General features: G+C 40.4%; 2 protein-coding genes across 3 annotated transcripts; one reads left to right on the forward strand and one right to left on the reverse strand.

Annotated features, from left to right (window-relative positions):
* Window positions 1–23,341: 23,341 nt before the first annotated feature.
* On the reverse strand, window positions 23,342–195,997 carry LOC124721152 (5'-AMP-activated protein kinase catalytic subunit alpha-2). Its single transcript, XM_047245972.1, has 13 exons — window positions 195,822–195,997; window positions 174,054–174,195; window positions 173,760–173,853; window positions 151,565–151,709; window positions 127,456–127,662; window positions 123,465–123,570; window positions 109,850–109,955; window positions 103,867–104,095; window positions 103,678–103,773; window positions 100,378–100,448; window positions 66,873–67,068; window positions 50,324–50,504; window positions 23,342–28,491 (listed from the first exon to the last, which is right to left on the reverse strand). The coding sequence occupies exons 1-12, from the start codon at window positions 195,922–195,924 to the stop codon at window positions 50,395–50,397; spliced, it is 1,605 nt and encodes a 534-aa protein (XP_047101928.1). The 5' UTR covers window positions 195,925–195,997; the 3' UTR covers window positions 23,342–28,491; window positions 50,324–50,394.
* Window positions 195,998–196,617: 620 nt separating this feature from the next.
* On the forward strand, window positions 196,618–240,540 carry LOC124721153 (putative hydroxypyruvate isomerase). 2 transcript variants are annotated; one of them, XM_047245973.1, is made up of 5 exons: window positions 196,622–197,147; window positions 216,322–216,433; window positions 226,669–226,841; window positions 236,086–236,205; window positions 240,242–240,540. In XM_047245973.1, exons 1-5 carry the CDS (start codon window positions 196,952–196,954, stop codon window positions 240,427–240,429), a joined length of 789 nt encoding a protein of 262 aa, XP_047101929.1. In that variant the 5' UTR covers window positions 196,622–196,951; the 3' UTR covers window positions 240,430–240,540. The 2 variants fall into 2 exon arrangements, with proteins under 2 accessions (XP_047101930.1, XP_047101929.1); XM_047245974.1 differs by lacking the exon at window positions 236,086–236,205 and having other exon boundaries at window positions 196,618–197,147.
* The last annotated feature ends 47,818 nt before the right edge of the window (window positions 240,541–288,358 follow it).

The following is a 288,358-nucleotide window of genomic DNA, read 5'->3' on the forward strand; positions in this document are numbered from 1 at the left end:
TCCGGACACATGTCCATATAACATATTTTCTTTCATTGTGTGTGAGGAACGTTTCCTGAAAGTTTGGCCGTACCTTTTTGTAACACCCTGCATAATTATTGTATCTGAGAGAAAATTTAAAAAATTATAACCACTTCTGATTATAAAAATTTAGGCATTACTGTTATTACGCTAGCATCGCCAGTCCTCTTCATCAGTACACCACGAAAGGCGCTCATTCACAGTCCGACTGCTCCGCCGACCGTCTCGCCAACCCATCTCCACAGTGTGCCGACTCGAGTGACTGGTTGGCGGAACCTACCGTCCAGCACTGATGGATTAGGGCGGGCACTCGGCTCTTCTACCTGCCGAGAAACTCGCGGAATTGGGACTGGGGTTTTAGTGGGTGCAGATTTCACTGGGTGCAATTTACAGGACACCTGTTACTATGTGGTGGACCGTCGAATGTTTGACGTCGTTCGGTGCACCATGTGGACGAGGAGGAAATTTGTCCAGTATATTTGTCCAGGCATTTTGGCGCAGGCAAGGAGACCGACACTTTGTCCCTTCGTTGCGGAAGTGGACATGGTACCAGCAAAAGCCGCTCGGCTGCTGCTCTGACGTCGTTCGGTGCACCATGTGGACGAGTAGGAAATTTGTCCAGTATATCTGCGTATGGCCAGTGGACTTCTCTGGTTTAACGCTGAAGAAAGCGGCCGGCCGTCGCTGTCCCGCCGCAGTCTTCAAATTTGTTGTCGAATGGATCAGTTGAGCGTCAGCGATGACGACTAATAAAGTGTAGTGGCCGAAGAAATCCGCGTGTAGGAATGGATCGTTGACGTCAGTCACAGTGAACGTCCACGCGAATGTGCGGAGCAGTTTGAGGGCCAAATTTCGCTAATGTGTGCCAACATTGTCTTGCGTGTTCCTACATTTGTCCGGAGTGCAAACTGATCTTCCACGAGGCCGGCTTCTAGATCGGGGGAAAACGGACAAATCGGAACCCGTGTCAGTGAGGTAATTCGTACCGCCAGTCCTTTCCGCTATGAAGAGACGCCTTGATATTGTACTACAGTCGGGTGTGCGTAAGTCAGGCGTTTTGGTGCAGGCAAGGAGGCCGACACTTTGTCCCTTCGTTGCGGAAGTGGACATGGTACCAGCAAAAGCCGCTCGGCTGCTGCTCTGACGTCGGCGGAGTACTAGAGATGGGTGGTTCGCGAACGAACGGGTGCAAAGGAACGGTTCACCAAGATGAACGAAAGGACCGAGCAACGTATTCCAAGGAACGATCGGTTCATAATTCACTTCGGTCGTGGCGGTCTACTTATAGTTCCCAGGAACGAGGAACGATCGGTTCATGGTTCACTTCGGCCGCCGCGGTCTACTTATAGTACCCGGGAACGAGGAACGATCGGTTCATAGTTCACTAGTTGACTTCGGTCGCGGCGGTCACTTCGGCAGTTCTCGTTCCAGCCTCGGTCGTGTGCTCGTTTAACCCTTTCATGGATAAAATTCAATTTTTACAGATTTTTAAAATATTAAATTGATAACAGTTTCTTTTCAGTCCCATTATTATATTTTCACCACCAAAATATTTTTTAAGTTCTCGATTTTTTCACAACAGGAAGTGGGACACACATGTCCCATGAACCAACGAAAGATACCTTTTCTGCTGACTGACTGATTTTGTAATTTTTTTTTTAGCCATAAACAGGCTTTTGCAGAGAATAAAATAACTACAAATTATACCTGCATGTAATCTTTTTATTTGTGTAGAGCCAGTGTAAGAAATATTCATTACATACATGATCAATACTTTCAAAACTTTACATGCCATGAAACTTGGAAAAACATGGTGTGGCACAGAGTGGTACACCACAAGCAGTGCAGACAACTTTTGTTCTCTCCTCTTTAGAGTTTGTGCTGCAGAATCTACATCGCTTCCTAGTGCCACTGTCTTTCGGTACATGTTTGCCTACGTTCACGAACCGGACGTCATCTGGCACACCAGAGAGACTCCTCTCTTTGCTGGGAAGAAAGTGGGCATTGATCCCCTCTTTTTCCTGGATGAATACCCATTAATCAATTGTCTTGCTAATCTTTACAAATAATGTCTGCTGGGACACATGTGTCCCACTAATTTTATTTCGGTTATAAGATAGTACAGTCGCTGAGAAGTACATTCCACACTGTATTTGTACTAAAAAATGATTATTAAGTTAATAATAAGATGAATTACTTACTTCAGACATCGCTGGAAAGTGAGAAATGATGAAAACTGAAGAATGACACAAATAAGTGGCCTTGCAGCGGCCATATATACACGCCAGTCAACAAAAGTAGTCACCGCTTCTCTATTGCCTTTGCAGTGCAGTCCCGATTTTTTTCTTAGGTTCAGTACAGTCGTCCCTAGATGGCAGCACCGTGCAGAGCTGGGTAACATATATCCCGACACTCGAACTGGCGCTCAAAGTTAGTGGGACATATATGACCCATCAACCACGAAAGGGTTAAGTCTCGGTCTCCCTGGGCCACACTCGTCGTTCTTCGCATGACCACCTGTCTCAGTTCCACTGCCGACTGCTCCTAGTTAGTTCAGTATCCAGTTGTTCGTTTCGTTCACTGCGCTCGCCTATTTTACAAGTGTTCCAAACTGTTCTTGCACTTGGTTCTGGCTATTCAGCGTGCAAGACCGGTAATCAAAAAGTATTTTATAGTTACGTAAATTACATAAAAATTACGTTGTATGTAATAGGTACTTCTTTTCAGGTAACAAAAGGGCATATCAGCTCACTTCATTACATCGATGAACAGCAGAAGACATACTTATAACAAGGCAAGTTTTTTTTGTTATTCATATATTTTTTGGTTTCATCGACTTGATTTAGCAGCTAACTTTCAATAATTTGCTTAATTTTTAGTGTAAGAAAATTCATATAAAACGATTTTCGTGTATCTTTCATATAAAAAAACATTACATTTAGGAAGGCTCTAATTATTTTTAAGTTTGGTTGTTTCCAATTTGCATTACCTGCTAGTTTGGTTTCTTTGAAAAAAAAGTGGGTTGTGGGTCATTTTGGTTCAGTAGGAAAAGCTGTGCCTCTCCATTTGAAAAGACATAGATTGCCATGAAATCGTATTTACTTATCACAAAAACATTTCTTCAGAAGGAGCTTTCAAACCAAAAACTTTATTACTGCGAACTTAATTATTATTATTGCTGCATTAACTTTAATAATGCAACATAAAAACCTAATTTTTACTAAGCCTCTAACTCAAGAATGAGAAAACCATATTTTATTTTGTGCTTCCATAAAGTCTCTACTTAGTACTTCGCCTACGAACTCAGAGACGATGTGAAGTATATATAGGGTGTAAACGATTATTGTTTACAACGTAGCATAGCTACGTAGTGGAAGTCGAAACGAAGAATTTTATACAAGACACTTGTGATCTATTAACAGGTTTACAAGACTACATGAGCTATAGCCCATGCGCGTCGCATGAGATTTTCATGTTCTCTTCTCCAGCTCTCTACACATCGTCATCGATTGTTTCGCAATTGTTGCTTGCATTAGCTTGTTATTTCTTCACTGCCTAATTATTACATGTTTGTCTGTTTGTTGTATCTGCTCGTAACAGGCAACACATCTTCCGTAATTGGCGAGCAGTCTGTACTCGGGGCCGGTTTTCTGTGAACCACCCTATATTATTTCCCTGTGATCAGCCACACAAGAGGTTCTGCAGAATCACAGAAATTACTTCTAAAAGTGTGTAAGAATTCTATAATGAATAAAAACTCTATACTCCGGGGAGGAGGTAAGTGCCCCCTCTTGGTGCCCTCCATCCTTCAGTCACCTACACTACTAGTTTTCAGTTTCTCATAAGAACGATATACCAAGCACAAATGAACGCTGAACGAGTAAAAATGAACGGTTTCCAAAAAAGAACGATCAGCAGGGAACTAGTTCCCAAGGATGAACGAGTTTGCCCATCTCTACGGAGTACCGTCAGAAAGGCTGGTACTGCATGGGCGGTTTCGCGAGCCGGATTGTCGGTAGCGGGATCTTCGGTAGCGGGATCTGCTGTCAATGCGGCCGGCGCCCGCTGCCCTCTGTCCGTGAGCGGGCCAACCGGTCGGTCGACCTGCGAGCTGAGTGCTGCCATCTGGGCGGCCGGTGGCTGAGGGAGACACGTGTCGCCGCCGAATCAAATTTGCCGGCGCGTCTTACAGCATTGTAACACTTGCAGTAATAATAAGAAGAAGATTAGATTAGATTTACTTTCATTCCAAATGATCCGTAGTGAGGAGGTCCTCCAGGATGTAGAACATGCCAGAAAAACAAGAATACATGACAAATATTTGCAACGCAAACAAATAAGCTAATGTACCATTCCACAGGTCCCAAGTGGCATGGTCGTCGCTTTTTAATGAACGCTGTATAAAAGAATTATTTTTCAAATGCTAATGCACTGAATTTAAAATAAAAAGTTTTTTTATTTATTTATAAGGTAATAAACGTGTAACACTACTACTAAATACTTATTTACAATGAACACATTACTGCACTGAACTGGTGCAGAAGTTAGATTGTACTTACACACACACACACACACACACACACACACACACACACTTATTTACAATGAACACATTACTGCACTGAAACTGTGCAGAAGTTATATATATACACTCCTGGAAATGGAAAATAGAACACATTGACACCGGTGTGTCAGATCCACCATACTTGCTCCGGACACTGTGAGAGGGCTGTACAAGCAATGATCACACGCACGGCACAGCGGACACACCAGGAACCGCGGTGTTGGCCGTCGAATGGCGCTAGCTGCGCAGCATTTGTGCACCGCCGCCGTCAGTGTCAGCCAGTTTGCCGTGGCATACGCAGCTCCATCGCAGTCTTTAACACTGGTAGCATGCCGCGACAGCGTGGACGTGAACCGTATGTGCAGATGACGGACTTTGAGCGAGGGCGTATAATGGACATGCGGGAGGCCGGGTGGACGTACCGCCGAATTGCTCAACACGTGGGGCGTGAGGTCTCCACAGTACATCGATGTTGTCGCCAGTGGTCGGCGGAAGGTGCACGTGCCCGTCGACCTGGGACCGGACCGCAGCGACGCACGGATGCACGCCAAGACCGTAGGATCCTACGCAGTGCCGTAGGGGACCGCACCGCCACTTCCCAGCAAATTAGGGACACTGTTGCTCCTGGGGTATCGGCGAGGACCATTCGCAACCGTCTCCATGAATCTGGGCTACGGTCCCGCACACCGTTAGTCCGTCTTCCGCTTTCGCCCCAACATCGTGCAGCCCGCCTCCAGTGGTGTCGCGACAGGCGTGAATGGAGGGACGAATGGAGACGTGTCGTCTTCAGCAATGAGAGTCGCTTCTGCCTTGGTGCCAATGATGGTCGTATGCGTGTTTGGCGCCGTGCAGGTGAGCGCCACAATCAGGACTGCATACGACCGAGGCACACAGGGCCAACACCCGGCATCATGGTGTGGGGAGCGATCTCCTACACTGGCCGTACACTTCTGGTGATCGTCGAGGGGACACTGAATAGTGCACGGTACATCCAAACCGTCATCGAACCCATCGTTCTACCATTCCTAGACCGGCAAGGGAACTTGCTGTTCCAACAGGACAATGCACGTCCGCATGTATCCCGTGCCACCCAACGTGCTCTAGAAGGTGTAAGTCAACTACCCTGGCCAGCAAGATCTCCGGATCTGTCCCCTATTGAGCATGTTTGGGACTGGATGAAGCGTCGTCTCACGCGGTCTGCACGTCCAGCACGAACGCTGGTCCAACTGAGGCGTCAGGTGGAAATGGCATGGCAAGCCGTTCCACAGGACTACATCCAGCATCTCTACGATCGTCTCCATGGGAGAATAGCAGCCTGCATTGCTGCGAAAGGTGGATATACACTGTACTAGTGCCGACATTGTGCATGCTCTGTTGCCTGTGTCTATGTGCCTGTGGTTCTGTCAGTGTGATCATGTGATGTATCTGACCCCAGGAATGTGTCAATAAAGTTTCCCCTTCCTGGGACAATGAATTCACGGTGTTCTTATTTCAATTTCCAGGAGTGTATATTGGCTTGATGAATTGCCCCAAAAAATAATCCCATGTGACGTTATGGAATGAAATTAAGCATAGTATGCCAGCTTTTTCATTTTTATATCCCATATGTCTGACACAATTTGCATTGCAAATAGAGATTTGTTAAGACGGTTCAACAGTTCTGCGGTGTGCTCTTCCCAGTTGAATTTATTATCAAGCTGTAATCCCAAGAATTTAACACTGTCCACTTCTTCTATCTGCTTGTCATCGTATGTAAGGCATATACTCGTGGGACGCCCCTTACAAGTCCTGAACTGCATGTAGTGTGTTTTTTCAAAGTTTAGTGATAAAGAATTGGCTAGGGACCAGTGATTAATGTCCACAAATATTTTATTAGCTGACCTTTCTAAGACTAAACTTGATATTGCTATTTATTGCAATGTTTGTATCATCGGCAAACAAAACGAACTTGGCTTCTGGTAATGTTACTGATGAAAGGTCATTGATATACACAAGAAAAAGTAAGGGCCCTAAAATGGAACCTTGTGGGACCCCACATGTAATTCGTTCCCAGTTCTATGATGCCTGATAGCTTGATACATGTCTCTTTCCTAATAACACCCTTTGTTTCCTGCCAGAAATATAAGATTTGAACCATTTTGCAGCATTTCCTGTTACACTATAATATTCTAATTTACTTAAAAGGATATTGTGATTTACACAGTCAAATGCCTTTGACAGATCACAATATATACCAGTTGCCTGCAACTTTTTGTCTAATAAATTAAGCACATTTTCACTGTAAGTGTAGATAGCCTTCTAAATATCAGAACCCTTTAGAAATCCGAACTGTGACTTTGACAGTATGTTATTTGAGATAAGATGGTTATAAAGCCGATTGTACATTACTTTTTCTAAAATTTTTGAGAATGCTGGCAAAAGTGAAATTGGACGGAAATTTGACGCTATTTCTTTATCTCCCTTCTTAAACAGTGGCTTAACTTCAGCATATTTCAACCATTCAGGAAATATTCCACTGATAAATGACTGGTTACACTGAGGGACGGGAAAAACCCACCGTGGTACAACAACAAAGTTAGGAAACTACTGCGAAAGCAAAGAGAGCTTCACTCCAAGTTTAAGTGCAGCGAAAACCTCTCAGACAAACAGAAGCTAAACGATTTCAAAGTTAGCGTAAGGAGGGCTATGCGTGAAGCGTTCAGTGAATTCGAAAGTAAAATTCTATATACCGACTTGACAGAAAAGCCTAGGAAGTTCTGGTCTTACGTTAAATCAGTAAGTGGCTCGAAACAGTATATCCAGACACTCCGGGATGATGATGGCACTGAAACAGAGGATGACACGCGTAAAGCTGAAATACTAAACACCTTTTTCCAAAGCTGTTTCACAGAGGAAGACCGCACTGCAGTTCCTTCTCTAAATCCTCGCACAAACGAAAAAATGGCTGACATAGAAATAAGTGTCCAAGCAATAGAAAAGCAACTGGAATCACTCAACAGAGGAAAGTCCACTGGACCTGACGGGATACCAATTCGATTCTACACAGAGTACGCGAAAGAACTGCCCCCTTCTAACAGCCGTGTACCGCAAGTCTCTAGAGGAACGGAAGGTTCCAAATGATTGGAAAAGAGCACAGGTAGTCCCAGACTTCAAGAAGGGTCGTCGAGCAGATGCACAGAACTATAGACCTATATCTCTGACGTCGATCTGTTGTAGAATTTTAGAACATGTTTTTTGCTCGAGTATCATGTCGTTTTTGGAAACCCAGAATCTACTATGTAGGAATCAACATGGATTCCGGAAACAGCGATCGTGTGAGACCCAACTCGCTTTATTTGTTCATGATACCCAGAAAATATTAGATACAGGCTCCCAGGTAGATGCTATTTTTCTTGACTTCCGGAAGGCGTTCGATACAGTTCCACACTGTCGCCTGATAAACAAAGTAAGAGCCTACGGAATATCAGACCAGCTGTGTGGCTGGATTGAAGAGTTCTTAGCAAACAGAACACAGCCTGTTGTTATCAATGGAGAGACGTCTACAGACGTTAAAGTAACCTCTGGCGTGCCACAGGGGTGTGTTATGGGACCATTGCTTTTCACAATATATATAAATGACCTAGTAGATAGTGTCGGAAGTTCCATGCGGCTTTTCGCGGATGATGCTGTAGTATACAGAGAAGTTGCAGTATTAGAAAATTGTAGCGAAATGCAGGAAGATCTGCAGCGGATAGGCACTTGGTGCAGGGAGTGGCAACTGACCCTTAACATAGACAAATGTAATGTATTGCGATTACATAGAAAGAAGGATCCTTTATTGTATGATTATATGATAGCGGAACAAACACTGGTAGCAGTTACGTCTGTAAAATATCTGGGAGTATGCGTGCGGAACGATTTGAAGTGGAATGATCATATAAAATTAATTGTTGGTAAGGCGGGTACCAGGTTGAGATTCATTGGGAGAATCCTTAGAAAATGTAGTCCATCAACAAAGGAGGTGGCTTACAAAACACTCGTTCGACCTATACTTGAGTATTGCTCATCAATGTGGGATCCGTACCAGATCGGGTTGACGGAGGAGATAGAGAAGATCCAAAGAAGAGCGTCGCGTTTCGTCACAGGGTTATTTGGTAACCGTGATAGCGTTACGGAGATGTTTAACAAACTCAAGTGGCAGACTCTGCAAGAGAGGCGCTCTGCATCGCGGTGTAGCTTGCTGTCCAGGTTTCGAGAGGGTGCGTTTCTGGATGGGGTATCGAATATATTGCTTCCCCCTACTTATACCTCCCGTGGAAATCACGAATATAAAATTAGAGACATTAGAGCGCGCACGGAGGCTTTCAGACAGTCGTTCTTCCCGCGAACCATACGCAACTGGAACAGGAAAGGGAGGTAATGACAGTGGCACGTAAAGTGCCCTCCGCCACACACCGTTGGGTGGCTTGTGGAGTATAAATGTAGATGTAGATGTAGATAGCTTAATATGTTACTTAACTCAGAATCACATTCTTTAATTAACTTTGTTTTTGATTTTAAAGATTTTATGATGGATATTATTTCTGCTGGGGTAGTGAGGGTCAAATTCATATTATGGAAGTTACTTGAAATGTCTGGTCTGAGGTATTCCATAGCAGCATCTTCAGAACCTGACAACCCCATCTTGTTAGTAACAGTTATAAAATGTTTGTTAAAAAGACACCACATTTGTCATTCTTCAGGTTGCCTAATTACCCTGAGAGGTATGAAACATCACATTAGAGCGCTCTTTATTTACGATTTTTTTCTAAACTATATTGAATTACTGAATTTGTTTTTCTTTTTTAGGAGCAAGGAATGGTTAATAAATAGTAGAAGGCAGGACCTGCTGCAAAAACATGTCCTTTATTTGCACAATAACGTGAAGTTTTGTGCGTTACATTTCGAGTCAAACCAGTTCATGAGCACGGAAAAGAAGACATTGGTATCGAATGCAGTTCCTACATTATTTGACGTGCCGAATAAGCCACAGCTAGTGACGATGAAGAGGAAGTTGCCATACAAACGTGAAAGTGTTACTGCAAAAACAATAAAACTGTCTCCTGACACAGAAGAAACAGCTACCACAAGTGTTCCTACACGAGAGACATATATAAAATCACTAACAACGGAATCTGCAACACAGACATCTTTTGAAGATGAAATGCTTAGATTATGTGAAATTATTCGCGTGTTGGAAAATCGTGTGAAATGTAAAAACGTGCAAATCATTAGACTTCGTACGAAATTACTATGTGACAAGGAAAGTGCCCATCGTAAGAATAAACTGCAACCACAACGTCATAGGACACAAGTACAAAAGGACAAGCTCATTTTAAAAAGTATTGGTTCCAAGTACTTGAAAAAAGATGCTCTCGATTCATTGATAAGCCAAATCAGTATACCACTGAATGGAAAACGTGGTGCGAGATGGAAAGATGAAACTAAATTATTTGCACTTAATTTGTTGTATTATAGTACCCAGGCATACAGTTTTTTATCGCACTGTTTTAGCCTTCCATCAGTACGTACCTTACAAAGGTATGTGGAAAATATACAATTAAATTGTGGGATAAATAATATCATATCTCATCTTTTAAAGCAGAAAGTGCAGCAGTTACCAGAAACTGATATAACTGTTAATTTGTCTATGGATGAGCTGTCACTAATGGAAAATTTGATATATGACAGCTCTAGGGATCGTGTCATTGGATTTGAAGACATGGGTTTCATACATACATCTGTGATTGCCAATACTGCATTAGTTATAATGATTAACGGCATATTCTCAAATTTTAAACAGCCATTAGTATATTATTTCTCCAAAGGACCAGTAGGAGCCACACATCTGACGCGCATATTTTTTTAAGTTGTCAAACAACTCACAGAGATTGGTTTGGTTGTAAAAACATGTGTGACTGACCAAGGCTCGAATTTTGTGGAGTGGAGGCACAGACTGGGTATCATACCAGTTAATCCATGCTTAGTACATGAAGGAAGTAAGATCTACATTTTTTATGACACCCCACACTTGATAAAAATCATACGTAATAATTTATTCAGGTATAACATTATCCACACAACAGGTGAAAGATGCATTGGCACTGCTTCATGGAAGGAAATTTGTCAGTTGTACTCAAGTGATTGTGAAAGGACGTACAAGTTGGCCCCCAAGCTCACTAAAAGAGCTGTCCAGCATTTTCAAAAATGAAGGTAAGCACTGCAGTTCGTGTGTTGAGTCATCAGTAGCAACAGGCATTGAGACGCTTGTTACTTGTGGCACCATATCATCATCTGCTACTGCTACTGCAGATTTTTGCCAAAAAGTACACGATATTTTTGATATATTTAATGCATATAGTGTTAAAGGGCCTGTATCCTTAAGGAACTGCATTACAAGTGCCTCAAGACATTGGGAAATATTAAAGACAATGAAGCCATGGATACAGTCATGGAAATTTGTAGATGTTGATGGGAAAGATTTTTCATCTAGGATTAAGTGTGTTAAAGGACTTCTGGGTAACATAAGTGCTTTGAACATGTTTGTTGATGATGTTTTGGATCGAACCAAGTTATATTTATTAGCACGCAAAATTAATCAAGAACCACTGGAAAACGTTTTCTCAGCGATAAGGCATAAAGGTGGTTTTTGTAGCAACCCATCACCACGGCAGTTTTGTGCTGCATTCAATAATTGTGCTTTAAGCAAATTAATGAACACACACAGTGTAGCTACCTCCAATTGTGAGGGGATCAACTGGGGTCAGACAATAGTGGATATGAAAGCAGTGCCCAAATTACTTGTTTCACCACTGTTGGACATCAGTGACACAAGTTCAGTGATCAGACTACCAAATGTGGAAGTCCAAACAGACCTCGGAGAGGTAAACAGCATGGGACACGTGTTTGGTTATGTATTAAAGAAACTACTTACAATTCATGACTGTTATAAATGTAGGGCAGTACTTGTAGGTGGCAGCCAAGACTTATATGCAAATGACAAAGTTTATTGTCATTTTAAAAGTTATGAAGGCAACTTTGGAAGCCTATTTATTTGTACAGAAGATGTTAAAGAATTGTGAGACTAAGATTACTTCTACTTTTGATGAATATGCTCACATAAGTAATTGTGGTGCTTTCTTTGTGAACATGTTGATGGACATCCCCAATTTTCCACTTGGGTGCTGTGCTGAAACCAAGCTGCTGTTAATAAGACTGTTTGTGAAACTGAGGCTCTTTTACATTATTAAATTCGGGAATCAAGACTTAGTCTGTAGGAGCAAGAGAAGAAATAAAAAAGTGATGAAGCCAGCTCATTTGGGTTGCTAAAGTAAGGACTGACTCATTCATTTAATTTTATTTTCGGTAAATGTATCAATGGGATATAATAAAGTTTTAAAACAGTCATGCTTTTTATTGAGAAAACCTGATACCACAAAGAATAAGATGGAAATTGTATTTTTGGAAGCAGGCTTCCTGCAAAACAGAATGTAATGAAAAGTGATATGTCGCTTTATTTCTACACAAGGAAGAGCATATATATATATACTTCATATGTGGGATATACCGTGTGTATTCTCTTACTTCCAGTGGAATAAGTGCGATTGCATGCTACTTCTTAATTATTTCTTCAAGAATATGTTGCAGCTTATGTCACTTCATTCAATAGTTTGTCCTCTGTTTACTTATATTTCACGATCATTTCTGTCTCTCACTGTTCTCCTAACACTTGTGACGCAAAAATATACTAACTATTTTGTAAATACTTACAAAACGAATTAAAAACAAATATTATCTTTTCGTCGCATCTGCCGTCAGAGGAAGGCGAGCTTTCTGGCCGCTAGGGGCGCTAGTGTCACTTGAAATGTCAAATGGTAACAACTTTCACAGCAGTGAATGTGGCAACTGTATATATTAGACAGTGATTGTAGGCTGCTAGCGCGTAATGCACCCGATCAGCGAAGCCCGCGACGGTCCCCAGCAGCATTTCTGTCCGTGTGGCGATGACCGCTTGCACTTGTGCTGGGAGACTGTGCATCCAGGTAGCACGTAACGGCGAGTCCGGGACCACGTCGGACCGTGCGGGTCTCCGCAGATGGCGCGGGAACTGAGATGGCCTCCTGTCTCCGCATTCCTCTTAGCGCTGTTTCTGCGACGACGAAATTCGCCGTATTGACTCCTCTTTTAGACGATTATATGAAGACTGCGTCGGCGGGGCGGTTATTATGTCCCGCGCTTTGACCGTGTAGTCTTGGTCTAGTTGGCTCATGACATGTCCGAGTTTGGTGAAGTTGCAGGTGATGTTGTTGCTCAGAAAAAACAGTCTCCATTGGCTGAACCAGTTGACTGGGTTGTGAGGCCAGAAGAGAGGCAGCCTAACCGACACCCGTCCTCTGCTTTGTCCTGTGTGGGAGGCGACAATGGGGCCGTGCTTTGGGCACAGAAGTTTTCGTCAGCCCTCTCCGGGTGGACGGAGTCGGTGCGTGTGGCGAGTGCCTACATCTCGCTCTCCAGCCTCTGGTTGCGTGATAACAGCTCATCTATTGTCTATTGTCTTTTTGCAGTTCCTCCAAAGTCTTAATCTTGCTTTAGTGTCTGGTTCTCGATGGTTTGCCCACAAACAAATCAGTGTTCGTACGCGAGGACGTAAGTGTTACGCGAGGACGTAAGTGTTAAATCACACGTGGTTCCGCGTCACTCACATCGATGAAACCACGTCGGCACATTTTTAGCCTAGTGATCACGTCGGGGTCATCAGTGAAGCAGGAACGTGTGGCTACTGCCGCTTAAATGTCAGTCGTGCAGTGAGCGGACTTTACTGACGCACGCACGCTCTTTCTTCAGGATGTAGGCTATGGTGACAGTATGGTAACGAGGATTGATCAAGCACGCGTTTGCCGAAAATGTATTTATCCTACACAAAAGAGTAAATGAAGACTTGACAAAATGGATTCTGATTGCAATGTCTATTAGCTGGCGGTCGCGGTAATGGTGTTCCACTGCACTTACGCTGCTCTTCCGATCCCTGAAGGTGTACACTCTTCAGCGACGAGCGTCTTGTCGGATCGCGTGAGCGTGGGAGAACAATGGGTGCGCGTCCGGAATGAAGCGAACTTTCCTCGCGATCCCGGGGCACGGTGTGTTTCACAGATGAGACGAAGTGAAAGCAAAAACAAACTTCTGTATGTGTCTGTGGGCATCTCGCATTAAGCTCGACCCAAGTGGCCCGCGGCTCGCAGACACGGAATTCTGAAAATAAAATATGAGACTGGAATAGAAGGGAGAACCGATAGAGGTACTCAAAGTACCCTCTGCCACACACCGTCAGGTGGCTTGCGGAGTATGGATGTAGATGTACGTTGGCTCAGCTCGCACTGCCACTGCATTTTGCTGACCCGCGCCCGTGTTGGCCGCACGTTCCTAGAATTTTGCCTTTTGGTAAGCACGCACTCCGACGGATACCTGACACAGCTAACTTGGGCCGGCAATGAGCAGCTCTGGTCTGTTCACGCATGTTAACGCCATGGCTACCACAATAGTATTCCTAGCTCACACAGATCAAAGTAACACCCATTGCTATTGGAAAATGTAGTCCACCTTCCACACACACTAACATGTGCATCTTTGAAACGTGTTTGACTATGTTAAATTCTATTTTATTGAGATAAGCACTGCTCTCCATGTTCAGTTTACTCTTTTGTCGCACTAGTAGTCACTGTACTTTTAAGTGACTCAGCGATGCTGAGAGGATTTGGAAGAGCGTAGTAACTGGTATAGTGGCCCTCTGAAAGTCTGCCATGGGGGATATGAATTTTCTTGTGGGGTATCTTCAGGTCACCTGATGATGAGAATTTATTTCCAAGGGTTTCTTTGTTTTTGTGTTCTGTCAGATTACGACCAGTCACAATTTTCTCCTGTGCGACTTGGCTACCATTCCCATGCTGCCTTGCAAAACAGAAAAAGTTTCACTCGTGCTGTGTGGCTGAGCATGTTCTCATATTAGCCATTCTGAGCCACATAAAAGCACTAGTAGTTTACTGTGTTTAGTTTGCTTTCTTCTGCCCCCTTCATCTGCTACAAACCTTGGAGTTCATTGCATAGAATTTGTACCTTCCATTTTCCTCGTTTTCTTACCTTGTGGGATATTTTTACAAATGCTTTCTACGGACATTGTATAACTGTGTAAACCTTGTCAGCAAAAGCCTACCAGTCACATCCTGATTCAGGTGAATGTGTGTTTTTCACTAACTCACAACACTCAGTCAAATAAGATAGATGCAGAAGTTTATTCCTTTCTTGTGCAAATAACTAAGCAACATTAAACAAAAGTGTAAACATTCTCCATTCCTACCTACTGAAGTGCAGAGGTATGCATCACACATCAAGCACACTTTGTAATCAATAAAGCCATTCTTCACCTGCTTTGACCTAGCCAGATTAACTACAGGTCTATGCATATTTACTAGAATGGTCTCTAGGCTCCAACATGACTTTAAACTTTTATAACTAATCTTACATTCGGTGAAGCCACCTGGCTGAACCAATTCTTAACCCAATTTGGTTAACTAACAACCAGAAAAAGTTTGTGTGTCATCATGGGAAACGTTTTGAATAAAGGTCAGAGTACCATGCTACACTGAGATTTGTAGAAATCCAACCCATCCCTTAAAGCTGGTAACAAAGTGAATATACCACCTCCCTCGCAATTCAGAAAAGCTTATGAAAATACTACTAATGCTCGCACCTGTCCCTACAGATACAGTGGACTCACACACCACAGTTAATGTGCACAAAATTACTTTCCAGATTTAAATCCAGAATGAATCATTACTCCTCCAAAAAGTGGTGCCTACATATTAAATCCTCCTGTTTAGTCACTTTAAAAAGTGTCAGAATCTTATGGTTGGAATAATCTGATCTACATTGAAAATAATTAAAGAGCTTCTTGTATTCTAAAATCCAGGTAATGCTGCATATGGGATATCAGTTCCAATATGGGTTGACTCATCATCTGATAATGTGTGTTCAATGTCGACTTAGGCACAGCAAATGTGCAAGTGATTCTACAGTCAGAACTGACTCAGTTATTGAAAATGCAAAGTTACATCTTCTGCTTGTAACAAAATTGGGCATGTATTCATCATCTGTTAAAGCTCTCCATGGCCTTCGTCATGGAACAGCATCACACGGCAACAGTCCAGTGACATAAGCTGATACCAAAATCCCACTCGAACTAACGATCCATCCCGTAATCAACAATGTGGACATGTATTTTCATTACATACTGGAGCTTAAATATTCCTCATTAAAACTGAAACATACACAGTCCAGCGACATTAATGTAACCACCATCTATGTTCGACATTGACGTGTAATAACCATTCACTCATGACAGGTGGCAGCACTAGCAGTGGATGGTCTATAAAGTGTGTCAGGGGGATGCAGAAAACAGTGCAGTCATTGATATAATTGGAAAAGGAGCGATTTATCTGATATCCAAAAGGGCATGACATTGACCTTTGAGCCAAGGATGGAAGCATTCCCAAAATGGCTAAGTTTATAAGCTGTTCGCATATACCATGCATGACAAAATGTCATTATTCAAAACTGTCACCAAGGCTACTGCAGTACACCACACGCCATAGATGACAGAGGTGAATGATGGTAGTGGAGATGTGTATGGGTGAACAGAGGTGCAACCGTTGAGCAAGCAATAGCCTGGATGAATCAAGGGTCTACTAACAGTGGAATTTGCACGCCAATAACTGGATGTCCAATGAGTGGCAGCAGGTGGCCTTTTCTGATGAGTCATGTTTTATGCTCCATTGGACAGATGGTTGTGGGCAAGTGTGGCGTGATATATCTCAAAGAACACCCTGCAACAATCATCAGAAGGGTTCAGGCTGGAGGAGCGAGTGTTATGGTCTGCGGAATGTTTCCATGGCATTCCCTGGGTGATCTCAACAGTCTGGAAGGCACTGTGGATCAACACAAGTATGCATCTGTTCTTAGGGACCAGTCCACCCCTGCGCACTGTTTGATTTTCCTCGACATGATGGCATCTACCAACAGGGTAATGCAACATGTTACAAAGCTCACAGTGTACGTGCTGGTTTGAAGAGCACCAGGATGAGTTTAATGTACTCATCTGGCCACCAAACTTCCCAGATGTAAACCCAGTCAAGAATCCATGGAACCACTTTGATCAGGCTGTACTCGCCACAGATCCTCGACCAAGAAAACCAGCGCAGCTGGCCATGGCACTGAAGTCGACATGGTTCCACATCCCTGTCAGTACCTTCCAGAAGCTCTCTCTCTTTCTACATGTCTCGCAGTGGTCCAAGCTGCAAAAGATGGTTATTCAGGCTTTTTTCAGATGGTCACATTAATGTGGCTCAGTGTACTAGTGTATCAGATCAGTACCTTACGAGGTAACTAAAAACCATGTGGTGACAATAACAATCATCATGTTGCTTTAAAAGACCAAATAATAGTCAATGTTATGTGCAAACATGTATGTAAACTAATAACGTTTTTCATAGTAATTTCACTAATAGCAACTAATATTTTTACTGTGGATGCCTTTGCAACCTAGTAGCCTGTCACTGGCATTCAAATATAAGATCAAGTTAACACAGTTCCTAATAGTATTCTGTTTAGTGATTTGGATGCATTTTATAATGAATATGCTAATTTATTTGAATCAGCCTGTGTTGTGCACAAAACTGTGGAGTGCATATACACTATGTGATCAAAAGTATCTGGACACCCCCAAAAACATACATTTTTCACAATAGGTGTACCATGCTGCCATCTACTGCCAGGTACTCCATATCAGCAACCTTACAGTCATTAGACATCGTGAGAGAGCAGAATGGGGCACTCCGCGGAACTCACGGACTTCAAACATGGTCAGGTGATTGGGTGTCACTTGTGTCAAACGTCTGTATGTGAGATTTCCACATTCCTAAACACCCATAGGCCCACTGATGCTGATGTGATAATGAAGTGCAAACGTGAAGGGACACATACAGCACAAAAGCATACAGGCCGATCTCGTCTGTTGACTGACAGAGACCGCCGACAGTTGAAGAGGGTCGTAATGTGTAATAGGCAGACATCTATACAGACCATCACATAGGAATTCCAAACTGCATCAGGATACACTGCAAGTACTATGAAAGTAAGGTGGGACCTGATAAAACTTGGATTACATGATCGAGTGGCTGCTCATAAGCCACACATCACGCCGATAAATGCCAAACGATGGCTCACTTGGTGTATGGCACATAAACATTGGGTAATTGAATGGTGGAAAAACGTTGTGTGGAGTGGCGAAACATGGTACACAATGTGGCGATCCGATGGCAGGGTGTGGGTATGGCGAATGCCTGGTGAGCATCATCTACCAGTGTTTGTAGTGCCAACAGTAAAATTCGGAGGCGGTGGTGTTATGGTGTGGTCGTGTTTTTCATCGAGGGGGCTTGCACCCCTTGTTGTTTTGCATGGCACCATCAGAACAAAAGCCTACATCGATGTTTTAAGCACCTTCTTGCTTCCCAGTGTTGAAGAGCAATTCGGGGGTGGCAGTTACATTTTTCAACACAATCAAGCACTTGTTCATGATGCATGGCCTGTGCGGGAGTGGTTACTCAACAATAACATCCCCGTAATGGATTAGCCTGCACAGAGTCCTGACCTGAATCCTACAGAACAGTTTTGGGATGTTTTGGAATGTTGACTTTGTGCCAGGCCTCACCGACCAACACCAATACCTCTCCTCAGTGCAGCACTCCGTGAAGAATGGGCTGCCATTCCCCAAGAAACCTTCCAGCACCTGATTGAACATATGCCTGCAAGAGTGTAAGCTGTCATCAATGCTACAGTTGAGACAACATCATTTTGAAATCCAGCGTTACCGATGGAGGGCACCACGAACTTGTAGGTGTAAGTCATTTTCAGCCAGGTGTCCGGATACTTTTGATCACATAGTGTATCATTAAAATACAATACTACTACTCTGTTTCTTCAGTGCTAGCCCATACCTTTCACTATGAAGGAAATAATTAAATTGGAAACTTTATTGTTTTCAGGCTTCCAGCGAATGGGCCAGTGCCCATAGCTGTAATTAAAAGGTTTAGCAGTACAAGTCAGACTTATCGTGATTTCCAATAGTCTAGTAGAGCTCAATCCTGTGTAGATGTTTATCCGATTCTTTATCCAGAAGAGTTACTCACAAACTTAACAGTGGGTCCACTCTATTCTAAGACAGATTCAGCTGCAGTTCTCTTCAGACATAAAATTAGTGTGTTGTATGGGAATCAATATGCTTTTCGGGATGTATCAGTAGAATAGATTACTTTCTGATGTTGCAAATGGCTCCCTCAGTAAAAAAAGTGTGCACAGTAACTTATACAAGGGGAACCACAAGCCAGTGTGCGATTTGCAGGGTGGGATTTCCCCCCCTCTGCATCAGACCATCCCCTCCTCTGGTTTTAGTTTATGCATCCCAACCTGGGATGTTTATTTCCCACGCACTGGAGTAAAACTTTACATATAATTTAAATTTGTGGAGCCGAACACTGAAAGTTTTTAATACAGTCTTAATATTAATACTATTAATGTTTGCTTATTAATTTTGAAAAAGTGTTATGTAGTAGGTAAGCATTTCAAAACATTTAGAACTAAATGACAAGATGATGCATGCCACATTTCCGTAGCATGCCACAATGTTGCAAGACGTCGCCCCAGCGTAAACGAGGCTTTAGAGCCAGGTTTGTATTGTATGGTGAATGTGATGTGTTGCGTACGAAACTAAAACTTGCAATCAGATCAAAACGGCGTGGAAAACTGTGAAGAGGTGTCATCCTGCAGCAAAATAACGCTCGCCCACATTCTGCCAAACGGACAGCCGACGCAATAAAGGATTGGTTACAGATGCAACCGATAAACGTATTTTTCTGATGAAATAAAAAAAACTCGTAAAACGTCGGGAAAACTGCATTGAAGTCTAGGGATGTTGCGTACAAAAATAACGCATGTTTCAGTTTTCTATCATCAGAATAAGTACAGCTTTTCACAAATGTACCTTTGCTATTTGAACTCCCCTCGTATACCTGTATGTAGATGATTTTGTAAATAAGCTTCACCTACAATGTACTTTTAAAGATATAACAAGGAATGGCTTTTCTGATAGTGCATACGTGTGAATAGTGACTTTCGGCATTAACATCTATTTATAAATAACTGTTTAACCATGGGTAATGCCAGGGTCCAAGCTAGTAACACATATAATTATACTAGCCCTCTAGGAATTCACCCCCCCCCCCCCCCCCTGGTAAAAGCACAAATCACAAACTGCCACAAGCTATGAACTATTTATAGGACATTACAGTCACACTTCAATCATTTAAACTGTTGTTTAATACATTTAACAATACTGGGATCAAATTAAATTAAGTATGAGTAATTTCTCCAACTGAGCGTTTAATACCTTACCATATTCTGAGCAAAGATGGTTGCTGGTCTAAATCAAAGCAACTGACAATCTTCCTATGCCAAAAGGTTTTTTAAGCAATTGTAGTTGGTTTTAGGCAAGATAGCTTATTATGGCAAATTTACACCTAATGCTGTGCAGAAATCAACTTCAGAAAAATGGAGTCAATGTTCAGTAGTCTGCTACTTGTCATGAAGTGTTCTTAAATCCAAAAAAGTGTTTGAAGTCTGCTCCCTGACTGGTCACATTTATACCAGAACATTCGGTCCTGGTCCTGGATAAGTGCTGAGCTATCATATAACCTTAACAACAGCATGAATCAACCTGCTGCATATATATTTAAAACACGTGTAGTGACATAGTTGAACTACAGTGAAATATAAAAGGAGGCACTGACTATTAGCTACAGTATAACAAAATTCCAATTTTTCTTATACAGTACAAAATTCCACCTGATCTTGGACGGTAAGTCACTAATTAAGCTTATTGTCCCCCAAGTGAACCTAGCAGATAAAACAACTATTACCACCTATGATGTCATTTTCAAGCAGCTACCATTATAACATACACAACTAACCCACTACCCAACATGCCAATGCCAATGCTCTGTAACTGTCTGCCTACGGGTCTGATCACAAATTTGATAAGTAAGAGGCAGTTTGTTTCCAGCTTGATGACAACATTAGGGACCTGCTGCACACGTTCCCCACAGCAGTTGAGGAGGTCATTAGACTTACAGATCAGGAAGATATGTTCCCCAAATTAGTACTTTATGTGCATCTTAGTTGTACGGAGACTCTGTCCAAAGCTACTGAATCAGTACTTCAAATGTATTTTTCAATGAGCCACAGAGTTAACCATTAACCAAAAAGTCAGAGTACTGGAATGCGATCCTAACTATGCTCTGTCCACATATCTTCAAGTTACTACATGAGGCACACTGAAAGATATTTATAATGAACACATCAACAAAGCATATTTATACTGTCCACACATTGACACTGAGACTGAACACGCAATCCAGACCAGCCAGACATGAGCATTAAATCAGTCAAATCCAGCACAGAACTTCTCCACATGACTCAGTCCTGATCTGCTACGGGACCACATGTACATACATTTTGCAGGCTTTTTCAAGCGGGTTCTGTGGTTACTTGTGGATACACTCTAATTTCCCATACATTGTCTAGATTCTTTCAGGGGCATCGGCATTTACAATCTGGTCACCAGAGATTATCTTTGCCACTGAGGGAATGCCACACGCCATTATAACTGACAATGGCTCACAGTTCACAGTATCCAAGTTCCATTCCTTTTGCTAAACAAATAGCATAACGTATCTGACCACCACTCCTTATCATCCTGTATTGAACTTGGAAGCAGAGTGGTTGGTCAGACCATTCAAGTCCTAAATGAACAAAATATGACAAAAGCAACCTACAAAGAACCTCTGACATACTTCCTTGCTTCATACAGAGCCACTCTTGTAGAAGGCTATAGCCCAGCCAACATGCTGCACAGGTATCTCTTTCAGTCTCCGGTGCTTTACCCAGAGGGCTCAAACACCACAGTTGCACCTATTCTACCATAAAGGCTCTCTAGTCTGGGTTCACACATACAGTCTCACACCAGGGAGGACATCATTGGTCATGTGGGTCACTAAATGTTTAAGTACAATTCAGACAAGAGCATTTTACGCAATACTGAAATCAGCTCCAACCACAACAGCTAAATGATGTTTTACCCCCAATACAAGCACAGCCAAAGTAACCACCAGAGACCATCAACACTGCCCTCTGTACCTCCTAGACAGTCCAGATACAGACTATCATATCACAAACTTACACACTCTAGCAGATGAAGTTCTTTCCCTCAATCCCTACCAACATGTAGGCTCACCATGTTGAGATTATCATGAGCAATAGACTACAGATGTCAAACTGCTGTCTTCAATTGCCCATCCACATTAAAAGACCAACTCCCTAAGGTCTCGCCCACACCACCAACTGCCACGAAGCTGTTGGCAGGGATGCCCACTAACCCTGTATCCTCATGTCATCAGTCCCCATTCCAACTCGTGCACTACTGCTCCTATCAGCCAATTAAAAGAAGGGTGTATCTAATATTCTGCCACTCCAGGGATATTAAGGCACATTCAGACAATGGAGGTGACATTATTTGTAAGGCCTGTAGTTCCAAGTTAGGCAGCCACAAGTTTCAGGTTTCCATCAAACTTTTGCACTCTACTACAAATAAATTCCCCTTCACCAGACAGTTTGAGAAGTTTGTATTTCATTATGGAAGTTTTAGTTATGCCACTTGTCACATACAACTACTGCTTCACTTTCCAGGCTTGGGCTTTAATTTTGAATTCTGTTAGATTGTGTGTCTTGTAAGATGATTCTGACTTTTGCTCATCATTACTGGTTTCGGCTGTCATTCTTTATAGTCTTAAGGCTTGCTCTCTACTTAACTTTTAGCTTTCGACTTAGCATTGATCTTCTTTCACACGTGTTATGTGTTTTGCAGTAGTGACTGGTCTAGTTAGTGTCGGGCTATATGTCATATGTACCATTATTGTGCACGCATTTTATTCTTCACTTTCAATGGATAAGCACTGTGACAAAAGCAACCTACAAAGAACCTCTGACATACTTCCTTGCTTCATACAGAGCCACTCTTGTAGAAGGCTATAGCCCAGCCAACATGCTGCATGTTGTCTTCAATTACATATGACTGCATTTCATCTGTTAAAATGCAGTTTTTATATTTTATTAGATAGCCACAACATGTGTTTCTTTAATCTCTCTCCACACATAAAGGCATTTTATTAAGTAAAGGCTGCTTTAGTGCATCAAGGATGACATTACGTTGCAAGTTTACGGCTAAATTATTTTAAGTAAAAAGTAAGAAGCTTGCGGAAGGAGAACAATTGTCAGATGTTAAACGCAATTGCCAAGAGCTTATGCAAGCAATACTGCAGGTTCCTCCAGTCTTTCTGACAGTCATGAATTACATTATACATTAGATTTAACATAGACTTTACTAACACCCATTCATTCTTCAAACTTCTAGTCTGACCCTCTTAGCATAACAGATACAAGAAACAGAAACAAATACTGCTATTTTATTCTCAACATTGCAATAGACACTCATCTACAAAGACTTACTGACAAGCTATCAGCAGTATATTTCACACGAAGTATTTTCTAGAAAACAATAAAACTGATCTCTCACACCAATGTCTCTTTATCCTTTTATTTCATTTTTTCTGTTACATATGTCAGCCTCTTAATTGCCAATGAATATCAAGCACATCATTTCAGACAGTGTAACATTCATTAATTAGGTATGACAGAATTTATTTACATTTCTCAGTTTTTCATCAATAACTTTAAAAAAATAAATTTGCTAAATATATATATATATATATAAATACATATGAAAACATGCATCATTTTGGAACTTTCAAGTCAGTAGAGATCTAACATACGGATGGGGAATGCAATCAATACTTTGTATGTCTTGATTGTTAAAAAGACTGCAATCAAGAAATTCATTTTCCTCTCCTCTACTACCACAGCTACATTCCTCCAGTTCTACAGTTTAAGATGTAGTACTAATTTTTTCATTTTATTGCTAGTGCAATGAAAAGGATGAATCCTGGTGGATATGATCTAACCATTGCTTTTACTGGAGTATGTAGAATATGTTTCTGACTAGCATTTTAATTCTTAAGCTCACTTAATTATTTCTTTAGGATAAAGCTACATTTTCTAATATTATTCTTCTTTTATTCTGATGTCATTGTCTCTAAATTATCACATTATGTGTATTCAGTGACAACTGAATAGGTGACTTTCTTCCTTTTGTTAAGTTAAATTTAATTTAGGAATGGTACACTTAAAAGAATACCTCTCCCACACTTTTATAACACTTTACCTAATTTTAATGAGTAACATGACAATGAAGTAACGCAATAATGTCGTCTTGCAGAGTTTCTTTCGAATAATTTACAAATGTGACTCACATTATACCTTTCCTATTAGGCACAGGTCAGACAGACAAGACGCCACAAGAGCTAATTAATTCTAGAAAACTTAAGTTTTAGAAATACATTTCTGTGCATTAAAAGGAAATGATGGAAATATCAATATTATATGTGACTTCAATCATTTAGCAGTTCCTCAATGGGAAGAGAACAGTTATTATTTTGAAAATTATTTCACACCTTTTTCCTCCTCTTCTACCCCCCCCCCCCCCCTTTCAGTATTCCTCACCTCAATAACTCCCACACAAACAATTTTCTTCCTTGTTAGCATTCTTTCTGACAAATGGTTATTTCTTCAGTAGTTTTACTAGTATAAACTAACATAGCTGAACATTCCAAGTCCTCTTGAGTAATTAATAACTCATCAAAGGTATAAAATATGTCCATTGTTCATCACACTGTTTCATAATAATTATTTACAGTTTAGTTTCACATCATAAACAGTTCAGAACAAGTTTTCCAGATTCACTGATTAAAAATTTTCTCTCTCTCTCTCTCTCTCTCTCTCTCCCCCTCCCACACACACACACACACACACACACACACACACTTTCTATTGCTTTCTTTTGGTGCACATTATAATACTTTTTGTAGCTGAAGAAAAAAAGGAAATACCTATTATAAGAACTAACTAATTATACAATAAATAATATAACATGTTATCAGTTTAGTTTTATCATTATTACTATGCAGAAAATACAGAACTGAAAGTTTCTGTCACTTTTTAGGCATTTGAAGAGCTGTCACACACATTGTCTTCATAAGACATACAGTGACTGCACAGAAGAAACCTTTTAAAATTATCATCATTGGTAAAAATAATGTTTATCACATGACAAATTATACACTCACATTGCACAGGTGCTATGTACAGATTTGATACGTTTACGGTCTTAGGGACAATTTTATCACATTATATTTGTTGGCAGCTACAGAAAGTAAACTTGACATGTCACACAGTAACACCAGTGATGATTTATCAAGTATGATCTTGCAATGACTAATGTCTGAAGCAAAAAGTTCTGAGGTTTTTAGAAGCAGCACCATTATAAAACTCAGTCAAAATAACATCAGAAGGAAATATACTGGTGAATCATCTTCCTAAGCCAAAGCACATCTGATAAGGACTGTACACATACACACTTCTGGCTTCCACAACATGTACAGAAAGAGGAGGCAGTAAGATTATCAGTGGAAGCAGGCATGTAAGAAGAGACTGGGCAGATTAAAGCAGTGGAACACTTGCAGCATATAGGAACAAAGTGATAATACGTGTACAATAGACAGAAGAAAGATGATTAACACTGTGTCTCATCAATATATGATGTGGTCCCCACATACCAAATAGAGCCGAAAGCAATGATGTCCTATACGGATGGGAAAAAAGAATAGTAGTATGTGACATGACTACTAAATTGAGTGAAAAGTAGAATTTAATCCAAATCATCAAAATGAACAGTTACAGATTTACACAACATGGTGATCAAGCGAGAGCATCATTAAAGGAGAATCACTTATCCTGAATGCATACTGAGGCAAATTAAACAAAGCAGTTGGTACACCAAATGAGAGAAGAACATTTCACATAAAAGCAGTACATCACCAGTACTTACAAAATAATGGAACTGACAAAAATGGAACCCCTACCTCATAAGTTTTGCTTGGAAACTATGAAGGCAGTTTTGTATATGCTTAAGTACAACATGAAATTGAATCTACATTTTTGATACTTAGAGAAGAAAAACGGACACTGCTTTGATGAAGAACCAGACTTTAAATTCTTCAAGATGTTAAACAATTCCAAAAAGTTTCAAAAGAAAACTTAATTTTTTTCTTCTTTAGTATGAATTAAATATGTGGTGGATGAAGGGAACTTTCATTTAGGCTTCCCAAGTTTTTCCACCTTTCTTGTTGTACAGTTTCACCCATTGACTGAAACATTAGAACTGAAAGATTTAAAAACAATTATTGTTAAGGGCTTTCTGACTCCTGACGACCACAACATAAATAATATTGTTCTATAGTCAATATACAGCATGTTTCCATAAGATTCATCCAATTTCACAAGATTATATAGTCTACATGAACGAAGATATAAACTCAAGTAAATTTTAATTTAAGTATCAAATTTATCTTGGCTCCAGCTGTAAGCTGTCAGTTCATGCAGCTGTTGGTAGTGGTCTAGCTGCTGCAGCTAGCTTGTTTGCTTGGTTGGACATTACCCAAGGTGCGTCAAGTCAAAATGGTAATAATGTGGTGACAAAAGGGCATTTTGCATTCTCTTTTTCAACAGGTGCATTTCTATTACACCTGTGCAGCAGCATTTTCATGACTAGTATGACAGTGCATCTACCGCACGGGGTGTACATTGCTCCATTGGTCTCCAGGCTCGCTGAGTATGACTAGTGAGTTTATTTTATTTTTATTTTTTAAACTATGGAACTCTGTCTATGTGCCTCCCCTTCCAACAACTTTTGGTGAACTGTGACAGGACATAGCAACAGTAGTGAATGCTTGTAAAAGTGTTAGATGACTTTGACTATCATCTGGTTGTTTGTCATGTGTCCAGTGGAAGCCACACTGAACATTTGTTGAAGGTAAATGAAACCTTTGATCTTAAGTATAGTTGTAAAAAGTACATCAAGGTTGTATGCATGTAAAAGATATCCCCTTTTAAAATCAGAGGGTTCTTCTGAAAACAAAAACGTCATAATCTAATACACGAGTATAAATTCGTATCTTCATTCACATACAAGACAGTCTTGTGAAATCGAATAAAAAATTTTGAAACACCCTGTATTATTTAATCCTTAATGCCAGGAGATAAGTCAATACTCACTCTACAGGGTAACATAAAGAATGATGGTAACCTGAGCTCTGCTAGCTGTAGAGTGCTACATAAGACCACATTTTTCTGCTATCTGTTGGGAACTAGAGGTACTACTTTCGCACCAAGATGTAAGGAGATATCTATCAACAGCTTACAATGTTAAAAGGGAGGAAAAGGTTTTTAGCTTGCTCTCTGAACATGACACAACATAATATTCATGTGAATCTACATTTGAACAAATTGCTGCAATCTTTCACAATTCTATAAGAAAGGGTTAGACTACATGCTCACTATAACAGCTTAGACAGTGACAATGACATTAAGACAGTCACCTGACCTTCACGCTGAGAATTTTGGCTAGTTCATGGTTACACATTAGACTAGAAGGCTATGAAAAATTGTGCAACCTGGTCAAGCACTTGGCAGTAAAAGGACAACCATTGTGTGTTCTCTTTTGTGGCTCATCAGATTCTGAGGATAGAGCTGGTTTCAGAAGTGTGGGCAAGATGACTCTGTTACTGACAAGGTAACTGACAAGCCAACATTAGTTTCACTTTGTCCATGTTTAATTGATGACAGACATGTTGGAAGGATCCAATCTATCAATTTATGAAAGGTTTCCACCTTCTTCTTACAAGTGCTCCTACACCCTGTAGTGGGATGAAAACATACAACTGATGAAATCAGAATGTGTGGATGAACAGTTAGCTGAAATGGTGTTGCAGAAAGATACAAATGGAAAAATTCTTCTTGTGAATGTTATAGCGAGGATGATACAAGCTTTTGCTTTTATTCATTCCAATGTGCCTTTGTGCCTCTATCCATCCTTCACCATTTACCCTCTCACAAGATTCAATTCAGAGACACTGACAAATGGTGAGGCTGGCCCGGGCAGTACAACTGTCAAAAGATTACCAAAGGTGTTCTAATACCAGCTGTGCAATGACAGAGACTTCACACAGAGCAAACAATCTGTATCAGAGTGCATGGCACCCACGTGAAACATAAGGTGGTAAGTAAGAATAAAATGAACTTTTTATAGCAGAGAATTGTTCGTGAACTCAGATAAACTGGAAGTGCTAATATTACACATTAAGTGATCATATATAACCTTACTAGGGCAAAATGTATTTCTTGTCGCTTCTTAAAAGTTGCATTTAGTTTTCTTCAACAGTTTCTTGTACAAGAGCACATTTGTAAAATGCTGCATTTCTCTACCAGTCAACTGTTTACATTAACACCAGTAGCTTAGGGTATGAGCACAAAAATACTGGCAATACCATACCAGTCTTCCGTTTCTGCACTTAAAATCCTAAACAATAGCCATAAATAAAAACCTTTCAATTACTATAATACTAACAAAAAAGGCTCCTCTATATGTGACTTTGAAGGTAACTTTTAAATTTCTTTGAATGTTTTACACTGAAATCACAACATTACAACTAAACTTGTCGCTTGATCTTTGGACAATTGGTCTCCTCATATACAGCCATAGAAGAACAGTGGCAAACCTAAAACAAAAAAATCAAGCTTAAGTATCTTGTAAAGTAGTAGAAATACATAAAAAATGTTTAAAAGTTATCAGAATAAAGCATTTGACAAAATATGCTTTGTTGAATAGCTGCAATGCAATCAATTCAATGCATTGCCTGATTATAGACAATCATGATTGCTGTATGAATCATGCACTCAATTTGTGACAACATTAGGACACATTTATCACATGCACAGAGATCAAACATAAGTAACAAGCCTTATTAGTTAACTGTATGGAACAGAAATAGTCTGAATATAGATCATGGGTTGAAAATATGTGCACATACACGGTGTCCAGGGGAATGGTTAATATTTGCAGATATGACAAGAATGATCATTTGAGGGAAAAAAGTCTAGTAAACACAGGTTATACAACGCATACCGTAAGAGCTATGAGCACTTCTTCATCTTTGATATTCTGAAACAAATTTCTTCTACTGCAAGCTCTTTGCTTTCTATATTTTCAGAGGTAGTAGTGTGGTCAAAACAGTCCCGTCAACACGGGCCCTAAAGCACATTCCTTAAGAGCTATGAGCACTTGTTCATCTTCGCTACTGTGAAACACATTTCTTCTACTGAACAAGTAGCTCTTAAGGTATGGATTTTAGAGCCCATGTTTAACCAGACAATTTTTTTCTTGTTTTCATCAATACTACCTCCTACCAAAATATGGGAAGAAAATAGCTTGCAGCAGAAGATATGTATAAGAAGGGTAAAAGAACAGACTCATATGATTACAGACCAACATCCTTAACATCAGTTTGCTGCAGATTTCTTGAACATATTCTGATTTTGAACATAATAAATTTCTTTGAGACAGAAAAACTTCTGTCCACAAATCAGCATGGATTTAGGAAGTATCACTCATGGGAAACTCAATTTGCCCTCTCCTCGCACAATGACCTCTTAACTGTGGATGAAACCAACACGCAGATTCCATATCCCTAGATTTCTGGAAAGTGTATCACAAGGTGCCCTGCTGCAGACTGTTAACGAAGGTACAAGCAAGCAGAATTTCTTAAGTAATAGAACCCAGTACATTGTCCTTGATGGCGAGTGTTCATCAGAGGCAAGAGTATCATCAGGTGTGGTCAAGGGAAATGTAATAGGACCACTCTTATTTTCTGTGTACATGAATGATCTGACTGATAGTGTGAGCAGCAGTTTGCAGTTGTTTGCTGATGATGCTGTAGTGTACAGGGAGGTATCATCATGGAGTGATTGTAGGAGGATACAAGATGACAGAGAGAAAATTTGTAGTTGGTGTGATGACTGGCAGCTTGCTCTAAATGTAGAAAACTGTAAATAAATCAAATGAGTAGGAAAAACTATCCCATAATGTTAGAATACAATGTTAGCAGTGTGCTGCTTGACACAGTCACGTTGATTAAATATCTAACCGTAATGTTGCAAAGGGATATGAAATGGAACGAGCATGTAAGGACGGTGGCATGGAAGGTGAATGGTTGAAAGTGTGGCTCATCTACATCTACATCTACATACATACTCCGCAATCCACCATAAGGTGCGTGGCGGAGGGTACCTCGTACCACAACTAACATCATCTCTCCCTGTTCCACTCCCAAACAGAACGAGGGAAAAATGACTGCCTATATGCCTCTGTACGAGCCCTAATCTCTCTTATCTTATCTTTGTGGTCTTTCCGTGAAATGTAAGTTAGCAGCAGTATAATTGTACTGCAGTCAGCCTCAAATGCTTGTTCTCTAAATTTCCTCAGTAGCGATTCACGAAAAGAACGCCTCCTTTCCTCTAGAGACTCCCACCCGAGTTTCTGAAGCATTTCCTTAACACTCGCATGATGATAAAACCTACCAGTAACAAATCTAGCAGCCCGCCTCTGAATTGCTTTTGTGTCCTCCCTCAATCCAACCTGATAGGGATCCCAAACGCTTGAGCAGTACTCAAGAATAGGTCGTATTAGTGTTTTATAAGTGGTCTCCTTCACAGATGAACCACATCGTCCCAAAATTCTACCAATGAACTGAAGACAACTATCCGCCTTCCCCACAACTGCCATTACATGCTTGTCCCACTTCATATCGCTCTGCAGTGTTACGCCCAAATATTTAATCGACGTGACTGTGTCAAGCACTACACTATTAATGGAGTATTCAAACATTACAGGATTCTTTTTCCTATTCATCTGCAATAATTTACATTTATCTATAAAGGAGATCTATAAAGGAGATAGCATATAGAACACAAGTGCAACCCATTCCTGAGTACTGTTTGAGTGCTTGGGATCCCACCAGGTCAGATTTAAGGAAGACATTGAAGCAATTCAAAGGCATTTGTAACTGGTAGGTTCAATCAGCACTCAAGTATTAGAGATGCTTTGTGAACTCAAATGGGAACCCCTGGAGGGAAGATGAAGTTCTTTTCACAAGGACAATTGTGAAAATTTAGAAACCCAGCATTTGAGGCTTACTGCAGGACAATTCTACTGCTGCCAATGTACAGTACATTTCACGTAATGGACCACGCAGATAAGATAAGATAGGAGAAATTACGGCTTGTACACAGGTATGTAGACATTCATTTTTCTGTCAATCCATTTGCGAGCAGAACAGGAAAGCAAAGGCTAATAGTGGTACATCACACGGTGGTTTGGGGAGTATGTATGTAGATGTAGATGAAGAAGAGATTTGTTTCACAGTATCAAAGATGAAATGTTCATGGTTCTTAGGTATTCATTTTAGAGCTCATGTTTACTAGCCTTTTTTGCTTTGAATCATTGTCGTGCTCTAAAATGCCTGAATACTGACCATTCCTCCTGGGACAATATTTATAAGTTTTTAATAGCATATTTAATTACTAGCTGAGAAAATTTGAATGAAGCTGATAAAAATTCAAAGAATAAGTTACAAAATTTGTGTTTTAATTTAATAGGAACTCTTTGTTCAGTGGATACATTACTTATCCAATAAAAAGCATCATGGGAAACGTGAAGACTCTTACAACTGAATGTCTTCAAACAATAAAGTAATATGCAGTAATTTTATAGTTCACAATTAGCCTTTTGGTAACAATTACTTAATCATTCAAACAGGAAGTTGGACATGGAGACATCAAACATACAGGTGAGATTACGTAGTGGGAGATAACAGAAATAGATGTAGAGGTAGAAGTGGTGGTGGTGGTGGTGGTGGTGGTGGTGGTGGGCAAATTTGAGAGAAACATATTAACAAAGGAATTCAGTAGAGTATAAGCATTAAAGTAAAACAGGATAACAAGTAACAATAACAAAGAAAGATATTAATGAACAAAAAATACTAGGGAAAGAAGGTTGAGCCTGTAGGTATGAGTTCTTAAGCTTTTGTCTCACTGCCAGTGGAAATCAAGATGGAGGCAGAGGAGCTGACATGGGTATAATAGCAGAATAGTGCAGAATGCTGCCATAGAAAACATGCGCGAAGTGTGGCATGGGCAGAGCCACTGACCCAGGTATTTTCCTGCCACAGCCAATAGACCTGGACTGGGAGTTCTATTGCTGATTTCGACACCTGTGGTCCTTCCCTTAGCCTTGCATAGTGCTCTGTTCTGTGTGCTCTGTGCTCAGTTGCTCGCACTGGTCGCATGTTGTGTTTTCCTTCGTGCTGCCCCGTAGATTAACTGGCACGTCTAGATTCATACCATCTTCCAGGGTTCAGCTCCCTGCCTTGCAGTGAAGCCACCATCACCTAGCACAGTTACATTCATGCTGTTGTTACAGTTGTGGCCACAGTGATGATTCCACAGGATTATCATACTTGTGCTGATACTAAAGTGGTGACATTCGACATTCACACATGTGTAATGCTCTTCATTGTTTTTCTCCTAGTGTTAAATTGTGGCCACCATGGAACCCGGCATTTTTGCAATGCTGGAAGGAGCAGTAGTGCCTCCAGGAGCAACAACGAAAGCTGCAACAGTAGCAAATGAAGGAACTGTTCAAACATACTGCAGCATTGTTCCTTACTTGTGTCACACTGATAGTCGGCTAGGCATTGGCAGAGAAGCTTTCTTCCCTATTGATGCTGATGTCTGTCGATTTTCATGAGACTACAGAAAGGTGGGAGGATTATCTTGTGCCAATTCTTGCTGCTGAGTGCATGTTTATATGAAATCATTCATTCAGAATTTGAAGCCCTCTACCAATCCTGAAAAACTTACCTGTGATGAACTTCATCAGTTGCTCACGCAGAATTTTGTGTCATCACACCCATCTGGTGGCAACACAGTTACAGTTCAACCAGTACTACAACTTTAATCTTCTTTGATCCATTATGGATCGTGGGACGACGGCTGGTATGAACTTCTTGATGCAATAATTTACCAACAGCCATATGATTTCTAGAAGTTTATTTTATTTTATGAATGCCTATGTGCTACCAGTTTTGGCATTACATTGATGCAATCTTCAGGTCCCACTCATCATAGTCGTAAAATCGCTATACACGGAAGGAGCCATATGCAAACCACCTCAGTCTGTGTCACCTGGCCACCAAGAGCTGTTGCAGGACGATTGATTCACGGATCCAGTTATATGGCTCCTTCCATGTATAACGATTTTACGACTATGACGCGTGGGGCGTGAAGATGGCATCAATGTAATGCCGAAACTGGTAGCACATAGAAGTTCATAAAATAAAATAAACTTCTACAAATCATACAGCTGTTGGTAAATTATTGCATCAAGAAGTACTACAACTGGCCAAGGCAGTCTTACATGGCATGGTTCATCAACCTTTAAGACCTCTTGTGCAAGTGTTGTTTTGAGTGTCCCCAGTGAGCTACATTGTATGCAGATTCAATGATTATGGATGTGATCATCAATGTGCATCCCAGCAGTCTGGCCCAAATGTCATTTAGTAAATGTTGGGTTGGGTTAGGTTGTTTTGGGGAAGGAGACCAGACAGCGAGGTCATCGGTCTCATCGGATTACGGAAGGATGGGGAAGGAAGTCGGCCGTGCCCTTTGAAAGGAACCATCCCAGCATTTGCCTGGAGCGATTTAGGGAAATCACAGAAAACCTAAATCAGGATGGTTGGACGCGGGATTGAACCGTCGTCCTCCCGAATGCGAGTCCAGTGTTTAACCACTGCGCCACCTCGCTCGGTTTAGTACATGTTCAACAGGTTTGCCCACACACAGAGGCCGTGTGTGGAGCCTGCCACAAAATAGGACAGTTGGCAACAGTTTATGACAGTCAACGAGTTGCAGGACAGTCATTGGATAACCCCACTGTTTTCCCTAGCCTAGGTGCTGTCCCTATAATCATTGCCCCAGCGTATTCTGCTCATCACTAGTGGATGTGCAGCATTGGTCAGCCTAATCAACTCAGATACATATTGGCTCTTGAGCTGCCCTGGCTGTAAAGGGCATATTGTCAATTTGTCTTATTATAAACAGTGTATTTGTAAGAATGTGGCATGGCAACTTACACTGAAAGCGGAACATTCAACATTTTTTCTGAAACCCTGTGACTGTCTTCCATTGAAGCACATAAGTTTGAAATTTCGCTCAAATATGCCTACAATATCCCTCTGTAACCGTGCAAAACAGTGGTTAATTGGAATGTCACCTTCAAGCTCAGGTATCCTTGAACAGCAAGGTGTCAACACACATGAAAAAAGACCACAGCTCACAAGTTCATGTGAGGTGCAAGGTGGGTTAATGATAACACACTGACACAAAATTTCACCACAATTCTGCCCAGAGGCATCATGGATGTGTCACATAATGGTAAGGTCATTGCACTCCCTCTTACCCACATTTCACATCATCTTTTGATTCCTATATGATGGAGGCCAGAACCACAACACCCAACCCTGAAATCACCCAGTTCTCTTATGGGTGGCCATGAAAACATTTCTGATACACAGCTACTCAGAACTGACACAAAAAACCCTCAAGAGGAGACATAAAGGGCATCCACAAAACCACTCCTTCCCTGGGGCATTGATTCCCACACATTTTGTGGTTGAAAACAACACTTTGCATTGTGAAGAGCAACATAATCACTTTATTGCCGACTTTTTGACACCACTGACACTCCCTGGATGATTCAATCGTTCTCTACGGACACTGTGGTCTGGCGCCCCAAGTGAACATGATCACACCCCTATGGAGTGCAGCCTGACTGCAATTTTTGCACTAGTGTACAGGGTGGCACCAACAGGGACCATTTAAAACCATTCAATGAAATCTAAACATGATACAAAGCAGTAACGGATGTTTACGCTTTTTCAGCATTCCTGTTTTGTGCTCTCCTGTGGTGGGGGGTTCCAACTCTGACACATGTGTTAATAAAGTGGCAGAAGGCTCCTCTATGATCCGTCAGGTTGGCAACAACTATGTATCTTTGTTGAATGTAACTGATCAGAGGCTTCGACACTCACTCAGCAAAGTGATGAGCCACTGCTGCTTTAGTGCCTGCTTGTTAGGCATATGGAATATAAAGGGTGTACAAGGGGTTGCCTGCCCTCTGACGCTAGAGCAGCAGTGGAATGCCACATAGCTGCATGGATTTCAAAGTCTCTGTACAGATACATTTTTAACGTTCTCAAAAGAAACATGCAGGTTGCAACTAGTGTCTTGCTGAACTGGGGGAGGGAGGGGGGTAGGGTCTTAGAGGGACCTTTTGCCACTTTATCCATGCACTTGCAATGTTGCACACCCTGTGATCATACCAAAGAAAAGCGCAAAACAGGAGGTCTGAAAAAGCATACACAACCTTTCCTGCTTTGGATTATGTTTGAATTTGCTTTGGATTATGTTTGAATTTTGTCAAATAGTTGTAAATGGTCCCTAGTAGTTCTATCCTGTAGACCAGGGCAAAAATTGTGAACTTGTTACACTTCAAATGGGTCAGATTAAGTCTGATGGTGTTTGCAGCCCCACAATGTCTTTACAGAGATTATGATATCAACCACAGAGCTGTCAAAAGAAAGGTGAAATGTGGGTAAGAGGGGGGGGGGGTGGGGGGGGGGGGAGAGATTAGTGTTTAACGTCCTGTCGACAACGAGGTCATTAGAGACGGAGCACAAGCTCGGGTGAGGGAAGGATGGGGAAGGAAATCGGCCGTGCCGTTTCAAAGGAACGATCCCAGCATTTGCCTGAAGCGATTTAGGGAAATCACGGAAAACCTAAATCTGGATGGCCGGAGGCGGGATTGAACCGTCGTCCTCCCGAATGCAAGTCCAGTGTGCTAACCACTGCGCCACCTCGCTCGGTGTAAGAGGGGGGTGTGACGACCTTCCCATCATATGACACATCATGTGAATCTCTGAGCTGTGACCTTTCTTTCCCATGTGTCAACACATTGCTGTCTGAAGTGTCGCTGAGCCCAACAGTGACCTCGCAGGGCTCCATGCCTTCGCACCATTACAGGGTGAGATTTAGGAACATTTGAGCCTAATTTCAAAAATATGTGTCACAATGGGAGACAATTACAGGGTTTTGAAAAAGTGATCCTTAAATTGTGTTTTGCAGTGTACATTTAGTGCCTCAGTTGGCCCCCTTCTGAGATTTGGACTTTTACTATGGTCATATGAGTACCTGTTCAAGAATATCTTGGGTCGGGCCGAAAATTTTGAGGCACACGTTTTTCTTAAGCCATCTGGAATACCTAAATTCTGTCACACCTGTCTCATTCCCACTGCCATCTGCAATAAGGTGAGAAGAGCATCTGTCGAATCTGCAGGCAGTTTTCCAACACCTGCTGGAGATTGACCTTCATTGCAAATTGGGAAAATGTAGTTTTATTTTCCCCAGTGAGACTGACCTTACCCCAGGATGTAACAGTCATTTCCAACTTGCCAGTGCTCAGGAACCTGAAGGTGCTGCAGTCCTTTTTGGACAAGATTTCATATTATGGTAAGTTCATTCTACAGGCCGTGCACATTCTCTCAAGCCCTTAAAAGGCTTCGCCTTAAGGGCATCAAATTTGTCTAGGCTGCAGATTGCCAACAGGCTTTTCAGTCCCTCAAACAGTGTTTGCGGTCCACTCCTTGTTGCGGTCTTGTCACATCAGAGCCCACATGGCACTGAGCACTACATCAAATCTCACATGGCAGCAAGCAACCCACCGCACACGCCTCAATGACGCTTTCCGCAGCAACACGTAATTATTCACAGATGGTAAAGAAAGCACTGGTCATCCTTTTTGGAATTAAAAAAGTTTCATGTTTTTTTGTATCGCATGAAGTTTCTACTGATCACTGACCACAAGTCTTGGTTCTTCATTCAGCCCTCATTCCGAACTGGCAGATATGACCATCAATTGCAAAGATGTGCACTTTTCGTTAGTAATTATTCTTGTGACATTTGGTACTGGTCCACCACCCAGCATGAAAATGCGGATGCACTATTTCCAGTGGCACCAGATCTGGACTTCAGTCAATTCAGCCTACAGGAGGCTCTCACTTTTGCTTTGGATGATGGGATGATGCCTTGCAGCAGGACTTGCTGGATTTACAAGAACAGTGGTAAAAGTCATCCACAAAACTATCATCCAGAATCTTAGCACATATTCAGAGCTCAAAAATAATGTGGTATTTCAAATAGAATGACCTCCTCCATGCCAACCACCATGGATTGCGAACACATCAATCATGCAAAATGGATCTTGCACTTTTCTCACATGATATACCAAAAGCTTTGGATAAAGGCAGTCAGGTAGATGCAGTGTAGCACATCTACACTTATTGTCAAAAGTATGATCATATGGGGCATCAAGCAAAATTTGTGACTGGATTGAGGATTTCTTGGTAGGGAGGACGCAGCATGTTATGGTATCTTGGATGGAGAGTCATTGACAGATGTAGAAGTTGTTCTGAGGTAACCACAAGCGCCAGGACAAAGATGAAGTACACAAGACCAGAAAAGGAGGTGGGGAAACATCATCCAATAGCCCACTGACAAGGACTGCGGTGCACCAGGAGCGACATCTGCAAGAAATGAATATAAGCACCGCTCCTGCCAGCCTCAGCCGCTCAGATCGGTTCAGTGTACGGACATCAGTGGACGATTGTAGACCAGCACTTGCAGAACTGTTAGTAGTGATCCATATCAAGTGCTTATTTGGACGTTGTCTATAATGAAGATTATAATACTGTTTGCATGTCGCCCCTCACTTGTGACATTTGTGGTAAATAAAAAGTTAAGTACTGTCAATTTGATTTCTAGAAATAAAACTACTAATGTTATTTGCTTGGATTGTTGTATGGAATTCTGAGAATGCCCCATCCCTTAGGCACCCTATAAGCGATGAATGGGCAAGATCCTACAACTGGTGACGAGTCTCCAAACGAACTACGTTCCAACAGCCACAAAAATTTGTGTGCTTTTCGCACTGGCACCTTAATTCTCTCTTGTCTTTACTTTGCAGGGGTGAATATTGCCTTTAATAGTTTCTTGTCGTTTTTGCTAATCAGTGTTTTCAGGTGGGTGTTGCAGAAAATTTCTTTGCTTTTGTCATTATATTTGTCTGTTGCACTTGTGTCTTCCAACATGCCCACCAATCCCCTCCCGCCTCCTGCTCAGGCACTGCAGCCGCAAGCATTAGATGCCACACAGCTAATGCAGATGTTTAAGTCCCAGATGCAACAAATCTCCATCCTGCGCACACAACAGAACAAGCACTGCCTACTGCAGCTGCTATACCACCTTTTCGACAGTTTTGTGACCAAGAAGAGGAATGGCTTGAGTGGTTAGCCCAGTTGGAATCACATCTCATTGCTCACAACATCCCAGGTACTGTGAAACTTCCATAGCTATTAGCAACAGTAGGAAGTGCAGTATTCAGACTTATCCAGAAGTTATATCCTAACACCACTCTAAGTGAACTGTCGTACAACCAAGTAGTGCAGTCCCTAACTAACTATTATGACCAACAAGTGAATGTGGTAGCAGCTAGATATCAATTCTTCAATTGCAAAAAACAATCAGAACAAACATATCATGAGTGGGTAGCAGATTTTCAGGATACGACAAGGAAATGCGAATTTAAATGTGCTTACGGTGCTTTATATTCAGATATTATGTTGTGTGATGCGATCGTCTACAATGTACCTGATGTCAAAATCAGAGAACAGATTTTGAAACAGTCCGATCCATCATTTCAGCAGATAGTGCAAATACTAGATCAGTACAATTCCGGTGCCATGTTGGCTCATACATTTAAACAGCCAGCTACTTCACGAGTTGAGTCCCTTAGCTGTGATCGCCCCATTCTGCACCGGTGGTTTGTGCTCACCACGCCGAGTAAACAACACCTGTCCACACCGCATAAGCAGTTCGCTAAACAGGCGGCTCCACAGGCTAACAGAATAAAGTCTTGCCCTCAGTGTTAGACATGGCAGAAACGCCAAGACTGTCCCTCCCGACAGGCTCAGTGTTACGCTTGTGGTAGGAAAGGGCATTTGCTGGTAGGAAAGGACATGTGCAATCTGTATGTTTGAAATGGAACAAACTTAAGAATTCGGGCCACTCACAAAAATCTAGTCACAGGGCCCAGGTCATTAATACAGTATATTCCAAGTCTGCAACTAGCGAATGTGCGGTTTTGTCAGTGATGCGTCAGTCAAACAAACGTTTTGTTCATTTAATTATTTGTGGAAAATGTGTGAAATTTCAGTTGGACATGGGTGCCTCCTTCACACTGCTAAGTTGTCACAATTATGACCTGTTAGGCTCCCCATGCCTATCTAAAACTAGCACGCAACTGACGGCATGCAATGGACAAGACATTCTCATTCTCAAAACATGTACTTTGCCTGCAATGTGTCGCTCACACACGCGAACAGTGACTTTTACAGTACTACAATCACGCGAGTGTCCAAACATATTTGGTCTTGATTCTTTTGATTTGTTTGGCTTTAACATTCAGGACAATGTGTTGTTAGTGTCTGCCATCAATGCAAAAGACAGTGTAGCTATCTTGCTAAAAGAATTCCTGGAACTCTTTTTTTTTTTTTTTTTTGGTGCATATTACGCTGGAAGACAATGCTCAGCCGAAATTTTGCTGGGCCAGAACTGTTTCCATTGCATTACATAACAAAGTCACTGCTGAGCTTAAAGAATTGCCAGATAACGGAGTATTTGCACCCATATAAGCTAGTCAACGGGCAAGTCCACTGGTTTTGCTCCCTAAACCTTCAGGTTGCATTCGCCTCTGTGTTGACTTTAAGTCTACAGTCAACCCACAATCTGTCACTGATATTTATCCATTGCCACGCTCAGATCTCATCGACAAATGAGGCGCTGGATGCTACTTTTCAAAAATCGATTTGCACAATGCATATCTTCAAATACTGCTCGATGAAGAATCTCAAAAAGTGTGTGTAGTAAACACTCATTTGGGCTTGTTTAAATATTTGTGTTTGCCTTTTGGCAGTGCTTCTGCACCCACCATTTTCCAGTGGTATTTGGAACAACTGACTCAATGAGTGCCAAACTGTTCAAACTACTGCATTTGGACGATATTGTCGTAGCAGGTCGTACACCTGAAGAACATATTGCACATTGTTTCACGTGTTATCTGATGCAGGGCTTAAGTGTAGACTGGATAAGTATGATTCTTTTCAAACCTGAATTACACTATCTTGGTCATGTCGTAAACAGTCAAGGTGTACATCATCCTCAGTCACATTTGTTAGCCATATGAGACTTGCCAGATTCTCACAATATCGCAGAATTGCAGTCAGTTTTAGAGAAAAATCAACTATTATATTCAGTTCATAGCAAATGCTGCACAAATTGCAGCTCCATTGCATTGCTTGCATCGCAAGATCATCCCCTTTATTGGACAGATGAGTGCCAAGTAGCTTTTCAAAAACTTAAAGATGCACTGCTCCATGATCGATGCTTAGTTCACTCTGATCGTGACAAACCAGCTGTATTGCAAGTTGACGTTTCCTCTTACGGAATCGTTGCAGTGCTTTTGCACAGAATTGGTGATAAAGACAGACCTATTGCTTTCCCATCAAAAGTGTTGTCCAAAGTTCAGTGTAACTATTCACAAATTGAAAAAGAGGCTTTGGCTACTGTATATGGTGTCACCAAGTTTCACCACTATTTGTATGGCATAAAATTCTACTTAGGAACATATCACAAGCCTTTGCAGTCATTGTTTCATCCTACGAAACCAGTTCTGGTACGAACTACCCAAAAATTGCAATGATGGGCTTTGTTGTTGTCGCAATACCAGTACAAGATTGTGTATCATCTGACAGCTCAACATGATAATGCGGACACACTTTCACGTCTTCTGGTTAGCCCTGATACTTCTGCTGCTTTGATGCTTCTGCTGCATCTTGTCACATCGATGCTCAGGATTCTGAATTGCTTTAGACTTTTCCACTGAACTATAGGAAAATTGCACAGGCCATGGAAGCTGATCCTGATCTGAACATTTTGCTCAACTACATTTGCACATCTTAGCCTTGTTCCTTGCATAGCATAAAGAACTCTGTAATAAGCTGATACTTTGCACATCAGCATAGCCTCACTGTACAGAAAGGTGTGATTCTTTTTCAGAATGACAGTGGACAGTCACACGTGTTGATCCCTAAAGCTTTGCAAAAAGAAGTGTTGAAGTTACTTCACCAAGAACACTGGGGGATTGTTCGTACGAAACAGTTAGCGCATCGACACTGTAGTTGGCAGGGTATGGACGCCCAAATACAACAGATGACATCACAGTGTCATGCATGTGCGGAAAATCAGTCCGTTTCACCACAAAAGTTCTCTGCTTGGCCAAGTCACAATCACCATGGCAATGTGTGCACGTAGACTTCGTGGGACCTCTTTCGAACACTCGTTGTTTGACTGTGGTTGACTCATATAGCAAGTTTCCTTTTGCTGTGCCCATGAACTCGACAATGTCACATAGCACAATTCAGGTGTTGTCATCGATTTTTTGCCTAGAAGGTTTACCTGAAGTAATAGTGTCCGACAATGGACTTCAGTTCACGTCAAATGAATCTGAAACATTCTGTGAATGCAATGGCATTTAGCACCTAACTAGTGCACTGTTTCAGCCATAGTCAAACGGCGAAGCGGAATGTTTTATCAGAACATTCAAGCAGTAGATGGCCAAACTTTGCTCCCCACACACCAGGGATCAAGCACTGCAACTGTTTCTCACCTCACATCTTTCGCACCCATGAGATGGACCTTCACTGGCAGAATTGCTTCACGGCCACCACCATTGGACACTGTTCCATCTGCTCCACCCTCCTGAGCATCCGGCACAGAAGGAAGGCCGCAAGTATCGCTTCGCACCGCATCATATTGTCTTTCACAAGGTTTTTAGCAGCAGGAGACTGTTGTGTCTAGACAAGACAGCCTAGACACAATGAGAGGAAGCCGAAAGGCACGCGCTTAAACTCACGCAGGCTGGCGTGAGGTCTGAAACAGGATACGTAATGAATGCTATAAAGAAAAGTACGTAGCTTCTGGAATACTTAACTTTAATCCACATTTGTAGAACATCGCTCTTGATGATACATTAATAGAATCTCAATATCAATTGAATACGGCGCCTTGCTAGGTCGTAGCAAATGTAGCTGAAGGCTATGCTAACTATCGTCTCGGCAAATGAGAGCGTATTTGTCAGTGAACTGTAGCTAGCTACATCGGCTGTACAACTGGGGCGAGTGCCAGTACGTCTCTCTAGACCTGCCGTGTGGTGGCGCTCGGTCTGCTATCACTGACAGTGGCGACACGCGGGTCTGACGTATACTAATGGACCACGGCCGATTTAAAGGCTACCACCTAGCAAGTGTGGTGTCTGGCGGTGACACCACACAGATGGTGGGCACTAGATGAGATCGTCCGTTGACTTGGCGCTTGCATGTATCTTCTTTCAGGTCCAGATGGTTTGCAGCGCCACTGCCAAAATCAACTTCTATCTGTCATGTCCACGATGATGTTTCAGTCTTTCTTCCCCCAGATTAATGAGTCCAGAGGGCAGCGCGGCCACAGCAGCTGCCAGAGGGTGTCATCACAACACCGTGGGACGGCCCCATGGAGACGGAGCCTTTGCCTCCTCCGCCTCCTCTCATCCTACTGATGGAGCTGGACCCACCCACAATGCAACAGTTGCCACCTTCTTCATCTGGTTCATGGCAGCAGGAGGTGGACATGTGCCCTTCTGGTCATTTTCTGGGGGACGTTTCCGCCAGAGCACAGGCCGGATGGCCGGCTACGGCCTGAAGCTTGAGGTCCCCTATGGCCACAGCTTCCGGCCCAGCATTGCGCCCACACTCCTGCATCCCCTGTCATGGTCGAATTCCCTACACAACGACTGTCCATCACTTTGGCGGGGAGGAATGTTCTGGCATAACCACAAGTGTTGGAACCAAAATGAAGAATGCAAGACCAGAAAAGGAGGTGAGGAAATATCAGCCAATAGCCCGCTGACAAGGACCGCACTGAGCTAGGAATGTCATCTGCAAGAAGTGAATATAAGCACCACTCCTGCTAGTCTCGGCCACTCGGATCGGCTCAGTATACGGACATCAGTGGATGGTTGTAGACCGGCACTCACAGAACTGTTAGTAGTGATCCATAGCAAGTGATTACTTGGACTTTGTCTATAGGGAAGATCATGCTACTGTTTGCATGTCATCCCTCACTTGTGACATTTGCTGTAAATAAAAAGTTAAGAATTGTCAATCTGCTTTCTAGGAATAAAACTACTAATGTTATTTGCTTGAACTGTTGTATATCATTCTGAGGACGCTGCATCCCTTAGGCACCCTATAAGTGATGAGTGGGCGAGATCCAATAGAAGTAACTATGGATGTGCCCCAGGAAAGTGTGTTGGGACCCTTGTTGTTCTTGTTGTATGTTAATGACCTTGCAGACAATATTAATAGTAACCTCAGACCTTTTGCAGGTAATGCAATTATCTATAGTGAAGTACTGTCTGAACGAAGCTTCATAAATATTCATTTAGATCTGGAAAAGATTTCTATGTGGTGTAAATATTGGCAACTTGCTTTAAAAGTTCAGAAATATAAAACTGTGCTCTTCACAAAACAAAGAAACATAGTAGCCTATGACTATAACATACATGAGTCACAGCTGGAATTGGCCAACTCCTACAGGTACCTGGGTGTAACTCTTTGTAGGGATATGAAATGGCCACACATGCTCAGTCGTGGATACAGCAGGTTGTAGACTTCGGTTTACTGGTAGAATACTGGGAAAATCCAATCAGAGTACAAAGGAGACTGCTTACAACTCACTCATGTGACTCATTCTGGAATACTGCTCAAGTGTGTGGGTCCCATACCAAATAGGATTAGCAGGGGATGTTGAATGTATACAGAGAAGGGCAGCACGAATGCTTACAGATTTGTTTGACCTGAGGAAATGTTTCACAGAGAAGCTGAAGAAACTGAACTGGCAGACTCTTGAAGAAATCCTACTTACAAAGTTTCAAGAGACAGCTTTAAATGATGACTAAACAATCATTCTTCCCACGCTCAATATAGGAATGGAACGGCAAGAAACTCTAATAACTAGTATAATGGAACGTACATTCTGCCATGCGCTTCACAGTGGTTTGCAGAGTACAGACGTGGATGTAGATTCCAGCATCTAACTCCTGCCTCTCACCCAGCATCTAACTTGGACGTGGAGCACTTCATGCATACGTTCAAGACCCAAATGAAGAAATATGTGTCTGTCTCGTCCTGCAATGATACCCTATCAAGTTTCCTGGCTACGTACCGGGAGATGTTGGTTAACAGTTGTCTGCTGGAACACTTGCATCAGCACAGACCACTCGATCTTTTGGATTTGTTGCGCCCCAATTCGCATGCCTCAGACCATTACTCCCCACTGTGTTTTTCTCAAGGGGTTGCCGTTTGGGCCCCATTCTTTCGACTGGCAATAGGGCTGGCTGCCGAGTGTAATGGTGAGCCACAATGGCTGGTAATTGTTTGTGATGGATGTTTGTTGGGAGCAACCATTCCATCATTCTAATCATAATCAGTTGCAGCTATGACCTGTTGGACCTTTGACACCACCATCTCCAAGCCAGCCAGACAATGGGGTCAGTCAAGGCATTATTCTGCACCGTCCACTGTCCTGCCTTCGACTGCTGAATAGAGCAGTAGCAGGGCTAGTTTCTTAGTCTCCCACTGCAGAGCCCATCGAGTTAGAATGGGTGCCCCCTTTCGCTGTTAACCTGTGGCAAAGTCCTTGTTCCCACCCATGACATTGGACCAAGTGATACCCCAGCCTCTGCAAGCTGCTGCCTCTCTGGCAGAGCAAGCTGCATCAGTGTTGCCTTCCTTCATTGGTCACTCCACTGCGTGAGAAACTCAAGCCCTCTCCAGTTTTGCAACAGAGGTCACCGCACAAGCTGGGCCATTTTTGGCCCTACATGGTCTTTTCAGGAGGAGAGGATTTAGTATCCACACCTGAAGACATAGGGATGGATGCAGAGAACTGGCATGGGACTACAGTGGAATAGCACAGAAAGCTGCCACGGAGTGCATACATAAAGCATGGCATGGACAGAGGCACTGACCCAAGTATTTAGCGCCCCGCATATTAACTCACATGTCAAGATCTGTTTGCTCTTCTGGGGTTTATCTCCTTGGCTTGCAATCGAGCCACTATTGGTTAGCACAGTTAACAGTCATGCTGACAGTGTGATTCCACAATGTTGTCATGCCAACACTGATATTAAATACAGAAAAGAGACAGGGTTGGGTGGGAAAGTGATATCTTCAGCAGATTATATAAACAGAATCTGCTGAATTAAGTGTCTGAGCACATATCAGATTGTGATGTTTGATGAGTCCTTACATAGACACTGGAATGTAAGGTACAGAGTTTTCATAAAGAAAGAGAAAAGAAGAAAAAAATGTGATATTATTTAAGTCAGAACAAAATGACCATTCTAACATCTTGAGAACAAACATGTTTGGGACTTGAGGATGTTATGTGACACAGTAAAAATATCACATAGCTCCCAGCCTGATGAAAAGCTTTTGATTTGTCTTCACTATAGTGGCTTGCACGTTAATTTCTCCACTCACTTTATCCCTTCCACTAGACAAAAATCTGAGGCTATTATCAGGAAGTCTAACCACCATGTTGGTGGCTAGCAATGCAAAAAAAACTATATCAAGGTGGCAGTCTATGTGACACAGTGTGAAGGGAATATGGAGAAATTATTCAGTAAGCTTAGTGTGCAGAGAATATACAAAGCTGGGAAGGGTTTGATCAAATGGCTCCTTGTAATGGTCCATCAATTGATATTGAGTTGCGAACAGGCATACCTCATAATACAGGGTGATTCAAAAAGTATACCACAACTTTAAAAATGTGTATTTAATGAAAGAAACATAATATAACCTTCTGTTATACATCATTACAAAGAGTATTTAAAAAGGTTTTTTTTCACTAAAAAACAAGTTCAGAGATGTTCAATATGGCCCCCTCCAGACACTCGAGCAATATCAACCCGATACTCCAACTCGTTTCACACTCTCTGTAGCATATCAGGCGTAACAGTTTGAATAGCTGCTGTTATTTCTCGTTTCAAATCATCAATGGTGGCTGGGAGAGGTGGCCGAAACACCATATCCTTAACATACCCCCATAAGAAAAAATCGCAGGGGGTAAGATCAGGTCTTCTTGGAGGCCAGTGATGAAGTGCTCTGTCACGGGCTGCCTGGCGGCCGATCCATCGCCTCGGGTAGTTGACGTTCAGGTAGTTACGGACAGATAAGTGCCAATGTGGTGGCGCTCCATCCTGCTGAAATATGAATTGTTGTGCTTTTTTGAGGGAAGAGCCAATTCTCTAACATCTCCAGATACTGTAGTCCAGTTACAGTAGCACCTTCGAAGAAAAAGGGACCAAAAACTTTATTGGCTGAAATCGCACAGAAAACGTTCACCTTAGGCGAGTCACGTTCATACTGAGTTGTTTCCCGCGGATTCTCAGTGCCCCATATGCAGACATTGTGACGGTTGACTTTCCCGTTAGTGTGGAAAGTTGCTTCATCACTAAACACAATCTTTGAAACGAAAGATTCATCTGTTTCCATTTGAGCAAGGATAAAATCACAGAAATCGATTCTTTTAATCTTATCAGCTGCAGACAGTGCTTGAACCAATTTCAGACGATGAGGTTTCATAACTAACCTTCTTCGTAGGACTCTCCATACAGTTGATTGTGGAATTTGCAGCTCTCTGCTAGCTCTGCGAGTCGATTTTCCTGGGCTGCGAACAAATGCTTGCTGGATGCGTGCTACATTTTCATCACTCGTTCTCGGCCGTCCAGAACCTTTCCCTTTGCACAAACACCCAGTCTCTGTAAACTGTTTATACCAACGTTTAATACACCACCTATCAGGAGGTTTAACACCATACTTCATTCGAAATGCAAGCTGAACAACTGTCGTCGATTCACTTCTGCCGCACTCAATAACACAAAAAGCTTTCTGTTGAGCGGTCGCCATCTTAGCATCAACTGACGCTGACGCCTAGTCAACAGCGCCTCAAGCGAACAAATGTACAACTAAATGAAACTTTATAGCTCCCTTAATTCGCCGACAGATAGTGCTTAGCTCTGCCTTTTGTCGTTGCAGAGTTTTAAATTCCTAAAGTTGTGGTATTCTTTTTGAATCACCCTGTATATTCATTTTCTTCGGTCATCCACATCAGTGGAAAAATGATGGTAAACTGCTACGATGCATCAACAACATTGATGTGCCATCCAAGTATATGCCCAGGGTGAAAAGCAGGATGGGTGGCCATCTACAGTGCACTAATGTACATCTACATCTACATCATCCACATCTACATCTACATCTACATTTATACTCCGCAAGCCACCCAACAGTGTGTGGCGGAGGGCACTTTACGTGCCACTGTCATTACCTCCCTTTCCTGTTCCAGTCGCGTATGGTTCGCAAGAAGAACGACTGCTGGAAAGCCTCCGTGCGCGCTCGAATCTCTCTAATTCTACATTCATGATCTCCTCGGGACGTATAAGTAGGAGGAAGCAATATATTTGGTACCTCATCCAGAAACGCACCCTCTCGAAACCTGAACAGCAAGCTACACCACAATGCAGAGTGCCTCTCTTGCAGAGTCTGCCACTTGAGTTTGCTAAACATCTCCGTAATGCTATCACGCTTACCAAATGACCCTGTGATGAAACGCACTGCTCTTCTTTGGATCTTCTCTATCTCCTCTGTCAACCTGACCTGGTACGGAACCCACATTGATGAGCAATACTCAAGTATAGGTCGAACGAGTGTTTTGTAAGCCGCCACCTTCGTTGCTGGACTACATTTTCTAAGGACTCTCCCAATGAATCTCAACCTGGCACCCGCTTTACCAACAGTTAATTTTATATGGTCATTCCACTTCAAATCATTCCGTACGCATACTCCCAGATGTTTTACAGAAGTAACTGCTACCAGTGCTTCTTCCGCTATCATATAATCATACAATAAAGGACCGCAATACATTACATTTGTCTATGTTAAGGGTCAGTTGCCGCTCCCTGCACCAAGTGCCTGTCCGCTGCACATCTTCCTGCATTTCGCTGCAATCTTCTAATGCTGCAACTTCTCTGTATACTACAGCATCATCCGCGAAAAGCCGCATGGAACTTCCGACACTATCTACTAGGTCATTTATATAGATTGTGAAAAGCAATGGTCCCATAACACTCCCCTGTGGCACGCCAGAGGTTACTTTAACGTCTGTAGACGTCTCTCCATTGAGAACAACATGCTGTGTTCTGTTTGCTAAAAACTCTTCAATCCAGCCACACAGCTGGTCTGATATTCCGTAGGCTCTTACTTTGTTTATCAGTTGACAGTACGGAACTGTATCAAATGCCTTCCAGAAGTCAAGGAAAATGGCATCTACCTGGGAGCCTGTATCTAATGTTTTCTGGGTATCATGAACAAATAAAGCGAGTTGGGTCTCACACGATCGCTGTTTCCGGAATCCATGGTGATTCCTACAGAGTAGATTCTGGGTTTCCAGAAATGACATGATACGTGTGCAAAAAACATATCCTAAAATTCTACAACAGATCGATGTCAGAGATATAGGCCTATAGTTTTGCACATCTGCTAGACAACCCTTTTCAAAAACTGAAACTACCTGTGCTCTTTTCCAATCATTTGGAACCTTCCATTCGTCTAGAGACTTGCAGTACATAGCTGTTAGAAAGGGGCAAGTTCTTTCGTGTACCCTGTGTAGAATCAAATTGGTATCCTGTCAGGTCCAGTGGACTTTCCTCTGTTGAGTGATTTCAGTTGCTTTTCTATTCCTTGGACACTTATTTCAATGTCAGCCATTTTTTTCGTTCATACGAGGATTTAGAGAAGGAACTGCAGTGCGGTCTTCCTCTGTGAAACAGCTTTGGAAAACGTACCTGTCTAAAACGCATTTTACGGTTGCCTTGAACTTTTTCCATAAACACTCAACATTGTCAGTGTCGGAACAGAAATTTTCGTTTTGATCTGTTAGGTAGTCTGAAATCCGCCTCCTATTACTCTTGCTAAACAGATAAACCTTTCTCCCTTTTTTTATATTCCTATGAACTTCCATACTCAGGGATGCTGCAACGGCCTTATGATCACTGATTTCCTGTTCTGCGCTTATGGAGTCAAAAAGTTCGGGTCTGTTTGTTATCAGTAGGTCCAAGATGCTATCTCCACGAGTCGGTTCTCTGTTTAATTGCTCGAGGTAATTTTCGGATAGTGCACTCAGTATAATGTCACTCAATGCTCTGTCCCTACCACCCGTCCTAAACATCTGAGTGTCCCAGTCTATATCTGGTAAATTGAAATCTCCACCTAAGACTATAACATGCTGAGAAAATTTAAGTGAAAGGTATTCCAGATTTTCTCTCAGTTGTTCTGCCACTAATGCTGCTGAGTCGGGAGGTCAGTAAAAGGAGCCAATTATTAACCTAGCTCGGTTGCTGAGTATAACCTCCACCCAAAATAATTCACAGTAACTATCCACTTCTATTTCACTACAGGATAAACTACTACTAACAGCGACAAACATGCCACCACCGGTTGCATGCAATCTATCCTTTCTAAACACCGTCTGTGCCTTTGTAAAAATTTTGGCAGAATTTATCTCTGGCTTCAGCCAGCTTTCCACACCTATAATGATTTCAGCTTCAGTGCTTTCTATCTGCGCTTGAAGCTCCGGTACTTTACCAACACAGCTTCGATAGTTTACAATTACAATACCGACTGCTGCTTGGTCCCCGCATGTCCTGACTTGGCCCCATACGCTCTGAGGCAGTTGCCCTTTCTGTACTTGCCCAAGGCTATCTAACCTAAAAAACCGCCCAGTCCACACCACATAACCCCTGCTACCCGTGTAAAAGTACAGTTCTCAGAAAGGCAGATATAGTTCTCAGCACAATGTTACAAATGGATCTCTGCACCAAACATTCAATACATGTTCTTTCCTAGATGTAAAGGACTCATCCGATGTGATTTTAGAGCATGGGAATCTGGAACCATAAAACAGTGGAAATGAATTGCCTCATTTGATGAATCGCACTTTTCGCTACCCTACAAGTGATTGTGCCAGGATATATTATCATCTACAAGAACACCTGCTCAAAAATGCATTTTAGGATGTACACAGATCAGTATTTTTGTTCATGTTGTATGTACAATACTACAAACATAATTTTTTTAGTAACAACAACAATATCACATCCCACAACAACTGATGAAATGACTCACAAATTCTTTAGAAGATTCAAGTAATACTAAATCTACTAACCACTTTAGTATCATATCTTCTGCAACTGAATATATAGCCACTGTATGGATCAGTGACTATTACGACAGATGTCAGCGAGCAAGCTGAGTGATCAAGGCTGCACACATCTCAAAAAACTCCATTGTATGATGACCAGTTTGCTTCTGCTGCTGTTCACTTGACTCTACAGGTACAGTTATAGCTAAAAATTGAAAGTAAACAAACAATTAGTTATTCATGTCACAGTAATTTGTTACTGCAATGTTCTGCAACAGGTAAACAAATGTATGACACTTACACTCATACAGCTACTGAATAAAACTGACCAATTACAATTGTCTGCATGTAAATGGATTTCTTGATTGACTAAAAACTTTATACTACTTTAAGTTTAAGATAAATATATCATTGGACAAGCTATTTCATATGACACACACAATAATATCAACAAAAAAGTGACACTGCCACTCTTCAGACAGCTTACACATAATGTTTTGTTTTTCAGTAAATGACAACATAAGAAATCTGTTGGTGAGTTAGTTTCATAAATCATATCCACAATAATCATAATGGTGTGGGACATGTCAGTAGAACTTAAGACTGCAGGGACAGTAAAAAATATTTATATGGTTACATCCTGGACATTTTCAGGTTTGTAACTTACTACATATTTCTCTTCAAGGATTTCTGTGTGGTACAGGAGTTGTAAGGGCGAAACACTTAACCTACATTTTAAAACACTTCTGCTCTCTGTCAGACTTTTTATTTCCATGGGCACATTGTTGATGAGTTTTATAGTTGTGTATTTCTCTCTTTTCCTGTACCTGTGCCAAACTTGGATTTAATAGAGGCAAGCGCATATCATTTTTTCTTCTAGTATTGTATTCCTGATGGGAATGTTTGACTTTCTGCCAATGAGTACAGTCCCAACAAAAATCTACAAGACTTGGATCATTATTAAATATAGACCACGTGCTACAGAATTTCACATTTCTCTCACTTGCCATCTCAATAATAGACAAATACACTCAACCTGAAGCAAAGGTGGTGCAATGGTAAGACACTTGATTTACATTAGGGAGAACCAGTTTTCAAGTCCCTCTTTCAGCTATTTTGATTAAAGTTTTCCATTTTCTGTAATTTCAGTTAATTGCTTAAGAAGGAGGCCAGGATGATTCCTTTAAAATGGACTACCAATTTCCTTGCCTTTCCTTCCACAAACGTAGAGTGTACCCCACTGCTAATGGTGTCACCTCTGACATTGTTTTGAACACCACAGTGCTTTACTAGGCATGGTTTCCATTGAAGATGGTATGCTGTTGCCTTCCTCTTGCCTCTGAGTCCAGGCAGTTTAACAGGAATTCCAAACTATCAAGCAACTCAGCATTTTCACAACAAACACTGCCACAGATGAAAGGAGTGATAAGTGACAGATAAAAATCCTAGGATTGACCGGAGATCAAACCCAAGACTTTTGGATTTGTAATCTGGCTCAGTGGTAAAGTGACACTAACTTAAATATTTTTTATGAGACAGAATTGATAGCCATCACATGCTTTCAGGAGGTAAAATATTCAGTAGTACCAAAGACACTACAAAAGTACACACCCTAGTTTAGCATTTGGAACTTTCTGTTGGGGAGGCGAGACACATAGGTTGAGAGGTTAAAAAGGAAGGGCAGGGGACTCAGACTCCAGGATGACAATGATCTCCCTGTCGTGAGAATGTGGGGAGTAAAAGATGAAAGAGGAGGTCTCCCCCTTGTCTTTCACCTCCTGAAGGTATAGTGGGTGGATAAAAATATGGAATGACCAAAAATACAACACACTGATGCATATAATAAGCCATAGAAAACTCACTGGCACTCAAAACAGCTTCTAGCTGTCTTGGGATGGATAAATACTGGTTCTGTGCGGTTACCAAGAGAATCTTATACCATTCCTCCTACACAATAGTGTAAAGTTCAGGCAAAAACAATGAAGGTGGCAATAAATTGTGCATCTTTCTCTCCAAAGTATACCACAAAGGCTCAGTAATATCAATGATGAGTGGTTTTGTAATTCCAGCTTGTCCTGCAATTCCCTGCACACAGAGCTCCTGGGTTTTTCCATCACAATCCTCTTCAATGTCTGTCTGTCACAATCACTAAACACAAACTTTTGTCAGCATTGTGACACGAGATAATGTTTCCTGCTTTCCCTTTATGTGGTATAAATCTCTGATACGATGCCTCTTGAAACACTAAACACTTCACTACCTCAGTTACAGAAGCACTCACCATACGAGCATCAACAATTTGCCCATATTCGAATTCACTCACCTTCAACACAATGTACTCAAAATTATACAGAACATGACTGACAGTTGCAATGCATGGACAACATGTAACAGGTGCTGGTTGTGGTCAGATACAACAGTGCGACCTGCAGACATGGCTAGCACATGTATTTATGTCCAAGCACACGTTTCTCACAGTGTTTCCATATTCTTGTCCAATTCTCATACATATTGACTAGCAAATGTGTCTAATAAAAATTTTATATGAAGAAATACTATATTATTGTATGAAATGCTATTTGTCACATGCTACACCCTGAATCCACATTCGTAAGTTCATATGTACCTTATGCAGTAGAAAGAGAACCAAGATCATGACTGTCATGGCTTGTGCATGACTGATTGCTGGGAAAAATAAAATTACTTCTTCTTCACACATGACCTTACAATATTCTGTAACAACACCATTGCAAATTATCCTAGAGCAGCACATTTTGGTTTAGAAGGTACTATTAGTCCTTGTTTGACAATGTTTACTGGAATATGCTATTTGAAATCCCGATGTTATCATGGATAAAATACAGAGTCAAAAGGCTATCTACAACTTGTATGGGAAGCAGACTGCAGTTCTAAGAGTTGACTTCAAAGGGAGAAGTAACCGGAAAAGCAGGTACTCCATGTTATTCAATCTGTCAGGGAGCAAGAATAGTAGTACATGAAACTGTGGCAAAATTTGAAAAAGGAACTGAAGTTTAGGGAGTAGAAATAAAAGGGCCAGATTTGACTATGACATTGTTATTTTAACAGAAATGGCAAATGACTTAGATCAGTTGAATGGAATGGATAGTGTAGAGCAAAGAGAACATGAGATAAATATCAAAAATTACAACAAGAAACAGATTGCAGTCTAATCAAATGAGGTGATGCTGAGGGAAATGCATATGGAAATTAGACCCTAAAAGTAGTAAATAAATTTTCCTATTTTGGCAGCATGATGGCCAAAGTGAACGGAATATAATATGCAGTAGACTGGTAGTAGCAAGAAAAGTAGAGAAAACTGTTAATATCAAATATGAATTTGTTCTTTCTGAAAGTGTTTGTCTGGAATGTAGCCTTAAACATATGTGAGTGAAATCTGGATGATAAATAGTACACACAAGAGGACAATACAAGCTTTTGACCTGTGGAGCTCCAGAAGAATGCTGAAGATAAGATGGGTAGATCAAGTAAATGATGAAGATGTACTACAGAACTGCAGAGAAAAGAGCTCTATTGTACAATTTGACTAAAATAAAGGATAGATTGATAGGAAACATCCTGAAGCATTAAGGAATAGTTAATATGGTAATAGAAAGATGTGTGAAAAGTGAAAACTGCAGAGGAAGAACGAAGTTTGACTACAGTAAGCATACTGCTGTAAATGAAGAGACTTGCACAGGACAGACAAGCACGCAGAGCTGCATCAAATCAGTTTTTTAACTAAAGACCAAACCAGTGGCATACATACTTATAGAGCTGTGGATTAATATTTTAAAAAAGAGGAATGACGATTAGGATTTAATGCATTGTTAATGATATTTTATTTTAGGCGGAGCATAAGCTCAGACTGAGAAAAATGAGGAGGCAATCAGTCATGTACTTTTCAGAGAAATCATCCCAGCATTTACATTATAGAGATTTAAGGAAATTATAGAAAACATAATGTGTATGGCTGGCTTGGGATTTGAACCTCTCGAACACCGTTCCGAAGCCCACACCACAATAGTGCAAGTTACCAAGCCACTGTTGATGCAGTCGGGTTAATGCAATAGACCCTAGTATTGGCTACCATTTTTCAAGCACAGAGGTCACCTGCAGTTGGTGTGTAATCATATAACTTTTCATGTCTATTGAGGTTTTTTACCACAGCCCTTACATTCTCTATGTGACTTAGGATGGGTATCTTTAGTCAACCAAGTACGTCAGTATTGCGTTATGCAGATACAATCATTGAACTTGCAAGATAAGTTGCAACTGCTGTGTGTAATTGAAGCTACATTTGACAACACTGAGTTCGTGACAAATGCTGACTAGGAATTTGAGCGATGCAGATAGGCTGCAATCAAAATCATGTCCAGTTCACACTAGGTAGTTACAAACAAGTGAAAAAAATAATAAAAAACTGCTAATGAACCAATTCACAATGATCATGAAAAGCCTGAGTCAGTGCAAACCAGTGAATAACAGTATGATAGTAAACAAAGCTGGCCAAGGTGCAATAGCACAGGCCATTATTATTAGTCTATTGTTGAATTATTACCAATGGCTTCCTGCAACTGGAGGAACTGCCTAAGGCTTGCTATGCTGCCAATTTTGTAGAACGTAGCAGGTTACAGGCAATTTTTATCAAAGTAACTTACTAGTACCTGGCATTATGGCCAAGTAACATTTTTACATGCACACAGCTCTGCCTCAGTGGATAATTCCCCCTAGTGCAGGCTGGCACAGTCACAGTAAATACCTAGAACTCATTAAAATATTTCTTTGTGCATTTTAATTATGAACCAAAATTAAACTGAATTAAGATCAAACAGAATGTATTAAAGAAGTGAATGATGTTTTACTTTCACATAATTACAGACCATTTTCCGTGTAAAATAGTTTTAAACATAGTGCTGCACACACAGAATCTTCACAGACAGCATGCTAAAAAGATTTGACTTTTCAAAATTATCTTCTTGTGCATATTCCAGACCTCCTCCTTTGTCTTTTCTTCATTGTGCTTGGAAAAATGTACATACAATGCCTGATTATGGTTTTTCTGAGTCAGCTCTACACCATTTGGTACCACTGCAGCTAGAAATTGCTTATATACACGATTTTGTATTTTTGCTGTAACCTATTAAAACACGTGTCCTTTGGACAACGTCATTCTTTGAATTTTTACTAAAAATGCATTTTCATAGAATGTGACAACCATTATATCATTGCTCTTATTCTTCCATTTCATCAACATCTGCCTGTTTCTGTATGCTGCTACATATTCGCCCTTCTTCAGTTTTTTTCTGTATGCTGCTACATATTCGCCCTTCTTCAGTTTTTTTTCATGAAGTCCAGGAACTCCTCCCTGTACTGCTGCATTGTGTCAATTACGTAAATACTCATATTTGTTAGTCTGTCAATCAAATCTCAACCAGTTAAAAAAAATTGTGCCACACCTGCTACACTTGGAAGGGATAAACTGCTTTCACCCTAGACATCCATTCCCACAGTAACAGAAATTCATCAGTAGTAATGTTCTTTTGCAGCATATAGACTGATTGTAATCTTAATCCCATATGTTCACAATTGAATGTATTGTCTGATTGCAGTAGGTGTTGCTTTTTTGTTATTGTCTTGTGAAGGAGGTGATTTTCTTGTAGGATGGGGGTGTTTCTTGTGATTTACTCTTGTGATTTACTAGTCTGTGCCTCTTCTAGAAATGTTATGATGGTGGTGTTGTAAGTATTCGGTCAAAGTTGAGCCATTTATTCTATACCTACTTGCTCCTTGTATCATCTGGTGTCAAATGTTCTACTCGTTTGTCTGTTAAGAGGATAAATTTGAACAAAAAATTAAACCTTCTTTCATTCATAAGTTTCATAAAGAATGGTGTGTCAAGTGACTCCCTGGGAGGAAAAATTACTGTCTGTATTCTTACCCCTGCAGAATTCCCTGACAAATGAACATTCACAATCAGTGTCCTGACTTCATAAGCTGTTGTGTCTTGCCAGCTGTGGATCCTAAAACTTTCTGCTAAACCGAGATGTTAATCTACACTTACGCACATATCAGTTTGTTTTGCCAGCTATTGTTTTGCCCAAAGAGTTATTAACAAAACACTGATAACAATTCACTGAACTGTACTGTATTACATGCACATTTCTTACAAATAAACCAAAGTGATGGTGAGCTCAACTGGCACACACAAAAGCATACTGAGGCATCTGTTGCAGTGTTGTGCTGTTGTCCCATGATTCTGAATCCATGTCACTTCCATTTCTCTCACTGCTCATGTGTTGTCAACTCTCTGAACTGTCACTAAATTTGTCATCTCATTGTAAAAGCCATCTTTTTATCCCTGAATTTGCAAATAACTCCTTTTTGCCCTTGCAAAAAGTCACTCACTGGTAAACACAAAGAAAGCAGTTTGAAAAATGTGCTATTACACTGTCACTTGACAAGTGAAGCACCACTGAGAAGGAACACACCACGGATGGGTGTAACCATCTTGCCCATTTAAAAGGTCAACTAATGTGGTGGTCTATAGCCATTTGACTTACAATGATAGAAATCACAACTAAATTGACTATATCAATTTTAAATAGATAAACTGAATTGTTTAAGTATATTTAAATTTTGTAATTAATAGTTTAACACCACAGGGAATAAATTTAAAAAAAGAAGAAAGAAAAAAGAAAATGTTTTTACCCACAGGAATCGAACCCGGGTCTGCGAATTACGTCTATGCCATAGACCACTCAACCACAGTGGAGTCATGACAATGGCACTTTTAAATTCTCTCACACTCTAAACTTGCACAATACATTACACATAATTTCAAAGAAAAATACTGAGCTTTTGAATTCAGTAATCTGTGGCAAATGATTGACTTCAGATTAAATATAGTATATGACCTGCACTTCTAAAAATCACCTTGATATTCACCTAAATTACTCTCCAGTCTTGTTTCTACTCTGTTTAGTATAATATTGGAAAATATGTTATGTGCAACTTGTTGCAAGAAAACTCCACTGTTGTTATAACATCTTGTTTATTGCCTTTCTTATGTAGCAGATGTATCAAAGCCACCTTCCGCTCTCCTGGGAGTTTTTCCATCTGCCTTATTTTCTCAAAGATCAATTTTAGCTCTTCTTTTATTTTTGGCCGAGACCATTTCAAAAGTTTTGCCGTGAAAGAGCTTTCTCCACTAGCTTTATAAGGTTTAATAACTTCTTCAATTTCTCTCATAGATAGGGGTAAATCTTCCCTCTAGATATTCACGGGTATTTGAATGTTCATGCTTGTGGATTGGTTCTGGACTATTAAGAACTGCTCAAAACATTTCAAAATCTTTAGTGTTACGTAAGCCAAACTGGTCAGCCTTGTCCCATGCCACTCTGTTGTCAAATTTACAGTTGAAGTACATCTACCTAACTCTTTAAAACTTACTTTCCCCTCCAAAGTTCTACTGGAAACGGGCCTCCACAGAAAACACTTTCATTCTAAATTTCCTTGTATATTCGCTTGTTTCACGACCATCCAGCCTATAGCCTTTTGACTTACAGGTGTAATAATCGTAACTAAAAGAACTACCATATTTACTCGAATCTAAGCCGCACTTTTTTTCCGGTTTTTGTACTCTAAAAAACCGCCTGCAAAGTAAGCGGAAGTTCTGAAAAATGCGGGTAGGTGCCGCCACAACTAACTTCTGCCATCCAATATATGTAGCACTACACAGGCATGCTTTGCAGGCACAAAGATAAATACTGGTGCCAAAACCTCTGCGTCAGTAAATAAACTTAAAAAAAGGTGGAAGATGAGCTTTTCTTCTACACCCCGAGACTGGCTAGACTGTTTGGGATGTTTGTCAATATGGCCAACTCCACGTTCTGAATTTTTTCCTACCTGTGACAAGTGATGGTTGCTAATAGGAATTTTTATGAATTGTGAATCAAACGCAGTATTCTCTTCACCATAAGAATAATACGAATGTAAACATTTTGCCATGTATTCTTTCATGTTTGCTGCTATCTCATTTAAATCCGGTCTGCCGAATAAACTACGAAACCAGAGTGAGACAACAGCAAACGCGAAAGAATATACATGACATGTCATGTTTATATTCGTATTATTCCTATGCCGAATAGTGATACAGTCAGAAATGAAGCATGGCAACTGACTAGATTTTTAAATCTAAGATGACTCTAATTTCTATGCAGAATGTAATGTACTAAAGAGGCATCTGCAAAGATTTTCAAACGGAGAAAAATTTTCGCTAAACTCTCGTTCACATCTTCTATCATACGCCGTCTATTATTTGGTTCTCGTTTATCATTATCAAAGAAAGCAGCAATGTAAGTAACAACAAATAGCAGTCTCTTGCCATTGTTTCGCTAATGAGACAATTCCTCTATTTTTTTTATTGTACGCGGCGGTAGCGTGCACAAAAGCACGCCATGCTGTGAGCGGCGACAGGCCGTAAACACTCATTATCAGAATGCAACAAAAAATGCATAACACAGTACAATAATGCATTTTCAGCTTAGAGTGATGTAAACACCTAAAACAAAGAGAACCGCACTTATAAGATCAAAGAAAAATAAGCAATCAATCCAAACCAGACGAAGCACACAAAAAAGGAAGGGTAGCCATATAAATACGGACTGAGCGCCTGACGCATAGCAATGGCTATCTGGTAAAGCTTAACTGCTAAGCTTACGACTCGAACCAAACTACCGTAGTTGCATCGTCCATTCATTTGACCTAAATTGTGTCTCATATTACAATGGACCGACTTTGTTTCGATTTGGAGGTGCGGTGTAAAGCTTTTCTCTCCCCTTGAATTTCGAGTCTCAAATTTCAGGTGCGGCTTAGATTCGGGAATTTTTTTTTTCCCCCCCTTGATTTCAAAGTCTCATTTTTCAGGTGCGGCTTAGATTCGAGTGCGTCTTAGATTCGAGTAAATACAGTATATTAATTTTGTGTATACAAACTGAAATGCTATTTTTAAATTTTATTATTAATATTTTAACATTGTGAGTTGGTGTTAGCAGGAATCAGAACTGGGTCCACAAATTACCAGTCTGAACTTAATGTCACTTGCTCACTCTGCAGCATGACGACGATACATTAAAAGAGTCCTCATACTACATGCTTGCACAATATGCTACATGTAATTTCAAAGAAACATACCAACCTGGTGCTGTTTGCAACATAGCACTTGCAGTGCCGGAAGGGATGATGCCACAACAGAGCATACACAATAGAAAACAGACAGCTAAGTCAATTCTCCGAGCTGATCATAGCATAGCTGACCGTCATTTCAGCACTCGACACTGGTTTCTAGTTATAGCAGAGAGAGCACCGCAAAACATGTTTCCATCTGTTTTATTCGCATACCGGCACGAATTCGAAGAGAAATGGTGTAATTTTAGTGCAATTTACAGCTCACATTCTAAGTGAAATTGCATAATTTTAGTGTGCTTTAGCACATTAGCACATGATAACTGGCTACCACTGACCTGATGAAAGATATCTTGTGCCATATCCACACAAGGCATTAATCATTCAATCACCCTCATAGATCAGCAGCAAAGGAACAATCCTCTCATTACCAAACAAAACCATGAGCTGGTACAAGTTAATCATTTTCTTTGCTAGGGCTTTGAAACTTATAATTGTGGCTAGAAATAAGGAACAATCTTCTCACTATCATCCCTACCCCCCAAAGGGGTATTCCTACCCCCACCTTGTCTACGAAATATTCTGGATCATTGTTATCCTGTTGTACTTCCCTTGCCGCATGGATCATATCACTGAGCAAGACACAGATGTGAGGTGAGCGTACAACAGGTGGAGTTATGGCATTTAGGTACAAAATTTCTTCAACAGGTTGTGAGGAGTTTTAAGATAAAGAAGGCACCGGCATATGGATCAATATATACAGAGCTAATGAAGTTTGCTCTACCAAAATTGTTGGAGATGCTAAGGAGGCTATTTGAAAGAGTATTAAATGAAGAACATGTTACATAAGACTGATGTAATAAGAAAGGGTCATGCAATGATCCAAGTAATTACAGGGGAAGGACAGTGATCCCTTTCACTGGAGGACTGTACTCTAAGGTACAGAAAGATCTGCTAGACAAAGAAACAAGTCACAAGCAGCAAGAAGAGCAAGCAGGATTCTGAGCAGGAAGGTCAGTAACGAACATCATCTTCACAATGAAATTAATATGTGAAAAATGCTCAAAAGTTGGACTTGAGGTGCATGTTGCATTCACTGACATAGAGACTATGTTCTCACCACTGTAATGAGATAGAGTCTGAGCCAAGATTGTTAAAGGCCGTTATGAAACTGCATGAAAACTAGCAAACCCGGCAATGCTTCGCAATTGCTAAATGTGTATGGAAACTGGATGTATGTCGTAATCTCCCCCCCCCCCCCCCCCCCGTCCATCTCATCCTTCCCATTCTCTATGTTCATTTCCTCCTCCCTCGCTGTCAACCTCCTCTTCCTCTTCCCCCCCCCCCCTTCCCACCTGTCCTATCTGACTTTGAGCCTTGTTTATTGGTGTTGCAAAGGAAACTTTGATTGGGAACTGATATCACTAAAAAGGAATAGGCAAACCGGTTGGTATCATTGGTATTCTCTCCAGCTGCTGGATCTGTGAGGATAGTACCATCAATGACAGTATTTTGCATAATTTTAATCTGTGAACGGTTATGATTACGATGTTTCTGATGATTCAGATTCCATAGTAGTATTCTAACCCTAAATCAATATGCCATAAATACAACTTTCCTGTTTTCTGTTAAAACCAACTGTGAAGAATAAAATGAACCAGCACATTGTTGTGTGTACACATTTTGTTTAAAAGTATGCATAAGGGGAAAGTATATATAAAGGAGAAACTATTTGCCTAACAGTTTTAATCTCTTGGTATCACAGTTAAAACTGACTGCGAGAAAGAAAATTAAACTGTACATTTTCACAGCACAGTGTTTTATTTCTCACAGTCAGTTTTAACAGAAAACCTGTACAATGCTGCTTAAAACAATATGTAGCCCATGTCTGTCTAATGTGTAGTCTATGTCTGTCTGCATATTTGTTTAAAAATTTGAAGTAAATCATTAAAGAACTTCTTGAGATTTTTGGTAGCAACATTGTACAATGCCTTGTCTTTGTACGAGGGTTGTTTTTTAAGTAAGGGCCGTTTTTATTTTTTTAAAAAGATACAAATACTTTTGTAAAAAAAACTTTTATTTTCTGATTCTACACACTTTTACCTATTTTTCTACATAGTTGCCTTGTTTATTTAAGCACTTGTCATACCGTACAACTAAGTTTTTAATTCCCTCTTCAAAGAATTCGGCCGCCTACTCCGACAGCCAATAGTTCACGGCCGCTTTCACTTCATCGTCATCATTGAAGCGCTGCCCACCAAGATGGTGTTTCAGGTACCAGAAAAGGTGAAAATCGCTAGGAGCAAGGTCGGGGCTGTACGGTGCATGGTCCAAAACTTCCCAGCCAAAAGAATCAATCAAATCCAGAGTCTTTTGAGAGGTGTGAGGCCTAGCGTTATCGTGCATGCCGCGCTTTTTGTTTTGAATCGCTCTGTGGAGCTTCTTTAGAGTTGCACAGTAGGCATCTGAGTTGATTGTCATTCCTCGTGGCATAAAGTCCACTAGCAAAACACCGCGCCGGTCCCAGAACACAGTTGCCATAATCTTGCGCTTTGACAGCGTCTGTTTGGCTTTGACCTTGACGGGTGAGGTTGTGTGTCGCCATTCCATCGATTGTCGTTTGCTTTCGGTAGTGATATGGGATACCCATGTTTCATCTCCAGTGACAATTTGACTCAACATGTCATCCCCTTCTTCCTCGTAACGAATCAAAAAGTCCAATGAAGTGGCAAATCTCTTCCCTTTGTGGTCCTCTGTCCACCGAGAACACAGTTTCTTAAAGTTTAGGTTTTCAGACACAATTTTGTACAAAACTGATCTTGAAACTTGTGGAAATTCCAAAGAAAGAGTGGAAATTGTGAATCTTCTGTCCTCACGAATCTTTGTTTTGACTGCAGCCACAAAATCATCAGTGATCACAGAGGGCCGGTCTGAGCATTATTCGTCATGGATGTTTTGACGGCCATTTTTAAACTCTCTAACCCATTGACGCATTTTACCTTCACTCATTGCATTCAAGCCATAAACTTCTGTTAACTGACGATGAATTTCTGCAGCTGATAGGCTTCTCGCGGTCAAAAAACGTATCACTGACTGTATCCACACGCGGCGGGCGATTCAATAATCATAAACATTATAAAGTAGCACAGCGAGGCATACACGTCAGCTACAGAGCTGCAACTTGCATCAGTGTGAACGGGAAGGATGCCGGCAAGTGGCGCAGTGGCTTGTTGTGGCGTCCGCGCGAACTACGGGACTATACGCGCGAACGGCCCTTACTTAAAAAACAACCCTCGTATACTAGTATAGATATATTTACATATACTAAAAAATACATAGGCTATGTCTGTCAAAATGGTTACTACAGTACTGTGTACAAATCTGAAGTAAATCGGTCAAGAACATTTTGAGATTTTTGCTATCAACAGTCATGGGGCAGCAATATGTATTTTCAGATGGTGGTAATATCATGTACACAAGGTATGAAGGGGAAGTGCAGTGGCAACTGTCATTTGTTATCAAGTGATACATATGAAAAGGTTTCCGACATGATTATGGTCACACGACAGGAATTAAAATACTTTGAACACAGACTGGTAGTTGGAGATAGTCACATGGGACATACCATTTCAGAAATTGTTAGGGAATTCAATATTCTGAGATTCACAGTAGAGTGTGCCGAGAATACCAAATTTCAGGTGTCACCTCTCACCATGGACAATGCAGTGGCCGACAGCCTTCACTTAATGACGAAGACCAGCAGTGTTTACATAGAATTGTCAACGCTAACAGACAAGCAACACTGCGTGAAATAACCACAGAAATCAATATGTGACATACGACGAATGTATCTGTTAAGACAATGTGATGAAATGTGACATTAATGGGCTATGGCAGCAGACAACCAATGCAAGTGCCTTTGCTGACAGCACAACATCACCTGCAGTGCATCTCCTGCGCTCGTGATCATATTGGTTGGACCCTAGATGACTCAAAAACTGTGACCTGGTCAGAAGATTCTCAATTTCAGTTGGTAAGAACAGATGGTAACACTTGAGTGTGGTGCAGATCCCGCAAATCCATGGACCCAAGTTGTCAACAACGCAATATGGAAGCTGGTGGTTGCTCCATAATGGTATGGGCTGTGTTCACATGGAATAGACTGGGTATTCTGGTCAAAATGAATCAATCTTCAACTTGAAATGGTTAAGTTCAGCTACTTAGAGACGATTTTCAGCCATTCATGAACTTTTCTGTTCCCAAACAACAACGAAATTTTTATGAATGACAATGCATCATGTCACAGGACCAAAATTGTTCACGATTGGTTCGAAGAACATTCTGGACAATTTGAGCTAATGATCTGGCTACCCGTATCAACTGACATGAATCCCATTGAACATTTGTGGGACAATGTCCTTTGAGTAGGATTGAATCGTCTAGGGTGTGTCGGTAGTGTTGAACATTGTCAAGAACATAGTCCTGTTGCTCATCACACTGCACTGCAAACAGTTGCTTTCAACAGCGAAATGAGTGGGAATCAACGTCCCAAGGGAAAGGGTGGTTTCATTGATGCCTTTTATGCCACCCATGAGGGCTTTTTGTTTCAATTCTGAGCAACAGTGTGTGTGGAATGGCTTCCTCTGTCACCCATAATAAAACAGTGTTATTTAAATGGGGTGTCATGGTTCTGAACTGCATAGCAGAGGCGGCAAAAGAAGGAGTGAAATGTGGGTAAGATGGGGTGTGATGGCCTTCCCATTGTGTGACACATTTACAATGGCATTGGGCAATACTGTGATAACTTCATTAACCCACCTTACACCACATATGAACTTCTAAGCTGCGGTCTATTTTCACATCTGCTGACACCTTGCTGTCTAAAATGTTGCTGAGCCCAAGGGTGATGTCACAGAGTGCAATACTCTTGCATTATTACAGAGGAAGGTTGCAGACACCTTTGAGTCAAATTTCAAACTCACACATCACATTGGGAGACAATAATGAGGTTTTGAAAAGTGATACTTTTATTTTTTTGCGCACTGTAGAACGGGAAGGGGAGATTAAGTTAGTGGTGCATGGTGCACCCTTCAACACACACCAAAGGAGACTTGCAAGTATGAATGTTGATGTAGATTGGATTAATTGCAGAAATTAAATAAAGGTTGTGGCTGTAATCAAGCAATAATGAATGTTTAGACCTGTCTTGCACATTAACTTAAATTTATATTTTATCTTGTCTGTCCATTGAAAATCTCATGAAAATCCTTTCACATTGGGAACATCTGCACTATCATATTTTACAATGAACAGTCTCGTCTCTATCCAAAGATACACCATAAGGTTCTATGAATTAAGAAACTTTTGTACAGGTCTGAATTTTTCATGGGAAAATATATAACTTTCCACTTCAAAGTATGAAACTATTTAAGAAAAATCAACAAATAACCAATTTTGCTGAGGTAACTTTATCAAATAAGCTGTTTTGTGAGGAGGGGGATAGGGGGTTGTTTTTATTAATTGTAGCCCGTATGTATTCTTTTTGTATTGATATAGCATTCATTATAGCTTCACCAATTTTTCAGTAAATAAACTTTGCTCCTCCATTGGCTAGCTCTCACATCAAGTTTTGTTCCCTCTTCCAGGGTTCAGCTTGTGGCTTGTTATCAAGCCACCATCGCCCCATAGTTAACATTTGTGCTGACAGTGACGGTTCATGGTGTGGTCACATCTTGACTCAATACTAAAGTGGTGACATCAAGTGCATGTGCCACTCTTCTTAGTGTTAAGCTGTGGCCACCATGGACATGGCATTTTTGCAACACTCAAAGGGCAATTACACCACCACAAGCAGCAACAAAAGCTGCAGTAGCAGCAGATGCAGGAGCTCCTCAAATGGAATGCTCTGCACTGAGGCCACACTGATAGCAGACAGGTTCTGGCAGGGAAGCTTTCAGGGAAGCTTTCCTCCCCACCACCCTCAACACTTTTTGTCAGTTTCAATGAGGCTACAGAAAGGTGGTAGAATTATTTGCACCAGTTCTTGCTGCACTGTCAGGTAAGGTGTATCATTGATCCAGTTGATAAGGCTGCCTTGTTATTGTGCAGTAGCATGGGTTTATAAGAAATCATTCATAATTTTAAGATCTCTGCTCACCCTGAGAAACATGTCTTTGATGAACTTGATAACTTCCATATGCAGAATTTTGGTCATCAAACCTATGTGGTTGTGGCACAGTTATAGTTTAACCAGCACCACAAGTGGCCCTAGCAGTCTTATACAGCTTGGATTGTTGATCTTCAAGGACACCTGTGCAAGTGTCATTTCGAGTGTCCCCTGTGTGTTACCTCATACGCAGACTCACTGATTATGGATGTGATCACCCCATTAACCCTGCCCCAGAGTAGGGCATTGGCTTTATCCGACACTTCTTTAGCTGAAGTTTCTGAGATTGCTGAATCACATGAACCTACAGCAGTGGCAAGGGATGTTCTTTCCAACAACATGGGGTCAGTTGCAGCACTGATCTGGTGGAAGGCTCTCAACTGCACCTGTATGCATGACCACTGCTGCCCCCTCCACACCTTTCACCATCCTATCTTCAACCATTGACTGGAGCACCACTGGGGATTGCTCCCACGACTGCCAACATGGAGTCCATACTCCCATTTGCCAGTGGCTGAGTCCCTGTCAATAATGGCAGACCAACCATCACCCTAGCCTCTGCCTGCAATCCTCGGCCCTTCCAGAGGAGCTAGCTGCACCAGTGTTGCCCCCTTCTGTGGTTGATACACTGCAGCGAAATCTCTCACCCTTGCCAGTGTTGTGACAGTGGTCGCAGCAGAAGCCAGGCCAATTTCAGCCTTACGTGGCTCTTTCATCGGGGAGGAAGCACAATGATAGAGAACAGTCACAGTTAGCAGTTCCTACGCTGATTTCATGCTCCGTCTTCCGAATGCTAGTGACAATAATTCACATTGATCGAGTTTGCTTTTATCCCTGTGCTTTGTCTCCATGTGGTGTTCTGACACTCTGCTCCCCCAAAGATTGAGTTGCATGTCATGTTTCATTCCCTCTTCTGGGATTCAGTTCCTGGCTTGTTGTCGAGCCACCATCAACTCATACAGTTTACATGGTCGTGCCTTGTATGGATATTAGAATTAAAAGTCACCTTGGCTGGAAGCTTTGCAGGCATGTTTGTATATTTGTGAATCAACCATAATTCACTTTCACAGCTTCAGCAATACATTAGGTAGACCGTTTCAATGGGACCACAGAAATAAATCTCTGACGCTAATAAACGGACCCTAAAAGCAGCAATGAATAAATTTAAGATAAAAACTATCAAAAGTAAAGGCATAAAATTACCTGGTTTTGGTTCTTCTCCTGATGATAAGATCATGCTTTCACTATCTTCACTAGCTTCACTGCTAAGGCTTTTGAAGTCCAAAAGATAACTTTTATAATCAACTTGATATAGTTGCAGTGACATCTTAACATATTTTCCAGTTAGTTCATTCTTGTGTCGAACACGTACGTGGTAAGGATTAATAACTTTCCAATCCTGGAACAATAAATTCAATTCATTTCATTTCAACTCACAGATTGCAGTAAATATTGTAGTTACTGCCAGTAGTAACAGGTTGATGAAGGAATCGTGGTCAATTCCAGACTGCAATAAAAACCAATAACAAAACCAACAGTAAGAGTTCTTATAAAAGTATGGCTATCCTTTCACATAAAACTGGAACAAGACTGTACAGAACTAGAGTAGTATGATCAGCCACACAAAAGAAGAGACATGGAAAGGGAAAGAATAATATGTTCATCTTAATATACTTCTGTGTGTGTGTGTGTGTGTGTGTGTGTGTGTGTGTGTGTGAGAGAGAGAGAGAGAGAGAGAGAGAGAGAGAGAGAGAGAGAGAGAGAGTGTGTGTGTGTGCATGTGTGTGCCTGCCAAGGCAAAAACAAATGGCTGATGCATGAAATAAATGTATAAAATTGGTTTAAACACCACTCTGCTTCACTATGCATAGTCCTATTGGAGGTGATATGCCCTTCCACTTCCTTTGAGATTTGAACTGACTTAGCCACCCAATTATAGGGGGACCAACAGTTTAATGTAGACTCTAAACCATGGAGCAACTCAGCGTTTTTCAGATTAACAAACACTGCCAGAGGTAAAGAAGTGATAATTAACAGATAATAATCACCAGACTGATGAGGGCTGGACCCCAGCCCTTTGGATTCAGAGTCTGACACTTAACCACTGAGTCAAGATATGTTTCCAAAATAACATTTTTTATGCTATAAAATGGGATTGCATAAACCTGCACATAACAGGTCTGTAAGAGCTCAAAATAGCATACCAAACTAAACAGACGTTATGCCAAGTAGTACTGGGGCATGCAAGTATTCTTATGATTGTAGAGTATGCCCTGTACAATTCACAAACAACTTAGAAGCAACAGTGTGGTGCACTGTCTTGCTGTACATGATCCGCCAGTAGGCCTCTAGGGGCCTATTAGGAGCAACGGAGTTAAGTTTTCATACATATACGTAAAACAATAAATCAAAAATTAGCATGAGAACCATTTCATTGCAGAAATCATACTGAAATGCATCTGCAATTATAATAGAAATTTTGTGGCTGGACAACATGTATTACCTGTTTTTCAAAATCATCTTGCTGTTAGCCTATCCAAGCACACACCGTGGCCCAACACAAATACTCAGTATCACATTATGTTCTCTCCTACACACTATACACATGCAAGCAGAGGCTCTCTGGCCATGGAAGTAACTATACTGCAAGGAAATGCAGCCGGAGCATGGTGGCTGGTTTATTCAACCACGATGTATACATGCAACAGACATGAAACATAGAATCAGATTTTTGCAAGTAATATAATTTATTACAAGAACTATGTTGATATGCATTTGAAGTGACAATTTTTCTGTGCCTTTGCAGTGGTGTTATTCTCAAGATGGGAGATTCTCTGTATAAAAGTGTTTAACATGTGTACAACATCAAGTGAAACTGAGACTTGTGTTTGCCCAGCATTCATGCTTTTATACCATAATGGTATGTCATCTGCTTGTGAAAAGTAGAAAATTACCATTTCAAGTCCTGGTTTGGTATCCTGTCTTCATTCATCCCATTATATGGCCAAAACCACATCATCTATTTTTGTTGGATGTCATCACAGATATCTCTAACCATTTTCATCCTTTGTTGCATTTCATCATTTCTTATCTCATCCATCATAGTAATCTTGAGCTTCATGTTAAGTAATCCATCTCAGTGGCAATCACTTTATTCTTATTTATTTTGCTGACATAACCTGCTCGATACAAAACTACACCCTGGACTATAGTCTTATATGTTCTATTCTTCGTTGTTATTCTTATCTTTATGTTCCACAGAACAGAGTTAACTGCCCTTGTTACACCTCATTCTTTATTAAACCTACTCATGATTTCATCATTACATATGCCTTGTTTATTAAATAGTACCCCAAGATATTTTGCCTTTACCACACCTACAATTACTTTTCCATCGGCCTCCAAATTATTTACTTCCTTCATTCCAAAGTCCGTGTACTCACTGTTATAACTTCAAGTTGAACAAATATATTTCAAGGACGATGCAATACATGAAAGCCACAGATCAAGTAAACAGAGTAAGACGTGTGTCACTTTAACAGTCAAATCATAACTGAGTCCGAGTCTAGTGGCCGCTGGCTGGCTGGCCGCTTAGGTGGCTGCTGCTGCTGCATGGCTGGCAGACAGCGCCGCATGTAGAGGACGTGCGTAACTGCGTGGCGGCACTTTGAAAGATCGGCGAGTCACAACACTCACATTTCTTCATATTCATCTTGGGGGGAAGCTTTATTGTATTGCTCTTCAAACTTTCTTATCATATACCTCAGATCATCTTCACATTCAGCTAGTACAATTTTGCCATCTGCAAAATCCAGGCTAAATACCTTGCTGTCCTCTACTGTCACTCCTCTAACCTGACATTTTCTATGACAAGTCTGCAGGATTGCTCCTAGATACAGCTTAAAGAGGTTCAGTGACAGCCCACATCCCTGCTGCAGACTCTTACTAACCTTGAATTCTTCTGTCCAACTACTCCCTATCCTTATTGTTGCTGTGTTATTTTCATACAATTTCATAACAGTCTTGGCAATCCTTGAACCAACTTTTCTCTCTTTCAACTATTCCAACAGTTTATTTGTGGGAACATTATTGCTGTATCCTGCTACTAGAGCATGTGTGTGCGAGTGCGCCGAGCATAGTGTTGCCGTGTATCTGTACTTAAGTCAATCGCAAACTGTATCGGCACGGGCCAGCATGGTCTCTGCTGTGCTGTCTATTGGTAATTTGAGCCAATATATGCATAGAGTGCTGACTAATTCTCTGTATGTTCTTTTAGTTGGCACTGCTCACATCATTTGTCCTGTGCATCACTTATGTTATGTTATGATTCTTTTGTCTTGTTACATGTGGAGTCATGAGAGGTTTATTTCCATTATTGTTCAGAGCCCTATGTATAAAGCCACATTTGTGTTACATGGATCAGTTTCATGTATTACTTGGTTACTACAATTATCGTATGCTTTCTCTAGGTCAATTAATGCAACATGCATCTCCAGTCCATCCTTTGTGCATTTTTCACATATTAGTTTCACTGTGAAGGTGATGTCCATTACCGACCATCCTGCTCAAAATCCTGCTCGCTCTCCTTGCTGCTTGTGGCTACCAAATCTTTCAGTATCTTCCAATACAGTCTTCCAACAAAAGGGATCACTGCCAATCCCCCATAATCATTTCCATGACTTTGTGTCCCTTTCTTATGCATCTGTCTTTTGTAACATGTTTTACATTCCAATGGAACATTGTCTTCATTCAGCACACTTTTAGACAGCCACTTTAACATATCCAACAACTTTTGTGGATCAAACTTTGCCAGCTATGGATATATTGATCCATTCCTAGTGCCTTCTTCATCTTACAGCTCCTCACAGCCTGTTGAAGAAATTTTATATCAAAATGTCATAGCTCCTGCTGCATCTTCACCTCACATTTTCGGTGAAAATTCATGCCACTTTTCCTGGAATAAATCCTTAAAATACATTGTACACTGATCATGACTAATATTATTATGATGTAACTTGTCACTGGTTACCACTGCCATTGACTTGCTTGTTGTCCATGCCTAAGCATTAAGGCAAAATTACCCTCTCTACATATTATCATCTTTTCCTTCACACCTTGTTTTTCATTTTTAACATTGCTCTTTTTACTTCCCTATTTAGTGTCCTATATCTATCTCTACTTTCACTAATATTCACAGTCAGGAAAGTCAAATAAGGTTCTTTTTTTCTTTTCAATCATCTCTGCTATTTCCAAATCCCAACAAACTGGTTTCATCTTCTCTTGATATTCTCCAAGGCCTTCTTTCGTTGTTTCATCTATGGCCTTCTACATACGCTCATATTTCACTTCTACTGTTCTCTCTGCGCTCTCCAATTTTCTCAGTGTGCTATCAAGTTCTACTTTGCCGTCAGACAGACATTTTATATCACTGGGTAAGAGAACAAAAATTTTTGTTGCAGCATTGTGCACCCCTTTTTGTGCTAAAGACAACTTTAATATGGAGTACTGAATATCACTTTTCCATCTGGCATTGTAATTATGTACCTCTTGTTCCTTTTGAACTGTAGTGGATTATTTACAACAAATTTCACAAGGGAATAAATATACTGTGAAGCAGTAGTCAGAATGCCCAACTCCTTAAACAGATGTCTATGAGATGATCGTGGGTAAGCACCACGTATTATTCTTACAGCATGTTTTTACACAGTGAAGATTTTCTTTCTTAAAGATGAGTTACCCCAGAACATTATTCCATATGACATTATTGAATTAAAATAGGCAAAATATGTCAACTTACTGATTTGCCTCTCCCCAAGATTTGCAATGATTCTAAGCACAAATGTGGCTGAAATAAGTTGTTATAGTAGTTCCAAAACGTGTTTTTTTTCCAATTTAAATTCTCACCAATATAGACTCTTAAGAATTTTTAAATTTCCACCCTATTTATTATTTCCTCACAATGTGTTACACTTATCATTGGTATAGTACCTCTAGATGTGCAAAAATTAATATGTTGTCTTTCTAAAGTGAGGGTGAGACCACTTGCAGAAAACCAGTCAATGATACTTTTAAGATCTTTACCGTTTCTCCTGTTTCTGTACATATGCTTGGATTGATTATGATAGTAGTGTCATTTGCAAAAAGAACTAATTCTGCTTGTTGTCCACTAGAAGAAATGTCATTTACATATTCCCAGCCAGAATTATGTCTCCGGACGATATTGCTTGAATTACTCAGTACGGCTTTCTACATTCTTTTGGTTAGATATAACATCATCCATTGGTTGGTTATACCATCAATCCAATAAAATGTCAATTTATGTAGGAGAATACTGTGATTCAAACAGTCAAATGCCTTACTGAGGTCACAGAAAATACCAACTGGTGCTATTTTATTATTTAAGGCTTGTAAAATCTGGTTACTGAATGTGTAACTGGCATTCTCAGTAGAGCAACACTTCTGAAACCCAAACTGTGATTTGCTAAGGATACTATAGTTGCTAAGGTGAGATACTATTCTAGGATACACCATCTTTTCAAAAATTTTGGAGAATGATGTCAGCAGTGAAACAGGTCGGTAGTTATTGACATCTCTCTTATCTTAGAGAGGCGTTTAACGACGACATACTTCAGTCTCTCTGGGAAAATGCCCTGAGTTAGTGATGCATACATATTTCAGATAAGCCTGGGCTTATTACATGGGAACTCTACTGGAAAAACTATCAAAACCAGATGAGCTCTTATTTTTGAGAGAGTGTATAATTTTCTTGGTTTCAGAAGGAGAAGTCGGTCATATATTCATATAACTGAATTTTATGAAGGTTACATTTTCAACACACTGTTGTGATTTTGCTCTTGAACTGTTTATCCCTGTGCTTTCTACTATATTTAAGAAATGATTATCAAATGCATTTCCTACCAGTGACTCATCATTTATAGCCTTTCCATTAAGATCAACAGTGCTTTTGTCTTGTTATGTAGTGGGTTGTCCTGTCTCTCATTTCCCTACATTCCACTTAGCCTTGAGTCTGCTGTCGGAAGTACCAATTTCTGACATTATTTGCAGCTCCCTTGATTTTTTAATAACCTTTCTTCATAGTTTTGAGTAGTTTTTATAGTGTGCAACTACTGCAGGTTCCCTACTTGTTCTTGCCAAAAGATACATTTCCCTTTTCCTTTCACAAGATACTTTAATACCTATAGTGATCCATGGTTTTTTAGTTGGCTGTTTAGTATGCTTTCTGATTAGCTTATGCGGATAGCTATTTTCAAATAATAATATGAATTTATCAAACACACACACTTGCTATGAATGGGCAAACTCAGAAATATGATCCCAGTAACCTTTTATGCTGAATAAAGTTGTTGTTGTTGTTGTTGCTATTAAAACTTACAATATAGCTGCCCAACTGGGAAAGGGAACTAAGGCATAAACTAGCGCCTGGAATGTCATTATTGAGTAAATAGATTAGCCAGCCACCCTGCAGCATACTAAAATTTCCAGCCTAAAAACTTGGGTTGGAGTCCAGACATACACAAAATTGCACCAAATTCAACTTCTTGACAGTTGAAATATAGGACAAACCCTATTTAAATTTATACTATGCTCTCATAAAAATATAAAGCCCACTTCATTAAATGGTAATATGTATACTACAGAAAGTGCAAAGAGTCACATGTAAATGATGATTCGCACTGGACACCAATAGTGCTTCCAATTACATAATGGAAAATGGTGATGTCTACACACCAGATACAATGTGAACATCACATCATGCTTCACAGTCCAGTACTGAATGGAGAAAGTGAAGTGATTAAAAGAAACCAGTATTGCAAAACATTGGAATATAGTGTCAAATCAAGAAACTAGTAATGATTCTAGAGTTAAATGATAGCTAAAGCAAAATTTATATTGGATGTTACTGGTAAAGGTCATGTGGTAAATTCTACACACTGCTGGAAGCTGAATGCTAAAGCAGTTTTAATATGAAAAGCTTGCACCTATTTACATTTTCATTTATGTACAGGGTAGACTTTTTCTTTGCCCATGTATTGCAAAACCTAAAAGTTTTTCACAGTCATATATTGCCTCTTTTTTGGAAAAATACCGAGTCTTAATGCAACCTCTGTAATGTTTCATGACAACAAAGCAAGCAATAAAACAGAAACGAAGAAGACGCAAAAGTCCAGAATCCACTACTATAGCATGGAGGCACTCAGTGCATACCGATTAACTTCAGATGTTAACAGACAAACATCAAAATGGCTAAACTTTCTTCGAGAGAATCCTTGATAAGGTTCAATAAAATTAAATTTTGTCAGCAGTTAGTGTGAATGTTTCCACTTGAAATACACTGTGTTATGTAGTAAAGTGGTGTTCCATGATGTCATGTCCATTGTAAATAGACCTCAAGTGGGCATGTCCTATATAAAGCTGAGTGAGAAAGACCTCATACCATGTTTGTGACAAGGAGGAGGAACCCCATAGTTGGACAGTAGAATTCGAGTTCTGCAATTTGTTGCCCCTTGCATCAAGTCACTTTTCCTTACAATGGCACATGACAGTGAGTTTAGAACCTGCAGGCCAATATCAAATTCTTCAACTCTGTCATCCTTACAGGTCTCACTGGCTGCTATATCAGCTTGCTCATTTCCCTTTAACCACATGTGCTTCAATATCTAGTAGCATACAACCTCCTTCCACTGCTGTTATAGCAGAAAAATGGTGTACTATATATTTGGGATCATTTTCTCTGTGGAAACATTTGTGAAAAGGCCTGGAGAGCACTAACGGCATTGGAGCAGAAGAGAAACTTCTTCCTTAGGTCTCACCTCATCTGCTTTAGTGCTGTAACAATCATGTACAGTCAAGAAAATAAAAGTTTTTGCACTGTGCCTTCGAGGGGAACGACCACATAAAACAAACATAGGAAAAGCAGATGTGACACTCAGATTTATAGAAAGAATCTTTAGCAAATGTAACATGTCCACTAAGGAAGTGGCTTACAAGGTGCTCGTTTGACCATTTCTTGAGTACTGTTCATCAATCTGGGACCATTACCAGGTAGCACCGATAGAAGGGGGAGAGAGAGAAAGAGAGAGAAGATCCAATAAAGAGCAGCACACATGATCATTTATTCAGCGGGAGAGGAATACAGACTTGCTCAACAAACTCCAGTGGAGGACACTACAAGAGAGGCAGTGAGCATCACAGAGAGATTTACTATTGAAATTTCGAGGGACCACTTTCTGGGAAGAGTTGGACATCATATTATTGATTCCTCCCACAAATATCTGACAAAATGACCACAATCTTGAAAGTCTCTTCGGGTTTGCTGCCAGATCCTAAAATCAACTTGAATCAACATTTCGGTGATCTAACTGGTTGCCATCTTCAGGAGAATGCTGCTTCTGCTGATGAGTCCTGCTAAGAACTGATGCCAGGCTGCAAATCGACTTGCGCATTTGATGGCTGTTTTTAAGGAAAGTGGATACTCCGAGAAGCAGATTCATCGGGCTATGGAGTTTGGACCATCTCTGGAGGTGCATGAAGAGGAACATAGATCAGTACATTAAGAGTGTGTTCCGTCCACTTTCTAAGATTGGGGCACTACTCGGCTCTGTTAAAGATGATTTGGGGCTTAGGAAACCCAGTGTATACAAAATTCTGTGTCAGTGTGGGAAGGCTTACATTGGCCATTCGATTCGCACAGTTCATGACAGGTGTGTGGAACATCACCATCATACGAGGCTACAACAGCTGGAAAAATCAGCAGTAGCAGAATACTGCTTAAATGAGGGACACAGTATGAAATTTGATGAAACTGTGATAGTTGCCAACATTTCCAGTTTTTGGAACAGTGTCTATAAAGAGGTGATTGAAATTAGGTTGGCAAATAATTTAATCAACAGAGACAATGGGTTTCCTCTTAGCAAGACGTGGAATCCTATATCTCGCATCAAAACTGAACATTCTTCGGTGCGGCCCTGAGTGCGATATACTGTTGCCAGCAGTGTTCTACTAAGGGCGGCACCACCTCCCTGTCTTGGAGGGCAGCAACCATGATGGGTGGCGCATGCACCGTCTACTGAACGGTGGCCTATATAGGACATTGATATGCAGCCTGGCATCAGTTCTCAGTGGGACTCATCAGCTGAAGCAGCATTCTCCTGAAGATGGCGACCAGTTGGACTGCCAAAACATCGAGTCAAGTTGATTTTAGGATACGGCAGCAAACTCGAAGAGACTTTCAAGACTTATTACACCAGGAAAGCCTACTAGTCACAAAATGACCACAATGACAAAATTCTTGAATGGAAAAGGGAACGGATAATCAGTTAGTGGTACCAAAAGTACCCTCTGCTGCACACTGTCAGGTGGATTGTGCAATACTGATGTAGATGTGAATGGAAATGGCTAAGTCCCACATCAGGCACTCTCAGTGTGTAATCATGTCGCACACTGTTGCAACACTTTCTCCCCATTAATGCCCATGCTGGGCTATAGCTACACCAGCCACACAAGCAACTCTGTACACCAGCATGCCACAGACATTTTATGCGCTGAGTTAAGGCTCATTAGCTGTGCATGTGGGGACCAATGCCAGAGGCTCCCTCCATTGGCCCCCAGTGTGAGTCTGCAACACAGGTTGCAAGTGCCAACTCAAAACTAGTACCACCAATGCCGATGATATCTACGCTTTCCTATATTAGGACAATGCGAACCTTCAGGATCAGGCCATGCTGTGCCTTTAACTGTTAGCTACCTTGCAGCCCTCAAGATTTGGACACATTGTTATGCGATCGACTTTGTATTGCTCCCGGGTGTTGTTGTATGTTGTTATAAGTTGTACCATTCTGTGATGCATCAAATAAACAAATTCAAAAGCCAGTTTTCACTTGTACTGTGTGCAACAATATACTTTTTTTTAAATTATGCACTCAAATGCAAGTGTCAAGCTCAACATACTACTTTTGCCTTTTTATTTGGGAACACCAAAATTCACTACCATTCTCAATTCCAAAAATAATCAAGTCCAAATTAAGTTCTCAAGAGGAGAGCTTCGTCTGTGGATAAAACTATTCACAGAAGTAGCAGAGAGAACAGGAAAGCAGGTGCAGCAGAAAAAAAAAAGTCCTTAAGATGCAATCAGGGTATGAGACAATAAATGCTTAACTCATAAAATTTGGTCCTTAAGTAAACTTACAATTATGCTGGGAAGAATAAGTTCAACGATTTGACGTGATCGGTTTGAATAAGACATTCAAATTACATCAGAAAATGTTTATTATATCAGGTTGGATGTGTATAATGATATGAAAGAGATAAGCAGGTACAAAATTTGCACGACCTTCCAATTCACAGGATAAGCACTGAATACAGTTTCAAAGGAAACAAAACTCAATAATTTTGGTGATCTGTGAGTTTGCAAATAAAATGAGACAGCTAGGTTCTGACTAAAATAAGTGCTCAGTTCTGTTGGGAAGTATCAGAACTTAGTTCTCATAGTACCTGAGGTGTATGGCGGTTACAATAAGACATTATGGGGCTGGAGATTGTTGAACTTCAAGTTTTTTGAGTGTTTGAACTTGTAGGGCTTTAATATGTGAAGCTGAGTAACTATTGAAACAATATTCATATGATTATATTCTTCACAAAGTACCCTTTCATTTGATACAATGAATCGTCCTTCAAACCACGTAGCTTAACTAGCTTCAAACCACACAGCCTAACTATGAGGCTAACATTCTACTGCTTATGCCTAATATACAATACCATGGGTATCCTAATACTCTGCAATATCTCATATTAGCACACGCTATCTCATATTGGGGTAACCTCACCTTGCCACCCTGGGTAGCTGGATTCAGACCCATGTTTTTACCAAGTGGTTTGAAAATTTTGTGAACTTTGTGAAGCCATCTGGTAATGTTCCTGTTGTGCTACTACTTGATGGGCATTATATCACATTTGTATGACAAAGCCAACAGTCTTGCCGCAGTGCTGACAACAGTTCCCATCAGACAACCAAAGTGAAGTGCTGTCGAGCTGGGCTAGCACTTGGATGGGTGACCATCCGGTCTGCCGAGCACTGTTGGTAAGCGGGGTGCACTCAACCCTTGTGAGGCAAACTAACCCTCGTGGGGCAAACTGAGGAGCTACCTGATTGAGAATTAGTGGCTCCAGTCTCAGAAACTGGCATACGGCCAGGAGAGCAGTGTGCTGACCACATGCCCCTCCACATCTGCATCCGCATCCAGTGACGCCTGTGGGCTGAGGATGACATGGCAGCTGGTCGGTACCATTGGGCGTTCATGGCCTGTTTGGGAAGAGTTAAGTTAAGTTAAGTTATGACAGACAAAACAAGAGAAAACCATGTCCACATCATCTGCTTAGAACCACATTCCCAGCATAAAATGCAGCCCCTTGTGTGAAATTTATGGGACCATTTAAAACACCTTATCCCAAGAAATAGAAACCTGATGGGAAAATAATTCATTTCAAGTAGTAGCCTTATATTTTATTACAAGGTTATTTGGAGTGGTCTACTTGAGAGTAGTAACAATGGGAAATGTTATAAACAGACTCTGAAAACTGAGACTCTTCCCATGTAATGGGCATGTACTTAGAGACAATGACTTTGCAATACATCAGAAGTTTGACACACGAGATGTAAACAGAGTATATGTGGGCCCAAATGGTATATGGCCAGCTCTCAAAATCAGCAAGGCACATCAAGAGCCACCTCTGCTCTAGCAGACTCAGCATGTTCTGAATCTGTTAAGTAACTAATGTTGTTCCCATACCGGGAACATTTGAAACAATTCAAAGATAACAAAAGCTGTGGCAGAATCAAAGAGAACAGAAGCTAAAGTTTTTATACTTGAAAGAGAGCAAGAGAAAAAACACAGGAAACATAATCTTCCAATTGTTCTGAGTCATACAAATTTAACTGAGGACAATGCTATCCTTCTGCTCCTGAAGAATGTTAATGTGAAAAAGAACTTTTGTATGCCCTTAATGCACCTATTTACCAAAATAAATGCTAAAAATGTTGGAGGTGTGGTAAGGAAGAGAATACTATTATGTTATAAGTTAAAATGTTCTTGTATTGGTTGATATTATGTAGAAGAAGGTGTAATTAGATGAATGACGAACACTAACTTCACTTAACGAAGGTTTACTCAGCACTTGCACATACAAGAGTGCGGAGTGAACTGCCTCCGGCCAGAACACACATGGTATATATACAGTTACAGAACATTCCAGTACGATGATTCTTAACATTTGTGGATACTTCTAAAATGTACTCGAACGGAATATAGAAATTAAAATTTTACAGTCCAGGGGAGTTTTGAACTCATGACCCTCCATGCAACAGTCTAGTATCATAACCACTACCCCCGATGACTGTACTACTCAGCTTCTTCTGCGACAATATTAAGCGTTTTCTCTGACTGTATCTTATTACGACAACTTTTCAATTCAAACTGACCTTTTTCCCAAATTTAATTGTATTAGTTGTTTAGTAGTACAAATTCAGTAAATAAAATCTTAAGTACAATGATTTCATGTAGATTTCAGATTAACATACAGCTATATCAATTGTTGTAATATAAAGTGGAGTACTGGAAGCAAGCGAACTTTCACATCAGGGATGAGACTAGTATGAGGTCGACCCACCACTGGCATTACCTGTAATACCGGCCTCACCTGAAGAAGTATGGAGGTGGTCAGCCTCTGTAAATACACTGATAGTAAGAAATATCGCAACACCAAAAAATAATTAACATAGAGCAATGAAATTTTAGGAATATATTTGTTTAGATAACATATTTAACTGATTAACATTGTGAGACCACAGATTAATGTAAGCGTGAGATAAGCCATTGCAAATGTGAAATGCTGGTACATTAATAACAGGTGTAATCACCAGAATGTTGAATGCAATAATGCAAATGTGTATGAATTGTGTTGTTTAGGTGTTGGATGTCACTTTGTGGGATGAAGGTCCATGCCTGTTGCACTTGGTTGGTCAATATTGGGATGATTAATGCTGTTCGTGGATGACGTTAGAATTGTCATTCAATGATGTCCCATATATGCTCAATTGGAGACAGATCTGGGGTCGAGCAGGCCAAGTCAACATATCAACACTCCGTAGAGCATGTTGGGTTACAACAGAGGTATATGCATGAGTGTTATCCTATTGGAAAAAAACCACTGGAATGCTGTTCATGAATGGCAGCACAACAGGTTTAATCGGCAGATGGACATACAAATTTGCAATCAGGGCACATGGGATAACCATGAGTGTGCTCCTGCTGTCATACAAAATCGCACCCCACACCATAACTCCAGGTCTATGTCCAGTGTGTTTAGCACGCAGACAGGTTGGTTGCAAGCCCTCAACTGACCTCCTCCTAACCAACACACAGCCATTACTGGCACGGACACAGAACCATCTTTAATCAGGAAACACAACAGACCCCACTCTGCCCCCCCCCCCCCTCCCAAATGAGCTTTCGCTTGACAGCACTGAACTTGCAAATGGTGGTGGTTTGGGTTCAGTGGAACGCATGCTACAAGGCTTCTGGCTTGGAGTTGTCCTTGAAGTAACCAATTTGTAGCAGTTCGTTGTGTCATTGTGGTGCCAACTGCTACAGATGGAGTACAATGCACCAGAGACATACACCAAACACGTTGGTCTTACCTCTTGGTAGTGCCTCATAGCCATCCGGAGCCCCATCTTCTTGCGACCATACATTCTCATGACCACCGCTGCCAGCAATTATGTACAGTGGCTACATTCCTGCCAAGTCTTTTTTAAGTATCACAGATGGAACAAACAGTTTCTCGTAGCCCTATTACATGACTTCATTCAAAGTCAGTGAGGTGTTGATAATGGCGTGTTTGTCGTTCTAAAGGCATTCATGACTAACATAAACTCACCATTTCTAAGCTCAAAGGTAACTCATGCTCATGATCATTACTGCGTGTATTTAAAATAAAACTGATTTGGATCCTCATAATGGCACTATTAGTGCTAGTCTTATGTGACTGGTGTGAAATATGAATAGAGAACACCCTTCACATATAGAAACAAGCCCACCAACTTTCATTTTGTCACACAACTCCTTGTTGGTGTTGCAATTTTTTTTAATTTAATTTAATTTAATTTTTTTTTTTTTAATTTTCCTGTCAATGTGTTCTTATTGTCCATGAGACACTCCCATGTATCCAACACTGGATCCCACAGTTGGTCATGTATGATAGGGGTGAGTGTTGGCTAGTTTAAGTTCATATGACACTTCATTTTGGCCCATAAATTTTCAATGGGATTCAAGTCTGGCACTTAAACAGGATGGTCAATCAGGATGACATCAGCCTTTTGCAAAAACCATTGCTGAATGATCTGATTTGTGTGAACCAGTAAGTGGTCATACTGGAACTGGAATCACTCCACTGAGATAATACATCCTCACACTCGGCACCACAGTATGTTTCATGATGTGCATATACTGATCCGTGGTAAGTTGACCACAGATTCGATCAAGTAACACTGCCTCAGGGAGGGGGGGGGGGGGGGGGGGGAAGAGGAATAAAATGACTAGTAGTGGTACCTGCGGCCGGGCACCACATGTTGGCTTGCAGTGTATGTATGTAGATGCACAAGCAGATATACAAAACTGCTCTTATTGTTTATTCAAGGCAGTAGCATCTTGCCATTTCAAACAGATAAATGTGTTATAATGTATAAATAAAAGAATATGTGGTAATTATGTGCACTCACAGATAATCATAACTGTGATACCTCCACCGGGGACCTCCTTTGCTGACTCACACTGCCAGTGGCCATGGAGAAAGCCAGCCAAACCCCATGCGGTGAGTGCCCAAGAAGTGGACACCAGTGCCATTCTACAAACACACAGGGGGTAGGCAGGTGGATGCCCTCACCTCGGTTAAGAATGGACACACTGCAAAGAGTCTAGCAGACAATGAGAAGCGTGTCGAAAACTAATGGACCCCTGTAGTCATTAGGATAGAACATCAAGTGTTCACACATGAAAGCATGAGTGTTCTTCTGGCTTAGCAGCAGACATTTTATCTGCTATAGAAAGCAAGATTGTGTTAACGATTACAGCACCACACAGGCACTGAAAGAAGTGTACACAAAGCATGAAGAATTTGCACAGAGAGGCTTGTGAAAGATGTCAGCCTTCTTAAAAAGATGTTCTCTGTACAGTAAGGATGTTCCTTCTAACTCACATTGCCAACAGACTCTGAACGAAGCCATGCAGCACGAGTCCGTCCAGGACTCACGCAGAGAAAGAAGTGTTGTACAGATGCTCTCACAATAACTTCAGAATGCAGAAAAACATCACAAGAATGTGCCAACCGTGCTGGTGAAATCGTGAGAAAGAGTCACACACTGGCCCATGCAAGATAAGAAGTTTCCACCCTGCACTGAGAGGAGTGGGCACATAACAGAACAGTCATCGGGCAGCATTGCAAGTTGAGTCTGCCAATGACAACGCTGTGAGAGGAGAAAATTTCAAGGAACCTTTGAGCTGAGAGAGGGATGAGGAGTGAAGAGGAAAGTCAGTGAGGCAGTGCAGAAGCAAGAGGACATGATATCTCTTCCATCCATTGCCAACATCCGCCTTCCAACACTGTGATATCACTGCTTTGGCCATGCAACCCACAACGGCCAGACAAGCTGTGCCTGGGCCTCACCGCAACGCTGCGACTGAGATGAGAGCATTCAACTCAGACTGCACAGCTGTAAGACTACGCATCATACTGACACAGCACCTTCTGCCAACAGCACGACACAACAAATGATCTAAAATAATGGTGAGATGATTCATCTATCCTTCCTTGCTTCCCCTCAATAACTGCGTCGTATCCATGCCCAGTCAAATTGGCCCTGAGATTTGTAATTTTGTTCTGTTCTGTGTAAACGGTGCTGAAAAAAATACCTTTTTTTTCGTGTTCTCATCATCTATGCAATCTGTTCCATTTATCACAACCTCTTAATCTCATAACCTTTTGTGTTTGGTTTCATTTATTTGCTGACATCAATTAATTGTTGGCTCCCAGTGTGGGGAGTTCTCATTTGTAATTTTCATGTTATGTGATATCAGAAGCAATTTCTGGAGTTCACTACAGTATATAAAATCATTACAATAACAAAGGAACAAATACACTGCTAAAAGTGTGTTAATGTAGTGCTGCTGCTATTGCCATTCGGGCAAACTGTACACAATCAAAGGTACCCAAGCTTGAGACATGTAAACAATTTTGTTTTGTTGACTGTACAACTCTGTACACAGTAAAGGTATCTGGCAAGTAGAGCTTGAAAACATGATCAGAAAAAACTACTGAGCAACCTTTGGAGTCTTCCTGTTCTGACATTTCTGTATGCACAATGATGAGACTGTAGTGCTCATCTAAGTTACTACAAAGATCCAAAAATCACATATGGAATGCTTTCTTTTCTAAAATTAGGCAAATTTAAAACAATTCTGGGGTCTTAAGAAGTCAAGGTGTTGATTTAGTCCAACCTTGCTCCAAACATTAATATCTGCCTCAACTGTTTCCAAATAGTGGCTTTTTGGAAGGATCTGAAATGGCCTCATTGCTAATGGACGATTACTGAAGTCCCTCCATGGGTTGTTAGTTATGGTATGGTATGGTATGGTATGGTATGGCACAATACAGTATACACACACGAGCTATGGAATGTATTATGTATTATAAATTGCTTGTTGCAGCATGAGTAGTTGCTGTGTGTTGTGAAATGGCAGTGTAGCAGGCTTGGTGCAGAGGCTGGTAATAAGTCTACTTCTCAACACCCATGTAGCCTAACTAATTCCAACATTGAGTAGCTGCTGCATGGTGTGAAATGGCACTGTGCCTGCCTTGGTACAAAGCCTGGGAATAAGATTACTTCTAAATACCCCTGTAGCCAAACTAATTCCTATATTGTGGACTATATCCAATAGCTTTAAGTATGATAATCTGATGGATCCATACACAGCATGCAATCATAATCAAGCCACGGCCACACAGAAGCTGTACTAAATTGGAGCATACAGGCTTGATCTCCTCCCTCTACTCATTGTGCAACATATTTTTAAGATATTACATGTTCTGATGCATTGAATTCTAAAGTACATCAGATTTTGCAGCCACATAAACTTCTGATCAAAAGTGTTGTTCGAAACCTCACTGATGTTAGCATTGCGCGCGCGCGCATACACACACACACACACACACACACACACACACACACACACAGAGAGAGAGAGAGAGAGAGAGAGAGAGAGAGAGAGAGAGAGAGAGAGAGAGAGAGAGTGGGGGGGGGGGGGGGGGGGGGAGACTGAAGTCCCATGCCCTGTTCAGTAAACATTCCATAGAGAAGGAATATCTTTGAAACAATGATATATAAAAATGTTTCTCGTATGAAAGCTGATATGTAAATAATGTTCTTGAACACTATATAATCAAATTTTGTAATAATTTGAAACTTTGCAAGATATCCCACCTCCATTACTTAACTCTGAAAAATGAAGACTTCTGTTACAACATAGATAAAAGAAGCTTTCCAGCTACATACATCCATGAGCAATAAAGCTACTTTCTGAACTACCATTTTTGGGAAATAAGCAGTACACGATGTGCTGTCAAAGTATTTGCAACATATCTAATTAAAATATCTAACCATTCAATATTGGTCTAATTATTTATTTTATTTATATTAGTTTTGTGTTTTAAGTTGTTATTTTATGTTTTACATTCGTTCTTTTTCAAACTACCATTTCACATATATGTATTTTGTTAATTGAAAATAATAAGTAACTCATTATCATGATACAAAATTATGATAATAATGATAATCCATAAGTAAATACTTAAAACACAATGTTTTCTTACACCATGTACATAAAATAACTGAAATTTCTCCACATAATATACTTGATGGAGAACATGACATAAAACAAAATTCACTAGGATTTCAAACTGTCATGGGCGATTCTTCAAATATTCTGATTTATTTCAGTACAATGGTAAGTCTTGGGAAAAAGAATTGATTATGTATTAGCGACTGCAGCTTAATTATATTGTTTCTCAGGTGGAGACTGACATCAAAATCATTCAACAGAACTAGAACTTCTCATGAAGTTCTTCCAACATCAAAAGCTGTATATATCTCACAACTGTGCACGTGTGCCATTGAGCCCTTTGGGATCACCAGACGAACAAGTTTCTTGTCCTCAGGTATGATGCTCTATACAGTTCTTTCACACTGACAGCCCTAAGAATTTAACAATAATAAGATTTTTTTCTGTCACTGGGAAAGAAAACATCTTTCAAATATCTTTCAAGCTGGTTGGACATTTGTTTATCAGATTTCAATTCTGTCACAGGGACATTTGGGGCTTCAAAAAGAATTCTTGAATTCTTGGTCTGAACTCATCATTAGTGTCTTTTAAAACTATGAGAAGGTGAATTGCCAGAGGGAAAAAATTGTTTTGACTATCATATTTGACGGCAAGAAACTTGTTCATCTGGTGATCTCACAGGACTCAATATTACACGTACAGACGTGGTACGTATACAGCTTTCAATGTTAGAAAAACCTTACGAAAAGTCTTTCAGATCTAATACTGTTGAATGATGGTGGTGGTGGTTAGTGTTTAACGTCCCGTTGACAACGAGGTCATTAGAGACGGAGCGCAAGCTCAGGTTAGGGAAGGAGTGGGAAGGAAATCGGCCGTGCCCTTTCAAAGGAGCCATCCCGGCATTTGCCTGAAACGATTTAGGGAAATCACGGAAAACCTAAATCAGGAAGGCTGGAGACGGGATTGAACCGTCGTCCTCCCGAATGCGACTGTTGAATGATTTTGATGTCAATCTCCATTTGAGAAACAATATAAAGAAGCTGCAGTACTAGTACATAACCACTTCTTTTTGCCTCGGCTTACCAATGTACTGAAATATGCCTCCCACAAATCAGAATATTTAGAAGAGCGTTTATGACAATTTGAAATCCTGGAGAATTTTGGTTTACATTGTGTTCTCCATCCTCTGTATTACGTGAAGAAATTCCATTTGTTTTAAGTGCATAGTGCAGGACAATGTTATGTGCTAAGCATTTATCTATAGATTATCATTACTGTAATTAGTTTGTATCATAATAATGAGTTACTTATTATTTTCAACTTATCATTACTGTAATTATTTTGTATCATAATAATGAGTTACTTATTATTTTCAACTAACACAATACACTTATGTGAAATAGTAATCTGATGAAGAATGAAGGTAAAATAACTATATAAAACATAAAATAAATATAAATAAAATACATGACTAGACTAACAATGAATGTTTAGATACTTTAATTAGGTATGCTGAAAATACTCTAAAAGCACACTGTGTACAGCTTAGTTTCCAAAAATTGTATTTCAGACACAGCTTTATTACACATGGACATATGTAGCTCAAAAGCTTCTTTTATATATGTTGTAAAAAAGTTTTAATTTTTCAAACTTAATTAATGGCGATGGGGTATTCTGCAAAATTTCAAATTATTACAAAATTCGAGTATACAGTTTTCAAGAACATTAATTACATATCAACTTTTATATGAGAAATATTTTATATATATATATATTTTCATTTGAAAGATATTCCCTCCAAATCCAATATGCCAAATTATCTTTCTGGGTGTATTTCACCCCTTAAAAGTGAAATTGGGCAAGAATAAAATAATTAATAATAATAATAAATACATAAAACTAAAGAAATATGTATTGCATTATTTCACCCACCAAGTTTCATCACAATTTGTTGTGACTTGCCAATCTTTCAAAGTGCCGCCGCGCAGTTACGTGCGTCCTCTACATGTGGCGCTGTCTGCCAGCCCTGCAGCAGCCACGCCACCTAAGCGGTCAGCCAGCCAGCGGCCACTAGACTTGGACTCAGTGCTGATTTGGCTGTTACAGTGTACACACGTCTTTCTTTGTTTACTTGATCTGTGACTAACATGTATTGTATTGTCCTTGAAATATAATTGTTAAACTTGACGTTATAACAATTGGCGATGAAGTAGTGAATTTTTCTTTTTCATCGTTGACCCACAGGTTTCCATGGCTACTTTAGAGTAACTATTGCAAGGTCTCATTGAACAGCAAACCCTTCTCACATCTGCAATTCGTGATTTCGTTGTGGCATCCAATGCGGGGCGTCTCTCGTCATTGTCTCTACCTGCTTTTCCTCTTTACGACGAGACAGCGGAAGACTGGTCTGATTACGAAAAACGTCTTCAACAGCACTTCTTGGCATTTCATGTCGCAGATGACCAAACATGTAAGTCTCTGTTCCTTTCATGGATTTCACCTCAAATGTATCGGTTGTTGTTGCAATTGGCTCCTTTGAAAGATCCTGCATCTCTGTCCTTTGCTAAAATGTGCTCACTTCTGTCCGTGTATTTTCAAAAGCATACGCATGTGGTAGCCTCTCGTGTTGCCTTTTATCGTTGTCAAAAACAACCGAATCAATCCTATCGTGCTTGGGCTGCTGAACTTCACGGCTTCAGTCGAAAGTGTAAATTTGTTACTGATGTTCACAAAGAATCCTATGTCAATTCCATGGTACTGGATGCTATTATCCGGTCGGCGCCCGACGAAGAAGTTAGGCAACGTGCCCTTCAGTTGGCAAATCCGACTCTAGATGAAATCCTATCCATCACTCAGGCAGGGGGTGATGTCGGGGAAATAAAACCTCTGTGTGCTGTTGAAGAGTGCGGAGTGTCCCCACCGGCCGACGTGGCTGCAGTACGCTCCCAAGCGCAGCTTCGGCCTACCCATAAACAAACCTCTAAGAAACTGCAGCAAAACCCACGGCAACTTTCTTCATGTCCGCGGTGTTTTACGAAACATTCCCGGGAGGACTGTCCCCAACGTTTGGCCGTGTGTTACAAATGCAAAAAGAAGGGTCATGTGTCATCCGTTTGCAAATCCGACCACAAACCTGACGTTCATGAACGTGATGCTGATTCCGCTTCTGTGTTGTCTGTCAATGGTACTTCTTCACTTTCAGGGAAGTTATTCCTCACTGTCCAAATCCTTGGTCGGGATGTTCGCATGCAGGTGGATACTGGTTCTGCTGCCACTATCATCAATACTCAGACGTATCTTCAGTTGGGTTCTCCAATCCTATCACCTGTCACTAGGCAATTACGGACGTACAACAAACAGAAGATTTCTGTCTTGGGACAATTTAATGTTGAGGTATCTTACAAATCTGTTGTTCGTACTGTTCCCATATTTGTGGTCAACCATAGCAACGCAGAGAATCTTTTTGATTTTGATGCCTTTCGCGTTTTTGGGTTCTCCATAGATGACTCTGTCAATATCGTCTCTGATGCTATTCCTTATGCTCAACTGGATTCCTTGTCGACGACATTTTCGTCCCTTTTTTCTCCTGGGTTAGGCCGTGCAAACGACTTTGAAGCTCATATCACTGTCAAACCCACTGCTTGGCCTAAGATTTTTCAGGCTCAGCCCATTCCTGTGGCCGTCCGTGATGTCACTTCCAGTGAGTGGTCCTCTCCTGTCATTGTCGTTGCTAAGCCCAATGGTGATATTCGTCTCTGTGGCGATTTCAAAGCCACTGTAAATGCTCAATGCAGCATCGACACTTACCTTATGCCCCGACCTGAAGAACTGTTCACTAAACTTGCTGGAGGCCAGTATTTTTCTAAACTTGACCTGTCAGAAGCTAGTCATCAACTTCCTCTCAACGCTGCTTCCTGGCAGTTTCTGGTCCTTAACACACCTTTCGGCCTCTATCAATACCAACGATTGCCATTCAGGGTTGCCAGTGCCCCTGCTCTCTTTCAGCGATTTTTGGAACAATTACTGCTCCCTGTCCTGGGGTGTACAAAATTACATGTACTACATTGTTGTCAATGGCGCCACCACTGAAGAACATCTTCAGAATCTGCGCACACTTTTTTTTTGTCTTACAGACTGCCGGTCTTAAGTGTAATCTTCAGAAATCAAAATTTTTTTCAGGCATCTATCACGTACTTGGGGTTTCAACTCTCTCGGGATGGTATTCGTCCGCATCAGCAAACTGTCGCTGCGATCGATGCCCTTCCTCGCCCTACACCTGTTAAGAAACTGCAGGCCTTCTTGGGGAAAATAGCATACTATCACAGGTTTTTACCATCTGCGGCTTCGGTGGCTCAGCCGTTGCATCACCTGTTGCATAAAAACGTGTCTTTTCACTGGTCCGCATCATGCGATGTGGCTTTCCAGAAATTGAAGACTATGCTGAAACAGGTCCCGTGCCTGGCTACTAATCAACCTGGCCAACATCTTGTTCTTGCCACGGACACCTCTCAATACGGGGTTGATGCAGTCCTTGTGCACCGTTTTTCTGACGGTTCTGAACAACCCATTGCTTATGCCTCCAAAACGCTCACGGGTGCCCAACAAAAGTATTCTCAAATTGAAAAAGAAGCTTTGGCCATTATTTATGCTCTTCATAAGTTTGGTATTTTTCTCTACGGATCCAAATTTCATCTTGTTACGGACCACAAACCACTTGTTTCATTGTTTCATCCATCAATTTCACTTCCCGACAACCGCCTCCAGCATTGGGCTCTTTACTTGTCTCGTCTAAATTATGAGATTCGTTTCCAGCCGACGGCTCAACATGCAAAAGCTGATGCACTGTCTCGCCTTCCCATGGGTCCTGATCTGGCATTCGATAGGGACGAACTTTTGCGTTTCCACCTGGATGTTGCCGAGCAGCGGGTTGTGGACGGGTTCCCCATCACCGGGGACCGGCTGGCGGCTGCTACAGGTTCTGATCCTACCCTCTCCCGGGTTTTACGCTGTATTCAAAAGGGTTGGCCAGATCATCTGTCCACTAAGACTTCTGATCTGTTGCGGAACTACTACGCTTTGCGTTACCGTCTCACGGCTAGGGATGGTGTTATCCTCCTTTCCACTGACAATGGTTCGCCGCGTGTTGTGGTAGCTGCGTCTTTGTGTGCTTCGGTCTTGCACCTCCTTCACCAAGGGCACTGCGGTGTCTCTCGCACAAAATCTCTGGCACACCGTCATGTGTACTGGCCCAGCATCGACTCTGAAATCTCACACACGGTCGCTGCCTGCGGCCCTTGTACATCACAGGCCGCCGCCCCGAAGTCACCTTTGTCACTGTGGCCTTCGCCTGAGAAGCCCTGGGAGCATATTCATGCTGACTTCACGGGACCTTTCTTAGGTACTTATTGGCTTCTCGTTATTGATGCCTACTCTAACTTTCCTTTCATTGTCCGTTGCACGTTGCCTACCACCGCGGCAACCACCAATGCTCTAGCTCGCATTTTCTCTTTGGAAAGCCTTCCCTCTACTCTTGTTACTGATAATGGTCCGCAATTTGCCTCTTCCAATTTCGCAGATTTTTGTGCCCGTCACGGCATCACGCATGTCACGGCCCCTCCGTTCCATCCACAGTCAAACGGTGAGGGTGAACGACTGGTCCGCACATTTAAGGCTCAGATGAGTAAACTCCTGACTTCTTCTGCTGCTCATGATGCGCTTCTCCAATTTCTGGCTTCTTACCGTTTCACCCCCATGGGCGACCACAGCCCGGCTGAGCTCTTACATGGCCGACAGCCCCGCACGCTACTTCATCTTCTACGGCCTTCCACCTCACGGCTGCCGGCGACCTTGTATGGGTACGGAGATATGGCAGGCGGCCAAAATGGTGTCCTGGCCACATCTTACGACACCGTGGCTGACGCCTGTATGAAATCCAGACGGACATGGGTGTTGCAGTGAGTCATTCGGACCAGCTTCGGTCTCGTGTGCCGGCAAGGCCTGTTCTAAATGCTGCTACAGCACCTTCGGCTCTACCTGATGCTCGGGATCTTGGAATCTCTCATTAATCACAACGCAGCCCTCTCACCATCATCTCGGTGCCAGCACAAGAACTAACGGCATCAGGAGACGTGCCCATGCAGGAACCAGATGACCATCATCTGTCGTAGCAACTCTACTCACCTGCTTCTCCTACGGACGCCGACACATCGGCCATGTCTCCTGTTGTAACAACCGGACCTGCCACAATGGGCAGATTGGGGCACGGGGTCCCAGCAGATTCAACCCCCACGTCTCCTGTCCTCTCGACCCACAATCATCGGGGACACTTCCGTCCATACGGGAAGCCTCCTCCTCGACACTTTACAGCCAGTCAAACAACACCTATGGATGTTAGCAATCTACAGGCCACCTCCATCAAGACCAGTGCAAAAAATTCAAAGGGGGAAAAAGTGTTGTGACTCACCAATCTTTCAAAGTGCCGCCGCGCAGTTACGCGCATCCTCTACATGCGGCACTGCCTGCCAGCCATGCAGCAGCCATGCCACCTAAGCGGCCAGCCAGCCAGCGGCCGCTAGACTTGGACTCAGTGCTGATTTGACTGTCACAGTGTACACACGTCTTACTTTGTTTACGTGATCTGTGACTTACATGTATTGTGTCGTCCTTGAAATATATTTGTTAAACTTGGCGTTATAACACAATTGTTTATTGACACTTGGGAATGTTCCCTTGTTAGTAAGGATTCCTGGATGGCCGAGTCCACATAGACCATCATCACAGAAGGTTTGGCATACAGAGCCACTGTCAGCATGCTGACTTATCACACTTGCAGTGAGATGCAAAGTCGGTGCAGGGCTGTCTTACCTTGCAGCAGATCCTTATCTCCTTGCCACCATTTTGTGCTGTCGCCAAGATCGACACAATCCACGGGTGTGGAAATGCTTTCTATTCTAGACAAAGCATAGTTGGTAATGTTGTTTGAACCATTTACTTGCTGACTGACATTGTAAAGTTGGTTGATGATTGGGGTAAAGGACTAAACAGTGAGATCATCAGTTCCTTGGTCAAGAGCTCATTCATTCAGAGGTAGTTATGTCCACCAGCAATGTTCTTGGATGAGGAAATTACTTAGGAGTAGTAAAAGTGAGGCACTGAAGGTAATACTGATGCCAGAGATGAAAGAATGATTTACAGAGATGTAAACGTATATAGTTACATAGGTTAGAGCAGACAAATAGTCTTCCAGCACTCAGCCATGGCGAGGAACCCCCCACCACCACCAACCCAATTTCAGGTGAAAGCAGTGGAGTAATGAGTACTTTTTAGTCAAGAGATCCAGAAAGGAAAAGGTTAAAAATGTATTGGATATCAGTTGGACCACCAGTAATAAAACAAGATGAGAGAAATAAATGGCTGTCCCCCAGGGCTCTGCACATGCAGGGGGCATGCCCTCCCAGCTGTCCTCACCTCTGATCCCTCATAGACAAAGCACTGAAGAGGAAGACAGCACCCACTAATCAACAGAGTGCTATTCCTAAAACTTCAAAACAGGATGCAGCTGAAAAAGAAGCTAACTGCCTAAAAGTAATGAAAACAGAGGAAAGGAGGGATGAGGGGGCAGCAGGCAAAGTGGTCAGGGTCGAGGGTCTCTTTGACCCAGCACGTGGCAGGAGATACCCCAACCCAATCTGTCCCGCTCTCACCCCATAAAATGTTATATCTGGAAAAAAAAAACAGTCACAGAGAAAAGAAAGAACCAGTTCAATTGTCCATGAGTTGTCTGACAACATGAGAGATGAAGAATTCAAAAGACCATGCTCAGCAGGGTCAGCCAGAAGGAGGGGGCATTCCACCAAGATATGAGCAATTGTCAGTAAGGCTATACAACTACAATGCACAACAAAAACTGTGTGTTAGTCAGGTACGACCAATGTAGAGGCATCATACAATGGTGGATTCCTTCTGGGAGGAATGGAAGGAAGAGTACACTGCAGCAGCAGTCTCCCCGACAGTGTGGTGTTAGGTGGCAATAGCCCACCAGATGATGTTCTATGTCTGAGTGAGCAGAGGCCTTCGTTGCACCTTCAAATGCACTCCTGGTGTTCTCAAAGTGAATGGGGGATGAGTAATTAAGTCTCTAGCCAAACAGCTGGCCAGTTTGTTCCCTAGGATACCTACATGTGTGGGACCCAGAAAAAGACAACTGAGCAGGCAGTACGATCAAGTTCAGAGTGAAGGTCATGAATTACAGATATCACAGGGTGACAAGAGTAACAATGTGAAATGGTCTGGAGTTTGCCCATGGGGTCACTACATATTAAAAGGCAGTCAAGCGAGGCCCATTTAATAAAATGGAGGTCTCTGTTAATGTCCCTCAGTTTCATTGAAAAAATGCTAGATATTTCCAGCAACAAATGGTGTTCCTGATTGGAGGGAGATGTAAAAGCATAACCTGCCCCATACATGGTTTTAGAGCTTTCAGTGTAAATTCCACTCTGATATCCTGAATAACTGAAAGGAACAGATGCAAGAAGGTCTTGAGGGTGGCTGTGACTTTTGGTCTTCGAAATATAAACATCATTTCAAAAGTCCTGCACACTGCACTTGCATGACCATTTTGGTGGTGTGATCAAGCTAAAATTCACATCAGCTGTGAGCAAGACTTTAGGCATGATGGTCATATGTCTTTGCTGATTCACATGGCTGTGTCGTGAGTAATTCAGTTTAAAAATGAAGTTGATATGGAGTCAGGTCAGATTACACGTAATGAACAGTGTTCCTACATCACAATCAAATATTTACGTGAAAAGAACCCAACGGAAATTTACAATGCTTTGAGAGAGGTGTGTGGGAGTAGTGTAGTAGATTGTAGCACAGTATCATGGTGGTCTGCTCATTTCCAGGAAGTTTGGGTAAGCACAAGAAGTGCAAAACCGTCAGCTATAGCAGACTACATCTCTCAGGTAATTTTTAACATTTTGAGAGAAGATTGATGAGAAAAATGTGAGAAAATTGCATATGATCCCAGAATGTCTGTCACTTTAATTTACAGAATCATAACTGAAAAGTTAAAGATGAGAAAAGTTGCTGTCAGATTGGTTTCACATGACCTGAGTGAAGAGTAGAAAGCAGATTGCAGAAGAATTGCTTCAGTGTTATCAAACACACAGAGAACAGATTCTGAAAAGCGTTGTTGCTCTTGATGAAACCTGGATACAAGATTTTGAGCCAGAACTAAAGTCTCAGTCTTCGTAATGGAAAAGTTCCAACTCTTCATGTCCAAAAAAATTCCGAAATTCCGCCACCAACAATCAAAGCTGACATTGATGATGATGATCTTTTGGTATGAAATGAATGGAGTCATAGCAGCAATGAACAGAATGCCCCATGGGATGTCTGTAACACGTGCATACGAGGGTGGTTTGAAAAGTTCTCGGAATCACCACGAGAGGTCAACACTAGCGCAATGAGTTATTCACGTGTTATTCATTGGACTGTTGCCTGTAAACATGTGCCACATCAGTGATCTTGGAAGGGAGCTGTGGCAATGATGTGGCTTTGTTGTTGTTCCCGTGTAGTGATTTGCGAAGACTGAAAAAATATCGAGATTTGTGCAGTGATGAAGTACTTCGTAAAGAAAGGTATGAAAGCAAAGGACATTCCTGTCGATTTACAAATACACTGGAGGACTCTGCTCCTTCATATTCTACTGTTGCCAAGTGGACAAATGAATTTAAATTTGGTCGGTAGAGCTTAGATGATGATCTGCGCAGTGGTCGGCCAAGATGTGTCACTACGCCGGAAATCATTGCAAAAGTGCACAAAATGGTCATGGAGGATCGCCGACTGAAAGTGCATGAAATTGCTCACGCTTGCCAGATGTCGTCTGAAAGGGTATATCACATTCTAACTGAAGAATTAGAAATGAAAAAATTATCTGCAAGATGGGTACCACGACTCTTGATGCTGGATCAAAAACACATGAGAATGGAGATATCGGAACAACGTTTGGCCCATTTTAGGAGGAACGAACAAGATTTTTTGTGCCAGTTTGTGACCACAGATGAAAATTGGGTGCACTACTATACCCCAGAGACAAAACAACAGTCAAAGCAGTGTAAACATGCTGATTCTCTGCCACCAAAGAAAGTAAAGACAATTCCTTCGGCGGGAAAGGTCGAGACATCGATGTTCCGGGATGCGAAGGGGATTCTGTTTGTAGATTATCTCCCACTGGATGAACAATTACTGGAGAATACTACACTAACCTCCTGGACAAACTGCAACAAAAGATATACGTACCACAGCCAGGTTTTGCAAGGAAGAAAGTCATCATCCATCAAGACAATGCGTGTCCGCACACATGTGCCGTCACCATGGCAAAATTACTTGAACAAAGGTATGAATTGTTGCCAAGCCCACCTTATTCACCTGATATGGCTCCATCAGACTTCCACCTCTTCCATACACTGAAAATTTTTCTTGCTGGATGAAGATTCACTTCAAACAAAGAATTAATAGCCGGAGTTGACAACTATTCTGCAGGCCTGGAGGAAGCTTGTTTTCGAGATGGGAGCAAGGCACTGGAATATCGCTGGACCTAGTGCATTAATCTGCAAGGAGACTACATTGAAAAATAAAAAAAAGTTTCACCGATGTAAGAACTTTTTTTCTATTCTGTTCTGAGAACTTTTCAAACCACCTTCATACTACGAGCTGTTTCTGCAAAATGTTTTGCACACGAAAATTTGTCAAAGAACGCCTGACATACTTGCATTTGGTGTCATCATTTTGCACAATAACACATGCCTGCATATTGCCCTACCAGTGAAAGAAATGCTAGACAACTACGAATGGGAAATACTTCCCAACCACCATACAGTCCTGATATGAGCTCACCCAACTTTGATTTGTTTCCCAAACTGAAGGAACAACTCCACGGAAAACATTTTGATATAACTGATGAAGCTTCCCATGAGGTGACCTGAGTAATCAGGAAGCTCAACAATAAAGGTGCCCTGCTAGGAATACAGAATCCCACAGTGTGCAGAATCCCACAGTGCGCAGAACCACTGAAATGACCCTTGTAGATTGGTCCTAATTTATTGCCTGGGTACCAAGCAAAGGGGGTTGTGCGAGAAAACACAGGGATTACATTCTAGGGAGGGTAGGCAGAGATGCTGGCAGAGGGCTGCAAGGCACATTCCAACTGGTAATCCTGTGTGAAGATGAGTGTCACTGGGTCAATGTCACTTGTACGCAAAATTAATAGGATATGTTGTATGATTGGGAAATTTTTGAATGCATAGGTGAGCAATAGTTGGTTCCATGGGAATTGAAGTGGAAAGAGCCTCAATTTGGCAAGGAGACTGTCTAAGGGACCAGTCCGGAAGGTGCCTGTAGCCAGTTCAACTCCACAATGATGGATTGGGTCTCACAATTTCAATGCCAAAGGTGCCACCGAGGCGTAAGCCTAGCAACCATAGTCAAAGTGGGATTGGATCCGAGCCTAGCAGACAGGAAGGAGAGTAGTGCTATCCACATCGCAAGAAGTGTTGGCAATGAAGCAGAGAGCATTAACTTTCACATGCGGTTAGTCTTTTGTTGGCAAATATGGGGCAGCCAAGTCAGCTTCTTTCAAAGAGGAGTCCCACAATTCAGGACTGTGCAACAATGTCCAAGTACTGTGTATCCAAGCAGAGTTCTGGATCACGATGGACCATGGTACAGTGACAGAAATGCATGAACCTTGTTTTTGCAGGAGAGAACTGGAAACAATAGGATAGGGTCCAAGCAAACGCCCATTGGACAGTGCCCTGGAGCTAATGTCTAGCCAATACTACAGAGTGGGAGCTGTACCAAGCGCAAGTCATCGACATACAGTGCAGGCCTGACCAGTCCGGACACTTAGTACAGAGGTCTGTGGGACACCGTTCTCTTGGACCCATGGAGAGCTGAGCGAAATACCATCCCTAATCAACGCCAACCGGTGGGCTAAAAACTGACGAGTGAAATATGGTAGGGATCCTCAAAAGCCCCGGTCGTAGAGGACAAGTAAAATGTGATGGCAGCAGGCATTGTCATATACCTTACGTTTGTCAAAAAAGACTGCAATGAAGTGTTGGGGCATTTACAAAAAGCCTATCAGACTGCTGTTTCCAACCTAACCAGATGGTCAGTAGTGGATTTTTCTTCCTGGAAACCACACTGATACAGGGACATAAAGCTTCAAGATTTAAGAAGCCAGCATAATCGCTGGGTAACCATCCTTTCAAGCAGTTTGCAGAGAATGCTGGTGAGGCTAGTCAGCCAGTAACTGTTGATGAATGTTGGCCTTGTATTGGAAAGATGATACGATCTTGACACGGCAAAGGGAAGACACTGTTCAACTAAAAACAGTTGAAGACCCTGAGGGGATGGAAGTGTTGAGTAACAATCGGATGTTGTATCACCTGATTATGAATGGAATTACGGCCCGTGGCCATATCGTGAGGCAAAGTGAATGGTTCATTACATAATTCAGCATGCTGAAGGGCAAAGGGAAGGGGAATGTCTTCCATTTGTCATTTACATATCCAGAAGGCAGGTATGTAAGAAGAGAATGCTGATGCCATTACAAAGATCTGTCGTTAATTGCAAATTAACATTTAGTGGTTGATTTGCACTGGGAAATAGTTATTTTGAGGCTGTGAAAATATGAGTCAGTGGCCGATGGTCTGTATGTACAACGAAAGCATGCCCTTCCATCTGACAAAAGTTCTGTGTAAAATATTGGCCATGATCACTGAGCATCTGTGATATTTTTGGAGAATAAACCCAGAGGCTGCCAATGCCAATTTACATTCTGTAGTGGCGTGGCAAGACAGCCAAGCCACTCGGAGGTAGCCGAAAGGCACGCGTTAAGCTCACACAGATTGGCGTGAGGTCTGGAACAAGGTAAAGTAATTATCCTATAAAGAAAAGAACGTAGTTCTTGGAATACTTAACTTTAATCCACAATTGGAGAACATCGCTCTTGTTTAGACATTATTACACTAAATATAAACTGGTAATGGCGCCTTGCTAGGTCGTAGCAAATGACATAGCTGAAGGCTATGCTAACTATCGTCTCGGCAAATGAGAGCGTATTTGTCAGTGAACCATTGCTATTAACGTCGGCTGTACAACTGGGGTGAGTGCTAGGAAGTCTCTCTAGACCTGCTGTGTGGTGACGCTCGGTCTGAAATCACTGACAGTGGCGACAAGCGGGTCCGACGTACCGGACCGCGGCCGATTTAAAGGCTACCACCTAGCAAGTGTGGTGTCTGGCGGTGACACCACATTTTCTGTTGTAGCACAGCACCAACAGCATGAGAAATGGCATCTGAGAAAATAGCTAGTGGGGTGTCAGTGATCAGATGAGCAAGGAGGGCACCTTGTGTGAGGCTTGTCTGGCAGGCTTCAAATGCTTCCTGTAGTTCATCAGTCCAAATGACAGGCATGGAACCATGCACTTTGGGGCTGGCTGGTACAGCACAGAGTGGTGCTTGGGGTAAAAAATGATGGTAAAAGTTTATCATCTGCAGGTACCGATGCATTTTGTGTGCCGTTTTTGGGGTTGTGGAAGAGATACGTGCAGTGATGTGCTCCATAGGCAGATACATACATGTTGCGATAACCCAAAATCCCAGAAACGTCACTTCGTTAGCACAAATGACACATTAACCAGATTTATGAAGATTCCATAGTCACCAAACCATCATAAAACTAAGCGTATGTGTCTTTCATGTTCTCCTGAGGGTGATGATGCCACATATTTGTGTATGCAAAGCAGAAGTCTATTTCCCACTAAACTTAACCAATAAAGTGCTAGAAAGTCTGTGCTATGTCCCATACGCCATAAGACACATATGCTAATTCAAAGAGTCAAACGGTGTAGGTATTGCAGTTTTCTGAATGTCCTCTGATTCCAGAGGTATTTGGTTATAAGGTTTCACTAGGTATTCAGAGAAAATTAAAATTTAGAACAAAAATGTGAAATGTCTTCTTGTTAAATGAAAAAACATTACTGAATTTTCTTATTTTGAATATTACCTATATTAATAATACTGTCCCATCTCTAGAAATAAAAATGTTGTTTATTTTCTAACTGAAGTTTCACATTTATACACTAAACTTTAATTTTCACCCAATTAGTAATAAAAAATAAAAAATCTGTTAGTTTAGTTGAAAAATTAAGATTCAATATTTTGTTATCCAACATTTCAGTTTGATGATAAATACAGAAGTGAAATAAAAATAACTACTAGCAACAATCAACCTAGCCAATGCCATTACAATACTAGAATGTTACACACTCACCTACACACATGCTCCAAATGTTTTAATTTTATTCTCAACAGTTTTTGGAAACTTCAAAGTCATTTTTTTAGTGTTTCTGTGACATGCATCATACTGCTTTAAGAAAGCAAATTATTTGAGGTATAATAACAAAAAGATTCTTTATTTTTTCCTGGCATGTACAAAGACTTCTCAAGTGAACATCCAGATCTTTGAGATGTTGTTGTTGTGGTCTTCAGTCCTGAGACTGGTTTGATGCAGCTCTCCATGCTACCCTATCCTGTGCAATCTTCTTCATCTCCCAGTACCTACTGCAGCCTACATCCTTCTGAATCTGCTTAGTGTATTCATCTCTTGGTCTCCCTCTACAATTTTTACCCTCCACGCTGCCCTCCAATACTAAATTGGTGATCCCTCGATGTCTCAGAACATGTCCTACCAAGTGATCCCTTCTTCTAGTCAAGTTGTGCCACTATCTATCTTTGAGATAGATAAACACAATATTTTGACAACAGATGGAGTTGTCATTATCATGTACTCTGATGGATGGAGGTTGAAATGTACTCATGGGATATCTGCTCCCATCCTATCTCCCTCAGTGGACAACAATGGTGGATCAAAGACTCTTAACTAGGTTTGCAACATAGCATGGTATTACATATGCTATTACTCTGACCAGCACCCTTAGTATTTCCATGCCCATCTCTTTTTGACATTTGTGCTTTGATTGTTGAATTCTGCGAGTGACTTCTGACTGTGAATTCTGCGAGTGACTTCTGACTGTGATGGCTGCCAATTCTTACTTATTAGGAAGACACTGGAACTGATTCTGCACTAAACAAAACTTATAACTGTTTTTCAGGTACCAAAGATCATTAAGTATACCCAAATTTACCTTTACATTCAAAGACAAATAATCAATGTTAAATTTTCCTTCAGTGTGCTACTAAGTGTTCAGATAACCTACGAAAAAAGCTTCCCTTCACAGTTCAGTATTTTATAAGTACGTTAAGGCACAAATTTTACATTCTGGTAAAGATTCATTTTATACATGCTTTGAAATGGAAATCAAAATGTCCAAACTTTTGCTTGAAATACTCTTAGTATTCTTCATTTATCAGATTTTATGATATCCGGTACACAAACTTACCGCAGCAAGTACAACAAAAAAAAAACACTAAAATACTGATACCAAGCAGAATGGCCATGATTTTATCTGTCATCACACAATATATAAGAAACAATTTTGCACTTAAACACTCTGAACACAATTGATACTTGACAGCTAATTTAAGAATTTAGCTGCAATTTGCTTTATCTGGCATTCATGAAAATGTAATACATCACTGCAAATAGAACAAAAATATGAGGAAAATATTGCACTGGTGTAAAATGTTGAACAAGTAATAAAAAGTATTTGTAAGTTCACCAACCACTGAAACTGCTGAATATTTAAAAAAACTACACAATTCAATACTCACATAGTTTAGCGCTTTCATTGCTCTGTAGACTTCATTCATAATGTCGTTGGGTTTGCTCTGTGATCTAATACCTGTAAGAGGTAATAAATTCAACTTGATAAATTCACACATATATTTTTCTGTAACTTGTGTACAAGTACTGTGTCTTGAGTATGGAACCATCATCATTAATTTGGAAAAAAATGGTTACCTTTGAAATTGTCCATTGCAAGAAGAAAAAACTTAATAAATTCAAGAAATTATTTACATTCTACTAACGACAGCAGTTCAACTCCTCACATCAGTTGCTTCAAAAATGTAGAAATAAAATCATCTGATGCTTGTTGCATAACAACATAGGCCTTCAAATTTTGCTTCAGTGATTCTGATTCTACATTTCAAAAAATGGTTCAAATGGCTCTGAGCACTGTGGGACTTAACATCTGAGGTCATCAGTCCCATAGAACTACTTAAACCTAACTAACCTAAGGACATCACACATATCCATGCCCGAGGCAGGATTCGAACCTGCGACAGTAGTGGTTGCATGGTTCCAGACTGAAGCGCCTAGAACTACTCGGCCACCTCGGCCGGCTCTACATTTCAGTCTTCTTGCTGAGGCCTTCTTCCAGGAACAGGCCTCACACTGTGACATACTAACAGACTTGCAGTATTTCCTGCTTTTATTGCCATAGATGTTGATAGTTAGCTACTGAGTATGTTGCCATAACTCATGGAAGCATGTGATGCTGTACTAGTGGCTGTAGGGTAGAGTATGAGAGAGGTTGGGCATAAAGAATTCTTAAAAGAGCATGAGTGAGCTGCACCTCAAGCAACCCATCAAGTCAGCCATAGATGAACACACTGAAAAATGTGGTCAGGATTTAGACAGTGCATACATTCACATTTTATCAAAACTACTGTATAAATGTAAACAAGAAGTCAGAGAGGCAGTCAGAATTACTAAATGCCTGGACAGTTTCAATTGTCATTGGCACAAACAAGATGCCACTCATGTTCCGCCCTCCAGCCACCGATACACTGGTAAACACTTCCACAAATAATGGCAATATCATTCAATAACTAATTATCAAAATATGTGGCTATAAATGGGGAAATACTATCCTTAAACTAGCACAAGTTTGACTGTGCTCTAAAGTGTGCAGCCAATTCTTGGAACAAGGGTATTACTCAAGAAATTTAATATCAATATAGTTTACAATAATCTCCCAAAAGCTTTATGCACCACTACTTATTCACATTAGATTTATAAGGACACAAAAAAATGGAAAGATAAGTCAATTTTTATCCTCCTCCCTTGCTCACCTCATATATGTGGATAAAGCAATGTTTCCAGTGAAGGTTGGTTGGTTGGTTGGTTGGTTGGGGAAGGAGACCAGACAGCGTGGTCATAGGTCTCATCGGATTAGGGAAGGATGGGGAAGGAAGTTGGCCGTGCCCTTTCAGAGGAACCATCCCGGCATTTGCCCGGAATGATTTAGGGAAATCACGGAAAACCTAAATCAGGATGGCCGGACGCGGGATTGAACCGTCGTCCTCCCGAATGTGAGTCCAGTGTCTAACCACTGTGCCACCTCGCTCGGTGTTTCCAGTGAAGACTGTATGTCATGAGGTTGGGAATATGGGCAGGAATCACCTACACAGCTGGCTTAAACAACAATTTCTGTGTTCCCAGTTTGGATCCACACCAAATATTTTTCGTGAAATGTTGGCATAAAATCATAACACGTGCTTCATATTAATTTGTAATTTAACTGCCTCTTTTAATGCAGTGTCGTAGGAAAGTTCTTGTAAAATGTAAATACTTTTTGATTAAAGAATATCACTCACCAAATAGCAGACGCTTGAGTTGTCAATAGACACACACAAAAGGACAGAAAACTTGCTAGCTTTCAGAGTGTGTAGGGGCATAGTAGGTGGGGGTGGGGGGGGTGGGGGGGTGGGGGAGGTGTTTGCTCACCAAAGGATAACTCCGAAAGCCAGCAAGTTTTCAGAGTAGTAAAATGGTTACAGAATATATAAATCACAAGTTTGGAATGTCACCATCGCTGTATGCTCGATGGGCCAGCTACGTAATCACTTTGAACCATATTTTCTTTTCCTTTCCAAAGCTGCCATAGCTCTCAGATTCGCTCAACATTGGACTTTTTACACTCTACTGGTTTCTTTTTAATGCAAACTTTCCTCTGGCTTGCTTTTTTATAATTCTGGGAACATTTGCAAGTCATATGAGATGAAATCTTTCATTATTTTGTAATTTTCAATTTAATAACAATTTTCATTTATATTTTGGAGAATATTTTTGTTGTCTCACTTTGGGTTCTAGTAGTGCCCTGCAAGCTCTTCACAATGACAGTGTCCCAGCTAAATGCATTTCCATGCTACACCAATTTATAACTTTAGACAAAGATAATTTGTAACAATTATATCCATGCGCCTGCACTGGTACGACGACATCATAGGCAAAACAAATACTGCATGCACACATGTACAGACATGATCTATCCATTGTGGACTCAACCACTGTCTACACATTATTAGTCTCATGGTTATTAGCAATTCAAATCTGATGGTATTCTATCAAACTAGAAAGTGCGACTGATGAGAGAATAGTTGTTTTCATGTCAAAAGTTTTAGGGCAACATATGTTGCCAATTACTGGAAGAGATGGACACAGGTGTTCCCACAGCCTGCACTCCAACATGACTGAGAAACAACTGAGAGGTAACATGCTGTTATTTAAAGCCAAGTTCCACACCTGGGACTAGATATTGTCTCTGATGTGCATTTGTTTTCTGAAGCCCGCGGCCATTCCATGAGATGTAGATTCCTGAAGGATTTTTCTGACAGATGAGATGACCAGTGAGATCTTAATAAAAGGTGTGCCAAGCACAGATTCAGTAGTAGAACCTATACCTATTAATTAATGTTCCAATAAATGATGTATGTTTCATGGAATGTTGAAACAGGAGCCAGAAAATAACTGTGCACCACAGGCATAGAGCATGCTGGGTGTAGGACAGGGAGGATGTCTGCTGCACTGGAATGAGGGCGTAGACAACCGATTAGGCAGTCTTTTTTACATTTATATTTTCACTCATCAATCAACTGTCTGGTGGTATATAGTTTCAATTCCACTGAAATAATTCTATGAAATCAGCCCTTACAATTTCACCACTATGAAAATCCTCATTTCATTGCAGCATGAAATATAAATATAAAAATAAACATAACTTATTTTAAAATTTAACAGGAAACTGAAGTGACTAAAATAAATCTACAATAGAACTTCAGACTTACCTAAATGCCACTTAGCTCTTTTGACTGGAGTTCCTCTAGAGCGTCTGTCAGTTGCCCCACTATTGCTTGTAGCAATAGCTTTGTCACGAATGGCAGCTAATAAACATACAATCACAATGTTAGAAACATTTCATTATTGTAATTATAATGCTATCATGAAATAAAAACAATCAATAACGAGATACTTACGAGCTATTCTTTCAGGATGTGGTCGAATAGGACTAGGATTCAGCTCATTTGGGCTAAATGAAACAGGTGGAGGACTGCTTGCAACATAAAAATCTTTGAGCTCTGCCTTTGCAGCTTCATCGGCAATTCTTTTATTGTCAATTATTAAATGGTATGCAATAGCAAGCTGATCATGAGGATTACCACTCAGCAAGGCATTGTGAACTTCATGTTCCTTCACACCAAATTTCTGTAAGATTAACAAAGCTCATTAGCAGGATAACACACTAGATCAGACCACATAAGAATGAATTTAAAAGCTGGAAGGACAGAAGTGTCTATTGCTTTATACACAATTCCCTGTGGTATTACTGTGAAACAAAACTGAACCTGAAAATGAGTTAATGGTGTGGTAGCAATGTCCTCTTACTGCAATGCTTGTTAGACCGTTTATCATTACCTTTCTTCGAGTACACCACTGCACAGTGTAGATGACTGTGACTAGAGCAACATAAACCTACTCTGGTCAAGTCGCATAAATGTAACTGATGAGTATAATGTTCCTACCCAATATATAAATTGCTATTACTACTTTGCATAAACACTATAAAGAATTAGCTTAAGATTTTGGTATAAAATATGAGGAATAAGAACTTTATGGTGACAAATCAGCTATCCTATATTACAAACACAGCTGTTGAACATTTATTCCAACAGTAACATCTGAGTTGATGAACCTACAGAGAAGCACCACTGTCTCAGTACAATGTAAAATCCTTGTGTGGGGGTGGTGACCACATCAAAATTTCTATACCAGAAAGGATAACATGACGACCTGCTGATTGCCTGCATGTAGCCTGAATACAAATCAGTATTGAATCACTTCACGATGAGGAAGGCTGGACTCTTAAAGTTAAATACAATGTTCTGGAGTGGTTTTTAAAGCTGTTGTGGAGTGATGTGTAATATTCAATTAGCATTTTTGAGCACACATTTTGATGGCTTTCTTTTATTGGTGGATATAAATCAGCCACTTACCACATACAGAGTTTCTGCAACAGAAAGAAAGCCTCATGAATTGCTTATGGTGGTGATTAACTTCATTGCAATACTCAAGGGTGAGTTAGGATTGATACTCGAGAACAATTACTATGAAACTATCATGCTCTCTAGAACTTATGCACCGTAAAATTTATATGAGGGACACATTTAAAACAATTTTTTTCTCAGTTTCTATGAGCCCATGTGGTTAAAGGCTGTTAGTCCAAAGAACATAGAATTCTGATGGAATTAAAAAAAAACTTTAAAACAAAAGATTAATGACAGTATATAACCGGAGTGGCCAAAACATGGCACGAAAGGCTTGCTTATCTTCTATGTGCACAACCTTCCTGTCACCTTTATATGCTGTATACAGTAGATATTTCCATTATCCACAAGTTATGCAGGGAGTTCTAAAAATTATCATCTACATCTGCTCAAATGCCAAGACAGACAGATTTTTCAGTTCTTCTATGATGAATTTGAACAATTGTGATTTTCTTGATGACATGTCTTGGTATTTCTTTGTATAAAGGCTATCAGTAGGCTATGTTCTAGGCAGCCTGTTTCAATTACTGGATAGAATCAAACAAATTCTGCCAAAAATGAAAAATCCCTGAACTTGACAATCAGTAGTAGTTGTTAGATATGGCTTTTAGTTGTTATATATGGCTTTTGCTACAGAGGTTCAGCATTTAAAAACAATACACATATCATTGCATGGCAGTGAAAAACTAATTCCTGTTTTAATAGAAAGGGTGTTCAGTTCTCATAGCATATTATGACTATTTTGGAAAGATCAAGAGGCTAAAACAATTGCTCACTTCAAATGTATGAAGAAAATTAATGAAATCTCTACTGAAGTTCAAGCACAGACAGAAAATTATTTATGTAAAATGTCTGAGCTCACAAAACAAATAAATGTCATACTCTATACAGAATCTTATTGGTATTCTGTCAGGTCCAGTGGCCTTTCCTCTTTTGAGCAGTTTCAGTTGTTTTTCTATCCCATTGTCATTTATTTTGATATCTGTCATTCTGGCATTCATGCAACAATTTAAAAGAGGAACTACAGAACAATCTTCCTCAGCAAAATAGTTTTAGCAAATGATGTTTCGTATTTCAGCCTTCTCTCTGTCATCCTGTGTTTTGATGTCATTATGATCACAGGGTCAACAATGGGTTTGATCCATATACTAGTTTAACATTAGACCAAAACTTCTTAAGATTTGTCTTTCAAGTCTGTACATAGAATTTTACTTTTGACTTTGTTGAACACTTCACGCATGGCTCTCTTTGTGCTAAGTTTGGTTTTGTTCCATTTTTGTTTGTCTGTGAAGCTTTGGCTATTTTTAAATTTGCAGTGTTCTTTTTCATAGCACTTTTCTAATGCAGTTGTCCAGTGTCAAGAGGTCTTTGCCACCACACACAACTTTGTTCGTTACAGACATTAACATGGTACATTATATGATCAATCCTACATGGAGGGTGAACACAGGACCTACACAATAGTAAATGTGTAGCCACTGATATGAGCTTACATAATGCAAATTCTCTTGCTTTTTGCATATGTTCTTTCTCTCCATAGCCTGATTTCGCCTTTTTGTTTCACCCTCTCTGCCAATCAGTAACAACTAGAGTTCTTTTCCTTCTGTTTCCTTCCCTTGGTTCTAATTTCTAGATGTTCCAAATCATATCTACTCCTGATACCTCATTGTTAATTACTATTTTATCTGGATTACCATCATGTCCTGGGCATAGTATCTCAGCCTCTTTGACATCTGTTACTCACATAGTCAAAGGACATGTTTACTTTTAACATCAACAGTTGGCTGTGTGTATTTTTTGCATGTCAGAAATGCATCCTAATTTACTGAAATATGTTAGTGTTATCTGCATACCAACAGTGAGTTTTTTTTGTCAACAGTGCAATAACACAATCATTTACAAGGAATGCCTGCTTACATAAACTTATTTTCTTCTATTGTGTGACACTAGGTAAACTATGACAAAATTTGACATACCAATATGCCTTTTGAGAGATTTCCTTTGTGATTTGTATAGTTTTTGTTACAATTTAATTTATAACATAAGCTGACTGGGCTGGTAGATTTTAGGAGATTATTTTGTGTTGTTTGGATTTTGTGATAAGAAATTCAGATTTTACCTAGCTGACGTGTCTACTGGATTATAGTTTTCTGAAAATTTGATTACTGGCTTCGTAAGTGACGTAAAAGAATTTTGATTAGGATTCAGTTTTCGTATGTATTCAAACAATGTTTTCCAGGAAAAATACATGCCTTTCTAAGTAGATGAAAAATTCCCTTTGTTTGAGGGAGATTCAATCACAGAAATCAGAGGGATACTATTGGACCTGAAACTAGGTAACACCTGCTAATTTAGTATTCTGTGCCTAACGGAGTTCAGGGATCAACTGTGTGTGTGTGTGTGTGTGTGTGTGTGTGTGTGTGTGTGTCAGAGAGAGAGAGAGAGAGAGAGAGAGAGAGAGAGAGAGAGAGAGAGAGAGAGAATTAGCAGTGACAGAAATAGCTTTCCTGCATGCACTCGAAAGCAAAGGAAAACTTTTGTTAATAATGTCAACTTGTTGTAACACAATCATTTTGGCTTAACTAAGAAACCATAGCAAGATAACACTGTAGCACAATCAGCACAATCAGAAATAGTAGCAACATTGTTGCTGGTGGCAGAATATTGTTCTTCATGTTTGATTTCCACTGAAACAGAAAACAGTGTGTATACAGTTGAAAGAGAGTTACGGGTGATTGTTTTCTAATGGCATGGCACTAGGCCAGCACGACTCTCCACTTATTGTTTCCTAACAGCATGGCATAAGGCCAGCATGACTCTCCACTGGTCAAATTAGACACTCAGCAAAAACTTAGAAGACATGAAGCAAAATGATCCACTTACGTGTGGTATTGCAATGCATTTGTTTCATGATTTATGGTGTCATATTGATGTTGCCAGCAGAAGCTCTCCAGCTTACCTTAATGGAGTAGTAGTCCTAGACAAAAGGATACTGAGGAGAAAAGGCGCAGCTGCAACCTATGGAATTGTTTCAGAATGAATTTTTCACTCTACAGTGGTGTGGACATTTTTTTGAAAATTGTTGGTAGAATAAAATTATGTGATGGACTGGGAGTCAAACAAAGAACTTTGCATTTCATGGGCAGTACTCTTACTGACTGAGTTATCCACACACAATTCATGACCCTCCCTCATAACCTTACTGCCTCCAGTACTTGTCTCCTACCTTCCAATCTTTGCAGAATCTATCCAGCACAGAGAGCTGGCCCGAAATTCATTGTACAAGAAATCTCTACAGTTTGCAAATCACTTCATATATACACACATAAAAAAAAGTTTTGCATCACCTCAGTTCCGAGAGTTCCCGAACCTGTACAGAAAATTGTAATAGAGATCAACATAAACATCATTTCCACCCTTTTTATTGCTCATGAAAACCACACATTGCATGTTGTACCACCATACAGTGAGACCTTCAGAGGTGGTGGTCCAGATTGCTGTACACACTGATACCTCTAATACCCAGTAGCATGTCCTCTTGCATTGATGTATGCATGTATTTGTCGTAGCATACTATCCACAAGTTCATCAATGCACTGTTGGTCCAGATTGTCCCACTCCTCAACAGCAATTTGGCATGGAGCCCTCAGAGTGGTTGGTGGGTCACATCACCCATAAACAGCCCTGTTCAGTCTATCCCAGGTCATGTCCGATAGGGTTCATGTCTGGAGAACACGCTGGCTACTCTAGTCTAGTGATGTTGTTATCCTGAAGGAAGTCATTCACAACATGTGCACAATGCAGGCATGAATAGTCGTCCATGAAGATGAATGCCTCGCTAATATGCTGTCAATATGGTTGCACTATCGGTTGGAGGATGGCATTTACGTATTGTACAGCCGTTACAGCGCCTCCCATGACCACCAGCCGTGTACGTTGGCCCCACATAATGCCACCCCAAAACAGAAGGGGAGCTCCACCTTGCTGCACTCACTGGGCAGTGTGTCTAAGGCATTCAACCTGACCAGGTTGCCTCCAAACATGTCTCCGACAATTGTCTGGTTGAAGGCATATGCGACACTCATCGGTGAAGAGAACGTGATGCCAATCCTGAGCGGTCCATTCGGCATGTTGTTGGACCCATCTGTACCATGCTGCATGGTGTCGTGGATGCGAAGCTAGACCTCACCATTGATGTCGGGAGTGAAGTTGCGCATCATGCAGCCTACTGTGCACAGTTTGAGTCATAACACAATGTCCTGTGGCTGCACGAAAAGCATTATTCAACATGGTGGCGTTGCTGTCATGGTTCCTCCTAGTTATAATCCATAGGTAGCAGTCATCCACTGCAATAGTAGCCATTGGGCAGCCTGAGAGAGGCATGTCATTGACAGCTCCTGTCTCTCTGTATCTCCTCCATGCCCAAACGGCATTGCTTTGGTTCACTCCGAAATACCTGGACACTTCCCTTGTTGGGAGCCCTTCCTGGCTCAAAGTAACAATGCAGACATGATCGCACCATGGTGTTGACCATGTAGGCATGGTTGAACTTCAGACAACACGAGCCATGTACCTCATTCCTGGTGGAATGACTGGAACTGATCGGCTGTCAGATCCTCTCTGTCTAATAGGCACTGCTCATGCATGGCTGTTTACATCTTTGGGTGGGTTTAGTGACATCTCTGAAAAGTCAAAGACAGACACACACACACACACACACACACACACACACACACACATTTTCTTTCTCAATTTTATTTTTCAGTGAGGTAAAGATTGAATTCACAACAGACAATAACGTCTAAATGGAATTAGTACAACAATCTCACATTAACAAACACTTATTTTTCTCAAAGATAAGAAACTACAGTTCTTCATCTGATAATAGTGGAAATATTAAATAGCACCACATTACCTCACAAACTTCATTAACTGCATCAGTATCAATAACAGACGCATCCTGTTCTACTGGAGATGGAAATAAGTATGCTGGTAACTCTTTCTGGAACCAATCATGTTTCCTGTAATAGTATATAAAAACACAAAATGAAACACCAAAGAAGGGAAATACGTTTTTATAGGCTTTTTAAAAAACTATACTGCTACTTCAATTAGTATTTTCTTACATAAATTAGTGCAAGCCTTGACTATACATTTCTATTAAGGAAAGAAGTAACTAATTAGTAATATTATTCAGACAGTACACTTAAAAGCACAAAAATTGGCTGCAAAAATCACAGCCAGAGTTGAAGCCCTGTACAGCACTGACACGAATGAAATTCAACATGTCAGCTTTTCAGTCTATTTTGGGGACACACTTAAAAAGAAATATCACTTGATATATTAATTGTAAATGGCTTTTTCCAGCATTCTAGACCTATACAAAGAAGAAAAAAAAAAAACTTTTCTGCAAATTGAATATGAGCTCACTGCTAAAAAATTATGTTGCATAGCAATTAATTGGAAAAAAATTCACTGTTGGCCCTTCTAGTTGAAAGGACAACACAGAAACTTTCTGTAAATAGTCTGAGAATATGATTTTTGTGTGGCGTCAGACAATTTGTTAGCTAAGTTTCTTAACATGTCTCTTCCCACCACTATATTTGCATAGTTTTTCTGTACTACCCTTTGCAGATGATGCAAAGGGGGTAGTTAAGCATAGTGCTGCATCTCTTGTAGCTTTTCCTATGTAACACTCATTTTATCCCCACACGGTACTCCCTATTACAAGAGGCGTTGCTCTGCGGACCGAGTCACAGTGTAATAACCGTTCATTGGGAGTAGGGAAGTCCTAATCCACACAAGGATCAGTTTAGAAACCAGCAATTGCCAACAAATCTACTAAACATACTATGCCATAGCTAATAATAAATTAGTAGGACATCTTTACTGCTTTCAAGTACCCAGAAAGAAAAAGGGAACACAAAAAGTTACAACACAGCAATCCACAAGGGCACAAAAAGAAAAAGAAACATATATTTTTGACATCACTGGATGGAAAATTCAAGGTACGGATTTTAAGAATTTAGAACTAGATCAACTCGTAGAGTGAGAGTTCATAAAAACTGTTGTAATAACAAAACAAAAGAGAAAGAAAAAGAGAGAGAGAGAGAGAGAGAGAAGAAATAACTGATCATTGATCATTATAGACAAGTTTGCCACGGAATTAGTATCAACAAAACAGCAAAAAGAAGAATGGAATTTACAATAAGTAAGTTACCAGAACAAATATCAACAATTATACTTTTTTTGGAATGAAAGGATTATCTAAATGAGGTTAAAATTGATGTTAGGGTAGCCAACAATGATAGGAGTATGTGCATCAACAGAAGATGAGGGCACAGAACATGAAAGCTTCAACTCTATGTTAAAGGAAGTTATAAGAAAAGTTGACCAAATAGATTATTTAATATTAGTTGGTCATCTTAAAGTCATAGCCACATAACAATGCTATATTCTGTTGGAATACATGGTGAACACTGGTTACCAACACAGGAAGAGGTCATTAGATTTTATAATTTATAACAACTTAAAAACCACAAACACATTTTATTACAGCCACACTTAGTCAATTTGAAATTCTTAGTCCATAATAGATTATATAATAGCAAATAATAAAATATCAACCTTTCTCCTAGGCACTTGAGTTTACAGAAACAGACTAGTCTACTTATTACTAATGTCAACATGATACTATCCATGAAGGTGTTTAAAAAAAAATTAACACCAGAAACACCTGTGCTGATGGCTCTTTTACTCTGAAAAGTATGAACAATTTAAAAGAAAAACACATATTGTGTCTATCAGTTAAGAGGAAGTATCTGATTGTGTAGAAAGATAAAACACTGAAATTTCAGCTGATGACAAAACACCTAATCATATTATACAACCAATTTATACATTCTGTAGAAAAAAAATGATCTCTGGGAAATTGGGATCAGAATTTTCTGAATAGAAGCCACTAAACTGCAGCATTTAATGTGGTTGACCCATTCATCACTTTACCAGCAATATCAATGCAGCTGTAAGACAATGGAGATTAGCAATTCATGACAACATTTAACTTCCAAATGATTATACCTTGATACATGCACATGATTTGATTCTCTTTGTTAGTACTGGTGAAGAACTGCAATACTTCATATACTATCCAAATTTTACAGTAAAAAGGTATAATAATTTCAACAACAAGAAGTCAAGTCATGGGCTCCAAGGGTTTTAAATACTGAGACTCTGTATTGCCTTATGGAGATGATAGATATATCCTACAAAATTCAACACTGAGAATCACCAATAGGTTTTTCAAAACAACAAAAGTTCAAAAACAGACACAATTAACAGTTTATAGAGTTTTAATGATCAACCCTTGTTTATTACAATGAATAAAATACTACTTAACACTACGAAAGTAAAACCTTCACAGCAACTACAATGAAATTTCTGTGGAGAACTGCCATCTATAAACGTCTATTCCCATAAACCATGGTCAAAGGGCTTAAAGTAACTGTTATCATAGATTACCATAAAAAATGCAGACAGAACTGGCTTCCACATGTTAACAGTATGAAATATTTCAGACTGCCACATCACATTATGCATTACTAGTACAGGAAATTTCATGAAAATAGTAATGTGAAATTAGCAGTTTTTACTGAAGTAAAGTGAAGTCGGCGATTTTTACAAGATATTGCGTGAAATTTGCAATTTTTCCAAATGAAAAATGTTAAAAATGTGAGGGCAGCAGTTTACTAATGTTTGTAACTAATACTTATTGAATGTTAAAACAGTGCTTTCAATTATAATCTTCTCAAGGCTGTGGTTCATGTAAAATCTTAAAATGACATTTCATTCCGTGTCCAGCAAACTTTGATGTGACAATAACATTGGCCATAAAACAACACTAAATTTCACAATCAACAACACCGAATTTGACAAGAAAACAATCAATTTGGCAAAAAATTAGCACAGATTGAGGCAAAAATAACACCTAATTTGGCTAGAAAATAGCATCTAATGTGGCAAAAAAACAGCTAACTTGACAAAAATAATACCAAATTTGCCAAGAAACACTGAATTTGGGGAAAAGAGAGACAGAATTTAGTGAAAAAAAAAAAAAAATTTGGCTGAACATACAGTGAAGTCGGCAAAAAACTGCACCGTTTGTTGCACAAACTAAAACATAGTTTGGCAAAAAAACACTGAATTTGGCAAAAAAGCAACACATTTGGCAAAAGAATAACAGATTAGCAAAATAATAACAGATATTGCAGAAACAACACCAAATTTGGCAGAAACAACACCAAATTTGGCAAAAATAGCACCAAATTTGGGCATAAACTAATTAAATATCCCCAGAGCCATACACATGTGAACCTGCATACCTGGCAAAGCTGTCAAATTGACCCCTCCCCTCCACGTAAAACTACCTTCCTACAGCTACTGTACATTGTTGTGTTACTCTAGTGTCAGGGAGAATGACCTCTTCCATGCAAACCAGCATGGATTCCTAAAACACGTGACAAGTGAAACTCCTTGTGCTTTAGTCATGTGACATTTTGAAGGCCATGGATCAAGGCAGTATAGGTGGATACAGTATTTCTTCACTTCCAAAAAGCATTTGACTTGGTAAAATACCAATAACTATTAACAAAACATGATTATTTGGAGTATCAAACAAAAGTTATGAATATATCTAAAAACAAAGATGATGTGACTTACCAAACGAAAGCGCTGGCAGGTTGATAGACACACAAACAAACACAAACATACACACAAAATTCAAGCTTTCGCAACAAACTGTAGCCTCATCAGGAAAGAGGGAAGGAGAGGGAAAGACGAAAGGATGTGGGTTTTAAGGGAGAGGGTAAGGAGTCATTCCAATCCCGGGAGCGGAAAGACTTACCTTAGGGGGAAAAAAGGACGGGTATACACTCGCACACACACATATATCCATCCACACATTGGTGTCTGTATATGTGTGGATGGATATGTGTGTGTGTGTGTGCGAGTGTATATCCGTCCTTTTTTCCCCCTAAGGTAAGTCTTTCCGCTCCCGGGATTGGAATGACTCCTTACCCTCTCCCTTAAAACCCACATCCTTTCATCTTTCCCTCTCCTTCCCTCTTTCCTGATGAGGCAACAGTTTGTTGCGAAAGCTTGAATTTTGTGTGTATGTTTGTGTTTGTTTGTGTGTCTATCGACCTGCCAGCGCTTTCGTTTGGTAAGTCACATCATCTTTGTTTTTAGATATATTTTTCCCACGTGGAATGTTTCCCTCTATTATATTAATATCAAAAGTTATGAATAGATTGAAGATTTCTTGATAGGGTTGGTTGGTTGGTTGGTTGTGTGGGGGAAGAGACCAAACAGCGATGTTATCGGTCTCATAGGATTAGGGAAGGATGGGGAAGAAAGTCGGCCGTTTGATTTAGGGAAATCACAGAAAACCTAAATCAGGATAGCCGGACGTGGGATCGAACCGCCGTCCTTCCAAATGCGAGTCCAGTATGCTAACCACTGCACCACCTCGCTCAGTTTTCTTGATAGGGATCAGCATGTTATCTTGGACAGAGAATAATCAATAGAAGTAAAAGTAACTTCAGGAGTGCCCCAGGGATGTCTGTTGGGACCTTTTGTTCATATTATATATTTATGACCTGGCACACAATATTAATAGCAGCCTCAGACTATTTGCAGATGATGCAGTTGTCTGCGATGAAGTATTGTCTGAAAAAAAAAATTGCAGAAACATTCAGTTAGATCTGAATAAGATTTCAAAGTGGTACAAAGTTCAGCAAATTGTTTTAAATGTTCTGTAATATAAAACTGTGCAATTCACAAAACACAGAGAAGTTGTATCCTATGACTACAACACAAATCAGTCACATTGGAGTTAGTGGACTCATATAAATGCCTGGATGCAACGAAGTGTATGGGTTTGAATGTAATATTCACAAAGGCTGTCATCAGAACGAGTAAAGCAGATCAGTTCATTGGAAGGATACTGGCAAAATGGAATTGGGCACTTATGGTCTGCCAGAATGTATTAGGCGGTGACAATGGACTATACAGTAAACCCCCCCCCCCTTTTTACACTTTTCAGCAGACTGACCCAAAAAAGTGTAAAATCCAGGAAAGTGTAAAATACAGGAAAGCATAGGAAACATACCAAATGAAAATGAATGATTTACTCTTACTGACATTCTCTTTATAGTGTTCAAAACATGAAATTTAAACAATTTAAATTTTGCCTATTTAAAAAAGCTGAAATAATTAATTTTTTTGTTCCTTTCACACAGCAATTAGTTCTACTTGTCTCTCCACAGTATACAAAACATCAATCACAAAGGCAGTGGCTCAGTGCTGACACAAAACATGTGCATGAGTTTCCTTCTTCATGTTGAATATGTCCAATAGTGTAAATAAAACATGGAAGCAAAAGTCTTTCATGAAACCACATTAAAAAGACATTTGTGTTCTAATGCAAGACTTATTACTGATAATCATTATAAAATTACAGTAAATAAATCTTTTGACACAATATTAGTTAAAACACTAAAGTTGGCAGTCTTCGTAAGTCGAGAACAACAGGCATGAAATATACTGCTTCTTGCCAATAAAGAGGTCACACAGTCTGGGGAAGTCCTCGGTGAGAGAGAGGGCAGAAACTGTTGTCATGTTACGGAGCATCTTGTGGAGGACTGTTTACGTTGGTTGTACCAATCTAACACTGTGTGCCCAGTACGGATTAGAGTATTTCACGCAGAAGTAAAGACGATTTGTGAAAGCCCATTATAAAGACATCCATCTTAAAAAGTGGTGTTTATTTGTGTAAATTAAATTTAAGCTGTTGTAACACAATACAATGAACAGAAGGAAGGTTGCTACTAGAGTCACTATCATCAGATTGTGATTATCATTAAGGCAGTAACTAAGCATACTTTCCCACCCCATTGGTCATGACCCAATGAACACCGACAATGAAAATCTTGCTTACTGTGCTAATGTTACGTTACATGATCAATAACTTTGCATATTGTCTGTGTTTTCTGCTTTGTTCCAAAGCTGACTTTGAGCAGGAATGTGTATGAAAATCAATGTTAAGGATTATGACAACTTCAAAGAAAACTTAAAATGATGGAAATGTTGTAATATGGAATTTTTAATGACAGGAAAGCACTGTATTGAGAGAATAGGACTTCCATTGGAACTGACAAAAATGAATGTAAAAAGTGGGGAAAATGTAAACAGCAGGAATGTAAAAAGAGGGTTTTACTGTACACAGATTTTGACAGATCTGATGATGGGGGTATACTGAAGTGTGCAATAATGATATGCTAATAAAAATTATATTGTGAGCAAGACCAGAATATCTCCATTGCTAAAAATAGTTGCAGATCTCCTAAGAGACTTTTTGTCAAAAGTGATGAAATGGAGACAATCTATAAAGAAGGCTGTTCACAAAACACTTTTGCATTCCATCTTAGAAAATTATTCAAGTGAGTGGGCCCCATACCAAATATGACTAACAGGGGATATTGAATGTGTACAGAGAAGTGGGGGTTGCAAATGGTCACAAGTTTGTTTGACTCACAGGAGAGTTTCACAGAAATCCTGAAAAACCTGAATTGGCAGACACTTAATGAGAGATGCCATTTACACCTTGAAAGCCTACTTACAAAGTTTCAATAACCAGTATCAAGTGATGAAACCAGAGATATTCTTCATTCCCTTATGCATCATTCCAATAGAGATCATGAAGACAAGTCTGGACTAATTGTAGCATACAATGAGACATTTAAGCATCCATCCTTCTCACATTCCACACACAACAGGAACAGGAAGAAACTCAAACATGCATTAGTATGCTAGGTACCTTCTGCCATGCACTTCGTGACACAGTTTCATTCATGCTAGAACAAGAACAAAATACCTAATACGCAAGTAAGGTGGTGGTCTTATGATACTGGATGCTTTAGAGGTGCAGTTAGTGACCAATGGCAGAGCATACTTTTGTTTACACGAGGCTTCAGCTTTGATGAACTGAGTATAGCTGTCTATATGCTAAAAGACTAATGATTCCCGTAATACTATTAATCAGCCACAGAAGGCTTATTCTTGAATTCTTTTTTATTTACATAGCAGATAGTGGCACCTATAACTTGAGAAGAGCAAAAATACTGGCTAGAGGTGCAAGTAAATTACATATCCCCTCCACCTTTTTAACTAGCTTCTTCACCATGCATCTCCTTCCAGTCGGAAGCCTTTGGTCAGATAGCACATTTGCTTCAGCATCCTCTCTGCTCACTGAACTTCATGCTCTTATAATTCCACAGTGAAGTAACAGCATGAGCTCCACTGCTGAACATGAGCAAACTGTGTACGCAGTGAAAGAAGTGCACTGATGGCACATAAACCATGTCAGCGATAGACGTTTGGTAGAAATCGGTCCTTTATGATGTTACGTGGATGAAATGACACTGTGTTAACAGCATGCATTTACTGTTGTGGGTTGAGGGAATGGCCTCTTCTCACAAGCAGGAAGGAAAGAGCACAAGGTGTAGGAGAACATGTGTACCTCACACAATTAATTCTTATACTGTATTTTTCCATTTTTTGTCACTTTTGGAGCTGCTCCCATGTCCTTACCATTGCCAGGGATCTATGTCAGCACCCTCTCAGTACAGCCCTGTATACCCCAAAGAAAGAGATCAATGGGTTGGTCATACAAGAGGTGGATGAAGTTCGTAAGAGGTTGCTGTGTCTGCTACCTAAAAGGAGGAGGATAATGAACAGGATGGTGGTGTGACACAAAACTGTGTTTGGACGCAACATGTTTTAAGGTCAAAACTTGTGATAACTTACTGCTTTCTGTCGACTAACATTAGCTCATTGTTCAGTTACTTTTGACTTAAGAAAATAATGACAAATATATAATGTCTTAGAATTTTGGAGTAAATCTTAATCATGACCGTATATTATGTATTTTAAAATGTCTCCATCCACATCCAGCAAGATAAAACTTACACATTTATAATTCTGCCAGCTCAGTATTGAAATTTGTTGTCATTAGTATCAGTAGCCACAAAGTTCTGCTTTCTTTCCCTACATGGTAGCTTTCAAAACAAGTAGGCCCAAATAACATCTAGTGTAATACCCGCTGGATCTCTTTTAGTCACCTTAAGTTCTGCTTGAATTCATTCATGCATCTCAAAAACAAATCATGTCTCTGATTGTAACTGAACATGTACCAAGCAACATTCACTTTATTTATTGTAAACCCTTTCTGTGGAATAAAGCACTTCACACTCGGATAAAGTGATGAGCAGAAGGCACCAAGTATCAGAGGCAGTCACTGACATGGAAAGGTAGCTACAGCATCCTCCTGGAATCCACCGGCATGCAACACAGATGATTACTGCGGGCTAGTGCTCCTCTAGGCCACCGACAACACCACCATGGAGATGGGGGTACACATTATGACCACAAACATAAGCACACGGTGCTTGTTGTGTGTTGCATCTCCTGCAGCCGCCACAGTAATATGTAGCACCAGCCTTGCCACTAGTATTGCGAGAGATACCACAATTAGCGCTACCATCATGGACACTGATTATCCTTCCACTGATCACATGTTCAACAATCATGAGGAAGTATTCTTGCACTGGTCAGCAATAAAGGGTGACAACAGGCCAACTAGAGCCAGTTCACACAGGGAGTTGCCCCAAGTCACAGTGTCGGCTGCTACTGCCCTCAAGCAGTGCTCTTGTGCCCAGTGCTGTGCTTGGAGTTGCGTCTGAGTGTCCATTCTGTATCTTTATCCGGTTCTGCGCATTGGCCGTCAATGTTTCCACTCCAAGCTGCATCCCAAGTCTACACTCCGGACCTCATGTGAGTTCCCCACAACAGCTGCCGACACCTTCACTCCAGGTGAAGTCTACACAGTTGCTATGCACCTCGTCTGAGTTCTCCATGCTGGGACCGACATCAGTTGTACCCGAAGCCTATCTGTAACTCACTGTCGCTCCCTCCTCTGCCGGCCATGTCTTTGGTCCGTCCGAGGGAGCCATCTCCCTGCAGCATCCACGTCTATCTTCGAGCAGGTATGAGTTTTGGTCTCACTGGTACCTCTCTCCTGGACCATCCTCAAGCTCTCCTGCTCCCCAGAAATATGGCTGCACCCATGTCACCCTCGCAAGAAGTCTCTTAGTGCAACATCAGTGACTGTCAGTGGATGGGAACCAAGTACTGAGTATTCAAGTCTGAATGACTGTTTTATTTTGTTCTGTTTGACTGTAAATAAAATTAAGTTATTTCTTGCTATCTGGGGCATTTTATTTGGCGTGGCTCTCTTAACCATGAGACAGAATGAACACCCACACTGACAGGAGTCCTGAAGTGCTCTGGAACACAAGGTATTCAGAGGTGGACAGCCAGCCAAGACCTCTGTCATAAAACAGTTAAATAAATCATGACTGTGCTTTGATTAGTCACACACTGTCAGCAAGCAAATGAAGCCCATTATGGAAATATTACAGAAAGAATGATATTGACCACTGGATGTGTGTGTTGAACATTGTATTTACCATTAGGACATTGACATATCTGGAAATATATTGCCGTAATGGTAGAAAATTCCTTCTACAGACTACCACCACCTACAATATTGGCAGCTTGTGCAGATTACTGAACTTATGAAGTCTGACATTTTAGGAATCAGCTCTGATTCATCACTGTGGTGATCAGCTGGCAGCCACATTGTGTCCAAAACCTGTGCAAATTTTCTATGGGTCGATGCAATGATGTATTGGATACAAATTGAGAAGGTCACTTCTGGAGACAGTGGCAGCATCTCTGGACATTAGCACTCTCACGTGGAATGGCTTTGATTCATTTATCCTGACTTGTGACAATTATTGGACAAATAACTTATTGATGACATGAGAACTCTTCACTGTAGTTTGCTGAAGAATAATGATAATGATAATAATGTATTTGGTATGCTACACCACAAAAAATTTTAATTGAAATAATGGATTGTTTTCAGATTGATTTTCACTGCGCATCAGTGTGCGCTAATATGAAATTTCCTAGCAGATTAAAACTGTCTGCTGGACAGGACTCGAACCTGGGTTCCTGGTTCAGCATACAATTTCAATTTGCCACAAAGTTTCATAACTGGACTCTTCATGCTTTCTCAGTGGATATGTTGTAAATAGTCTTTACAGGTTTGCCGCTGGATGACATTGTGCAAATTCCACAATATTTCCTCAGAGCAACTGTCCGACATCTTCAGGTAGTTGAATCTTGCTGGTGACTATGTACCTAGCCACCAGCAAGGTTCAACCACCTGAATATGTTGGACAGTTGCTCTGGGGAAATATTGAGGAATTTGCACAATGTCATCCAGCAGTAAACCTGTGAAGACTATTTACAGTTTCATAACTGATTGTTATCAATATGGGAAAAGTGTTAATTGCACTCTTATTTTCTGTTTCCACTTGTAGAAAAGATACAAAGTTGTAACTGAATTAGTCAAACATGACATACTCTTATTCTGAGAAAGTAGACATGATGCCTACAAGAGGATGCGCAACCAAAAATAACTCATGTGCTAGTAACATTAAAAACAGTTATTGACCGTAGAAGAATATTATGTTGCAATCATAATGAGACATTTGACATTCAACTGTGAATAAAGGCCTTTTCTGGACTTTTCCATACATTATGGACTTCTATTACATGGATCCCTGTTGCTCCAAAATGTCTTTTAAAGTTCCTTCCTTTAGTTGTCGTCTCTGTTTTGTCTTACCTCACAAATGCATCAAAGAACGTTTTGGGTTCATCTACTACCCATCTGCTGTCTACACATTCTGTCCACCTCCATCTCAGTTTCACTGTGTATCATAATTAGTGATTCCACATTTAACTATTCTCAAGTAACACAGAATTTTTGCTTTTTTTAGGAAACTATTACAACTTTATCTCCAAAATAGAATGTGACTGCATTTAACAGGTCGGTGGATACAGTTCAGCACCAAGTTTAGGACGTCAGACTTCAAAAATGTGGCAGTCAAGGTGAGGTTCCACAAAGAAAGTCACCAATGCCAGCTATCATTTTCCAATGCCAATACCAATACCGTATTTACTCGAATCTAAGCCGCACTTTTTTCCGGTTTTCGTAATCCAAAAAGCCGCCTGCGGCTTAGAATCGAGTGCAAAGCAAGTGGAAGTTATGAAAAATGTTGGTAGGTGGCGCCACAACTAACTTCTGCCGTCAAATATATGTAGCGCTACACAGGCATGCTTCGTAGGCACAAAGATAAATACTGGCGCCAAAACCTCCGCGTCAGTAAATAAATTAAAAAAAAAAAAAGGTGGAAGACGAGCTTTTTTTTCTCCGCCCCGAGCTTCGACCATTGCATTTTCATACATTATCCAACGAAGTAAATACAAATTCCGTATTGTTCATCTTCGAATGTAGCAGAATTTCAATGTACTATGAAAATCCGACATGCAAGACCGTTTGGGATGTTTGTCAATATGGCCAACTCTACTTTCCGAATTTTTTCCTACCTGTGAGAAGAGATGGTTGGTAATAGGAACCTGATGAAATGTGAATCACATGCAGTATTCTCTTCACCATAAGAATAATACGAATATAAACATTTTGCCATGTATTCTTTCGTGTTTGCTGCTATCTCATTTAAATCCTGCCTGCCTACGAAACTACAGTGAGACAACAGCAAACGCGGAAGAATATACGTATCGTGTCATGTTTATATTCGTATTATTCTTATGCCTAATAGTGATACAGTCAGAAATGAAGCACGGCAACTGACTAGATTTTTAATTCTAAGATGACTAATTTCTGTGCAGAATTTGATGTGCTACAGAACCGGCCGCAAAGATTTTCAAGCGGAGAAACATTTCGCCTAACTCTCGTTCAGAACATGTTCTATCATACGCAGTCTATTATTTGGTTCTTGTTGATCATTATCAAAGAAAGCAGCAGTGTAAGTAACAACAAATAGCAGTCTCTTGCCATTGTTTCGCTAGTGAGACGATTACTCTCTCTTTTTTTTTAATTGTAAGCGGCAGTAGCGCGCACAAAAGCAAGCCATGCCGCGAGCGGCGACAGGCCGTAAACACGCACTATCAGAATGCGACAAACAATGCGTGACACAGTACAGTAATGCATTTTCAGCTTAGAGTGACGCAAACACCTATAACAAAGAAAACAGCACTTATCAGATCAAAGCAAAATAAGCAATCGATTCAAACCAGACGAAGCACGCGAAAAAGGAAGGGTACCCGTATAAATACGGACGGAGCGCCTGACGCATAGCAATGGCTACCTGGTAAAGCTTAACTGCTAAGCTTACGACTCGAACCAAACTACTGTAGCTGTATCGTCATTCATTCGACCTAAATTGTGTCTCATTATTACAATGGACCAACTTTGTTTCGATTTGGAGGTGCGGCCTAAAACTTTACTCTCCCCTTGAATTTCGAGTCTCAAATTTCTGGTGCGGCTTAGATTCGGGAATTTTTTTTTTTTTCCTTATTTCGAGTCTCATTTTTCAGGTGTGGCTTAGATTCGAGTGCAGCTTAGATTCGAGTAAATACGGTAATAGCTTGTGAAATGTTAAATATTACAATAAAGTGATATTTTTCTCAACCAACAATGGTCCAATACAAATATCCAGGTTGCAAGGTGTCCCTTTCAACTCCAAATCTTGCATTGGCCAAGTGTTAGTAGAACACAGTGAGCTTACTCTTCTCAGCTAGCCCCCTTCTGTTCCAGTCTCCAAACCCATCGAAAATGTATGGGTGGCATGACCCAAAGTCAAAAACATGAAGTGATATTTGGAACATCATGTGACAAGATGGCAGAAAATGCTATACTTATTGTACACTTCACAGACTACTTCTGAAGAGAATGTACTTGGTCACTGAAGTCAAAAGCCTTCAGACAGGATAATGAGTGGTGATGGAGCCAAATGTTCTCTCAGAGGCCAAATTATCTTAAATAAGAACTAATATGTTTTCTCTGTTAATTTTGTATTCTCTACAATGCAGTATATTAAATCAGAAACAGAAAACAATTCACCAAGGGAGATTTGAACCATACATAGCAACATGCAGCCATGTTTGAGACTTTTGACAAACTCACTGAGCTACTTACACATCATCCTGGGTTCACCAGTACCGAGGCATTTCACAGCATTGTTCCGTCTTTGACTTTGCTTCACCAATGTAACTGCATTTTCCTGGTCTGTAATACTAGGAATTAGATGGTGCAGGTTTCCTTGTGTGTCTTTAGAGAGTGCGTCCTTGTGCTGAGTGTCAAGAAGGTATAACTCTTTCAATTAGACTCACAATTACAACTGTTCTGTAATGTTATAGCAGTACAGTACACGCTTTTATGTGATTGGCTTCTGCATAACTCTGCAGACAGCTCAAAATTTTGGCTCCGGTCATTTTTTGTGCTATCAAGTGTACAAATCCTTTTTATAGTACATACTCACTTTATGTCTTCAATTGTAGCTCTCTTCATAGGGTCCACCTGAAGCATATGGCAAAGCAGACTAACAACCTGCTTATTTAAGTATTCAGGTATAGGGAATACCCCCGCTGCAATGAACAACAGAAAAACTAGATAATATTACACTGATTACTTTTAATCTTCATTATTAGTGAATAAGAACTCTAAATATTGAAGTCAAACATAAAGCGTATGAACATTAGACAACAGAAAACGAATTTTCTACTTGTTTATCCTCACAACTGGAACAACTGGGAAGAGGGTAAAAGAAGTAGAAAATCCACAAACACTAAATTTTCTGTGCTGGAAGTACCTTCAATTAATAAAAGGGGAAGGCAGGTGAACAAAAAATATGCCAGTTAGTATTTAAAATAGAGTAAGATTAGAGAAGTGCCCCCAAAGACAAGAGGTACGCTGCAGTTGTCAAAAATACTCATACACCTCTCTAAATATGGGTGACTCCACAGATGTCATTAATTACCAGTAAGTCTCTCCTGACAAATCATTTTACAAAATTTCGAGAAGGTAATGCACTCAGGTGTTATCATCCACCTGTGCAATAATGGCGTTTTTAGCCAATCAGGGGACTGAATTAGTCCTCTTCACAGATAATACATGTATTTTTATCAAGTTGAATAAAAAGAAGCTACTGAGAAAATTGTGGATGGCATTTCTGTGGAAGTTATTAACAGGTTTTGTACAAACAAGCTACCTCTAAACTTCAAAAATCACTGCACCAACATGAAATAATAAATAAGGCAAAAAATTTCAAGTTCCCGAGTGTTCATGTTGATGAAAACTTAATCTGGAACAACCACAGAGAAAACTACTCTTCTCCTGTGATAAGCTGTTTTGTCAACTGCAGCAGTGGGAATTTTCTTTACCGAACATTTTGAGTAATGAATCTTACATTTGGATTGCCCTTCACTTAATTACAGTCTATTGTCCTGTGATGACATGTTTGTTATCTGACCATGTGACATTGAAGCTAAGTTTCTCAATCATGTGAATAGCATGTGCCCTAACATCCACTTAAATGTTGGGATTAAGCAGAAGGAAAGTTGCCATTTTTAGTTGGTTTAGGTGAATGTAAACCATGTGGGCAGATCGGCCACACTGTAAACTTTAAGTCAGCACACACCGACTTATATCTCCTAGTGGAGAGCTATCAGCCACTCAAGAAGAGCAGTTTTACATATAGACTGCAGCTACCATTGTTTCTGATACGGATATCAAGACAGAACATCTGAAGAGCTGCAACCAGTATCATTTCTGAAAAACACCCTTCAACAAAACTTAACTCTTGCAATATCTGAAAAGACACAGATAGAGTTATCACCACATAGATTCAGTATTTCTTGAATTTCAAAAAGACTCTGTTTCAATAATACATTGTCCCTAGCAAAAGGAAATATATTGTTACGATATATTTAACCAGGTCTGCAACTGAACTTAAAATTTTCTGGTAGGTTGAACACGGCAAATTATTATGAATGGGAAGTCATAAACACAGTGATTTCATCAGATACCAGAGAAATGTGATAGGGCACTACTATTCCACACTGAACTTAACAGACAGTGTTAGCTATTTAACTTAACAGATAGTTTTAGCTGCAATATCAAACTTTTTTGCTGATGAGACGATTACCTATAAGAATGTATTATATGATAAAAATTATGTAAATTATGATTAAAACTATACATATATGTAAGACCTTGACAAAACATTCCCTTGGTATAATCTAGAGAACTGAAAAGTGCAATAGCCTTTGATTAACTTAATGAGTCAACCATGTGGTACAAATACTTGAGAGCAATAATATATGAATCTACAAAGTGCACTTATCATAAATGTCAGTTCTGGGAAAAGAAAGTGACATTCTTTGATTCACTGGTAGGATACTGAGAGATTTTGATGAGCGTACACTATAAATTGTTTAAGAAACATTTACACACGCAATATTTGAGTACTGTTCATGCGTGCAGGATTCATACTGGGTCAAGTTAACAGTATACATTAAGCAAATATAAATAAGGATGCTGCAAATATTCACTGTCTTGTTTCACTCACAAAAGAGTGTAACATAAATACTGCAGGTCTGGAAATGCAGACAATCATAAAAAACATGCCTAATACTTCATGAAAAACTTCTTTGAAAATGTTAATGATTTTCAAAGCAGTGTCTAATAATATTTTCTACATGTATTAAAGGGCATTGTCTGGTATATGAAGGGTAGTGTCTGGTATACCAAGTCAGAAAGTTATCTACCTTGAATGAAAGTGTACAAGAGAGAAGAAACTGGTGAAACAGAAGTACTGATAAGGGAAGAACATGAAACTGAAATTGTTAGGCTGGTGCATAAGTTTGTAGCATTTTTGTTTCGCATGTTGGTATTCCAGTTGCTATGGGTTTGACATTTTTCACTTGTAGTTCACTGTTGCTATGTGAGTTTGCATATTGGCATTTAGAGATAGTAACTGGAACTGTGGACACTAGAAAATGAAGTTCCAAGTGGAGAAATGAGAACACTTCCGATACATTCTTCTGTTTGAGTTAAATAGAGGGCTGACAGCAACATTTGCACCATGTGTGGCAATAATGCCAATGAACAGAGCATGACAAGAAAATGGTTTTCTCATTTTAAGGAGTATCGTTTTGACATTAGTGACTCTCCATGTTCAGGAAGACCTTTGGGGTTTGATGAAGATCATTTAAATGGGTTAATCCACAATGATCCATTTCAGTATACTTGAGAAATGGCAAATGTGATGAACTGCGATCATTTCACCATCATGTAATTGAGATGGTTCAAAAATCTTGTATATGGGTAGTGCATGCTCTAAGCCAAAATTGCAAAAATCAGCAGAAGGCTATATATGCATCTCTGCTTGCTCATCATCAATTGGCTCATGAACAACACTGACCATTCCTACCCTGTATCATTACTGCTGACGAGAAATTGTGTCTTTATGCTAACATTAGGCAAAGAAAGAAATGGTTGAGCCCAAACAATGACCTGCACACATCCACAAAAGGTAACATTATGCATCTGGGGGAAAAGCGATGATGTGATGTACTATGAATTGCTTTACCAGGGTGTAACCATCACTGTCGACATTCATTGTCAACAACTGAGATGTCTTGCAGATACAAGACAAGAACAATGGCCCGGAAGACTGCGTGAAGTGATGCTACTCCATGATAATGCCCACCAACATTCTGCTGTACTCACAAAAAACACTATTTAGGAGTTGGGTGAGAAGTAATTCCACATTCACCTTCTTCACCTGATCTTGCACCCTTAGATTTTCACCTCTCCCATTCTCTATCAAACAACCTTCAAGGAACTTCTTTTCCAAACGAAACTGTGTTCCGAAAATGGCTCAACAAGCTTTTTGCCTCAAAACCACGTAATTCCTACAGTTGCAGAACCAAAAAGTTACCCCAGCATTGCCAGACTGTTGCATATAGTGAAGGAAAACATATTATAAGTTATATGTAGAACATATTATATGCTATGTGTATCTGCTGCATTTATTAATGGAAAAATGCTATGAATTTGTGAGTTTGTTGGTAAACTGCTGAAAGAGAGCACAAAGAGGCTAAGAGTAGATAAAGTTGTTCTAATGTGCAGTTTTTTCCAGACAAATAATCCAAGAGTTAAAAAAAAAGTTAAATACTGAAAGGTTTGAAAATAGCTACATGTTATGCAACTAATTTTGATAGCTTCCTTGTCCATACTGAGATCCAAGATTTTCAAAAGCTTTATGTACAAGCCATTTTAGTAAAAATGAGACTGTGGCTTTATCTATTTATCAGTGTTATTAATTCTCCTAGACAGATTGAAACTGACTTTTCAATGGGACAGTAATTAGGTATTCAAGAATGTTCAGAACATTTTCTCAGTATTATCAGCTTCCCTTACGCTTAACCCACAAACATTGTTAACATTAAAAACTACACATAACTTACATTTTATTTTACGGAACAGTGTTGGAACATGTTCATCATCAAAGGGGAGGGTACCACACAATAACGCATAAAGAATCACACCACAGGACCAAATATCAACTTCGGGGCCAGCATACAACTTCCCAGATATGACTTCTGGAGCAGCATAGTTTGGAGAACCGCAGCTTGTCCTCAGGAATTCTCCATCCATCATCATGTTTGACAGGCCTGTTGTAGAATAGAAATTAAAAAAACAAGAATTATAAAGCTACAACATTTTAAATTCAAATCAAGCCAGAGCTTTAAAAAAATTGTCAAAAACAAAATGGCTTCATAAAGCAGATTGTAACATACAGTCAGACAGACGCATAGGATAATATTTTAATAGAACCAGAATATTCAGAAATTACTTCAATATGAAAAATCCAGTTTTGTTTTTCAGTGTTTGATGTAGTTCACTATTCAGCACAGTATGTAATATGTGAAAAGCAGTGTTGTCCCAGGATGATCTATTCTAAAAGAGGGAGGGAAGAATGGAAGGAAGATTAGATTTTAATATCCTGTTGATAACTAAGCTGTTAATGATGGAGCTCTAGCTCAAACTGAATGAGGATACCAAGATATAGGTGGCCTCTCGAAAGGAACGAATCAGATATTCACCTTAAGTTATTCTGAACACAAGTCCAGTACCTTAACCATTCCACCACCTCATGTGGTTTTATATTAAATTTGGAGTTAAATTTGCCCTCTGTTTTTTGTAAAGTGCCCAACTCTCTACAACAAACCACAGGAAAAATTACTAGTAGACATCTCAGTCCATATTAGATTAACAATAGTGTGCATTGCATCACAGTTCTGGAGTGTCTCAGGTGATGTTGCCAACAGTTTCTATCTAAGCGAAGAAAAACATGCATCCAGTAAGAGAGATATACTAAGTGCTGGAAACAAAGTATAAATTGAATGATAATATGTGACAATAAATTGAACATTTCCATGTTTAAAATATGAAGACAGAAGAGAAGTGAAGTGCAAAGTACACACGGTAATGTGGGGATTATACTCCGATACTTCAGAAAAATATACAATGGGAATGGAGTGCATGATTGCAAGCAAGATGGTTGATGCATGAAAGAACCAGCAGTGATTAGTACAGGCAACGGACATAACGAAAAATATAAATGACTGAAGAATACAAAATAAAAAATCAGATATAATGTATGTACAATGCATATGCTAAGTGGTACGTAGTCAAAAAAACCTTACGAAGCAAAGCTTGAAGAAACACGAGTAATACAAGATTTCACAAACTTGGTTTAACATTAAACTATAAATCTGTTTTGTTACATCTGTTGTCAAAATAGTATAAGCAAACCTTCTCTGCAAACAGTGGAAAGGCCAAGTCAGAATATCAACAGTTATGAAAAGGACAGACTGTTACTCAGAGTAAAGATGACACACTGGGTTGCAGACAGGCACAACAACAAGACTCACACACTTAGCCCTCTTCAGAAAAGCCGAAAGCTAAGTGTGTAACAGTCTTGTCATTGTGCCAGTCAGAGACTCAATGTGTCGTTTTTAAGGTGAGTAGCAGTCTATCCGTTTCATAATTGTTAAGCCTTCTCTGCTGCTTATACAGGGTGTCATTTTCAAGCTTCACTCATTTCATAGGCCCAGGAAAAAAAACCACAGTAGATACAATAATGAAAATGCACCATATTCCAGAACACCTCAAAGAATGTATATTCCTGTGGCATACATGCCAACTACTGTCACCAGTGTGCAGAATGATGGCATGAACTGAAAATAGTGACTCCACAGCAGTGCACACAATGAGTAGTGTTGTTTGCACAAACAAAATTGCTGAATACTGTGCAAAGAAACTACCATACGTTGTATGTATGTGATTCAGATGATGTAAAACAAGAAATGGTATCATAAGTTTCTGGCAACTGGAAGCGTTCTGAAACATTCTGACAGTGCACATCATAGTGTTTTGGAAGAGACAGTGAAGGAAATCAGACAGACATTACTCAGAAGCCAATGTAAGTCAATTCGGTAGAAATCTAGGTAACTTAATGTACCCCAAGCAACACTGCTTCAAGTAGTACACCATCGTCTTTCTTTGTAAGATTACAAAGTGCAAATTCTGGAATATCTGATGCTGAACGATGAACCATGCCGGCAAAAACTTGCTACGGATATGCTGCAGCATATTGACATGAATGTCAGCTGCCTGGGAAGACATTTATTCTCAGACGAGGCAAACTTTCATGTATCAAGAATGGTTATGTGGCATAATGTTCAGATTTGGGGCTCAAAACATCATCAGACTATCACTGAACATGTTCGTAATAGCCCTAAACTGAATGTCTGGTGTGAGCTAATGCAAGACAAGATTACTGGAGCATTCTTTTCAGAAAACACAGTAAATGGGTCAACGTATTTGAATGTGTTGGAACCGTTTGAATACCCTCAGATACAAGATTTGCAACCCATCATCATCTTTCAACAGCTTTCAACAAAATCGAGCTCTAGCGCATTGGTCAACGGTTGTTTGCAAATTCCTGGATACAAAATTTCCCAGTTGCTGGATCAGATATGGAGGATCCATTGCCTGGCCACCATATTCTCCTGACATTACCCTGCTGGATTTCTTCTTGTGGGAATTTGTGAAGGACCGCATAAATGTGACTAAAGTGGGTAATATTCCTACGTTAAGATAGCGTATCACTGATGCAATTGCATGTAACAGAGGGCACGTTATGAATAACATGGCAAGACATTGAATACAGACTCAATATTCTTCGCACTACAAATGGTTCATATGTAGAGGTGTACTAACGATTATTAAATATGAGGGCTATCCACAAAGTACATTACGTTTTGGAATTAAAAATAAATAAAGTATTGGAAATTTTTTTTATTATATACAGATGAAAGCCACACTTAAATACTACTTTTCTACATAGTTGCCATTTAAATTAAGGCACTTATCGTAGCGATGAACGAGCTTGGAAATTCCTTCATTGTAAAATTCGGCTGCCTGTGCCTTCAACCACGTGGTTACCTCTTCTTTTGGGACAGAAAAGGTGTGATTTTTTGTGGATTTCCTGGAAAGAGGCACTACAATAAACTCTCAAAGGTATTGCCAAACTCTGCACAACCTCAGAAGAGCAATACAAAACAAGCACAGGGGAAAGTTGGGCTCAAAGATCTTGCTGATTCACAACAACGCCCGGGCCCACACGGCAAATGCCACTCGTGAAGTTCTCGAATCTTTTAAGTGGGAGTTGTTTCCTCATCCACCGTACAGTCCCGACCTGGCACCGAGCGACTTCCTCTTATTCCCAGCAATGAAGAAGTGGTTGGCTATGCAGCATTTTGATGACAACGCACAGCTTCAAGAAGAGGTAACCACGTGGTTGAAGGTGCAGGCGGCCAAATTTTATGACGAAGGAATTTCCAAGCTTGTCCATCACTACAATAAGTGCCTTAATATAAATGGCAACTATGTAGAAAAGTAGTATTTAAGTGTGGCTTTCATCTGTATATAATTTAAAAAAAATTCCAATACTTTATTTATTTTTAATTCCAAAACGTAATGTACTTTGTGGGTAGCCCTCGTAGATTCTCTGAGATGATCTAGCATATGGTGCAACTTCATTATCATACATACTGTAGTTTCTTTTCCAGAGGCCTTTGAAATGTGGGAATTTGAAAGGGACACCATGGTCATATACAGTCTGAAAAGCTTATAAGGGTGTTGCAGGGGAGGTTGTGATGAGAAATAACTGTTGTGAAAAAATTTGATCCATTGCCCCATTTCAGAGTTATTTAGCATTGAAGTTAACCAATCAGGTCATTGAATGTGCAAATTCAAGCAGCCTGCCAGAGACAGTGTCACCAGACATATTCTTCATGTAATTTTCTCAGACCAAACAATGGTAACCGAGCCCAACAGAAAGTTATCCATTCAGGTAGCCCTGCACGATAAACAGATATGGGACCTGTGCACTGGGTTCAGTGAAAGCTTCTTGGTCTGTGTGGGATCATTTGCAAGTCTGCAGTGAAGGGGAGAGGTGACGTGTATATTTCATTAACAAATGTGACTGCAGCACCTCCAGCTAGAGACCTGAAAAATTAACATTTGTGATAAGTGTGACTACAGTTGCGACTTCTACCTCAAAAGGCAGAATCACAAATTTACTTAATAAATGCTGCTTCATAGCAAATTGCATCCATGTGAACTATTTTATTAGAGATAGTCTGAAAGAGCTTTATTTTCTGCATACAGATATTGAAAACATAACTAATTTTTGGTTACCAGAACTACACATCATTTTTTGCAGCCCAATTTGAATGTGCATAAGAACATGTCTGCAAAATAAAAAGTGCATGAATGTAACAATGTTTCAGCGCACATGATGCTCTGGTGGCACACCTGTCGTGGATGTTTGAATGACCTGTACAAGAAATGTGCATGTTTGTCTGCTAGACAAAGTTCAATAGTTGTTATAATGTGGACACCTGAACATGGCAGTTTTAGGCAGTGGGCACTTTGAACTGTGGTTGCATCAAATACCTGCAGATGTCGGCCCTGAGTTACCTTGTTTGTGATACTGTCAATATCAGCTAACAATTGTGTGGTAACAATTAGCAAATTCTTTGTGTTCCGAATTGCTCATCGTTTTCTTTCCTTACTTTGATAACTCTTAATTTATTTCTGCTTGTGGGCGACTGCCAGTTTATAGTGCCTGCACTCTGCACTATAGCAGTTGGAAAACAGAACCTATCAACATATTTCGACTGCACTGAATGTGTTCCCCTTAACATGTGAATAGAGCATTTTGGTTCTACTTCTAAGCTCAGTATCTTGTCCGTTCTATCTACAGCACTGTCAAGTCTGGATCATATGGCTGTCGATGTCCATGAAAGGTAGAAATCAGTGTTCTGCAGATTTTGTAACTATAGAACAGGGTAGGAAAAGAAAAATAATGTTGAGAAACACCTTAAATCGGAGAAGCCTTCTGCTCACCAACAGGAAAATACTGTGGCTTCTCCAACAGGAAAATACTGTTACTTCTCAACAGAAACAATCATTTGCTGAAATGACATTTAAAAAAACAAGCAAAGAGAATTTCGAAAAATGTTTTGAAGTTTTTGCAAAAGCAAACATTCCAGTCAGTCCAATCATCGATAATTTTTAATAGTCAGTTTCAAAGTGATAAAAGCGTCATCTTCAGGCATGCAGTGTGACAACTTTTTAAATTTGTACATCTAATTAGTTACAAGCAAACAACAATTAGATGCAAATTTCATCAAAAATAGATGCAAATTTCCGGGTCCCTAAATTTTGCTCTCTCAACACTGAGGTCACATTTTCACTAAAGGCTGCAATGCCTTATGACAGGGGCATCAGTATCTTTAGCATGTGTCTCATGGGGAAATAAGCGTACTGATAAACCCTGTGCTAGTTGTTTTAGCTCCTCCACGTGTGACAGGAACTCTTTTTAGGTTTTGCTGCAGTATGGGAATCATTTCATTTGTGAGGTTTGCCCATGTATGCCTTTTTTCTTTGCTGCCTGCAATCATATGGCACCTGACAGTTCAGAGAGAGGAAGTGGTTTGTTCATCCAACAGGCATTATAGGCTATTACTTCTGTAGACAGATTACATACCAGCATTTGTGTGATGTAATCTATGAAAACTACAAATATGGATTCTCAATCTTAGGCACTGGGATAACATTCTTGACAATCTAACAGTTTTATAAACAATTATATCTCCATGTTCCTGACAGTTTGTAACCCATCTCTTCCCTTTGGAAGATTCATCACTAGATGCTACCAAATCACATTCCTAAACAAAACTAGAGCATAACAGTGAAACTGCACTTTTTCCCATCTTCAGCACAATCTTTTAGTGATAGTGTTTTCTGCTTCCCTCCTGTTTTCTTTTGCAGCCTCTGTTTGTGTTATGTGACATTTTAATTTTAATAACCAATATTGTGCTGTTTCTCCATAAAAATATGAAGGAAGTGACACAAGTGCATATTACAGTCATAGAGAATATCAGTGCTAGCACCAAGGATTCATGGTATATGCTTGTTTCAATATCGTGAAACACATTCAAGGTCAGATACTGTGACTACTCACTGCCATGATGAGATTCTCTGCAGAGTTAGGGACAGCTTTGGGGAACATTCTTCAGGTAAAATGCAGGTCCCTTTCATTATCTGCCATACTGCCAGTTTGGATGGCACTGTGCAGTTGGTCACCATTTTTCTAGATTACTGGAATCTGTGAATTATGCAATGAAAACTAATTAAAATGCTAGTATCATCACATAAAAAACTCTGAAGGTGAGATAATATCTCTGTTTCTATTTATGTTTATTTTCATCATTGAAGTTCCATTATTATGGTATTATTGTTCATGCTTTCTGTAATGCAGGTCTCCAAAAACTGAATAACACCAGCACAAATATGTTTGCATTAAATATGTGGAACAAGTGATCAAGACTGTATGCAAGTTGGAAGTTGCTAAGTAGCTACTGCCAAAAATCAGCCCACGATTTGCCAGCTTTGGAGACCCTTCACTATACGTGGCTTTATTTTGCGTGTCGGCAGAGCTGAGAGACTGGGCGAAGTGTTCACCAACATTAATTCACCTGGCACCCATGATAAGTAACATACCATTCAGTCACTACTATTAACATGTGACTGGTTGGTGCACTATTCCAGTTACAGTGTCTATTCATTAGGCAAAAAATAATATTTTCCGGAAGTCACAGCCCAAACTTTCTCATGGAACATACAATACTATTTTAATAAGATGAAAATGAGAAACTCACAAATGCTCTTTCAAAAATCTACACATGTAGTGACTAACTTCTCAATGTCGCCTAAGTTGGCTACGTTTTATGCAAATAATCAAAGAGAACTGCATTGTACATTAATTATATTCAGCAAGGGACTCCTGTTTGAAAGTGAGTGTGTGTGTGTGTGTGTGTGTGTGTGTGTGTGTGTGTGTGTGTGTGTGTGTGTGTGTGTGTGAGCGCGCGCGCTCACACACCTGCACTCCCCCTTTTTTTCCAGTTAGAGGAAGAGAGCACTTGTAACTAGTACGATTTTCTAATCTTTTATGTGTGTGTCTGTGCCATTTGTCACTCATCTGCTGATGAATGATTGCTACCCACAATTTTTTTTATTTATATTACACCATCATTTTTGTTGTAGTCTTTAGTCCAAAGATTAGTTTGATGCAGCTCACCATGCTACTCTACTCTGTACTTGCCTCTTCATCTCTGAATAACTATATCCTTTTGAACTTGGTTACTGTATTCATCTCTTGGGCTCCCTCTACAATTTTTACTCCCCGCCCCCCCCCCTCCACACACACACACACACACACACACACACACACACACACACACACGTTCACATACCTCACTTCAATACTAAATTGGTGAGCCCTTCCTTGATATCTCATCTATTGTGTCTCATATTTTGTGTGGAGAGACGAATCACGGTACACAATGTGGCGATCCGATGGCAGGGTGTGGGAATGGCAAATACCCAGTGAACATCGTCTGCCAGTGTGTGTAGTGCCAACAGTAAAATTCGGAGGCGGTGCTGTTATGGCGTGGTCATGTTTTTCATCGAGGGGGCTTGCTTTTGTATGGCACTATCACAGCACAGGCCTACATTGATGTTTTAAGCACCTTCTTGCTTCCCACTGTTCAAGAACAATTCAGGGATGGCGATTGCATATTTCAACACGATTGAGCATCTGTTCATAATGCACGACCTGTGACGGAGTGGTTACACGACAATAACATCCATGTAATGGATTTGCCTGCAGAGACCTGAATCCTGCAGAACACCTTTGGGATGTTTTGGAACACCAACTTCTTGCCAGGCCTCACCGACTGACATCAATACCTCTCCTCAGTGCAGCACTCCATGAAGAATGGGCTGCCATTCCGCAAGAAAACTTCCAGCACCTGACTGATCGTATGCCTGTGAGAGTGGAATCTGTCATCAAGGGTAAGGGTAGGCCAACACCATACTGAATTGCAGCATTACCGATGGAGAGCACCACAAACTTGTAAGTCATTTACAGCCAGGTGTCCCGATACTTTTGATCACATAGTGGACGACTCTGACAGATGAAACGTACATAAGTATCCTGTCTGATCACTTGCATCCATTTATGTCCTTTGTGCATTCCAACAGACTTGGGCAATTGTAGCATGACAATGCGACATCCCACACATCCAGAATTGCTATAACGTGGCTCCAGGAACACTCTTCTTAGTTCAAACACTTCCACTGGCCACAAAACTTCCCAGACATGAACATTATTGAGAATATCTGGGATGCCTTGCAATGTGATGTTCAGAAGAGATCTTCAGTGCCTCGTACTGTTGCAGATTTATGGACAACCTTGCAGGATTCATGGTGTCAATTCCCTCCAGCACTACTTCAGACAATTGGTCAAGTCCAAGCCATGTCGTGTTGCGGCACTTCTGAGTGCTCACAGGGGCCCTACATGATGATATGCAGATGTACCAGCTTCCTTGGCTCTTAAGTGTGTATCCTTTCTACTTTGGCCATCATCAGTTATTTCACAGTCCAAATAACAAAATTCATCTACTACTTTTAGTGTTTAATTTCCTGATATAATTCCCTCAGAATCACCTGATTTAATAAAGTTGCTTTTGTTGATGTTCATCCTACACCCTCCTTTCAAGATACTGTCCATTTCATTCAGATGCTCTTCAAAGTTCTTTGCTGTCTCTGACAGGATTAATGTAATTGAAAAACATCAAAGATTTTTATTTCATCTCCCTGATTTTCAATTCCTTCTCAAAATTTTTCTTTGGTTTGCTTTACTGCTTGCTCAGTGTACAGTTTGAATAACACTGGGATAAGCTACAACCCTGCCTCACTCCCTTTTCAACCATTGCTTCCCTTTCATGCTCCTCAACTCTTACAACTGCCATCAGTTTTCTGTACAACTTGTAAATAGCCTATCCTCATTGTATGTTACCCATTCTACCTTCAGAATTTCAAAGAGTATTCCAGTCAACATTGTCAAAAGCTTTCTCTTAGCCTACAAATGCTATAAATGTATGTTTTTTCTCCCCTTGATTCTGAAGTATCTCTTAACAGACAATACAGTTCTAGTTCCTTGGAAGCAGAAATCTCCACTGCAACTAGAAAACTAACTCAGATACACAACACTATGGCCAAGCATACCTGAACACGAAATGTCATTTGTTCTAACAAAACTAATCAAGTAATTAATAGTAAATGAGCATGACTAATATTTGCACCTCATGCTTACTGATGTGGTAATGTAACTGATGCTTTAGCTGATCCTAAAGATGTATGATGCCATTCCTGTCTAGGTTTTGAGTAGGCCAGTCCAGTGAACCAATCTGATTTTCCTGAACTGTACAACAGTGTTTGTTTTGTAGGTAACAGTTGTATCATACAGATACAGTAAAGGTTCACTATGTAGAAAGTATGATGTCTAAACTGTTTTTCATATGCATTCATTTTTCTATCAGCCACAACTAATGTTCAGAGCTCAGACTAGGAGAAAGTGTATCAGGACCCTCTTCCAAATTTTAGTGTTGCCACAATGTTTAATGTAATATTTAAGTATGTTTACAAATTGAATGATATTACACTGAACCTAGTGTGCTCAAATCTGTAAATATAATACAGTATTTAGAACTCCATGAGATAAACTATGAGATCAAAACTATCTGGACACCTGGCTGAAAAGGACTTACAAGTTCGTGGCGCCCTCCACTGGCAATGCTGGAATTCAATACAGTGTTGGCCCACCCTCAGCCTTGATGACAGATTCCACTCTAGTAGGCGTACGTGTTTAGTCAGGTGCTAGAAGGTTTCTTGGGGAATGGAAGCCCATTCTTCACAGAGTGCTGCACTGGGGAAAGGGATGTTGTTGTTGTGTAACCACTCCGCCACTGGCCATGCATTATGAACAGGTGCTCAATCATGTTGAAAGATGCAATCGGCATTCCTGAATTGCTCTTCAACAGTGGGAAGCAAGAAGGTGCTTAAAACATCAATGTAGGCCTGTGCTGTGATAGTGCCGTGCAAAACAATGAGAGGTGCAAGGCCCCTCCATGAAAAACACGACCACACCATAACATCACCACCTCCTAATTTTACTGATGGCACTACACACACTGGCAGATGATGTTCACCGGGCATTCGCCATACCCACAGCCTGCCATCAGATCGCCACATTGTGTACCATGATTTGTCACTAAACACAATGTTTTTCCACTGTTCAATCATCCAATGTTTATGCTCCTTACACCAAGTGAAGTGTCGTTTGGCATTTACTGGTGTGTTGTGTGGCTTATGAGCAGCTGCTTGACCATGAAATCCACGTTTTTCTCATCTCCTGCCTAACTGTCATAGTACTTGCAGTGGATCATGATGCAGTTTGGAAGTCCTGTGTGACAGTCTGGATAGACATCTGCCTATTACACACTACAACTCTCTTCAACTGTTGGCGGTCTCTGTCGGTCAACAGACGAGGTTGGCTTGTACGCTTTGGTGCTGTATGTGTCCCTTCACGTTTCCACCTCACTATCACATCAGAAACAGTGGAGGTGGTGGTGGTTAGTGTTTAACGTCCCGTCGACAACGAGGTCATTAGAGACGGAGCGCAAGCTCGGGTTAGGGAAGGAGTGGGAAGGAAATCAGCCGTGCCCTTTCAAAGGAACCATCCCGGCATTTGCCTGAAACGATTTAGGGAAATCACGGAAAACCTAAATCAGGATGGCCGGAGACGGGATTGAACCGTCGTCCTCCCGAATGCGAGTCCAGTGTGCTAACCACTGCGCCACCTCGCTCGGTAGAAACAGTGGACCTAGTGATGTTTAGGAGTGTGGAAATCTCGCGTATAGACATATGCACCTGACCACGTTCGATGTTTATGAGTTCCGCAGAGTGCCCCATTCTGCTCTCTCACGATGTCTAACAACTACTGAGGTCGCTGATATGGAGTACCTGGCAGTAGGTAGCAGCACAATGCACCTAATATGAAAAACGTATGTTTTCGGAGGTGTCCAGATACTTTTGATCTCATAGTGTACTATGTTACTGTTGTTGGGGTGGGGCACTCAATGTTGAGGTTATCAGCACTATATAAATGATCCCTTTGGATAAATGAATCAAGAACTTGTCATATCTTTGAGTCACTACGTCAAAATGGCAGTAATAGTCATGAGATAAAATACTTTTAACTGCTGATCCAACTAAATAAAATAAAAAACTACCATAAACTGCTTCTCATATATGTGATACTGGCTGACCACTAATATAAAAAATGTGAAGAAGCTGCTAGCCACTATGATATGTTAGTTGGATGTGTCTGTTATAACGCACACGCGCACGCGCACACGCACGCACACACACACACACACACACACACACACACACACACAAGTAAAATTAAATATGCAGATCTATGTTGCTGGCTGATCACACAATATACAGGACTGAACCTGTCATAAAGACACAAAACAACTCCCACACAATATTTTAGTGAGGACTATGTATTAAAATATGCAATATACTCATGGTATTATTACTTAAAATTGAGGGCAAGCACTCTTTTAAACCAAAGGCCATCTTTCCATCAATTGCAAAAAAAGTTATCAGCTAAAATATTTTTCACTGACAGGAGTACGTTACAAGCATTACAAACACACAGGTCCTCATGCTGTGCAAGAAGCCAAACACTGAAGGAGTATAGTCAATACACAAATGTGTTAATAGAACTTCATCACTTCTCCTTCGGTTTCAGTTGTTGCAGCTTATTGTCACTCATATCCACCCAATTCTTTTCCCATTACCACCTCCCGATGGGCCATTCATTGACAAATGGCCAACATATCCCCTGGGGCATTGGGTCAGCACACCACTCTCCTCATTGTTTGTCAACTTCCCAGACCTTGTAGCTGCTACTTTCACTGACAATGGCTTCACAAGGCTAAGTGCACCCCATTCCAATTGTCCCACCAATGAAAAATCCCTCACAGTGTCAGGATTTACACCTGGGCCCTATGCGTCGAACTCCCATTGGCACACTTCATTGTTCAACAGCGTGGCACGCAGGGGACAGCACACTGAGCTACAGGGGACTGGGCGTTTGTGTTATCATTATTATTATCATCATCATCCATGGCAGTGGCTAGATTGGACTATGTAAACAAACCGGGCTGTGTAAAAGTTAGGACTTTGTATGGGCACTCATGATCGCCCAGTTGAGCGGCCCACAAACCAAACATCATCATCAACACTAAAGCTACAGTCGACTCTCCACAAACCTCCTTTGCTACTTTATCAGCTATCTTGTTTTCTTGGATTTCCACATGACCAGTTACTCAGTAGAATGACGCTACCTTGGATTCTTCAGACACTTACATCTGCAGAGAACAAGTGTTCGGTTGACTGTAAAACAATTAGGAAGTTAGTGTAGACGAATTTCGTGACTGAAGCAAGTCTCAACTGCTCCAGTGCCTCCAAGATTGTATGCCTTTCAGTGACAAATGCAGTATACTCATTTGGAATATTAATCATGAATCCATGGCCGTACAGTCTAAGTTACAGCTGTGATTGCAGCTAGGGGTTTTTGCTTTCTGTTACCTTTATGTTGAGCACCTAAGTTATTGGTTAATACAACAGGTATCATCCTACTTAGATCCACCTGCGTGTATAACTTTAAAATCATTATCAACATTTAAAATCTCACAAAATTTTAATTTAAAAATATGATATTTGAGTACAGGACTTACTGTACTCCAATAAATTTAAAAACATTTTGAGCCTTTCCAGTACCCATGGAGAAGACTTACACCAAACTGAAATGAAAGCCTTATGCATAATTGTTTAAGTCTAAAAGAAGCTGCTTTAGTCAAATCCTAAGTGGCCTTTTGATGTTTGGATGTCATGCATATAAGTGCTTGATGCAATGGATGGGCAATTTACTATTTGATGGAGTGGCATTGCAAGCCATGACACATCGTGGTTACGTCACCCATGTCAGCACATAGACTGGGAATATGACACAATCTGTATGTGCTAGTAGCCAAACTAACACCCTCTTGATGGACTGCATAAAACATTTTCAAATATGAATATCATGCAAATTGACTACAACCATAATCGGGGCAGGAACAAACGAAGCATTTATAAAATTTCAGCAGGCATATTCTCCCCCACCCCCTCCCCCCAAATGTGGCAGACAAGTACACCACTCATCAAATTTCTGGCCCTGGAACCTCACCGAATTCTTAAAAGAGGGGTGCCACTCAGCTTTAGGCCTGCTATACAAACGACACTGTATGAGAGATTAAAATGGACACACACAGTTTTATCAATGAAAAACTTAAAACTAGTATTTACTGTCAATTTTTCCACTAATTGAGCATTGTATGAAACTGAGGAAATGCTTTTACAAGACCGGAAAAACAGGAGAAAATAAATTGTCCACACACAACAAACATTTTATAATGAATGGAATAAAGTAAAAAGAAATGGTGAAATGGGTAACAATTGAAATAATTCTCTGACGAACACCATTTTCTTGAACAAAATTATCTGTAATGGTGGTTCCCACCCTGTGGCTAAAATATCAATCGCTTTGGAGGATTGCAGCAAAATAGGGTGATACCCACAGAATCCTCAGTGGTAGAATCACCACAAGCTGTTATGTCTCCAAGCAGTACCATATGTTTTCTCTAAGTCTAGAAAGACAACTGAAAGCTGTTGCTTACAGAGGAAAGATGCTTGCACTGCTGTTCCCAGCTGGGCAAGGTTCTCAAGAGGAGAATGATACCTGCCCCCTGGAAGTGACTCGGGAGACTCCTTTTTGCCAAAATCCACACCAAGATGCATGTTAATCACCTGCTCAAGAGTCTTCCCTAGCTCGTACGAGCAACACTGCAGTAACTATTTGGATCTGTGTACTCCGTCACTGCGTTTAGGAGAAGGGTAACAATACTTTCTCTCCTTGAGCTGGTACACTATTCTCCTGTCCAAATCTTATTAAAGAGTTTCTGAAGTATTTCTTAGATTGGGAATTCAGGTGAAGTTGCATCAAAGAGAGAAATCCATTGGAGCTAGGAGTGGTATTCTTTGCTCTAGACAAGGCAGATTATAACTTCCACACGGAGAGTAGGTGGTTATCCATCTCTGTTTTAGCACAAATATGAAATTCAATTCTCTGTGGCTGCCTGCAGCAACCCACCAGTTACTACACCTACAACCGAAAGCAGACATACAAGCAGCACCCCTGCAATTACGCAAGGTAACATCACAGGCAGCCCAGTCACCGACCGCTGTCGCCAGGTCCACCGTGTGACTACACAAGCAACACTTGATGTGAATAGTGTTTTTACAAGGAAATGCACAGGCATCTGGGCCCTGAGTTGTTTATGTGTTCAAGACGTGTGAAGTACTTTCATTGCACACTGAAGTGAGAAAAATACCTCCTAATATTGTCTTCGACCTCCTTTTGCCCAGTGTAGTGCAGCAACTCGATGTGGCATGGACTCAACAATTTGTTGTAAGTTCCCTGCAGATATACTGAGCCTTACATATGCAGGATTTTGTGCACCAACTGATCTCCCAATTACATCCCACAACTGTTCGATGGGATTCAATTGGGCAACTTGGGAAGCCCAATCATTTGCTAAAATGGTCCAGAGTCAATCATGAACAATTGTGGTCTGGTGACATAGCACATTTGTCATCCAACAAAAATTCCATTGCTGTTTGGGAACAAGAAGTCCATGATTGGCTGCAAATGGTTTCCAAGTAGCCAAACATAACCATTTCCAATCTATGATCAGTTCAATTGGATCAGAGGACCCAGTCCATTACATCGAAAGACAGCCCACACCTTTACGCACCCAAAACCGGCTGGCACAGTGCCTTGTTGAGAACTTGGGTCCATGGCTTCATGGGGTCTGCACCACACTCAACCCTACCATCAACTCTTACCAACTGAAACTGGGACACATCTAACCACATAATGTTTTCCAGTCATCTAGGGCCCAACGGTCATGAGCCCAGGAGAGACACTGCAGGCTATGTCATGCTGTTAGCAGTGGCATTCGTGTTGGTCATCTGCTGCCATAGCCCATTAATGCCAAATTTCGCCGCAATGTCCTAACACACATTCATCATAGTCCCACATTGATTTCTGTGGTCATTACAAGCATTGCTGCTTGTCTGCTAGCACTGACAATTCTAAACAAATGCCACTGATCTCAGTCATTAAGTGAAGGTTGTCAGCCACTGCATTGTCCATGGTGAGAGGTAATGCCTGAAATTTGGTATTCTCAGCACACTTTTGACATTTTGGATCTCAGACTGTTGAATTACCTAACAATTTCCAAAATGGCATGTCCCATGTGTCTAGCTCACCAATCCATGTTCAAAGTCTGTTAATTCCCGTCGTGCAACCATAATCACATTGAAAACCTTTTCAAATGGATCACATGGCAGCTCCGCTAACACACTGTTCTTTTACACCTTGTGTGAGCAACACTACCGCCATCTGTATATGTGCGTATCACTGTCCCAATACTTTTAATCTGATTTGATCCATTATAAATGCTTTTTGAAAGCCTGAGACTGTGAAAACAATAGGTTTGTTTATAAATAAATCTTCTGCTACCAGTCACGATTTTTCTTTATTTTACTTTTAGCACGACATGTTTCGAGAAATGATTCCCATTTTCATGTGTGTTTTTTGTGTGTATTAAGCCATTTCTATTGATGTTGTCAATGTGTGAGAGTCTGCTTCATTTCATTGACTTTTACTGCAATATATAAGAAACACAATTTTTTAGTTGGGTATCGATTCTTTTGGTGAAGTTAGTGGCAAAATTTAGAAGAATTTGTACTTACTTTTCTAATGGTCCATTTGTGCAGAGTCTCACACACACTAAACGTCACATACAACTTGTTGTACACAAGAACAAATGCACATTCAAAATTTATAGGAAAAACACTATGACTGACACCACAATCCCTGCAACCTCATGTTACCCAAATATCCATTAAAGGCAGCATACAGGTCAATGCTGCACAGGGCATCAAAAATACCATTGAACCAAGAAAATATGCAACAATGAATAAACACAGTGAAAAAGATTGCAGTTGCCAATGGTTACAATGTTTCCATGGTTAACACAATCCTAGAGAAAGTGAAGAAAGACACAGGTGCAAACAGCACCACAGAAGAAAACGAGAAAAAGAAATGTATGTCTAGTATTCCATACATAGGCAATGTATCACAAAAGATTGCAAATATTTTCAAAAATCACAAAGTAAAAATTGGGTTTTCTACATCTAATAAACTACAACAAAAACTAATACATAATATAAAGTGTAATCATGACCCACATTCAGACTCAGGAATATACAAGGTAACACGTCAGGAATGCTCCATGTTCTACCTAGGACAAACAGGCCGAAATTTCAACACCAGGTACACAGAGCACATTAAAGCCTACACACACAACAAACACACTACGTCAGCAATAGCAACACACATACATAATACAGGACACCCATTTGGAAAAACAGAGCTAAATGTCAAAGTACTCCATTGACTAAACAAAGGACATAAAATGGATAAGCTAGAAGAACTGGAGATATATTCACTTTACAGAAAATATGACGATAAAATATTAAACAAAAAATCTTGAAAGTGAAGCAGTGAATTTCTTCAGATATTTCGATAGTATACTTAAGTAAAAATAGTGAAACACAGAAATAAACACAATTGTAAAATCGATATACGTAATTTATGAGCCAAATTGTTAAGATAAATAACCTCTGTACAAAAGCCTATCATAATCTGTGAAACACCTATAATGTTATCTCTGTGGACTACCTGTAAGAAGATCTTTGTAACTGTTTTGTTTATGCAAGATACTTTTGATGTGTAAAGTGTACAACAACTTGTGTGTGATGCTTAGTGTGTTTGAGACCCTGCACAAATGGACCATTAGAAAACTGTAAGTACAAATTCTTCTAAATTTCACCACTAACTTCACCAAAAGAATCAATACCCAACTAAAAAATCACGTGTTTCTTATATATTGCAGTAAAAGTCAACAAAATGAAGCAGACTCTCACACATTGACAACATCAATAGAAATGGCTTAATACACACTTGAAAATGGGAATCATTTCCTGAAATGCGTCGTGCAAAAAGTAAAATAAAGAAAAATCATGACTGGTAGCAGAAGATTTATTTATAAACAAACCCATGACTTTTGTCAGCTCAGCATATTCTTGTTGATGTCACTCCATGGCCCAATAACCTTTCTCTCTTTTACAGCTGCGTGTTTCCTGGTGTTCCTAGTTGGAACACAAGTGGTGAGGCTGAGGGTCAAATTTTTGTGTCTTTTGGATTCTGTCATCTTTCTGCCATTCGGCTCTTCCATGGAGGCTTCCCTCTAGTCATTTCTGCAACAACATCAGGTACATATGACCGTGTTGAAATGGTTATTGGCTACACTGACCTGGGTTCAATCACCGATTGTTCACCCACTGCCATTCCTCCACACAATGAATCTGCAGAAGACTGGGATGCTTATCAGAAGCAACTTTGTCAACTTGGCATTCCAAATGGCCAACACAGAGGTGTGTAATCCTCTTTTCTTGTCATGTACACCCCATCGTATGTATCACTTACTGTAACAATTAGCTCCTCTGCAAGAACCAGTGTTGCTTTCTTTTAACGATATGTGTCATTTGCTGTTCTCTTAATACCACAAGCCTACACACAAAGTGCTGCACTTGCTGAATTCTACCACTGTAGCAAATATTTTCTAAAATCACAAAGTAAAAATTGGGTTTTCTACATCTAATAAACTATAACTAAAAGTAATACATAATGTAAAGTGTAATCATGACCCATATTCAGACTCTGGAAATATACACAGCAGTTGTATCAAGCTTAGTCAGCTGAGTTTCACAGTCTCAGTTGTAAGTGTCAGTTCATCACAGCTAAGCCTCAGGATTTTTATGCAGACATCACAATCAGAGACGAAATCACCTGTTCGGCCCAAAATAGGTAGGTGCATCAATGTGCCCTTCAGCTTGAGGACCCTATGTTAGAAGAGGTTTTGAATATTTCACAGTTGTTCAAGGTCTCTCATGCTGCAGGCCACCAATTAGAGGTTTGGAGTGATGTTGCTGTTGTTGACAGGCAGCTCTGGTGCATGGAGCATAGCTCACTGTGGAAAGATGAGGTAGCCACAGCACAAACAAACCAACTGGGCCAATAAGAACAAACACTTCATTGGCAGAAGGAACAGCAAACACCACTTCTTTCATGCCCCTCTCGTGTTGTACAGCACAAGCGGGTGGGCTGCCTCAAGTGGTGGGCCTCTTGCCATAAATGTAGAAAAAAGTGTTTGCCATTGTCTGCAGTCCAGAACAAACTTTTCATTGAATTGCATGTGAAGGATAAGCCATGGGGCCTAACATATCCCTACTCAACTTGCGAATGTGTATCAGGCTAGGGTCCCCACCACTGGCACGCGTCGAACATCGACTGGTAAGCTATAATAAACTGCAGATTCCTATTCTCAGCCAATTCATAGCTGATACAGTTTACAAGTCAGTTGCCCATTCCATTACACACTTAGTGGTTAATGTTGCATGTACGTAAAATTTGTTTGAAACTGGCTTCTATAAAAAAACCATCTTTTTTCTTATATCAATATATTTCTTATGTCTGATTTTCTGCATGTATCCCATCCATTTACAACATGTACCTTCTTATCTCCTAGTTCACTATTTTATTGCCTTCCAGCATTCCTTCAGGGCTTTGATAATTTACCCTTATTCGACCATCGTCTCTCTCTTCAATTAACTGGTTCGCATGTAATTGTATTTCATCATTATTTATATTGGTCCTTTTAAATGTCATTTTTATTTATAAGCTGTTATCATTAAATATAATGAGAGATTTTTGAAATCAACTATTGCCTGATTTCACATTACTCAGTCAACTCCTATTATAAAATTCACATTCAATCCAAGTACCATAGATGTAACTCGTTGATTTTTCTGCAACTTTCAAGTTTTAATACAACATTGGTAATAATGATTTTTTCCTTTATTTCAAGTAAATTGCAAAAATCAATGTTATGAGAAAATCAGTTTTTCCATCTTACAAATTCACCTCAGTTACTGGTTCATTGCTCTCTCTCTCAGGTTCCTCTTCTGCATCTTCCTGCAAATCTTCTAGGACTGAATTACATTCCTCTCCTACACACTGCTTATAGCTTTTTTTGATGACTTTCCAATTATTTGGTAAAGTATTCTCTACAACATCAAACTGGCATCATCCTACTTATTCTGTTCTTCTATCCCTTCTTCTTTACAAAATAGTTTACTACTTCTTTATTGTTTATCCTTAATTCTTCTCACTGATAGTCTTCTAAGCCCTCTATAGCAAATTTAAGAATACTATTAAGAAAACCGCTTGTATATGCTTGGTGTTGCCATGTGGCAACACACACAGTTTGGTTGTGTTGAGTTATTTAGTATTGTTCTGTTGGCTGAAAACGACAATCTTCATTGAATGCCAGTTGCAAGAAGTAAACACATGCAGAGAGTGAATTATTTCTGTCATGTAGATTATAGCTAAAAAAATTACATTTATGAAGTATGTAAAAATTGTTGCTTAGTGAAAGAACGAATTATGTTTTCATGTTTCTGGAACTGAATGACAAATAATCAGTATTTCTGGTTTGTTGCCATATGTCAACACTATGATATTGCTGCTTTGAACATAACTTTTTCCAACATGGCCAGATTCAGTACAAGGTTGTTTATTAATTTTATATTGTAAACAAGCATCATTTCCAGCTTAATGCTTTGGGAGTAATTTTGTAAACCAATTAGGAATATTCCCAAAGAAAGTGATAATTTGGAATTGGATTCCCCTGACTGCGAAGAAGTGTTTGCAGGTGACTATGAAGATGAGAGAGTTGCCCCTGATATTGGTGCTTAAAGTATAGTTGTTTCCGAGACTGATGACGGTGGTTGAAGAAGCTTGCTTGTTAGTTAGTTAGTTTCATGTACCTTGGATCATTTGCATTATAAATCGTAATGATGTGAAACGAGTCATTTTACATTCACATCACATATTAATTTGTAAATATGGCTAAATGCACCGGCCCGGGTGGCCGAGCGGTTCTAGGTGCTACAGTCTGGAACCGCACAGCCGCTACGGTCGCAGGTTCGAATCCTGCCTCGGGTGTGGGTGGGTGTGATGTCCTTAGGTTAGTTAGGTTTAAGTAGTTCTAGTTCTGGGGGACTGATGACCTCAGAAGTTAAGTCCCATAGAGCTCAGAGCCATTTGAACCATTTGGCTACATGCTGAATTTTTATAAGACACAGACATGAATTAATAATGCCTACTCAGCACATTTTACACACCATAATAATAAAAATTCTTCTATGGAATAGAAAGAGTTGTCAAGGAAAAACTTTTTTAGTGTGTGTTCAAATTTTACTTTCTTTGCCACGCATTTTATATCACTGGGTAAATTGCCAAAAACTTTTGTTGCAGCATTGTGCACCCCTTCTTGCACTAAAGACAACTTTAACATGGAGTAATGAATGTCATTTTCTCTTTTTGTCTCGTAATTATGTACGTCATTGTTCCTTTTCTACTGCAGTGGATTATGTACAACAAACTTTATGAGAGAATAAAAAAACTGTCTCTCTTAAAGATAAATTAGCCCACAACATTATTCCATGTGACACCACTAACTGAAATACCTGCAAAATATATCTACTTACTGATGAGGACAACACAAACACCCAGTCCCCAGGCAGAGAAAATCCCCAACCCGGCCGGGAATCGAACCCGGGATCCCGTGATCCAGAGGCAGCAACGCTAGCCACTAGACCATGAGCTGTGGACATGACAATGACGATGATGATAATGATGAAAACAGTGTATTACACAAAATGTCATTGTTGACACAGAACAAAGGACTGCTCCAAAGTCAAATAAAGAGTCTAAACTTTCATGCAGGTGGAAGAAATACTGGAAAGAACTGCCCATGCCAAAATTGACTGGTATACCTTCTCATCTGTGCCAACCAAAAGAATATTTTCATATGTTCCTTGGAAATGAAATGTTGTGCATTATTATCAAGCGGTAAAACAGGCTATCTGTTCAAAAAAATCCTTGCTTGACAGGTTACACTGTTCAAAGGGCATCACTGAATGAAACAGTACAACAAAAAAATTAAAAAAGAGAGAGAGAAAAGACAGGGGCTAAAATACATTTGTATACGTGATGTGAATTGCTTCGTGTACATCTCTGAATTGTATCCTGACAGTAGCAACCACAATGAACATCTTCCTGACATACAATCCAGTAGAAATGTTGTACTAAGACTTGGTAGTGTAATTACCAGCGTACAAAAATTGCAAAATATTTTTTGGGAACTGGTTCTGTAGTTTACATCTGCAAATGAAACTAGCAGAAAGAGGTCCCCATATTCTAGATACTGTACTATCTAACTGTCTAAAGGGATGTATGTTTGACTGCATCACGAAAACGAAGAGAGATGGTAGGAGTGCAAAAGATAAAAAGACAGTATTCCATGATAAATATACACTACTCTGATGTAAAATGGCATGACAACAGATGTGTGACACTGCTTAGCAAGGGACAAAACCCAATGACTGAAGTAGAAGGATATGACAAGAAGCTGAAGAAATCAGTCAAGTGGCTCACCCTGCATTGTTGTACAATATAATCTGTTGGTATAGGGGGTAGACCTTGTAGAGTTAATGATAGCTTTGTACTGCATCTAGCTACAGTCCAAATAAACTGTATCACAGAATATTTTTTCATATACTTCTTCTGATGGTAGTGAGTGCTTGATTTCTTGACAGAGGAGATGCACTGTGGAATGCAATGAAAAAGCACACTCGCATTAGCCGAGTTCAAGAAGTCCATATGAAGAGGTTTGCTATTCCACTAGAAAAGCGAGGCAACACTGAAGTAGTTCTATTAAGAGCTACCATATCACAAAGGGAAGAACGGACCAATTGCCATAATGTCTGAAGAAGACAAGTGACTGGACAGCATAGGACATTTGCCAAGAATGGATATGAAAGGACTGTGCAAGGTTTCATACTAGTGACTAGTCAAAGTGAAGTGTGTAAAATGGTGATTTTATGTTTCACACAAATGAAACTTGTTTCTTGAATAGTTTGAAACTGCATATCATCACTCAGCTTGAAATTTCAAGACTATGACTAAAAATTTATGCAAAAAGCACAATTATTTAACTTAAAACTTTTCATTGCTATATTTAGAAGTAAATTTATATATTTTATAAAATATATTGTACATATAAGTACACAGAAATACTGTGTGCCTTCTGGAAAGTATGTTGCTATACACATGATGTTTCCACATGACAACAAACCTTGAGCACCAAATAAATAAAATTAAGTCAAAATTTCTAAGTTTAAACTGTTGTACAATAATTTATGTATCAGACCCCATCTTTAGATTCTTTCATTGAAATTGGTCTCCCAAAAAAAGTAATGCAATAGAAGGTTAAGTTTCTTGTTCTGTTCGTTTCTTTGTATATCTTTGTTTCATAGTATCACATTTTTTATTCTATCTTCTTTGCCCTCATTCACATGAGACATCTACCTGTCATGTCAGTTTGCTGCTGTTTTCCTCTTTTCACATCCTATCTTCTTTCAGTAATAAGTAAATATTCATTTTTGTAGTTGTCTGCAATTTTATTACTGTGCTCTTCTTTATTCCACTACACTCAACTATTCTTCTCCTTCATTCTACTCCATCCAGTATATGAATGCACTATGGTCTACAGTAAAACAAAGGACATTAAAACATGATACCAAAGACAAGGTTCATTGTAAAAAAAGTTTTTGAAAAACCAAACAAAATGTAACACATATGTCAACTCACAGAGATAGAGGAGTTGGTGAAAAAGTTGTTAATGAAACTGTCATAAGACCTGTGGGGGAATCTGATAGCAGCACAAGGTTATTGTATAATGAATCGTTAAAATATGGAGACGAGATTATTTTGCTTCAACAATCAGACTGAAAAAGGAAAGAAGAATTGAAGAGTCATCATGAGGAGCCAGAGGAGGAATGAGCAGGATACACGTTAGTCATAGATATGGGTACATCTTCTCACAAAATTAATTTTTAAATTTTGTGTCCACATTATTGGTTAACATATATCTTTATGCAAATAATACAGGATGAGTTTTTCCCATTGTACAAGAAAGTTGTTTAGTTGCCTTTTACTACCACAATCACATCTGAACCCATTGGAAGTTCTTTCAGTTTGTCTTGCATCATCAGCTGAATTAAATCTGCCTGAGTGCTTTTTATTTCATAAATTGAATGGAACAGACAGTGGTTAATACTAAAACAAAGTAGTCTTTGTTATGCACTGTACAGTGTCTTGTAAATGCAAACATACAAATAATGTCATTCAACACTGTTGACTTCTCTGCTCTTAAAACTCAAAATGCTGCACTCCTTGATGAGCTGACACACGCTGCACTGTTTCAAAATGTCCAGCTCACCATCCAAGTTTCATTTTTCACTGTCTTCACAGCTGAACATGTCTCACTGTCTGATAGTGAATCTACACAACTTATACCTCTATCACATCGTATTTTGCATCCACCATTTGTGATTTTCCACTGCAGGTGTTAATTTATACAGGTGTCACACTGCACCCGAGTACTAAGAGATGTGAGCTCTGCAATTTTCCCTACTGAAATATCATAATACTGTTCAGCATACATTGAAATTTTATCTCACTTTTTACACTGATGGCTGGTAACTGAATTCCTATATTACATAACAGAAGTATTATTGAGGTACATATCCAAATATATTATGACTTGAGTGTTGTTCCAGTTGCCTTTAAAGACAATGGATACAAAACTCACTTGTTTTCAGGGAGTATTGTTTTATAGACGTTATCATTACAATATAATAATCAATATTCATTTTACTAACCAAAGTCAGCAATTTTCACATGCAAGTTGTGATCAAGGAGTAGATTCTCTGGTTTCAAATCTCGATGAACAATCATATGTCTGTGGCAGTAGTCAACACCAGATATTATCTGCTGGAAGAAACGGCGTGCTTCATACTCCTTGAGCTGAAAAAAAGAGGGAAAAAACACACACAGTAATTTATGGGCATAATAGACAAAGTGTCATTGTCACCATCTGAGCAGGTTGAAATATTGACCTCATCAAATACCAAAATAGTTTTACTGTTACATGTTTGGAGGCAGAATGTTTCCAACTTCATAGTTTACAGAGTATTAAGACTATAGATCAGTCCTGTATACATGCTTTAGTACTGAATACACTGAAAGAGGCAAAAATATTAAGATCCAGATGGTTCAAGAAAATATCTTCAAATTCTATGTCATTAACATCACTAACAGTCAGATACTGGTCGCTGTATGGTATAATTTTTCTTTCAGGGTAATGCCATAAAACATCTAACAGGGAATTTTACTAACAGCTGTTTTACAAGTTTCAGTATCCCACCCTCCTCCCCCAACCAATCATGCACCTTGCTATAATTGGCTGGCTCGCATACAGCAGTGACACAGATAGTAGGTACAATCACATCTAAAGAGTATCTGTGGAAAGACCAGACTCTCAAAATTATGATTCATGAAGAGGGGCAGCAGCCTTTTCAGTAGTTTCTGGGGCAACATTCAAGATGATTGACTGATTTTACTTTGTAACTTTAATAACGAGCAAGGCCTTACTATAGTGATATTTTGAATGCCTGAAAGCAAGAGGAAACTGCAGTTACTATATTTAGTAAGGACAAGCTGCTCTACTGTATGGTTTAATTATGATTGCATCCTCTTGTGTGCAGTATTCTGGAGGTAAAATTATCCTTCATTCAGATCTCCAAGCAGGGACTGCTCAGGGGACTGTTGTCACCAAGAAAAACAAATATGTGTACGGGTTGGAGGGTGGAATGTTAAATCAATCAATTCAGTAGGTACATTAGGAATTTAAGATGAGATAAATGGATATCCAGCCATGTGAGTACAGGGTTATCAACACAAAATCAAATAACAGTAGTGCAGGAGTATATCTAATAATGAATAAGAAAATAGGAATGAGGATGAACCACTCTGACCGGCATAGTGAATGCAGTATCATAGTCACGTCAGATAAAATGTCAACAACCTCCACTGTAGTATAAGTTTATAGGCCTAAAAACTCCACAGATGAAGAAGGGATTGGAAGTATGTATGGTGCAATAAAATAAATTACAGATTATTAAAGATGAAAATTTAATTGTAATCATGAACTGCAATTCAATAGTAAGGAAAAAGAGATGGGACCTGGAAAATATGCAAGAACAGAGGTTATTGTCTCAAAGGAAGCATTAGGCAATGATTGACTGAAAAATTGGGATGGAACACGATAGAAGATGAATGGGTAGCTTTGAGAGATGGCATAGTGGGGGCAGCAGAATATCAAATAGGCAACAAGAGAAGGCTCAGAAGAAATCCTTGGATAGCACATGTGATACTGAATTTAATTGACAAAAGGAGAACATATTAACAAGAGTTGACAAAAGTGCAAAATGGGTAAGCAAGAATGGGTGGAGGAGAAAGCAAAGCTGTAGAAGTACACATGACTCTGGTAAAGATAGATGCAGCCTAAAGGAAAATTAAGAAAGACAAGCAATTGTTTGAATAGCAACAGCTCACATGGCAACCAAGTTCTACACAAAGTAGGTAAAACTGAAAGGAGGAAGGAATATGAAGATGGGCTGTATAAAGGAAAGAAACTTGAAGACAATATTATGGAGAGGGAAGAGAAAATTAATGAAAATGAGATGGGGTACAAAATACTGTGAGAATAATTTGATGGAGCACTGAAAGACCTAAGGCAAAACAAGGAACTTTGAGTAGACAAGATTCCCTTATGAGAATTATTGGGATCCTTGTGAGAAAATACCATGACAAAACTATTTATATGGTGGGCAAGATATATAAGGTAGGCAAAATATCCTTAGACTTCAAGAACAACATAATGATTCAAATTCTAAAGAAGACAGGTACCACCTGGTGTGAATATTACCTAACCATTAATTTAATAAATCATGGTTGCAATATACTGACACAAATTATTTATAGAATGGAAGGTTGCAATATACTAACACAAATTATTTACAGAAGGATGGAAATACTGGCATAGGCCAACCACAGTGGATATCAGTTCGGGTTTCAGAGAAATGTAAAAACAAGCAAGGCAATACTTACCTTACAACTTATCTTAGAATATTAGTTAAAATGTGGAAAATCTATGTTTTTAACATTTGTAGATTAGAGAAAAGTTTCAACAATGTTGAATGAAATACACTCTTTGAAATTCTGAAGGTTGCAGGGATAAATGCAGGGGGAAAGGAAATTTTCACAATGTATGGTGCAAGCAGGACAGGATATTTTTACTACCTGTGATGCAAGATGTGTTGTACAGTGGTTAGCATTGCTGGCTTGTGTGTTGCAGGTCGCCAGTTCAAATCTGACCACCATCCATTATCTGTTACTTAGTAGTTATCATTTCTGAAAGGTTCTTGAAATATCTTATATTTCTAACATTCGTATATTCTGAGCTATTTGTTGTTTGTATAAACACCAGCCATCTTGAATATTTAATGTTTGTACAAATAGCTGCATCTCTGTCCAGGAGTCTGGTTCTTTTCTTTCTGTATGATGGGGGTCAGTAATACACATGCTTTCAATTCTAAATTTTGTGCCTCACTGATGACTCTACCTTTGGATTTGGACTTGATTGTGGTTTTAATGTGACACTGGTGGATGCACTGGGTATTACAGAACATTTTCATCACCTCAGTTCCAATAAGGCTATGTAAAAGCCATCACAAACACAGATGGGAACCAGAATACAAGCAGTACATTGTTCCTAACATCCAAATATTCAAGAGCGCAGCCCAGCAGTGGTTTGGGAACAACAAGGAGAAGCTCAATGGTTGGAACAAATTCCAGGACAAACTGAAGAAAACAACTGGTGACAATCAAGGATAAGTCCACTTAGTGTAAGAATGATTGAATTACAGGGTAGCCTATAGTATCCAGAGGAAATGACAAAGTCATGCAAAAAGAATGTTTTGATCTTAAGCCACACCATGAATCCGAATATGACAGAAGCCAACAAAATCTCACACCCGATGAAACGGATCACAGAAGACATATAATAAGCTCTGCTGCTAAAGAATGTCATGGTAACAGAAGAATTCTTCATGTTTCAATACATTAGAAATAACAGCCAACCAGTTGCAAAACACAGGTTTATTAAACCTTGACCATGGTTTTGACAGTTTTAAAACTATCTTCTTCAGAAGATATAGGATGTAAAATTATATTATCTATAGTTAAAGCGGGAGTTGTTGACTCTGTATAGTACATGTCATCCATTAACCACCATGTAAATATATTACACAAAAGTTGTATCTGTCTGTGTATGAAGGGAAGCCATGTTCAAAATCATGAAATTATTCAAGTGGTGCCAACAAATAAAAGAAATGCAACAGAAAAAGAGTCAGGTGAAAGAGGTATAACAGATTGCCAAATGTAGTCATTACAGCAGTTGTGGAAGATCACCATGAGCTCACATCTCTCATTTGTCAGATAGTACAAAAAGAGATACAGCAGTGTATGGCAGCCAGACATGTCCAGCCAAGTACACAAGAGATAGCAGCCATGAATCTTGACTCCATACATCAGAAGGTAATACAGAATGTCAAAGTACAGGTGCATCAATCTTTAGCACTATTTGTCACCACCAGTTGAACATGGCATGAAGAAAGGATTCTATCAATGCAGACTTATGCCACAACTATCAAATGGCTATCCAACATCTGACCAATGCAGATGCAGCCAAATCCTGTACCAAGTACAATGCCCCATGAAAGAAGACATCAGGAGGATGCAAGAGAACATACCTGTGTTTTCACTGTGAACACTCTGGACACACTGTAGATTACTGCAGACAAAAAAAGACAAGTTTGTGATGGCTACAATGCTGCCAGACATCAACCACCACAGCTGGCCGGAGTGGCCGAGCGGTTCTAGGCGTTTCAGTCTGGAACCGCGAGACCGCTACGGTCGCAGGTTCGAATCCTGCCTCGGGCATGGCTGTGTGTGTCCTTAGGTTAGTTAGGTTTAAGTAGTTCTAAGTTCTAGGGGACTGATGACCTCAGATGTTAAGTCCCATAGTGCTCAGAGCCATCAACCACCACAACAGTCTATTCATGTCAGTCAACCGCATACAGTTACAGTCAACCAGTGGGATGAAACCCATCACCTTACCCTTGACAAGGTCATTCCCCAACATGCCTTAGCCATACCCCATCACTGTCCAGACATACCAGTTGCTTTCCTAGCCACTAATTTCAGGAAAACTAAGAGAGGCATTCATTAATGGGGACGGATGAAAATCCTTCATGGACAACAGTCACCAAGATGTCACGAAATCTCATTATCATCATCATGACACCCAACCAAAACAGGTGCTTCTTGACTCAGGGACTTTCTTTTCAGTAAAGTTGGATGCTTACCATCATCACCTAAAGAAAGCTGTGTTCCATGATATGAAATCGATTGTGCTGAAAGTCACAAATGAGAAATAAATCCAGCTGACAGGTAGGTGTACTGTAAGAATAACTATCAGTGATGGAACACAGCCCTTCGAATTTGTCATTTTTACACAATGTAGTCATTATATTATTCTGAGATGGGACTACATGTAGGCATTACAAGCAATTATAGTGTGTGGAAGAACAGAGCTCCAGATTGATGAAGCTATTCCAAGAAGCACACATAATAAAGATTGCTCTGGGCAGTTGTTTGCTGGTGAAGATGATGTTATCCTGCCATCATCGATGAGATGAGTTCCAGAGATCAGTCAAGATGTTCAGTTAAGCTGTGAAGCTTTTGTCAACTGCAAAAGGCTACTCACCAGGGAACCTCCCCATCGCACTGCCCTCAGATTTAGTTATAAGTTGGCACAGTGGATAGGCCTTGAAAAACTGAACACAGATCAATCGAGAAAACAGGAAGAAGTTGTGTGGAAGTATGAAAAAAATAAGCAAAATATACAAACTGAGTAGTCCATGTGCAAGATAGGTAGCATCAAGGATAGCGTGAGCTCAAGAGTGCCGTGGTCCCGTGGTTAGCGTGAGCAGCTGCGGAACGAGAGGTCATTGGTCCAAGTCTTTCTTCAAGTGAAAAGTTTACTTTCTTTATTTTCGCAAAGTTATGATCTGTCCGTTCGTTCATTGACGTCTCTGTTCACTGTAATAAGTTTAGTGTCTGTGTTTTGCGACCTCACCGCAAAACCGTGCGATTAGTAGACGAAAGGACATGCCTCTCCAATGGGAACCGAAAACATTTGATAGCAAGGTCATAGGTCAACCGATACCTCCACAGGAAAACACGTCTGATATATTCTATACGACATTGGTGACGGCATGTGCGTCACATGACAGGAATATTTTGTCAACCCACCTAACTTGTACACTTGGCGAATGGGTAAAAAGATTCTTCTACCTTGCCCGATTTAGGTTTTCTTGCGGATGTGATAATCACTCCCAAAAAAGTGATGAAAACATAAGAGTTTGTCACATAAACTAAAAATAAAAAATTAAAGTTTTCACTCGAAGGAGGATTTGAACCAGCGACCTCTCGTTCCGCAGTTGCTCCCGCTAACCACGGGACCACAGCGCTCCTGAGCTAACAGTGTCCTTAATGTTAATTTTCTTGCGCATCAACTATTCAGTTGGTATATTTTGCTTATTTTTTCATAGTTCCACACGACTTCTTCCTGTTTTCTCGATCGATCTGTGTTCAGTTTTTCAAGGCCTATCCACTGTGCCAACTTGTAACTAAATCTGAGGGGGGTGCGATGGGGAGGTTCCCTTGTCAGACTCACAAAGGCAACCTACATACCAGCAATGATCATAAGCACTGTACATGGTCAAGGAGAACTTTGGATCACTAACTGTCATTAACAGCAACAGCTCATCCCTAAAGGTATGTGCACAGGGGCAGCTGAACCAATCCAGCAAAGGCAACTTAATGTCATCAACGAACAGATGTACAGTGCTACCACTGCAGATAACACAGAGGAGGAAGTTACTATTGAACTGCCAATAAGATCTGGTTTAACTGAGGAACGCTGACGAGTGATAGTCATTCTGCATCAATTTTCAGATATTTTCAAATCCAGGGGTGATGAAAGACAGACCAAGCAGTCCACAGCAAAAAACTATACAAGACTGGGGATAATCCATCAATTAGTCAGTGCTCACATGGAGTGCCACTGGCTGAAAAATTGGAAATCTGTGGTAAGTTCCTATGGGACCAAACTGCTAATCTCATCGGTCCCTAGGCACTACTTAACTGAATCTAACTTAAACTAACTTACGCTAACAACACCACACACATCCATACCCGAGGGAGGACTTGAACCTCCGACGGGGGTTGCCGCACGAGCCGCAGCAAGGCGCCTTAGACCGCACTGCTACCCCGCATGGCTGCCACTGGCTGAATGACAGATAATCTAAGAGGAAATGGAGAAGATGCTGGACTGATCCTTCAGAGGGTCCTTCATCCTCTCCTATAGTCCTTGTTAAGAAGAAAGGTGGTACATGTCACTTCTGTGGTGACTACGAATGACTGATCAGAATCATGAAGAAAAATGTCCATCCATTGCCTCACACTGGCGATACTCAGACTGCTTGGTAGCAGCAAAGTATTTTTTCACCTATGGACATGCAGATAGGCTACTGGCAAATCAATACTATTGAAGCTCACATGGAAAAGATGGACTCCATAAATCCTGACAGCCTCTACAAATTTGAGGTTATGCTGTTGGATTGTGTAATGTACCAGCCATATTACATTTGATGGTCAATCTGCCTTGGCATCTAAAATGGATGACAAATCTTTGTTATCTGGATGACACTGTGGTTTTCTCAAGGAGATTTAAAGAATATCTGAGCTGCCTGACAACCATGTTGAAGCATGTTCAGACTGCAGGTCTTTGCCTGAAACCACAGAAGTGCCTCTTCATTGCCCAAGAAATAAAAATTTTGGGACACCTAGTGAATGAACATGGGAATCTATCCCAGTTCAGAGAAAATAAGAGTGGTCACAGATTTTCTGACTCCTTGGCACATTTGTGATGTGAGAAGTTTTCTTGGAATGTGGTCATACAACTGGGACTTCATAAAGGACTTCTGTACCTTGCACACAATACTGCAAGGTGAGAAAAAAAGTTCATGGAAAGAGGTGCAAGAAAGAACTTTGCTTGATTTTAAGGAGTTGCTAACACATTCTCTGGTTCTCACATTGTACATTGAGAATGTCGAGACAGAACTTTACACCATCCCAGTTCATTTATGGTCAGGTACCTGGAAGTATTTCCACAATGCTCCAGTATCAAATTACCTCAGATTTGTAAAGAATCTATACAGAATCAGTTGCAGGTGTCACTGGCCAGGTCTCTACAGATCTGTTAGACGCCATGTGAGCCTCTGAAACAAATGCCAACTATGAAAGCACATGCTGCAATAACCTCCAGGGCATCTGGCACCAATACTGCTTGCAACAGTGCTATTCCACCGAATTGGAATCTACCTCTAGTGGAGGTACCTGAAGTCAGCAAACAGGACTCAATGGATAATTGTCTATACTGACTACTTCAGCCACTATGCTGTTACTACAGTTGTGTCAACAGCCGAATCTCTGCATATTCTAAAGTTCCCTGTCGAAGACATCATTTTGAAGCACAGAGCACCTTGTGTGATGATCTCTCATCTTGGAAAAGTTCTCCAGTCAAGGCTAATATCGAAGGTAATTTCACATTGCGATACCACCACCAGGATGAGAACTACCAACCATCCACAAAGGAATCATTCAAAGAACACGTTAAAGTGTTGGCAGATATGCTCTCAATGTATATCTACGTCAAACAGAGGGATGAAGTTGTGCTGTTTGGGCTGTGTAATGTTCCAGCCATATTCAAACATTTGGCAGACAACCTACTTCAGCACCTTAAATGGACGACAAGTCTTTGTTACCAGAGAAGCAAGACACTACAGGTTTCACACCACTGTTTCTGCTCTTCTATCACAAGGCCAAAATGACACTGAATATGCTGTTCCTGTTTCAACCAGATAATATTCATGATGAGAACATGAAACACCTCATTAACAGGATTGAAGAAGAATGGCTGCTGGCTCGCAATGGACCCTGGATGCCCGAAAGTGGGAAATATCTTATGTTTGTATATTTTAGAATATTCGTTGTTTCTATAAAAAATGACCATTCTAGAATATTTGATGTTTATACAAATAGCTGCATTCTCTGTACAGGAGTTCAGTTCTGTTCTGGCTGTATGTTGGTGTCAGTAATAAATGTACTTTCAGTGTTGTGCATCATTTACAACCTTGCCTTCAGATTTGGACTCGAATGTGGTTTCAACGTGACAATACTGTCAACTTGTACTAGCAAAATAGCTGAAAATGGATGAAGTAGAGTGGATATGAGAGAGAGAGAGAGAGAGAGAGAGAGAGAGAGAGAGAGAGAGAGAGAACATGTTGCATACTAAATCCCTCTCTCCTTTTATAGTACACAGGGACAAAAATGGGCCGGTCATGTCAACTTCACTGAAGAGGGAAGGAGAAATACAGGAATTCCTACCAAAGGCTCCCACAGTAGGTCCCCATTGCAGTCGCTTGGGTTGGGATGTGGCACTATTTGTGGGAATCCCGGCTGATCGAAGAAGTCTGGAGCAAACGTGTGGGGGTGGGGGGTGGTGGGGGGGGGAGGGGGGGGGGGGCAGCCCATCTGCTGCTGTCATGGGCACTGGTAAGACAGCATGTAGCGTGCTGACAGCCGATGTTGTTGGCACATTCTGGTTTGCAGCATGCAAAACAGATGGCGCCACAGAAAGGGCAGTGACACTGTTGATGTTATGGAATACAATCTGAACACAGTCTGACAGCACAAACTTTTTTGGGGTCCTCTGACAATGACGGGGAGGAAGCCAACAATGCACTTCCATTTGTTTGCATGATGGCAGGAGATCACTAACTACTGTTTCACTGGACTACCAGAAAAAAGGGTGCTTGGTAAATAGGATGAAGATGCTGATTGGATGTCACCAGTTGCTCACAGATCACAGCACCAGCTAATGCTGTTAACAACATCGACACCAGAGGAATCGTGAAACATTTAAACACATCACTCAAGGTGGGATCAGAGGCCTATAAAGCTTTTGCACTAATTTCTCAATCAGGAGCAGGATGGATAATATCATTGTAGATTAAAGCAGTCCACATGCGAAGCACCACACTGTTTACAGGAAAAGGAAAAACCATACTTGCGTGGCAGATCTTGTATGTCCACAGCCCGTGCTGCATAGGATTGCTTACACTGCTTAACATGTTGATTAAATTTGAGCCTAGTTGCAACAATGTGAGTTAGGTGACTGTAATAGTCAGTCCACAAAACATAAACATCAGAAAAAGTTGAACCACAAGGCTCTAAGAGTGAGAGTAATTTTTGCATCACTTTGTACAGTTTACGATTAGAAGAAAGTAAGAGCACCCACTGGTGTTTAGAGTCAGTTATTTGCTTGACTTGCAGTAAAAAACAAAACAATATCAATAGACCTCCCAACTCTAATGTGCCTTGTCAAAACAAGTGAATGATGGATGGTCAGGCAAGTAAACTGCACACACCGACAGTTGTTGGTTGGGCAGAAGCTTTAACAGCTGTGTCAGCTATTGCCAGTGCAGTTCCCACTATTTTGCTTGCTGTTGCTGTTGCAACTGCTGCTGCCACATTTTAGAAACTAAAGAATAGATGCCTCACCGAAATAGTTGCACAGAGAGAAAGCCCTCATCACCACTCATCTAACCTACTCTACACAGGTAGAACACAGTTTACGGTAACTCACACTGGTAGTAACGTAGAGAGCAACAGAATGAAACAGGCGGTTCCCAAGGTAAATGACAGAGGAGATCACAAAATGAATGAATAACAAACGCAAGTCTAGAGTGTAACAAAGTCATCTTAAGCATATACAACAATTGAGAGAGCAATCCAAATCACAAACGTACATCAGGCAAGGTCAAAACTCTACTATTCATGCATATAAGTAAAGGGTTCAGTGACTATCGAGAGATTGGCCAGCATCTACCAGGTCATAGTATTTAGCAGTAAACATTCATCAGGGAGTGGCACCACCTCACATGCTTGCCTCACATGGGCACTAGCCACGCCTGTTGCCTGGAGGCTCAGTATCTCTGGTGTGTTCTCCCTGTCAATACTCAGGCTGGGTGGGGAATAAGAATCACTGTTGGATGCCAAGGTAAGGTCTGGTGATCTTGGTACCTAGTTAATTGTACTACCATGATGAATCCAGAGATTAGAGTAAGTGCAGTTGAACCCAAAAGCAAATATACAAATGTGTTCTATCTCAGAAACCATTCAGAATAGGGTTTTTCCTTCAAATAGCATTCCTGTCGTATTTCCAAATATTGAAGATCACATCACGTTCAAATTTCCTACTTCATGATACATACACGAACTAAGATTAGGGTGTGAGGCACTGTTTGAATTATTGGAAGATTTGCCACTGTCACTCCATCATGATGGCATAATAAAACTGTACAATAAATTATCAGAGATTAAAGAAATTGCAAAAATACACTTATTTAAGAAGGCAGCTAAAAAGTATCTGTTATTCAATACATTTTATACATTGGAGGATTACTTGGATAAAACAGAGTAGAGGTTTGGTAAAAGAAAATATTATGCAAATAAATAATAATAATAATGATGATTATAGAACATCCAACATTCCACATAACACCTTCACACTATGTTTTTTCCTTCTTTTTTCCTTTTCTAGAAAAACTTACTCCCAAGCTATGCATAGCACAATACTTGCACCTCTTCCTCTTTCTGAGCTCAACATCTCACTCATTATAGAGGGATGCTGACTCAGTTTTTTCAGGATAGTAAATGGGACGTTGCGGTACAGAAAATGGCCCAGAGATCACCAGTGTGTGTGTGTGTGTGTGTGTGTGTGTGTGTGTGTGTAGTGAGTGAAGTGTTATGAAACAATGTGCGTATAGTGGGTGCAGTGACTGATGGTGAGATATGAGTGAACAGTGTTGCATTACATTATTTAATAAGTTATTTGTAAAAGAAGTATTATATACCAGGAGGAAATCTAATGATTGTCTATAACTAGAAGTCTGCAAATGCATGTGTACACGAATTAGCTTATTCTAAATTTGTCTAAACTTGTAAATACATGTCCTATATCCTCCCTCCATGAACCATGGACCTTGCCGTTGGAGAGTAGGCTTGCGCGCCTCAGCAAGCTGTACCGGAGGTGCAACCACAACAGAGGGGTATCTGTTGAAAGGCCAGAAAAATGTGTGGTTCCTGAGGAGGGGCAGCAGCCTTTTCAGTAGTTGCAGGGGCAACAGTCTGAATGACTGACTGATCTGACCTTGTAACACTAACCAAAATGGCTTGCTGTGCTGGTACTGCGAATGCCTGAAAGCAAGGGGAAACTAGAGCTGTAATTTTTCCTGAGGGCATGCAGCTTAACTGTATGGTTAAATGATGATGACGTTCTCTTGGGTAAAATATTCCAGAGGTAAAATAGTCCCCCATTCGGATCTCCGGGCGGGGACTACTCAGGAGGACATCGTTATCAGGAGAAAGAAAACTGGCGTTCTACGGATCAGAGCATGGAATGGCAGATCCCTTAATCGCGCAGGTAGGTTAGAAAATTTAAAAAGGGAAAGGGATAGGTTAAAGTTAGATAAAGTGGGAATTAGTGAAGTTCAGTGGCAGGAGGAACAAGACTTTTGGTCAGGTGAATACAGGGTTATAAATACAAAATCAAATAGGGGTAATGCAGGAGTAGGTTTAATAATGAATTTAAAAAAATAGGAATAGGGGTAAGCTACTACAAACAGCATAGTGAACGCATTATTGTGGCCAAGATAGATACGAAGCCCATGCCTACCACAGTAGTACAAGTTTATATGCCAACTAGCTCCACAGATGATGAAGAGATTGATGAAATGTATGATGAGATAAAAGAAATTATTCAAATAGTGAAGGGAGATGAAAATTAAATATTCATGGGTGACTGGAATTAGATCGTAGGAAAAGGAAGAGAAGGAAATGTAGTAGGTGAATATGGAATGGGGGTAAGGAACGAAAGGGAAACTGCCTGGTAGAATTTTGCACAGAGCATAACTTAATCATAGCTAACACTTGGGTCAAGAATCATGAAAGAAGGCTGTATACAAGGAAGAGGCCTGGAGATAATGGAAGGTTTCGGATAGATTATATAATGGTAAGACAGAGATTTAGGAACCAGGTTTTAAATTGTAAGACATTACCAGGGACTCTGACCACAGTCTATTGGTTATGAACTCTAGATTAAAACTGAAGAAAATGCAAGAAGGTGGGAATTTAAGGAGATGGAACCTGGATAAACTTACAGAACCAGGGGTTGTAGAGAGTTTAAGGGAGAGCATTAGTGGACGACTGACAGGAATGGGGGAAAGAAATACAGTAGAAGAAGAATGGGTAGCTTTGAGAGATGAAATAGTGAAGGCAGTAGAGGATCAAGTAGGTAAAAAGACGAGGGCTACTAGAAATTCTTGGCTAACAGAAGATATACTGAATTTAATTGATGAAAGGAGAAAATACAAAAATGCAGTAAATGAAGCAGGCAAAAAGGAATACAAATGTCTCAAAAATGAGATCGATAGGAAGTGCAAAATGGCTAAGCAGGGATGGCCAGAGGACAAACGTAAGGATGTAGAGGCATGTATCACTAGGGGTGAGATAGATACTGCCTATAGGAAAATTAAAGGGACCTTTGGAGAAGAAAGAACCACTTGTATGAATATCAAGTGCTCAGATGGAAACCCAGTTCTATGCAAAGAAGGGAAAGCAGAAAGGTGGAAGGAGTATATAGAGGGCAATGCACTTGTGGAAATGGAAGAGGATTTATATGAAGATGAAATGGGAGATATGATACTGCATGAAGAGTTTGACAGAGCACTGAAAGACCAAAGTAGAAACAAGGCCCTGGTAGTAGACAACATTCCATTAGAACTACTGATAGCGTTGGGAGAGCCAGTCCTCACAAAACTCTACCATCTGGTGAGCAAGATGTATGAGACAGGCGAAATACCCTCAGATTTCGAGAAGAATATAATAATTCCAATCCCAAAGAAAGCAGGTGTTGACAGATGTGAAAATTACCAAGCTATCAGTTTAATAAGTCACGGCTGCAAAATACTAACATGAATTCTTTACAGACGAATGGAAAAACTGGTAGAAGCTGACCTCAGGGAAGATTAGTTTGGATTCTGTAGAACTGTTGGAACACGTGATGCAATACTGACCCTATGGCTTATCTTAGAGGATAGATTAAGGAAAGGCAAACCTACGTTTCTAGCATTTGTAGACTTAGAGAAAGCTTTTGACAATGTTGACTGGAATACTCTCTTTCAAATTCTGAAGGTGGCAGGGGTAAAATACAGGGAACAAAAGGGTATTTACGTTTTGTATAGAAACCAGATGGCAGTTATAAAGAGTCGAGGGGCATGAAAGGGAAGCAGTGGTTGGGGAGTGAGACAGGGTTGTAGCCTATGCCCAATGTTACTCAATCTGTGTATTGAACAAGCAGTAAAGGAAACAAAAGAAAAATTCGGAGTAGGAATTAAAATCCATGGAGAAGAAATTAAAACTTGAGGTTTACCGATGACATTGTAATTCTCTCAGAGACAGCAAAGGACCTGGAAGAGCAGTTGAACGGAGTGGACAGTGTCTTGAAAGGAGGATATAAAATGAACATCAACAAAAGCAAAACGAGGATAATGGAATGTAGTCAAATTAAATCGGGTGATGCTGAGGGAAATAGATTAGGAAATGAGATGCTTGAAGTAGTTAATGAGTTTTGCTATTTGGGGAGAAAAATAACTGATGATGGTCAAAGTGGAGAGGATATAAAATGAAGATTGGCAATGGCAAGGAAAGCGTTTCTGAACAAGAGAAATTTGTTAACATCGAGTATACACTCCTGGAAATGGAAAAAAGAACACATTGACACCGGTGTGTCAGACCCACCATACTTGCTCCGGACACTGCGAGAGGGCTGTAGAAGCAATGATCACACGCGCGGCACAGCGGACACACCAGGAACCGCGGTGTTGGCCGTCGAATGGCGCTAGCTGCGCAGCATTTGTGCACTGCCGCCGTCAGTGTCAGCCAGTTTGCCGTGGCATACGGAGCTCCATCGCAGTCTTTAACACTGGTAGCATGCCGCGACAGCGTGGACGTGAACCGTATGTGCAGTTGACGGACTTTGAGCGAGGGCGTATAGTGGGCATGCAGGAGGCCGGGTGGACGTACCGCCGAATTGCTCAACACGTGGGGCGTGAGGTCTCCACAGTACATCGATGTTGTCGCCAGTGGTCGGCGGAAGGTGCACGTGCCCGTCGACCTGGGACCGGACCGCAGCGACGCACGGATGCACGCCAAGACCGTAGGATCCTACGCAGTGCCGTAGGGGACCACACCGCCACTTCCCAGCAAATTAGGGACACTGTTGCTCCTGGGGTATCGGCGAGGACCATTCGCAACCGTCTCCATGAAGCTGGGCTACGGTCCCGCACACCGTTCAGCCGTCTTCCGCTCACGCCCCAACATCGTGCAGCCCGCCTCCAGTGGTGTCGCGACAGGCGTGAATGGAGGGACGAATGGAGACGTGTCGTCTTCAGCGATGAGAGTCGCTTCTGCCTTGGTGCCAATGATGGTCGTATGCGTGTTTGGCGCCGTGCAGGTGAGCGCCACAATCAGGACTGCATACGACCGAGGCACACAGGGCCAACACCCGGCATCATGGTGTGGGGAGCGATCTCCTACACTGGCCGTACACCACTGGTGATCGTCGAGGGGACACTGAATAGTGCACGGTACATCCAAACCGTCATCGAACCCATCGTTCTACCATTCCTAGACCGGCAAGGGAACTTGCTGTTCCAACAGGACAATGCACGTCCGCATGTATCCCGTGCCACCCAACGTGCTCTAGAAGGTGTAAGTCAACTACCCTGGCCAGCAAGATCTCCGGATCTGTCCCCCATTGAGCATGTTTGGGACTGGATGAAGCGTCGTCTCACGCGGTCTGCACGTCCAGCACGAATGCTGGTCCAACTGAGGCGCCAGGTGGAAATGGCATGGCAAGCCGTTCCACAGGACTACATCCAGCATCTCTACGATCGTCTCCATGGGAGAATAGCAGCCTGCATTGCTGCGAAAGGTGGATATACACTGTACTAGTGCCGACATTGTGCATGCTCTGTTGCCTGTGTCTATGTGCCTGTGGTTCTGTCAGTGTGATCATGTGATGTATCTGACCCCAGGAGTGTGTCAATAAAGTTTCCCCTTCCTGGGACAATGAATTCACGGTGTTCTTATTTCAATTTCCAGGAGTGTAGATTTATTTAAGTGTCAGGAAGTCGTTTCTGAAAGTATTTGTATGGAGTGTAGCCATCTGTGGAAGTGAAACATGGACGATAAATAGTTTAGACAAGAAGAGAATAGAAGCTTTCAAAATGTGGTGCTACAGAAGAATGCTGAAGATTAGATGGGTAGATCACATAACTAATGAGGAGGTACTGAATAGAATTGGGGAGAAGAGAAATTTGTGGGACAACTTAACTAGAAGAAGGGTTTGGTTGGCAGGGCATGTTCTGAGGCATCAAGGGATCACCAATTTAGTATTGGAGGGCAGCATGGAGGGTAAAAATCATAGAGGGAGACCAAGCAGATTCAGAAGGATGTAGGTTGCAGTAGGTACTGGGAGATGAAGAAGCTTGCACAGGATAAAGCAGCATGGAGAGCTGCATCAAACCAGTCTCTGGACTGAAGAGCACAACAACCACGACATCCTTGTAAAAAGAGATCTACGAATGAATAAAGCTACAATTACTACTACTACTACTACTACTACTACTACTACTACTACTACTGCTACTAATTCACACCATCATGCCACATGCTGGGCTGATACAGCAATAACAACTGCTATCTGGAAACATTCATTGCCCACAGAGCCTCCACACAAATCATCATCATGATTTATGCGGAACAGAGACTTATCTGAAAAGATGACGTGATGCAACTTCTGTGCCCAGTGTTGTCACAGGGCATACATCTGTTGTGTGCCTCTCTTTGTTACCACATGAAGGAATGCCACAACACTAGTTGCTGTGCTGAGAGCCTGTGGTGCTCCAGACATCTTCACAATACCTGTGTGGATACTAGTCTTACAGCAAACAAGCTCATTTCATGGCTCTAGGTATGTGACATGACTGTACAATCCTGCAAGGTCAAGCTAACAATATATCAGTCCTCTCAGGTGCCATTTGTGGGGGGCACAGAGATCCCACTTGGCAGTGAAAACAGACATCCTAAACCCATCAAGTCCATATTTTATGGGATCCCAGACAACACAAGCAGTAATATCACAGAACAATGAACTACTGTCTCGATAGACCTAAATCCTGCAACTTTCAAATCTGATGTGCTACATCTCACACAAGGCGTAACATGAGCTCCTCACACACACAAAAAAAGACATTCAAATGCGATGTCCAAATCAGAAACCTGCTACATAACTTTTCCTTATAGACTGAATATAGACGGCATAGATGGTCTTAATCCCACTTACTTTGCATTTGTGCTGATATGTTAATCATCTGCATAACCAAGCATGTAGTGGTGTACACTTCAAACCAATATGAAATTTGTTGCACAGTATGTTCACCATATTGTGATTTTAATGGCCAGCAGTGTAGATTATTCATATGTTGACACACAGATGTACTTTTAAGCATCAAGAAGAATGTATGTGTGAAACACACAGAGCAAACTGTGTTATTGCTCATTAACACACAAAGAAAGCCATTACATATTACGCTTTAAAAACACTAGGTTCATTCTCTCAAAGCTGGGATGTATTAGGGGCAACCTGCAGTGGACATTTAAAGAACAGAAATAAACAAGAAGCACCAAAAAATGTGGCAGCATTTGAGATAATACCAAAGAGGTCATCTGGTTAGTGACAAGGTGTTTCTCACTAGAGAAGAAACACATAGACCTGGGAAAAACAGACACACTGACAGGCATATATAATTTTTCATTTGTGTACATTTTCAAGTCTGTCATTCCAGAATTGTTCCCCAAATTTTTAAAAAGACAGCTAGTTTGGATACAATATTTTTACTGCAATTTTATGTTTTAACATTATTTAAACTCATTCTTTATCTTATAATACAGGGTGATTATTTTTGTGGACTGGCAAGACAGCCAATCCACAAGGATGGGAGGCCGAAGGACACACGTTTAGCTCACGCAGGCTGGCGTGAGGTCTGTAACAGGTCAAGTAATGGAGACTAGCAAATAAAGTACGTAGCTTCAGGAATACTTAACTTTAATCCATAATTGGTGAACATCGGTCTGACGGTACATGCATCACAAGGTAAATAGCAACTGATAATGGCACCTTGCTAAGTCGTAGCAAATGATGTAGCTGAAGGCTATGCTAACTATCGTCTCGGCAAATGAGAGCATAATTTGTCAGTGAACCATCGCTAGCAAAGTCGGCTGTACAACTGGGGCGAGTGCTAGGAAGTCTCTCTAGACCTGCCGTGTGGCGGCGCTCGGTCTGCAATCACTGATAGTGGCGACACGCGGGTCCGACGTATACTAACGGACCGCGACCGATTTAAAGGCTACCACCTAGCAAGTGTGGTGTCTGGCGGTGACACCACAATTATAATTAAACTTTCAAAACGCTGTAGAAATAACACTACTGGTCAGAATGATGCCAAATTGCAACGGAATATTATCGAAGAAAGGGGAAAACGCAAGACAAAAGAAAAAATAAAAAGTGTGAAAACTGATCAACAGACAGCGCTGTATGTGTCAGAATACATAAATGAAAACATCTGTCATGCGCACGACCCACTGAAGTTGGTATAAACACACCGGGTAAAGGTCTTTTTCTCCTTTCACCTCTGCCACGTTCACCATGATGGTCTCAATGTAGGATCGCACTCTGCTTGTAAAGCTGTATTACAAGAATGACGACTGTGCACGGGATGCTCTGCAGAAGTTCCAGACACTGAAGGATTTGAAATAAGGTGCTGGTCCGATGACCGCTATGGGTCTGGAGAAAATGATTCGGAAATTCGAAAAGAGGAGTTCTATTGGTGTGCAACCTGTTAGAGGGAGTAAACGAATTGATTCGACGTCAGTGGAAGCAGTGGCCACAGCAATGCAGGAGGAGGCAAGTGGTGGTATGCAAACATGTAGTGCACGGAGAATTGCCCGAATGTTGCACATACCTGTGAGCACAGTGCGTAAAATCCTACGAAGCATCCTTCTTTGCTACCCATTCAAAATTACCCATGTGCAAGAGTTGCTTACTGTTGACCTGCCAGCAAGAGAGCCCTTTGCTTTAGAATTTCTTGCTCACATGGAAGTGGACAATAATTGACCATGGAAAATTTTGTGGACAGACGAAGCCCACTTCCATCTGACAGGATATGTCAGTATACAGAATTGTTGAATACAGGCAACAGAAAATCCACATGCAAATCAACCTGTGGTGTCACCGCCAGACACCACACTTGCTAGGTGGTAGCTTAAATCGGCCGCGGTCCATTTAGTACATGTCGGACCCGCGTGTCGCCACTGTGTAATCGCAGACCTAGCGCCACCACCAAGGCAGGTCTCGTGATACGAGAGAGCACTCGCCCCAGTTGTACGAGAACCTAGCTACCGCCCAGTTGTACGAGAACCTAGCTACCGACCAGATGTACGAAGCCTTTCTCTCTCATTAGCCGAGAGACAGAATAGCCATCAGCTAAGTTAATGGCTACGAACTAGCAAGGCGCCATTAGCCATACAGTGATTGTACTTAAAGTCTTCTGTGTATCGTCAAGATCGATGTACCACCATGATTAGTAAAGTTAAGTATTAAACCTGCTCCGTACTTTTCTTCCTAACATTAATTACGTATCCTGTTCCAGTACTTCACGCCCGTCTGCGTTAGTCTAGCGTGCATTTTCAGCCATCTCCACTTCACGGTGTCGGCCCAGCTACCGACACAACACAACCAGTACCACTTCATCCTAAAAAGGTCATTTTGTGGTGCTGGTTTACGACATCATTTATCATAGGGCCATATTTTTTCGAAGATACAGGTGCTTATGGTCCTGTTACCTGTACCGTCACTGGTAAGTGCTACGAGCGTCTTTGCGCAACCATGTCATTCCATCTCTCCAACAGTGTGAATGTGTGGATGGGATCATTTTTATGCAAGATGGTGCACCTCCACACATTACAAATCCAGTTAAGCAGCTGCTGAAGAGCCAATTCGGAAATGCTAGAATTATCAGCCGCCATTTCCCTACATCCAGGCCTTCCCAATCACCTGATCTTAATCCGTGTGACTTCTGGCTGTGGGGCTATCTGAAAGATGATGTGTTCAGTGCTCCGATTGCAAACAGCTGCATTGAAGGCACGCATTGCACAACACATTCTGAACGTGACCTCGGAAACACTTCGATCAACTGTGGAACAAGCTGTTTCTCGATTTCAACTTGTTGCAGGAACGGTGGACAGCATATTGAACATGTTTTGTGCCAGTCACACAGAAATTAATAATCCAATTTGATTTTGACTGATGCTTTTTATGAGGTTTTTGGCCTCAGGACAATCAAAAACCAATGTGAGTGATGCTTTTTATGTGGTTTTTGGCCTCAGGACAATTACAAACTGATTTTTTCCATCCGATGTGATGACCCTGCTGTGGTGGATGGGCTTACGTAACATAACAGTTATCACACCTTTACACCCATGCACACTCAGTAGTACAGTTTGTTTAACATCAAACGTAAACCTTAGGCACTGTTGTACAATTCATTTGTCATTTGTAATCAACCAGTATTAAATTATGATGCTTACAGTACCATATATTGCTACCTTTGGTAACTGTTTATTCTTCTTCTGCCATATGTTTCCCCCGTTCTCCGATAATATGCCGTTGCAATTTGATGTCATTCTGACCAGTGGTGTTATTTCTATAGCAGTTTGAAAGTTTAACTTTAATTATAATCACCCTGTACTTTGGCTACAGAATGTCATCACTATGCCTTTCGCTTTTGATATCCCATATTTCAAAGTGAGCTTAACAGTCAGGGAAACAGATTTCTGTAGGTCATTTTCATTTTCACAGACAGCTAGAATTCCCCATTCACTGGATAAAGAAAAGTGTTTACTGATAACTGTTGGTGTAGCGACATACCTATATATTTTCTGGTCTTCTGTTTCTCAATTAACTAATATAATACAAAGTAAATTAAATAGGTGATGGATAACCTTCCTGTAAAAAACCTTGGTTAATGTTTAATGGTTCTATGACATCTTTATCATCAACAAATATGAAAAAAAAAGAGTGCTGCTGTTCTGATTTTGGATAATGCCTATGACATGCTCTCGTATTCTTCTCTCATAAATATAATCTACAGTTCGAAGCAGACTATGTTAAGAAGGCTTTCATACTGTCTATAAAGGCTATAGGGTGTTCCTAGGTTGTTTCCCTACTGTTTTGTTGTGATTTGTAGATAATCTTGCTTGTATTTTTTGAAAAGTAAGGAATCCATTGTTGTATTTCACTCTTTTCAAAACTTTTTTTCTACACGGCTTATTAATAAGAATTAGACTGTATTACTACGATAATGTGAATGTAGATATCATAGTGATGTCTCCTCAACAGCATGTTATTGTCTTTTACTATGTTAATGAGATGGAGAATATGAAGGTATAATAATGATCATCCATATTGAAGACAATCTAAATTGGTGTTGCTCTTGCAATTTAAAACTAAATGATGTTTTGAATAAATTGAAAAAATAAATAAAAACGACAGTGATAGTCAAGTTAATTTCATAATTAGCTCAAATAACAATATTGTTAAGATTCAAATGATCTGAAGTGAGAAGCAAAATGAACCTGAATGAACATAGACAATAATGAACTAGGGATATACAATTATTAATGCATTAGGCAATATCCATTACTTAAAACCACACTGTCAATGGAACCTTAAATCCTAAACTTCCTTTACGCTGATATTGCTATTAAGACCCAGAGAAAAAAATGACTACTTCTACTAAACATTACAGTACAATTTGTTTTTCTCTGACAGTTTAACGCAACAGAAAAAAAGAAGCACCGAAAAAGTGTTTCTTAAAAGTAGCTATTATTGGAGCAAGCAACAAAGTTGTTCAGCCTTTAATACACTATAGGTTGTGGAAATCTATTGCGTATCAGTAGCATTACTGGGAAACATCAATAATACACAAAAGATCTCATCCACAACTCTGTTCACCTTCACTTCAAGGAACTATCACAAAAAGTGGAATGTTGCATGGCCAGAATTTTATCTGCTGACTGTTCATGAATAAAACCAACAAACATGGATGTCCAAGGACAGGAAAGGTGCTGTATCATGCTACTAGTGGATGTGAGTGTGGGTGAACAGAACGTAGTGTGCCACACGTGTGTACTTAAATCAACAGCCCACTATATCAGTGCAGGCCAGCCCCTACAGGCCACCTGTAGAAGCGTGCACACAACACGGTCTCCATCACCTTAGACTTGCACCTATATACCCGCGAATCAGCACTGACTGACCCTCACTACGTTCATTTAGTTAGTACCGCTCACATCAGTTGTTCAGTGTATCACTTATGTTGCACCTTCTGTATGATTCTTTTGTCTTGTTACGTGCTTATTTCTGTTACTGTTCAGAGGTTTATGAACAAAGCCACATTGTTGTTATTTGATTGGTTTCATGTATTACTTGGTTACTACAGAAGGAAATCTAAAAGTTGAAATAATAATTTAATACTGTGTTTTATTAACTAACCACACACTGTCATATCAACCAAAAAACACATCAATTATAGCAAACAGCAAGACAATATGTTGGCGAATAATAACGTAAAAGTGTAATACCTTTCCATTTTTAACAATGTAGTCAAAAAGTTCACCTCCAGAAACATATTCCATTATCATAAAAATATCTGTTGGCGTGCTTATCACTTGATACCTGTTACAAAACAATGCAAATATATCAGTGAGTTCTACAGTAGGTGAAATTTTATTTTAAAGATAAATTACAAATAAATCACAGTTATCCCAGAAATTATTGATATATTACATAAACCAGAAGGATACTGATTTTTAATTAACATTACAGCATGCAAACACGTGAAGAAAACCTAATAAAAACTGGTTGTAATAACTTACAGTTTTATTATATGAGGATGACGAAAGAGTTTTAAATTTTGTATTTCTCTTCTAATCTTTCCAACAACATCAAGACTTTTGATTTTTTGCCTGTTTAATATTTTAACAGCAACTTTGTGATTTGTAAGCTGATGTTCACCAACTGGAAAAGAATATAAATTGTGTTCTAACACAATATTTTTATGGTATTTATGAATAATGAACTCTGAATCAATACTATTGTTTTTCTGTTAAAAAGGACTTCAACAGCAAACAACTTCCACAATACACAAGACACAAGACATTGATCTTAAAACAAACATTTGTAAGACACAACTATCATACTGAGAAGATACATCTACTGATTTCACTTACAAATCAAAGAACACAGGCTAAAGTGAAGTTTATTATATCTTCATTTTCAACACAATTTTCAAACTAGTTAAAGCATATCTTCCAGTACACTGCTCACTACAAACCAGCTCTTGGCAAATAATTAGCCTAAGATTCTTTCACATGATGAATTTTGGCAATACAATAATGCCCCAATTCATACAACTAGTGCTGCCTACCCATGGCTTTCGAAACATGTAGAAAGGCTTAACATTCTTACTGGCCACCATAATCATCTGATCTCAATAAATGAAAAGCTATTCTGGAGAACTGGATTCATGCCCATTACTAACTTCTGCCTTTCTATATCAACCTGAACAATTTAGCATTCAGCATTTGTACAGATCAATGCTTATGCTGACATTGGTTGCCCCCCTTGCCAATGCATTCTTTCCCCTGGCCATGTATTCATTTATTTACTTTTTATCTCTGTGACTTTATCCATCCCTTGTATATTTTAGAACTCATTATTGAGTGGTTATTTTTAAATACTAATTTATTATTAAGACTGGAACATGCTCTTTAAAGAGCGAAAGGCTATTTACATCTCGTATGGAAACCAGACAGACGTTATAAGAATCAAGGAGCAAAAAAATGAGAAGCAGAGGTTGAGAAGGAGTAATTGAGCAAGCAGTAAAGGAAACCAAAGAAAAATTTGGAGTATGAATTAAAGTTCAGAGAGAAGAAATGAAAACATCAAGGTTTGTCAATGACCCTGGAATTCTGTCAGAGATAGCAAAAGACCTGGAAGTGCAGTTGAATGGAATGGACAGCGTCTTGAAAGGAGGCTATAAGATGAACATCAATAAAAGCAAGACAAGGATTATGGAATGTAGTCAAATTAAATCAGGTGATGCTGAGGGAATTAGTTTAGGAAACAAGACACAAAGTAGTAGGTAAGTTTTGCTATTTGGGCAGCAGAATAACTGATGATGGCCAATGTAGAGGATATAAAATATACAATGGCAACAATTGGAAAAGTGATTCTGAAGAAGAGAAATTTGTTAACATTGAATATAGACTTCAGTGTTAGGAAGTCTCTTCTGACAGTATTTGTCTGTCTGGAGTGTAGCCATGTGTGGAAATGAAACATGGGTGCTAAACAGTTTAGACAAGAACAGAATAGAAGCTTTTGAAATGTGGTGCCACAGAAGAATGGTTCAGATTAGATGGGCAGATCACATAACTAATGAGGGGGTACTGAACAGAAATTGGGAAGACAAGAAATTTGTGACACAACTTGACAGAAAGAAGGAATTGGTTGATAGGAAACAGTATGATAGGAAACAGTATGAGACATCAAGGGATCACCAATTTAATACTGAAGGGAAGTATGGGAGGTAAAAACTGTAGAGGGAGAGCAAGAGATCAGTACAACAGGACAATACACAGATTCAGATGAATGTAGGATGCAGCTGTTACTCAGAGATGAAGAGGCATGCACAGGGTAGAGTAGCACGGACAGCTGCATCAAACCAGTCTTTGGACGGATACCAACAACAACAACAACAACAACACCCCTAATGTCATGCACCAACAGTTCATAGTGATTTGAAGATTCTTGTTTAGTACTTACTAGTGCTGACATGTAACTCAGTTTCAGAGTATTGTGAAGGTTTATTTATTCATCACAAAAATTCATCTTAAAAACCTATGTCTTTCATTATTATGTAAATACTTTTAACAACTACATAGGCCCCAAAACACATTAGCACTTAATGTAGTCGAGTAACAGAAAAATAACATACGCTTAACTTGAATTTGTAAATATTACTCGTGACAAATACAATCCTCCATTTTTCCCAGCCAAATACATTAACATCTTTCTTGCTACTGCTCAACTCCAAGTAAAACCGTATCTTCTGTGAAAATAAATCCCTCCATCCATGCCGGTAACCAATATCAATAGCTTTGGTGCAACATGACTTGCAAATTTTTATTGTAGTCAGTACAAGACCCATAATTTGCAGCTTCTTTTCAAGTCATTCTTGATGCACGGCAATGACAGCTCAGTAACAAGAAGTATTTTTAGAGATGAAAAAATATGTTGACTACAAATCTTGAGTAGCTGAAATCTGATCTAAAGCAGTGCAATGTGTATAATATTCAAGATATTCACTAAAATTATGCCAGATATATAAAAAACCACACGATTTAATCAGGAAATGAAACAAGCTCATTTTAGCAATGGCTATAGCACAGTGGACAATCTGTATGTTGTGAGTAGTTCAAGATTAATAAATTTTAAGAAAGTGTTTGACTTGCTTTCAATAATATCTCCTGTGACAGCACTTGAGAAACTGTGCAGCAACACAACATTTGTTAATATACTGAAGAATATTTGTCAATGCTACACCTTCATTAGATTTCATCAGGATAGTGTAGAATACAAAACTGAAAGAGTAGTCAGGCAAGAAGATTCCATACCAAACATCAAAATGAACTTACATGTTAACAGAATATATCTGAATCATCTTCATTTTACTGTTTTGCCTCTAAAACTACAGTAACAAATGGAAAAACTTAAATGAGGAACTTTGAAAGTGAGTTCAATTAGATTCAATACACTGAAAATCTATACATTATTACAAGACTAAAATAATAACCAACCAACATATCAACAAGGAAACAATACAAATGAACAGTGACATCATAAAAATGGTTGAAGTAGTTTTGTATTTATGGCAGTTGAAGACAATGGCTAGATTGTCAGCAAAAGGCAGACACATGAGTAAAAATGGCCTGGTCTGCTTTTGGGAAACTAAATAAGAGTTTTCAAAACTAATCTTATAAGATGTCTGAAAAGGAAAGTTTGCAATCAGTGTGTATTATTTACAATAGAAGGGGTTGTCAAGCAGATATGATTTCAGTAGTTTGTGTTTGGAGTTAATTTTATTATCTAGTAGCTGAAAAAGACCCACTTCAGTTGGTCTTTGTTTTCATTTGTTTTCTGAGAATATTCCAGGACACTTGAAAACATTATAAAAATGAGCATTCAAAAAAATTCTAAAAATGTTAATATTTGGCACTTAAAAATACTCTTTGAGTATTCTTAAATCCATTTATGTATTCAACAATACCCTAATTAATACTAACTGGATTCAATATGACCCAGTGCTGTTTGAATACATAAATCAATTGAGTGCACTTATATAAAATTCTCCCCAGTTCTTCAGTGATCTCCCACCTCAATCCACTTAGTATGTGGGAGATGTTGATCAGCTTACATTTGTTTGCAGCCAATGAAATACACTTGCAAAAATTTATAACATTTGTTTGGCAATGGTAACAATGATCCCATCCGATGCCAGACTTGCCTTTAATCGATAACACAGAATTTAATTGGTGTTCTTCACTGTTCATGGAAATAGCACCAAACAATGTCATTTGAAAGCAAGCATTGTATGCTCTCATACTTCATAGAAAATGTTTTAATTCTGATGGAGGTACTTCCAATGGTGCCAACAGAACTTTTCCACTCAAACAACATATTCCTGGTGTTTACAAAATTTCTTGGCACTGCTGGCCTGTCACACTTTATCAATTTGACCAATGACAACATGTTTGCGTTTGTTGTGCTCCTTAGTGGGATAATAATGGAATGCTTCTACTTCCCTGCTTTGCACTTCTCCTACACTATTTTGTTCGTGCACTTGCAACTGTTGTCTTTCATGGTGAACTTCACTCGTAACTCTACTGCGTTCATTTCATACTATTATTTTTCAGCATGTTCTCCATTTCTGCTTGTTCAGTGTCTCACTTGGTCCTCTTCTCTAATCTCATTGTTCATCCGTTAAATTTTCTCTCCATCTATCCAGTCTCTTCCATTGTGATGCTAACTGTGCTTCTCATTCCTTGCCTGTTTCAATCCTTCATTGTTCTTTTCGTTTCCTTCTTTTCAATTCACCACTGGTAAGATCTCCAAGATCTCCTCCTCTTTCATATTTTGGCATCCTGTTAAATGTTAATGTAATTTAATACACTAAAATTCCACTCAATACTTTGTTCATTACCTTAAGAAATTCACTTTCTCTTTTCTTTGATCTGCTGTAACCAACTTCCAAATGAGTGGTGTGTGTGTGTGTGTGTGTGTGTGTGTGTGTGTGTGTGTGTGTGTGTGATAGAGATTCTAGAACATTCACAATCACTCTGAAAAATTCTAGAACATTGTGGAACATTCTCTAACCTTCTGGAAGATTCTATAACATTATGGAACATTCTACAACATTCTAGAAGAAATTTGTTTGCAAAGTTTTGGTGGCACGTGCACGCATGCACACATGCCCACATAGATAATAAAAATCTACTCACCAAGTGGTGACAGGAGAACACACATATAAAGATATTGAAATATGCAAGCTTTCAGAGCCAGTGGCTCTGAGGTGAAAGAAAAGGACTGGTGAGGTGGAGGAAATGAGGAGAGTTTGGAAATCACATGCCAGGGGAGACTTCCAGACAGGCTGAGAGCCTTTTCCAGTATACTCTTTCATCCCTCTTTTACTCCCTTTTAATCAACTTTAAATTTTGTTTGCTTCTTTGTGTTGTACCCAGTTTTCTATTCTGGGTGTTACACTTTGTTGGATAATGTGCGCTCTTGGCTGTAATGTATCAGGGGTGGGACACCTGCAGGTGGAATGTTTCCTGTGGTATGTACAGCCCTAGGGATGCCCACCTGCTGTCTTCCTATGTCCTCCATCTTGTTTTAATTATTGGCAGTACATAAGATGTCCATTACATCATTTTTAAACTTCTCGCTTTTACTGAATGAATCTCTTGACTAGATCACAAAACATTCTCGATGATTGAGGGACTGATATGACCTCGATGTTTGGTCCTCTACCCCCCCCCCCCCCCCCCCCCCAACAAACCAACCAACCAACAAATAGCCAACACAATTCAGAGAATAGCATTCTTGTGAAATACAACTAGACCTTTATTCACACAAAGTAATGAGTGCTATTGATACGAGATCTCAAACTGATTCACCTGTCATATTTCATAATAACTGACAGAAAGTCATTGAGTAAAACAGAAGTAATATCTGGTGTTCCCTAAGGATGTTTTGTAGACCCTCTGCTGTTCCTCATCAATATAAACCATTTATAGGAGATAAACTGAGTAGCCCTCTTAGATGGTTTGCAGACGATGCTGTCATTTACTACCTAGTAACTCATCAGGTGTTCAAAACTAATTGCAAAATGATTTAGACAAGATATCAGAGTGATGCAAAAAGTGGAAATTGACTCTTAATAATGAAAAGTGTGAAATCATCCACACAAGTACTAAAAGTAATCCACCAAATTTCAGTTACATGAAAAGCTGCACAAATCTAAGGCTGTAAATTTAACTATGTACTTAGGGAGTACAATTACGAATTACTTAGATGCAAAAGGTCTACTAAAGAAACTGCATACACTATGGTATCCTCTTCTGGAGTATTGCTGCATGGCGTGGGATTTGCATCAGACAGGACTGACAGAAGACATTGAAAAAGATCAATGAGGGGCAGTTTGTTTTGTATCACTTCAAAATAGTGGAGAAAGTGCCATGGATATGATATGCGAATTGGGGTGTCAATCATTAAAACAAAGGCATTTTGCATTGTGGCTGGATCTTCTTATTGAAATTATCAACTTTCCCCTGTGCAGGGGAAAATATTTTGCTAATGTCCACCTACACAGAGAGAAATGAGCAGCATAATAGAGCAGCAAAAACCAGAGCTTCCACGGAAAGTTTCAAATGTTTGTTTTTCTCGCGTGCTGTTCAAGAGTGGAATAGTAGAGAAATAGCTTGAAGGTAGTTCGATGAACCCTCTACCAGGCACTTAATTGTGAATCGCAAAGCAGTCATGTAGATGTAGAATATTTTGCAACAACAAAGCCACTGTTTTTCATTGAAAATATTGAGGATAGATTTGGAGAAGTTGCTGCAATAGAGAACAATGAGAAATGGATATCTGTTGATCAAAACTGTGAATGCTCACCAATCATAGGCATTTCAGGTCTGTGATAATCTCAGGATATAACAGTTACTGTCTTTTCTCATGACAAACTCAACAGGATTCAAGGTCTAATCTTCCACCACAATCTAACATTATAAAGAGGTAAAGGACTGCACGCTAACCTAGAGAAACACTGAGTAAATTTAGTTCATTGGATTCAAAGAGGACCTAAGGATAATAGCCTTTGACAGAAATTTTGTATCTGAGAAAGTTAAAGTTATGATTGGGAGAGCAGACCTTGTGAGGGAAGGACCCCCCCCCCCCCCCCCAACTTACACATGTAAACGTCCAGAACTCCACTGCTCTCATTCACTGACATGTCCAGTTTTCAAGAGGAAGCAGAAAATACAGTTGAAATACTTAACTGGCTGTCATATCAATACACTAAGAAAAAGTTCAAATGACTCCATCCAATCAATATGATGTCAAACTTTGCAAATAATGTGTGATAATCCACCTGCACTGTGATGGCTAGGTCTCAGGGACTAAGTCATGATCCTCGTCACATGTCAATGCCTGTTTTTTCACTCAAGGGAAGAAGCATCAGCTCCCTCAACTGTGTCCCCCCCTCCCCTCCCTCCCATCATGCCTAAGGATTCGATGAAGAATCACACATTCAGTTGGAGCATGATTCAACAGCAAAATAGTTCATACTACCGTTTCCACTTCACTGCTTTTTCGGACTCCAGTCTAGTGTTCCTGTTTTTCAGATGACGAAGGGGACATCAGCTCTTTTAACTTCCAAATCCACAACACCAGTGGTAACCAACCAATTGGAACATCAAGAAATGCCCTGCCCTCGTACGGCATCACTAAGGAAGTGGACACCTGTGAAAGTGCATCTCTCCCAGAACAAAGCTATCCCCACCAACTGGTTGAGCTCTGTCAACCAATTTACAGTTGTCAGTGTGGCTCTAAAGGAGACTTGATTCTCAGAAACCCAACTCCCTACTGTTCAAAGTTACAAACCCTATTGTAATAATTGTGTTAATGCAGAGAGGGTATCTGGAGAAGTCTGCACACTCATACACTCTGACACTCAGTGAGCAGGTGCCACTGAACACTGCACTAGTAGCTGTGGCTGTTTACGTCAACCTGTCAATTAGAGTAGATATTTAGACTTGAAAAGGTCTCTGGAACCATACAGTTTCATTTCATTAAAGCACCTGCACCTGGGTTTCAAGCAGGATCCCCCATTTCATTTGAAGCTGTGATGCTATTCCAATACAATGCCTCTGCAATGCTGTTTGAGTTTAGGGGGAAAACCAGGTGGACTGAGACATGATTAGGAATTTGGATTGAGAAGGAAGGCATTCTACACCACTTCATGCAGTTATGAAAGCCACTTTGCCAAGGTGGTGTAGTGGTTAGTGCATCTGCCTAATGAGTAGGAGACCCGGGCTTCAATCCTGGCCTTAGTAAAAAATTCTCATTTGTCATTTCAGTCTGCATGTATACATCATGTTGTAACTGAACATTGATATCCCAGATGCAGACACAAGAGTGGAATCGACATACGAGCTGGTGCCAAACATGTACCTTCAGGGACAGATCTGCGAATCTTGCTGACCAAAAGAGTATCTCAACATCATACAGATAGTATGGAGAGTCCTGTGATATGTGTGCACATGTGAAGTCCTGATGAAAACAGGCACCATGATGCTGTCGCATGAGAGGTAACGCATAAGGATGCAGGATGTCCATTACGTACTGTTGTGCCACCACAGTTCCCTCAATCATTACCAGTCATGACCTGAAATCATACCCAGTGCCTCCTCATACAATGACACCACGAGTAAACACTGTCTCTCGACAGAATATTGGAAGAATTGGACCCCTCTACAGATTGCCCCACATATTCACCAACAATAGTTATTCAGGGTAGTGCAGAATTGCAATTCATCACTGAACACGATGCTATGTCATTCATTGGCAGTCCATGTTTCCCAATTACTTCAAAAGTGGACCTTTGTGCTGTGGTATTGCCAGCATGATTCACTAGTCCAACTGCCAATTAATGGTGCAGAAAGACACAGAATGCTCCAAGGAGTCTATTACTTGTTTGTGTATATTAGATGCAGATGTGCAGAGGTTATGATGCACTTGATGTGCACAAGGCTGAATGCCCCACAAGACTGAATAATTCACTAGTCTACCAGTCAGCCAAGTGGAGACATACAATGAGGCCCCTTTGAAATTCTCTCAGATGCTGATAATGATGCCTCACATGAGTATGCACCATATCCATGTTTTTCACAGTGATCCCTCAACATCTGACACTGTTCACACCCTTTATGTACACTACCAGGCCTAGTAACAACACTAAATGCAAACAATATTGATCCACTTGGCAACCTTTTTATCTGTCAGAGAGAATTGCAATTCTAATCATTTACATACCCCCAATGGTGAGCATGTGCACAAAGTTACACTAACATCCAACCATGTCTTCTGGGTGCTTCACTTTTTTTTCCTTTTTTTTTTTTTCCAGGCAGTGTAATTCGTTTCTGTATTTCGTAACCATGACTTATTAAAGTGATAGTTTGGTAATATTCACACCTGTCAGCACCTGCCTTCCTCTGCATTACAATTGTTACAGTCTTTCTGTAGTCTTGGTCATTTCACCTGTCTCATATAGCTTGCACATCAGGTGAAATAGTTTCATCGTGGCCGGCTCTGCCAAGGACCTCAATAATTCTGACGGAATGCTCTCTACCCTGGAGGCCTTGTTTCAACTTAGGTTTCTCAGTACTCTGTCAAATTCTTCTCATAGTACTACATCCCTCCACCTCATCTTCATTTGCTTTCCCTTTCCTTTCTGTGTTACTGACTTCAAGTTCATTTGCCTTGAATAGCACTTTTATATATTCCTTCCACATTTTCTTCTCCGTCTTTGCTTCATAGTGGCTTGCATCTGAGCTCTTGATGTTCATACAGGTGTTGCTCTATTCTCCAAAAGTCTCTCTAACTTTCTTACAAATTACTTTTGAATGCATTATGGGAACAGCAGTGATCAATGTCTTATAAATAATTACTATTAAAAACAGTCCTGACCACAATTTATTTAATAAGGTGACTGGTTTCGACCACTACTGTGGTCATCTTCAGACCATTGAGTAGGAACCTCTTTGTTGGAGATTCTCCAACAAAGAGGTTCCTACTCAATGGTCTGAAGATGACCACAGTAGTGGTCGAAACCAGTCACCTTATTAAATAAATTGTGGTCAAGACTGTTTTTAATAGTAATTATTTCTTACAAATGTCATCTATTTGCACATCCTTTACAGCCTCAGCGATTTCACAGTTTTTGTCAATACCATATTTCAGACTTCTGAATTCACTTTTGCCTGCTCCAGTTACTTCCTTTTTTTCCTTCATCAATTAAATTCAATATCTCGTGTGTTATCCAACATTTCTATTAGATTGAGTGCTGTTTTAAAAAACAAAAAAAGTTTAAATCTGAGGTCACACCAATAAAATATGGCCACAGTCCACATCTGCCACTGGAAATGTTTTGCAAATTTAAAATCTGGTTTCAAAATCCCTACCATACCTTTATATAACCTATCTGAAACCTTCTGGTCTCAAAGTCTCTTTCTTTTGCCTATAGTCTACAACCTTCTTCTATGATTCTAAAACCAAGTGTTACCAATGATTAACTTGTAGTCCATGCAAAATTTTATCCTATAACTCTTCTGTTTAGTCCCTCCCCCAGCACAGGTTCTAATATTTTTCCTTCTCTTTCCTACTATCAAATTCCAGTCTTCCATCTTATGTAAATCTTAACTCTGGAATATTTTATCCAAGATGCCATCATCATTAAGCCATACAACAGAGCAGTGTGCCCTTAGGAAAAATAGTAGCTCTAGTTTCCCCTTGCTTTCAGCCATTTGCAGTATCAATGTAGCAAGGTGATGTTGGCTAATGGAAAAGGCAGATCACTATCTCAACCAAACTATTGCTACTGTAACTACTGAAAAATCTGCTGCAACTCTTCAGAAAACACAGCTTTGTCTGGACTCTTCACTGATAGCCCTGCATTGATGAAAGTGTTTTGCAGACTACACAGAAAATTGCTGTAATGTAATTTTCATATGTATTGTTACTACATGCAAATATTTCTGTAATGTATTTAACATATCCAATGCCATTACACAAAATGGTCAGAGGACAACAAGATAAATGGTATTGCAATATTTAGCAATGCAAACAACTATGGTAACAGTCAGTATATTTAATAAAACACTTATTTAAGATGGTGGCTAATAATTTTTACTTAACAGTGCAGTAACAAACAGCAACAGCAAAAAAATTGGACCAACTTTATTTACCTATAGCAAACATGAGTCAAAAATCTAAATGCCAACAAATATCATAATGTAGAGACATATTTTTCTCCTTGGATCTACGCTGTAATTCATCAAAATACATGACATCACCCTTTCAACAAACATAACCTGTCATATCTGACAGATGAAAAAAGTATGCAATATACTGCAATTACTCATGTCAATATACTATCACAATAAGACTGAAATCACAGTAGACCTTGATTTTAAATAAGCAATTTCAATTTATTGGCTGGTTTATATATTTATTTACACGTCTAGTTCCGTAGGACCAAACTGAGGAGCAAAACTCCAAGGTCATGGAACGTGTCAGTACATGAAATTACAACATAACAGTAATAACAGACAAAACAAAATACTTATGAACCCAAAAAAAGTCAAGTGATAAGTTCAAGCAAATGCAATCAACAATACAACGTAGGAATCAGTTTAATTTTTCAAGGAAGTCCTTGACAGAATAGGAGTGCCCCATGAGGAAACTCTTCAGTTTCAACTTGAAAATGGGTGGATTACTGCCAAGATTTTTGAATTCTTGTAGTAGCTTATTGAATATGGATGCAGCAGTATCCTGCACACTTTTCTGCACAAGAGTCAAGGAAGCGCGATCCAAATGTAGAATGGATTTCTGCCTAGTATTAACTGAGTAAAACCTGCTAATTCTTGGGAATAAGATGATATTGATAACAAGAAACAATAGTAAAGAATATATACATTGAGAGGCCACTGTCAGAATACCGAGACTAGTAAACAGGGGTCGACAAGAGGTTCGCAAACTGCGAACTGCCCGTTTCTGAGCCAAAAATATCCTCTGAGAATGGGACGAGTTAACTCAAAATATAATACCATATGACATAAGTGAATGAAAATAAGCAAAGTAGACTAATTTTCATGTCAAACGATCACTTACTTCAGATACCTTTCGAATAGCAAAAATTGCAGCATTAAGTCTTTGAACAATATCCTGTGGGCTTTTACTATCTATCTGAACACCTATAAATTTGCAGTGTTCAGTTTCATTAATCATATGTTCATTCTGTGAAATTAAGATGTCGGGTTTTGTTGAACTGTGTGTTAGAAACTGTAAAAACTGAGTCTTACTGTGATTTTGTGTTACTTTATTTTCTACAAGCCATGAACTTATGTCATGAACTGCACTATTTCAAACAGAGCCAGTGTTGCACACAACATCCTTTACTACCAAGCTGGTGTCATCGGCAAACAGAAATATTTTAGAATTACCTGTAATACTAGGGAGCATATCATTTATATGAATAAGGAACAGGAGTGGCCGCAACACTGAACCCTGGGGCACCCCCATTCGACTGTACCCCACTCACACCCCACATCGCAGCCATTCTCAACACTGTGAATAATGACCTTTTGCAGTCTGCTGTTAAAGTAGTAGATGAACCAATTGTGAGCTACTCATCGTATTCCATAATGGTCCAACTTCTGAAGCAATATATTGTGATCAACACAATCAAACATCTTAGTTAAGTCAAAAAATATGCCCAGTGCTCGTAATATTTTGTTTAATCTGTCCATAACCTCACAGAGAAAAGAGAATATGCCACTTTCAGTTGTTAATCCACTTCTAAAGCTGAACTGTACATCTGATAGCAAATTATGTGCTATGAAATGATCGATTATCCTTACATGCACAGCCTTTTCAATAACTTTAGCAAACACTGATGGCATAAAAATAGGTCTAAAATTGCCGACATTATCCCTTTGTCCCTTTTTATAAAGTGGCTTTACTACTACGTACTTTAATCGTTTAGGAAACCGACTTTTCTTAAAGGAAAGTTTCCAAATATGGCCGAGTACAGGGTTAACATGTGCAGCACAGTACTTTAATATATCTAAAAAGAAAGATGATGAAACTTACCAAACAAAAGCGCTGGCAGGTCGATAGACACACAAGCAAACACAAACATACACACAAAATTCTAGCTTTCGCAACCAATGGTTGCCTCGTCAGGAAAGAGGGAAGGAGAAGGAAAGACAAAAGGATATGGGTTTTAAGGGAGAGGGTAAGGAGTCATTCCAATCCCGGGAGCGGAAAGACTTACCTTAGGGGGAAAAAAGGACAGGTATACACTCGCACACACACACATATCCATCCACACATACACAGACACAAGCAGACATTTGTAAAGGCAAAGAGTTTGGGCAGAGATGTCAGTCGGGGCGGGTGTGCAGAGGCAAAGATGAAGTTGAAAGACAGGTGAGGTATGAGCGGCGGCAAATAGAAATTAGAAATTAGCGGAGATTGAGGCCTGGCGGATAGCGAGAAGAAAGGATATGCTGAAGGGCAAGTTCCCATCTCCGGAGTTCTGACAGGTTGGTGTTAGTGGGAAGTATCCAGATAACCCGGACGGTGTAACACTGTGCCAAGATGTGCTGGCCGTGCACCAAGGCATGTTTAGCCACAGGGTGATCCTCATTACCAACAAACACTGTCTGCCTGTGTCCATTCATGCGAATGGACAGTTTGTTGCTGGTCATTCCCACATAGAACGCTTCACAGTGTAGGCAGGTCAGTTGGTAAATCACGTGGGTGCTTTCACACGTGGCTCTGCCTTTGATCGTGTACACCTTCCGGGTTACAGGACTGGAATAGGTGGTGGTGGGAGGGTGCATGGGACAGGTTTTACACCGGGGGCGGTTACAGGGGTAGGAGCCAGAGGGTAGGGAAGGTGGTTTGGGGATTTCATAGGGATGAACTAAGAGGTTGCGAAGGTTAGGTGGACGGCGGAAAGACACTCTTGGTGGAGTGGGGAGGATTTCATGAAGGATGGATCTCATTTCAGGGCAGGATTTGAGGAAGTCGTATCCCTGTTGGAGAGCCACATTCAGAATCTGATCCAGTCCCGGAAAGTATCCTGTCACAAGTGGGGCACTTTTGGGGTTCTTCTGTGGAAGGTTCCGGGTTTGAGGAGATGAGGATGTGGCTCTGGTTATTTGCTTCTGTACCAGGTTGGGAGGGTAGTTACGGGATGCAAAAGCTGCTTTTAGGTTGTTGGTGTAATGGTTCAAGGATTCCGGACTGGAGCAGATTCGTTTGCCACGAAGACCTAGGCTGTAGGGAAGGGACCGTTTGATGTGGAATGGGTGGCAGCTGTCATAATGGAGGTACTGTTGCTTGTTGGTGGGTTTAATGTGGACGGACGTGTGAAGCTGGCCATTGGACAGGTGGAGGTCAACGTCAAGGAAAGTGGCATGGGATTTGGAGTAGGACCAGGTGAATCTGATGGAACCAAAGAAGTTGAGGTTGGAGAGGAAATTCTGGAGTTCTTCTTCACTGTGAGTCCAGATCACGAAAATGTCATCAATAAATCTGTACCAAACTTCGGGTTGGCAGGCCTGGGTAACCAGGAAGGCTTCCTCTAAGCGACCCATGAATAGGTTGGCATACGAGGGGGCCATCCTGGTACCCATGGCTGTTCCCTTTAATTGTTGGTATGTCTGGCCTTCAAAAGTGAAGAAGTTGTGGGTCAGGATGAAGCTGGCTAAGGTAATGAGGAAAGAGGTTTTAGGTAGGGCGGCAGGTGATCGGCGTGAAAGGAAGTGCTCCATCGCAGCGAGGCCCTGGACATGCGGAATATTTGTGTATAAGGAAGTGGCATCAATGGTTACAAGGATGGTTTCCGGGGGTAACAGACTGGGTAGGGATTCCAGGCGTTTGAGAAAGTGGTTGGTGTCTTTGATGAAGGATGGGAGACTGCATGTAATGGGTTGAAGGTGTTGATCTACGTAGGCAGAGATGCGTTCGGTGGGGGCTTGGTAACCAGCTACAATGGGACGGCCGGGATGATTGGGTTTGTGAATTTTGGGAAGAAGGTAGAAGGTAGGGGTGCGGGGTGTTGGTGGGGTCAGGAGGTTGATGGAGTCGGGTGAAAGGTTTTGTAGGGGGCCTAAGGTTCTGAGGATTCCTTGAAGCTCCGCCTGGACATCAGGAATGGGATTGCCTTGGCAAACTTTGTAAGTAGTGTTGTCTGAAAGCTGACGCAGTCCCTCAGCCACATACTCCCTCTCCAGCAGGGATACGACTTCCTCAAATCCTGCCCTGAAATGAGATCCATCCTTCATGAAATCCTCCCCACTCCACCAAGAGTGTCTTTCCGCCGTCCACCTAACCTTCGCAACCTCTTAGTTCATCCCTATGAAATCCCCAAACCACCTTCCCTACCCTCTGGCTCCTACCCCTGTAACCGCCCCCGGTGTAAAACCTGTCCCATGCACCCTCCCACCACCACCTATTCCAGTCCTGTAACCCGGAAGGTGTACACGATCAAAGGCAGAGCCACGTGTGAAAGCACCCACGTGATTTACCAACTGACCTGCCTACACTGTGAAGCGTTCTATGTGGGAATGACCAGCAACAAACTGTCCATTCGCATGAATGGACACAGGCAGACAGTGTTTGTTGGTAATGAGGATCACCCTGTGGCTAAACATGCCTTGGTGCACGGCCAGCACATCTTGGCACAGTGTTACACCGTCCGGGTTATCTGGATACTTCCCACTAACACCAACCTGTCAGAACTCCGGAGATGGGAACTTGCCCTTCAGCATATCCTTTCTTCTCGCTATACGCCAGGCCTCAATCTCCGCTAATTTCTAATTTCTATTTGCCGCCGCTCATACCTCACCTGTCTTTCAACTTCATCTTTGCCTCTGTACATCCGCCCCGACTGACATCTCTGCCCAAACTCTTTGCCTTTACAAATGTCTGCTTGTGTCTGTGTATGTGTGGATGGATATGTGTGTGTGTGTGCGAGTGTATACCTGTCCTTTTTTCCCCCTAAGGTAAGTCTTTCCGCTCCCGGGATTGGAATGACTCCTTACCCTCTCCCTTAAAACCCATATCCTTTTGTCTTTCCTTCTCCTTCCCTCTTTCCTGACGAGGCAACCATTGGTTGCGAAAGCTAGAATTTTGTGTGTATGTTTGTGTTTGCTTGTGTGTCTATCGACCTGCCAGCGCTTTTGTTTGGTAAGTTTCATCATCTTTCTTTTTAGATATATTTTTCCCACGTGGAATGTTTCCCTCTATTATATACAGTACTTTAATATTCTGCTAGGCACTCCATCACATCCATGAGAGTCCTTAGTCTTCAGTTACTTAATTATTGACTCAATCTCCCTCTTGTCAGTATCACAGAGGAGTATTTCAGACATCAACCTCAGAAAGGCATTTTCCAAGAGAGTTATATGATTCCCTATAGAAGCCAAGTTTTTATTTAATTCACAAGCAATGCTCAGAAAATGATTGTTAAATACTGTACATATACCTGACTTATTGGTAACAGAAATATTTTTACTAGGTACTGACTCTATATCGTTGACCTTGTGCTGCTGACCAGACACTTCCATCACAGCTGACTGTATGGTTTTAATTTTATCATGTGAATTAGATATTCTATTTGCATACCACATACTCTTTGCCTTCCTAATAACATTTTTAAGCACCTTAGAGTATTGTTGTAATGGGCTATGTAGCTTGATTGTGATTACTTCTAACATTTTGATATAATTCCCACTTTGTTCTACATGATACCCTTACCCCACTAGTCAGCCACCCAGGCTGCCTTATACTGCTAGTACCCTGTTTAGAACGTTCTAATAGAAAGAAACTCTCAAAGAACATGAGAAATGTGTTTAGGAAAGCATCATATTTGTCATCTATGTTATTGGCACTATAAACATCCTGCCACTCTTGTTCCTTAATGAGATTTAAAAAAAACTCTCTATTGCCATTGGATTAGCTTTCCTACATAGTTTGAAATTATATGTAACATTTGCTTGACTACAGAAGTCTTTTAGTGTTAAAACTTGCGCATCATGGTTTGAAAGGCCATTCACCCTTTTACTAACAGAATGCCCATCTAGTAATGAATAATGAATAAAAATATTGTCTAGGGCTGTGTTCCCCTGCACCCTGGTTGGAAAAAATGCAGTCTGCATCTGATCATATGAGTTTACTAGATCTACCAACATCCTTTTTCTTGCATAATCATATACAAAATTAATATTCAAGTCACCACATATAACTAATTTTTGGTACTTCCTATAAGTGAACCAAGAATCATACATGGCCACTCCCCCACTTCACAAAGAACTCCTTGAAAGACAGTCAGCTAATCTGACCTGGTAAAGGAAGCCTCTGAATCGTCAAATTATTTAAGTGGTGCTCCAATATACCAATAATGTCAGAGTCAACATCTATAAGCAGTTCACTAACTTTATCTCTAATACCTGTTATATTTTGATGAAATATGTTAATTCCTTCTCTACTTGGATACCTGACCTCCTCTGAAGGTGATTCCTTTGTTAAAGGGGCTTCATTTAAGCAGGTACACCTATCAGCTGACTTCAATCTAAAAAAGGTGCAGCTCTAACACCAACTACTACAGGAATTTTTCCATGAGTGATCCCACCACCACCACCCACTACACTGTCACCTATAAGATTTGCCAACCTCCCCTTCCCATACCTACTGAGGTGCAGGCCATGCCTAGCGAAACCCGATCTACTGATAGATTCAACTGGCACCACTGCAATGTGACCCATGCCCTCCGTCATAAGTGCCTTCCCCAGCCCCATGTTAACACTCCTAACAGCAGCATTAAGGTGAGGCCGATCATGATGCTGAAACAGTTGCATAAAGTGCACATTAGTGCTACCAGTTTGAGTAGCTATCTTGACTAGGTCACCAACTACATCATATTCCCCATCCCTATCAAGACTATTCCCTGCTCCACCCACAATAACCATCTGATCCTCTTTCGTAAAATTCTTACATAGCTCCCCTATGCTGTCAATCACCTGAGTCAACCCTGCACTTGGCTTCACAATGCTGGTGACCTAGTACTCACTCACCAACACTTACTGCAACTGCTGGCCCACACCTCCACCATGTGAAATACCTAGCAGCAGAACCTCCTTCTTTCTGTTAGAATTTGCAACTGACTTAGGCTTCCTAACTGCTGAGGACTGCTGCACGTTTCCTACACCTACAGCTACAGAGTTTCCTCGCCACTCAACTCAGACAGTTGGTCAAATCTATTGCATATACATAAAGTACAACAGTCTGAGTATCTCCTCCTAGCTGCCTTCTTACCAACTGTCAGTTCCCATTCCCCAGCATCCTTCACCCTCTTCAACCTATCTAGCTCATCCTTTGCATCTTGAAACTGCACCAGAAGGGCATAGATCTTACACTCCTGCTCCTCTATCAACTTATTTCTGCTACAGATTCTGCATTCCCACGAGGGGATCTCATTAGAATGCCACTGGTAAGTGGGCCAAACTTTGAATTGACTTACCCAGCCAGTTATATGTGGCCTACAGTTTAACATGGATTCCAAACCATGAAGGTAACGTGCTCCATGCTCAGCAATCCACATCAAACTGTAAGTCCTTCAATAAGTGACTGGTAAGTCAGTTCAAAGGTCAGAGGAATCCAACAGCATACCACCCCCAACAGGACTGTGCCTTGTAAAGCACTGTGATTTTCAAACAGTTTTCAGATTGGTTGGTTGGTTGGCTGATTGGGGGTAGGGGACCAAACAGCAAGGCCATCAGTCCCATCAGATTAGGGAAGGATGGGGAACGAAGTCAGCCATACCATTTCACAGAAACCTTCCCTGCATTTGGTTGAAGCAATTTAGGGAAATCACGGAAAATCTAAATCAGTATGCCTGGACGCAGGTTTCAATTGTCGTCCTACCGCATGCGAGCGCAGCAGGCTAACCATTGTGCCACCTCGTTTGGTAATCTTCGGATTGATGACTGGTTTACTTGATAAGTGTGGTGAAACGTAGATACCAGCAAATGCATAAAGTAATATCAATTAATGGTGCAAAGTGTATGTAGCACACCTTTATCAGAATAGATACTACCAAAAGCAAATTAAAAGTGTCCCCACACACCAGTTCTTCAGACAGAAGAGCAAAGCTTTTCAACTGGAACATAAATCTGTGGAGCAGATAACCAAAACCTCACAATAGTGACAGCTACATAAACAAAACCATGATTCACATATGCAATCATTTCTCTATTACCTAAACCTGTGATATCCACTCTTGAATCTCTTCATAAAAATAAAATTAAGAGAGGATCACCATCAACAGAATAACCCCTATACTGATACTTGTAATACACAGTTATTCATCCCATTATATCTTTCTTAGTTATTTGCATGTTCCAGGGATCATAGCTATGATCTCTTACCATGATGTGGCAGGTGTAAGTTTGCAATTATAATACACTATCTCAATGAGAAACATGGCTGCACGATGACCATTTAGAGTCAACTCAGCCTACCGATATCAGATGTCTGTCTGGTCCAGTAAAATAATGACAATGTGGTATGTGATGTCATACACGTGCAAACAAAGAAAAAATAATAGAACAGTAAAATTATTTCTTTTGCATTTATATTGATTTTTGGATTGTAGATTGTTGACAGACTGCTGTGTAGCATAGCCTCATGCCCATGTTATGTTGGAAAGTGACTGTTTGGTTGAGAGCTGGGGTAGCCAATGAATGAGAAATATGATTTTTTTCGATGTGGTGACACTTTGCTCAGAAGCATAGCTCGGGGTCTTGGTTAAGCTCAGAAGTGACAGTCAGGTCAAGACTTGACAAGGCGGTGTCAAACACTTTAATTAATCTACCATTTACATAAGTCTTTAATGCCTTTTTTAATTTATACTTAACTATGTTCAGTCTCACACACAAAAGGCACATTATTAATACACATTCTGAAATGTCTCTGTGGAGTAGGTGTTGACAAGCAAATACTAATCCCAGTTTGTGTTTGAGGTTACATTTACTGTATATGGGATTCTTTACATCAGTGGGTAATATCAGACTACAGTTGGAAAATATGGAGTTTCACTGGAGACATAAATATAATTACAATGTGGAGTTTACATACAAAAAAATTATTGGTGAAATAACAAAGTTTCATAGACCTTACTGGTCTCATACATACATGATTTTACGTATATAGACTGAAGCAGCGAGGGAAAATTTGTACCAAGGTCGGGAATCGAATCCGTGTCTCCTGCTTACTAGGCAGGTGTGTTAGCCACTAAGCCACCTTGCAGAGTGGTTCACGTAACTGCACAGATTACCCTCGCACACCTTGCTAATCGATCCAAATTCTCAGTGCCACCTGGGACCAATGACTAAGCAATTTGGTCCCTTTCCCCCCTTTTAAACCAACCAACTCACTGCCACCCCACTCTACTTTAAATTCCCCCTTACAGACAAACAGAACTGCCGAGGCTTTCCATGTTCTGGAATAGCACCTCAGCATTGTACGTAAATGGGGGATCCAGCCTGAAACCCAGGTGCAGGTACAAATGAAATGACACAATTTCAGAAAAGCAGATTCACTCTTCATACATAAAATCATATCTGTATAAGACCAGTAAAGTCTCTGTGAATGGTCTCATCCTCAATTTTACAAAAACACGGCACATTCTGTATCTAGAGATACTGTAGTAATGATAAGTGTAATGAGGAAATAATAAATAAGATTACAAGTTCAAAATTTTTAGGTGTCTATAGTGATGAGAATTTGAACTGGACAAGCACATTTTGGAGCTCCTAAAACAACTTAGTTCAGCCATATTTGCACGTAGAATCATTGCAAATCTTGGGGAGAGACAAGACAGTAAGTTGACAAGTTTTGCATTATTTTCACTCAATAATGTCATATTATTAGGACAGCTGTTAAGACATCGGGGAATAATTTTCATGGCACAAGAAGGAGCTGTAGAGGGTAAAAAATGTAGGGGAAGACAGAGACTGGAATACATCTAGCAAATAATTGAGTAAGTAGGTTGCAAGTGCACTCAGATGAAAACATTGGAACACAAAAAGAAAGATCACACGGAGTAATATTCTGGGCAACTCATCTTTAAGAAAGAAAGTCTTCATAGTGCAAAAATATGTTGTAAGAGTATGTGGTGCCCACCCACAATCATCTTATGGGCATCTGCTTAAGTAGTTGAACATTCTGACTATTGCTTCACATTATATTTATTCCTTCATGAAGTTTGTCGTAAACAATCCACTGCAGTTCAAATGGAACAATGATGTACATACAGTGCCAGAAAGAAAAATTACATTCACTACTCCACATTAAAGTTCTCTTTAGCACAAGGGGTGCATAATGCCACAATTAAAAGTGTTGATAACTTTAACCAGTGATATAAAATGCCTGACAGACAGCAATGTAAAATTTGAAAAAAAAAAAAAAAAAACTGAAAAAGTTTCTCCTTGACAACTCCTTCTATTCGATATAAGAATTTCTACTAGGATAATGTGTAATCCGTGGCGGATAGGAATCTGTAGATTTTATAAAGAAACTTATGAATGTTAGAATGTAGCCATAATTACAACTTAATTTTCAATGTGAATGTACATGGAAATGAGCCATGGAACATTAAACTAACTCACTTCCAGAGATTTCTGTTTCTGACTAGCTCAGTATTTTGTGTGTCACACTAAGGTTAAGTGATGATTAGGGTAAATAATCTCTCCCGTTATTATATATTTACGAAAGTTACTGTCGTTTCACAACTGTGATTGATTGTTGACAGCAAACTTAATACGGAAATAAATGTACTGGGAGGCTGTCGGCATTTATTAATTTAGTTTTCAATTTTATATTAAACAGAACGTGTGATATTATATAACTATGTGGCGTTTTTTTTCTCTTTTTTCTTTCAACAATTTCTGTGTACGTTACAAGGCATTCCGTAGCACTGTGTCACAGTCGCAGTTGTGTAGCTCGATAAAAAAATAACAAATAAAAGTAGCCAACATGAACAACCTTGAAATGTAAACAAAACAGTGCATAACCTACTGTAAATTAAACCAGTACAGAAATTATAAACGAATGTAAATGATGAACAGTTTATTAATTTCAGTGCAAAAGAACTTTAAAAATCGAAACTCTAAAACATAAATTTGCGATTCAAAATAGCTTATTCTCAGCTGTCACATACAGCAAAGTAGCAAACTTACTTTTCACTTTACCGAAGGTCCCAACTCCTAATGTCTGTCCTAAAGTGTAATGTCCTATCTTAACGATAGGCTGCTGGGTTGATTGTTGTCCTTTCTCTCCCATGATTTTAACATCAGTTTACAAATACAACTGGACCATTGATGTAAATAAATGATCATTCGGCAGCGATGCTACATTAATTGTCGGATTGGAGTCACGTGACCTTGTGGTTCGGCCATGCTTTCTTCGTTGCGGTTTTGTTTGTGTCGCGCTAGATTCGATGTTCTTCAGCTCTGATGTCTTCATTGTTAGTTAATTACCTTGTACGACTTTCCACTGTTATTATTGCTTTAGTACAAAATACGAACAATGAATTATTGAATTACCACGACACGAGCGATAGTCGGTGCACGGGTGTCACTATGGAAGAATTATTGTGAAGCAAAGCCTAGACAAAGGACACAAATATGATATACCACTTTATAAATCATTTAAAATTTTTTGTGTGCGTGTGTGGAAGTAGGGCTGGCTAATACTTTTTTCTGCTCTTGACCTCCTGGCCAGTAGCTTAAAACGGTGATCGCATTTCCACAAGATGTGTCATCAAGAAAGTACCAAAGCAGTATAGCAAACGTATATAATAGACGCACATAGATATGGTATTGGGCTCGTAATAAAAAAATATGCGGCCATACAATATAAGGTGCAAAATTTTCTGGTGTCACTATGCCAGTAATCACACAGTCTGGAAATCACGCGAACGCTAAAGATGGTGTTTATTTCCTTCGGTACCATAAAAACAAACTGATGCGTCACACTAAAAGTACTATCTTTGTTTTATTTACATTTTCAAATCGAGTACGGTCCGCATGAAACGATAAAGACGTGTGGTATTGAAGTTTGTATGTTAGTGGCCGCTAATAACAACTAATACCGATTTGTAGTTTTATTCCAACTATCATTCTCACAAGGATAAGTTTGTCGACACCTACTTCTGGGCAATGTAGGAGTGACTGAACGCGGTACTGTGAAATGTAGATCTAGAAGAGTGTTGCGTAAGGCAGTGATAACAGGCCGAGTTGTATTAGTCGTATTCTGTTTTCCTGTAGTTAGTTGTGTGCAGACAGTACTTGGAAGTATATTCGCGAAAATGACTCTCAGGGTGTGTGCAAATCTTAGCTTCATGTTTCAAGAAACTACATCACTTATCGAACGATACGCTTTAGCTAAGGAAGCTGGTTTTCGTGCTGTGGAATGTGCTTTTCCGTATGAATATTCCCTGGAAGAAGTTATTTCAGCAAAAGAAAGTGCCGGTGTCGACCAGATCTTAATAAATGTATTTCCCGGTAAGCAGTATTAAAAAAATTATTGCTGTAGATTTAGTTTAAAAATTATAGTTAATAGGTTAATTGCATAATTAGGTTTTCCAATCTAGGCGTATACCATTCCATGGCTTCACTAAAACGTTGTATGCTCACTTAGTTACATGATGACAGTGTCTAGTTTTTAAGCATCAGAACGTTGTAACTTACGGTAACATCAGATCTCACAAACGAAATTTCGTGTAATGAAATAAACCTATATATAAAACATAGAAACTTTCATGAATGTTACAAAGTGCCCTAAGTTTATATAAAATCGCTGTTGTACAATACACTGTGCTTCAACCCAGCATATACATACCGAAAGTAACCTTTCTGATTATTCAGAAAAAGAGAGCCTACATTTCTAACGATGTTTCGCCCAGTATAATGGCAGGCTATGACAAACAGAAGCCGATCCACAATGGCCCAAGTTCACTAGAAATCAAGTTGTACATATATGATTTGTATAAGACATCCGCCTTGATGTGTCGTTTTAAGTCATCAAATGATTAAATTTTTCGTAACAAAAAGTATGAAACAAGTGATCACAGAGTTAGTTTTGCACAGTAGATTATAACAATGTGGAACAAGTCATTTTACATTCACATCGCAAATTAATTTATACATATGATTACATTCTGAACATTTCTAATTTTGTTAAAAGATATACGAATGTGACTTAGTAATTCCTACCCCCCACCTTTTACACATTTCAATAATAGATGTTGTTGTATGGAATAGAATGAGTTGTCAAGGAGAAACTTTCTCATTTTGCTATCAAATTATATGTCGCTGTCTGTTAGACGTTTTATATCACTGGGCAAGTGATCAAAAACTTTTGTTGCAGTGTTTTGCACCCCGTTTTGTGCTAAAGACAACTTTAATCTGGTGTAATGAATGTCATTTTTCCTTCTGGCACTGTAATTTTGTACCTTATTGTTCATTTTGAACTGTAGTGGGCCGTTTTCAACAAACTTTGTGAGGGAGTAGATATACTGCGAAACAGTTGTCAGGATGCCCAACTCCTTAAACAGATGTCTACAAGATGATTGTGGGTGAGCACCACATATTATTCTTACAGAACGTTTCTCACAATGAAAACTTTCTTTCTTAAAGATGAGTTGCCCCAGAACGTTATTTAATATGACATTATTGAATGAAAACTTGCAAAATACGTCAACTTACAGATTTGTCTCTCCCCAAGATTTGCAATGACACTAAGTAAGCTACAAGTGTGGGGCATTGCAGAAGCGTCTGATTCCATCCCTCTGGTTACACCCATTCCGTCATCAGTGTGGTGGTTACTGCTACTTCCAGTTTATACGAAATGGCGCCAATGACGTCACTACACACACATGCCAGCAAATGTAAACAAAAATAAAAATTCATGGAGGTGTGTACCATCTATGCATAGATGGTAGATACCTCCATGAATTCAAAGCAGCTAAGGGAAAGACGGAAAACAGAAAAAAAAATGATGAAAAATAAAAATGGCCCAGTAGCGTCCCACTCCAAATATAAAATGAATCTAACTGGACAGCTGCAGAAAATTAGGTGTTTAGGGAAGGAACAAGCTATATATACAACAATACAAAAATACTGCACCATTTGAAAACAAATAGTATAAAAAAATTAAATTACAGCATTTTGTTACACCAACAAAACCACAGGCATCAGACATTTTCCTTGACCTATATAGTGCACCCGCAGATAGTGATACCAAAACACCAACACCAACAACCCTGAAAAAGGGGAATTGGACATTTCCCATGACCTATGTAGCTCAACTGCAGCAGTCGATACCAAAAGAACACCACCTCTAACTCCAAATAGTGGAAGCAAAACCCCAACAACTCAAAAACACAAATGCCCCATATTCGCTACATCAATTGAAACAACTGACCCATCATAAATACAGAACACACAAAACATCACAATTACTATAGAATGAATGAAACCAAAAAATCAAAAATTACTTACCAACGAAAGCCTCTGGCAAAATCACTTATGTTGGTCACTGCACTGCACCCCCCCCCCCCAAAAAAAAAAGAGTACATCTCTGGTCCGAGCCGCCAGAACTCTCATCAACCTCATATTGTTGCCACAAAAGTGACACATAACATACTCAGAAATAAAGACCGAACATCTTCATAAATTGTATGAGATACATTTTATCATCACATCTCACAGAATGTAATGATGCACTTATGAATTTCACTGTCATATGAATACCTAATAAAAAAGCAATTAAAAAAATATACTTCTTTCTGCACAGCAAACTAATCAGACCTAAAAATAAAAAATAAATAAAAAAAACCTCATTGAAAACACTTCCACAACCCATACTAGTGCACCAACTTCCTAAACTCGAAACAACGTTAGCACAGTGACAACCAAAACTCAAATGAACCTGATACCACACACATTGAAAACATTTCTGTCTAAGGAGTATCATTCTGCAGGATAGTAGGCCATATGATATGTCAGGCAGCTAAATTAGGAGACATGGTTGCCAAGGAAGCATGCATTCAGAATCAAGTGGCTCAGTGTGCTGTCCCATTACTGTAGTGGTGGGAAGAAGTGTGTGTGCCACAAGCACCACTCAGTAACAATCCTCTACTTGAGTGGGAAGCTGTATGCCATTGCACTGTACCATTGTGTTGCATATGTCTCTGTGAGTTTACTTTTTTCTTAATACATCTTTTAGTAGTCATTCTGTCAATATGTTCATAGAATTTTAAGTTTCTCTTGCATACAATATCAGCAAATGTGTGTGTTTGTGTCTGTGGTTCTCTTGGTGTAAGTTATTTTTTTCTTGTGTGGGAATGTATATGCACGTAAGAATTTTCCATTCTTGTTTTTTGATCTCTGCAACTTTGGAGTGATATGGTGTCTTATGCATGACACCTATTAAGTAAAGCACCTGGCAGTGCTCTCATGGTGCACTGACAAAGATAGTTTAACATCTAGAGAGATTGTAAAACAATCAGTACTCATTGGTATCAAGTACTTTCATCTTGATACCTATACTTTTTACTCAATGCATTTCAGGTGATACTTTTACTCATATTATAATGTAATTGGATAGATAAAAAATCTGCTCACCAAATGGTGGCAGGAGAACACTTGTATAAAAGATATTAAAGTCTGCTAGCCTTTGGAGCCAATGGCTCCTTCTTCTGGCAAAAGGGTTGAAGGAGAAGGAAGAGGGGTGAAGGAAAAAGACTGGTGAAGTTTAGGAGAAGGGGTAGAATTCAGAAAACTTGCTCAGAACCCCAGGTTCAGGGAAGAATTGCCAGATGGGGTGAGGACTTACCAGATACGGTGAGAAAGAAAGAGGGTTTACTGGGCAGGGTGAGAAGGAAAGATAAGTCTTCACAGGACAGCCTCATATAGTAGGTAAACACCAGGGACAGTCCACAGAGAAACCACCAAAACCACCTTTGGCTGCATTGATCATACATGCCACTACCACCCTCACCAGAGTTTTTATTGTGATAACTGGATCGGCAGCCACTGCCCAGACCTCTAGCTGAGGCTACCACCCCATAATTCTCAACTGGACATCCCATCCCAAGGTCCAGAAGTCCAACTTGGCCTATATTGGACTGGGAATTGCTTGAATGAATGTCACTATTGTTAACCTACATTCTAGATCACTTGGCAGAAAATCCTAAGAAATTTTGGTCTTATGTCAAAGCGGTAGGTGGATCAAAACAAAATGTCCAGACACACTGTGACCAAAATGGTACTGAAACAGAGGATGACAGACTAAAGGCCGAAATACTAAATGTCTTTTTCCAAAGCTGTTTCACAGAGGAAGACTGCACTGTAGTTCCTTCTCTAGATTGTCGCACAGATTACAAAATGGTAAATATCGAAATAGACGACAGAGGGATAGAGAAACAATTAAAATCGCTCAAAAGAGTAAAGGCCGCTGGATGTGATGGGATACCAGTTTGATTTTATACAGAGTACGCTAAGGAACTTGCCCCCCTTCTTGCAGCGGTGTACTGTAGGTCTCTAGAAGAGCGTAGCGTTCCAAAGGATTGGAAAAGGGCACAGGTCATCCCCGTTGTCAAGAAGGGTCGTCGAACAGATGTGAAGAACTATAGACCTATATCTCTAACGTCGATCGGTTGTAGAATTGTGGAACACGTATTATGTTTGAGTGTAATGACTTTTCTGAAGACTAGAAATCTACTCTATAGGAATCAGCATGGGTTTCGAAAAAGACGGTCGTGTGAAACCCAGCTCGTGCTATTCGTCCACGAGACTCAGAGGACAATAGGCACCGGTTCACAGGTAGATGCCTTGTTTCTTGACTTCCGCAAGGCGTTCGATACAGTTCCGCACAGTCGTTTAATGAACAAAGTAAGAGTATATGGACTATCAGACCAATTGTGTGATTGGATTGAAGAGTTCCTAGATAACAGAATGCAGCATGTCATTCTCAATGGAGAGAAGTCTTCCGAAGTAAGAGTGATTTCAGGTGTGCCGCAGGGGAGTGTCATAGGACCGTTGCTATTCACAATATACATAAATGACCTTGTGGATGACATCAGAAGTTCACTGAGGCTTTTTGCAGATGATGCTGTGGTCTATCGAGAGGTTGTAACAATGGAAAATTGTACTGAAATGCAGGAGGATCTGCAGCGAATTGACGCATGGTGCAGGGAATGGCAATTGAATCTCAATGTAGACAAGTGTAATGTGCTGTGAATACATAGAAAGATAGATCCCTTATCATTTAGCTACAAAATAGCGGGTCAGCAACTGGAAGCAGTTAATTCCATAAATTATCTGGGAATACGCATTAGGAGTGATTTAAAATGGACTGATCATATAAAGTTGATCGTCGGTAAAGCAGATGCCAGACTGAGATTCATTGGAAGAATCCTAAGGAAATGCAATCCGAAAACAAAGGAAGTAGTTTACAGTACGCTTGTTCATCCACTGCTTGAATACTGCTCAGCAGTGTGGGATCCGTACCAGATAGGGTTGATAGAAGAGATAGAGAAGATCCAACGGAGAGCAGCGCTTCGTTACAGGATCATTTAGTAATCGCGAAAGCGTTACGGAGATGATAGATAAACTCCAGTGGAAGACTCTGCAGGAGAGACGCTGAATAGCTCAGTACGGGCTTTTGTTAAAGTTTCGAGAACATACCTTCACTGAATAGTCAAGCAGTATATTGCTCCCTCCTATGTATATCTCGCGAAGAGACCATGAGGATAAAATCAGAGAGATTAGAGCCCACACAGAAGCATACCGACAATCCTTCTTTCCACGAACAATACGAGACTGGAATAGAAGGGAGAACCGATAGAGGTACTCAGAGTACCCTCTGCCACACACCGTCAGGTGGCTTGCAGAGTATGGATGTAGATGTAGAAACTGTGGTTATTTGGTAAACCAGCTGGGAAGTGGTAATTGGATCCATTTCTTACTTACAGGCATGGGGGTTTCATTCCAGTATATGACCATGGCTGTAATAATTGCACAGCAGAAAATAAAGGAGCACCAGCATAGCGGGTTCAGTGAACTACCAGAAGAAGAAGGCCGGCGTGTGGAAAAACAACACTGTCATATTATTCAGTAATAATGAGAATAACACAGAAAGTAAACTGCTAACAAATAACAGTACTTTTCACTGTACGAAACAGTTACTGCCTCATAATGATTCATTTGAAACAAATTTTAATCAGCAATTTAAACGGGAGTCTGCACCTAACATAGGTAAGGTACTGGCATGCAAGCTAATTTGACACTCAGCGTTGTGGCTGATGGGAGCGAGTGTCAGTGGGAAATGCCTTTACAGTCACACCTATCATCCACCATGCCACGCATCAGGTTAGTTTGTGTAAACAGTAGTGGGCACAACAATCATTGCTTCTGACCATAGGTACCTACTGACTTGAAGAACACACTTTAATGCACTGTAAGATTAATACTCTTGGCTGAAGTAATGATAAATAGTTGGAAACAGCAAGAAGACATAGCAGAGAGGGAATTGTGGAGCACCGAACTTCTGACATATGTTCTCATACCTGTCTTGGTAGTGAGCTCTGGAGATAGAAGTGGCAGCATCACTCTTTGTGGCAGCAGTGAATTACTAATAGTCTCACAGCACAGTTGGTGAAATTAATATTCTGTAAAACATGGTGCAATGCGCAGAGGAATGGTTGACTTCTTCACCTCAACGACACTTGGTTACCACATCTGTATAAAACAAACAAAGATGGACACACTGAGCCAGTGACTGTCGGTTTAATGGTCCATCTCCTTTGTCCTATACAGGATGACGCATCTCCACTGTTATCTGATCTGGATGAAGTGTTGACACTGATTGAGTGTGAGGCAAGGTCTGCTCACAGTTTTATTAGCACAATTTGAGAAAATCAGGAGACTGCGTAAGTCTGTGTGTTACCAACTCTCTAGTGGCAATGGTATCCACCCCCAGCACCAGTGTGGGACCATTGTAAGGGCAATATGTTGGTATTATTGGGCATGGTAGAAGGGAGCTTTTAACGGAGTAGCCACATTCAGACTTTTCAATGGCTGCTTCTCATTATCAGTGGTTTTGTGGATTTTTTTAAATAATTAATGGCTAATGCTGTCTAGCTGAAACTTTAGGTACAACAATTCCTTTACATAGGAAAGTTATTGATAGCTCTCCTTGCGCAATCCAACATAATTAAACACATAACATTTGACCATAATGTTTTAATAAGTCCTCACTAATTAGTATATTAAAAATTAAATTACATTACTACCTTGCATTAATTATTACCAGTTAAACAATATGATTATTAATGGGAAGCTGTCAGGTTTTGAGGTGCTAAAACCGCTCCCAGAAAGAGTTAAGAGAGATAAATTTCTCAGCAACTTAATTCTAACAAGCATCAAGGGAAAACAACTTGAAATATACTAGACAAATTGTGTCTTGATGTGGCTCTTTTATCCATAGCCAATTTTTTATCACCACACACACACACACACACACACACACACACACACACACACACACACACACACACACACACACACCTTAACGGAATACATTGGAGGAAGGTGTGTGGATTGGCATGGTCAGTGGCCTGGTGTGGCAGTCGGCACTTTAACTGCCCGCCCAGCAGTGACTATGTAAGGGGCAGTCGCATTTGATGTCATGTCTGTCAGCTGGCCACTCGCCAGGTTGCATGCCAGTTGGTTCACCAGTTGGCAGCTTACGGAGAGCCCAAGCAGTCCGTGTCATCGTTAGTGGCCCCTTTCCCAGGAACAGGTGTCAAAAATTTCAAGACGTTCTTAAGTACCTGTGACTCAATCGTTTGCAGAGCCAGGAAGGATAATGTCTTACTGCCTCTGTCTGTGCAGAAAGGACAGACAGAACATAAAACCATCTGCTTTGCTAACCACATGCTGAGTGCTTGTGAGCAGCAATACAGTATTACCGAGAAAAATTTTTGGCAGCTATTTGGAGATAGCACTGGTTTCAGAAGTACTTATTAGATCAGCAGGAAACATTAGTGACCACTCACAAGGCATTAACATTCGTGAACAGTTGTCGGCACTTGACTGCATGGCTGCTGTGCTGGGCACTGGTCTTGCAAGAATGTGAGTACACAGTCAAGTACATTCCAGGCCGAGAGAATGTATTACCAGGCGCATTGCCACATCTTCCTTAAAGCATGTTGGGCAAAAATTTTGACCATGTGGAAAGTAAGGAACTTGATGTATGATTTATTAGGAATGTCCCAAAGGATGCTGCCATGAGGAATAAGCTCAGAAGGATCACTACCATTCAGATTACTGATGAGAAGCCGGCTAAGATCATGGCAGAGTTTCTCAAAGCTCAAGACAATGAGCAGATCCACACCTACTACAAAGTAGAAAATGATGCCCTGTTCATCTGCACTCATCAGGAGAGTTTTCATTGGAAGCATAGTATCCTTGAGTCATTACAGGAAGAACTAATTTGGAATCAGGATTCTACATCTACATACACACCCTGCAAGTAACTATATTTTCTTTCTCGTTCCACTCGTAAATAGAGAGAGGGAAAAACAACTGTCTGCATGCCTCCATACGAGCCCTTATTTCTCTTGTTGTATCATCATTGTACAGCAATGCCACTGAATGTACCTGCAAATTATATCATTGCACGACACACTGTTCAGGGTATGACATCTTAAATGCAGAGGTGTGTGAAAAACTGCTGCATCACACACAGTGTTTTAATTTATCACTTCTTTAATACTAATTCTATTCACAACACATTTCACAGACATTATCCTCATATACCATTGAATGTACCTGCAAAATTATATCACTGTATGACAAATATTTCAGGAAATATGACATCACAGACACTGAGATACATGAATATGAAAATATAGGGCAAAATATGATAGAGACACAGTTGAAATTGTGTACAGATATGTGTAATACATATTAAATATGTGTGATGTACATACATGGATAAAGTCGTGCGTAAAATGCTGCTCCTACATCCTTGGACCAGTTTCAGCCAAACTTGGTATACAAATTACTTACTATCTGGAAAGAAATAACTATGTGGGTAAGAACCACGAACCTATTGGAATGGGGGTGATGGACAGAGAAGTATGAGAGAGGAAGAGGTGGAGATACAGTGAGGAGGAAGGAGAAGATGGACATAGTTAGGGGGAGGAGGAGATAGAGTGAGAGAGATAGAGAGAGAGAGAGAGAGAGAGAGAGAGAGGGAGAGGTGGACAGAGAGAGGGGAGTGGCAGGAGATGAGCAGTGAGAGGGGAAAGGAGGAGATAGACAGGTAAGAGGGGGAGGGGGACAGAGGGGCACAAGGAGATGGACAGAGACTTTGGGGGGGGGGGGGTATGTTCAGGAGGTGAACAGTTAGAGGAAGGAGGAGTTCGTGGACAGAGAGAGAGGAGGCTATGAGCTGGACAGAGAGATGGGGGAGGAGGAGATATCCAGGGAGAGAGAGGGGGGGGGGGATATGGAGTAATAGAAAATCAGAATAAATACATAAAAGTTAGCAAGCATAGATGAGATTCCAGTGTCTGTTCAGAACGCATGCATATACAGCATACAAACCCCACTAATAAACATAAGTGAGTCATTTAGTTCAGATATTTTTACAGAGTTGGGCTTTTGCTAAAGAATGATAATGCAGAGAGTGTAGTGAACTGCAGACCAGTGTCACTGCTGTCAGTATTCTCAAATATAATTTTATCAGTCAAAAAAGGTTGACTAATGAGTTATCTGAAGAAGATACCACCTTCTTAAAGAAACACAGTTTGCTTGTTTAAGTAGAAGTATGTCATCAGCCATTACCAAGTACACAAAAGTGTTACTTGAAGCTATTGACAAGGTTGACTCTGTTACAAGCATATTCTTAGTCTTCTTTTAGGCTTTTAACACTGTTGACCCTGAAACACTATTATATCAAGCTGGAAGAGGTGGTTGTAAGAGGAATAACAAATGAATGATTCCAGTCTTACATGGAAAATAGAGTGCAAAAGGTAAACAGTGTTCACAGTTCTGTTGATGATAAATATTTTTAAAAAAAATCCAGTTGTCAGACAAGAAACACACAAACATCAGTGTTTTGTAGGGGAGTATATCGGGTCCAATTCTGTTCTCAGCATATATCAGTGACTGTACAGACAATATAAGACGTGGGGGAAAAGATCTCTTTGCTGGTAACAGAAGCGTCATATTTATCAATAAAACCCCAGAAATCCCAGTAGAAAAGGCAAGTGAAACCCTCAGGGAAATTTTTATATGGGCGATATGTAATAAATTAACTTTTAACCTAAAGAAAACAAACCACGTGGACTTCAGCATAAAGAGGGAAAACAACTCTTTCAGATTAAACACAGATGATGAATGTATGCATTGTGTAACAGTCACAAAGTTTTTAGGAATTAATATTTTTTTGTCAATTAATATGGATGAACAGACAAAGATATTGGCAAAAAAAGGGTCAGTATGTTATGCTCACGGGGTTCAGTTATGAGTAACAACGAATGTCTTGTGGTGACATACTGTTCCTACATACACTCAGTTCTTAGCAATGGGATCCTTTTTAGGGATCAAAGGCACAAAATATGGACATCATTTTCAAACTACAGAAAAGAATCATAAGAATAATAATTAAAAGTAGTAGTTGGACTCATTGTGAAGAACTATTTTTAAAAAATTGGGTATTCGAACAGCACCAAATGAGTACATCAGCCAATTTGTTATGGATGTTAAGGGAAGCATTAGTATTACACTAATAGTTCTTTATGTATTCAAAAACTCAGTAGAGTGTTTTCTATCAGGGTAGAAAACTGTATAATAAACTGCCCAAGGAGACAAAAAAGATGACTAAAATACACCTGTTTAAAAGGCATACAAAACATACTTCATAAGTATTTCATACTAGACAGTTAAAGCCTACTTAGAGAATGCAGAGTAGGGGTTAGAACGAGAGGGGACACTTACAACCTCCTGTCATTTTACAGTACGTGATCATAGTATAATGCTTCTAACAAGAGCATCATGTGCCAAGATTTATAGTGCATGAGAGTAATGGCTTGTCATTCTCCTGAGTTCAGCATCTGACTCTTCACAGGGGGGTTCTGACTTAGTTTTCCAGATGGACAGAAGAGAGAAAATGGAGATGTGAATGGGACATAGTAACATATTTATAGCCCTATAGTTAGACAAAAGGGAGTGCAAAGAGCATAGTAACATATTTGTGGTCCTAGATTCACCAACTGTTGTCCATCATGTGTGTGCAATGATAGCATAGGTAAATGCACAGAAACAGTGCACAATTATTTTCTGCATTATATTTGCAAATTGTATGTATGAGTAAAAGAGCATTATACCATATGCACCGACTGATACAGGGAGTGAAATTGTTAAGGCAGCGACCTTACATTCAGGAGGATGGAGTTTGTTCTGCCTGGCCTTCCTGATTTTGGATTTTCTGTGATTTTTCAAAATCATTTCAGAAAAATAGCCGGATGTTTCCTTCACCAAGTCCAGGATCAACCACCTGCCCTATCCTCACAAAAACATCATTGTACAGTCTGTGTGTCTGTACGTTTGAGCTATTTATTTTAATTGTATTATGATATCAAATACTGTACCATTATCAGGTGATCCCTGGATGAATTAAATAAAAAAGAGGCTCCTAATGTATGCTTGCAGGAATTGGTCACAGTAATGATACTTGTGAGGAAAGATTCTTTGTTGAGTTCACTGGATGACACACACATTCATATTCAACAAGAGCACTAATGACCATTCCCTTTGAATGGCCTGATGCCACATCACCTGAAGCTAAGTTTTTTTTAACTACATGATGCTCATTACAATGCAGATAACCTCTTCACTAAATGAAGCCTTTTTTAGGTTAAGAAATAGAAAAAAAATACACAGAGCCAAATTTGAAGAATAGTGTATGAGGGGACATTATTTCGAATTCCAGCTTGTGTACTTTAACTATTGCAGTGGCGACAGTGTGCTGCAGTCAGGAGCATCAATCACGTTAACTTTTGATTTAACTCACTGTGCAAATAATCATAAAAACATCGAGCTATAAGAACCAGTGCTTGTTTTACCCATACCAAATAGTCAATCAAGACGAAAGTTTCCTCTTTGTCCAAGCATTTTTTGTACATTTTCACCATGACCAAGCCACATTTTGACTGTAGTTGTCTGTGAGATGTATAGTATAATGGATCAATGTTATGTCCACATTGAGATAATAGCACCAGAAATCATTTTGATGATGTTTTTGTTTTTCCACGTGATTTAGAAATATCTGTCGTGGATCCTTTTGGGTTTGGCATACATAAATGCAGCATCCATCATGTGCACATGTCCCCTTATCATTAATTTTAATGATCATTTCTTCAGAATATGTCTTGTTGAGGTGACTTAAAAGCGCGAAGTGCTCATATTATTGTGTGTTTAAGAAGGCTGCTATATTTGGAGGGGGTGGGGGGGGGGGGGAGTACCTCAACTCGGAGAAAATCACTACCAGCAGCAAGATGCATGACAGGAGTACTATGGGCTGTCACAGATTTTAACCATTGATATACAGGCAACAGTTCAACAAATTACTCTTCACTTCAGTCTTGTCCAACAATTTCTGGTGAGCAGCCTCATTCTCGGTATGGAGTGCTTCAAACATGTCCCTCTGCCCACTGGAGGTAACAGGACATGGAGATTACCATGGGTGTAGGAACACCATTGTCGATACTAGAAATGTGGGAAAAATGTAATCTCAACTGATGAATGATGGTACTCATTGGCATTGATTAGGATTGCTCCCCAATACTTTCAGTGTGGCCACACCACAACGTGTCGCCACCGTGTTTGTAACTGAGTTGCTCATAAGTGTACACTTCGTCCATTTCTATGAAACATGTTTAAGAAAGCTGGCAACAAATTACTGCCTATGGTAGCTATTTAAAAGTTTTAATACAGCTGTTACAAGAAATCACCTCCCATCAAAATGTCCTACGGTTTTGTAAATGTGTACCATATTTATACAGTCTCTCTTTGTACTTGATGAAAGTGAGAGTGGTTACAAGTGTGATGTGTGTTGATGGTGAATCAAATATTGAGGTGTTTAAGGAAATCTTCTGTTCATAATAAACACCTCATAATAAAATAAAAAACCCACTTTTGGTGGCGATGTAGGAGGCAGAAGACTCCTTTAAAGGCAGAATTGGCTCATTGCCACAATGCAAGGAAGGATTTTCAATATTAGCTCATACTTACGCATTGAGACAGCAACAGCTGAAAGTTTTAACAACTGAAAATCATTTACACAAGACAGAAAACTATGGACAGGCTCAAAGTTCACAGAAATCTTTGTTTCTAAGAAGAAAAGGTACACCCCACAAAGGCATTCTGTGATCACTGATATATGTATATTTTTTACATCATAATGAGTAATAAGTGAAGTGTTGTGACTTGTGCTATATTCTTGCAACCTATAATGCAGGATTAACTCTCCTTGTGAATGAAGACTATTCAAGAATTTTAAAAAGTGTTGTTATTGTTAAACACGTTGAAAAATTAAAACAGTGTGCTAATATTCAAACCCAGGCATTACACTTGACTTGCATGATAGCTTTCATCTGCCAGTACCTTCTTTCCTATTTCCAAGTGCTTCAGACGATTTTCTGCAAAACACAAGGATCTGGGTTTGACTCGTAATCCAGTTCACAGTTTTAACCAGTCAGGAAGTTTCACAACAGTGTACACACTGTTGTATAGTGAAATATGCATTCTGATATTTTTTGTTGTCCTGCTGTAGAATTTCATGTACGTCAAAAACTAAGCTTTTAATACTTGTGCGTAATTTATGATTAAGGGGGAATAAAAGAGTAGAAATTCTGTCATGTGTGCCACTTATTATACTGCCATATCCTTCAGTCAATTCAGTGATGAACCCATAAAGTAACACTGTCTGAAATTTTATATACAACTGATCATTACCCTAATCTGATGTAAGAGGGGGCCTGTAGGTCTTAATCTGGTCAGGGTAAATAAATAAATAAATAAATAGTTATGGAAGAAGACATTTTTGTAAACTTTATTAGAAACATTTTGAATCTGTGAAGATCTTAAGTTTTCAACTGTCATGAAAGAGTGGTTGGTGTGTAGTGACTGACTACAGCTGTGTCATGATATCAGATCAAGATTGAACAGCTTTGGGCTCTTTAACCTACTGGAACAGGATGCTAGGGAAAAAACTTCTTCATATACTGGTGGTAGCAGCAGTAGGGAAGAGTATGAATAAAAATATTGTTTGATAACAAAAGCAGTTTATTACTTATCAGTTCGACATTTTTGTTGGCTGTGGTTCATCAATGTTAACTAGTTTTTCTTTTCTGCCAGATGTACTCACTGTATAGTTGTACACTCAGTGGAAGCACAGTTAACTGTTAAGCTAGAAGCAACAGCAATCTGTGGGTTATTCTAGCAACTATTTTGTAACTCGTTCACCTTTACGGTGACAAATGTCAAGGACTTAACATGTTCCATGGACTTCAGTGACAGGATAATGTGACATATGGTGTGTGACTGCGACTTAGTCCCATAATTCTACAGAAATGATCTTAATAAAGCATGAAGACAAGTGGGAATCTCCATCTGATATAGTGCAATTCCAGAAATCTAGTAATATGGACTTCATTTAATCAGTTGATATTCATACTGACAGTGACTGCCACGGGTTGCTTCTGGTTACTACTGCTTTCACTCTGGTACTCTTACTCCTGCTGAATTGAAGGCATCTCTCTTATATTCTATTTCCATCTTACTAGCCAAAAACAAGTCTGGTTACATTCAAATGTGTTACTGCACCTACAAGAATTCTCTGGAAGTATCAAGAAGTCTCCAGAACATGGCTCTTTTTGGTACTCCAGATGTAGGACAGTATGGATTCACTATTCCTTCCTAACTGTAAATTGTAAATGCTTAGGTACATTGCACACATTCCACCATGTTGTGATGAAAAATGAAATTATTTGTACTTACAGCTGGCTCAATTACTTGACCTGTTTTCTGGAACAAGGTTGAATGGAACCTTTAATAGTATTCATACTGCTAATTAGCATTCATTACACCTGCTACCTCACATTCATTACAGGTAACAGACTGATTCTGTGATGATATGCAGTGGGACAGAAAAGAGGAATGATGGTATTGAGCAGTGGTATTTTCCAAAAAAGTTGGTTCACATTACGATTACTACAATGCATTAGATGTTTTGTTATGTATGGAGCAGGAGATTGAAACTGTGACATGGTTTCTACTCATGAGACATGTTCAAGACTATGCAGTTATGATGTGATGGGCAATTTGAAAATAAAAAGCACTAATTGTGTAATTTGGTGCAGTGAGAAATCGGGCTCAAAAGTAAGTTTGTGTCTGTTTGTTGTAGTATGCTACATGAAATCTATTTAATTAATCAGTGTGAACTTTACGTATTTAACCCCTGTAAAATATTTTTGGGAGGAGAAGATCCAGTACACTGCCACTGAATGTTATATGATTGAGTCATTATTACAAGGCTGGCAAAGAAACCTAATGGATTTCTGTGTAGCTCATAGTTGCATAGTAATTTGTTACTATAATTCTGATTGGTTCTCATACAATTCAGATTGCTTCAAAATTGCCTGTAGAGGCCGCAACCTAGAATTTTTGGATCATGTCTGTTTGTTGTTCCAAGTTTATGATGCTCCCCTGCTCCCACTTTTAGATCTGTATATTGATTCTGTTCTACATCAAATGCGAGGTTGTGCTATAAGGAGAGTTTAGGATTTTAATTATCTTATCTCTAAAATGAACTGACTAGACTTTCCTTCGAATGTTCATCTGGGGTGCTTTTACCGAGACAGTAGTTTAATTTGCGGGCTGAAAGTATTGTGTCCAACTTCATTAGTTCTCCTCTGATTATTCGCTGCATGTATCGAAGGAAATTGACAGAGATCCGAAATATGAAATAATTTGGGTGAAGGTCATGGTTAAAGCAGGCTCAGACATGGTAATTGGATGTCTCTATAGGCCCCTGGCTCAGCAGCTGTTGTGGCTGAGCACCTGAAAGATAATTTGGAAAATATTTTGAGTAGATTTCCCCACCATGTTATAGCTCTGGGTGGAGACTTTAATTTGCTGGATATAGACTGGGAGACTCAAACGTTCATAACGGATGGCAGGGACAAAGAATCCAGTGAAATTTTTTTTAAGTGCTTTATCTGAAAACTACCTTGAGCAGTTAAACAGAGAACCGACTCGTGGCGATAACATATTGGACCTTCTGGTGACAAACAGACCCGAACTATTTGAAACAGTTAATGCAGAACAGGGAATCGACAATCATAAAGCGGTTACTGCATCGATGATTTCAGCCATAAATAGAAATATTAAAAAAGGTAGGAAGATTTTTCTGTTTAGCAAAAGTGACAAAAAGCAGATTACAGAGTACCTGACGGCTTAACACAAAAGTTTTGTCTCAAGTACAGATGGTGTTGAGGATCAGTGGACAAAGTTCAAAACCATCGTACAATATGCGTTAGATGAGTATGTGCCAAGCAAGATCGTAAGAGATGGAAAAGAGCCACCATGGTACAACAACCGAGTTAGAAAACTGCTGCGGAAGCAAAGGGAACTTCACAGCAAACATAAACATAGCCAAAGCCTTGAAGACAAACAAAAATTACGCGAAGTGAAATGTAGTGTGAGGAGGGCTATGCGAAAGGCGTTCAATGAATTCGAAAGTAAAGTTCTATGTACTGACTTGGCAGAAAATCCTAAGAAATTTTGGTCTTATGTCAAAGCTGTAGGTGGATCAAAACAAAATGTCCAGACACTCTGTGACCAAAATGGTACTGAAACAGAGGATGACAGACTAAAGGCCGAAATACTAAATGTCTTTTTCCAAAGCTGTTTCACAGAGGAAGACTGCACTGTAGTTCCTTCTCTAGATTGTCGCACAGATTACAAAATGGTAGATATCGAAATAGACGACAGAGGGATAGAGAAACAATTAAAATCGCTCAAAAGAGTAAAGGCCGCTGGACGTGATGGGATACCAGTTCGATTTTACACAGAGTACGCAAAGCAACTTGCCCCCCTTCTTGCAGCGGTGTACTGTAGGTTTCAAGAAGAGCGTAGCGTTCCAAAGGATTGGAAAAGGGCACAGGTCATCCCTGTTTTCAAGAAGGGTCGTCGAACAGATGTGCAGAACTATAGACCTATATCTCTAACGTCGATCAGTTGTAGAATTTTGGAACACGTATTATGTTTGAGTATAATGACTTTTCTGGAGACTAGAAATCTACTCTGTAGGAATCAGCATGGGTTTCGAAAAAGACGGTCGTGTGAAACCCAGCTCGCGCTATTCGTCCACGAGACTCAGAGGACCATAGACACGGGTTCACAAGTACATGCCGTGTTTCTTGACTTCCGCAAGGCGTTCGATACAGTTCCCCACAGTCGTTTAATGAACAAAGTAAGAGTATATGGACTATCAGACCAATTGTGTGATTGGATTGAAGAGTTCCTAGATAACAGAATGCAGCATGTCATTCTCAATGGAGAGAAGTCTTCCGAAGTAAGAGTGATTTCAGGTGTGCCGTAAGGGAGTGTCATAGGACCGTTGCTATTCACAATATACATAAATGACCTTGTGGATGACATCAGAAGTTCACTGAGGCTTTTTGCAGATGATGCTGTGGTCTATCGAGAGGTTGTAACAATGGAAAATTGTACTGAAATGCAGGAGGATCTGCAGCGAATTGACGCATGGTGCAGGGAATGGCAATTGAATCTCAATGTAGACAAGTGTAATGTGCTGTGAATACATAGAAAGATAGATCCCTTATCATTTAGCTACAAAATAGCGGGTCAGCAACTGGAAGCAGTTAATTCCATAAATTATCTGGGAGTACGCATTAGGAGTGATTTAAAATGGACTGATCATATAAAGTTGATCGTCGGTAAAGCAGATGCCAGACTGAGATTCATTGGAAGAATCCTAAGGAAATGCAATCCGAAAACAATGGAAGTAGGTTACAGTACGCTTGTTCGCCAATGCTTGAATACTGCTCAGCAGTGTGGGATCCGTACCAGATAGGGTTGATAGAAGAGATAGAGAAGATCCAACGGAGAGCAGCGAGCTTCGTTACAGAATTGTTTAGTAATCGCGAAAGCATTACGGAGATGATAGATAAACTCCAGTGGAAGGCTCTGCAGGAGAGACGCTCAGTAGCTCGGTACGGGCTTTTGTTAAAGTTTCGAGAACATACCTTCACCGAAGAGTGAAGCAGTATATTCTCCCTCCTATGTATATCTTGCGAAGAGACCATGAGGATAAAATCAGAGATTAGAGCCCACACAGAAGCATACCGACAATCCTTCTTTCCACGAACAATACGAGACTGGAATAGAAGGGAGAACCGATAGAGGTACTCAAGGTACCCTCCGCCACACACCGTCAGGTGGCTTGCAGCGTATGGATGTAGATGTAGATGTCCTGAACAAAGAAATAGGTCTGGAAAATTTGCAACTTGTTTTTACACTTTTAAAGAGAGGGAAAGGGAATACCATTTTGCAGTATTCTAGAGTGTACTGAAATCTATGACATGAGTTACGAAATACCTTAAAAAGATATGACGGGAACTTGTTATCTTGTCACGCTTGCTGTTGAAGTGTACTGACTATTATAAGATCTGTTGCTTAGGGATGATGCACAATGTGTTGTAGTTCCTATAGTGAGTGAGCTATTTAGAAGAGTTCTTCCTTCCTACCATCAGTACAGAAGGATATTACAATTTGACAATATGTTGTAGTTCTTATAGTGAGTGAGCTATTTAGAAGAGTTCTTCCTTCCTACCATCAATACAGGACGATATTACATTTTGACATGTGGTTTTCTACTTGTGTTGGAAGACATGTGAAAATATTTCTCTTATAAAACTTTGATTTATAAGATGCAAGGATGGTTCCTTTTCCCACTTGTCCCTAAACTGAATCTCTGCTCTGTCTCTAATGACCTCTTTATCTATGGGATGTTAAACCTTAACCTTTTCTTTCCTGTGATGTAGAACATCACATTTTATATTTCAGTGAGTTTGTATTTCATTGAAAGAAAACAACTTGGTTCAATTTAAATGTTTCTCCCCACTGGCTGAGAATAATTCTGTGTAGCTCAAAAACGTGGTGCAATTATTTCAAATAGATACCATGTCAATGAGTTGCATATCCCCAAACTATCCCAGTAATGAAGAATCTGAACTGCGTGTTATAGGAATAACATCTTTGAAATGTAAAAGCTAGGATAAAGCCAGACTGATACATTCTGTGGTGCAATCTGGATTCAATCCTGTGACCTTTCATTTTCCAGGCACACTCTTTAACACAAGAATATCAGGCTTGACTGTTGGCAGATAGGGTGAAATGTTTCAGCAGGACTAATTAATTTTTTCACATTGGCTAATAGTTTAAATATGGTTAAGGCATTAATATAAGCTTTATTTCATTGTATAGTTTTCTTGTTACTATCATGAATTTTTATTTCAATTGTGTCAAATAAATCGTGTTGTATTCAGCACTCAAACCCTGTACAAACTTCTCGTAGGTGACCCAAGTAAAGGAGAACTTGGGTTTGCAGCAATTCCTGGACAGGAGGAGAAGTTTAAAGAAAGCCTCAGTCTTGCAGTTAAATATGCAAAAGGCCTTCACTGTAAACGGTAAGTAATGAATGCCTTCCTGTCTTTTTTGTGCTTGCTTTTCCTGGTGCTAGGCTTGCTGAATGCAGCATGCAGTGCTGATGATGGCCCTGAATATATATTGGAAATGAGAGTATTTGGCATTTGTTATTGAAACTCAGCTCTTAATTACCAATAGAAATCTTCAGTCTGTATAGTTTGTATTGACACAGCTCGTGTCACAAACATAAACATGGTTCGTAGTAGGCTGTAACATGATTTTTATTAAATCATGCAATTAGCTAATTTCGACTACTTCTCGTGGTCAAGCACTTGTGAAACTGACATGGAAAAGCTCTACATTGTCTGCACGCATTGCATGTATAACTAAACTTCTCACATTAAGATAACCACATGTGGTTGTAAGAAATTTGTGCAGTGGAAAGTCCTTGCTGAAATATAAATACACTCCTGGAAATGGAAAAAAGAACACATTGACACCGGTGTGTCAGACCCACCATACTTGCTCCGGACACTGTGAGAGGGCTGTACAAGCAATGATCACACGCACGGCACAGCGGACACACCAGGAACCGCGGTGTTGGCCGTCGAATGGCGCTAGCTGCGCAGCATTTGTGCACCGCCGCCGTCAGTGTCAGCCAGTTTGCCGTGGCATATGGAGCTCCATCGCAGTCTTTAACACTGGTAGCATGCCGCGACAGCGTGGACGTGAACCGTATGTCCAGTTGACGGACTTTGAGCGAGGGCGTATAGTGGGCATGCGGGAGGCCGGGTGGACGTACCGCCGAATTGCTCAACACGTGGGGCGTGAGGTCTCCACACTACATCGATGTTGTCGCCAGTGGTTGGCGGAAGGTGCACGTGCCCGTCGACCTGGGGCCGGACCGCAGCTACGCACGGATGCACGCCAAGACCGTAGGATCCTACGCAGTGCCGTAGGGGACCGCACCGCCACTTCCCAGCAAATTAGGGACACTGTTGCTCCTGGGGTATCGGCGAGGACCATTTGCAACCGTCTCCATGAAGCTGGGCTACGGTCCCGCACACCGTTCGGCCGTCTTCCGCTCACGCCCCAACATCGTGCAGCCCGCCTCCAGTGGTGTCGCGACAGGCGTGAATGGAGGGACGAATGGAGACGTGTCGTCTTCAGCGATGAGAGTCGCTTCTGCCTTGGTGCCAATGATGGTCGTATGCGTGTTTGGCGCCGTGCAGGTGAGCGCCACAATCAGGACTGCATACGACCGAGGCACACAGGGCCAACACCCGGCATCATGGTGTGGGGAGCGATCTCCTACACTGGCCGTACACCACTGGTGATCGTCGAGGGGACACTGAATAGTGCACGGTACATCCAAACCGTCATCGAACCCATCGTTCTACCATTCCTAGACCGGCAAGGGAACTTGCTGTTCCAACAGGACAATGCACGTCCGCATGTATCCCGTGCCACCCAACGTGCTCTAGAAGGTGTAAGTCAACTACCCTGGCCAGCAAGATCTCCGGATCTGTCCCCCATTGAGCATGTTTGGGACTGGATGAAGCGTCGTCTCACGCGGTCTGCACGTCCAGCACGAACGCTGGTCCAACTGAGGGGCCAGGTGGAAATGAAATGGCAAGCCGTTCCACAGGACTACATCCAGCATCTCTACGATCGTCTCCATGGGAGAATAGCAGCCTGCATTGCTGCGAAAGGTGGATATACACTGTACTAGTGCCGACATTGTGCATGCTCTGTTGCCTGTGTCTATGTGCCTGTGGGTCTGTCAGTGTGATCATGTGATGTATCTGACCCCAGGAATGTGTCAATAAAGTTTCCCCTTCCTGGGACAATGAATTCACGGTGTTCTTATTTCAATTTCCAGGAGTGTAATTGAAGGAGTAAAGATAACTACTCACCATATAGTAGAACGATTGAATTGTTGATAGGTACATGAAAAAGCCTGAAATCATTGCTAGCTTTCTGATAAATCCTTGTTCAGAATAATAGAATAAACATACACCTGCATGGTTACATTGCCCCAGCTGACTACATTGTGCCAGCACTGCAGCTTACTTGGGGTGACTGAAGAGAGGATGCCGGGAGCAGGAGGGAGAGATGGAGAAGAGTGGTTGGCAGATGGAAGGACAAGGTGATAGGTGCACAGGATAAGAATAGGCACTGGTTACTTTGTTATTGGTGCTGGCAGGTGGAGTTGTGTGGACTGACAGTGATGTCAAGGCCTGTATTGTGAGAGGGAGTTACAACAGAAGAGGAGGGAGATGAGATTATGAGTACATAATGATTGAAGTAGGTGGGTATGAAGACAGGGGTGGAGGTCGGTGTAGGTCAGGGCGTAGCAGAGATTGAGGTCTGGAGTATTACAGGATTGAAGGATGTGTTGCAAGGAGACTTCCCATCTAAGTAATTCAGAGGAGATGGTGTTGGGGGTTGTGAAGCAACTGCCGTTGAAGTCGAGCATGTTGTGCTCAGCAGTGTGTTCTACCATTGGATAGTCAGCTCTGCTCTTTAACATAGTTTGGGACCTCCGACCAGAACAACTTTACCTGTCCTTCACCAGGAACGTCTTATCCACAGTCCTTCCCAAAATTTCCACAGTGGTGACCTCTGTATACTCAGTCTACGAACTATCGCAGTCTATTCTCGCACCCCACCTAGTCCCAACCTCTAGCACAAGGGTCATACCCCTGTGGAAAATCTAGGTATGCAATTTGCCCAATGCACCCACCCAGTAAATCATACTTCAGTCCCATCATAGGGATATTCTACCCTATCAGAGTCAGTACCACCTGTAAAAGCAGTCATATGCTGAACCAGCCATGCTGTTTCTTATGCACAACACTTTATGTAGACATCACAACCACTTAGCTGTCCACCCAAATGAAAGATCACTGCTAAACCATAGCCAAGAGCAGAGTTGATCACCAGTGGCAGAATATGCTGCTAAGCACAACATGCTCACCTTCAGTGGCTGCTTCACAGTTCATGCCATCTGGATCGTTCCTCCTAACACTAGTTTCTGTGAATTACATAGATGAAAATTGTTCTTGCGACATATCCTTCAGTTCTGTAATACTCCTGTCCTCAGTCTCCTCTGGCCCACACTGACCACAACCTATGCCCCTTACCCCCCTCCCCCAATTTCAATCACTCTGCACCCATACTTTTGTCTCCCTCTTCATCTGTTCTATCTCCCCGTCACAATCCACGCCTCGATGTCGTTGTCCACCTGCACAAAACTCCCCTGTCTGAGCTCACCAGTGCCTTATTCCTATCCCGTGTGCCTGCTGCATCAGCCCACAGCAGTCTGCAACTTTCCCCAACCCTCCCTAATAACTTTTTGCCTGCTTTGTCACCTTGACCACTCTATCTGACCTAACCATTCATCATAGTCGAGCTGCAATGTTGGCCCAGGGATTATCTGATAATGATAGAAAATTTTGTCATTGTACAATGGAAATAAATAAGTCAAATATATGGACACACAGAATATTTAAGGATGCAAACTCTATTCTCTCGAGTATGAGACCATTGTCTTAACAACAGCAGTGCCTCATTTGATTGTCATTTGCATGTAGTATTACAAGCCTGAGAGAAACCAAGTGAGGGAAAATAAATGTCTAATACAAAGAGATTGTACAATAGTGAGACAGTAAACAGTAAGCAGTAGCATTTCTTAATGTTGGTGCAAGTTACATATTATTCTTATATGGCTAGTTGACAGTGAATCGGGATGAGATGTGACATCTGTTTAGATTGATCACAACAGGTGGTCTTGGCCTCTATGTTACACTGACATACTGATTAATCGTAGTGAGTTCAGTAAATCACCTTCCAACTTCAAATGAGACACATCTTAAAAAAAAAATTAATGTCAAGCTTACGTAATGTCCATTATAGTAGTACTGAGAGTTGTACTGTATTTGTAAAATCACAGTTGTGCATTGTATCATAGTTATGGATGTCACATTTTTTTGTAAAACATTTCTGTTGTTTGCTGTCAACTTTATGCGACACTTGAGTGTAAGTATGACAAGAGAAATAGCCACTGCAGGATGAGCAGTTACCATCTCTGTACCATGAAAACTTTCAGTACGTGCAGGATAGCCAAGAATTCAATTATTTACAGGATGGTAATAGTTTTAATTACTCATCACCATAATGGAACCAAAATTGCGATGCATAAATTGTTATGCATACTCAGTTTTCACTGCTCTTTCAAATCCATAGCAATTTAATAATCTTCTGTCCAGTTACTTTATTAAATACTGATGGAAAGCACTTGTAATAATGAATTCCTCAGGATAATAATGAATTCCTCAGGGATCCTGGGAAAATTTCAAAATGAATATAACTGATTTTGGATGAGACAAAATTCTGCCATTTCATGTCTACAACAGAACACCAGAATGAGATTTTCACTCTGCAGCGGATTGTGCGCTGATATGAAACTTCATGGCAGATTAAAACTGTGTGCGCGACCGAGACTCGAACTCGGGACCTTTGCCTTTCGCGGGCAAGTGCTCTACCAACTGAGCTACCGAAGCACGACTCACGCCCGGTACTCACAGCTTTACTTCTGCCAGTACCTCGTCTCCTACCTTCCAAACTTTACAGAAGCTCTCCTGCAAACCTTGCAGAACTAGCACTCCTGAAAGAAAGGATATTGCGGAGACATGGCTTAGCCACAGCCTGGGGGATGTTTCCAGAATGAGATTTTCACTCTGCAGCGGAGTGTGCGCTGATATGAAACCTGCAAGGTTCGCAGGAGAGCTTCTGTGAAGTTTGGAAGGTAGGAGACAAGGTACTGGCAGAAGTAAAGCTGTGAGTACCGGGCGTGAGTCGTGCTTCAGTAGCTCAGTTGGTAGAGCACTTGCCCGCGAAAGGCAAAGGTCCCGAGTTCGAGTCTCGGTCGGGCACACAGTTTTAATCTGCCAGGAAGTTTCAACAGAACACCAGTTAAAACTGTAGCTGGGAGATGGTGATCCTGTGCCTAAAAACCAAAGTTAATTTCATCTGTTAGGAAGGCTATGACCAGTGCTTTGGGGATTGTACAGGGATTTTTTTATTGGTTACCTTGTAAAGGGAAAACAAGTAATCACAAATACTTCACAAATTTTCTTGATAAAGTGGACAAAAAATACACGAGAAGAGTTGTGGAGCAACACTCTGCTCAAAGAAATAATTAGGCAGTGGGAGAAAATGAGGAAGATGAACTTTGGTAAACGCGTTTCTAACCTAAAGAACACAGTTTTCCACTGCCAGTTAGACAAATTTTCTCATTGTCCACATAGACACTATTGCAGTGTTGCTTCACCATCTAAACAGGTAAAAAATATATTTTTTAAAAATATGACCACTTGTTATAAACCTTTTATTGATTTCTATAAGTTTTTTGGAATATTAGAAGTGTCCATATGATATGATGTACTTTGTATATCAAAAATAGGTACAGTTATGTTCCCCTCCCTTGAGGAATGCCTGTGCTGCTCCCACTTCCGTTGAAGTCTCCTTATTAAGGTCTGCATGTGAAGTTTTAGCTACCAGAAAATCCTGAATTGAGTATCATATTCTGTATAATATTTCACAAGCACATATTTTGTGTACTAAGTGACAGTGTCATAGTGGCGAAAGCCTTTCTAGATGTCAGCCATGGCATTAATCCAAGTGCTCCTTTCTAAAGTCTTTTGTACCTTGTGAACTAAAAGAATAATGTGAGGTCTGCATAATAGTCATTCACAAAATCTGTCCTGGCTCCAGCTGAGCAGTTCTTCAAAATCCAAAAATTTGTCATATGTGAGCCCAAACTATATTCCATTACTCTACAATAAACAGTTACCTTTGCTTTCTAAACCATCAGACACTCATTCTTCTTTTGATATATCAACTTTGTAAGTGACTACCAATCTGCATTTAATCGTATTTTTTAGTATTATTGATAGTATATACAAGTAATCTTATTTTACTTGGTTACATTCCATTTTAAGAATGAATTTGACTCTTATTTGAGCTGCTCTGCCACTGAAATCTTGTAGCTAATTACATAGGTATAAAATTGAGCTATCTGATTTCGAATTATAATTTTTAAGTCCATTGGATACATTTGAAATATGGTTTCCCCCCCTCTCTCTCTCTCTCTCTCTCTCTCTCTCTCTCTCTCTCTCTCTCTCTCTCAGCAGTTTATTTTATTTTTTATTATAAAAACACCAACTACTACTACAACTACATCTTCTTCTTCAAGTACTGTTACTTGTAGAAACAGTAATGTAGTCTGCAGCATTAAATCTACAAACTCTACATAAAAGTGTGAAGACTAAACTGTGGCCATTATAGCAAGAAATATATGTAACAACTTAGTCATTCCTAAAACACTGTGCAAAAGCTTTTTGTATTTATACATTTATGTTTTGAACATTCATTGTGCAATTAGTATCTGCTATGTGTTTAGGACAGAAATTAAGTGAAAATTAGTTACTTTATGTCCAAAAAATCACACACAGCAAACTGCCAAACTCAGTTTTCTTATTAGATCTTTAAAATGTATTTCTATGTCTTCAAGTGTATATTGTGTGTGATTTCATAAACAGAAGAACTGTACAAGACTTTATGTGCAAGCTTTGAAAGCTGGCGTTCATAATTTTTGTTTGTTTTACTGGTCTAGGGTTAATTATCAGTCTGAGAAACAAATGATTTAACATTTTCTGCAATGCAAAACTTAGCACCAAAATGGTGTGAAATGGGCTCTGTAGTAAATGGAAACCATAACTATCTAAAAAGAGTTTGAACTCAAGAAAATATTACTTGTATCTTATTGTAAATACTTTCTGGCCCTGTTATACACTCCTGGAAATGGAAAAAAGAACACATTGACACCGGTGTGTCAGACCCACCATACTTGCTCCAGACACTGCGAGAGGGCTGTACAAGCAATGATCACACGCACGGCACAGCGGACACACCAGGAACCGCGGTGTTGGCCGTCGAATGGCGCTAGCTGCGCAGCATTTGTGCACCGCCGCCGTCAGTGTCAGCCAGTTTGCCGTGGCATACGGAGCTCCATCGCAGTCTTTAAGACTGGTAGCATGCCGCGACAGCGTGGACGTGAACCGAATGTGCAGTTAACGGACTTTGAGCGAGGGCGTATAGTGGGCATGCAGGAGGCCGGGTGGACATACTGCCGAATTGCTCAACACGTGGGGCGTGAGGTCTCCACAGTACATCGATGTTGTCGCCAGTGGTCGGCGGAAGGTGCACGTGCCCGTCGACCTGGGACCGCACCGCAGCGACGCACGGATGCACGCCAAGAACGTAGGATCCTACGCAGTGCCGTAGGGGACAGCACCGCCACTTCCCAGCAAATTAGGGACACTGTTGCTCCTGGGGTATCGGCGAGGACCATTCGCAACCGTCTCCATGAAGCTGGGCTACGGTCCCGCACACCCTTAGGCCATCTTCCGCTCACGCCCCAACATCGTGCAGCCCGCCTCCAGTGGTGTCGCGACAGGCGTGAATGGAGGGACGAATGGAGACGTGTCGTCTTCAGCGATGAGAGTCGCTTCTGCCTTGGTGCCAATGATGGTCGTATGCGTGTTTGGCGCCGTGCGGGTGAGCGCCACAATCAGGACTGCATGCGACCGAGGCACACAGGGCCAACACCCGGCATCATGGTGTGGGGAGCGATCTCCTACACTGGCCGTACACCACTGGTGATCGTCGAGGGGACACTGAATAGTGCACGGTACATCCAAACCGTCATCGAACCCATCATTCTACCATTCCTAGACCGGCAAGGGAACTTGCTGTTCCAACAGGACAATGCACGTCCGCATGCATCCCGTGCCACCCAACGTGCTCTAGAAGGTGTAAGTCAACTACCCTGGCCAGCAAGATCTCCGGATCTGTCCCCCATTGAGCATGTTTGGGACTGGATGAAGCGTCGTCTCACGCGGTCTGCACGTCCAGCACGAACGCTGGTCCAACTGAGGCGCCAGGTGAAAATGGCATGGCAAGCCGTTCCACAGGACTACATCCAGCATCTCTACGATCGTCTCCATGGGAGAATAGCAGCCTGCATTGCTGCGAAAGGTGGATATACACTGTACTAGTGTCGACATTGTGCATGCTCTGTTGCCTGTGTCTATGTGCCTGTGGTTCTGTCAGTGTGATCATGTGATGTATCTGACCCCAGGAATGTGTCAATAAAGTTTCCCCTTCGTGGGACAATGAATTTACGGTGTTCTTATTTCAATTTCCAGGAGTGTATTTTGCCCACCCAGTATCATTGGATCACTGTGAATCTGTGTGAACACTCAGTAACATACTTAGGACATACTCTTCCATATTATACTGGGCAGTATGTTCAAATTTAAGCCACAAGGTGTCTAAATTTTCCTTTTTATCTAAACTGTGTTTCAGGCTTTCAGTAATCAATTTTGTTTCCAAATGTTTTAAATGAGAATCTTTTTTTTTTTTTTTCCTCTTTGTTGGCAATGTTTTGATGTTTGATAACTAGCACACTGCAACAGCCTCTCATTGTTACTGATCTTGTACAAATTATGTTGTGAAGAGTGGGCCTGTTTGTTGCTAGATTTAACAGTCAGTGGAAAACTCAAGATAGATTAAAACCTTGTATATGAAGATAGATCACTATTCATGTAATAAAATAAGTAGCCTGTAGAATAGGTCAGTGACTTAGCAAAATATTGAAAATGAAATATTGGCACAGCCTTTCATTTGTTCACATAACTCATTATGACTGATAGAACTATGTGTGTCATTTTCTTCATTCTGGACTCTCAATGAATGCTGTCCGATTACTTCATTCATACATCAGTTATTACTGATGTTAAAACAAAGGTAGGAAAATGTATCTATGTAGCAAATGCAAGAATAAACAGATTGCAAGTTAGCTGAACAGTCAGCATCACACATTAATCTGCAAGGGTGAAAATGAGGAGTATCAGCAAAAATCAAATGTATTGTCTCATATACTGTAGGTGTATGTGTTCTGGGCAAGGTTATGATAGATGGGAAAGAATCACCATGGTTCAACAGTCATGTTAAAAATATATTACTAAAGCAAAAAGAGCTTCATCAAAGGTGTACACAAAGTCAAAAATTTGTTGACAAATCTAAAGTTGTATGAAGCCAAAATGAGTGTCAGTGAATTTGATTGTGAAATTTTTGCTACCAACATGACAAAAAATCTCAAGATGTTTTAGTCTTATATAAAAATATCAGTTATGGTCACACTGGCACTTAAACGGAGGATGACACAGGGAAGGCCTAAAAATACAGAACTTGGTTTTCCAAAATTGTGTCAGTGCGGAATATCATACTACCACTTCTGTTTTCTCTTGTAGTATTAACAACAAAATAACAGATCTTGGAAAGGCTGCTGGACCTGTAAGAATTATATATTTAATACAAAAGAACTTTTTCCCCGTGTAGCAACAGTTTATCATTGGGCACTTGAACATCACATGTGTACAGAGAAATTAGAAGATGGATTATCAAACAGATGTGTGTAACTGTAGACTTTACTAAAAGAAAAAAAAACTAGGAGTGTGTGTCCTAAAGTAGAACAGTCACTTAAAACTGGTTGTAGGAACAGGAGATGCCAGATTGAGATTCATGAAAGAATCCTAAGAAAACGTAATTTACCCACAAAAGAGGTGTCTTACAAAACCCATGTTCAATCTGTTATTGAATGTAACATGTCAGTTTGATTCCCTTACTAGATAGGTTTAATAGAGCAGACAAGGAAGGTCCAAAACATAATTGTGGATATCACCATGGTTTTGTTTAATATGTGCAAGAGTGGGGCAGTAGTGCTAGTCAAACTCCAGTGGAAGGCACCACAAGAGAATACGTTTTCTAAGAAGAATTGAGAAAGATACTATTTTTTCCCTCCTTACGTACATTAAACACCCTGTCAATGATCCCACTGTCATCTGCAAGGTTGGTTAAATTGCAAACTGTCTCCATTTGCAGTGCTTTCAAATTTCGCATGGCTCTGTCATTAAATGTTTCCCTGAAGTTTGTTTCTAGTAACAGCACCATTGCAAAAGTGATGCCGTGATGTACAAGTACACTACTTCTTTCTCTGGCTATATTATAAATGTCTTTCATTCGGGTTAGAGATAGTGGTGATAGTTACCATATTAAACTTTTCCTTACAGTACAATTTCTGTTCATCATTGTAAATTGTTTGTTTTTGATCACTTGGTTCTTTTTTTTTTTTTTTTTCTTCTTGAAGGATTCATGTGATGTCTGGAAATGCTAAAAATCCAAGCAGTGTGAATGACGACATTTATGAGAAAAACATTAAGTATGCAGCATCTTTGTTCGAGAAAGAGGGTATTGTAGGATTGATTGAACCAATCAATCCACATTCTGTTCCAAACTATTACATGAATAATTTTTCAAAAGGTGAGTGAACTCGACACTTTCAGGTCATGTATTGATGTTTGCATGCCTTTGTGCTATTAGTCAGCATTCCAGGAAAAAAATTACAAGGGGAGACCATGACGCTGGGATCGCAGATTTACATCAAACTTCCTATCCTTTAGTAGGCTATTAAAACAACATAATGTGCAAGTAGTAAGGTGCATTACTCTGAGAATTCTGTGAAAAAGGCAAGAGAAGTTTTATGCATCTATTATGTTACTGGCGTAGCCGCCGAATGCTAGAGTTCATGGTGGTCAAGTGGGCAGCGTTCGAGTTACGTAAGACAAATGTGTCCAAAGCGAAGTTTCATCTCCTGCTCAAACGTAATTTTTAATCTATATTTCTTTCATCACCGGTCACATTGTTTAATTTATATGACATCTAAGAGGTAATATAATAATAAAAGACACGTGTATTTGCGTGAAGTTTTAGTGAATTTCATGTTATTTGACTACTTACTATTCTGAATTAGATTTAATTATTAGAACAAACACATTTATAACTATTGACAAGTAAATGAAGCAATGTGTAGAGTTTTCCTCAAAATGTATGCCTGCCGTGATTAGTGAAATCCCCCACACTTGCAATCTGATAAGGTACCTGGAACTACTTTGCACTCAACACTTCAAGGTGCAGACACACAGGCCGGCCCCATTTGGCAATTAATCTGCATAGCAGTGAGACATAGCTGTGTAACAAGAACGAATAGTGTACATGCGAATTTTTTGAATATCACAGAATTCACACTTGTACTATAAAATGGAAGTTTGAGCAGGAATCAAACCGTCACCTCTTACATGTTCATCTTACGAAACTTGAACACTAACCACTTGACCTCTGGCACCTATGGTTCAAATGGCTCTGAGCATTATGGGACTTAACTTCTGAGGTCATCAGTCCCCTAGAACTTAGAACTACTTAAACCTAACTAACCTAAGGACATCACACACATCCATGCCCGAGGCAGGATTCGAACCTGCGACCGTAGCGGTCGTGCGGTTCCAGACTGTAGTGCCTAGAACCGCTCGGCTACCCCAGCCGACCTCTGGCACCTATGTACAGATATGTTAGTTACATAATAGACACATAAAACTTCTCTTCGATTTCCTCAGAAATGCCAGAGTAGTGCACTTTACTACTTGCATATTATGTTGTTTTGATGACCCACTAAAGATGTACAAAGTTTAAAGTAAATATGTGATACCAACAATTTGGCCACCTTTGTCAGTATAAACAACAGCTTTTCATAGCATTATTACAATGAGTCTCAGTCATCCATTTAAAAATTCCTTATGACATACAGAAATTGTGCAACACTGTCTTGGCGAAATGAGTGAATATGTGGTGAACATTAGCTTTCACTAAGCAGTTTAGATGTTATTGGGTTTATCAAAAGAAAAAAATTAAAACAAGGAGACCTATATGCAATCAAACACTTCCATGAGTGATCGCCCTGTCAACAGTGTATAGTGTAACAAAAGCAAAAATAGAAAAATGTGGGAATGAAGGTCACAGAGTGGCTGAAATATTCTAAAACTATACAATAAAAAATTATTACAACAAAAATTTTACATGTGTCAAGTTCCCTTTGCCAACAGACATTAATGAAATGGGGTGAACATATGAAATGATTGAGAAGCCCATAAAGTATACAAAACAGACAGAAAATTATAGTATGAAACCATTACATTATGTTATGAGAGGATAAAAGGATTTACACTGTAGGAGGAATGAATGAAAGAGGAGAAAAAAACATTTAGGATTTTGTGAAAGGTTACAGTTAGTAATAGCAAACACTCTTTTCAGACAAGACAATATAGAATGATACCAGTTGAATAATTTCATGGCTAGACCAGAATTCAGAAGCTGGATACTGGTCTACAAAGTATATAGCATGAGGTGATTTTAATTCAGACTGTAACTTTGTAATAATAAAGTGTAACGTGAACTCCATAGAAATTAAGGGCGAGATACAGAAGAAAATGCAAAAATTATAAGTGGGGATGGGATAAATTTTAAACTGTGAGAGGCTGTAAGCAGGAATTGCAACAAAAATACTCCAAGTAGTCTAGTTGAAGATATTTGGTATGTATCAAAGGGAAAACTGAAGTCATGACAGGTTCATCCCCTTTTTTAAATGAAATGCATAAATAAATAAATAAAGTTCTGGGTGATCAGGAAACACACTATCTTAGGGCTGGGTCACACACTGCTATCATGCAGACTCTGCAGCAGATATACAAGTGTTCTTTTGCTCAGACATGTAAAAACACTATGTGCTCAAAAGTATGCAGTCACCCCTATGTAATGCATAATTGTCCACTAAATGTCACAAGAGACAGACCAGCCAGAATAAAAAAGAGATAGGGAGTATTGTGTTGTCAGCAGAGAAGCAATAATAGCAGAGTGGGTCGTTCAGGAGAACTCAATGACTTCAAATGTGGACTGGACAGAGGATGTCACGTGAGTAACAAGCCCAGCAGCAACATTTCAACCCTTCTAAAGCTGCCCAAGTTGACTGTTGATGAAGTTACTGTGAAGTGGTAATGTGAAGGAACAATCACAGCTAAACTAGGACCAGGTACACTACATGTATTAGCAGACAGAGACCACCATTAGTCACTGCAGAAGGTTGGGGGAAAAAATCAATAGAAGAAATCAGTCATGAGGTGTAAAGCATTACTAGAAGCACAGCTAGCACAGTGACTGTGCATAGGGAATTAACAAGAATGGGATAAAGTGGTTGAGCAGCTCCACATAAACCACATATTACTGCAGTCAGTGCTTGAGCAATGCTTGGGGTGGCATAAAGATCGATGCCACTGGACAGTGAATGACTGGAAATGGATGATGTGTAGTAAAGACTCAAGCTATATCCTGTGGTAATCCGATGGGAGGGTTTGGGTTTAACAGACGCCTGGAGAACATTACCTGCCACTGCGTGTAGTGCCAACAGTGAAGTACAGAGGAGTTACTATTATGGTATGGGGGTACTTTTTGTGTTAACCCTTAAACAAATGCTAAATGTGGAGGGGTATGAACACATTTTACAGCATTGTATGCTGCATACAGTAGTGGTACAGTTTGGAGACAATGACTGACTGTCTCGGGATGGCAGTGCACCCTGTCATAAAATAGCATCTGTGAAACAATGGCTTATGAACAATAACATTCCTGAAACTGATTGGCCTGCCCAGAGTCCTGACCTGAACTCAATGGAACACCTTTGGGATGAGTTGGAATGTTGATTTTGCTCCAGATTCCAATGTCCAACACCACTACCTTCTCTGGTATCAGTTCTTGAGGAAGAATGAGCTGCTATTCTTCTATAGATATTCAGATACCTCATTGAAAGTGTTCCCTGCAGAGTTCATGCCATCGTAATGGCAAAGCATTGATACATCCCTAATAATGTCCACTAATACTTTGGTCAGATAGTGTATGGCAGAATTGCGGAATTACGTAAATAAAAATGATTAAAAATTGATGAATGCTACAAAAAATCCCAGAGGGTTAATGTGGTGGGCCAAACTAAAATTTATAATTTTCAAATGAAATCAGGTTTATTTAAACCACTTTGATAACACACTGTGAATGGTGTACTTACGGTACTCTACAATCAGCTTCTTCAATCTTAGTACATACATCATGGCAAACATGCACGAAATCTAAGTCATGGGTGTTAAAAGTCAAATCTCTACTACCCTTTTAAATCAATCACTTGAAACTGTTGCAAAAACCTCTAAGTTCAAAGTTCTTTCATAATAATTAAAGTGTCGTAACAGTAATACAAATACTGTGCACGCACTTTGCTTAAATTGTGCTTAGTCTGAACAAAGTTGTAGAATACTTCAAGCACACCCAGGCCCAGTGCCAAGAACCAATCACTTAAAAATTCACACTGTCAACTTACACAAGTGCCTGCAGAATTGACAATCAAATGCATAAGATCTTGAGTGCTCCATTTCTGTGCCCTTAGTTTGCCATTTAGCTGCCAGTTTAATAAAATGGACCATTATTCAAATTTAGACACACTTATTGCACAATTACAGGTGCTAAGAGCAGCACTTCCCTTGACAGAACCTTCTGAGACTTTGCAAAACAATACACCTTGAACAGTACATGAATAATTAACTAAGTTACAAAACAAGTGCTCATGCACTCATTAATAAATATGCAGAAACATGTTGGAATACATATACTACATTAGGACTGACATATTCAGTTCAAGATCCTTTCTGTTCTCGTTCTGGTAATGCAGTCGGATATTACAGTAGAGGCACCCAGTCCAAATGACCTACATCTCTTAAATGCTAACATAATTAATTACCTAAATTACCACAAAGTCACATGTTGCATATCAGAGGAAAGGTAAAAAATGGCCTCCCTTTTCTGTCCTGGTTCATGTACTGTGTATCTGTGGTGAATTCCTGGTTTTCGCATAATTTGCGTATTCAGTAATAATTAATCAGGCTGGTTTGAGATGTTCAGTGGCATTACCTGACATCTTCAGCTAATGTTTGATGCACTGTTTATGTAGATAGTTCAGTGCATTAAATAGTTATTAAACAGAGGATATATTCATTTGCATTAACTTTGTAACAATAATAGTACTGCTACACTGGTTTGGTGGCAATTAATTCCTCTCATTGTCATGAACATTTTGGTATATGTGGTTATCGACCATCACCTTTCTAAAGTGTAGCACTTAATTTTGTGGATATAATTTTTTTCACCCTGCTAGCCATTTTCACAAAATAAATGTGGTTCCTGAGTTCTCCAACCTCAGAAAAAACTGTAGTGCTCTTACCTGTGGCTTATACCTGCCATGTGCTCTGCTTTTGGCAGAACTGTGTTTACCTTTCAGCCACCCTAGTCAGCCCATATGCCTGATGTTTCTGATGTCTGCCTTCATGGCATGGATTTAATCTTACAGGCAATAAAGAAAACATGGATAACCTGTAAAATAATTTAATTCAAACAAGTAAATATTGAAAGATGCAGAATGTTGAAGAAAACTGTAACATTATTGATTGCCCAGAAATGAAAACAGCAGAAAGTGCAGATGTCAGAGGAAAAGTTAGTGACTCATAAAGTTAGTAACTGTAGGAAGAAATGATGTAGCATACATAAAGATTTCATACATATGATGAGAAATGGGGATAAAGATTAATGACACAAAACCTTATTTCACTCCAAAGAAGTAACAGACTGGTGGCAATAATACATTGAAAGCCTTTATGAGGGGAAAGGCATTATCTGGAAATCTAATACAAAACAAGAGTTGCTCTAAAAGAAATTTTGCAGCCTGTTTGCCTCAGGTTTGTTAATGTCATTGGAGGACATGAGCTAGCCCAGTGCTGAGAACCTGAGACTTAGGAGCAGTTTTTTTAATGCAAAGTTAAATTTACTTTTAGTCTACCAAGAACATTCATTAACATATAATTATGGAATAAATCACGCAATCATCCAAAAATCTTGTGGTTCAGAAATATTCACATTAGTAACATATGGCATATCATTTTTAATGCAACAATAGATGCTGCCTATAGGAAAATTAAACTGACCTATGGAGAAAATAGAAGCAGCTGTGTGAATACCAAGCACTCAGATGACTAAGTAAAGAAGGAATAGCTGAAAGCTGGAAGGAAGGAAGTATAGAAGGGCTGCACAAGGGAAACTTTTGTGTTGTGGCTGAGAGAGCCACACTTACAAATGTGCCCCAAGGTAGCAAGAATAAATTAACTTTATTTACACTCCTAAACTGATTACAGCAACATAGTTACTCGAACATGAGTCCAAATCCAATCCACCGATAGTGACTGACATACTAGAAGAGTTCTTCCAAGGGAGACATTGATGCAGCCATATATTGGAGATCAGTAGAGTTAAAGGACAGTCAGTACTTGAAGTCCATGAGGTGCTAGACCTGGGTAGTCAGAGATGGTGTCCAGTGAGGTGGCAGCTCTGAACAATTGATGATGGTATCTAGTGAGGTGGAAGCATCAAATGATCAGAGAGATGAGCTCCATCAGATGGGCTGCATACATGGCCGGCATAATCTGGAAACGACCGTGAGCTGCATACTGATGGGTCATGGGTGCCGCGGATGTCAGGCCCAGCACGGAGAACTCTGAGGAGACATGGAGTGAACTCTCAGACGTGGCTCAGGGCAAATGACTGCGCAGGACAGAGGGAGCTCCAATTGAGGAGCCAGCAAGATGCAGTTGGTACTCAGACCTAAATGACTCCTGATGCAGACTGGGGCAAAGTGGCCAGGTGATGTCCTTTATAGCCACCCAATGGAAAAATACTGCTCTGAAAATCAGCGGGCATGTGACCTGTGGAAGAAGAACTGGTGCCCGCAATGGCAGCACTGATTGCTTTCACACAACTAGTGGCAAAGCTGGCACCATGTATTACCATGGTGGCTGTGGGATATGCAATTAACAACAACTCAGTTCGCTTACAATATTGTTGTACTGTTTTCCTACTATCTCCCACAACGGTATTGCCAGTGGCAAGAGAGATGGCAGCACATGACTGTGTGTGCAGTAGTTGGATCCCAGATGAATATGATAGAAAAAAACTTGAGGACAGTGTTATAGAAAGAGAAGAGAAGTGGTTGAAGATAAGATGGGAGAGACAATACTGCTAGAAGCATTTGACAGAGCACTGAAAGACCTAAGTGGAAAGAAGATCTCTGGAATAAATGATGTTCCCTCAGAATGACTGATATTCTTGAGAGAGCCAGCCCTGAAAGAACTATTCCTCTAGGTATGTAAGATACATGTGACAGGCAAAGTATCCTCAGACTTAAGGAAGAATGTTATTCCAACTCCAAATAAGAAAGGTGTTGACAAGTGTGAGCTACTACAGAACTATCAGTTTAATGGGCTGTGCTTGCAAAATACCGACATTTACAGAAGACTGGAAAAAAATGGTGGGTACCAAACTCAGCTGAAGATCATTTTGGGTTCCAGAGAAGTGTAAGAAGATGTGAGGCGCAATATTGACCCTACACCTTATCTTAGAAGGTAGATTTAAGAAAGTCAAATCTATGTTTATGGCATCAGTATATTTAGAGAAAGCTTTTGACAATATTGATTGGAATACACACTTCAAAATTTTTAAGTTGCTGGGACAAAATGCAATGAGCAAAGGATTATTTACAACTTGTACAGGATCCACACTGTAATTCTAAGAGTCAAAGGACATGAAAGGGAAGCAATAGTTAACAGTGAAATAAAACAGTGTTGTAGTCTGTCCCTGATGTTATCCAATCTGTACATTGAACAAACAGTAAAGGAAATCAAGGAGAAATTTAGAAGGGAAAGGAAAGTTCAGGGAGAAAAAATAAAAACTTTGATGTTTGCTTATGACTTTGTAAGTCTGACAGAGATGGCTAACAACTTGGAAGAGCTGTTGAACAGAATGAAAGAGGTTATTAAATGAACACCAATGAAAGTAAAACAAGGATAATAGTATGTAGTCAAATAAAAATTACATGATGGTGTGGGAAGTAGAGTAGGAAATCCGACACTAAAAGAAGCTGATGGGTTTCACCATTTGGGCAGTAAAATGACTGATGATGGCCAATGTAGAGAGGATATAAAATGCAAGACAAGCATTTCTGAAAAAGAAGAATTTGTTGACATCAACTGTTAAATGTTAGGGAGATTTTTCTGAAGATATTTGTAGCCTTACACTGAGGTGACGAAAGTCATGGGATACCTCCTAATATTGTGTCAGACCTCCTTTTGCCCACCATAGTGCAGCAACTCAACGTGTCATAGACTCGACAAATTGCTAGAAGTCTCCTACCGAAATATTGAGTCATGCTGCTTTTATAGCCGTCCGCAACTGCAAAAGTGTTTCAAGTGCAGGATTTTCTGCACGAACTGGCCTCTTGATTGTGTCCCATAAATGTTTGATGGGTGGTCAAATCAGTCACTCAAATTGTCCAACATGTTCTTAAAACCGCTTGCAAACAATTGTGGCCCGAAGGATCATTGTCATCCATAAAAATTCCATCGTTGTTTGGGAACATGAAGTCCATGCATGACTGCAAATGGTCTCCAAGTAGCCGAGCATAACCATTTCCAGCCACTGATTGATTCAGTTGGAGCAGAGAACCCAGTCCATTCCATGTAAACTAAGTTCACATCATTGTGGAGCCACCACCAGCTTGCACAGTGCCTTGCTGACAATTTGGGTCCATGGCTTCATAGGGACTGCACCACATTTGAACCCTACCATCCTTTCTTACCAACTAAAATCAAGACTCATCTGACCAGGCTATAGTTTTCCAATCGTCCAAGGTCCAACTGATATTGTCACAAGCCCTGGAGAGGCACTGCAGGCGATGTTGTGCTGTTAGTAAAGGCACTAGCATCAGCCGTCTGCTGCTTAGCCTATTAATGCCAGATTTCACTGTACTGTCCTAATGGATACATTTGTTGTACATTGATTTCTGTAGTTATTTTGTAAAGTGTTGCTCATCTGTTACCACCGACAAGTGCAGCTCTCATCCGTTAAGTGAATGCCAGCGGCTCTTTCGTTGACTGTGGTGAGAGGTAATGTCTGAAATGTGGTATTCTTGGCACACACTTGACACTGGGGATCTCAGAATATTGAATTCCCTATTGATTTCCAAAATGAAATGTCCCACGCATCTAGCTTCAGCTACCATCCGCATTCCAAGTCTGTTAATTCCCACCGTGCGGTCATAATCACATTGGAAATATTTTCACGTGAATCACCTGATTACAAATGACAGTTGCACCAATGTGGTACCTTTTATACCTTGCGTACACAATACTACCACCATCTGTATATGTAGAAGTGAAACATTAAAGGTAAGCAGTTCAGACAATAAGATAATAGAAGCTTCTGAAATGCAATGATACAGATGAATGCTGAAGACTAGATCGGCAGATCTTGTAACTAATGAGGAGCTACTGAATATAATTTCTTGGGAGGAAAGAAATTTGTGGCACAACTGCACTTGTTGAAGAAGACCTAAGCATGACTAGAGCAAGCAGGTTCAAACGGATGAAGGTTGCAACAGTTATTCAGATATGAAGAAGCTTGCACAGCATTGCAAACATTTATTTGCTGGTTACTTTTATTGTAATAAAATAAAATAATATGTCAACTATTTGCAAGTTTAATTAGGATAAAAAGATGTGATGGTATTCTGATAGAGCATCTTTTTCTCTTTAAGGGCTGGACATTGTCAGAAGAATAAATAGTCCAAATCTAAGGTTGATGATGGATTTATTCCATGTTCAACACTTACAAGGTGACCTGACACACACAATTAAAACGGCCCTACCATATGTTGGTATGTAATTAATTATTTTACATAAATAACTAACAAAATTATTCTTTTCTGCACTTATACAGCACTTGCTAGTTTTTGACAAAGCTATTTGAAAACTATTTAGGCATTTGACTGAAGGGCTTTAAGTTAACGAGAAACCTAAATTATGATAGCCAGACTAGGATTTATTCTGGGGTTCTCCTGAAGGACAGTTTACTGCACTAATTCAGTACTTGGTTTATTACAGTTGTTCTAGGTTTAGTTTAAAAGATTTTGTTTCTGAATAAACAGAACAGGTGAGATAATGAAGTTTGTCGTGGAGAATAATGAACTATTTTTTGCTCTTCATTGTGATATACTTTTCACACAGCTGTATTTAATGTCACTTATTAATTGGTATGGGTTTTGAATTGCTCATCGGATGTTAACACAATAAGTATAGTCATCTATGTAGTCATTAAGATGCATATATAGATTAGAGTGAAGTTGAAACACTGCCACACAATTACAAGACATCTAAATTATAATATGTAAATATGTCAACCATGAAATTGATGTCAATGATAGAAAGCCATTTATGTCTAGATAATAATTAGTTGTAATAAAGAAGATAATAATAACAACAATAACAATAAAAATTTCAGCCTCAACCATATAAGTGTAATTAATATTTGCAACCAATTTTGATAACTAATTTCACCCTCTCCTGCATGCGGTCAAGCTAATATTGCCAACTGGATTTCATCCCTGTGAGACTCAGTTGATATGTTCCAATATGTTATGTGACAATCATTGTTTTCTAAAGACTGAAGACCTGTGGGTAACAGTTTGTAACACCTTCTTTGGTTGCTACCACTACAGTATTTAATATCTATGGAATTCTTTTCACTGATCTGTAATAGATGTAAGTCAGAAAAGACACAGTTTCAATTTTTGCCACAATGTGGGAAGCATGGTGTTGCAAAAATTGTTTATAAGTACATCTTTTGCCACACGGGGTAGCCGAGCTGTCTGAGGCGCCTTGTCATGGTCCGTGCAGCTCCCCCCCTCCGTTAGAGGTTCGCGTCCTCCCTCGGGCTTGGATGTGTCTGTTGTTCTTAGCATAAGTTAGTTTAAGTTAAATTAAGTAGTGTGTAAGCTTAGGGACCGATGACCTCAGCAGTTTGGTTCTATAAGACCTTACCACAAATTTCCAAAGTACATCTTTGTTCTTTTTGTGGTGTAAATAATAAACTGATCGTTTGAACCTAAAACAGGTAAATATCTGTGACCATAAATTTGTCACCAAATTTCACAGTCACAGTGTCATACTTAGGCAAGTGCTGTTTGCCAGGCATTTTCCAGGACCACACAGGTGCCTCTTATTGTCACATCACGTACTGTGACTCATCATCCTATATAACAGACTTCTATTATTTCACAGTCCAGTGACAGTTTTGTTTTCCCCACTCCTTTGTTCTTGTGATCTGTAGCTTTTTCGTAGCTGCACAGCAATGAAAATTGGGTACAATCACTTTTTATTGGATCTTTCTCTCGCTGACCTTTGTACCAGAGCTGCATAAGTTACTTTCTCTGGCCTGTAGGGATGAGGATTGGTTTTTATATATGCCTTACACTTCTGTATCACAATACCAATAACAGTAGAACAGGATTATGTGACTTCTGTTAAATCTCTGTAATAGTATGGTTAAAATTTTGTTTGTATAGTTGAACCCTGTTCCAACACAGTTTCATCCATTTACTCATTCTGATGAAATATCTTTGTATGATGTAAGAAAGTCTATACTCTGATTTAAAACTACTTGTTGTTTGATATTTATTACATGGCAGCTACAGTGTTTTCACATCAGCTGTAATATGCTGCTCGGCTATAGGCATTGCAGATGCACTGTACTCTGTCAAAAGTGTTGTTGCTTAGCATTTTACAGAGTAATGTTAACAGTGCCCACTGTGAGGTGTGATGCGAATGCAAGATGCTTTGTCATCAGCAGATTTTAAATAGCCAGTAAGGGAAACAGCAGTCAGATGACATGTTCTACAGCAGTTAATTTAATTGAAACTCATGTCCTGTTCCAACAACCATCCCAGTTACTCAAGGAAATGGTGGACAGCAACCCACAGCTGTTACTGCAGAACTGTTAATAATGCTAACTTTGTGCGCACCAGTCAAATCTAACCTCTATAAGCAAATTGAGTTCTAGATAAAAAAGATTTAAATTTCAGTGTGAAAAACGCATTATCTCTTTTCTTGCATGCCATTGGTGATCTAAAAGTAATCTCCATGAACTGATTCACTGCTATCAAGTGGGAGTAGCAAAGTGTCCTGGCTGGCATTTAGTTATAGCACAATGTGAACATACTTTGGTTTTGGGCAACATGGGCAAGCTGAGAAAGTATGCTGTGACAATAGAAGGAAACATTTTTATGTACATACCTCCACCAACTGTTATAGTTGTGTGCAAGGAGGGAGCTGGGGTTCATGTGCAGGTACTTCTGAGCCACAGCAATACGTAAAAAGAACTGGCTGAGGAGTCCTGCCCAATCACCTCTCTTCATTGCGGTGGTGTTTTGTCAAACAGAACTACCTGCATAATGGAGAAGCAGGTGGTGTCACACACCCACCAACCTGTCAAAATTAGACTTTTAGTGCTGGGCTGATTAAAAACATGGTGTGGGTCTCAATAAGCCAAGAGAGTACCAAATCCCAGCCCAAAGCATATTGTTATAACAGTCCAAGAATCTGTAAAAATTATTATCAGATAAAATTATGAAGCATGACTCATGGCACAGCCTCTGTAATGCATAGGATGCTGTCCTTCATTTGTTTAAAGAACTGGGGGTTGACTCCAGACTTTATCTGTTCAAAATTAGCAATGAAAATGCAAAAGCATATAACAAGATATGCAAAAGCACATAACAAGATGGAATGAGTAATTCTGTGGAAATATACAGAGCAATAGCAAGCTGAGCTTGACAGCTGATTGTGAATGTGGCATTGAACACTTTATCTAATCTTGTGGCATGCAGAAGGAAATGCCCTCAGATGCACAGCCAGATGTCAGATAGCATGTATTCTGTGCAGTGGTCTTTATATTTGGTACAATGAACAGTAGTGTACTCGTGGCAGCAATTGGAAATTATAATCGTTCCTACAAATTTGTCATAGTATTGAGAAATATACAGGGTGTCTCTCCTAAGAAACAATAGGTACATTTACTCTGGTGTTTCAGTTTTGCATTATGTAGCATGAGTCAGCTCACACAAATAGCACTCTTCACATCTTTCATGCAAAGCCCATTGTTGATGGAAAACATTGGTTTGTTTCCTATTACAAACAAAATTATTTTTAAAGTGGAATTTTATGCACCCATGAAATAGAGAGGGCCCATTTTAGTCTAGTGTGATATTCATTTTATCTATATGTATTTACAGGGACAGTGAAACACAAACAAAAAACAGCATGCCAGCAGTGACTCAGTAGTGCTGCATACTTTGCAGTAGCAGTCAGTGAGGAATGCAACAGTGCTGTCACTGCCGGAGTACTGGTTATTCTTCGAGTTTTACTATCCCTATTAATACATGTTAAAAAAACTAGAGTAATCTGAGACTGCTCTGTCGAATGGGCATGTAAAATTCTGTTTTAAAAGTAATTCTGTTTGTAATGGCAAACAAACCAATGCTTCCCAACGACACTGGGCATCGCATGAAAGTGATGAGCACTGTTTGTTTGAGCTGACTCCAGCTGCACAACGCAAAAATGAAGTTGCAAATATGTGCTGAAACACCAGAGAAAATGTGCTTGACAACTCTTGAAAGAGAGACCTGTATATAAAGTATGAAAAAAAAAGTTATGGAAGAATTTGATATTGCTGGTAAAACATGTGGCATTACCTCAGATAATGACATCAAAAAGTTAAGAATGTGAACGTATTATGAAGCTTTTGGCTGCGTGATTGCTTAGAACTAATGTAAAATTTACATTTAGATTATCTGTGTACCATATTGTATTTTAGCTTAATGATGTTTTCAACATATTAATTATTTCTTGTGTCCATAGGCCACATCCAGATTGCCCAAGTGCCCAACAGAAATGAACCTGACACACCTGGTGAAGTAAATTACAGCTACATATTTGATGTTCTAAAAGATAATGGTTATGATGGTTGGATTGGTTTGGAGTACAAACCAGCAATGGGAACAAGAGAAGGGTTGAAATGGATTCAGAATTATAGAGTTACACAGTAATTCTTGTTGAAAAATATTTTGTAGGGGTGTTTTCTGGAACAAATATTTCTATTTTGGGATTTTTTAATTGCAGAGCATGAAAATATATGTAATAAAAATTTGAACTATTAATTCATCTACTTTGTTTTGCTATTTTGGATTCCTTTAAATAATTTTGTCAGTTATAAATAATGCATCTATCAGGTTGCTATTCACTGTAATTACAGGCCTTTCAATGACAAACATCCAAAATTTGTGTCTGCATCATCAAATATCTGAGACGTCTGTGAGAAAAATATGAATGATTAAGCATTGTTGAGATAAGCCACATTTAAAAAATCGGAGTACATTTCCTAATCAAGTGAGCATACATATGGCAAAAGAAAGTCCTTGGTGGAACATAAATAATGAAAGCGGTAAATGTAACAAGTCACTGTATATCTGAGGCATCAGGTCATCGATAGGCACATAAACAAGACAGTGTATGTTGCTAATCTTCCGGACAAATCCTTCTTCAGAGCTAACAGACTGCACATACACCTACACAGACAGCTGTGTTGTCCCAGCCGATTACATTGTGCCAGCATTGCAGCTCAACTAGGGTGAGGGGAGACAGGAGTCAAGATATGGGAGGGACATTTGGGGAATGTTAGCTGATGGATGGGACAGAGAGGCAGTAAGCTAATGGTATAAGTATGTGACACTGGTGAGCTCATTCTGGCATAGGCAGGGGGAGTTGTGCACAGTGCACAATGCCATGGAGAAGTGGATTGGAAGGGGGAGATATAACAGAAGAAGAGGCAGACTGAGGAGATGTGGATATGAGTGCAGAATAAGTGATGTGGGGAGAATGGAGACAGGCATGGTGGTTGAGGCCTGGAGAGTTACCGTATCAAAAGATATATTTCAAGGACAATTCCCATCTACCGTATCAAAAGATATATTTCAAGGACAATTCCCATCTACTTAAGTCAGAGAAACTGGTGTTTGGGGGGGGGGGGGGGGGTGGTTCAAATGGCAAATGACATGGGCTGTGAAGTCAGAGAAACTGGTGTTTGGGGGGGGGGGGGGGGGTTGCAAATGACATGGGCTGTGAAGCAGCCATTGAAGTCAAGCATGTTCCAGGTGGTCAATTCTGGTCTCAACTGCAGTTCGGCAGTGGTTATTCATACAGGTGAACAGCTGGTTGATGATATGCACACATAAAACCCCTGCAGACAAAGACTCCACCACTGTCATGATGAACTGCAGCAATTACCTTACAGCAAGTATCCACCAACTGTCCAATACTTCCACCTACAAGCCCTACCACAGTAATCTTATCCCAAAACTCCAGCATAACCTCCAATCCTTACTCAGATATGTAGGCTCATCCCAAAATCTCTCCTCCCTTGAGTCCACTCTGTACTGACTCCAGCCAACCCTCCTCCCCCTCCTGCTCCCCGTCCCCCTCCTCCTCCCAACACTTTCCACATACTTCTTAAAATTTATAAATCTATCTATCCTGGATGACCCATTGTAGCTGGTTAATGTGCTCACACAGAAAGTGTCTTTGCTCTTGTTGACTAACACCTCCAACCTGTTGCCTGCCAAAACAACACTTCTTAGTGGAGTTGCAGTACCAACACATTGTAGTTGACAATGCAACAGATGTATATGTGTATAAGTGCATTCTGTTAGCTCTGTAGAATGACTTGTCTGAAAGTTCACCAATGTTGTCAGTCTTGTTTATGTGGCTATCAATGAGTCACCTATACACGGAGGTGTTACTTTTACTCTTTCCATTATTGAAACTAACATAATTAAGTTAGTGAATGCGCACTGACAAGACATTAGGAACTCCCTCTTATGCGTGAATGATTTAGTGATACATTGTACTACATTTCAAATTGTTAATCCTCAACACTACAGTTTGATACAATGTAAATACTGATGTCATAGCAGACTTATAATACTGTAGCAGCTTTGCGCAAAACAGTTTCCATTATTGCCATATAAAATAAAACATTTCCTTATGATACATGTCATCTACAATAAGTGAGCCAAAGACTTTAGGCACCCACATGAAATTAGGGAACAAATTTTCACATCTCATGTATTGGTGTGTGATGCTGGGGTAGTCCACCTTTTAACTTAGTGACTATTTGTACTTGTCTAGGAATGTAAGGAATTATATAAAGAGAGAGATTTAGATGACTAGCAGTCCATATTCCGTGGAGTCCTATATGAGGGGAAGGGTCTGTCATCAAATCCGGCTCCTCAAAGAATCGCCATGACCTGTCATTTAGCATTGTTTACATTGTGCCACATTTTGTTTCTACCTCCCAGTTCTCATCCTACAGGTCTCTTCCAGAGAAGATCCAAGAAGATGTCTCCCTCATATTTCCTGGGCTTTACAGTTTCAATTAAATGGCTGCATGCCTTGCTTCAGGCTGTGTCCATTCCGTTTTTACTTTATATTTCTTATCTACCTTCTCCTTTGTTGGACTCTGGTTAAAACTTTCTTAAGTGACATCCCACAGATTACAGTTCATTCTGGGGTTGGTACAGCAAGCAGTATGTGTGATATATAGTAACAAGCAGCCTTGATTGCAGTGTTAAATTTTTTTTATTATTTCCAAATGATGTGTTTCACCTTTATTTATACACCTTCAGATTGGCTGATATTTGATAGCAGTGGATATGTGGGATACCACACACAAAATATCCCTTCAGGTAAATACCCCTTTTCAAAGCCTTAAAAACACTGTATGGCGTCCTTATTACATCGTGTGGTGCAGTCCAATGCAAAACATATGGGATCAGGCCTACAGTAAGTCTTTAATCACTACAGCTCCGGCATGCTTATTATTTAATGACTTACTGTAGGCCTGACACCATTTGGTTTGTATTGGATTGGACCACATGCCATAATGACACTGCACAATGTTTTGAAAGCTTTGACAAGGGGCGTTTACCTGCTGGGATATTTTATGCATGGCATCCCATGTACCCATCACTACCAAATATCAGCCAGTCTGAAGATGCCTAAATAAAGGTGAAATGCATCCTTGGGAAATAATAATAAAAATTTTAACACTGCAACGCAGACACCAAGACTGCTTGTTTCTTCATGTCTCACAGATTCCTCGTGGTATAAAACCGGGACCACGATGCTGGAGGTAAGACAACGTTATTTTCGTAAAACACTGTTGACAAAATATAGAGATCTGGCATTTGCAGCTGAATGCTGAACAGTTTTACTGCCATCAACATACATTTTGCATAAAGACTGCCAAGATAAGATAAGAGAGAGTAGGGCTTACAGAGAGGCATATAGACAGTCATTTCCCATCGCTCCATTTGCAAGTGAAACAGGAAGGAGGTAACTTCCACCAGGCACTGTATGGTGCAGAGGACATGTTGTATGAGAATAAGCTCTTGTAATGTTGCTACATACAGCACTCATCCCCAAAGTGATCTTCATGGTAAGTGGCAAATAAGGACTTAGGATGTCTTTGTAGTGCTGTCGTGTGGCATAATGAGCCATGAAGAGCAATAGGAAACTGAAGCCATCTGAAAGAAAGGAGAGTCAGGATGGTGTACCATATTAACTTCATATTGTACGCTGTGATGTTAGGAGTAGATTTTAATACATTGAGGAATCTGCTGAAAAGGGCAGCAATTGTTTTGACTGCATAGGCTTTCTAGCACAGTAATTCAAGATGTTTTTGTTGAGTTTGCTGCCTTATCCTAAAATCAGATTGATATAATATTTAAATAGTCCAACTTGCCACCTTCTCCAGATGAGACACTGTTGAGTCTCAGTAAACTGATAGAAAACCAGAGATAGTGTGTCTATATATGCACTGCAGAGACAGGTCGGGCATCTACCAAACACTATTGGTGCTGCATGTGAACAAAGTGTGCATGTAGTACAACCACTATCAAGTCAAATTCCAAACGTTGGGTCATCGATGAAGTACACCACGTAAAACTGAAAGCATGTTTATTACTGACATTAACATACAGCCAGAACAGAATTGACCTCCTGGATGGAGAGTGCAACTGTTTATACAAGCATTTAATATTACAGAATATACAAGCATTACAAACATAAGATATTTCAAGAATATTCCAGAAATGATAATTACTAAAAAAACAACAAATAAATGGACTGGTGATCGTTTACTTTGCACCACACTACATCCACCACAGGCCGCAGTATTGCTCCCTCTCCTGGAAAAACGACAACCTACTGTTTCAGAAATTCTCACTGGAGCTGACTATATGATCTAGAATTGACAGCGGTCCTCTTTGTATTGGCACTGAGGGCTTCTCATGTTCTGACTGGACTTTAACAAGCATCAAAAGTATCCCTTCTGTCTAAACTTCACAGTCGTTGAGTAGGTCTTCAGTTTCCTTGCAACTCCCATAGTTGGTCTGTGCCTTTGTGCTGTAATGGGGCTTCATACAGAGGACATGGATGACATCTCTGCCCTTTTATCTTCATGATGAATTATCATAATCTTTGCTTCATATTTGATGTCTAATAAGGAATGAAGACTATGGTACTAATAAGGAATGAAAACTACGGTACTGCCCTAAGTGGCACTTTTGTAACTTGACTGATAGTCCTACTTTCCACACAGGTGTAAAAATCCAAACAAAATCTCCCAAATGGTATCTCACTGGTTGGTGCTTGGTATTGTATTGCTCTCGGTCCTTCTCCTGGGTGTCCAGGGTCAGTATTTGAGCTAGCTGTCTTCTTCAGTCCTGCTGATGAGCTGTGTTGTGTAGTCATCCTGAGAATCATCCAGTTGAAATGACAACTGTGTATCCATTGCCATTTCACCCTCATGAATGTGGAGCAGAAAGAAAGATGTGAAGCCTGTAGTGTCTTGCTTTGCTGTTTTGTATGTAATGGGCAGTATTGTATCCCAATCTCTCTGTTTGACGTCAGCATACATCGTGATATTAAAGCGTTCTATGAGGCCATTCATCTGTGGATCACAGGCATTTGTTATCCTGTGGGTGATGTCACAATGTGAAATTACCTCTGATACTAGTCTTGCCTGGAAAACTTTTCTGTAATCAGAGATCATCACTTGGAGTGCTCCATGCTTCAAGATGTAATCTTCTGGAAAGAACTTTGTGATTTCTGGAGCTTCTACAGTTAGCACAGCCTCAGTGACAGCATGGTGTGTGAGGTAGTCAGTACAGACTATTATCCATTGTTCCCCATTTGTTGACTTACGGAACCTTCCCAAGAGGTCGATTCCAGTTTGATGGAATGGTGCTGCTGCAGGAATTGGTACTAGATGTCCCAAAGGTAGTTGTGGTACATGCTATTGTGTCTCATGAATTGCTAGAGACTTGGCCAGTGACATCTGCGACTGATTCTGTCTAGAATCTGCAAAACTCCTAGGAGACCAGATGTCAGAGTGTTGTGAAAATACTCAGGATAGCTGGTTGTAGATGAGCTGGAATGACAGGCAGTCATTTCCACTTCATTGGATAATAGTTCCTCATGTACAATGCTATGTTAATTAACTGGAATTCTTCTTTGGCTGGTTCCTCCTCCTTGAAGGCTTGTAGGGCTTTCAGCAGTGCTGGACCTTCCCTCTGTTTAATGGAACTGTCATTTGAATCAGCAGTGACTGAGATTTCATTCACGCTGCTGAGTTCCACCAAAGGATTCCATGAAAGGCTTTCGGTGACCTTGTTTTTGCATCCATTTTTGTATACCACTGTGTTGTCTTACTCCAGAAGCCTCAGTGCCGACATCACAAGACAACTGGATGGATTTTTGAGCTAATTAGCCAGCATAGGGAATGGTGGTCCATCATAGTGGTGAACAGTTAGCCAAATAAACACAGCAGAAACTTGTTAATGACCCAGACAACTGCAAGGCATTCTTTTTCAATGGTAAAATAGTCAATCTCTGACTTAGAGAGTACTCTGGAGACACAAGCTATCTCCTTTTCAGCACCTTCCTGAATTCACACTAGAACTGCACCTACACTCATAGCTGCTAGTGGTGGAGTGAAGTTCTGTTTCAGATTCTCGATGTACAGTGCTAGAACTGGAGAAGGTGTTAGCACCTCCTTAAGAGCAAGGAAAGATCTTTCTTACACCTCATTCAGGGAAAATGTGGTATGTCCTTGCAGCAGTTCTTACAAGGAACATGCTTGGTACAGAAGTTTTTTATGAATCACCAGTAGTATAAGCAAGATATGAGTAAACTGCCAACATCATGAACATGCCGAGTATTCAGGAAATCTGGATTGGGACAGATTCCATCGCCATTCACTAGGTTCCCCAAGATTTTTATTTCTTGGGCACCAAAGAGTCACCTCACTGTATTCAGGCAGAGACCTGCAGTGTGAACACACTCCAACAGGCTGTTTAAATATTCTTAAAAAATAAAAAACAGCAATGTCACCCAAATGGTAAAGACACATCATCCATTTAAGGTGTTGAAGTAGTGTGTCTGTCATACATTCAAAGGTGGCTGGAGCATTACACATACAAATGGCATAACTTTACACTTGTAGAGGCCTTCAGGAGTTATGAAGACAATATTTCCTGGTCACTCTCATCCACTATGATTTGGCAATAGTCTGCCTGCATGCCCCTAATTGAGAAATACTTCACTCTTTTCAAGCATCCTAGGGCGTCATGAATGTGTGGCTATGGATTGACATCTTTCTTCATAATTTTCTTCAGTCTTCAGTAGTTGGCACAGATATGCCATGTGCCATTCTTCTTCTTCTTCTTCTTCACAAGGACCATAGGAGAGGACCAATGACTCTCTGAAGGTTCCGTGATTTCATCCTGCAGCTACTTCTCCCCTTCCACTTGGATTATGCTGTGTAATTGGCAGATGATCCCAGTGTTGATATGTTTTACTGCGAGTGCTTGGTCTGTCTTTTCTCCACTCCCGATTTGAAAGCATCTGAAAATTGATGCAGAACAGCTATCACTTGCCGACATTGTTCCTTGTTTAGGCCAGATCATATTGGCAGCTCGATAGTAACTTCATCCCCCTTGCTAGCAGATCATGATTCTTTGTCAATGACATGATAACAATGTTAACTCAGTTATTATGGAAACACATCACTATTAAACTGCTTGACAATTGTAACATGCTCCCATAATAAGTCAGCCAACATTGCCAATTTTATGACAATTACATGTAGTCGTAAGCACAAAAATCGTGAACACTAAAGAAATATACACAGGAGCAAAAACTTGTATTGCATAATGTACTAGTAACAATCTTTGGTAAAGTAAGTTATAATTTTCTAATGTGCTCTGACATACTTTCTGTTTAATTCTTAGTGGGTGCTCATACATTGTGTATATGATACTTCTATTTTAGGTACTTGGTAATGGTCTAGGACCAAAATTGTATCCTCACAATAATTAAGGAAAAATGATAGCAAACAAGAGACTAAAAAAAAATAAAAAAAAAACACACATTCCATTTGCCAAGCTATGAGTACTATTATAAAATATACTACTATTATAAAATAAAAAATGGTACCTCTGACTACACATTGTTCACAATGAAAGTGCAAACACTATTGACACATATGAATCTAATCCAGTGCTTTTCATTACCTTTCATTCATTTGTCTATTCAAACTAGGGCAGTATGTTTCCCCTACACGTGATGTGATTCTTGTTTGTTAAAAAATCTTGACAGTCATTTACAGTAATTGCTCACTTTTCCTTTCCGTGTGTGAGGCCTGAAACAACAGCAGCAGTCAGAATTATCAAGAAATCATTCAGAAAATTGTAAACCATTTTAATATTATGATAAAACTGCATAGTGGATCAAAATTCTGTATTCAATGACCTATTTAGAAGTTTTCCTCATCTAATGCGTATGTCGTATGGGTTGGGGCTTGCAGCTGGATGATGTCGACACCTTGCCACAATATTTTGGCTGAAAACCATTCAGCCATCTTCAAGTATGAGTGAAAATTAATCTGATGATGGCTAAATGGTTGTTAGCCAAAATATAGTGGCAAGATGTCTGATTGCAAGCCTGTAACCTCATGGAATACTCACTGATCAGCCTTTGTGAGAATTAAGGTCAATAAAAGTATAGACAACAGCTTCAAAATTGTGTTTAAAAATGTGCTTTCTCAAAAAATTTGTAAACTATGGTTACCATTTCACCACTGCACAAACATGCAAATAGATTAACTATACCACTATATAAAGACAAATCGTAAATCAATATTATTACCAAAATCTCAAAAAGTTCTTGATGAATTCAGTTTTGATTTTTACACGATACTCTAATAGAAGTCCAGGTGAACACAGGCTCCATATTTTTTTACTTCAGATTTTTACACAATACTCTAATAAATGTTTGGGTAGACATATGCTACATATTTGTAATGTATAAATGGGAAAGGTGTTCGCAGAAACATCGAAAAGTTCTTGACTGACTTATTTCAAATTTTTGACAGTGCTTTATTATAAATGTACAGACTGGCGAGAGAAAAATTGCTGCCAAAAATCTCAAAATGTTCTTGACTGATCATATTCAAACTTTTTCACAGTGCTCTGACAATGTTTGGGCAGACATAGGCTACATATTTTTAATACACTGAAGTGCCAAAAAAACTGGTATAGGCATGCGAATTCAAATACAAAGACATGTAAACAGGCAGAATACGGCGCTGCAGTCAGCAACACCTATATAAGACGACAAGTGCCTGACGCGGTCGTTAGATTGGTTACTACTGCTACAATGGCAGGTTATCAAGATTTAAGTGACTTTGAATGTGGTGTTACAGTTGGCACAGAAGTAATGGGACACAGCATCTCTGAGGTAGCAATGAAGTGGGAATTTTCCCGTACAATCATTTCACGAGTGTACCGTGACTATCAGGATTCTGGTAAAACATCAAATCTCCGACATTGCTGCGGCCGGAAAAAGATCCTGCAAGAACAGGACCAACGACAACTGACAAGAATCGTTCAGTGTGACAGAAGCGCAACCCTTCTTCAAATTGCTGCAGGTTTCAATGCTGGGCCATCAACAAGTGTCAGCATATAAACCATTCAACAGAACATCATCGATATGGGCTTTTGGAGCCAAAGGCCCACTCGTATACCCTTGATGACTGAACAACATGAAGCTTTACACCTTGCCTCGGCCCATCAACACTGACGTTGGACTGTTGATGACTGGAAACATGTTGCCTGGTTGGATGAGTCTCGTTTCAGATTGTATCGAGTGGATGGACATGTATGGGTGTGAAGATAACCTCATGAATCTATGGACCCTGCATGTCAGCAGTGGACTGTTCAAGCTGATGGTGGCTCTGTAATGGTGTGAGGCATGTGCCGTTGGAGTGATATGGGACCCCTGATACGTCTACATACGACTCTGACAGGTGACATGTGCGTAAGCATCCTGTCTGATCACCTGCATCCATTCAAGTCCATTGTGCATTCCAACAGACGTGGGCAATTCCAGCAGTACAATGCAACACCCCACACATCCGGAATTGCTACAGATTGGCTCCAGGAACACTCTTCTGAGTTTAAACACTTCCACTGGTCACCAACTCAACAGACATGAACATTATTGAGCATATCTGGGATGCCTTGGAACGTGCTGTTCAGAAGACATCTCCAGCCCTCGTACTCTTAGGGATTTATGAACAGCCCTGCAGGATTCATGGTGTCAGTTCCCTCCAGCACTACCTCAGACATTAGTTTGAGTCCATGTCATGCCATGCTGCAGCACATCTGTGTGCTCGCAGGGACTCTACACAATATTTGGCAGGTGTACCAGTTTCTTTGGTTCTTCATATACTTCTTTAAACAAGACTGTACAGGTTTTTTGTTAAAACCGACTGCAATAAAAAAAATGCTGAGATGTGCTCTGAAATTGTCACACTCAATGTTTAACCACAATATCAATGCACTTAAACTGTTAGATAAATTGTTTGTCCTACATGTATTCTTTCTCATTATGCATAACTTCAAACAGATGCTATGTGCAGTTTCATTTTATTCCTCACAGTCAGTTTTAACAGGTTCAAATTCAAATGGCTCTGAGCACTATGGGACTTAACATCTTAGGTCATCAGTCCCCTAGAACTTAGAATTACTTAAACCTAACTAACCTAAGGAGAGCACACACATCCATGCCCAAGGCAGGATTTGAACCTGCGCCCGTAGAAGTCGCGTGGTTCCGAACCTAAGCGCCTAGAACCGCTTGACCACCGAGGCCGGCAGTTTTAACAGGAAACAGGAATGTTGTATTTAGGGCATATAGGCTTATGATTAGAAAGCAACTTACAGAGTCTGAGTCATCTGAAAATTTATAATCCTATCCATTCACAGATTAAACAATGCAAAATTTTTTCTCCGCATTTCTATTCAGTACCTGATTAGTTACATGATTTACCTATCCAATCTTCAGCATTCTTCTGTAGCACCACATTTCAAAAGCTTCTACTCTCTTTGTGTCTGAATTGGTTGTCGTCTACATTTCACTTCTGTACAAAGTTCACTCCAGACAAATGCCTTCAGAAAAGACTTCTTAACACTTAAATTTATTTTTGATATTACCAAATTTCTCCACTTGAGAAACACTTGTCTTGCCATTGCCATTCTGCATTTTATATCCTCTATACTTTGTTCATCACAAGTTATGTGACTGCCCTAATAGCAAAACTCATATACTACTTTTATTGTCTCATTTCCTACTTTCCATTACCCATATTTTGCTTTTGTTAAAGTTCAGCTTATATCCTCCTTTCAAGACACTGCCCATTCCATTCATCTATTCTTGAGAGTCCTTTGCTGTCTCTGGTAGTATTACAGTATCATCAGGATATCTCAAAGTTTTTATTTCTTCTTCCTGAACTTTAAATCCCATTCCAAATTTATCTTTGCATTTCATCAGAGCTTGCTCAATGTGCAGATTCAATAATAATTAGGAATAGACTACAATCTTGTCTCACTCCCTTCTCAACCTTTCATGTGCTTCAATCCTTACAACTGCTGTTTGGTTTCAGTACAAGTTGTAAATAACCTTTTGCTCTCTGAATTTTAGCCTTTCTACCTTCAGGAATTTAAAGAGTGTGTTCCAATAAACATCGACAAAAGCTTTTTCCATATCTACAATTGCTCTTTGTGTAGGTTTACCTTTCCTCAACAAATCTTCTTCCCCCAAGGTCAGCTTCCATCAGTTCTTCTATTCGTCCGTAAATAATCTGTGTCAATATTTTGTAACTGTAACTTATTTAACTCATAGTTCAGTAATATTCACCATCTGCTTTCTTTGGAATACCTGTCAGCATCTGTTTTCTTTGGAATCAGAATTACTATGAGGCGTGTTTTTTGAGTAAGTACCGTTTTGAAATTTAAAAAAAGATGTGCTAAGATATCTCAATAATTTTATTTTTACATGAAAGCCTGTACCTTAATCTACTTTTCTTCATAATTTCCGTCAATATTGAGGCACTTGTCATAACGTAGTACCAGTTTTTGAATACCCTCCTCATAGAAGTCTGCCGCCTGACTTGTTAACCACTGCATCACCACCGTTTTGACTTTGTCACCGTCTTGAAGACATGCCCAGGTGTTTCTTCAAGTGCAGGAATAGATGGTAGTCACTGGGCGCAAGATCGGGGCTGTACGGAGGATGATCTAGAGTTTCCCATCGAAAAGATGTGATGAGATATTTGGTCTGATTCGCCACATGTGGACAGGCATTGTCTTGCAGCAAAACGATGCCTTTGCTCAACTTCTATGGACTGTTGCTTTGATTCTGGTGTGACGTAGGCCACCCATGTTTCATCGGCCGCAACAATTTAGCTTAAGAAATCATCGCCGTCGTTGTGGTACCGCTCAAGGAGAGTCAATGTACTGTCTAAACGTTTGGTTTTGCGCACATCCGTCAACATTTTTGGTACCCAACGTGCACACAATTTTCGGTAATTCAAGTGCTCGGTCACAATGCTATACAAAACACTACGAGAAACATTAGGAAAGTCATTCCGTAAGGAGGAAATACTAAAGCGTCTGTTTTCTCTCACCTTATCGTCCACTTCCTGCACCAAACTTTCATTAACGACCGAAGGACGCCCACTCCATAGTTCATTACGCACATTTGTGCAGCCACCTTTAAATGCTCTCACCCACTTTCTTACCATTCCATCACTCATAATGTTTTCTTCGTCAACTGCACAGATCTCACGATGAATATCGATCACTTTTAGGCTTTTAGCACTAAGAAGTCTTATAGCAGCCCGTACTTCACAGTCTGCGGGACTTACAATTATCGGATGCATCTTAAACACTCAATACACAATGTAAACAAGGAAGAATCAGACTGTAATGGTGTCAGTGCGTAGATTAAGGTACAGGCTTTCACGTAAAAATAAAATTATTGAGATATCTTAGCACATCTTTTTTTAATTTCAGAACGGTACTTACTTAAAAAACACTCCTCGTACATTCTTATCGAAGTCAAGAATATTTCCCTTGTCTCATATATCTTGCAGACCAAGTGGAATAGATTAGTTATGGCTGGCTCTCCCAAGGATATCAGCAGTTCGGAGGGAATGTCATCTACCTGTTTTTAACTTAGATCTTCAGTGCTCTGTGAAATTCTTTTGACAGTATCATGTCTCTTTCCTTATCTAGACCCTCTATATATTCCTTCCGCCTGTCGGCTTTCTCTTTGCTCAATACTGGTTTTCCATCTGACAAAGAACCTCTTGAGTGCGATGTCACAAATGGCCAATGATGTTTACAGCATTCGACACCCCATATATTGTCTACCACCCAACCACAATATTGGCTGCTAATGTAAACGGGGTGAGGCTGGAGATATCCAATGGTGAGCACAGCATGAGGCTATGGGATGAAGTTGAACTGCTTAGTTGACAAGTAACTCACAACAGTGCTGGTGGTGTTGATACAAAGCAGTGCAATGACAACAATAAACAAAGCAAACATTACGTTACATCTACAACAACAGTTGCCGAAGTTCACATTTTGTCAGAAAGGAACCCAAAGAATTTCACAGAGCATGAAAGAAGTGGAATATGAAATATTGGAGTTTCTGCAAGATGAGTCAGTGGAATTTGTTGGGTCAGATATACTAGACTGTTCGGACAATGCACATGAGAAGTACAATGAGGATGATATGTGCTTAACAAGTAGAAGTTATACTGGAACAGTGGTCGAGTCATGTAGTAAAAGTCCACAGCAATATGACTGTATAGTGCAAAAGAAAGACTATGGAAATTCAAGGGAGGACAAGGCATACTTGTTCCAAAAATTGGTGTTTGTGTGTTTGAAAGATTTTCGATACAATGAACAGGATGTGCATGATAGTGACCTACTATGTGCCTGCACATCAAACTGTGCGCAACTTAGATTACAGTGATTTCAAGGTAAACAGTGGATGGTTGCATAACTTCAAACAGTGCTACAGAAGTGGAAGATGTAAAATAATGAAATTTGAAACAAAGCATCAACTTGATGATGCACTGCAAACTGCAGAATTGGCCTGAAAATTTGTAGATGAGATGAACAAACTTATCTAATCATTTAGCAAGGAATTTGTTTTTGACTCCGACCAGTCAGAATTTGGAGAGGAAATGCATATGAAAGGAACCTTGGAAATTAGAGGTATGAAGAGAGTGTATCAAGATCAACTAACATCAATGCCTTAATGCATACATATACAATTATGCTGACTGTTACTCTGGATGGAAAATTGGCTGGAAAGTTATTTATTGTGCAGTGAGAAGTTGAAGGTGCTCTGCCCCTACAGTTCTTTCTTGTATGCATGATCTTGCAAGGGCAATAGGGAATATTTATGTCTCAGCATGCCAGAGTGGGAAAATGGGCATAAGAGAACTATAACCTTGGTATGAGCACTGCTTCTGGCCAATAGCTGGTCATAATAAGTTGCTTTTGCTTGATTCCTGCTCTGCGTGTAAAAATCATACTCCTTTAGAGCAAACTACCCTACTGAAAAGTGTATGTCATTGCAATTCATGCCTCATGGAACCACTGGACAAATTCATCCTCAGGATGTTTGTTATTTCCTGGCCAATAAAACATATTATCACACTATCTGCAGCTACACTTTAATGGATAGTCAGTTTCACGATAAGCTCCATGACAGACTGTTTTGCATTTGGTTGCATGCCATCACATTCCATCAGTTCTCATAACTCCGTTATACCAATATGATTCTATACGCATTCTGTAAGAGTGGGTACCTAGCTGAATATTCTGCACAGCTTGTAACTCCCAAGGAGTTCACCTTCGATCTTGATTATGCAAACATTTGTGATTACTGTAGTGTGCTATTTTTCATGTGGGGTGTGTGGTGCATTATAATGGTTTGTTTTGAACATTTCTTGAATGTCAGTGATGTCCATTTTGTGAAGTGTAATACATACATCTCGTAGGGGGTTGATCTCTGCATCTCCCAGACACTCATTTTCTGTCATACATCCTTTACTGTAGCACTTTCCCCTGTTTCAGCCTATTGTTGTCTAATGCTCCCTTTGAAACTCTTAAACTGTGCTGCTCAAGGTACTCGTAGCTTACTTGCATTCCTATCTTCTAGTTCACTGTTAGACCTACTCCTGCATTAGCGCTATTTGATTTTGTATTTATAACCCTACACTCACCTGACCAGAAGACCTGAACATCTCGTGACCAAACTTGACTAGACACTTTCATAAACCACTTAGAACAGAAATCTTCAGAAACCAGGAATCCTGCCTAAAAACATAGTTTACTGCAAAAGATATGTAGATGACACCTTAATTTTAGTCAAATATGATGCCAGTGAATGCCAATAACATCATAAATTAGTTTAATAATGTTTTCAAAAAAATAAATTTTAACAGCTGAATATCAGAAAAATAATATCATTAGGTTCATAGATTTGTGCATAGAAAATCACAACAGGCACAATTTTTTAAAAAAAAAAAAAAAAAAAAAAAAAAACTTCCAGCACCACAGTTCCTGCCACATCATGTCAGTCATATATACATAAGAAAGTTGCATGCCAAATGATGGTATACAGAGCAAACAAAATTCCATCGAACAAAGAGGACAGGGAGAAGGAATTAGACATCATCAAGCAAATTGCAGTGGTTAATGATTTAACCAGCTCATTGATAAACACAGTGTAGAAACAAATAGCAAAATAGAAAGAAATTCCTGGTTATTTAGAGGAAACCAATAATACAATCAAATGTGTGGCCAGTGTACCTTATGTAGCTAATGTTTGTCAAAAAGTAGTAAACCTACTTAGGTCACATAAAATGATAGTAGCTTTCTCGACAAACTACAACAGAAATTAATGCGGACCTTAAACAATAAAAAAGATAAATTCTCAGATTCAGGATTATACAAAATCACATGTAAAACTTGCTCAAGCTACTACGTATTCAGACTGGCAGCAACTTTCATACTAGATACACTGGACACACAAACTGTTACACACATAATCAATTCACAAAATCAGCTATAGCAACACACATTTAAAAAAAAAGCATCAGACACCCATTCAAAAACATAGAAGATCATCTTAAGTTACTCCATTACTTCCAGAAACTACATACAATGGATTTAAAAGAGAAGCTGGAAATTTTTGTACATCGCAAAAAGCAAGGGGAAAGAATTCTCAATGACAGACTATGTAGTGAATCAGTTAATTTCTCTTCAAATGTTTCTCCTATATTTAACAACTGTAGTAAATTCCATAAATATATTCATTTCTTCAGACTCACTCAACATTCACAACAAAATCGAATATAAAGCTTTATCGATAATTTAAAAGTTGATAATAGTCAGTATAGGTAAAATAAATTTATGAGTGACAACCCTATGTAAATAATGTAATCCACAGAAAAAGTAGCGCCTCTGACTGTATCAGAACTCTTTGTGAAGTCATACTGTCATAATCTCTTTGTAGCATATTTAGATTTAAAAAACAAGCAGTACCTGTAAGCAGACACACAAAAATACTATTTCAGACCTTAGCATGTAAAAAAATCCCAAGATTTATTTTGCCCAGCTTTCCATTTGCAGTATAACCTCAAAAAGGCGACTACAGTGCAAGAGAGACAGAAAAACAAACAGGTAAATGTCAGACATAATACACACGTAAATAATTGCTCTTGACAACTTGTAACTCCCAAGGAGTTCACCTTCGATCTTGATTATGCAAACATTTGTGATTACTGTAGTGTGCTATTTTTCATGTGGGGTGTGTGGTGCATTATAATGGTTTGTTTTGAACATTTCTTGAATGTCAGTGATGTCCATTTTGTGAAGTGTAATACATACATCTCGTAGGGGGTTGATCTCTGCATCTCCCAGACACTCATTTTCTGTCATACATCCTTTACTGTAGCACTTTCCCCTGTTTCAGCCTATTGTTGTCTAATGCTCCCTTTGAAACTCTTAAACTGTGCTGCTCAAGGTACTCGTAGCTTACTTGCATTCCTATCTTCTAGTTCACTGTTAGACCTACTCCTGCATTAGCGCTATTTGATTTTGTATTTATAACCCTACACTCACCTGACCAGAAGACCTGAACATCTCGTGACCAAACTTGACTAGACACTTTCATAAACCACTTAGAACAGAAATCTTCAGAAACCAGGAATCCTGCCTAAAAACATAGTTTACTGCAAAAGATATGTAGATGACACCTTAATTTTAGTCAAATATGATGCCAGTGAATGCCAATAACATCATAAATTAGTTTAATAATGTTTTCAAAAAAATAAATTTTAACAGCTGAATATCAGAAAAATAATATCATTAGGTTCATAGATTTGTGCATAGAAAATCACAACAGGCACAATTTTTTAAAAAAAAAAAAAAAAAAAAAAAAAACTTCCAGCACCACAGTTCCTGCCACATCATGTCAGTCATATATACATAAGAAAGTTGCATGCCAAATGATGGTATACAGAGCAAACAAAATTCCATCGAACAAAGAGGACAGGGAGAAGGAATTAGACATCATCAAGCAAATTGCTGTGGTTAATGTTTTAACCTGCTCATTGATAAACACAGTGTAGAAACAAATAGCAAAATAGAAAGAAATTCCTGGTTATTTAGAGGAAACCAATAATACAATCAAATGTGTGGCCAGTGTACCTTATGTAGCTAATGTTTGTCAAAAAGTAGTAAACCTACTTAGGTCACATAAAATGATAGTAGCTTTCTCGACAAACTACAACAGAAATTAATGCGGACCTTAAACAATAAAAAAGATAAATTCTCAGATTCAGGATTATACAAAATCACATGTAAAACTTGCTCAAGCTACTACGTATTCAGACTGGCAGCAACTTTCATACTAGATACACTGGACACACAAACTGTTACACACATAATCAATTCACAAAATCAGCTATAGCAACACACATTTAAAAAAAAAGCATCAGACACCCATTCAAAAACATAGAAGATCATCTTAAGTTACTCCATTACTTCCAGAAACTACATACAATGGATTTAAAAGAGAAGCTGGAAATTTTTGTACATCGCAAAAAGCAAGGGGAAAGAATTCTCAATGACAGACTATGTAGTGAATCAGTTAATTTCTCTTCAAATGTTTCTCCTATATTTAACAACTGTAGTAAATTCCATAAATATATTCATTTCTTCAGACTCACTCAACATTCACAACAAAATCGAATATAAAGCTTTATCGATAATTTAAAAGTTGATAATAGTCAGTATAGGTAAAATAAATTTATGAGTGACAACCCTATGTAAATAATGTAATCCACAGAAAAAGTAGCGCCTCTGACTGTATCAGAACTCTTTGTGAAGTCATACTGTCATAATCTCTTTGTAGCATATTTAGATTTAAAAAACAAGCAGTACCTGTAAGCAGACACACAAAAATACTATTTCAGACCTTAGCATGTAAAAAAATCCCAAGATTTATTTTGCCCAGCTTTCCATTTGCAGTATAACCTCAAAAAGGCGACTACAGTGCAAGAGAGACAGAAAAACAAACAGGTAAATGTCAGACATAATACACACGTAAATAATTGCTCTTGACAATGAGATTAAATTGTCAGAACATGATGTGTTAAGTATGAAAAAATACATAACTGGTGCAGTGTTTCATTAGTTAAATCATAAGAGATCTAATATTACATGTTCTGATCTGTAGAAAGCCAGTTTTGTTTTTCCTGAGTAGTCTGCACCTGGAGATCCAAATGGGGGACTATTTTACCTCTGTAATATCTTATCCAAGAGGATGCCATCATCATTTAACCATACAGTAGAACTACATGTCCCGGCTAGCCACGTGGTCTAACGCACTGCTTCCCAGGCGGGAAGGCGTGCCGGTCCCTAGCACGAACCCGCCCGGCAGATTAGTGTCAAGGTCCGGTGTGCCGGCCAGCCTGTGGATGAATTTAAGGCAGTTTTCCATCTGCCTCAGCGAATGCGGGCTGGTTTCCCTTATTCCATCTCAGTTGCACTATCTCGGCGATTGCTGTGCAAACACTGTCTCCACATACCGTGTACACCATAATTACTCTACCACGCAAACATTTGGGGTTACACTCATGTGGTATGAGACGTTCTGGGGTGGGGGGGGGGGGGGGGGGCGGCAGCGAACTGCACAATAACCATGGGTTCAGGGTGGGATGGGTGGACTGCTGTGGCCTGTTGTGGGGTTGTGAACCACTGAGGGCTACAGTGGGACGAAGCCTCTGCCTCTCCATCATCTCTAGGTCCCCAGTTCAATACACAATACACACGTCCTTGGGCAAAGTAACAGCTATAGTTTCGTCTTCCTTTCAGCCATCTGCAGTATCAGCACAGCAAGGTCATGTTGGCTGATGTTAAAAGGCCAGGTCAGTCAGTCACCCAGTCCCTGCAACTACTGAAATGCTGTTGCTCCTCTTCAGGAACCACATATTTGTCGGCCTCTCCACAGATACCCCTCTGCTGCAGTTGGACCTATGGTATGGTTACCTGTACCACTAAGGCACACAAGCCACCCCCACCTTGGTAATGTCTGTGGTTCACTAGCAGAAAATGAAAAATTAACACTAATGAATACTTAATCTAAAAACACTATATATGTATAGAGCATAGGTGGAAGCCGTAGGCCAGAATAATCCTGACTTCCATCCTGTGAACAGAGCAGCAGTGGTGCATGAAACATGTACAGTTCATTCCTAACAAATACATTTGATAGTTTACAAGTTTTTGGGTTTGCAGTCGAGTTATAATTTTCTTTACACAATAATTTAGCAACTTAAATAGTTGTTTTGCTCTCGTGTTGCTTGCTGTTTGGACTACATCAAAACTGTGAATGGAACACATTGCATGCAACCTTCACAAATTTTTCAAGGCACCATCAGATAATGAAACAGTATTACAGTAACTGAAGGCAAACCAAAAGGCTATGCCTAGCCATAAACAATGTTATATGTAAGAAAAATGTCATAAGACTATACCCTTCAACAAAAGAACTCTATAGTCACTTATTTATGACAGGGGAGAGAGTGAGACAGAGAGATTTAATACACTTCTGACATACTTTAAGCAAACTGCAAATGGAGTGCCAGATCCATCACTTTACTTAAACTAAAACTCTGACCTTAATTAAATCATCTGCCAAAGAAATGAGATACTCAAGAGAAATTTTAAAATAATGAATAATCAGAACAACAAACAGAGGATGCCCTTCAACACAAGTTACTGCCACTTGTAGGGGGAACCAACACCATTGAACAAGAAGACAGAATCACATACCTTCCACATGTTCAGGCCTTTTAAAGGAATTTCAGGAGAATCCTTTCAAAGAAATTGAAAGATCTACTGTTTTGCATGAAAGACAATCTAGGGCTTTGAAAACAACGTGCATAGCATACTGCATAACGTGCGAATCTGGCAAGTCATACGTTGGACAGACTATAAAAACTGTTCAACAAAGGTATAAAGAGTACTAACATTACGCCGAACACAAGCAGCCAACTAAATCAACTGCCTCATCTTTGAGCATGAAATGAAATACGAACAATTTACGGAACCGATTAGAGTGGCGGGTAACGAGAGCAGAGGCTTTAGTTTGAGTAACGCGTGAGATCCAGTGCTAAGTTTGCTTAAATCACACACAAGATTAAGACAACTAGGGAAGTTATCGAATTACCGCGTAAGAAACAGTGTTAGTGCCAGTAGCTACGGAAAGGTGAACATGCCCAACATCCAGAGTCTGGATGACAACAGCATACGGATTAACGTTTAGGGCATCACTTCAGATGTGCAGCCACTGCTAATCACACAGAAAATGCAGCCGAGTTTGTACCAACAACCGACGAAAGTAATTCACATCTTTACTTAACTGAGAGCAAAGTTTTGTTGACAAACGTCGTTTCAATTTACTGAGGACCAGAGCAGCATTACTGACGTTTTCGCCACACACACCACACTCGAGGATTGGGTATGTTTTGTCAACACACCAAAAAAAAAAGTAAGATAAATAATTATCACTGTATTGCCTTTTAGTTTCTTTTTCTTGTTTTCGGGGTCGATGGTTTCACTACTTGCACTCGATGACGAACGACTCCGTGCAATGAACTTATCCATACCTAAAAGGAATAAAAGACTGTTTAATAAAACTTTACTAGAAAACAATGGTGTAGCAACCACAGCATTCACTCTACCGCAGTGCACAGCTGCGATAAAACTGAACTGAAATACTCAAACAAGGAAATGTCCAGGATGAAATATCAACAGCATTGTTGAACTGAAATACTATATATTTATTTGACAAGGTGTAGGTCCTTTAGTGGCGAACGAAAAGAGCAATAGAGCTTAAGAAACGGTTATAAACTGGAACAAATATCAAAACAAGGCAGTAAAACTAATAAGAGAGGGATTTTATTGAAAAGCCCCGGAATTTCAGAGAAAATCACGTACAGCCTGCCATACAAAATAGATGCGGTGTTACACGTTACAAAGCAGGCTACTTTCAGCCTAGCGGAATAACCGGGAAAGGGGTACAGGCGAGAAAACAATTAAGATAAGCAAACTATAACCATAATACTGAATAAATAAATTATATTTAATTTTATTAAAATACAGCAATTATCAGCATGTATTATATAATTAAGGAATAAACAAGCACGTCCTTACTTAAAATCTAAGAAAATAAATTACATTTAATTTCTTTAAAAACATAAAAATTCGCAGTATGTCTAAAATCGAAATCCCTTAATTTCTTACAATAATATGGAAATGTTCGCGCCACACCCTTCACTTTGTAGTGGCACACAAGCGTACCGCGACACACCGGTTGCTGTAGCCAATAAAAACAACTACTCATTTTTTTTTTTTTTTTTATTACGGAGCCCCAGAGGCAAGCACAGAGACCACGCGCCATCTGTTAACGCAGGTTTGAAAGACTTTTTCCACGGTTTGGCACCTGGATCAAGTCTAGGAAAATGAAACAGAGTACGAGAACACAGTAGCACTAAAAACGCGTTTACTGGAAATATGGCAGGACATTTTTGATTTCCACTCTTCTTTAAACAAAATTTCATTTCCCTCTCCGTGCTATCATTTGCCGAAAATACCGTTTCGATACGTGGAACCGTTAACGAAATAAAGTGAGTGTTAAAAGTGTTACGCGACTTGTCCGGTATAAATGCAGCTATAAATATAGAGATGAAAACCAGAGGAAGGAGTGGAGGAAGGCACCAAACCAGTCGATGGGCCGGTGACAAAAATAGAGAGGCAGAGAGCAACAAATGTGAATACTAGCTGGTGAACGTTTTAGTCGTAAGCGCAGAGAGCAAATCAGATTTCGCGCAGGTGGTGTGGGTGGCGCATTGGTCGGGGCTGCGTATCGACCCGTGGCGCGTGGGCCGCCAGCTGGCGGCCAGTGCGCGCTCTGCCGCCGCCAAGGTAGTCTCGTGGCAGGTAAGTTAACAAAACGGCCCCAGTAAAAACACACCTAAATCCAGCAGCCCTGCCCTAAAACAACTCAATAAAGAAACCGCCGATAAAGTCACGACGCTCATAGTTTCTCCAGATACTAGCAACAGCAAAATTACAAGCTTTGCCTGATAACGCACTTCACGCTTAAAGCTGTTAACACAAATTTAAAAGCAGCGTACCGTTACTGAAAGTATAATAATTCTGGATCTGCGACTCTACAGAACGTCAGAACATTGGACACTCGCTCAAAACATAAAAATACTAACGAAAAGGAATTCGCCGCAGATCCAGCTAGATAAAGTGTCGTAAGCTAAGTACTGCAGCTAACAGAACGTGAAATAACGATGGCAGAAAAGATAGCTGCATTTTTACATGTTTTCCGGAGAATGATAAATATTCACTATCACTGGAACGTAAATAGTCTGTTTGGTCCACAAGCACAAAATAAAATTCTGGGCAAATAGTTATATTTCAAAGCAATCGACGACTGGTGTTCATATCTCGAGGAAACAGCAGAAATTAAGTCTGTACTTACTGGTAACGCTCTAATTACAACACAAGTTCTAAGTCGTTCGACGTGATTTCGTTTAGCTATTGAAATATGCAATACCTGTAACCATCCTCGTTGTTTATGTTTCCACCATGCGTTTCGGGATATCTCATTATCAAGAGGGTTTAAAACAAACGTTACATACATGTTGATACTTGAGTGCAGTGCTTAATTTGTGACGTTACGCACTGGTACGCCTACCGGTACCTCTGACGAAAAAAGAAATCGGAACCGCAGATTCTTAGATATGATACGATAGAACTTTCCCTGCTATTGAAGCGATGTGAAACAAATATTTTATTCATACTTTTAAAATTCTCAAGAAACACTGAAATAACGTTTTAAGAAATCTAAATTTCAAAACCACCCCCTGGATGGTCACAGAACCTCATTTTTTACAAATCCACCACCGCTTGAGTGTATGTTTTTGTGGGCAGCCTGTAACAAAATGGTGCACACAAAAAAATCGACATCTAGCTCGTCAGATTTAGCTGAGTCCACTTGACGAGGGACACACAATTACCGAAAACAGTTGGAACATTAATAACGCCATTGTTTACTGATATTTGCGTGTTTCGGTTGATCTGCATAACACGCACTGTTAGGCGTAACCTAAAATGGTCACTCTCTCCTAGAAAATTTGTGGATGGCATATAACATTTTGAATATCCGTATCTCAGCAGCTCATAATACAAATATCAAGAGGAAACTTGTTGAATTTAAAGCATCTAAACGTATAAACACTAGGTCTTCCAGCGTTATTCTATTTTGTATTAGGAAAGAACTCGATTTATTAGGTATCACAAACGGAATATAGCCTCACAGAAATCTACCGACCACTTTTTTTTTTCGCTAGCCAAAATGTATCTCAGTAGTAGTAGTAGTAGTAGTAGTAGTGTTGACTGAAAAGGGTCAAGTCTTTTCTGTAGTTGTTACCTCGAGTTTCAGTATTACTTGAAATACATCGCGGAAGTCAACTATGGAGTTTTCGTGAAACTTCAAAACAGAATCAAAAATTCTAACTGCGTGTTATTCGTACTTGTTCGGTGCAGAGGTAAAGTTAACCACTGAGAAAGGGCACATGCCATCATGGCATTGTGTGTAGGGGAAAGGAGCCCCCTTCAGCTAATACAACGAACTTTAAAACGGCAAAATAAATTGAGATGATTAGTTATTCATAAGGTTTTATTTCGATATCCAGCGTCATCTTAATTGTTGTTGTTGTGGTCTTCAGTCCTGAGACTGGTTTGATGCAGCTCTCCATGCTACTCTATCCTGTGCAAGCTTCTTCATCTCCCAGTACCTACTGCAACCTACATCGTTCTGAATCTGCTTAGTGTATTGATCTCTTGGTCTCCCTCTACGATTTTTACCCTCCACGCTGCCCTCCAATGCTAAATTTGTGATCCCTTGATGCCTCAAAACATGTCCTACCAACCGATCCCCTCTTCTAGTCAAGTTGTGCCACAAACTTCTCTTCTCCCCAATCCTATTCAATACCTCCTCATTAGTTACGTGATCTACCCACCTTATCTTCAGCATTCTTCTGTAGCACCACATTTCGAAAGCTTCTATTCTCTTCTTGTCCAAACTGGTTATCGTCCATGTTTCACTTCCATACATGGCTACACTCCATACAAATACTTTCAGAAACGACTTCCTGACACTTAAATCTATACTCGATGTTAACAAATTTCTCTTCTTCAGAAACGATTTCTTTGCCATTGCCAGTCTACATTTTATATCCTCTCTACTTCGACCATCCTCAGTTATTTTGCTCCCTAAATAGCAAAACTCCTTTACTACTTTAAGTGTCTCATTTCCTAATCTAATCCCCTCAGCATCACCCGATTTAATTTGACTACATTCCATTATCCTCGTTTTGCTTTTGTTGATGTTCATCTTATATCCTCCTTTCAAGACACTGTCCATTCCGTTCAACTGCTCTTCCAAGTCGTTTGCTGTCTCTGACAAATTTACAATGTCATCGGCGAACCTCAAAGTTTTTACTTCTTCTCCGTGAATTTTAATACCTACTCTGAATTTTTCTTTTGTTTCCTTTACTGCTTGCTCAATATACAGATTGAATAACATCGGGGAGAGGCTACAACCCTGTCCCACTCCCTTCCCAACCACTGCTTCCCTTTCATGCCCCTCGACTCTTATAACAGCCATCTGGTTTCTGTACAAATTATAAATAGCCTTTCGCTCCCTGTATTTTACCCCTGCCACCATCAGAATTTGAAAGAGAATATTCCAGTTAACGTTGTCAAAAGCTTTCTCTAAGTTTACAAATGCTAGAAACGTAGGTTTGCCTTTTCTTAATCTTTCTTCTAAGATAAGTCGTAAGGTTAGTATTGCCTCACGTGTTCCAACATTTCTACGGAATCCAAACTGATCTTCCCCGAGGTCCGCTTCTACCAGTTTTTCCATTCGTCTGTAAAGAATTCGCGTTAGTATTTTGCAGCTGTGACTTATTGAACTGATAGTTCGGTAATTTTCACATCTGTCAACACCTGCTTTCTTTGGGATTGGAATTATTATATTCTTCTTGAAGTCTGAGGGTATTTCGCCTGTCTCATACATCTTGCTTACCAGATGGTAGAGTTTTGCCATGACTGGCTCTCCCAAGGCCGTCAGTAGTTCTAATGGAATGTTGTCTACTCCCGGGGCCTTGTTTCGACTCAGGTCTTTCAGTGCTCTGTCAAACTCTTCACGCAGTATCGTATCTCCCATTTCATCTTCATCTACATCCTCTTCCATTTCCATAATATTGTCCTCAAGTACATCGCCCTTGTATAAACCCTCTATATACTCCTTCCACCTTTCTGCCTTCCCTTCTTTGCTTAGAACTGGGTTGCCATCTGAGCTCTTGATATTCATACAAGTGGTTCTCTTCTCTCCAAAGGTCTCTTTAATTTTCCTGTAGGCAGTATCTATCTTACCCCTAGTGAGACAAGCCTCTACATCCTTACATTTGTCCTCTAGCCATCCCTACTTAGCCATTTTGCACTTCCTGTCGATCTCATTTTTGAGACGTTTGTATTCCTTTTTGCCTGCTTCACTTATTGCATTCTTATATTTTCTCCTTTCATCAATTAAATTCAATATTTCTTCTGTTACCCAAGGATTTCTATTAGCCCTCGTCTTTTTACCTACTTGATCCTCTGCTGCCTTCACTACTTCATCCCTCAGAGCTACCCATTCTTCTTCTACTGTATTTCTTTCCCCCATCCTGTCAATTGTTCTCTTATGCTCTCCCTGAAACTCTCTACAACCTCTGGTTCTTTCAGTTTATCCAGGTCCCATCTCCTTAAATTCCCACCTTTTTGCAGTTTCTTCAGTTTCAATCTGCAGTCATTACCAATAGATTGTGGTCAGAATCCACATCTGCCCCTGGAAATGTCTTACAATTTAAAACCTGGTTCCTAAATCTCTGTCTTACCATTATATAATCTATCTGATACCTTTTAGTATCTCCAGGATTCTTCCAGATATACAACCTTCTTTTATGATTCTTGAACCAAGTGTTAGCTATGATCAAGTTATGCTCTGTGCAAAATTCTACAAGGCGGCTTCCTCTTTCATTTCTTCTCCCCAATCCATATTCACCTACTATGTTTCCTTCTCTCCCTTTTCCTACTGACGAATTCCAGTCACCCATGACTATTAAATTTTCGTCTCCCTTCACTACCTGAATAATTTCTTTTATCTCGTCATACATTTCATCAATTTCTTCATCATCTGCAGAGCTAGTTGGCATATAAACTTGTACTACTGTAGTAGGCATGTGCTTTGTGTCTATCTTGGCCACAATAATGCGTTCACTATGCTGTTTGTAGTAGCTAACCCGCACTCCTATTTTTTTATTCATTATTAAACCTACTCCTGCATTACCCCTATTTGATTTTGTATTTATAACCCTGTAATCACCCGACCAAAAGTCTTGTTCCTCCTGCCACCGAACTTCACTAATTCCCACTATATCTAACTTTAACCTATCCATTTCCCTTTTTAAATTTTCTAACCTACCTGCCCGATTAAGGGATCTGACATTCCACGCTCCGATCCGTAGAATGCCAGTTTTCTTTCTCCTGATAACGACGTCCTCTTGAGTAGTCCCCGCCCGGAGATCCGAATGGGGGACTATTTTACCTCCGGAGTATTTTACCCAAGAGGACGCCATCATCATTTAATCATACAGTAAAGCTGCATGTCCTCGTTAAAAATTACGGCTGTAGTTTCCCCTTGCTTTCAGCCGTTCGCAGTACCAGCACAGCAAGGCCGTTTTGGTTAATGTTACAAGGCCAGATCAGTCAATCATCCAGACTGTTGCCCCTGCAACTACTGAAAAGGCTGCTGCCCCTCTTCAGGAACCACATGTTTGTCTGGCCTCTCAACAGATACCCCTCCGTTGTGGTTGCACCTACGGTACGGCCATCTGTATCGCTGAGGCACGCAAGCCTCCCCACCAACGGCAAGGTCCATGGTTCATCTTAATTGGACAACATAATTTTAAGTTATGTTAGACCCACCGTCCAGTCAGGTGTGTGAAGCGTTAATCGGTTTTCACTGAATGATATATAATAATTTGTAATGTCAGACACTAGACATGAACAAGAAAAATGGGAAACGTGAAATATAATCCATTCCTTTCGTGATGTTCGCAGTTTTCAGTGTTTGTTCTGAACCGGTAATACAAGCTAACCTTGTCCTCTCCTGGTCACATTAATTCGAATATCTTTTGCTTTCCGATAAGGTTAATAATGGCCGTAAAATGAATAGAGATTTTGAATCAAGGACCGAGGTGTGGCAACCGTAAGGTGAGAAAATATCAACAGACAAAATATCAGTCATCTTCGACGGAATATTACCAAGAACCTTGATAACACCTGTCATTTGCTGTGGTGCCAACAGCATAACGTTCAAAATCCACGAGACACGAACTTTCAACAGTTACTGGTACAACGAGTCGCGCATGTGAGCAGATTACATGGATATTGTCGCTGATACAAATTGAATTAGTGAAGTTTTGAGGCTCTGCACGGAATTAAGTCATTTCATTATTGGATGAATACGTTTAAATGCGATCATACGAGCTACGCAAAATTGGCAGGCTTCGGAAGTTCATAAATTCATGGCATCGTGATAAATCCTATTTACTAACATGGCGCGAGAAGTTTTAAAGATGGTAAGAGTGTCATATGTGTGAGTGCATAGTATGCTGACTGAAGTACTATAAATGAAGAAGATGAATGCGCTATTGGTGTCACCGGCCACGGTGGCCGAGCGGTTCTAGGCGCTTCAGTCCGGAACCGCGCGACCACTACGGTCGCAGGTTCGAATCCTGCCTCGGGCATGGATGTGTGTGATGTCCTTAGGTTTAAGTAGTTCTAAGTCTAGGGGACTGATGACCACAGATGTTAAGTCCCATAGTGCTCAGAACCATTTGAACCATTTGCTATTGGTGTCACATTTGTCATCCCCAAACTAGTAACGCTCGCGGAAGACCCTCAAAATCGTGATTGGAAAAATTGATAGACAATCTATAGGACTTCGGGGGCCGTCATATGACTGTAAACAGACCGTGCGTGCATCAGTACATCCCAGAGACAGGGGACAGCTCATCGAAAAAATGTGAAATCCGGTTCATCGTCGAGAAGTGATGGAGAATGTATTTTGTCATTCGAAGGATATGATCACGAATGACTAAAAGACGGTAAACATTAGCTAACTCTTGTTATGCACCATTATTAGATCGTTCTCACAGTATCTAAAACAGAAGCAACTAATATTAGAGCACAAAAAATTAATTGCACCAGAACTTCGCGCCTGCTCTGTTCCCTAGATTTAGCTCCTAGTGACATTTTGTGCAATGAAAACTGCTCTTTACTTTAAAGGAGTATTATACAGAGATGAAGACAACTGGCTATTGTAATTTTTAATGCACTCGACCAAATCCATTAAGAAATAAATTTTGTTTTAACAAAAGGATCTTTATTTTTAACGAACTTGCCAACGCGGATTCGTGTCCTATAACTTCACTATAATCTAGGTATTCCATTCGTGGCCTAATGAGTAAGTGACTCACATCTGGCTGGCAGAAATTGATTTGTGACAGTGGACTCCTTGTGCAGCTCTGCTTCCCACGATTTTTTAAAATTTCCTATAGCTATATCTAGTGCCATCAGAACTGCGGACTTGTTTTACACGTCTGGGTTCAACCTAAAATTAGAAGCTATGAGATACAGATGAAAAGCTCTAGACGAAAATAAGCGATTTGGTGCATTTATGAAGACACTAGACTTCGACTGGGGAGGAGCGGGGACCACATTCCAGTCCGTCCACATAGATACGTTTTCCATCGTTTCGGTAAATCACTTAAGCAAATGCTTGCGTGTTTTTAAGGGGGCACCGATTTATTTCCTCATCTACACGTGATCGGTGAGGAAAGTACAATGGACTAAAGTGGCATGATGTGTCACTGCCAGGTAATATATCTCGATGAACTTGGACCAAGCTTAGAAAGAACTGCTACAATACAGTACAGTACAGTACAGAAGGTAACTGATAGAAATATGTAATGAGACGAACAAAAACGACATTTTTATTCAAAGGCAATAATTACGCTGGAGTCACCGAGATTTATGATGGTCCCCTGTACATTAAAAAAGGCAGGACACTGTTATTAATAGGTTGTGTGATCACCACGGACTGCTATGCATGCTCTGCCACGTGCTCATATGCCGGCCGAAGTGGCCGAGCGGTTCTAGGCGTTACAGTCTGGAACCGCGCGACCGCTACGGTCGCTGGTTCGAATCCTGCCTCGGGCATGGATGTGTGTGATGTCCTTAGGTTAGTTAGGTTTAAGTAGTTCTAAGTTATAGGGGACTGATGACCTCAGAAGTTAAGTTCCATAGTGCTCAGAGCCATTTGAACCATCTGAACAAGGTTGGTAAGGAGCTCTTGTGGCAGGGCGTTCCATTCATACACAATGTTCCTGGGTGTGCTACGTGTTCCCACCTCTCGCCATATGAGAGTACGTCCCGCATTGTCGAACATGATCTATCTGGTGTTCCAGGTGTTACGGTATTGGGAGGCATAATGCTGCATGGACGTACTGACCTCCAGATCTTTGAACTGTTATGATACTGTGCTCCGTCCCCAAGTGCGTCTCTTCAGGGGCGCATTCGGCTCTGAATTCATTTTTACGGCTGACAGTGAGCGACCGCAACGATCGGGGAAGGTGGAGGAGCTCCTGGAAATTTTGGAAATTTGTGGTAAAGACTATGGGATCAGACTGCTGAGGTCATCGGTCCCTAGGCTTACGCACTACATAATCTTACTGAACCTAACTTACACTAAGGACAACACATATACCCATGCGAGGACTCGAACCTCCGACGGGGGGAGCCGCGCGAACCGTGGCAAGGCGCCGGAGACCGCACGGCTACTCCGCGCGGCGAGGCGCTCTCGCAAGGAGAGGATATTCAGCGACTGGACTGGTCTGCCCATTCCCCAGTTTTAAATCCCAACGAGCTCGTGGGGGATGTGTTGGGGAGACGTACTGTAGCACGTTCACGTGCACAATGATCAACCAGAAGTCGTCAGCTGCGCTGGTGGAGGAATGGAACGTCCGATCAAGAGAACTCCTTACCAACCATGTGACCAGCATTGGAGCACGTTGCAGAGCAATGCATTGATTTCCGTGGTGCTCACACTCCCTATTAAAAGCCATGCCCCACCTTTTGTAATGTCCAGAAGGCCATCATGAATCGCAGTGTCTTAAGTGTCATTATTGTCTTTCAATAAAATTGTTATTTCTCTTTGTCTCATTGCGCATTTTTTCACTTACCTTCTGAACTATACTGTGGCAGTCCTTTTTATGTACGGTTATGTTTCATCGAGCTACAGTATGTGATCAAACCTACCCGGACACCCCCCAAAACATACGTTTTTCATATTAGGTACATTGTGCTGCCATCTACTGCCAGGTACTCCATATCAGCGACCTCAGTAGTCATTAGACAGAGGAGAATAGGGCACTCCGCGGAAATCACAGATTTCGAACACGGTCAGGTGATTGTGTGTCACTTATGCCATACGTCCACACTCCTAAACATCCCTAGGTCCACTGTTTCCGATCTGATAGTGAAGTGGAAATGTGAAGAGACACGTACAGCACAAAAGCGTACAGGCCGACCTCGTCTGTTGACTGACAGAGATCGCCGACAGTTGAAGAGCGTCGTAATGTGTAATAGGCAGACATCTATCCAGGCCATCACACAGGAATTCCAAACTGCATCAGGATCCACTGCAAGTACTATAACAGTCAGGCAGGAAGTGAAAAAACTTGGATTTCATGGTCGAGCGGCTGCTCATAAGCCACACGTCACTCCGGTAAAGTCCAAATTACGCCTCGCTTGGTGTAAGGAGCGTAAACATTTGACGATTGAACAGTGGAAAAACATTGTGTGGAGTGACGAGAATCACGGTGCACAATGTGGCGATCTGATGGCAGGGTGTGGGTATGGCGAATGCCCGGTGAACGTCATCTGCCAGCGTGTGCAGTGCGAACAGTAAAATTCGAAGGCGGTGGTGTTATGGTGTGGTCGTGTTTTTTATTGCACCCCTTGTTGTTTTGCGTGGCACTATCATAGTACAGGCCTACATTGATGTTTTAAGCAGCTTCTTGCTTCCCACTGTTGAAGAGCAATTCGGGGATAGCGGTTGCATCTTTCAACACGATCGAGCACCTTTTTATAATGCACGGCGTGTGGCGGAGTGATTACACGACAGTAACATCCCTGTAATGGACTGGCCTGCAAAGAGTCCTGACCTGAATCCTATAGAACACCTTTGGGATGTTTTGGAACGCCGACTTCGTGCCAAGGTTCACCAACCGACATCGATACCTCTCCTCCGGGCACCATTCGGTGAAGAATGGGTTGCCATTCCCTTAAGAAACCTTCCAGCACCTGACTGAACGTATGTCTGCGAGAAGCTGTCATCAAGGCTAAGGGTGGACCAACACCATATTGTATTCCAGCATTACCGATGGAGGGCACCACGAACGTGTAAGCCATTTTCATCTAGGTGTCCGGATACTTTTGATCACATAGTGTATATTACTTGGCAGTGACACATCATGCAAAAGTTTCTTACATCCATAAGTTTTACAAAACAGTGCATTTAAGAGGAGCAGAGAAGAATGGGAAATCATTCTAGCAACAATACGGGCTGCAAATGGGGGGTATTCAACGGACATATGCGACTTAGGCAATGGCCAGATTATTACGGACCGGCTCCTGGAAACGTCCAACTCGGAAACGGCGAAGTTGGTCGGCTGTTTGGGTGCTACGTTCGAGAGCATCTATGGAAATTCGTTGAAGTACGGTGAAACCACGAGAACACTAGAAAGTGTTGGACGTCCATGCCTCATCACATAACGTGGATGTAGGGGGACTTGCCGGCTCTATAAAGCAGGGTAGACGGCGATGTGTGGCAGATCTGACGACAGCGTACAGTGCTGGTGCAGACAAAAGTGTTTCACAGCACTCCGTTCAGCGCACATTGTTGAACATGACGCTCCACCGAAGACGACCCCTACGTGTTCCATGGTGACCCAACAAATATCGTCAGTTGCGATTGCGCTGGGAACGGGATCATCGAAATTGGACAGTGGATCAACGGCAACGTCATCCAGGCGAACGGTTGCTTGAAACATGCCTCGCGCCACGGACGCAGGTCGGGGAGGGAGGGGGGGGGGGGAGGGAGGCAGTATTAAGCTATGGGGGCATTCACCTGAGCCTCCATGGGGTCTGTGGAAGGTGACTGAAGTGACCATGACAACTGTGGACTACGTAAGCATTATTAGGGACCACCTGTAACCCCTTGTGCTTGATGTCTCCCTCAACAACAATGGCATCTTCCAGCAAGATAACTGTCCGTGTCACAAGGCCAGAATCTTGGTACAATGGTTTGAAGAGCATAATAGTGAAGTCACGTTGATGTCCTTGCCACCAAACATGCCTGACCTGAACCTGATGGAACACGTTTGGGACACTCCACACCCGTTCCGCGCACAGAAACCACCGGTACGTAATTTGCGGGAGTTGCGTGACCTGTGCGTAGGTATCCGAGTCTACTTACCTCCGGAAACCACCGAGAACTCGTCGAAAGTATACTGCACAAAACTGATGCTGTGTTTCGTGCCCGAGGTGGACCAAAACCCTTTTACGCTGGTGGTTATAACGTTTTGACTCACCAGAGTATGTCCTATCTGAGGTACGCTCCACCGCTCATCGCCCCGTCGGTGGCGGTACGCTGAAGACTACAGTTCTTTTCTCTCTTCTGACAGACGAACGAAGGAAAGGAAGGAAGATTAAGGCTTAACGTCGTGTCGACATGGAGGTCATTAGACACGGAGCACAAACTCGAAATGTTTCAAACACAGGGAAGGAAATCGGCCGTACCCTCTCAAAGAAACCATCCACGCGTTTGCGTGGAGCGATTTAGGGAAATGAGAGAAAACTTAAATCTGGATGGTCGGATGTGGATTTGAACCGTTGTCCTCCTGAATGCCAGTCCGGTGTGCTAACCACTTCGCCATCTCGCTCAGTTCTAACAGACGAAAGCATAATACCACATTACAGTACAGTAAATCTTTTAAATTCAGAATCATTTCTGCCTCAGAGAATGAAATGTCTTTGCTCTCCAGTTACCACAATAAGAAATAAGAACCGCTTTCCCGTTTGAATTGTACCCTAACTCATATTAGCACATAACCAGAAAAATTCACAAATTTGTACTCACAGTTCCACCCTATTGCGATTATTCTTTCGTTGAAGACTTTGTCAGACAGTCGAAATAAGGCCATTTTTTTCGTATGCAACCGTTAGGATCTGCTAAAGCTTAAAACACCAGTCAGAAAAGCGAAGCATTCCTGGCGTGACAAGCCAACAAGCCGAACCTTAAACTTGCTGCACTTCGACTCAGCGTTTTATACCGCATAGCTGTCACTGTACGAGAATTACGCTACATACTTTTCCAAAGATCGAATCCGACCTCTCCACGTCGAAACAAAAGAAGAAGTCATAAACAAGCATTCAGCAGTGTCTAGTGTATGCGACAAAGATTCAGTCTCTCTCTGTCTGTCTCTCTATACTTATTTCTTCGTAGTTGAACTTTGTGACCTATTGCGACGGATGTTTGTAGGATATTCTGTAATATTAAAATTATGGCCTCTCTCTGATTTCCTCATAGCACTGTGTCAAGCTTGCTTTATCTGTATTATATGGACTAACGTGATGACCACTTATGCAGTGGAACGCTGCGATTCTTATCAGTAATTACCGAAATTATACGACGCAAGAGGAGAGTGAAAACCAGTGCCAGTACATAGTCCGCTTGATTCAAATAGCACAGAAAATAGAGGGATGTATCGAGTTTACGTTACCTTCCAATACACAGACCAACATCACGTATCGCATGCACCACTTCTTCCCTCGCCGTCATTGTAATTAACATCTTCCATCACAAGCATTTCAACGGTGGTTTCTGATGTTGTGTTTGCACTATTTTGATACTCGGCATTAGTTTTAGGATTTCGTTAGGTATATCTTTCTTCTAAGTTATTGCTGGGTTGTCCGGAATATAGATTTTCATTGTAAGGGAGGCACGAGTCAGTCTTATTTGCACGGGAGACTTTCTAGCACTGTTAAGGTTCACGCATGTTTCAGGGTAGGTCACTGCGTACACTGGAGGAGCCTTGTGCTCCAGTGAATGCAGACTTCGTCTCGCAGTCTACATCTACATCTACATCTACATGATTACAATGCAATTCACATTTAAGTGCTTGGCAGCGGGTTCATCGAACCACAATCATACTATCTCTCTACCATTCCACTCCCGAGCGCGCGGGAAAAACGAACACCTAAACCTTTCTCTTCGAGCTCTGATTTCTCTTATTTTATTTTGATGATCATTCCTACCTATGTAGGTTGGGCTCAACAAAATATTTTCGCATTCGGAAGAGAAAGTTGGTGACTGAAATTTCGTAAATAGATCTCGCCGCGACGAAAAACGTCTTCGCTTTAATGACTTCCATCCCAACTCGCGTATCATATCTGCCACACTCTCTCCCCTATTACGTGATAATACAAAACGAGCTGCCCTTTTTTGCACCCTTTCGATGTCCTCCGTCAATCTCACCTGGTAAGGATCCCACACCACGCAGCAATATTCTAACAGAGGACGAACGAGTGTAGTGTAAGCTGTCTCTTTAGTGGACTTGTTGCATCTTCTAATTGTCCTGCCAATGAAACGCAACCTTCGGCTCGCCTTCCCCACAATATTATCTGTGTGGTCTTTCCAACTGAAGTTGTTCGTAATTTTAACACCCAGGTACTTAGTTGAATTGGCAGCCTTGAGAATTTTACTATTTATCGAGTAATCGAATTCCAACGGATTTCTTTTGGAACTCATGTGGATAAAATAATTGGGATGCTCACAAAGAATGTATAAATCGGTGATCTTCATCTTGAAGGTGAAAAGTGTGACAAAAGGGTCTTAAGGTGAAACACTCGTAAACGATGAACCTCCAGACTACTTGCCACGTGGCATTCGTTTTGGGCTTAAGCAGACCATGTCCCCTTATCGTTTTTCTTAACAGAGACAGGGATTTCTGAAGTGTTTTGTCAGTTTTCTTTTGTTGTGTGGCCCGGTACACTTATTTTCACCACGAACGCCTTTTACCTAAATGGAGGGAAACTTGTGCGCTGTCTGCCCACAAATGGTGTAAATTTTGTTCTGTGTGACTCGAATTTTAACTCTTTGTGTGTTGGAGTCTCTGAGGCTGATTTGGAAATCCAGTCTGATATTTGATTAAACAGATGGGGAAAACTGCCTAAAACCCACATTCAGGCTTCCCCGTTTTCCTGACCAACAGTCGTTATTTGTCTCACAGACGATTGCACATCACATCAATCTATGCAAGCTGGTCTAAGAACATCCTGTCCTTCATAATTTTAGACTTCACACAACTACTACTGGGACAATAATTTTAAAAAAGCTTATACCAATAATAAGACTTAAAACTGTCTTCTCTGTCTGTTTGAACACGCTAATCTCCGAAATTACCAGACAAATTTTCATGGGTTTTTCACAGGTAACTAAAACTTAGCTGGGGGCAAAGTACAGGCTTTATTTCATCAAAATCAGAACACGGAAAAAAGATATCATGATTTAAAGTTTTATCTAAAATCGTCTGCTCCGATTATTAGTTCGGATGTTTTATCATCAGGGGGTAGTATACCAAACAACCAATAGAAGGCGTTGTTAGTTTCGTCTTATCTTTACACATGCAAACTAATAACGAATTTACTTTGCTAGGGTATGCAGATTTATTGATTTCACTTTGTGTATTAAAAGCTTAACAACATTACTTTGCTTCTTTCGATAGGTTCTATTTATATTCTTTGCTAGGAAAAAGGGATTTTATTAAGTTTGCTTCGTGATTAGGGTGTGTACTCATTACATTTTGTTTATGAATAACAATGTCTAGGAAACAGTCTTTCTGAATACACCAGAACGGCTAAAAGGCTGAGGACTATGTGGTCTCAAGAATCCAATGAAGATCGTGAGGCGAGAATACCAGGCTTTTGCTCTTTGGAAATTCCTTTCGAAAGTGAGGCATTATGTAACGCTGATCGACAGGGTCATGCCTTCTCTGGCTACTCAGAACCATTTACTCCCAGATGCTTAAGGTTAATTGTCTAACATCAGAGAAGCGAAAATTTTGATGGGAAGTGGCACAGGCGAAAGGGGTTTTACACCCAAAATTATCGTTTCGCGCCGGTCGGAGTGGCCGTGCGGTTCTGGGCGCTACAGTCTGGAGCCGAGCGACCGCTACGGTCGCAGGTTCGAATCCTGCCTCGGCATGGATGTGTGTGATGTCCTTAGGTTAGTTAGGTTTAATTAGTTCTAAGTTCTAGGCGACTGATGACCTCCGAAGTTAAGTCGCGTAGTGCTCAGAGCCATTTATCGTTTCGCTTTAAACGTGTACGGTACAGTTCCCAGAGAGCTTATGTTACGCCATGGCCGTAAACACAGCACAAGGCCAGACGTTGCCTGTTGCGGGCGTGGACCTTAGTACCAGTTGCTTTTCACACGTCCAGCTGTACGTGGCTGTCTCTCCTGTTAGTGATGCAAACAAACTCTTCGTTCATCTCCCCAATAATACCATTTCAAACGCTGTATAAATTCCAGCGTACGAAGTCTCGGCTGCAGCTATAAATAAGTGTCCTAAAAGAGCAGGTTTCTCAGCTGGTTAACAATGAAAAAAAGAGAAACAAGAAATCTACTAGGCCATAACACAAGTAATGTTCGACTTAAACGTCCCGTCGACGGCATGTTCATTATAGATAGAGTACTTGGTTAATTTAACAAATATTGGGTATCGGCTGTGGCCTTTTCAAAGGAAATATCCTAACATTAAAATTAAATGATTCTGAGTATTGCGGAAAAATTCAAATTTGGATGGCCAGACGTGAATTTGACACAGATTGCGGGTCCAGAGCTGTAATTATTGCAGCTCTACGACATGAGTAGTTCTAAGATATTCATGAAGTTGCTAGTTATCTCAAGTTTCAATAAAGTTGCCTTGAGAGTTAAAAAAACAGAGAGCGCATGAGACGCATCAGTGTGGAGCTGTTGGAAATTTCAGTGGAGATTGTCTTGCGACGATCTCAGAAACGAAACGAGGGACGTGAAATGATTAAAACGTTTTACACTAGAAGAAGGGAGACCACCTGAAAACAATAGTTCTATGAGAAAATTAAAAAAGTAAATATGCAACAGCCTACAAGAGTAAACATACACATTCCGCACTTCCAATGAATTTCAGTGAATTTTTTTTGTGTTTTATGACTGCACATTGCTGTATAGTATTGCGTCGTTTGGAGGACGACTGTGTAATATAAATGACACGGCCACAAGACAGTTGTTTTTTGGTACACTGAAGACACGTTAGTTTGCTTAAGAAGAACAGACATAATTATAGTTGACTGATTTAGTGGTTCTGTGTGTATGTGACTACCAATCCAACATTCCTAGTTAGGCCCGAGTCTTTTTTACAGTTTTTCTCTTTCGTCTAACATGACTTTCCTTTCAGTAAATACTTCATTTATGTGTAAAACGCCAAATTCACCCTTTGTTAAAAAGGCTGGTGAGCCGGTTTACTGTTCGGGGCAAGGCTGGAGCACGCCACGTGTTATAGAAATATGGCAAGTAAATCACTTCGGTGTTCGTGCGCACCTTGGGTTTATACTAACAACACGTCGATACCTTAACACTTCTTGGCAAGCGAGATTGAAACGGGATTTAATCTGCAAAGCTGTTGAAAATAACTGAAGAAAATTTACATATACGTGCTCATCTAGCAACCTGATGCCTGTTACTAAGTAAAAAGTGTAAAGATTGAAAAACAACATACATTTTGGGAGACATCTAGAATAATAAACGAAAGTGTTTCTGGCTAACCAGTTGTAAAAATAAAACAAAGTAAGAATGGTTGATTGATGCCTCCTCTTTGAAACGTATTTACCGTTCAACGACGTCACTCGTCTTAAGACAGGTGAATGAAAGCGTTCCCTCACCAGTAGATCCTGGTACGATAGCATTCGTTCTTACACAGAATGCGTGGTGTGACTTCCTCCACTGCTTCTGCATATTTTGGGACAAAGCTTTCATGACTTTCAACTTCGTCTCGTAAGAGATGTTGTGGATACTTAGCAGCGTAAAGAAAGGAGAAAAACAGGAAATAAATTACACTCCTATATCCATTACCACAATGACACTAAGCACAATCTTTAAGCATAAAAGGAAATAATAAACCATGTAGAAATGTTGCACGTGCTTCACAGAAAAAAAACTGGGAAATCTACCAGCTTCGTGGGCAAAATCTGTGGTATAAAATTGTACATTGAACCGTGCTTTGATTTCTAGTACACCAAGCAAATTTTCGAAGCCTCTAAATATGATGAATGTAGAACTACAAAATGTAAAACCCTTAAATTCCTTCCATTTTTAGTCTTTCATTTTTAGATGATGACGGGCCACATACAGCGAATACGTAATAATATGATGTATCATATCAGTGCGTATTTTTACTGTTGAGTGACGTAGGTCATTCCTTTTCCGTCCATAACAGAGTAACACGTTTTCTATCTCTTCTTTGGAGGTGCAACTGATGTTTTTCGTAACATATTTCATAACGTGTAATGCTCTATAAATAGAAACACTGAAGAATATGAACATAAAAAATAAAGATGAATTTCTAGCTTCGCCAACACCAGTTTGCCTACCGGTAATTATAGAAAAAAAGCATACTTTATTTCTTTGCGGCACACAGTCAAGGTTGTTTCGAGTACGCTGCAGAAGTTTCGCTGGGAAGCCCTAACACATCCTGCATACAGTCCCAATCCCTCCCAATGAGATTTCCATATTTTTGAAGCCCTTAAGAAAGATATTCGTGGCCCTCGATTTTTTTCTTCTTAAGAAGTGTACGATCATTGTTCCGAAGGCAACCGAAAACATTTTTCCATGAACACAATGACCGTTTTGTCTCACAGTGGGATGAATTTATTAACAGTTATGGCGACTATTTTTGAAATAATAGACAGTTTACTTACTTTTTTCAATCTGTTTCGTTTTTATCTGCCGCTAATAGAAACGACATGTTGGAAACAGAGCACAAGTGTGTCCGAGGAACGCAGCTAGTTCCGCGAGACGTCCCGGCAGAGGGGTGGCTTCTCACGAAGGATAAAGGGCGTCATTCGTGAACTCTATATGTGTGGAAATGGACCACGAAGGGTATCTCCTCGGCGTTCCGAGAGATAGTCGATCGAGGGTGGAAACGCGTTGGTCACGCAATCGCGAGGCAGCAAGCGGTGAGACGATTGTGGAACTTACGGTTACTTGCGTGTCTCCCCGGGTCTACAAGGAAGCAGCCGTGGAAAGTAAGCTGATGGTTAGAGCATTTGACGAACTGCGACTCAGTGAAAACCATTAGACGGAGACATTCACTATGGCACTTTGAAAAATAACGCTGCCATTAACAGTACTAATAGAGAGAGAAATCCTGTGGCGATTAACATAAAAGTTTTCGTCATGTTCAGTGGCGGCGCGTCCTGTGTGTTCAGTGGTTCATCGAACCCCCGGAAAAATGTTGATTGCGAAAATTATAAGTGTATATACAGGGGTACTGTTATTGAACTACATGAAATAAAATCGTCATAACGTCTGAACGGTTTGCATTAGGACTTTGAAACTGCACGGTTGGCCGTAGGGCATGATGAGAATTAGTATGCGCATGCGCTTTTGGTTTAGCAACGAAGCCCACTTTCATTTGGTTGGTTTCGTCAGTAAGCAAACCTGGCGCACTTGGGGGACTGAGAACTCGCATTTCGCGATCGAGAAGTCTCTTCAACCTCAACGGTGACTGTGTGGTGTGCAATGTCCAGTTACGGAATAATCGGTGCGACATTCTTTGATGGCACGGTAACTACCGAACGGTACGTGAAGGTTTTGAAAGATTATTTCATGCCCATTATCCAAAGTGACCCTAATTTCGACAATATGTGGTTCATGAAAGACGTAGCTCGACCCCATCGAAGCAGCAGAATGGTTGATGTCCTGGAGGGGCACTTTGGGAACCGCATTCTGGCTCTGCGGTACCCAGATGCACTGGCATGGGCCTCGATTGGCAGCCATATTCTCCGGATCTGAACACATGCGACTCCTTTTGGTGGGGCGGTATTAAAGACAAGGTGTACAGAAATAACCCCAAAACCAATGCTGAGGTGGAAACAGCGATTCAGGAGATCATCCACACCATCGATGATCCGACACTTCAGTGAGTCATGGAGAATTTCGCTATTCGTCTGCGCCACATAATCGCCAGTGATGGCAAGCATATCGAACATGTCATAACCTAAATCCGAATATCTGTAGTGACGTTTACATGTTGAATGAATTGTGTGTACACCGTAATTTGTAACTAATTTAAGTTTTTTTCATATAGTTCAATAATTTTCACCATGTATTTTAACAGTTATTCTTCGTTTCTTTCTCGTATTTGATAATTTTCTCTGCATTTCCAAAGTATTTTTATCATATGAATAACTTTTAAGTCATTCAGATAGTACGGATACATGCCAAAGCGTTGCCCAGGCACTGATGAGGTTCAGTGTCTCTTCCGAACCTCTGTGAGTAAGTTAATGGGAGTTCCTTCAGCAGGGAGGGGCAAGGGGAAATGTCGCTACCAATATACGCATTTTCGTTGGTGGAAACACCAGCTCAAGTGCGAGTCGGACTCTGACGGAAACGCACGAAGTGACCCATACTGAAAGGCTGCAGCTAACAATCGAAGCAGTTAGCACCTGTGCCTTCATGGTAATGGGAGTGATTTGCTGATAATCGCATAACAGTGTATTCGTTATTGTGCTTTAGTGTTCATATGCATATTCATCTGTTTTTGGAATTTGTTTTCAAAGAAGAATGAACAGCACACAGTGCCATTTAGAAACAAATTTCTCAGCTTTTGGAAAAGAAGTGTGTAATAGAGAAGTTTGGTAGACCGATGTCTCTGCTCGAATTCAAACAAGACAAAACTAGCCGAGGTAAGACATTATACACACCTGGAAATTGAAATAAGAACACCGTGAATTCATTGTCCCAGGAAGGGGAAACTTTATTGACACATTCCTGGGGTCAGATACGTCATATGATCACACTGACAGACCCACAGGCACATAGACACAGGCAACAGAGCATGCACAATGTCGGCACTAGTACAGTGTATATCCACCTTTCGCAGCAATGCAGGCTGCTATTCTCCCATGGAGACGATCGTAGAGATGCTGGATGTAGTCCTGTGGAACGGCTTGCCATGCCATTTCCACCTGGCGCCTCAGTTGGACCAGCGTTCGTGCTGGACGTGCAGACCGCGTGAGACGACGCTTCATCCAGTCCCAAACATGCTCAATGGGGGACAGATCCGGAGATCTTGCTGGCCAGGGTAGTTGACTTACACCTTCTAGAGCACGTTGGGTGGCACGGGATACATGCGGACGTGCATTGTCCTGTTGGAACAGCAAGTTCCCTTGCCGGTCTAGGAATGGTAGAACGATGGGTTCGATGACGGTTTGGATGTACCGTGCACTATTCAGTGTCCCCTCGACGATCACCAGTGGTGTACGGCCAGTGTAGGAGATCGCTCCCCACACCATGATGCCGGGTGTTGGCCCTGTGTGCCTCGGTCGTATGCAGTCCTGATTGTGGCGCTCACCTGCACGGCGCCAAACACGCATACGGCCATCATTGGCACCAAGGCAGAAGCGACTCTCATCGCTGAAGACGACACGTCTCCGTTCGTCCCTCCATTCACGCCTGTCGCGACACCACTGGAGGCGGGCTGCACGATGTTGGGGCGTGAGCGGAAGACGGCCTAACGGTGTGCGGGACCGTAGCCCAGCTTCATGGAGACGGTTGCGAATGGTCTTCGCCGATACCCCAGGAGCAACAGTGTCCCTAATTTGCTGGGAAGTGGCTGTGCGGTCCCCTACGGCACTGCGTAGGATCCTACGGTCTTGGCGTGCATCCGTGCGTCGCTGCGGTCCGGTCCCAGGTCGACGGGCACGTGCACCTTCCGCCGACCACTGGCGACAACATCTATGTACTGTGGAGACCTCATGCCCCACGTGTTGAGCAATTCGGCGGTACGTCCACCCGGCCTCCCGCATGCCCACTATACGCCCTCGCTCAAAGTCCGTCAACTGCACATACGGTTCACGTCCACGCTGTCGCGGCATGCTACCAGTGTTAAAGACTGCGATGGAGCTCCGTATGCCACGGCAAACTGGCTGACACTGACGGCGGCGGTGCACAAATGCTGCGCAGCTAGCGCCATTCGACGGCCAACACCGCGGTTCCTGGTGTGTCCGCTGTGCCGTGCGTGTGATCATTGCTTGTACAGCCCTCTCGCAGTGTCCGGAGCAAGTATGGTGGGTCTGACACACCGGTGTCAATGTGTTCTTTTTTCCATTTCCAGGAGTGTATATGAACTGGAGTGTCAGATCTAAGTCATTTAGCACACAAGGTTAAGAAGCACGAGGAATCTATTGCACATAAGAATGTTCATTTAGATTTATCAGTCCTTGGAAAAATAGCAGTTAGGCAACAGCTGAGCACAGCTTTCAGATAGATTATACACACATCAAAAATGTTTTGCATCACCCCAGTTCCCAGAACTCCTGAAGACAGACGTTGACTTTGAATATTGTATCACAGACACGGTCCCTTTGACTGTTTAGAGGCCGGCCGGAGTGGCCGAGCGGTTCTACGTGCTTCAGTCTGGAGCCTTGCAACCGCTATGGTCGCAGGTTCGAATCCTGCCTCGGGCATGGATGTGTGTGATGTCCTTAGGTTAGTTAGGTTTAAGTAGTTCTAAGTTCTAGGGGACTGATGACCTCAGATGTTAAGTCCCATAGTGATCAGAGCCATTTTTTGAACTGTTTAGAGATGTCACTAAACCCGCCCAAAGATGTAAACAACCATGCCTGGGCAGCGTCTATTAGACGGAGGGGGTCTGACAGTCGATCAGTTCCAGTCATTCCACCAGGAAGGAGGTACACAGCTCGTGTTGTCTGTAGTTCTAGTTCAACCATGCCTAGACGGTCAATGCCGCGGTTTGATCGCGTCCACAATGTTACTTTGTGCCAGGAAGGGCTCTCAACAAGGGAAGTGTCCAGGCGTCTCGGAGTGAACGAAAGCGATGTTGCTCGGACATGGAGGAGATACAGAGAGACAGGAACTGTCGATGACATGCCTCGCTCAGGCCGCCCAATGGCTACTACTGCAGTGGATGACAGCTACCTACGGATTATGGCTCGGAGTAACCCTGACAGCAATGCCACTTTGTTGAATAATGCTTTTCGTGCAGCCACAGGGCGTCGTGTTACGACTCAAACTGTGCGTAATAGGCTGCATGATGCGCAACTTCACTCCCGACGTCCATGGCGAGGTCCATCTGTGCAACCACGACACCATGCAGCGCGGTACAGATGGACCCAACAACATGCCGAATGGACCGCTCAGCATTGGCATCACGTTCTCTTCACCGATGAGTGTCGTATAAGCCTTCAACCAGACAATCGTCGGATACGTGTTTGGAGGCAACCCGATCACACTGAATGCCTTAGAAACACTGTCCAGCGAGTGCAGCAAGGTGCAGGTTCCCTGCTGTTTTGGGGTGGCATTATGTGCGGCCGACGTACGCCGCTGGTGGTCATGCAAGGCTCCATAACGGCTGTACGACATGTGCATGCCATCCTCCGACCGATAGCGCAACCATATCGGCAGCATATTGGCGAGGCATTCGTCTACATGGACTACAATTCGCACCCCCATCGTGCACATCTTGTGAATGACTTTCTTCAGGATAACGACATTGCTCGACTAGAGTGGCCAGCATGTTCTCCAGACATGAACCCTATCGAAAATGCCTGGGATAGATTGAAAATGGGTGTTTATGGAAGACGTGACCCATCAACCTCTCTGATGGATCTACGCCGAATCGCCGTCGAGGAGTGGGACAGTTTGGACCAACAGTGCCTTGATGAACTTGTGGATAGTACGCCACGACGAATACAGGCATGCATCAATGCCAGAGGACGTGCTACTGGGTGTTAGAGTTCCTAGTGGGTACAGCAATTTGGACCACCACCTATGAAGGTCTTGCTGTATGGTGGTACAACATGGAATGTGTGGTTTATCATGAGCAATGAAAAGGGCGGAAATGATGTTTTTGTTGATCTCTATTCCAATTTTCTGTACAGGCTCCGGAACTCTCAGAAACGAGCTGATGTAAAACTTTTTTCGATGTGTGTAGAAAGACACAATGACAACGCAAGGAAAATCGTTATATTTTTTCCAAAGTAATTGACTGTCTTAAGTTCTGCAGTGAGCCTGAACTCACCTTACGCAGTCATGACGAAACAGCAGAATGTAACTATCCTGGAATATTCAGAGGATTAATAAATATCACTTCATCTTTAGATACCCCTGTAAAAGAGCACATGAACAACGCTGCAGCCTTTAAGGGTACATCAGAGGATATACTAACAGATTTACTAGAGTATATGTTACATGTGTGTCATGAGGAAATTAATGCAGAAATAGCACTGGCAGATTTTGTGTCTGTGAAAGAAGATGAAACTTCTGATGTATCTTCTAAATCTCAGTAGGCTGTAGTATTTCGTTATTTATAATCTACTGGAAGTTTTTAAATCCTTAGCAGCTTCCGTTACAAGTGTCCTCGCCGATAATGTCCAAGAACAAAAGGAAAAACTAACATCGCAGAGTTATGATTGTGCTTGCGTAATGCGCGGCCAACATGCAGGGGTCCAAACTAAGAGAAAAGTATCTTTTCGCATATAATGTGCATTGTTATGCACGCCAACTGAAATTAATTCTTGCCCAAACTACAAGTCAAAATAAACAAATAAAACTGTTTTTCAGTACTGTTGCAGAGGTGCCAATATTCTTCTCTCATTCATCTCAAAGAGTGCAATTGTGAAACGGAGTCCCTTATGCATCAACTGCAAATGGAACTTTAAATCGAGAACATTTTTTATTGTTCGTGAGAATAAAGAGGCCATTCGAGAATATCTTCAACACATTCAAGATACCAGCAAGCAGACGACAACTGTGAACCAAGCATATGGTCTAAGGTTGAAACTGGAACTGCCAAAAATTTCTTTCCTTCTGGTTAGAAGTATCTTATAACATAATGTCGCACAACATAATCACACACATGGATATATTGTACAGACAATTACAAAAGCGCACTGCTGATCTCGTCTCAATAAAGCAAACAATAGCATCATTCGAAAATGAAATTTTGAAAATTAGTGGCATCGTTGACAAGAATATAATCGAGGAAGAACCAAACGGAGGAAAAAGATGTGAGGATATATATACATAACAAGGAATGCAGCAGCAAAGGAAGTAAGTGACAATAATTCAGCAGAGCACACAGAGGTTAGAATTCTCCCGCTACTAACTGGCCTCTAATTTACTTGATCAGCACTTTCCTTCACCGAAAAACAAATTTCCTGAAAAATTCTTTTCGCTGTTTTGCAGTCCTATCCATTTTTAAATGAGACTAAGTTAAAAACGGAACTACACATCATTTATTTCGAAATGATTCCCAAGAAATGAAAAGTGAAATCGCCTTTCTGAAGTATTTAACTGAAAATAACCTGTAAGAACCTTTTGGTGACCTTATAAAATTGTTGAAATTAGTAGCTATCACCCCAATGACAATGTGTGAAGCAGAGATTTCTTTCTAAACTTTTTCGCGGATCACAACGTTTCTTGGATGAACAATGGATGAAGACAGTCTGTCTACTCTTGCCATGCTACTATTGAAAAGGAAATGATCCACAGGCTTCCAGATTTCAACGAAAGAGACATAGACTGATTTGCCACCATAAAGAAAGGGAGGATGGACTTTCTGTACAAATATACCTCACAGGAAATTCAATCCTATGAACGTCGTCACGTTAATTTTAAGGTAATTTTAGAGCTACGTCATTTTCGGCACCAGCCACTACTGGTCATGTTGTAAAAAAAAAAAAAAAAAAAAAAAAAAAACTGTCACAGAATAAAATAGACGTTTGGGCGATTGTCACAGGGGCGTTCCTCTACTTCTAGTCAATTCAATGGAAGTTATTTTCCAGCATGACTCGGCACTATGCCCAGAAAACTTTCATGTCAGCTGACTCTGACTACGAAAGCCTGCACACTTATACAGGACGACTGAAAAAATACTTTTACGACGGTGAGCAAAATAAAACTGGTTCGTAAAATGTTTATAAGGCTAACCCAGGACTAATTCTTCTTAAGGAATAGGAGAACTGGCCTTCACACAAAATGCTGAAAGTCGTTTGCTCTCACATGTCTGCGCATGAATACGCATCTCCCGCTTTCTCTGCCCCAAGTACTTTGAAGTATCACTACATTTTTGCGAGTGTAAGGAGCAGACGTGTTTAATAACCAGTTGAACGCAACATAAAATGGTGCTCATGTAAAACAGCGCCTATTCATTGTCCAGTGTTTTGCATGTGCGAAACTGTTTGTCTACGTGTTTGGCAGAACGTCCAGCAAAGTCTGCATTGTAAAACGTAGTGACAAAATGACGCGAAACGGCCTCCGTAATGAATGAAAACAAAGAGTTCCAATGCCAGAAAACATTGCTCGAGTGGAAAAAAAAGCATGGAGCAATGCCGTTTATTTGTGCAAGTGGGAATTAAGAGAGCGCCGTGTCGAAACATTACCACGAAGTCCGCCCCCGGTAGCTGAGTGGTCAGCGCGACAGACTGTCGTACCAACGGTTCCGGGTTCGATTCCCGGCTGGGTCGGAGATTTTCTCTGCTCAAGGACTGGGTGTTGTGTTGTCCTTATCATCATCTCCATCGACACGCAAGTCGCCGAAGTGGCGTCAATTCGAAAGACTTGCACCCGGCGACCGGTCCACCCGATGGGAGGCCCTAGCCACACGGCATTACTACGAAGGACCTGCATTTGTATCCTTACAAATTTACTGCTTTTCAAGAGTTAAAGCGCCCAGACAAACTTTCTGCCGGTGGTTCTGACGTGAGTGAAGTGCAGTCAGGACTTTTGGATCCTCCTTTTTTCATTTCTTCAGATGTGATCTGGTTCATCCCGTCAAGGCGTGTGAACTCGCAGAACATGTGCCATTATGCATCAGAAAATCCCCGTCAGTACTTTGAAGGACTGTTGCAGAATCTCCACATTGGTGTCTGATGCGCAATGCCTGGTGTCCGTATCGTAACACGATTCCGTCGGCAGGCTGTTAATGCTAACCAGGATGTACAGAAACTTTTTAATCCGTATGTGAATCAATTCGCAGAAGAGGAACTACTGTATTGATATTTTCAGCAAGACGGAGCCCTTTGACAACCTTGTCAAGAATGTATGAGATGTTTGGTGAGGAGAGGACACTCAGTAGTGGCAGACTAATCTTCTGACCACTTCGATCGCCTTATCTCTCTCCCTGTGATGTGTACCTGTGGGGAAAATTGAAGGCCCAGGTGTATGCAAATAATCCTTGTACGCTGGAAGAGCTGCAGCTGCACACTGAAAACCCTATTGTTTCTATCCCTCGGGCAGAGCTGCTATGCGTGTCTCACAGTTTGATAAACCGCTGATTCGACGCCAACGGTAAGCATTTCCAGTATCTTCCGTGAAGTTCATTAACAAAGGTCAATATCACGTCAGTCTTATTGTAAATATTTTCCAAGATAGTTTTATTTTACCCACTCCGCATAAACATAC

The sequence above is a fragment of the Schistocerca piceifrons genome, chromosome X (assembly GCF_021461385.2).
Source record: "Schistocerca piceifrons isolate TAMUIC-IGC-003096 chromosome X, iqSchPice1.1, whole genome shotgun sequence".
Taxonomy (NCBI): Eukaryota; Metazoa; Arthropoda; class Insecta; order Orthoptera; family Acrididae; genus Schistocerca; species Schistocerca piceifrons.

What these genes read in the sequence shown, in the direction of transcription:
- LOC124721153 (XM_047245973.1), top strand. Translation starts at nt 196,952, where the DNA reads ATGACTCTCAGGGTGTGTGCAAATCTTAGCTTCATGTTTCAAGAAACT. An exon ending in CATGAATAATTTTTCAAAAG is followed by an intron (nt 226,842 to 236,085) that starts GTGAGTGAACTC and finishes TTTCTCTTTAAG; the next exon opens with GGCTGGACATTGTCAGAAGA. An exon ending in AACGGCCCTACCATATGTTG is followed by an intron (nt 236,206 to 240,241) that starts GTATGTAATTAA and finishes TTGTGTCCATAG; the next exon opens with GCCACATCCAGATTGCCCAA.
- LOC124721152 (XM_047245972.1), bottom strand. Translation starts at nt 195,924, where the DNA reads ATGGGAGAGAAAGGACAACAATCAACCCAGCAGCCTATCGTTAAGATA. An exon ending in ACATCCTGAAAGAATAGCTC is followed by an intron (nt 103,774 to 103,866) that starts GTAAGTATCTCG and finishes TATGTTTATTAG; the next exon opens with CTGCCATTCGTGACAAAGCT. An exon ending in CAATGAAAGCGCTAAACTAT is followed by an intron (nt 67,069 to 100,377) that starts GTGAGTATTGAA and finishes TTATTGTTCCAG; the next exon opens with GATTGGAAAGTTATTAATCC.